Source organism: Saimiri boliviensis, chromosome 12, assembly GCF_048565385.1.
Source record: "Saimiri boliviensis isolate mSaiBol1 chromosome 12, mSaiBol1.pri, whole genome shotgun sequence".
NCBI lineage: Eukaryota > Metazoa > Chordata > Mammalia > Primates > Cebidae > Saimiri > Saimiri boliviensis.
The window spans coordinates 37,533,058-37,818,604 of NC_133460.1; the positions used below are offsets into that span (position 1 = coordinate 37,533,058).

Genomic DNA, 285,547 nt, shown 5'->3' on the forward strand with positions numbered 1-285,547 from the left:
AGCAGTTTCCCAAACCTGAATCCCAACCTGGACTCAACTGCCCAGGGCCAGACAGACCCACCTCTGGGCAAGCCAGGAGGGTTATGGTGTGGTATCACAGGCTGTATTAGTCACTTCAGGGAACAGCATCCACCAATAAAGCGACTGCATGCTGCTGCAGAAGCTCTGGCTACATTGCTGTAAAGGCTGAAAACGACTAAGTAGAAGCACCAGAGTCCATGAGGCATTTTATTTGTAAATATATGCATTACACCCCTAGAAAAAGAATCCCAGGATTTTCCCTCCTGTGTGTTTTCGTCTTGCTTCTTCATGGTCCATGATGCCAGCTGAGGTTGTCAATACAATGAAACTATGGAGTGGAAAAAGAAAATGCTGGTGAGTTAATAATTCAACATAGAGCTGCTTTCTGGTGCAGAAAAACATCAACACGCATCGGTAGCTAAGGACGCCTTCCTGTGGGGCACACAGCAATGGATAGTGCCTACAGTGTAGTGTATGAACATGACTCCTGCAACCCAGAGACCCCTGCCACTCACACAGCCCTGACTTCTGCATACACCATGAAACGAACATGACTGAAAACAAAGGGTGGGAACTCCTTTAACTTCAAATGTCACTTTCTGCTCTCAGATAAGGAGACTTTAAAGTCTTCACATAAAATTGAGTCTGAATTGTGTTTCTACCCCGCACTGTGTAATAGGCTATTATATGGAGACATATTCACGTGTACAATGAGTGGCTACTTCATGAGTTATCATGGGGATCAATGTAACAAGCGCACAGTATGCAAATGTGAGGCATTAAAATCAGTATCATAATTACAGAGATATGATTTTTCTAAGAGAACACTGTACCTGTAATACAGCAACCATGAAGTGAAAATACATTCAACCAAGACACCAAACGCATAATTTGGAGGGTATAAATTCTTTTTTTTTGAGAGTCTTGCTCTGTTGCCAGGTGCCAGGCTGGAGTGCAGTGGCACAATCTCGGCTCACTGCAACCTCTGCTTCCTGCGTTCAAGCAATTCTTCTGCGTCAGCCTCCTGAGTAGCTGGGACTACAGGCGCGCGCCACCACACCCAGCTAATTTCTGTATTTTAGTAGAGACGGGGTTTCACCATGTTGGTCAGGATGGTCTCTATCTCTTTACCTAGTGATCCACCTGCCACAGCCTCCCAGAGCGCTGGGATTACAGGCGTGAGCCACCGCGCCCAACCCGGAGGGCATAAATTCTTAACCACAAACATACACATTTACTGTGCCAGCTCATAAAGTGCTTTACCAAAATTAAATCAGGTGATAAAGAGAGGAACTATTACTACTTTTACAGATGAAAAAATCAAGGCTATGATTTGCCCAAGATCTCAGGGCTTTAAAGCAGAAAAACAAGGATTTGAACTCAGACAGGCTCTTACGGACAAAGATTCCCAAAGTGAGTTTTCCCAAAGGCCTAGGCTTCAGAAGTGATTCTGGCCCTGAGTCTGGGATCACAGGAAACACACAGTATGAACTATCTGCAGTGAGCCAAAGGGCCAGACAAGAAAGTGGACACGACCCTCCCCTTCTGCCAGTCTAAGCTCTCATGCGCCTCTCCGAACCTGAGGCCCAACACATGATACGTGGCAAATGGCCAGGCACTGTGGCAGGTGCCTGTATTCCCAAATCCTCAAGAGGCTGAGCAGGGAGGACTGCCTGGGGCTAGGAAGCCAAGGCTATAGTGTGTTATGACCACACCCGTGAAGAGCCACTGCACCCAAGCCTGGGCAACAAAGTGAAACCCTTTTAAAGAGAGAGAAAAGTGGCCGGGCGTAGTGGCTCACGCCTGTAATCCAAGCACTTTGGAGGCCAAGGTCGGCGGATCACCTGAGGTCGGGAGTTCAAGACCAGCCTGACCAACATGATGAAACTCTGTCTTTAAAAAAAAAGAGAGAGAGAAGAAATACTGATTAAAACTTAAGCTAATTCTTAGGTCAAACTGGTTGAGAATAGACAATAGTGAGAATAGAGAATACTACTGCTTTGCTTTAAAAAGAAGGAAAAAAGGGGGAAAAAAAACCACCTCAAGTCAAACTGCATCACAGCAACTCTTAACATTAACTTCTTTTAATTAAGGAAAGGCCAACTTACCCAAACTGGCGGGATGGAAGCAGATTATTCTGCCATTTTTCTAGATCTTTGAGTTGCACATCAAATCTGGGGCTGATCACACCACACTGTAAAATAACAACAAAAAAATATTGTTCACTTTACCAGTTTAACAGAAAAACTGAGTAACACAAGATGGCATTCATAAATGAACAGCCCTCCAAACCAACCCCCAACATTCAGATGGGTACCTATTTCTTGACATGCTTTTCAAAAAACACACGTAAGAAAGACTATGCCTGCCTACGAGAAGTAAAGGCATGAAGAGATGGGACGAGGTAATACACAGCAGTGTCAGGCCACTGGCGCACTCCTGTGGGCTGGAGAGCTGTCCAGAAGAATCAGATTTTACACAGCTAAGAAATCAAGTCTTAGACAAGGGAGACTATAGCCAACCCTTTTTCTCTCCTTTTTTGAGACGGAGTCTTGCTCTGTCCCCCAGGCTGGAGTGTGGTGGTGCCATCTCAGCTCACTCCAACCTCCGCGGCCCAGGTTCAAGCAAGTCTCCTGCCTCAGCCTCCCGAGTAGCTGGGGCTGCAGGTGTGTGCCACCACACCCAGCTATTTTTTTTTTTTTTTTGTATTTAGTAGAAACAGGGTTTCACCATGTTGGCCAGGATGGCCTCAATCTCTTCACCTAGTGATCCACCCGCGTTGGCCTCCCAAAGTGCTGGGATTACAGGCGTAAGCCACCGCGCCTGGCCAATGCCAACATTTTTTACATAGTAAGGATAAAATAAAATTGTAGGGTCTCAAATCCCGAAGCTCCTAAGCTAAAACTGCAAATTCTTAAGACTGTCTAAGGAACACGCTATACAGGCACTGAACTAAGAACGCTGCTTCCACCAATGAAGTACAATTACACATTTCCAAGGAACGATGTCCTACAACCCCAGGCAAACTTCTCAAATGAATCTGACAGAATGATGGAAGGCAGAAAGAGCAAAGGGCTTGCAATTATCTCATCTTGTCAGTACTTGGACACAGCAACAATGATCCTCCTAAGTGAGAGCTCTCCAAGGGCTCTGTCATCACTCAATTATATGCCAGCCCTATAACACTGCATCTTCCAACAAAGTCCACTAACTGAAAACCCTCTGTTCACAAAATCTGCTCTACAATCACAGGCACACTAACAGACACTTCCAAAAGCAGAAACTGACCCACAGAAACTGAAAATGGGCTTGTCAAAAAGACCCAACTGCTTTACACCAGGAAGCCTACTTAAGTTCTCCTACCATTACCCCATCAGCTATGCTGTGATTTGACTAACAAGGACAATCTCACAGTGGATGAAAGAAATGCAGGGATAGGAATATGGGAAAACTAGTTTTATTCAAGCAAGCTATATAGTGAAAGATCTTTCCAAAGTCTGCCACATGCTGCATCCAAGTTTTATGTTGATTCCAGCAGCAAAAAAATCCCTAATTCTGATAGAATTAAAACAGCATAACCCTCCCAACGCAGAAGAATCCTAAGAGGATGCGATCAAGACCAGAATTTTAATAAATCTAGTCTTTACGCATTATCTTTTTTCCAAGCTCAATTTCCACTCTAAAGGTAGGTCCATGTCTTGCATGAAAGCAATGGAGGCAGACACTCTCTTCTAAATGGAGATAAATTAAGTCCTGAGAAACAAAAATTGTTCGCTTTGCCCAAAGTCACAGAGCAGTCCAGGCGCAGTGGATCATCTGAGGTCATGAGTTCAACACCAGCATGGCCAACATGGCGAATCCCGGTCTTTACTAAAAATTTAGCAATTCGCCAGATGTGGTGGTGCACACCTGTTACTAGGGAGGCTGAGGCAGGAGAAATGCTTTAACCTGGAACATGGAGGCTGCAGTGGTCAAGATGATGTCACTGCACTCCAGCCTGGGTGACAAAACAAGACTCCATTTAAAAAAAAAAAGCCAGGTGCGGTGGCTCACGCCTGTAATCCTAGCACTTTGGGAGGCCGAGGTGGATCACCTGAGGTCAGGAGTTCAAGACCAGCCTGGCCATCGTGGTGAAACCCCATCTTTAAAAATAAATAAATAAATAAATAAAGGCACAGAGCACCACGGCCTGTCTATCAACTGTTGTAGGCTAGAATTTCTCAAATTAGTGTACCACAGAACAAGAGTGCCACAAATAAGTTCCATTTACAGAATGCTCTGTTCAAATTTATTTCTTGGCTGGGCCTAGTGACTCACACCTGTAATCCCAGCACTCTGGGAAGCTGAGGTGGGAGAATCATTTGAACCTAGGCGTTCAAGACAAACCTAAGCAACATAAAAAGATCCCATCTCTACAAAAAAGTTAACTAATAAAAATAAATCAATCCTACTTTGACGTGGGGTTCTAATGGCTACAACTACAACAAAACATGACATATTGAAAAATTACCCTTACAAGTTCTTCAAATCTTATGGAGTTTTGCTCTGTCACCCAGGCTGGAGTGGAGTACGGTGGCTTGGTCTTGGTTCACTGCAACCTCTGCCTCCCAAGTTCGAGCAATTCTCCTGCCTCAGCCTCCCAGTGGCCCGTCACGACACCCAGCTTATTTTGTATTTTAGTGGAGATGGGGTTTCACCATGCTGGCCAGGCTGGTCTCAAACGCCTGCCCCAGCCTCTCTAAGTGCTGGGATTACAGGTGTGAGCCACCATACCAGGCCTGTTCTTCAAATCTTTAATGAATACTTCAGCAACTCACTTGCTGGGTAGCCCCCCCACCATCTGTTGGACTAGACAAAGGGGTGTCCAAGGGAGAGAATACAGGCCTGGGCTCTTAGTTTCTGTTTCTAGTTTAGCCAGTAAGGCCCCTTCCTCATCCCTTTTCTATTTATTACTAGAGACAGAAACTAAAAACCATGGTTTCACATTGCTAAAAGCCTAAAACAAAACACAACAAAATAAGGCAGGCTGGACAAGCTTGGACTCGAGGGAACTGAGTCCTTGCAAATCTGAAAGCTACAAGCTTGAACAGAGGAAGCACAGTGGACCCGACTAGCTTACAGACGCCTGACCCCCGAAACACACCCCATCACTTAAACCACAAAGGCAGTTTCACTTGGTTAAGGTGTTGTCAGGTCAAATTGAAAAGCAGCACAGACCCCAAAGACCAATGCCAGCAAAACCAGGAAAAGTATTAGTACTGCTATTTAGAAAGCTCCACTTACTCAAAGATAAAAATATCCAGTTCAAAACACCCAACACATCACTGAGAGGAAGGACGCAGCATCTTGGACAAAAGGCTCAGTGGCCTTAAGCCACCCAAGTTCAAGCCAGTGAGGTAGGTAGTATTAACACCCAGTATTTAAATACTAGTACCAGCACTGCTGGTTTCACCCCCCATACCCCCTGCGACAGCTTATACCCCATAAAAACACTAGATCAACTGACATAATTCTAGCAGAGTCGACCCAGGAGACCAAATAAAGGTATATGGATAAAGTATGGCACCACTATTCAGTATATACACAACAGTATGCCGCATTCAAAAATTCTTAAGGCTTTGAAATGTGTGTAGATCACTAAATCTTACCTTGTTTAGCCTGCCTGTGAGGTTCACAACAATTTTCCCAGCTCTGTGATCGTCAATGATTTCAAATTCGCCAATGTAACCTGCAAAAGATAACTGGATTAAATACAAGACCAACTTGAGAGCTAAAGCTTTGTGCTCCTCTAACCTACTCAGTTCTTCACTCTCCCATCACCTCAGTGACTGCTTCTCCAAGAAGTTGGGAAGACAGTTGCTCTGTATCACAATTTTCACAACCTAATATAAAAGATTTAGAAGACAATACGCAAAACAATCCACCTTGCAATTCTAAAATAAATTATTTACCCCTTGCCCCTTCCTTCACTCTTTCCCACTCCCAAAGGCTACTTTATGCCAAAGATGTGAATAATCCAGTCTTTCTTCTCCCTCCCAAAGGGTCCTGAAAAGAACTCACACTGTCCCCCAGGCTGGAGTGCACTGGCCCAATCTCAGCTCCATGCAACCTCCACCTGCTGGGTTCAAGCAATTCTCCCTGCCTCAGCCTCCCAAATAGCTGGGGTTACAGGCACCTGCCACTACACCTGGCTAACTTTTTTTTTTTCCCCCCTTAAGCAGAGATGGAGTTTTCCCGATGTTGGCCAGGCTGGTCCTGAACTGAGCCCAGCAGTCCTTTCAATGACTTGGGTTCATTTAGCTCTCAAACACCTAGCAGGGCCCCTTTCCCCAGCAGTCCTACCCTAACTGACTCTTTAGCAGTTTGCATTCATTCTCAGGTATAAGACATATACTTTGGTCTCCCATAATTTCTACAGGATTGATTTTTGTTTTCGGTTTGTTTTTTTTTTTCCTTGAGATTTGTTGTTCTTGCCCATCCTGCAGTGCAGTGGTGCGACCTTGGCTCACTGCAACCTCCGCCTCCTGGGTTCAAGAGATTCTCCTGCCTCAGCCTCCCAAGTAGCTGGGATTACAGGCGTGCGCCATCACACCCAGCTAATTTGTATTTTTAGTAGACATGTCTCCATGTTGGTCAGTCTGGTCTCAGCCTCCCAAAGTGCTGGGTTTACAGGCATGACCCACCACGCCTGACCTAGGGCTGATTTCTTACAGAGTCTCACATTAAAACATAACACAGAGCGGCAGCACACTTACCATGCTTCATCATCACAGTGAGAAACCGGACGATGACTTTGGAGCACGGCCTAATAAGCACCTGGCGTTTGCCTCTCTTTTCGGCATTGTTGATGCTCTTCAGAGCATCAGCCAGGACATTCATGCGCACCATTGTGGCTGTTCAGGGGAGACAAAACAGGAGGTTTTACTGGCATTGCCGACATCAACACTCACCAATCACCACACTGCAGAAGCCTCATTTTCTTTCTGGTCCCACCTTGGGGAAGTTGTCTTAAGTCTAAGCAGGCTGCTTCGCCATTTCCCACCACCCAGGAAAATTCATATTTACTACGGTGATTGAAAACAGGTTATCGGGATGTCAGCCTGCACATTTTGAAACTCACTGATTCGCTAACCACTCTTCTTCGAATCGTGCCACACACCACCGTCCGGAGGTAATAGAATGTGGGACAAAATCCACTTGACACAAAGAAAACGTCTGAATTGGTGGACACTGCCAGGACCAAAATGAAAACACTGGATATACTCAACCAGTGATTCAGAACAGAAGCAGAACGTCACCGGCAAGGTTTTTCACATTGCGGAAAATCAGCAGATTCTGTACTGTTAACATTGTCCTTTAAATCAGTTCACTGTCACCTACCACGAAGGCATCTATTAAGCTAAATATCCATCTTTGTGCCATTTAAAATTGCGTCTAACAGCAAGAGCCACAGCGGCAAACAGCAACACTGTACATGCTGTCAGACTGGACTCACGGGCACGAACCGCACAATACACTAAAGTTTCGAAAGCTCTTAAGTATGGAGACCGAAGTGCTAACAGTAAAGAGTAGAACTTCAGTCTCTCCCCTTAAGTTGAACAAAGTGTCTAAAGAAAAACTCCGCGGCCCAGAAGATCCAAGTTAGCGCCCAGCAAACTACCAACCCCGGCACGATGCAGCTTTTACCTGCTAGGTGACCTCAGCCTCCCAAGCTTCAAGCGCGGCCGCAGCAATGAGAAACTGCACCGCCCACCAAACCCGATGCTGCCCGACGCCTCGGGCCAAGGCGCTGCCTCGGCCACTGAAGAAAGATCCAGACGCTGTGGCCCGAGCCGCAGCTACCGCCTAACTGGGTAGTCCAAGGCTCCGGCTCCCGCCAGTGCTGCGGCCTGGACCCGACGGACCCGGATCCCCGGAGTGCACAGCCTGGGGCGCCAGGGCATGGCTATCCTCTATGCCTGTCCAAGAACCCGCAAGGCCAGCACCCTCGGCCAAGGACGGGTCCAGCCTCCCCGCAGGACATCGAGACCGAACCTTATATTGCGGGATGGCGCAGATGACGGACGGATGAAATTGGAGCTCTCAAGAGAGGGATACTCACCGGCACGGAAAGATGGCGGAAAGAGGACGGGAGGGGAGAGTGCACGGAGTTATGGGAAGCGGGAGAGCTATCGCGAGACTTTCAAAAGACCGGTAAAAGCAAGGACCGCCTAAGAGGAGGAGGGCTAGGCGGAGCCTTCTCAGGGGTTGGCAGTCGAGAGTCGATGAAATCGACCTGTCCCGGTGCGGCCTGGAAGAGGCAAGGCGAGCCGCTCTTCGGAGGTTCGTCTACTTTTTGTTTTTATTTTATTTTTGATACGGAATCTCGCTTTGTAGCCCAGACTGGAGTGCAGCCCAGGAGTTCGAGATCAGCCTGGGTAACGCAGGGAGACCCTGTCGTTTTGTTTTTTAAAGTTATCCAGGTTCCCAAAACGTTCCCAGTTTTCTAGAACCTGCTTTGGCCAATACATTCACAACTTAGATGCTGTGTCTTTTGAGACTGAACCTTTATTTTCTGAAAAAGATATTTCATACAATCTTTGTCATGTTAAGGCAAATATGCACAAAGTAGGCATGTATTTTTGTTTTCCAATAGATGCATTATGAACATTTTCAGGAAGCTGGTGTGATTCAACTTTTAAATACAACCACAAAATTATATTCATCAGGAGGCATTACAACCTTTTGTACAGAGAAGCCACTACTTATACAATTGTTACTAGAACAAGGAAGATTCAGTTATACTTTTTATTTTTGATACCGAGTCTCGCTCTGTCGCCGAGGCTGGAGTGCAGTGGCGCGATCTCAGCGCACTGCAGCCTCCACCTCCCTGGTGCAAGTGATTCTCCTGCCTCAGCCTCCCAAGTAGTTGGGATTACAGCCATCACACCAGACTAATTTATGTATTTTTAGTAGAGATGGGGTTTCGCCGTGTTGGCCAGGCTGGTCTTGAACCTCTGACCTCAAGTGATCCGCCCACTCCGGCTTCCCAAAGTGCTGGCATTATAGATGTGAGCCACCACACACAGCTAAAAAAAATTTTTCTTGATTGAAAAATAATTGAATCTCAGACATAAGTCACCCAACAGTTGCTTACTGAGCATCCATGTACCAGACACCAAGTAAGGCCCTGGAGTACAAGGTGCCCACACAGGCACCATCTAGCCAGTTCTGTCCCCTGCTCGGTCTTCTAGCTTCATGCTCTCTCACACATCATCATTGGCCCTTGCTCATTCATTGCATTTCCTCTTCCCTCTAGCATGGTGCCTGGATATTTGCTAAATAAGTAAACGTAAACCTTTTATTTTTCTTCTTTAAATTGTTCATGGACTCCCACTCTGTTGCCTAGGCTAGAGTGCAGGAGGGCACTCATAGTTCAATGTAACCTCAAATTCATGGACTCCAGTGAATCTTCCGCCGAGGTCTCCCGAAGTGGTGGGATTACAGGTGTAGCCAACATGTACCTTATAGACGTGTAAGGACCACACAGGGTACTTCATTAGTCAGATTAATAAATCCAATCATGTGAGTATTATATTGGCTAAGTTATAAAGAAAGTGAGACATGAAGATTCTGGCTGTTTTTATTTTTTCCCCTTTTACACAAAACCAAGTAGAAGAAATAATACAGGATTAAAACTGCAAAAGTAGTTAATCAGTAGAACATGTATACACAAAAAAATCCAGATAGGAAGACAGGCTTATTTACAATTAAAGTAAGGTAAAATTAAGGTGTTTTTTTTGTTATGAAATATTTAAAAAAATCAAACATATGCTACAAAGGGCACCACTGTTTACAGCAATATTAAAGAGAAAACAACACTTACTTAATAGGGACAGATATACCACAAGGTACACATCATCAGTGCAATAAATTCTCAAAACTATATTACAGCTAGTTCATCAGTTTAAGAATTGTTCCCAAGTCAGTCACATTTTTGGCCCTCAGAAGTTGATTCCTACAGATTTCAACTACTCCAGATTTCTAGCTACCAAGAAGTTAAGAATGATTATAAGAAGCTTTCCAAAGAGTTACAAAACCTTTGTAGACCAGAAGCGAACTATCATCACCTCAAGTCTGCTCTTACCAACAGCCCTTGTATTTTTCAGGGAGAAATCTCTAGGAAAAAAGACACCAGTGTAGTCACTATCTCCCATGTCAAGCCTAGGGGACTAAAATGGCCAGTATTACCATAAAATGAGAATTTTGAGGTTTACCTTAAAAGGCTTATTCTGGTATCAAACAATCAGTCAGGTTATCTTCTACTAAAATGAATCTTGACTAAACATAGAAGACTGCTATCCTTTGCTGCTGGTCTTAAAGTACAAGTCATAGACGTGAGTCTTAACCTACTGTATACTATATAGCTAAAGTCAGCTGAAAATCTGAAATTAAAAGTATGCTAGAGATCCTAAATGCAATCTTTTGGAACTCTGCCATTAAAAAGCCTTTAAGGATTTACTAACTTCAAGTCTAAGTGCAAGGGGACAAAAGCTTAAGCCTGTCAGACATTCCTTTTTCATGGACAAAAAGATCAGTTTCCTACAAATAGCTAAGCTTTGCACAAGGGAGAAACCTACACATGCTAGCACATGGAATCAGTTTCATTTTATTCCACGGGGACTCTTCTCCCACAGGAAAGAAAGAGAATGAGGAATGAATCTTACTTGGTCTCTTCATCAGAAGTGGTAAACTTGGTCTCTGTATTCATGAAGTCAGACAGTTTTTTAAGCAGACTGTGGAAGCAGACAGTAGAACCAGCTTCCTGTAGCCACAGACCACTACACTGAATCTAGCTAAAGCAAAGATGAACTTGAACAATTATCCAGAGTCACTTGAACTGTCCTAAAGGGCAAGGTTCACCACTATAAAAAGGAAGTTGTCAAAAAGCAAGAATTCAATTAACCCTGGCTACGAAAAATCAAAACAGGTCAGACACACTGAGTCACCCATGAGGCCAACTGCTAAGAACTCACTCAACTATGTGACATGAAGACACTATGCACAAAGCCTTACTTGCCGAGCCTCAATTTCTATTAACTAAGGGCAGAGTGAGGGAGAGCAAAGAGCTACTTCTGAAACATTTTAGTATCCACATAGTACAACAGAAAGGGTTCCCAGGGGCAATGGGTGCTCCATTAATCACGCTGAATAAAGCAGATGAATTATTCGTTTTTCTTTTCTTTTTGTTTGAGAAGTTTGTTTATCTCCCTTTTGGCCATTCCAATGTACTTCAAAATGATTCCATGTTGGTTTAGTCCAGGAAGCAACAGTAAGGAAGTCACTTAAAATAAAAAAATAAACAACATTAAGGAGTTAGGAATTAACTTGCTAAAGGTTGTTATTATTATTATTATTTTCTTTTAGAGGGAGTCTGACTTTTTTTTGCCCAGGCTGGAGTGCAGTGGCACGACCTTGGCTCACTGCAACCACTGCCTCCCGAATTCAAGCGATTCTCCTGCCTCATCTTCCCAAGTAGAGCAGCTGAGATTACAGGCACCTGCCACCACGCTCAGCTAATTTTCGTATTTTCAGTAGATACAGGTTTTCACCATGTTGGCCAGGCCTGGCTGGTCTCGAACTCCTGACCTCAGGTGATCCGAGGTTATTATTTGCGTGTGTGTGTGTGTGTGTGTGTGTGTGTGTGTGTGTGTGTCAGTCTTGCTATGATACCCTGGCTGGAGTACAATGGTGTGATCTCAGCTCACTACAACCTCCACCTTCCAGGTTCAAGTGATATTCATATCTCAACCTCCTGAGTAGCTGGGACTATGGGGTGCGCATCACCATGCCTGAATCATTTTTGTATTTTTAGTAGAGATAGGGTTTCGCCATGTCGCGCAGGCTGGTCTCTAACTCCTGGCCTCAAGTGATCCACCTGTCTCAGCCTGCCGAAGTGCTGGGATTACAGGTGTGAGCCACCATGCCCGGCCAGTTATTACATTGTAAAGAAGGTAGGTTCCCAGATTACTAAACTCTGTAATGGGAGGAACCAACAGGAAACCAATTACTTCCCCTGGGGTGTATCCCCAAAAACTTCTGCTCTCATCCCCTCTTCCACCTCAGAAAAGAATCACTGCTTATTTTTACCTCTCGCACATTACTTTCTACCTTGGCTATTACGTTATTTTCACTTTCTATGAGACCATAATAATCTTTCTATATTCCCACAGTTCCCTTCCAGTATCTAAAACTTAGGAAGTACTCACAGTTGTTTACTGACAAAGTTACAGTTAAACTTCACTTCCAGGATATGCCTGTAGTTTTTCCTCAAAGACTTACCTATGAGGTAGGTAAGAAGCAGGTTGTGGACTTGCTGTCCCACCCAAGCAACCGCAGCAAGGGAAACGATCATAGTCATGAAGTACTAACAATGAAAAGAAGAATTTATCAACTCCTAGAAACAGACTACGCCTGACTTTAAGAAACTGTTTTACCATTCTACAATCTCTACATATATCAAAACTTCATGTGACACCATAAATATATGTAATTTTTATTTGTTAATTAAAGAAGAGTTTGTTTCAAAGTTTGAAAAATCATTTAGCTTTTATTATCACTTTTCTTTAAAATTCTTAGATTTAAAAACTTGTTCCATTGGATCTACTTTACAGAAGTTTTGATACATTTCCTCCTAGAATTATTGCAATTCTGTATGTGAATATTTTATGATATAAATTATACAACCTTTTCAATTAGTAACTTCATGGAGCAGCCTCACATGAAGCTGACAGATAAGAGAACAGATGAACAGATGCATTCCTTTTTTTTTTTTTTTTTTTTTTGAGACAGAGTTTCATTCTGTCACACAGGCTGGAGTACAGAGTGCAAACAGCTCACTGCACAAACAGCTCAATGGAGCCTCAACCTCCTGGGCTCAAGTGATCCTCAGCTTCCCGGTGTAGCTGGGATTACAAGCATGAGCCACCGTGCCTGGCCTAAACAGATGCTTTCTAAGTATATGTCTTTTTACTAGTATTTCAGTAAGAAAAATGAAACAGAAGAATTTTGTTTTAATAGAATTAAAAAAATAACTGCAAAAACGTAATTTTTAACTTTAAAATGATTCAGTCTGGTTAACACAGGTAAACATTTATGAATGTATTTAGGAGTTAACGAATGAATAAATTTCAAATTATAACTATTAAGACAAAAAGGCAGAGTGACTCAAATTTTTAAATTTTACCGTACTTATTAAGTCAAAGCAAAAAAAGTACCATCTTAGGTTTTTCTTCCTTTAGTGTGAAGAGGCGTTTCCACCAACCCACAGCTCTGCGTCGAGTTTTTACTAGATTGCTGCAAATTTCGTGGAATCTTTGCTGTTGTTCAGTGGTCCTAGAAAAAGAAATTTGTCTTTTGCTATAAATACATCGCTATAGTTGACCAAAACACACCACCTTCTTTGATTTAAGAGCATCTTCTAAAGAAAGTCAAAATAAAAACAATGTCTCACCATTATCTTATATAGGTGAAAAAGTCCTTCCACCATTAAGACACTTTTTATAGCACAGGAGTGTTTTTACATAAACTGTTTAAGAGTGTGACTATGTGTGTGTACAATAAAGAAATCTATGGCTCTGAAGCCACATTTATTTTATATTATTTTATTTTTTGAGACAGAGGGCTCTTGTCATCAAGGCTGGAGTGCAATGGTGCATTTTGTTTGTTTTGTTTTGTTTGAGACAGAGGGCTCCTGTCGCCCAGGATGGAGTGCAATGGTGTGATCTTGGCTCACCATAACCTCCGACTCCCAGGTTCAAGCGATTCTACTGCCTCAGCCTCTGGAGTTGTTGGGATTACAGGCACCTCCCACCACGTACAGCTAATTTTGTGTTTTTAGTAGAGATGGGGTTTCTCCATGTTGGTCAGGCTCCCGACCCTTGAACTCCCGACCTCAGGTGATCTGCCTGCCTCAGCCTCCCAAAGTGCTGGGATTATAGGCATGAGCCGCCGCGCCTGGCCTGAAGCCACATTTATTTAATGGTAGTAAAAGATGCGTGACTTCTTGGGGCCATAGAGAAATCCGTCTATTCCTAAATAATTTTTTAGATCCAAATAAATTCTGCACTACACCTATCAGAATCCCACCAAACAGCTGTATTTGAACACTCTTCAGTAACATACTAACTACTAGCATTTTAACACATAACACCCCCAGCTGGGCCCCATACATTTGATGACAAGGCAACAGTAAGCTCAAATCTGAATTCTTCTTTATAAATAAAATATAATCAACATACAACACAGCAGTAAAAAGCCAAGAGACCCTCCAAGAAAACCTTTTATATTTATAATGTTTTTCTTGGTTCTGATTTTTTTTGTTTTTGTTTTTGTTTTTGTTTTTTGAGACGGAGTTTCGCTCTTGTTACCCAGGCTGGAGTGCAATGGCGCGATCTCGGCTCACCGCAACCTCCGCCTCCCGGGTTCAGGCAATTCTCCTGCCTCAGCCTCCTGAGTAGCTGGGATTACAGGCACGTGCCACCATGCCCAGCTAATTTTTTGTATTTTTAGTAGAGACGGGGTTTCACCATGTCGACCAGGATGGTCTCGAACTCTCGACCTCGTGATCCACCCGCCTCGGCCTCCCAAAGTGCTGGGATTACAGGCTTGAGCCACCGCGCCCGGCCTGATTTTTTTTTTTAATTGCCTTTGCACTGTCTTCGATACACAGCTATAATGGCTGCTATTATTACGTAGGCCCTGTGCTGAGGGATGTGTTGCCTTCTCTCCTCTAGCCCTCATCTCTGTAAAACTGCAGTGACAGATAAAGTAGAGGGATTTCTGCTGAGCCCTGGAACTTCTTTTTAACAGTTAGACGTTATGTTATTTGTTGCCCATGGTCAAGGCTAGATTGTGGCTATGCAAAAGAGTGTTCTTTTCCCCTATAAGATCAAAAAAGAAACAAAATTTGCTCTATCAATAACTGAGGCACACCATGAAATGATCAGTGGTTATTTCTGAAAACTTTCCTCTAGGAGTTACAAATTAGCAGACTGGAATGTCATCTGGCTAAGAAGGCCAAGGTCGGTGGTTTATTTCTTGGCTAACTCTGTTACATTGAACATTCAGAAACTTGCCCAAAAAAGCCAACAGCATTGATTGATTACCACAAGTGAAAAACAATTCAAAGGATAGTTCCTAACACGAATCCATTCTGTTGTTGGGGGAAACAACTTTAAACAAACATTGTTAATTATATGGTAATAAGCAAACTTTGAATTTGTTCCTAAAGATCCATAAGGTCCACATTTAAAATTTTTTTTTTTTTTTTTTTTTTTTGAGACGGAGTTTCGCTCTTGTTACCCAGGCTGGAGTGCAATGGCACGATCTCGGCTCACCGCAACCTCCGCCTCCTGGGTTCAGGCAATTCTCCTGCCTCAGCCTCCTGAGTAGCTGGGATTACAGGCACGCGCCACCATGCCCAGCTAATTTTTTGTATTTTTAGTAGAGACGGGGTTTCACCATGTTGACCAGGATGGTCTCAATCTTTCAACCTTGTGATCCACCCGCCTCGGCCTCCCAAAGCGCTGGGATTACAGGCTTGAGCCACCGCGCCCGGCCCTAAAATTATTATATTTACAGAATTATTTTGCAATTTGCTATCCTCTGAGAAACAACCAACCAAAGGCACAAATAGAATACTAACCAAATAAAAAAAAATAAAAGCCAAGGGAGAATAGTAACTGAGAAGAAAAAAATGTACTCCAACATCTATTTTGGCTGATTATTTGAATCAAAATTCAACATGTTACAGGAAGTTAAAATACTTTTAATATGATCCTTATCCAGTTAACTGTATCTGAGGAGTTCATAAGCAACCATTTAAGAATGGTATAAATAAAATCAGCCACCCATGTGTATCCAGTTTGAACAACTTCAGAAACACTTGGTATTCACTTTGTTAATTCCACTTAGGAATTCGTAAGTATTCTAAGTATCTCAGCCTTAACACAAAATCTACTTAAAAGTCAAAATATTTCACAGTACTTAGTGCCTGCCACAGTAGACATTTAATAAATAATTGCTGAATGAATGTGAATGAAAATCTGCCAATTTCCTTTTCTATAGTCATCCGAAAATAATTTGTTTAGTTATTATGCTATCTTTTTTGTTTTTTTTTTTTTTTTTTTTGATACAGAGTTTCCCTCTTGTTACCCAGGCTGGAGTGCAATGGCGAGATCTCGGCTCACTGCAACCTCTCGGGTTGAAGTGATTCTCCTGCCTCAGCCTCTGGAGTAGCTGGGATTACAGGCACGTGCCACCACGCCTGACTAATTCTGTATTTTTAGTAGAGACAAAGTTTCTCCATGTTGGTCAGGCTGGTCTGTGATCCGCCTGCCTCGGCCTCCCAAAGTGCTGGGATTACAGGCGTGAGACACTGCGCCCGGATGTTATACTATCTTAAATATCAACAGAAATGTAAAAATGTATACGTACAGTTACCATAAAAGAACTATGGAGTACAGAAAATTCATAATTCATATTCATATTCAAATCAGTTAAGACATTCTTCACATAAAAGCAATAAATCTAATGCTTAGGTGTCTGAGGTTAGAAAATTATCTCTGCTTGGCCGGGCGCGGTGGCTCATGCCTGTAATCCCAGCACTTTGGGAGGCCGAGGTGGGTGGATCACGAGGTCAAGAGATCGAGACCATCCTGGTCAACATGGTGAAACCCCATCTCTACTAAAAATACAAAAAATTAGCTGGGCATGGTGGCGCGTGCCTGTAATCCCAGCTACTCAAGAGGCTGAGGCAGGAGAATTGCCTGAACCCAGGAGGCGGAGGTTGCAGTGAGCCGAGATCGCACCATTGCACTTCAGCCTGGGCAACAAGAGCCAAACTCCGTCTCAAAAAAAAAAAAAGAAAGAAAATTATCTCTGCTTATTTACGGCATACTAATCACAGTCACCGAGTTCAGTAACTACACAGAAATTAGACTGCCAAATCATTATGCTACCTACCATTTATTGGAGCCAAAAATCCTAGGCGCTAGAATGGGAACGAGGTAGTCAGCCAAGCACAAAAACATAACAAAACAGGAAACGCCCGACAGAACAGATGGGTCTAGATAGTAGATAATCCTGTTAAAAAAATTAATAAAGTTTAGAAAAATATAGTCATTATTACTCCTAACTAAACAGAACTGATTTATTTACTTAATCCACTGCTTCTCAGAGATATTTGCCATTTATCTTCTAATTTTTTCACAAGTGGCTTTCCAGAGGCTTGGTGTCATGCTAATATCACAGCTGCAATGGTTAAATAAATATCAATAGACAAACACTCTTTGGAGTTCTCAGTACTTTTTTTTTTTTCTTGAGGTGGAGTCTCACTCTGTCGCCCAGGCTGGAGTGCAGTGACACGATCTCTGCTTACTGCAACCTCCACCTCCCGGGTTCAAGTGATTCTCCTGCCTCAGCCTCCTGAGTAGCTTGAATTATAGGAGTGTGCCACCACGCCTGGCTAATTTTTTTGTATTCTTAGTAGAGATGGGTTTTCACCATGTTAGCCAGGATGGTCTTCATCTCCTGACCTTGTGATCTGCCCACCTCAGGCTCCCAAAGTGCTGGGATTACAGGCCTCAGCCACTGCGCCCAGCCTGGAGTTCTCAGTACTTTTTAAGAGTTTCGGGGAGTGGGGGGGCTAGGGGAGGGATAGCATTAGGAGAAATACCTAATGTAGATGACGGGTTGATGGGTACAGCAAACCAACATGGCACATGTAATATCTATGTAACAAACCTGCATGTTCTGCACATGTATCTGGTCTTGAGGACAATAAGTTTGAGAGTCACTGATTTACCCAAGTGCTTTAGGGTTACCAAGTTTATGTAAGTACTACAAATTCTGGAAACTAGAAGTGCCTATGAGAAAACGCATTCTTTCTGGGTTATATATTACAAAAGACTTAAGGCCCGCCCACAAATGAAAGCTATATATTAAAAGGCTTTTTATTAACAAGAAACACAACCCGTAGTAATCTGATAGTTCACTTACAGAAACACCAAAGAAACCACACCCATGATGGCAGGTGGAAACCAGGCTCTTTCCCATCGAAGGACTTTATCAGCCATCAGCATCACTTCTCCCCATCCTTGCAGCTGTTCTTCCAGACTTGCAGTCTCTGCAGCCTAAATACCAACATTTAAAGCGATTGTTTGACCGCTCTCAACATTTTTGTGGTTCACAAAATTCAATTATTTTAAGGCTCCAAATACATAAAAATAACCTCAACCAAATTGCCATTTTAAAGAAAGTTGGTTTCTGAAAAACTGCAATTGCAAAGATGAAAACCCAATGGTTTTTTTGTTGTTGTTGTTGTTTTCTGGAGTCTCGCTCTGTCACCCAGCCTGGAATGCAGTGGCAAGATGAAGCTTCTGCCTCACGGGTTCAAGCGATTTTCCTACCTCAGCCTCCCAAGTAGTTGGGACTACAGGCACATGCCACCACACCCGGCTAATTTTTTGTACAGATGAGGGTTTCACTATGTCAGCCAGGCTGGTCTTGAACTCTTGACCTCAAGTGATCTACCAGGCCCAGCCCAAATATCCTTTTAATGGTCACAGTCTAAGCACTGAGCTAGTCTTTTTTTTTTTTTTTTTTTTTTTGTATTCGTTAATTGTTTATTTATCAAGAGAAACTATTTCTTAGCCCACATATTCATGTGTCTTAGTTCAGGAACCCGAGTCAGTGACAAACTTCTAGGTAATTCAACCTGAAGAAATTCTTTCTATTCCAAGATCACTTTATACTACAAAAGATACCAGCCTTCATCTCCTCAAAATCTTTCTCGGGACTGTAATTTTTGTAGTAATCTGCGTATGCCTTCTTTCTTGGTTCAGCCACACCAAACTTATAGAGAGCTGCAACCCCCAGGGATACCAGGAATGCTCCAACCATATGAATTCGCAGACGCCTGGCCAGAAGGCCACGCATCTGAGGTTTTGCCAAAACTTCAGAAGCCATGGTAGTTACTGTCCTTGATACGTACGCCAACCTCAACACCGACGTCCTTCCAGACTGATGGAAAAATGGACCTGGGCTATTCTTTACATTCATGACGTAACTTGATCCTTATAGAGAGCCACAAGGTAGGGATAATTAGATTCATTTTACAATTAAAGAAAGTGAGCTCAAAATAGTTTACTTTCTTAAAGTCATACAGGGAATCATGCGGCAGGGCCTAGAGCATTAACAAAACTGAAATCGCTTTAAGTTTGTTTATTTCAGATGGCTAGAATTGATCCGTTTTGTCATCTTATTGATTTAAACCCTTCTAAATCCATTAGGAAAGACTTTCCCTGAACAGCATTCAATTTCTAAAATAGCTCTTTGTGTAATGGAATCACTCAGATGTTGGCATTCATTGCACAATTAAGGAAAACTACTTTCACTAAATTAAAGTGGCATTTTAGGCTCAATATTTCTCCTCAGTACAGTGTTTCCTACCACTTAGGAGGTCATTTTGGTTACACTTCAAATTTCTCTATGACTCTGACAGCCGAAAGTGGACCTCTAGGATGAGCTAATGTGGCAAAAGCCCTGAAAACTGGTTTTGATAAAGGAAGAAAAAATTAGAATAAGAAACCCAAGTGTCTGTGTTACGAGTCTGGATACAGCAGCTGATGCCTGTAATCCCAGCACTTTAGGAGGAAGAGACTGGAGGATTGCTTGAGCCTCAAGAGTTTGGGACTAGCCTGGCCTGAGACTTTGTCTCTACAAATGTCATTTACTGGGAAGCATGCAAATGACAGAATAAAGCACTTAATTTTAACAAAGACACTTAATCTTAACAAAGACGCTCTATCTGTGCCACGCTGACCACTCTTTTGATCTCAATATTTCTGACTTTATTTCCATGCTTAATACTATGAAAGAAGAGGCTACTACGTGTGGGAACTCTGCTGAGCATTTTATATTTATACTTCAATTAATCTTCCCAACAACCCTAAAAAAGGTGCTATTATTATCCCCATTTTACGGAGGAGGAAACAGATAAACAGGTTAACCGATTTGCATCCAGGAAACCCACGACCGAAGGCTTTGCTTTCCTCAGAGTTATACTGCTCTGCTGCAAAGCAAGAGCTCTAGCCCAGGATTTGTCATTTCGACAGGGCATGAGCAACTTCTTTGTGTTTCAATTAATCCTCTTAAAAGGAACCATGCTGGGAACTATGTTAGAAGGCGTGTGTTAAAAGGAACAAAGCAAGCATTTCTAAAAGCAAATATAAAGTGAAAATCATGCACAATCAAAACTGCCCTGAAGTCACGTCACTGGCCAGCATATGTGCTCTTGGAAGTTCAAATGCCCCAAATTAAGTTCTTTGGTTCCGTTTTTCATTGCTGATGTGTGACCTGCAGTCACTAGGAAAGGGTAACCGAGAACATGCAAGGATATTTTTTTACTGCCTACGTGGTGCACTTAAATTCATAACAAATGAAATTTATCCGCCTATGATACCTAACCTCACTGCAGTTCCTTCGGATCCCCGCTTATTACTCTCAAGTTGTTTCCAGTGACCCCACCCCCGCCAGACCTCCGAATTCCAGACAAACGCCAAGACATGCCATTGTCTGTTCAGCTGTACCCCACTCTCTCAGTTCCCCACGGTGAGCTCGCAGCCTCCCTGCGGTTTTAAGTTGTACCAGCTCTAACAGAAATTCTCAGCAGTAGCCTTTCGACCTTCCATCCTTGCCCAAGCTTTAGGGGTAAAAGAGGGCAAGCACATCCAAGTTAAGATCAAAGACGGGGAAAGCCGAATACGGCTGGGACCTGGGCCCCGAAAGCGCTGGACAGGCCCCAGGAGGCCTTCTGCCCACTGCGGCACCCCAGGCTAGTGTCGCAGCCCCAGGCCTCCCACTTCCTCTTCGACCCCTATTGGAGCTTAGGCATCACCCGCCCTCCTCGCCCCGTCGAGCACGGTCCCCAGGAAAGGTCAGAGGTCGACACCCAGGGCCAGGCATCGTCGCCTGCGCCAGGAGAGAAGGGACGGGCCCGCGGCGGGTGACCGGGAAGAGGCCGCGGTGTTTGAGCCCACGGACGTCCGGCGGCCTCTACTGGCTCCCGGAGAACAGGCAGCCAGGACTCACCAGCAGGTTGGTGCTGCGATTATCTCCCTCCGCCATCGTCTCTGAGATGCTGTCTCCGTAAGCTCGGGCCACCTTCCCGGCGACACTTCCTATCAGGACTCACACGGCGACCACAGCGCTAGGGAACGCCCCGCAGACCGCTTATATTGGTCGTCGGCCCTTCCCGACAGCCCCCGCGATACTCGCTCCTCATTGGACAGGCTGAGCTCACGCCTCGGGGAAGCCGGACCAACCGAAGTTCAGCGCATGGCTTGAAATCGAGGTCAAAGGAGAGAGAGAGGCCGTGTCTGGCCGAGGGGGCGGGGACACGGAGTAACCAATCAACGTTCAGAGACTGCGCGACAGCCCAGCCAAGCTTGTAGGTAGCGGTTCAACGGCCGGCGCGGGGGGCGCTGTCCCGCAGGGGTTCCCGGGTTCCGGCCTCCGCGGCCGCTTTCTGACCCTCTTTGTCTGGCTCTCGCAGCCGCGGAGCCTCTCTGAACAATGGGCCAGTCCGAGAGATACTGCGCGGCCTGAAGCGGAGGGCGGGGACGCCGGCCTGCGACCCTTAACCTATTCTCGTGGCCCCTGGGCGGCTGGGCTCCACTCCCTCTCCGGTCCGGGGCCCTCGTCCGGCACCCGAGCCGTTTAGCCCCGACTTGCGACTCGGGAGGTTTTGAGGACAAATGAAAAGAGCTCTTTGTGTAGATTTTGCTGCAATGTTTCTCTTCTACCCAGTAGAAATAAGGCCTTAATGGAAAAACCCAGGCCTGCTTTGAGAACGCGTGAAAAATGCACCGCCCTCTAAGTGGCTTATTATACGTGGGTACTTAAGTTACTTGAACTATGCGCTCCTTTTCCAAAAGGATTTTTTTTTTTTTTTTTTTTGAGACGGAGGAGTCTCGCTCGGTTGCCCAGGCTGGGGTACAGTGGCGCGATCTCTGCTCTCCGTAGCCTCCATCTCCCGGGTTCAAGTGATGCTCACGCCTCAGCCTCCAGAGTAGCCGGAATTCCAGGCGCCCGACTCCACGCTCCGCTAAAAGGATAGTTCTGACACGACCTTTCTTCTATTAGAAGTCAGCAGTTTAGCAACTGTGTTGGGACACTTGTACATGTTTTCTGTCCAGGATTTCAAATGCAGTAATAAGTGCTTTTTTTGGCGGGGGGGCGGGGAGGGGCAGACAGAGCCTCACTGTTGCCCAGGCTGGAGTGCAGTAGCCACCGCGCCCGGCCAATTTTTCATTTTTCGATACAAACAGAATCATGCCAAATGTCCTGATCAGGTTTTAGGTGGACTAACTATAGTTTTAACTTCCAACCTTTTATCCTTTTATACAGGTTTTAGCTTCCAATCTCTTACGTTTTCTGCTATTGACTTTAAATTTATTTCAAGAAGTCATAAATGTGAGGGAACACAGCTGCAGACCGCATACTGCCCTTAAGAGAGCTGGGCAAGGGGAGGAGCATTTGTAATTTCATAGGTGTTGGTTTGCTGTGGGTCTTTTGGGGAAGGCGGAGTGAAATATCTGGATCAGGGAGAAGCACTTGAGAAAAAAAGCCTTTGCAAGGGAAGCTGACTGTTCAATAAAGTGCCACTATGGAGAATGTTGGAGGAAAGAAGTTTTTTTTTTTTTTTTTTTAGACAAGAGTTTCGGTCTTGTTACCCAGGCTGGCGTGCAATGGCGCGATCTCGGCTCATCGCAACCTCCGCCTCCTGGGTTCAGGCAATTCTCCTGCCTCAGCCTCCTGAGTAGCTGGGACTACAGGCACGCACCACCATGCCCAGCTGATTTTTTTTGTATTTTTAGTAGAGACGGGGTTCCACCATGTTGACCGGGATGGTCTCGATCTCTTGACCTCGCGATCCAGTCGCCTCGGCCTCCCAAACTGCTGGGATTACAGGCTTGAGCCACCGCGCCCGGCCGGAAAGAAGTTTTATAGGCAGGATACAGCCAGTTGACAGAGACGCTATTTGGGAAGATTTTAAAGATATGGAGTCTGAGAGGAGCAGGTTCTTCTTCACACCCTCCCAAAAAAAAAAAAAAAAAAATCCCTCGAGCCCAGGAGATTGAGGCTACAGTGAGCTGATTGCACCTACTGCACTCCAGGTTGGGTGACAGTGCAAAAACTGTCTCAAAAAAAAAAAAAAAAAAAAAAAAAAATCCAGGCAATCTGCAGCCACATAATTAGTGAACATATTGAGCACTGGGTGCATAATCTTGCTAGACCTACAGTAATAGCCATTTCCAAAAGACTATGGGGTTATTGGGGTTAAAGCCGATGTTTCAGTAGCTGGGTGTGGTGGCGCGTGCCTGTAGTCCCACCTACTCTGGAGGCTGAGACAGAATTGCTTGAACCCAAGAGGCGGAGGTTGCAGGGAGCCGAGATCGCACCACTTCACTCCAGCCTGGCGCCTCCAGCCTGGCGCCTAGCGACGAAACAAGACTCTGTCTCAAAACAAAACAAAACAAAACAAAAACAAAAACTGGCATTTCTACTTTGGGAAACCAGCTTTTGCTGCAGAATATGCTTCTCGTTTTCACCCAAGTTTTCCACGTACAACTTAAGACTTGTTAACACCAGCATGTGGAATGGAGGTAGGTGAAAAAACAGAACCAACTCAAGCAGCAGTTTCTTCACTTAGTATTTATTTTTGTTACTTAACAAATAATGTGTTCCCATACCTATTTTCAAATGCAGGGCCCTGCTGTAGGGTATCTCACTAAATTTCCTATTGGTCTAATGATTAAGAACACCCACCCTTAAGGTAGCTTTCTTTAGAGCTGTTTTTTTTCCTACAGAGACAGGATCTTTTGAAATGAGCCAGATGACTAAGCAGTTAACATAAATCCTAACATCATCAAGCAGCACCAAATGCAATATTCAAGATACAAAGCCAAGCCGGACATTTTCTATTTTCTTTGAGAGGTTTCACACTCCAGGGAATGCATCTGTCAATACCAATGTATGGGAATTCTGTTTTTAAATACTGCCAAAATTACACTTTATAAATTGGACCTTAAAACAGAATTTTATCACTTGAAGTAAAATTTCCACTGTTCAAAAATACAACAGAAGTTTGAGAGTAAAATATTTACTTCTCTGAGAATCTAGGAGTTTTTTGTGAGTTTGTTTTTTTGTTTTTTTGAGGTACTAATGCTATTCATAAAAAAATGGCTAGGCTAGGCTTGGCTTGGCTCAGTGGCTCAGGACTGTAATCCCAGCACTTTGGGAGACCAAAGAGGGAGGATAACTTGAGCCCAGGAGTTCAAGATCGGCCTGGGCAACACAGAGAGACCCTGTTTTTTGTTTGTTTGTTTGTTTTTCAAGCTACCCAGGTTCCAAAAGGTTCCAAGTTTTCTATAATCTACTTTGACCAATAAATTCATGACTTAAATGCTGTATCTTTTGCGACTGAACCTTTATTTTCTGAAAAACAAGTATTTCATACAATCTTTGCCATGTTAATGCAAATATGCACAAAGTAGGCATGTATTTTTGTTTTCCAAAAGATGCATTATGAACATTTTCAGGAAGCTGGTGTGATTTATTCAACTTTTAAATACAATCACAAAATTATATCCATCAGGAGGCATTACAACCTTTTGTACAGAGAAGCCACTATTTATACAGTGTTACTAGGACAAGGAAGATTCAGTTCAACTCAACTTGCTCTTAGAATAAGGGTAAAAGTAAACTAACAAGTAAGTGAAGTATGATGTTGTTGCCACTGACATTACAGGTGGAAATATAAGGGAAATTTAAACCAGAAAATGACACAACTTTAAAGAGGAGCTGAAACCTTGACTGTCAAGAAAAGAAAAAAAAACTATTAGCCTGTTTTCAAATAAAAACATTCCAAAAGTCTGCATTTCAGAACAACATAGAATTCTTTTAAGTTTACCATCTTCAAAAATCTACTTAATTGTATGACACTTTTACATTAGCGCAACAAACAACTTTTTCTAATAAGTCCAGCCAAATTCCCATGGAAAGCAAAGGACCCTAAGTGGTTCGTGTTTTGCAGCCCTTGAACTTATAAAGCTTTTCTCATTAAGAGTCAGTTTTGCCCTTCTGTAAATAAGGATGGTGATATTGTTATCCAGACCTAAAAAGCAGGAAGTGCAACAAACCCTTAGGGTTTTGTAATACAGTGAATTTCCCCCTCCCCAACGTTTTGAAAAATTTGGGACACTTGCTAGCTCTTCCATGTGGGAGAAATCTTTCTAATACTACCCAAATATTGAAAACAAAATCTACCTCCTTGGCTTAAGGAGTTGGGGGGGAAGTCCTAGTTTTAAATTGCTGGCATTTTACAAGCTCAACAAGATATAAAATCCAACACTGGTTTTCATACTCTATGTAAAACAAAGATGCTTAAATGTGCTAACAGTAAAGCATTCACTGGTATTTGATGTATCTGAATAGGACTAACAGGCTAATCGTAGGTGCTTTCATATGAAAATAAGAGAAAAGAAGAACCAGCTCCTTTGATTTTAGTACTGCCAAAACAAGTAAGCCCCCAGAGTTAATTACAAAAATGTGGAGGAAAATAGGCCAGGAAGACTTCTCAATTTAAAGTACTGCCTATAATACCCCAGATTAAAAAGGACCTAAGATTGCACATCAAGTCTAATATTTGGCTGTACTTGCATTGCCCTGCTTGGCATTTTAAAAAATGGCTCTTTCCTTAAATTTCACACATCAGAACAACCACAATTAAAAAACAAAACAAAAAACAATGCAGATAACACCAAACATTGGACAATATTAAGAAAACTACTTACTAAGCTTAGGTAATAGAGGCAAGGGTTAAGGGCAGAAGTGATGGAAGTTTTTCTTTGTATTACAAACCCTCACCCTGAACCTGGGGTTGGGGCTCTAAAAGAAGCAATTTAGGGAAGCAGATCAAGAGCCTGATTATCATTCTCACATGGAAATCTCAACATCTCAAAAACAACTCACCACAAGTGTCAGACACAAAATAATCTTAATAATCTAGCAAACTACACTAAGAACTCAATGACCAAAAATAATCAGAAACTTCAAGACACACCAAAGCAACAGTAAAAGAGAAATAACTACACAAGCTAAGCCTCCACAGCTTTGTAGAGAAATCAACTAAAAATTAGGCAATTCTAGTAAATTAAAGACAACAAAAAACTTAAGATTGAATTTCAATTTCCAAGGGTACTTTGAAGAGGTTGTTTATAGGTTATTCTGTACCCCCTGAATCTTAGAGAAAGTAGGGGGAATGGAAAGGGGACAGAGGAATGGAGGGAAAGGGGGAGGGGGGGTGTGTGTGTGTGTGAGTGAGAGAGAGAGAGAGAGAGAGAGAGGAGAGAGAGAGAAAGGAGAGAGAGAGAGAGGAGAGAGAGAGGAGAGGATCCCTGGTTCTCCCAGGTATTTTGTGTTATCAAAAATGTATGACTTCATAACTACAGCACTCTAACTTTTCTCAGTCTAACTGCTGAGGTCTCTTATAAAAGTTCAAATGGCAAGTCACCTCGCGGAATGACTTAAGAGAGGAAGCCAAACTATACAGACCAGGGTCTTGTCCAGAGTGCAGTAAAGAGCAGGCTTTTGAAGTCATCTATTAAATCTGCCTTACAATCAAACCCACTGTGTATGCCACATTATTCTTGGAGGGACCACTGTAAAACAAAAGTGATGGATAATTTACCAGAGGCACATGCTTTTGAAGTAAAGCTGTTTTTTGTTTTTGCTTGGGTAAGGTGCCAGGTACCTCTGAAGCCTGAAAACACAGGCAATAAAATTCACCTATTTCATTTCTCTTCTTTACCAAAGAAGAACCAATTTCTGAATACTATCCACAGTGATAAACTAGTGTGAACTGGTTTTATCACTGCGATGAAAGTTTTTCCTTATGATGACAATAAAGAATGTTGCTGAAAGCAGAGGTAATGTGATAAATTTAATTTGCTCCCAGAGCCTCTAGGAAATAAAGCAGCATGCAAAATACAATATGGCATTATTATTCCAGCTAGGTTGTTTTGATTGTGAAAATAAGGGTTCCAAATGAATGAAGAAAACAAAATTTGATGCGCTAAGTTCCTTAACTTGCTATTGGACACATGAGTATTTCAAAAAAATCCACCCTGCCTACAATACTTGTTAAAGTATCAAGAAAGCACGGATACTAAAAAACGTTCTTTCATGGGTAAAGATTACAGATTAAAGTGGCAATCAGAATACAGAAAAGGCCCAGAGCTATGTGGAACTTTTTCCTTAATACCTTTTGTCTGTGAAGACTGGCAACTAGAAAGTGACCACTGTCCTTATCTCTAAAATGCAGGGAAAATGTACTCAATTAAGATTTTAGTTCCATTTTGTGTTGATACGTGATTTTAAGAACCCTATTCTAGTCTGGATTTTTATTTTGGATCAACAATTTAGCTTACACAGTAATGAAATGCAATGCTAAATTTAAGGAAACCTTGATCATGAATTCACTATAATGTATTACTGATTAGCAAGCTATTAAAATTGTGCAAAACGTAAAGCACTTCACAGACTAATAACTGAACTTAAAAGATGTTGGTGGATCTCATTTTTGCTGATGTTTAATGTACATGTACTAAAATGCCAAGTAAACTAAATAACTTTTAATTTACACTTGATAAATTAAAAGTACCAAATAAAAAAATGAATTAAAAAATATTTCAGTCTACCTCCACCAGAACATCACTTTATTGTTAATCTACCATCAACAGTGTAAAACTCTAATAGATACTCTATCCTGGTTTTTTAAAAGGTAAAAGATTACACTGGATTAGCTACTATGAAAGAAACTACAGCTACCACATAAGAGGGAAAATTTGAATGACCTCCCAAAAAAAATGCACACTATAAGCAAAAGGGAGTGTACATTAAATCAAATGTCTGTTAGATTCATTACTTTTTAATGCACAGTGACGATTCTGGAAACTGTACATGATAGAATCACAAATGACTTAAATAACCAGAATTACATTTTGTGTGTGATCATCAGACCTTTAAACAATCCTTGAAGTTTCCATGTTATCAGAAGTTGTTAACAGCATCAAGACGGAAGTATATGAAATACAAGGATTGAAATAAAAGCGAATTTGAAAGATGGCTAATCTACTCTAGGTAAAGAGGGAACGGGTAAGTGGTGGGGAGGAGTAGGGAATGATGGGGTGGTTTTTTTCCCTTCATTTCAGAATAAGTTCTTCCACTGTAGTGTATCTGTTACACAGCTCTCCATTTTCAGTCCATTTCTGAAATTCATATCGCATAGCCTGTGGCCTGTTTGTACTTACTGGTCAACCCAACCAGTACTGTTGCCAAGCAACAAGTGTTACACAAGAATCTGAATGCATCAAATCTTCCTTGGCTGTGATTTCTTCGCGGCCCCAGTTTTCTCTGTTTCTGAACGGGATTTGTTTTTTTCCTGGATTGTACACACAGGGTCAGGTGGAATGGAGTTCCAAATCACTCTGTGCTCCGTGGCATCCCGATTTCCTTCTGCAGCTAACCTCCTGACACGTTTGCTGCTGTTCTGTGGCAGAAAGACAATCTCCGTGTTCAGGCGGTGAGCTTGCTTTCCTTCACCCTTGACCCTGGGGTTGCAGGCCATGGTGTTGGGAGTATCCCTGAGTGCAGCTGTCCTGCAGGATTCACTTCCTAGTGCACCGAGATTTCCTAGGTTTCCTCAGAGTAAGCCCCCAGTTGCATCACCACCGACTGTGGTGTGGCTTTGGATGCCTGAGGCTGAGTTGATTCTGGTGGATGTCTGACCTCGCTTAACCAGACTCATCTACTGTCTCACCATTCACACCCAGGCTGTCCAACCTTCATACAGCTGAGCCAAGTTATCTAGATTAGTTGCTTCCTTAATGACATAGTCAACCTGTAAAAATAGGCAGCATAGTATTGAAAGTCATTTAAAACTGAATTGTCTGCTGAATTACAATATATGCCAAAAGTTATGGGCAAAGGACTCTATACTTACCCTGCTCCTGGAAGCCCCTTAATTTTCATATAAAATTTAATAACTATCAGAATAAAAAGCACAATAGCCAAGTATCCTTTAAAAAGACAGAGAGCTAAGACAGACAGTTACAAAGATTTGAAAAGCACACAGTCCATTAACCTACCAGAATGTTTCTGAAGTAAAAATATCCCTAACTCAGAACATCTTTCACAGTTTTGACAACCTGACAAAACAGTTTCTTTAAAGAAAACAAAAAAAAAAAATCTTGCCCAAGAAGAGTTTAAGTCTAGGTCCTATAAAGAACATAAGAGTGTTTAAAAGAAAAAAAAAAAATCTTTTAAATTTAATGATGTTAAATTTTAATTAAACATTTAATGTTAAAATTTAATTACAGATGCCAAACTATCAAACAGGATATTCAGTATCTTAATTTTTATCCCACAGAAAAAAATGTATATTTATAATGGAGACATCAAGAGGATACCATTCTTGACCAAATGACCTAATTTATCACCATCAAAGATGGCACATACTGATGTGTCTCTTGATATAAAATACTGAGAAAGAAACATCACTGATGTTGTATTCCTTCTAAAACAATGTTGAATGAATTGAATTATGAGGAAAATAGACACATATACATGGAGGCACATTCTGCAAACCAACTAATCTAGACACACAAAAACTATCAAGAGAAAGGAAGAGGGAAAGGCTTAGGAACTGTTCTAGGTATTAAAGCAGAACAAGAAGTAGGACAAGGATGGAGAGTCCCTGACTCACAATGGGTCCAAATGACCATTTTTAACTTCAACATGGGTTTATCAGGGTATTAAATGCATTTTAGACAGACGATGGATTTATTGGGATGTCATCCATCTAAATACAAAAATGCACAATGATCTTTGACTACATCTTGGAGATGGGGGGAACAGGGGGTTCAGACAGGAGGAATAAGCACTAAAGGACACTTTGAGGTAATTGGAGAAATCTGAATGTGGAATGAATGTTAGATAATAGTATTACATCAATGTTAAGTTTCCTAAGTTGACAATTATATAGTAGCTACAGTATTATAGTATTTTGTTCAAGAGACACATGGTGAAGTATTTAGGCATAAAGTGTTAAGATGTCTGTAAAGGACCCTCAAACTGTTCAGAAAAACTTTGTGTGTATACACACACAGAGAGAACAATGAAACATGAAAAAATGTTAACTGGTAAGTCTAGGTAAAAAGTTTATGGGCATTCCTACAACTTTTCTGTAGCTTAAAATTTTTTTTAAATAAATAGCTGGGGCTGGGAATGGATATTCTCAAATTTATATATTCAATATTATAAGACTAATGAAAAAATTTCAGAGCAATGACTTCAGACAAATGTCCCCTAATATTAGCAAAAGGGAGTGTACAAAGATGCTTTACAAATATAGGTTGAGTATTCCTTATCCAAAATGCTTGGAACCTGTAGTTTTAGATTTTGAATTCTTTTGAGATTTTGAATTATATACATGTATATAATGAGGAACTTGGGGGTGGGATGCAAGTCTGCACACGGAATCTACTTATGCTTCATATATACCTTATTATACACACAGCCTGACGGTGATTTTGTACATTTTTGGTTATTCTGTGCATGAAACAAGGTTCTGACTAGGTTTTCACGCAGTCAGGCATGAAATTTTCCACTTACAGCATCATGTCAACACTCAAAATGTTTCATATTTATAGCATTTGATTTTCTAATTAGGGATGCTCCACTCACACTACACCTGCAACCCAAAGCCTCCTTGACATTTCATTTGAAAGCTTCAACAGTCTTCTTTAAATGGGAATTAACTGTAGTCTGGTAGAGGAGGATCAGACTTATATTTTGGCTAAAACAGGGCCAGGGAAAAAGAAAGTGCTCATAGGGAAGAGTCAGAGTAAAACGGTGACTACTTGACAGCTCCAGAGCTGTGTTACTCAAAATCTTCTGAATCTTGAAAATACATTTAAGTTCCTTGATGAACCACTAAGGAAATGGATGAGAGGGAGTTTTATAAACCTCTATTTTTCCAGCAGCATTAAAATGTATAGCCCAAGTTTAAAACACAGTCACCTGTTCAGCAACTGACATCCTCCTATTCGGATCAACATCTCGGCCCTCTAACTTGGCTTTCACTCTCTTCCACACACTCACTGCATAGGAGTTTCTCTCTTGCACCGCTATGAAGCAACGAAAGCATACGTTAAGTCAAACCATCATTTTATATAACAATTTAAGGCATCTTTATTCTAACTAATTACCTTTCCCAGTTTTAGGGTCTCTGACTGCCTTTTTAGGACTACAAGCAACACTCTTGCCAGTTCCTGGAACAGTGCTTGGTGGAGTATCAGCTGATGTAGCAAGATTTTTCTGGATCAGCTTTCTAGCATTCTGTGACATGACATCAGGCTGAGTCTTCTGGCCAGTGTTACTCCGGACTGCTACAGAGAAACAGTTGGTGGCTCAATTTACACGTAAACAGAACATTGAGGGGGCAAAGTGGAGAGCGCAAGGGTGGTAGTGATTAAGGCCCCAAATTAAATAATCAACTATAAATCCTTATCCATTAACACAGAAATTGTCTTCCTAAAAATATAACCAAAAAACAGTCAAGACATTCGGGTATGAATTTGTACAATGATGTTTTACTAGGCTTGTGCCATCAAAAACCATAAATATCAGCCAGGCACAGTGGCTCACAACTGTAATTCCAGCACATTGGGAAGCCAAGGTGCAGATCACTTGAGGTCAGGAGTTTTGAGAATAGCCTAGCCAACATGGCAAAATCATGTCTCTATTTAAAAAAAAAAAAAAAAAATTAGCCAGGTGTGGTGGCAGGTGCCTATAATTCCAGCTACTTGGGAGGCTGAGGAGAAAGAATCTCCTGAACTCTAAAGGTGGAGGTTGTAGTGAACTGAGATCACACCACTGCACTCCAGCCTGGGCAACAGAGTGAGACTCGGTCTCCAAAAAAAAAAGATAAAATAAAAATAAGAAAAATAAAAAATAAAATTAAATTGGCCATTAAGTGATTTTTTAAAAGGTTATTTAATGACTGAGAAATTATTAACTGGAAAAGCAACAAAAATTGCATTTGCATAATCATCCCAATGTGTTTGTGTGCATATGCACAGAGAAGTAAATCAACAAATGCAGAGTGGTTTTTGCCTCTATTTGGAATGAAACTACAAATTTTTCATTTGTATTCAGTATTTTCCTAAGGTTTCCTTATAGATATGTATTTTAAAATCATAAAAAACTTTTTAGCCAGGCCTGGTGGCGGACACCTATAATCCAAGCTACTTGGGAGGCTGAAACAGGAAATTTACTTGAACCTGGGAGTGGGTGGAGGTTGCAGTGAGCCACAGTTGTGCCACTGCACTCCGGCCTGGGCGACAAAGAGAGACTCCATCTCAAAAATAAAAATAAAAATAAAAACAATGTATTTTAAGAAAAGTATTCAAATACAAGGCATGTTTACTCTCTCACAAGTTGTTTTGTTTTGTTTTGTTTTGAGACAAAGTCTTGCTCTGTCACCCAGGCTGGAGTACAGTAGTGTGATCTCCACCTGCCGGGTTCAAGCGATTCTCCTGCTTCAGCCTTGCAAGTAGCCAGGACAAAGGGCATCTACCACCATGCCCAGCTAATCATTTACTTATTTATTTATTTATTGGGTATTTTTAGTAGAGACGAGGTTTTACCATGTTGGCCAGGCTGGTTGTGAATCCCTGGCATTAGGTGATCCACCGGCCTCCGCCTCCCAAAGTGCTGGGATTACAGGAGTGAGCCACCTCACCCGGTCTTTTTTTTTTAAAAAAAAATAAACAAAACCTGTTTATTTATTTATTTTTAAAGAGAGAGGATCCTGAACATCTGGCTCACATGAGTATTTTTAAGGATAAGCCAAAATCTGTTCAGTTCAAGATTACAGAATGACAAGGCTTAAGGGTTTAATATTAGACAGTTATAGATAATTAAACATCTTAGCATCTATGTGTAACATTATTAACAGATCAAGACTCAGGACTCTTCTCCTACCTGCAGCAAAGGATGGCTGATAAGTAGCAGATGACGTTGGACTCGAACATTCATTTGTTGCATCGGTGACTAAGGGTGATGCAAAACTCACTAAATTATTATAGATACTGAAATACAAAATAAAATGGCTTATTTATGAAATGTTTTACCTGATAACTACTTTAAAAAATGAAAAATAAAACCTGAAAAGTTAAATCAAAAGACAAATCTATACGAGTAGTTTTGTGCTTATATTTTATAAATTTTGACCAAAAGGCATTCTTACCTCTGACTTTGTGTTTTCAGTTCTTTCAAGGTGGGAGTGATTTCCTGGAGCATTTCAACATGTTCTTGACTTCGAACCTGACCCATAGCCTGGACTAATGTAAACAGAACTGTTTGAATGTTGTCTTGCCATGATTTATATTCACCCAAAAACTGCCTAACGCTGTTCTCATAGGGAACATCTTCACCATCTGACAGAGCAGCTTCTTCATCCTAGAATTGATACATTAATGATTAAGAAAAATAGTGTTAGTAATTACTCTCAAGACAGTCACCTGGTGATTAAGAAGTAACAAAGTGTTTCAAATATGAGTGTGTTTAAACTACTTATTATAGTTCTCACTCTTGCTGCCCAGGCTAGAGTACAAAGGCGGAATCTAGGCCCACCGCAACCTCCACCTACTGGGTTCCAGCAATTCTCCTGCCTCAGCCTCCTCAACTGGGATTACAGGCAGGTGCCACCACGCATGGCTAATCTTGTATTTTTCAGTAGAGACTGGGTTTTCTCCATGTTGGTCGGGCTGGTCTCGGACTCCGGACCTCAGATGATCCATCCCCCTCGGCCTCCCAAAGTGCAGGGATTACAGGCATGAGCCACAATGCCCAGCCAGTTTAACTCCATTTTTATAGGAACTTTGTTTCCACCATCAAAAAAAAATTCAAAGTAAATTCTAAAATTAAATTGTTTACTGTTTGTAATGATGCAGTAATAGCCTTTTCTGGAAGCTTAGTTTTCTTACTAACTAGACTGCGTTCAACACTGAAGGAAAGACACAACATTTCATTCATTTTGGAGGCAAACTGTATGGTCTGCTGACAGAGCTAAGGAGGAGAAAGGCTGGATATCTGAATGCTCACACTAGGTTCATATCTTGGTTTTATTTTAAGTTATATCACAATAAAGGAATCTATTTAAGCCTCAGTTTCTCTGTGTATGAAATTCAAACTACTACTACTAGCTTTAAAAAATAGTTTATGAAAACACAAGTTAACTCAGTTACAAACAAATTGAAAGATATGGGATAGTTATTTACAAAATGTCACTCTTTTTCCTATAAATACAACTACTGGTAAATTTTATAACAGACAGTGAATGTGTGTTCACGGCATTAGTCTTACCTTTGCCATAGCCTTCAAGAGATGTTTGACATCTCCAAGCTGTCGGTTATGACCAGTGAGCACAATCTTTATATTATCAACCAGATTCTGAATTGTTTCACAGACCGTTTCTATCTGCTGCTCTTTCTCTGTTTGAATTGCTCTCTGAGTAGACATATCCTGGGTCAATTGTTTGTGTGCTGACAAAAGCCATTCAGAGCTGCCAATAGGATGTTCAAGACCAGTGTCCTAAATAGAACAAACATTTGTTTGACTTCAAGTATCAGCTGAAATAAGTCCTTTCTTATCATCATCAAAAGATATTAGTAACTCAAGCTGACACAAAGAGAACCCTCCGTTGCTAAGTCATGAATTAATTACCTATAAGTTACTTAACAGCAATCTCAATAACCTATGAAAAACAGATGAAGATTTTTACTTTTCTGCATAATCATTCAGGGTATAAATGCTTAAAAGTTTAAGACCTGAGAAATACATTCGGAATCACAAATATGACTGGCAATCCAGGTCCCTAAATTCTAAGTAACTCTTAAGAAATGTGAACTTTCTAACATACAGCTTTAAGCTTTCTGACAAAATATAAACGTCAAACTTACCAACTTGCTATTTTTGACCATCACTAACCTTTCCATCATTCATCTTCCATAAGCCCTCCTTCTTCTACTCTATTTTCAATGTATCTGAATCATTTGCTATAAATCATCTTTTTCCTCCCTTTTAAATTTTTGTGATATTCTGGTTGTAGCTCTGAGGATCCTTTATACTTTCTCGTTTTTTACATTTTTAAACATATAACATGTTATGGGGGCAGGGGACTAACAGGATAATTTAATCATCACTGCTCCCCCGCCTCCGCCTCCATAACATACATTATATATGAGCATACATTATATGCTCAATAAATGTAAATGAAATGAATATATTAAATTGGTTTTGATAGTATCACATTAGCCTTAATCAAGTTTACGTCCACCAAGACTCACCACTCTCTGTAATAAACGGAGCTCTAACTCAGACACTGAACTGTTAAACTGTGATGCAAATGAACACATCTGCTGACATCTCTTGATTAGTTCAAATAATGCCGCATCCAGGTTTAAGGCTTCTGCAGTTCTTGTTCGTAAACTTTCAAAGTGAATGATATTGCTGCAGAGAAAAGTGACCTGTGAAGACAGAAATGGAACCACAAGGTAAGATAGGAGGAAGGTGGGGAGGTGGCAATTAATAACATGAAAATATACTACACTTCCTCATTTTGAGAATTCAGGACTAGAAATGGTCCTGAAAATGTATGACTCTTTTGGGAAATAGACCAAAACCTTATATGGCCTACAAATAAATGTACATTTATATTGATACCACTAGGTCTGAGATGGCCAAAAGCACTAAAGAACAATTAGGTCAATGTATCTTTTTTTTTTTTTTAATTTTTTTGAGACAGAGTCTCACTCTGTCTCCCAGGCTACAGTGCAGTGGCATTATCTCGGCTCACTGCAACTTCCGCCTCCCAGGTTCAAGCAATTCTCTGCCTCAGTTTCCCGAGTAGCTGGGATTACAGGCACCCACCACCACACCTGGCTAATTTTTGTATTTTTAGTAGAGACGGGGTTTCATCACGTTGGCCAGGATGGTCTTGAACTCCTGACCTCACGATCTACCCCTATCGGCCTCCCAAAGTGCTGGGATTACTGGCGTGAGGCACCACGCCCGGCCTCAGGTAAACATTATCTTCTACATGATTGTTTTTACATAGAAAATTTACTCCACAGGCTGGGCACGGTGACTCACGCCTATAATCCCAGCATTTTGGGAGGCCGAGGTGGGTGGATCACGAGGTCAAGAGATCGAGACCATCCTCGTCAACAAGGTGAAACCCCATCTCTACTAAAAATACAAAAATTAGCTGGGCATGGTGGCACACGTCTGTAGTCCCAGTTACTCGGGAGGCTGAGGCAGGAGAATTGCTTGAACCCAGGAGGTGGAGGCTGCGGTGAGCCAAGATCGCACCATTGCACTCCAGCCTGGGTAACAAGAGCGAAACTCCGTCTCCATAAAAAAAAAAGAAAGAAAGAAAGAAAATTTACTCCACAACAAAGCCGTTAACATATTCAGCTACAATTCGTTACATCCAAAATTCAGAAGACAATTCTGTCAGAATGTTCCCCTTCGCTTTTATTCTTGCTTAACTTATCCGGCAATATTAAGGTCATTTTAAAGGTATGATTAATTATTGTGGTGGCTAGTTTGTTTTTTCCCCTTTGAGACAGGGTCTCATCTATTGCGCAGGCTGGAGTTCAATGGCTTAATTATGGCTCACTATAACCTTAAACTCCTGGGCTCAAGCAATCCTCCCGCCTTAGTCTCCCAGGTAGCTGGGACTAGAGGTGTGTGCCGCCATGCCTAGCTAAAAAATAAAACATTTTTTTTGCCAGGCGCGGTGGCTCATGCCTGTAATCTCAGCAATGTGGGAGGCTGAGGTGGGTGGATCACCTGAGGTCAGGAGTTCAATACCAACCTGGCCAACATGGTAAAACCCCATCTCTACTAAAAATACAAAAAAATTAGCTGGCTGTGGTGGCAGGCACCTGTAATCCCAGCTACTTAGGAGGCTGAGGCAAGAGACTCAATTGAACTCAGGAGGTGGAAGTTTCAGTGAGTCAAGATCACGCCATTGCACTCCAGCCTGGGAAACAAGAGTGAAACTCTGTCTCAAAAAAAAATAAAATTGGTAGAGACAGGGTCCTGCTATGTTGCCCACACTAATCTCAAACTTCTAGCTTCAAGCCATTCTCCTGCTTCAGCCTTCTGAGTAGCTAGAGCAAAAGGGACATACCACCATGTCCAGTTATGATACATTTTTAAATAGTTCTTAATAGGTATATGCTGAAATATTTATAGATAAAATTATGTACTATTTGGGATTTCTATTAAATGTGCACAGAAAGGAGGATTAGGAAGTATGGGTGAAATAAGACAGACTTAAGTTGGTCACTATTAACTTAATAAAGTATGATGTATGGGTGGATATAATATATTAGTACAATTTTGTACTTAGTTGAAAATGTCCATAATTTTTTTGGCTCTCCTCCCACTGCCCAATCCACAGCCTCTTGACAGAGTACAAGGTCTTAAGACGTTTTATTGTCATGCAGAAAAAATAATATTCAAAGTACCTTTCCAAATCTTTGGATCACTTTACTTGCATAAAAGAAAACCTGAGAATCTTAAACAAATATGAATTTAAATCCTGTTTATTTTTCCACAGAGGCTGAATTCACTTAATTAATTTTTAAATGGGAGGCAGTAAAGGCCCAGGAAAATAAGGAGCTGTGGGTTCAACTTAAAGCATGCCCTGAAAGGCCCATCAGTCCCTCCTCCCAGTGCTGTGAACCAGAACATGGGCTCTCAAGCTCCCCTGGTTCCCCCACATATAACTTCCAGCTACTCATCTAATCCTGTAAGTGAATACAAAGATGGTACATCTAAGTCACAATACCTGACTTGCTCTTTGGCTCTCTTTAAGAACAAGATTTCTTCTTTCAGCTATTGTTGCTTCAAAATCTTGTAGCACAGGGGCCAATGCAGGGTTGGCACCACCTGCCCACTTGAGTCGCTGTTCAATACTTGCTTCAAGTGCTGCAAGCTTCTCCTATAAAAAGTCAGCAGAACCTTAATGTATATGATATTCTCTACTTCCTATCTGTGTAGTATTTCATAGAACACTATAAAGATTCAAAAGAACCAGGGCAGACATATGTAATTCAGCAAACAAAAGCTTTAACAATCACCTTTTCGAATTAACCTTGATTTCGCTTTGAACATTTAAGGCCAAACATATCTGGAGAGGTAAGAACTGGCTTTCAGACTATTATCTTAAAATGTACAGAAGGAAGTTTCACTTTCATTTTAAAATAAAATGACCTTTAAAAAACAAAAACTCTGCTATGCCAAATTCTTACTGAGCTCTACGTGCTACCTGTAAGAAAATCCATTTATACTTTTTTTTTCTTTCCAGATAGAGTCTTACTCTGTCATGCTATATAGTACAGTGGCACGATCTAGGCTCCCTACCTCAGCTTCCTCAGTAGTTGAATTACAGGCACCCGCCACCACACTTGGCTAGTTTTTGTATTTTTAATAGAGACCAAGTTTCACCATGTTAGTTAGCCAGGCTGGTCTTGAACGCCTGACCTCAGGTGATCTGCCCACTTCAGCCTCCCAAAGTGATGGAATTATAGCCACCACAAGCAGCCGTCCATTTATACTTTAGCTTGAGAAAGATAAAAATTAGATTTCCACCAATTCGTAAGTTTGTTTACTAACTTGTCGAGACAAAAAAAAAATTATTGAGGCAAGGTCTGGCTCTATCGCCAGGCTGGTGTGCAGTGGCATGATCTTGGCTCACTGCAACCTCCAACTCCTGGGCTCAAGCTATCCTGCCACCTCAGCCCCGAGTAGCTGGGACGAGAGGTGCACGCCACCATGCCCAACTAATTTTTTGTATTTTTTCTAGAGATAAGGTTTTACTAAGTTGCTCAGGCTGGCCTCAAGCAATCCACCAGCCTCGGCCTCCCAAAGTGCTGGGATTACAGGTGTGAACCACACCATGCCTGGCCAAGTTTATGAATAATGGTAAAAGTCCATCCAGATTATCATGACAAGGAAAGTTCCATGTAACAAAGTTATCTGATTATTTATTCAACATTTCAGGTGGAGGCATTTACATTTTCTCTCCCCACTGCCCTCTACTTTCCCTCATGGCCATGTCTCTAAAATCATAGGGGAAGAATTCATTCTTTTAAGTTGAAAACATATCTTTTCTCTGACCAATACACTGTAGAGAAAGCTTATTTTAATCTTCAAAGAACAGAGCTCCAAAAAAGCTTCATTGCAAAACTTTAAAATATCACAGAAGTGACTACACTTAATTTTATACTGCTATTAATTTACAAAAGAGGAAAATGTCAGTTACTACTGAGTACATGAAGTATAAAAGACAGACAATATAAAGATATAGATAACCTTCATCAAGGCCAGTTTCTCTTATATATAAAAAGAAGTAGAAGCATTATATATTTAGCTTTCAATATCCAGTCAAAAATAATAGATCAAAAAAATATTCTGCTGCCTTAGGTACCACAAAATTCCATTATCTATTCAACATAAGAAATGCCCATGCTTCTTAGGTACAATAATAAACAAAATAGAACTACTTCTATGCATTTTACAAAACAAATTAAGTATAAGATTTTCTAATCACCAAGGTTTCCTCAATGTATTAAGGCACAGTAATTATAAAATTCATTTAAAACCTGAGATATTTAGTATGTTTCTACTCCTGGTTCAAAATATACCTGTTACAAGATTCGGTTACCTTGGAGGGTAAGAAATAAAAAAAGAGGCCAGGCGTGGTGGCTCACGCCTGTAATCCCAACACTTTGGGAGGCCAAGGTAGGTGGATCAGTTGAGGTCAGGAGTTCCAGATCAACCTGGCCAACATGGCGAAACCTTGTCTCTACTAAAAATGCAAAAATTAACTGGGCATGGTGGTGTACACCAGTAGTTCCAGCAACTGGAGAGGCTGAGGCAGGAGAATCGCTTGAACCCAGGAGGTGGAGGTTACAGTGAGGCAAGACAGTGCCACTGCACTCCAGCCTGGGCAACAAAGTGAGACTCTGTCTCAATAAAGAAGATATGTATATATACATTAACACACACACACACACACACACACACACACACACACACTAAACTCAAAGTCAAAAGGAGTATGCTCTTCTGGCTTAGAGGCCAAGGACACACACACATAGACACACTGAACAACAGAACACTAACAATCATAGCGTTGGTTATTTTTAAAAGGAAGATGTCCCGGAAGGAAGATCTAAGAAAACACACCTGAACTGTTGCAATAGAAGTTTCAATTTGGCTCAGGGTATGCAGTTTCTTTTTCATGCTGGTTAGGATAGCAGACCGTGGAGGAGGTGTGACTGACATGGCTTGTGGTCTACTGATAAGTAGATCTTCATGTTGCCACTGTTCAAAGAAAAAGAAATGTAATAAAATCAGCAGGAAAAAGCCTTTAGATAAATAAGGGAAGGGAGGTACAACTGTGGGGGAGAGAAAAAAATCCCAGCTGCAACCAATGGGACGTGACCAGAGGCAAGTAAGAGAAAAGACACATTCTGGAAAGAATCACATCCAGGTGAAAAGTCTTCTTGAGGTGGAGCATAGTTGATAAATTTCTTGGACCACTAACATGCAACATTTAAAGAGAATGTAAAAGTCTAATACACAATCTCCTATAAAGACAATCTCTAGTTAAGAATATAGAGCAGGCCTAATTTGGTAGCTCACACCTGTAATCCCAACACTTTGAAAGAGGCCAAGGTGGGTGGATTGCTTGAGTCCAGGAGTTCAAGACCAGCCGGGCAACATAGCAAAACCTCATCTCTACAAAAAATACAAAAATTAGCCAGGCATGGTGGCTACACACATGTATTCCCAGCTACTTGAGAGGCAGAGGTGGGAGGAATGGTCAAGGTAGCAGTGAGACATGATCATGCCACTGCACTCCAGCCTAAGTGACAGAGTGAGACACTGTTTAGGTGGAGTGGGGGTGTTGTCCAGCACAAAGTCTGAGCAGGAGAGTGGGGGAAAAAAAAAAAAAAGAAAGAAAGATGGTAGTAGTAACAGAAGAAAGGACTGTTTCAACACAGAACCTAAAAGTGACAGAAAGCAGCAGGCAACTAGCAAGAGCATCAAGCCATCTATTATGTTGCAATGGTGATTCCAGAAGTTCCAAGGGACATTTGGGCTACAATATAAAAGCTATACACTGTGATTTGAGTTTAAAATGTGTTCAGATTTTTTAAAATTCAAAGAAATTTTACTGTTTTCCATAAAGCTTTTTTTTTTTTTTTTTTTAAGATGGAGTCTCGCTCTGTTGCCAGGCTGGAATACAGTGGTGCGATCTCAGCTCACTGCAACCTCCGCTTCCGAGGTTCAAGTGATTCTCCTGCCTCAGCTTCCTGAGTAGCTGGGACTACAGGTACTGGCCACTATGCCTGGCTAACTTTCTGTATTTTTAGTACAGCCAGGTTTTCACCACGTTGGCCAGGACGGTCTCAAACTCCTTACCTCGTGATCTACCCACCTCAGCCTCCCAAAGTGCTGGGATTACACGCATGAGCCACCATGCCCAGCTACAAAAAATCGTATTTATAAGCAATATTTAACAATACAGACCATGCTTATTATACAGCCCTGATGGAAAGAAATTCTAAGAACACAAACCATAAAGGCTAAATGATCTCAACTATACAGAAGAGAAATGAAGTATCATTGGAAAGAAAGCGCCAAAATGCTATGCTGCATTTGCATTGGGTTGGCATCAGTTCAGGAAGTTATAAAAAAAATTCTTTGTATTATTTTATATTAATTTTCCCAGTTTTTCAAATTTTCTACCTTGAGGAAAAACACATTATAAAGAAAAACAGTTGGCCAGGCACCGTGGCTCAAGCTTGTAATCCCAGCACTTTGGGGAGGCCTAGGCAGGCAGATCACAAGGTCAGGGAGTTCAAGACCAACCCGACCAACATCGTGAAACTCCGTATCTACTGAAATACAAAAACCGTCTGGGCATTGTGGTGCTTGCCTGTAATACCAGCTACTCAGGGGGCCGTGGTAGAATCGCTTGAAACTGGGATGCAAAGGTTGCAGTGAGCTGAGATCGCACCTCTGCACTCCAGCCTGGGTGACAGAGTGAGACTCCATCTCAAAAACGAAAAAAGAAAAACACTTACCTGAAACATGGCAATATGCAGCTGAACCCGCTGCAGACTTGTCTTACAAGAAGAAATACTGGTTTCCAGCCTTCGCACCAAGTCATGCTTCTTCCAGGCAGTGTCGTAAGAACTTGCTAACACAGTCGCCCTATTCATAACCAACTGAGAGAACTTTCCAACCTGGATGTTATGTTCCACCGCTTTCTTACAAAGATCATCGACAGAAACTTTGCTTTCGGCACCAAAGTCCTTTGCCTCTACTTGAGCAATGATGTCTACACCCAGAGCACTGATAAAACTGCACAGTGTAAGTCCGAGGGCTTGGTTGGGTAGTCCTATCAAGAGCTGCCTCACAAAGTCAGCTGTGAATGCCTTGATAGGTTTGGCCATTTGGTCTTCACTGAAACAAGAGTTTCTAAAAAGGGTTTTCACATTGACAATCTGTACAGGACCATTCACAGTATTCTGATCTTCAAGTGAACTTGATCCTACAAAAAGCAAAATTTTCTTATAAAGAATTTCATGAAAAAATAAGGTAATAATGCTGCTAATTTATAGTATTTAAGATGTCACGAATGTATAATTAAATTAGGCCTGCTCTACCCTGCCGCCTTCCATAGTGCCTCATAACTAAAGGTAGCATGTTTAAAGGTATTATATTACCTGACAATGTTTTAGAAAAGGTACCACAGAGCCTGAAGAACTCCTTAATCGTCTGTAGTCTTTTTAGAAAGAAAATCTCTTCTAGCACCTGCCGGTGATTATCATCATCAAAAAAATTAACTTGAGTGCTCCTGGCTTCCCTTATGATGTCAATCTTTCGCCAAGCTATAGGAATTTCCATCTTGTTCAACTATGAAAATGAAAAGAAAACGAAGTTAATTTCTCCACTCTTCACATATAGAACAACTATTTTACAGCACTTGCATTATTTTTAAGTCCACATTTACCTTTTCAACTAATAAGCCGAAAGCAGTTTCAACTTGAGCAAACATGCCATCAAATGCTACCAAAAGCATCTGGCCAGCTGACATTTTGGGTGTTTCATCAACTGAACCATTTCTTGGTTGAATTAATTCACCATACTGAGCATGTAGTAGTCTACAGGAAAACAAAGGGAGTTAAAAACTTTCACTGAAAAGTAAAGCCTTTGGTGGGAACATAAAAATTGAGTACATCTCACAGCTACATGGGAAGTCTAAAAAGCTTTCTGGCATTAAGAAGGAGTTATAGTATTACATGTCCACCACAATAGGGTTTCAATGATTCCAATTCATTATTAACAATGGTTATATGATTAAATTTTATGCAAAGTTGAATGATTAGTCTCACTTTACACATAAAATGTGAAATAATATAAAATCCCATATTGAAAAATGTCATAAATCACACAATTCTAAAGCTGGGGAACCTAGTAAATTGTCAGGTATGTTTGCACTATTACCACAAGACATGACACAACCAACTAAGGATTTGTTTGGTTTTTATTTATGCACATTTTGAATTTAAGGTCTTCAGAAATTCACCCTACATTATCATTAAGACTTATATAGCACTCATGTATCCGGGTACTATTTCTTTTCTCACACACACAGAGAAATTATTCCAAATGGCTGGAACTATTAAGTTTTAAGAGAATTAAAACTGTTAAGCTACCAGAAAAATTTCTAATGGAAAAGAGCTGTAAGACAGTATGAGATTTTACTTGAGATTACTCAAAAAAAGCTTCTGTGAAACAAGACACAGATAGGCTGCCATAGATCCAGGCACAAAGCTTGTTACCAAAAGCACACATTGAGGTGAACATTCTTCTGCATGAGGATAAGGGGAACCCAGATAGGATATCAAGAGAGACGAAATGAAGTCTGAAATGCAGGGCAAAAGAAAGATGTATAAATCTAGCATTAACTTCTTAAATACTGCTAAAAATTATATGACAAAGCTTTTCTAGAAATAATCTAAGTCACTACTTAGCTGATATGTGTTTACGTTATTAATAATTACACTTTTTCTAGTTGGCTATGGTGGCGCACACCCACAGTCCCAGCTACTTGGGAGGCTGAGGAAGGAGAATTGCTTGAACCAGGGAGGCAGAGGTTGCAGTGAGCCGAGATCATGCCACTGTACTCCAGCCTGAGCAACAGAGCCAGACTCCCTCTCAAAAAAAAAAAAAAAAAAAAAAGGCCAGGCACAGTGGCTCACACCTGTAATCCCAGCTATTCAGGAGGCTGAGGCAGGAGAATAGCCTGAACCTAGGAGGTGGAGGTTGCAGTGAGCTGAGATGGCACCACTGCACTCTAGCCTGGGCAATAGAGCGAGACTCTGTTTAAAAGAAAAAAAACTTATATACTTTCTCTCATTCTATGAATATAGCAACTCCAAAGAAACATGAAAAAACCGAAAATTTCTGAATGCAGGATAATTCACATTAAGAAACTATTGCTACTTTTTTGTGAAATAATGGCACCACATTCAAGGAAAAATAAATTTATATTTTATATATCTACTTCCTACATTATTAATATTTAAGAATGAAAAAACACTTACTTCAAAAAAACTAGGGTAGTAAATTTAAACCAGACTGACCCAGGGCTGATAATTACCAAAGGTGGTGGCATGGGGTTCAGGAGACTATTTTCTCTACTTTCTTGTAACTTTGAAATTTCCCATGGGAGGAAACGGTGCTACAATTCATTTCTACTCTCTCAATTATACTTGCTTCTGTGAATCAGACATCAGAATGTCAAAGAAAAGAGGCCCTGAGTCACTAGAAACAAAGGAGCTTAGGACTTAGCTCTGAGTACAATGCATGTCTGGAGGAACTGCCCAAACTCTACACATCCAAAGTCAGATTGCTTTTCTGGACTAAAGAGACAAAAAATACAATATTCAATCTAAAACAAACTTATAATATTTAAACTAATTTAAAAGTATTCACCTGAAGTGAGGTGCATACTCTGTTAGCTAAATACACTGTTTCAAGTGCCTCCACAGGGTTCTAGAAGATGGCTTTAAAAACATCATGTTCAACTGTGTGTATATGTACATGTACATAACCACAGCACTAAATGCATATTATGTATATGACAGAACTATACACTTGCACATGCACACACACACAGACACACACACACACACAGACACACGAGTGCATGTATAACTAGTGAAATCTGAGTAAGCTATATGGACTGTTGGTTTCACAATGTTGCTATTGTACTATAGGTACACAAGATACTAACACTGAAGGAAGGATGAAGCGTGCACAATACCTGCCTGCACTTTCTTTTTAAACAACTTCTTGTGACATATAAATATTTCAAAATAAAAAAATTTTTAGGCCGGGCGTGGTGAATCACGCCTGTAATCCCAGCACTTTGGCAGGCAGACGCAGGGGGATCACAAGGTCAGGAGTTTGAGACCAGCCTGACCAACAAGGTGAAACCTAGTCTCTATTAAAAATACAAAAAAATACAAAAAAAAAAAATTAGATGGGTGTGGTGGCGCATGCCTACAATCCCAGCTACTCAGGAAGCTGAGGCAGGAGAATTGCTTGAACTTGGGAGGCAGAGGTTGAAGTAAGCTGAGAGCGTGCCACTGCACTTCAGCCTGGGTGACAAAGTGAGATTCTGTCTCAAAAAGGAAAAAAAAAAATTAAAAGATACATATATGAGCATTTATAAGTAATCATACCTGCTCTAAAGACTAAAAGTAAGCCGGGCGCGGTGGCTCAAGCCTGTAATCCCAGCACTTTGGGAGGCTGAGGTGGGTGGATCATGAGGTCAAGAGATCGAGACCATCCTGGTCAACATGGTGAAACCCCATCTCTACTAAAAATACAAAAAATTAGCTGGGCATGGTGGCGCATGCCTGTAATCCCAGCTACTCAGGAGGCTGAGGCAGGAGAATTGCCTGAACCCAGGAAGCAGAGGTTGCAGTGAGCCGAGATCGTGCCATTGCACTCCAGCCTGGGTAACAAGAGCGAAACTCCATCTTAAAAAAAAAAAAAAAAAAAAAAAAGACTAAAAGTAAACTTACGGTAAAGTAAGAGCTCAGAATCCCTTTCTCTCGCTGTCCCATCTCTTTTACGAGGAAATGGTACAGCCAGCATTCACTTGCCTGGCAACATCGATGTAATGAGCATGTGTTTCTTCTTCCAGTCCCATAGCTGCATTTCTTAAGTAGGCCTGAAGAGATTCCACTAGAGTCTGCAGGGGAACACCATCAGTGGTCTGCTCGATAAGACCGTCCAGTTCATGCAGCATACTTTCTAACGTGTATTCCCCTTTCATTAAACATCGAAGTGCTTCTGGAAATATGATTTGCCGGAAATTTGAGTTTAATTCCTATAAATATGAGAAAAATAATTGTTACTGTTTTTTGAGTTTAGCTAAGTTACACATTTGGAGACTTAGAGCCATATATTAAGAGCAGACATATAATTATGCCATCAATTCATTCATGTAAGTACATCATTTTAAAAAAAAACAAACAAATAAAGATGGGGTTTCACCATGATGGCCAGGCTGATCTTGAACTCCTGACCTCAGGTGATCCACCCACCTCAGCCTCCCAGTGCTGGGATTACAGGCGTGAGCCACAGTGCCCAGCCAAGTACATCATTTTTTTAACTTTTTATTTCTACTTTTAAAAATTTTCTTTTTAAATTCTGTTTTATAGTCGTGAACATTTTCAGGAACTATCTCAAATGACTTTAAAAAGTTGTCATATAATTAAACATTCCTAGAATGACATACCTTAAGAACAAAAGGAACTGCCCAAAAGTATATTATATAATATTACTAATTTTTAGAAATCATATTTTTGATAGTGACATTAGTATTGTTATTCTTTTTGGTGTGGTTATAACTGGCTTCTATTCAAAAAAAAGAAACACTCTATCAAGGTATAATTTGCACATAATAAACTGCATGTTTAAAACATATTTGGCATACTTTGGTACTCGCATATGATCTTGCAAACTCACCAAAATCAAGAAAGTCAGCATATCCATTACCCTACAAATTTCTTCTTGATTCTTTTTACTGTCTCTTACTCATGCTTCTCCATACCACCTCCCTCATCTCCAAGTAAACACTTAATCTGCTTTTTCTCACATTACACATTCTCCATTTACAGGGGTAGGGATGTTTAGCTTTCTTTGCTCAGCATAATCATTGTGAGAGTCATACATGTGGCTGTATGTTTCAAGGGGTCATTCACTTTTATTGCTGAGTATTCCATTATGTGGGTGTACCATAGTTTATTTGTCCATTCACTTGTTGATGAACATCTGACTTGATTACAACTTTTGACTATTACAAATGAAGCTGCTATAAAAATTAAAAAAAACAGCAACTATAACCAAATTATGGCTATAAACCTCTCAATGATCTTTCTTTTAAATGACTGCTTCAGCAACATTCAAAGGGGGAAGTCAAATTGCTTCCCTGGATTAAAGAGATAAGAAAGACAATATTCAATATATAAAACAAACTTATAATATTAAGATAAATTATAAGTGTTCACCTGAAGTGAAGTGTACACTCCATTGGCTAAGTGAACTGTCTCAGACGCTTCCATGGGGTTTGGGATGTCTAAGTCCTGTGGCACCAGGTGGCACTGCTTCAGTAACTGAACCAAGCAGGTGACGTTTCCACTCATACTGCAGAGTTCCTCCAAGAACCAGGCTCCGTCCCGAGAAGTCAGATCAACCAGCTGTTCTCCAGCACTTGACGCTGCACCTTCCATCATCAGGTTACGCCTACAAGAGATAAATATCTGTATGGTGAAGCTTAGTTAAATGTATACACAAAACAAGATAACTGACCCAGTCAAGGGCTCATGCCTATAATCCCAGCACTTTGGGAGGCCAAGGCGAGTGGATGACTTCAGGCCAGGAGTTCGAGACCAGCCTGGCCAACATGGCAAAACCCCATCTCTACCAAAAAATACAAAAATTAGCCAGGCGTGGTGGCACATACCTGTAGTCCCAGCTACTAGGAAGGCTGAAGTTGCAGTGAGCTGAGATCGTGCCACTGTACTCCAGCCTGGGTGACAGAGTGAGATCTCATCTCAAAAAATAAAAAATAAAGCCCAAAGACAATTAAAATCTGAAAGAAAGCAAGCAGCTGTAACACTCAGCAAGACAAAGAAAAGTAAAAAACATTTTAGGTTTGGGATTAAAAATAAGGCACAGAAAATGGTCCAATATGAAGTTGCTAACTCACCTTGTAAGGGTACAAAGGGCAGAAATAATGACACTTGCTAGACTCAAAGATCCTTCTTCTCCATTCTCATGAAGGAAAACTTTAATGCAACGTTCAATTTCTTTCAACTGGTCTTCACAAACTGGAACAGTGACGGCTTCTTGTTTCAGGCGTTCCACTTGTCTAATAAGCCTGCTGTTGATGTCTGCTGCATACCGCTGCAGGGTCATTTCAGTGGCAGTGATGAACTGACACACTGTTGGGGGTGGCTGGGGAGCATACTGCATTTCATATCTATAAAAATAAAAAAGAGATGCTTGTTTATAACACAACCACTCCCAACATACACAAGAATATTGCATTTAATCCTCATCCACACCTTGAAGAGCAGAAATCATCATTTACATTTTACAGATAAAAATGTCTCAAGAGCTTAAGCAATTTCCTAAGAAAACTTGTTGGTGAGTGTGAAAGAATCAACATTTGAGGCCAGGCACTGTGGCTCATACTTGAAATCCTAGTACTTTGGGAGGCCGAGGCATAAGAATCACTTGAGCTCAGGAGTTCGAGACCAGCCTGGGCAACATGGCAAAACTTCATCTCTACAAAAATTTAAAACTTGTTGGGGCGTGGTGGTCCCAGCTACTTGGGAAGCTGAGGTGGGAGGATCACCTGAGCCCAGGGAGGCTGAGGCTACAGAATACAACTTTGCTTCCACTCGCAACAAGAAATAAAGAAAATTAAGTACTATCAACTTACTTCCTATAGAGATCTTGGCAACGCTCCACCGTGGTGTTACATATGAGCTCTTCCATCCAGGTCTTCCACTGTTCAATTCGATGTTTCTGAAATATGGCCTTTGGATACTGCAGAGCCACGGTTGCATAGTGATGCAGTTGTTCCAGACAGCCACGGAGCACTGACCGCCTCTGCTGCAGGAGAGCACCAACCTCCCCCTCCAGTTGCTCGCACTGGCTAATCAAGTGGGCCTGGCCAGCATTCTGCAGAAAGGCTGTTGCTGGCACATAACTTGGAGGACCTTTTGGTAAGAAGACAACATTAATCACAGTAAAACAGTGTTAAGTCAGCTATTATTGAAAGCCAGCACAAACCAGAACCCTACACAAAAACACAAGACTATAAAATTCATAGTTTCACATGTGAACCTAAAATAAGTCAACCCATACCAAGGTCCATTTGTGTGCTTATCTCTTGAAGCAAGCTTGCAAGCTGTGTTGCTTCTAAATTATTGAATGCAGCCTGATAATGTGTTATCCATTGTTCAAATTCATTCAGCTTCACTTGGATTGCTTCCTGAACAGCTCTTTGCTGAGTCTGCAGTTGGGTGTGTTCAGAATACCTAATCAGGGGGACACAAACAAAACCAAAAGATTACTTGCTGTTTTTCTTACACATGCTCTCCTAACCTCAAATGTGCTCACACATAGACTGTCTGGTAAGCTCCTTTCCATGTTGAGGGCTCTGTTCAAATGGCCCTTACTTCTCTGTTTTTTTCCTGACCCTGTGATTCCCTCAACTATGCTCACAACATTTTAATTAAAACTACCAAGTTTTGGGATCCTCGAAGGTTAGAGACTGATGCTTGACAGATCTTTGTAATCTGAAAGCCTCATGCAATGCTTGACACTTTCATATTCAACTACCCTTAACTGAGAACCTGCTGTGTCTAAGGTTCTTTCAGTTCATCATCCTATTTGATATTTAACTCAGTGGCGTAGATGAAGTAGCTGCCATTGTACAAACAAATAAGGACTCAGATACAGTAACTGAAATGAGAAAACCAAAACCCAGATTTTCTGATTCCAAGTTTTGTGTTCTAACCACAACACCCACCTGTCTCCCATAATTAGTCATCCAAACATTTAAGTTAAATATAATAAAAGCAGAACATTTCAGTGAATTTTTGTTTACTAACTTTGAAGTTGGAGTCACTAAGACAGCTTTTATCATTTATGTGAGTTGTTACAATTCTAATCCATATTTTTGCACCAATTTGAAAATTCTACTTAATGGCATGTATTTCAAAGTAAGAATTCAACACTATTTTAAACCTGTGTTGCAGAGTATGAGAAGGATGATCCACCCCTTCAGCTCCTTCTAGAAACTCTATTTCCTCCAGTAGTTTGCCCTGCAGTTTTTCCACATCTGTCAGTTGCTCTTGCAAGCTTAGGTATTCATCTAAGCTACTGTCCAGCTTGGGAAGCACAACCAGCATCTCATCTCTATTCTTAAACCAGTTCACCTGTAAAAAGATACTACGATTAGAAAGACTCCTACAGGACCAATTGTGAGACATGACAGTGTCAGAACAACATTTTGCACATCCTACTTAGATCTCTACAAAACCCCAAAGGGGTGATGCATCACCTCCACTGTGCAAAGACAACTAACGCGTTCAAGTTTACACAGGCAGAAACTGATAGGCTCAATCCTGTAACATCACGTATTAATTTAATAGTTGCCAATGTCACCCAGAACAAGATTGGCATCCCTGACTACCAGATGGGGAAACAAAGCTATCCAATTAAAGAACACTTACAGTTATGACTGGTAAACACATTTCAATAATTATATTTTTTCAAATCATGAACCCACCTCCTAGGAGTGTGGAATGTAACGGTGTGTGTGTTCCAATGGGTGAACTGCCTAATAAAAAGATGACATCAAATTCCCCATATTTAACTGCCATTTCAATATTATACATTAGTCTTGCCCAGAAAAATTAGAGAAACAATTTGACTCAACATTTTGATGAGCATGTTTACTCTATTAATAAAATGAAAACAATGACTTATTCCATCCCTGACTTCACCTTAATCTCAGCTACTCTAGAAGAAAACAGGCTTCGGGTGATCTCTCGCTCCATCTCTCTCTTGCTCTGCTTGCTCTCGGCCTGCTGGCCGCCTCCACCATAAACGGCACCAGCAAACCCAGCCTCGCCTCCTGCAGTCCAGTCCACCAGGGGGTCGTACACAAAGGCCTCTAGCAGCGTCAGCAGGGTCTCTCTGCCACGCCGCATAATGTGTAAAACCTGTTTTCAGGAGAGTTTTAAAAGTAAGGTCTGCCACAAGTTTCATCACTGAAGTGTTTTTCATTCCACAGGTTTTGTTCATTTAACGAGTAAACTAAAAAGTTGAAGAGAAAACAGCATACCTGCTCACATGAAAGCCTAAATACACCTTCTACTCCAGTTACACCCAGTGCTGTTTCAATGTTTTGTGTCATTCGAAAAGGTACTTTCTCAGGAACTCTAAGGCTTTTACCTTGAAAAGACAAATCATTGTATTTTTGCCCTTTCACCAAAAAACATTTGACCCTCATAAATGTAAAGTACACTTTTATTTTACCTTTCTCAAAGCAAACATTGTAATCTATGTGAACAACTTCTCCAGTTGTCATGTCTATGAGAACATTATCCAGATGTCTGTCTCCAAGGCCAATTATGTATCCAACCATAGACATGACTGCAGTAGATCTTGCATAAGACTACAGGAAAGGAAATGGGGGCAGTAAGTGAAACACCATTAGGAAATTCCCCTCGAGCACGGACGAACATAAAATTTACAAAGCACCAAAAACGTACTTCCTTATTTTAAAATAAATCAACAAATAAAAAGCATTCCTCAAGGTTGCTGCATGTAGTCATGCAGCAATACAACACCGTACACCTGACTGGTCCTAGTTAATTCGCTATCAGGATGATGGATTTAAAAGAAAAAGAGAGAGACTTTTCTTCATCCTTCCTGTTTGCCACTTTCTAAATTTTTTATTCTCCTTTTCTTTTTGAGACAGAGTTTTGCTCGTCACCCAGGCTACAGTGCAGTCATGTGATCTCAGCTCACTGTAACCTCCACCTTCCAGATTCAAGTGATTCTCCTGCCTCAGCCTCCCGATCAGCTGGAATGACAGGGGCCTGCCACCACGCCTGGCTAATTTTTTTTTTTTTCCCAGTAGGGACAGGGTTTCACCATGTTGGGCAGGCTGGTCTCGAACTCCTGACCTCAGGTGATCCACCCACCCTGGCCTCCCAAAGTGCTGGGATTACAGGCACAAGCCACCACACCTGGTCTCCTTCTTTTTTTAAAACTTAATATTGATTTTATTTAAAAATATTTTTTCCCTTCCATCTTTTATTTTAGGCTTAGAGGGACATGTGTATGTCACTGGGGTTTGCTGCATACATTATTCTGTCACCCAGGGAGTGAACAGGTATTTTTTCCATCCTCACCCTCCTCCTGCCCTCCAGCCTCAAATAGGCCCCAGTGTCTGTTGTTCCCTTCTTTGTGTCCATGTGTGCTCAATGTTTAGCTTCCATACAAGTGAGGACATGCAGTATTCAGTTTTCTGCTCCTGTGTTAATTTGCTTAGGATCTCCTTTTCTTTCTTTCTTTCTTTTTTTTCTGAGACAGAGTTTCACTCATTACTCAGGCTGAAGTGCAGTGGCGCAATCTTGGCTCACTGCAACCTCCACCTCCTGGGTTCAAGCTATTTTCCTGCCTCAGCCTCCCAAGTAGCTGGGACTACAGGCACACGCCACCATGCCCAGCTAATTCTTGTATTTTTAGTAGAGACAGGGTTTCACCATGTTGACCAGGATGGTCTCGATCTCTTGAACTCGTGCTCCACTACACCCAACAGGATCTCCTTTTCATTTCATCCAAAACTCTATCTCCATCCTGCCCTCAGATACAGTCATGTTCATGCCTTTATAACTGTTAGTATTAGCCTCAAATATAGGTCTCAAACTACCAAGGCTGGAGGGACAGAGGAAGGAAAGGAAAGACGACAAACTAGACAGATAAGAAGGGTAGCAGGCCCAAGAGATACTACTACTGAGTATAGTCTAAAACAAAGCACATACCTGCGTAACTCTCCACCATTCATCAGGTGTTGTACAAGATGACCAGAGCTCTTTGGCAAGGAGATTTGGGGGTGTGGCCTCCATTAACTCTTCTAATACTGCCTTCATTACATGAAGAGGCCAATCCCGACGGGACACATCCAGGCTAAGCCCAACTGTTTTCAAAGCAGGGCCAATTTTACTGTAATAAAGTTCACTGGGACGGGGTACAATGCCAGGATTCTGAGGAGTTTGGTAGGAATCTTGGGCCTTAAGGAAAAAAACATTTTGTTTTAAAGAAAATATCAATTTTATATAAGGAAAAAGAGTATCTTTTTTATGTAAAGTAGAATTTTTAAAAATGATTTTTCAGTAGCGTTCACTAGTTACCCAGCTAAATATCATATATTAATACAAAATAGCTAATTCTTCTGACTTATGATTCTTATAATCTATAACTTTATTTTAATTAGGCCCATTCACTTTATTGAAAAACTGGTCTACTGTTCAATTTTCTTGAAGTTTAATTCAAAACTAAACACTCAAGTTGCTTTCTTCTGTATAATACAGAATTCAGTTTTAAAATTATACTTCATAATTTATGCACATACTTCACTCTTCACATATGACTTAATCATTAATATGAACTTAACAATAGAAATTCAAAAACACATTACATGAGAATTTAGATAGCCCTTCTCTAAATTATCCTTCAATAACAGTTCCGCAGTCTCCTGGGCCTAGGTTTAAAACTTGACTCCTTTCAAACTCTTTACTTTTTTCCCCTACTTACCTTAATCAGAAGCATTTTCTTTAGCTAGATGTGAGATCCTAAAGCTAAGACTGTTTAAAATTTATCTTACTATCCTAAGAGCTTATTGCTGTTCCTGGCATATATTAAGCACTCAGACACATGGCTAAACATATCCTAAATTAAACTCCTAGTCTAAATCAAAGCATAAAATTCACAGGTACAAAATAGGATGTCATGGAAATTAACTCCAAATTTAAAGTTGCTTCTTATTTACATATATAAAAGAACCTGGGTTTTAAAGCTATTATTTACAAATTTAATTTAAAAGAATGATAAACCCAATAAAAACATTAAGAGGTAAAGTATCAGGAGTTATTGAGTGATGAACAACCACACGTTGCCCCTTTCCAATTTGTCTTGATAAACCCAATGCCATCATTCTTGCCTCTTAAAACTATTTTTGGCTGGGCGTGGTGGCTCATGCCCCTAATCCCAGCACTTTAGGAGGCTGAGGTGGGAGGAACGCTTGAGCACGGGAGTTCAAGGCTGCAATGAGCTATGATGCACTATAGCCTGGACAACAGAGCAAGACCCTCTCCCTTTAAAAAACAAAAAAAGCAAAAAACTTTATTTTTATAAAAGGTATCCCAAGGCCAGGCCCGGTGGCACATGCCTGTAATCCCAGCATTCTGGGAGGCCCAGAAGAGTGGATCACTTAAGGCCAGGAGTTCAAAACCAACCTGGGCAATGTAGCAAAATCCCATCTCTACCAAAAATACAAAAATTAGCCAGGTGTGGTTGTCCACCCCCCAGAGTCCCAGTTACTCAGGAGGCTGTGGCAGGAGAATCGCTTAAACCTGGGAAGCAGAGTTTGCAGTGACCCAAGATCACACCACTGCCCTCCAGCCAGGGTGAAAGAGCAAGACTGTGTCTCAAAAAATAAAAAGGTACCTAAAAACACTGCTCTAAGGACCTCAAGTCTTTTCCTTCTTTAATGCTTATAAACATGCAAAAATGGTCTAGTAAGCTTAGAAGTATTTCACATAATAACAAGAGTATAGACTAATATACTGTGTTGATAATTTAATCAACCTTTTGTGCTTGTAAGGCAGCTTCCCGTTGTTGCCATCGTTTGTAAAGGCCAAATAAGGGTGTGGCTCCATCCACCCACTGGATTAGTCCTGATCTTGTTCCTAATGGTGTTACAGAATAATGCCGAGCATGGAACCGGGGTGTTTCTTGGCGATTAATTGTAGCAAACATGGTATTCACAATAGATAGGAACTGCATTATTCTCTCATCCAGATGCAAATCCTCCAGTCCTACGAAAACAAAATTAAAATAGCTAGGGTAGGCGATCAAACAAGGTTGGGAGAATACCACTCCTCTGTGGTATTGCAACTAGCAACGGGAGTCAAAAACTGACAGTCCGTGAGGCACACTGAGAGCATTAAAGAATTCCATTCTGTGACAAGATATTAGCAGTATGTATTAGCATTATTAGCTGTACTTCACTTGTCCTGCTTGTATGAGTTCATACACAAAGTAGGGGTTGAAAATCTTTCTGCACAGCATCCAACCACTGCCCTTCAAAAGCACATAAGATACAGGGCACTGCAAGCTAATAATGACATACAGAAATTCACCTGAAATAATCTCCTACGATATACACCCACACTCACGCAATGCATTAGCAAGACTAACACTCTTCTGAAAAATGGAGGAAGTCTTAAATTCTACCTTTGAAAAGATAAGGATAGCTCTTCCCATCTGATCCAAGAAAGAGAAGTTTCTTTGGCTTGGTTTTAGTCGGTAAGATTGTGATGGTTCCACCCACACTATGGATTGTGACAGTATCTCTGGCTGAGACTTCCCCAGGAAGAGCAATTTCAGTGTTAGTCATGGCAGCCAACCACGGACTGATTTCTTCAAGACGCAAAATGTAACTTGCACGTTTCTGTGCTCTCTGTTGCAAACTTAGCATTATCTGTATACATAAGATGGGAAAAACAAATTCACGTCATAATTATAATACTTATTTTCTTACACATTCAATCTGGCATAAAAGTAAACTGTAGGCCAGGGGCGGCAGCTCACGCCTGTAATCCCAGAGCTTTGGGAGGCCAAGGCAGGCAGATCACCTGAGTTCAGGAGTTTGAGACGAGCCTGGGCAACACGGCAAAACTCCATCTCTACAAGAATACAAAATTAGTCAGCAAAGTGGCTTGTGCCTGTAGTCCCAGCTACTTGGGAAGCTGGGGCAGGAGAGGAGGATCACATGAGCCCGAGAGGCAGAGGTTGCAGTAAGCCAAAGTTACGCCACTGCACTCCAACCTGTGTGACAGAGGGAGACCCCTGTCTCAAACGCAACAACAAAAGTAAAATTTAAAATCCATACAACTATCTGTTGTTCTTATTTTTAAATGTAACTCAGTACTGGGATCTGTGCCATCCTGGATGGGTAACACTGGTGGCTGATGTGCACTACAGGATTCCCACTTTGTTAAGGCTCTTTCTTCTCCTCTGTCCAAACAAGCAATGAAATTACAAGAGATAGAAGGAAAACACTGTTATGATCACCCAATTCCGGGCTTTTAGCAACTATTAATAATTCTGCAATGTTGAGCTAAGTATGAACAATGGCAAAACAAATCGAACCATTCTTTGCAATAGGTACAGCTAGCAGTTGGCTGGCTGTCGGGTAGACAAACCCTTAAAAAGCCACCTATGAAGTTATTACCATTAAATTATAAGAAAAATGAGGCTCTATTTACTCTTCTCAAACTGGAGGAGAGGAAATTTGGTGGATTTCTAAGACACTTAACAAAACTGAAGAAAAGACAAAGACAAGTAAGAACTTTTTTTTTTCCTGGAGATGGCGTCTCACTCTGTCACCCAGGCTGGAGTGCAGTGGCACGATCTCAGCTCACTGCAGCCTCCGCCTCCTGGGTTCAAGTGATTCTCCTGCCTTAGCCTCCCAAGCAGCTGGGACTACTGGTGCATGCCACCACACCTGGCTAATTTTTTGCATTTTTAGTAGAGACAGGGTTTCACCATATTGGCCAGGCTCTTCTCGAACTCCTGACCTCATGGTCCGCCCACCTTAGCCTCCCTAGGTGCTGGGATTACAGGCATGAGCCACTGCGCCCGGCCATAAGAACATTTTAACAAAGAAGTAACCATTTAGAGGTCTGACCATTTGAGGTATGCAGAAAAGCCCCATAATACTTTATAATAATCACAGGAAATAGTCTGTATGTACAGTTGTGTTGTTACATGCACCAAAGTCAATAATATACACCCAAATTAACAAATTCTGGACTCTGCTTTCATGTGAAACAATGTAAAGCAATCTTTAGCAAGCTTTGTTCATAAAAAGAAAAAAGCGAATTGGAAACACCCAAGTGCCCAGTGACAAAATAATAAATAAACTGTGGTATTTTCAGATAACAGATCATTGTTCAGCTACACATACACGCACAGTTCACAAAGTATTCATTCCTCCTATAACCTCTTTTCTAACTTATTTACTGAAAGGGAAATGAAACAAGAAACTGGTCTTAGAACACAAGGAAACTCAGCCCAGGTGTGGTGGCTCAAGCCTGTAATCCCAGCACTTTGGGAGGCGGAGGTGGGCAGATCACTTGAGGCCAAGAGTTGGAGGCTAGCCTGGTCAACATGGTGAAGCCCCATCTCTACTAAAAATACAAAAATTAGCCAGGCATGGTGGCGCATGCCTGAAATCTCAGCTACATGGGAGGCTGAGGCAGAAGAATCCCTTGAACCCAGGAGGCAGAGGTTGCAGTAAGCCAAGAACCTGCTACTGCACTCCAGCTTAGGTGATAGAGCAAGATTCGGTCGAAATGCCAGATACAGGTGTGACGGGGAGAAAGGCAGCACATCACACTGCCATGTGTGTACCTATGCAACAATCTTGCATGTTCTTCACATGTACCCCAAAACCTAAATTGCAACTAAAAAAACAAAACAAACCCCTCCTCCCCTCCTATACACACACACACACACACACACAATGAAACTCAAATTTTGGCAAGACCACATAATAAACTTCATCCTTCATGTTAGTTTTCTTTCTTGTACTTCTACCTATTTGCTCTGAATTTGGCACTTTGCATTTACTAAAGTTGGCTGCACTTTTTGTTTCTACATTTATCTTTTAATAGGTTTTTCACTGCTCAAGTTCAGTGAGAAATCAGCTAGAAGCAATAAAGGTAAGAGACAGAGAAAGGAGGGAGGGAGAAGGAAAAGCTAGAGCTACAAAGTGAAAAAAGCTAGAGCTACAAAGTAATAAGCTTCCCCCAACTAATGGTGTTATTTGCTAGAAAAGATAAAGACCAAAGAAGAAAAACCAAAATATAAAGGGTAAGGATTCTCAAATATGTGAATACACTAATCATCCCACACAGCATATGTGGAATTGATTCCAGAACGACTACTTTTAAAAATTTATGTTGTTACAGGTGGTATTTTATCTGTTAGAGATATTGAATGCTCTCTTCCTGAAAAACTAAATAAGCACAAGATTAAATTTCTTATCTTTTATGAGGTGAATAAAGTAGGTAACCAATATGTGGCTCAGGGTCACAGCCCCTTCCCTTGGCTAAATTCTTCATGTGTTGTTCACCAGCATGAACCTTCCATACATGAAAGATTAGGCACCTTTGCCTACTGATTTCCAAATTCTTAAACAAAACCACTTTTTTCTAAATTCCTTATAAGCAACTGGCCACAGGCTGCCTTCTACAGGTTTGTAAAATCTCTTACGTTCCAAGTAAGGAGTCTATTTATTTAAATTTAAATTTCATGGGAACTGTGCTGTTTCAGTAGCACACCTGGGATTATTCTGTACCTCTTTAAATGGAATCCAGCTGCTCCCAGGCTTTGCAGGGTTGGATGGGGTCTTCAATTTTTCCAGGGCATTTTCAATGGCATCACCATAGTTATCCTGAAACCATTTTTCATGAGGTGTTTCTGCAGGAGCCGCTGTGATACTCCTCACATGCTCCAAAGCAAATACAATGGGCTTCATCAAAGCTGTGTGCTTCTCCCTCATGATTGCAATTTTCTCTTCTCTGACCAAGAAGAAATTTTTATTCAAAAACTTACTGTACATTAAAGTTTTACACAAACATGGAACAATTTAAATATATCAACTCCTAAACAGCACCAAGAAATCAGTCTAAATAAAGCAATAACACGTTCACAAAGTAAATTACTAACAAAGAATTTTTTTTTTTTTTTTTGAGACAGAGCCTTGCTCTGTTGCCAGACTGGAGTGTAGTGGTGTGATTTCAGCTCACTACAACCTCTACCTCCCGGGTTCAGACGATTTCCCTGCCTCAGCCTCCTGAGTAGCTGGGACTACAGGCGCACACCACCAGGCCTGGCTAATTTTTTGTATTTTAGTAGAGATGGGGTTTCACTATGTCGGCCAGGATGGTCTTGATCTCCTGACTTTGTGATCCACCTGCCTCGGCCTCCAAAAGTTCTGGGATTACAGGCATGAGCCACCAAGCCCAACCAAAAACTGTTGTTGTTGTTGTTTTGTTTTGTTTTTTTAAATGCAGCTCATAAAAGAGGCAGCTCCTCTAATCAATGAATTAAATGACACAGGGAAAACAGGATATCCACTGCAAAAGAATGAAGCAGTAACTCAAAATGGATCAAAGACCTTATCTTAAAAGTTAAAACTACAAAACACTTAAAAGAAAACATAAGGGAAAAGTTTCATGATACCAGATTTGGCAATGATTCCTTGGATATGGCACAAAAAGCACAGAGTAAATTGAGCTACATGAAAATCAAAACTTTTATAAATCAAAAAATACTATATACTATGAAGAGAATGAAAAGACAACCCACAGAATGGTAGCAAATATTTGCAAATCATGTATCTGATAAGGGTTAGTATCCAGAACACATAGAGAACTCCTACAATTCAACAATTTAAAAAAAACAAAAACCCCAATTTAAAAATGGGCAAAGGATTTGTAATGACATTTCTCCAAAGACATGCCAATGACCAATAAAATACATGAAAGGATGCTCAACATCACTAGTCATTGGAAAAATGCAAATCAAAACCACAAGGAGATACCACTTCATATCCACCATAACAGCTACTGTCAAAAAAAAAGAAAGAAAAAAGAAGTATTTGCAAGATTAGGAAAAACTGGAACCCTCATGCATGGCTAGGAGGATTTTAAAACACTGCAGCAACTGTGGAAAAGTTTGTCAGTTCCTCAGTTAGTTAGATGCAGAATTGCCATATCATCCAGCAAATCCACTGGCTCATCCACAAAACATATACAAAATTCACATAAAATTATACAAATCTGGGACTCAAACACATGCTTGTACACCAATGTTTACAGCAGCATCGTTCAAAGCTAAAACGTAGAAGCAACTTAGCTATCCAAAAACGGATGAACAAAATGTGGTATAACCATACAATGCCATTCAGTCATGAAAAAAATGAAATTCTATCACATGCTACAACACAATGAACCTTGAGGCCATTATTCTAAGTATAAAAAGCCAGACACAAAAGGATGGATACAGTATGATTCTACTTCTATGAGGTAGCTAAAATAGGCAAATTCATAGAGATGGCAAGTAGAATAGAGGTGACTAGGAACTTAGGTAAGGGGGAAATGAAGAGATCATCTTTAATGAGTACAGAGCTTACTCTGTTTAAAATAATTAATAAGTTCTGGAAATGGACCATGGTGATACTATACAATATAGTGAATGTATTTAATGCCACTGAATTGTACACTTGAAAAATGATTAAAATATGGCCGGGCGCGGTGGCTCAAGCCTGTAATCCCAGCACTTTGGGAGGCCGAGGCGGGTGGATCACGAAGTCAAGAGATCGAGACCATCCTGGTCAACATGGTGAAACCCCGTCTCTATTAAAAATACAAAAAATTAGCTGGGCATGGTGGTGCGTGCCTGTAATCCCAGCTACTCAGGAGGCTGAGGCAGGAGAATTGCCTGAACCCAGGAGGCGGAGGTTGCGGTGAGCCGAGATCGCGCCATTGCACTCCAGCCTGGGTAACAAGAGCGAAACTCCGTCTCAAAAAAAAAAAAAAAAAAAAGATTAAAATAGTAAATTTTATGTTATTTAAACTTTGATAAATTAAAAAAAAAAAAAAAGAGAGAGACAGCTTAACCATCTCAGGACGAGTGTATGGAAACATACTTGCGTAAGGTGTTGTTGTTCTGGACTCTCTTCACCTCATCTTCGAGCTGCTGAATTCGTCTCAGGACGTACATGTGTTGTTGCAGCAAAACTCCTAGCCAGAGCTCATCCCAGAGCACAGTGACCCTGCGCAGTTCAGCCACGAGCATCTGAACCTGCATACACAGCACACCCAAATAGCTCATCTATAAGTCTACACAAAGCACAGTTCTTCAAACACTGGACTTCATAAGTTATGTGTGTGCAATTTGTGTTCATTACACAATTAGAGAACACGGACTAATGATTGTCAATAGAGATTGGCAAAAGGCATTTTGATTTTTCTATAAAAAATTCTTCTCCAACATGTGAGTTTCTTTGTACCTGTAACACCATGGTTGGGTTTGCAGAGGACAGCTTATCTACAATTTTGCTGTAGCAATCCTGCATCATGGCTTGGTCTTCATTTAATCCACTTTTAGGTTCATCCTTAGTGCTATCCTGAGATGCAGGAGGGCTTCCTCCCTCACATTCAGAAACCAGCAATTCTTCTCCTTGAATATTGCCAAGTAAAGTTGGAATTGCAGAGGAAAATTTATTTCCTATAATGAAATAGGAGGACAAGGAATACTTTGAACATTTCTTTCAGGTGCATATGCTGAGTTAGGGAAAACACTGACATAGATCTATTTGACTCAAGAGCACTCACTGAACTGATTTGCCTTCCATGTATTACACTGATTAAAGACTGTGGCTATTCTGTCTTTTTATAAGTTGAGCTTTTATACTTATTAACATAATAAGCTAATGGAAGATATACGGGAGAAAGATAAGTGTCTAACTAACAATATTCTTCATGCCGGAGTTCAAAACTTGGTATGATCCTTCCTTTTCTTTTTTTTTTGGAAACAGGGTCTTGCTCTATATCCCAGGTTGGAGTACAGTGGCACAATCTTGGCTCATTGAAACCTGTCTCCCGGGTTCAAGCAATCCTTGTGCCTCAGTCTCCTGAACAGCTGGGGCTACTGGTTTGTTGGCCAGGCTGGTCTCAAACTCCTGACTTCAAGTGATCCACCCGCCTTAGCATCCCAAAGTGCTGGGATTATAGGTGTGAGCCACCTCGCCTGGCCTAAACTTGGTATAATACTCTTCTAACAGTTACAGCTCAGTTACTCCATTTCTCCACATCTCGGTGGATTATTGTCAAGACTACAGATAATGTGCAAAGCACATGTCCTGGTGCCAGATCCACAGTAATTACTCCCTCAACAAATGCTAATTATTACTACTAAAAAACTGACAAACTCTAACAACTCTGGAACATAAAGTTTAAAAAATTTGACCTAACAAACATTATTGGCATAATAATTTATACTTAAAGTAGCAATATTTGAATATTCCATACCTGAAGCCTGGGATTCACTACTAAGCGATATGGTACCCACTATTGCAGGATACAATATGAGATGTGGGGAATCTTGAGCCACGCGACAGAGAAGGTTACAAATGCTTTGGCGCACATACACTTCAGGGTGGTTTAAGCGTGAGAAAAGTTGTGGAATAATTCCTTCAGGATAAGGAGAGAAAGACAAAGTTATTTAAATCTAAGAAAAAACTATCATCATTGTAGATTGAACAGATAAAACCTGGTGTGTGTGTCAGCATTAGTACAAATTTTAAGAGTTCAAATTTCTCCCTGTGATAATAAAGAACCATACACAATAATTTTTGATTTGCAAATCTGGGCAACTCAAAAATGTTGTGGAGAAATGTATGTTTTGTGAACGCCTACAAACAAGGCAGACACAATTTTTATACACAGAGGGTATATAAAACCTTTTGAAAAATTTTCACCGTCTCCAAAATTCATTTTGTATATAAAAAGCTCCTGTGTCTTTCAGCTTCCCATTTCTTGTAAAGGTGGGAAGAAAAGTCCTAGTGATGTAACAAGCAGTGCACTGTGTCCTAGGAACTAATCTGGCTGTTCCTTCACACATTCAAATAATAAACATAAGAAAAACACTTTTTAAAATCATATATATCCTACTGAGAAACAATTTTTCCTGAAACATTTTATGCAGGTCTCACCTCTCCATGGCGCAGTGGGTGTTGTCTCCAAGCCGTGTTCCAGATACTGCCGAAGCTCGCCAGCGTGCTTCACGAGCAATCGCAGCAGGCGCAATGTGGCCATCACAATCACGTCGTCAGTGCTCTGTTCTGCTCTGTGACTTAAATGCAGCCTAGGGTCATCCTCATCTAAAGGAATCTAAGAGTGAAAGGTGAGGGGAATAAATAAGAAAATAATTCAGAACACTACTTTTGTTTAATAAGGTTCCAAATGAATTCTCTTAGAACACTGTGCTACATACTTGACCAGCGTTGAGTTTAAGGAAAGTAAAGTATGCACTGCAAGAGAGTTTGTAGAGGCTGAATATTCTATCTACAACTTTCCTCCACACTTTAATAACTCCTTCAGTTGCACTTTCATCAAGTTCTGAAAGCCATGGGCAGCTTGATATTAACTGACGCCAGATAACATCAACCATGTCATCTTCTTCATTATCTTCACTCTCTGTTATCTGAAGTGTTATATCTTCATCCTGAAGAGGAATTGTGCACAAAATGCTATTTTAAATACAAACTGAGAAGGGGAAAAGTATGTAATTCGACTATCATGAAAACATTCTTCTCATATATGATAAAATTATCCTACATTTAGGGTTATGCACAGTAAGTTAATGTCAGTATGCTTCTCTTTATGATGTATTTACTAATATGAAGACAACGAAGAATATAAGCTTTTAGCAAAGATTAGACTTTTCTGGGATTTTTTTTTTCCCTTAAATGCTTCCAAATTACAATACAGTATTTGACCTGCAGAATTTTCTTTCTTTCTTTCTTTTTTTTTTTCCCCTTGAGACAGAATATCAAGGCTGGAGTGCAATGGCACAACCTCAGCTCACTGCAACTCTGCCTCCTGGGTTCAAGCAATTCTTATGCCTCAGCCTCCTGAGTAGCTGGGATTATAGGTGCCCACTATCATTCCCGGCTGACTTTTTGTTGGCAAGGCTGGTCTCAAACTCCTAACCTAAGGTGATCCACCTGCCCTCGTGCCCCAAAGTGCTGGGATTAAAGGTGTGAGCCACCATGCCCAGCCTATGCTTGCAAAAAATTAAGCACAATCTGCTCAAAATTTGGGGCTGAATGTAGACAGTAAACCTCATTCTCTTTACACTACTGTGCATGTACAGGACATCAACTAAGTCAGAGACTTAGATATACTGCTGTTTACAGAAAGAACTGATCAACGCAGCTTAGCCTGGCAAATAAAATCCATGCCTATGAGGACTGCAACCAAAGATACATTGCTTTGGCATTCTAGAATTAAAAGAACTCTGAGGGGAGACAGTATTAACCCTGCAGACTAGTCCATTGTGATCAACTATGGCTACACATTAGAATCACCCAGTAAGTTTAAATACACACCACACACAGACAGACACACACACACACACACACACACACACACACACACACACCCTTCATTCAGAATATCTGGGAGTAAGTTGCATGTATTGGCATATTTTCAAAGCTCACAAACCAGCCAGGCACAGTGGCTCACACTTATAATCCCAGTACTTTGGGAGGCTCAGGCAGGAAGATTACCTGAGGTCAGCAGTTCGAGACCAGCCTGGCCAACACTGTGAAATCTCGTCTCTACTACAAACACAAAAACATTAGCCAGGTGTGGTGGTGCGTGCCTGCAATCACAGCTACTTGGGAGGCTGAGGCAGGAGAATCACTTGAACCTGTGAGGTAGATGTGGCAATGAACCGATACTGCACCACTGCACTCCAGCCTGGCAACAAGAGCAAAACTCTGTCTCTCAAAAACAAAACAAAAAGAGCCTCACAAGCCAGGGTAGGTTAACAACTTAAAATTTCTGATAAGAGCAATTAAAACAGAAATTTAATTTACATAAAATGAAATTCTCTTATTAATTTTTTTTTCTTTTGAGACAGTCTCACTCTATCACCCAGGCTGGAATGCAGTGGTGTGATCTCGGCTCACTATAACCACCAAGTGGTTCTCCTGCCTCAGCCTCCCTAGTAGCTGGGATTATAGGCGTGCACTACCATGGCCCATCGATTTTTGTGCTTTTAGTAGAGATGGGGTTTCGCCTTGTCGACCAGGTTGATCTTGAACTTCCGACCTCAAGTGATCCACCCACCTTGGCCTGCCAAAGTGCTGGAATTACAGTGCCCAGCCAACTTCACCTACAGGAATCTAATGAAATGCCTTGATTTCTCAAAAGAAGTAAATTCTTCTTAAACAAATATAACTCATCTTAAAATGTAAAGTTTTAATTTACAACAATAACTGCTAAGCCCCATTCAATATTTAATCAAATATATATGATCAATTTTTTCAAAAGCAGTGATTTGGAATAGCAATCTTGCCCCAAGCACCATGTTTTCCTTGCCTGAATCCCCGCCGGCCGACATACAGCCTGTCCAAGAATACCATATATTCTCTCTTTCTCTTCCTCAGTTATACTGTCTGGAAGCAGATTTTGAACTTCAGATTTTTCTCTAGGCAGCAGGCGAACACCTTCTCCCTGACTATAAAGATAAACAAGTCACCAGTATTTTAGCTACCAAAACTTTACCATATCAGAAAACATTTAAATATTTATTTTTCCAATGCATAAATAAACTACACATTTAAACATACCTGGCATTGTCAACCACCTTTCTGCCCCACCTATAAGCCCAGCTGGCCAATGCTGCCCAAGATTTGGCTACTTCAGGTGCCTGTACTGAAGACAGGTGATACAACTGTCCCAAAATGAAGTCAGGTTCTCCAACTCCAATATGCACTGCCATAATGGACAAACAAATAATAAAAGAACTCAACAATGTTACATTCACAAATTCCTAATGACATTCCCATTAGCATTTTAGGTTTTTACCTGCAAGCAATAAAAAGTTCCATAATATTACCGAACATAACTTGAATAAAGCACAAATATGAATTATGCTCTCTTAAAGGTTGGTATGTTGAAATGAATTCATTGTTAGTTTCCCAAGTAAGCTTAGATTATCTCCTGTGGAAGAGATCAATGTCTTTCATGACACTGAACACTGTCAACAGTCAGGTGTAAGCTGTAGAAAGTCTTGCATTATGAATCTGATTGGCTATTTCCTCATGATCAGATTGACTTTAATCATTCTGGCAAAAATAATAGGTGATGAGTACACTATTTCATTCATACAGACTCATGAGGTAAACATCTTCATTCTTTTGTTAGAGGTGAAGAAACTATCAAATATAGCGCATTTGCAATGATCACAAGACATATCCTTTATGAATATCAAGACCCTATTTATCGAAATTATTAACACCAATCTAAGTAATTAAACTCTTAGGCTTCAGAACAACAAAATTAAGGTATATTCTTATGTTTCAGCAAATAAAATCATCTCCCAAATTTTCTCGCAAATTTTAAAAACCGGAAAATGGTGCCTTCCACAACAGGCACTCAAACATTGAAAGAATCAACTACCCTATCTGTAAGATATCTTTCTCTTACTAGCTTATGTCAGAATGGGAAACATGAATCTTTCTATAGGTTCTGTGTTCCACCAATCAACAGGAACACAGGTAACTATTTTAAATCTTTGTTGCTCCTTCTATTGTGAGGTGAAATTTTAGATGTAAGAGGTAGGATCTTATTGCCAGCAAAAACATCTAAGTCCATAAAAGCAAATCACCTTGGAAGCAGAGTTCAGTGACTTCCAAAATGGCATTCGATCCTTAATATGTTTTAGTTATTTCCTGACAATAAAATAAGCTCAAATTCCATAGATACATTTTTTCTGGAAAATTATAGCCAGCATAACATTATAAACTTTAAAATAAAAAATATGTAACTTCTAAAATATTTTAAAGCTAACAAAGAAACTCTACCTGTAGATTCGCTCTCAATCCGAGGATACTCTTCTTCCATTGTATTAACAGATGGCAGTTCTATTAAAGTGAGTATGTTTTTAGACAAAGTAGAGAGACCTGTGAAGTTCTGTTGATGCTGAGCTCTGTAAACCTGTTTCAGTTGTCCTGAAATTTCTTTCCATTCTGCCTGGATCCATTTAGCCAGTGTCAGAATTGACTTAGCAACTGCATATTCAGCTTTCGCAGACTTACAGAAAGATATGGCACAAGAACTCAACATTTCCATTGCATGTGTTGACTGGCCTACAGAAAACCACAAAGTCAGAAGTTAGAATCTTTAAAAGCAAATGATGGGAGGGAGGCACTTGGGTTAGGAAACAAACGACTAACATTATTTCAGTGTAAAATAATCAACTTTAAAAAAAATAAAATAGATACAGGACCTCACCATGTTGCCCCAGGATGGTTTCAAACTCCGGGGATCAAGCAATCCTACTGTCCTAGCCTCCCAAAATGCTGAGATTAAGGGCATGAGCCACCATGCCCAGCCAAAATGCTAAACTTTTTTTTTTTTGAGACAGGGTTTCACTCTGTTTACCCAGGCTGGAGTACACAGTGGCACAGTCAGGGTTCACTGCAACTTCAACTTCCAGGCTCAAGCAATTCTCCTACCTCTGCCTCTCAAGCAGCTGGACTACAGGCATGTGCCACCAAACCCTGCTAAGTTCTTTAAATTTAAGTATAGCTGAAGTTTAGTTCTGTTGCCTAGGCTGGTGTCAAACTCCTAGGCTCAAGCAATCCTCCCACCTTGGCCTCCTAAAGTGCTGGGATTATGGGCATGAGCACCTGGCCCAAAATAGTAAAGTTAAAAAAACAAGTAAATTCAGTGATCAGTGACCTCTGGAAACATTTCTTACTTTAATACATTGCAACAAAATTCTTTTAAAAGCACTGAATTATATGGGTAAGTCAGTAACAAGCAACTTATTATTCAGCATACAAATATTCTGCAACAGCTGGAAATGATCATCTTTCCTATTACTACCTTATACCATACATACACAGTTAACATTAATGTACATATTTTTATTTTACTTGTGTATTAACTATAATTCATTTTACTAACCTGCTGTATACAGCAATTTGGTTTTTTCAATGTCAAGTTCAGGCCCCCATTTTTCATCCACCTGACCTTGAGTTGATAGTTTTTTAAAATGTTGGACTAAATCCTGTGCAGTGGTGGTCTTTCCCAGCTGAACTTCACTGCACTGTGCCAGCAGTCTTGTTGCAAGGGACACATTCCCTCGTTTTCTAGCAAATTTTGCTGCTGTTAGACCTAATTCCATGAGATGGCTTCTAATGGGAACTGTTTGTTCTGAAGAGAAGAAAATGTTTTATTAGTCCCTGATTTGTCTACCCAGATTGCATGGAAATATGGCCAAAAAATTATTCCCCAACTATCCCTCTTCCATACCACTTCCTGAAACAAAGATAACTCATCCTCAAATCCCTAGCAGCTAGCATAGTGCTTGAGATACAATGAACAAGGTTTGCTAAATTAAATGTATACAATGAAGTAGAGCAAAGTAAAATCAATCACTTTAAGAAATTTTTTAGTTTCTGAATCTTTGGCAAAAAGCCTGGGCCAAAAGGTAGGGAAAACAGGGAAGGCTAAACCATCCCCCCAACTTCTTCTCTAACTACCCTCTGCCCTTCAATTATTCTCTTGGTTTTCTTCCTACCTTGCTGAAGAATCCTTTTCAGTCTCTTTCTCTTCCATCACTCATCCATTAAACAACGGTGCTCCTTGGACTCAGTCCTAGGCTCTCTACTCTTCCCACTGCATACTCTCCCTGGACATCATCATCTTTTCCTGTGACTTCAATTACCACAGAAATGCTGACAACCATTGAATCTGTACCCAGACCTGCCAACTGGTCACCTACACTCTATTTCAAGAGTGCTTCCACTAATGTCAGTCATGTCAAACGGAGTTCATTTTCCACCACCCTCCAAACCTCTTACTATCTTCTTCCCTTTTCCCCTTCTCAAGAAAGGGCACAGGATCAGCCCGGCTGCCTATGCAAGTACTTGGCAACCATCACAGACTTTACCTTCAACACTCATAACCCATTTGCTTTCTTCTTTCCTTACTGCCACCCTAGTTACCCTTTTTAGCAGAGACTTCAGCCTAACTTAGTACCTTTGTCCCTATTCTTATACTCTTCTTTTTTTTTTTTTTTTTTTTTGAGACGGAGTTTCGCTCTTGTTACCCAGGCTGGAGTGCAATGGTGCGATCTCAGCTCATCGCAACCTCCGCCTTCTGGGTTCAGGCAATTCTCCTGCCTCAGCCTCCTGAGTAGCTGGGATTACAGGCCATGTGCCACCATGCCCAGCTAATTTTTTGTATTTTTAGTAGAGACAGGGTTTCAACATGTTGACCAGAATGGTCTCGATCTCCTGACCTCGTGATCCACCCGCGTCGGCCTCCCAAAGTGCTGGGATTACAGGCGTGAGCCACCATGCCCGGCCATTCTTATACTCTTCTAATTCACTCTCCAACTTGCAACTGAAACGATATTACACAAACGATAAATCTAAACCTTTAACTTCCCTGCTTAAAAGCCTCTGATGACTTCTCACTGCCATTCTGACAAATCCTCAACTCCTGAATTCGGCTTGTCACTGATGCTTTCGAGCATTCCATTCCAATCTCAGTCTCATCCAGCTCCATCTCTTCCTACTCTCTCTTAGGTGAACTGAGTCATCTTAGAATCATCATTTTCTCTGGCCTGCACACATTTTTTCTAACCAAATCAGCCTGCCTTCTTTCTCATTTCTATCTTCCTTAAGTTTCAGCTTAAATGTTACTTCCCCACAAGTCTTTTTCTGATTCCTAGGATTAAATCAGATGTCCTCATTATTTGCTATTCCTTGTTGTGATTTTTTTTTTCCATTTGTTTGTAGAAACAGGGTGTCACTCTGTCACCCAGGCTGGAGTGCAGTGGCATGATCAGAGCTCACTGCAGCCTTCATTTCCCAGGCTCAAGCAATAGTCCCACCTCAGCCTCCTAAGCATTTGAGACTACAGACACATGCCACCACACTCAGGTGATTTTTAAAATTATTCTAGTAGAGACAGGGTCTCACTATGTTGGGTCACCATGTTTGAGGTCAGTTTTCCCTGCCAGAATCTACAATCTCCTTGATCACCATTATATTCCAATGTGGAGCATAGTACCTGGTAAAAAGCACATTTGATCAGTGCTTGCTGAATAAAGAAATAAAAACAAAAGAGGAATGGAGTTCTGTCTCTGAATATAACTGCTGGTTACTGACCCTTCTTCTCAATTTAAAAACTTATGTGATATAGAAAGAACTGGCTAAGTATGGTGGCTCACGTCTGTAATCCCTATTACTAGAGAGGCTGAGGCATGAGAATCTCTTGAACCTGGGAGGTGGAGGCTGCAGTGAGCCAAGATCGTGCCACTGCATTCCAGCGTGGGTAACAGACTGAGACTCTGTCCCAAAACAAACAAACAAACAAAAAAGACTGGAAAAAAGATGAGGGTACTTGTGAAGCCATATTATACAACACACTCTGTCCCAGGACTTTATATATACTTTGTCTCATCTCTTAATCTCATGTAATCCCTACACATATCTCACAAGCGGGGTAATCCCCACAAAACTGAAAAAGCAAGCAGTCCAGAAATTCAATGATTGGCCCTAAGATTCCTCAACTGGCAAACATCGGGCCAATGATTCAACCCTGGGTGTGTTTGGCAGTGAGAAACCAACTGAGTCACAGCTGCAAGTAACCACCCTGCAGTACAAGTCCCTACCTTCGCTGTTAGCTTATGTGACATTAAACACTCAAATTTACTCAGCAGCACCAACTAACACATTTTCAACTAAAACTCCACAGCATTCTGACAGCTTTTCTGTTTTACAGCAATAAATGGTTAACATGCCTTTGACATATAAATATTTATACAAATAGTAATTCTCTAGCCATTCATTTGGAGTATATAAAACTCAACATTCATAGTGTATTTTATGTGACAAAGAACTTAATGTTCAGAACACAAAAACAAGTCTTATGTCTTCATTAAAAATAGGTGAAGAATTTGAACAAACATTTGAAAACTAAAATATACAATACCCGCTATGCAAATGAAAATATATTCATCATTATTAATCATCAGGAAAATGCAAATAAAACTATGAGATACCACTACATACTCACTCCAGTGATTAAATTTTTTTGAAAGTTAAGCCATGTGACCCAACAATTTTACTCGCAGGCATTCACTCAAGAGAAAGACAAATAAATGTCCACTCAAAGACTTGCACATGATGTTGAGAGCAGCTTTATACTTAACAGCCCAATTTGGGGGAGGGGGAAAAAAAACCCAAAATCTTTCAAAGGATGAAGGGAGAAATAAACTGTGGTATATACATAAAATAGAACACTACTCAATAATAAAAAGAACTGTACTCCTGTTACATGCAACACAGGTGAACCTTAAAAATTCATGCTAAGCAAGAGAAGCCAAGCACAAGAGAATACATTGTTAGGATTTCATGTACATCAAACTTTAGTAAAGACAAATCTAATCTATAGTGACAGAAGGGTTAAATGAGGAACTTTGAGGATAAGAGGTGTTCTGTATCTTGATTGTATCAGTGGTCATACAAGTGAAGACATGTTAGAACACATCAAACCACACACTTAGAATGTGTAATATATACCTCAATAAAGCAAAATTTTTTAAAATCTTTCATTTTCTCTTAAGAAAAAAAAAACACTTACCTTTAATTTTCTCCAACAACTGATTCTGGTACATAGTATACCTTAATGCCTGCATCCATGGCCTCACATCATGCTGTTTACATGAACGTAAAGCTTCACTGAAGAGCGGAATAAGACAGTCCTGACAGGAAAAAAACAAGATTACTTAACGTGAAACAGACTCTTGATGTATTTGCAGATACACAGCAAGTCTTAAGTCTAAGACTGCAACATAGTTTGGCTACTTCCAACTGATCACAGTTTTATCTATTACACTATAGCCTTACATCACTTATCTTCTACTCACAAGAGGCAAGCACACAGTAAGAGAAAACCTTTTGCTTTGAAGAGAAATTTTCTTCAGAGTATTAAGTCTAATTTATCAATATACTTAATAAAGCGCACTACAAAAAAAAAATCACAGCACATTTACTATAAAGCAGACTGCTAAAGTGCAGAAAAACATTACAACTAAAGCTTTATAATGAGGTTCTCAAAGATCATCATTCCTTTGGAGGCCCCAACTCTGAATTTTACCCCATTTGGAATGAGGAGGAAAGATCTTTGTTTGCAGCAAATCTAAAATTTACATAATCTGCCTAAAGGAACTGTCTTTACACACACCATCTTCCACCCCAAAAATTAAGCAATTTGCCATTCTTGAGATTATCTCAGGTCCTTCCATCTGCCCCACGTACTTCTCAAATGAAAGTCTGTCTGAAAACAACATGTTAGATTCCTGGATTTACTAGCTTGTCCAACTAAAAATCCTATTTCGAAAAACTCAAAAAATTAGGCCTTTGTTCTACAATAGTGGCCATTAATAGTCATAAGAACATGCTTGTAAAAATATACAGACCTCTGTTGAAAGTCTGTTAGAAACTGTGTTCTCCAAAGCAGATGAGCAATACAGCTGCAAGGTACTTAAAACTGGCAAAGACTGTGAAACTGTTAAAGTAGAAAGTCTCAGAGGTCCAATAGCGATGCGGGATGTTTGCTTCAAGTACTTTACCACATTTCTGAAACAAAATGTTTGCTGTCAATTAATAAATGAAAATTGCCAACTCACAACCATTGAAGGAATAAAGCAATTGATAAGATGCTATCAAACTGGTGCATCCAAAGTTAGGGGGAAGAGGAGCAGCCTACTATATAATAAAATGCTATTAGCAAGTCAAGACATTTGCTTTCGAGAGTTTTTTATATTTTATTTCATTTAAACCTCAGTATATGTTGGCAGGGAGTATTCATATGTCATATGACTTCTACAACTAAAATGAAGCTATTAGTACTAGTATTTAGTAATCTAGTAACTCTTCTTCCAGCCCTCTTCACCCCATGTATGTTCATCATAAGATATATACAACGTACATTTACCTCCTCAAGATTAAACTTACTCTGTTATAGACTGCCACTTCTGATCTTGTTCTATAGGGTTTAAAGCAGTTGCCAAACAAACAGAACTTCTCAACAATTGAACTTCAATGGATTTCTGAAGTTCCCTTGGATCTGGACTTAACATATTAGGAAGCAGTTTTTTCATGTCTACAGAAGTTAAATATGATGCCATTAAGTTAACATGCTTTTATTACACAATTTTGATTTATATCTGGCAGTGGTAAAAAAACAATCACCAATGATTATCTCCTTTAATATTTAAGTTAAGACACCTTAACACTGTAAGCATTACTGAGAGCTATATAAAAATCATTACTTCATAAAAAATTACTGTATCTCAGACCCCTAAAAAGCAGTTGCCTTCAAAGGCTCAAAAATCAGTAAGTCAACCTACTATTTAAGGGAGCAAATCTAGACATACATTAGCAAATCTTGCTCAATCCAGAATATTCTTAAATTTTTAAATAACATTCTATGAAGTGTTCCATTTGTGATAAAGAACTTAATAAGCCAGCCGGGCGCGGTGGCTCAAGCCTGTAATCCCAGCACTTTGGGAGGCTGAGGCGGGTGGATCACGAGGTCGAGAGATCGAGACCATCCTGGTCAACATGGTGAAACCCCATCTCTACTAAAAATACAAAAAATTAGCTGGGCATAGTGGCGCCTGCCTGTAATCTCAGCTACTCAGGAGGCTGAGGCAGGAGAATTGCCTGAACCCAGGAGGCGGAGGTTGCGGTGAGCCGAGATCACGCCATTGCACTCCAGCCTGGGTAACAAGAGTGAAACTCCGTCTCAAAAAAAAAAAAAAAAAGAACTTAATAAGCCATATCAAGATCAAAATCAAGAAAAATATTTAGCTGAAACACTACTTTGTCCTTTGTCAAACAAAATGGCTAGATAAATCTCAAAGTATTAATGTAGCCTTTTTTATTTGACTTAATTTTAACTGCTTTTCATTTGCCAAATCAAATATAAACAGGGCAGCCCAGAATGTATTGCTCCACATGGGAATCTGCCCCCAGAAATGTAAAATAACTTCCAGATTTTCCAGTAAAATATACTAAGCCAAACATTTTAAGCAACTTGTCCATTAAAATAATTTTTAAATTATTTTCTCAAATACCTATTTTTTCTTTTGATCCTCCAGCAAGTAGACTGATATTTTCTCCTGGTAACAATTCCAACTGCTCTGTACATTCAACAAATTCTCCAGACTCAAAACTGCTTAATGATCTGTAATTAAAATATCGGTTAGCTTGTATTCCTAATGCAGTCTGTGGAACCATTTAAAAAATAATAATAATGAAAATTCTAGAAAGAAAGTATACAGCATTTTGCTGACAAAATTCCTCCCACAAGGATACTACCATTTCGGTTTTGGTTTTTATGTTGAAGGTGTGACTACCATCTTAATTAGCACTCAAACTGGAGTAGTGAACCAGAAAGTCACAGCTATAGACATTCAGTGTCTCCTTCCTGTTTTCGTCTGTTGCAGCCTGTTCTCTTCAGAGCCTAACACAGTAACAGTAGACCTCTGCAGGGCAACTTTGACTTCCAGTTCTCTCCAAGCTGCCAGGGAGCTCCCTGCACAGTCTCACTCCTCACCTACATCAAGAGCCCTTGCAGCTCTCCTAGCATCACAATCTTGTATCTCAGTCCTGGCTTCTTTCACCACTGGCATCTCTCCCTCTCTCCCTTTTTCACCTACTTCTTTTTTCAAAAAATTCTTCTCTTTCATGTTCTTAAAGATAAAAAATAATGACACCTCTGAAACTCTTTCCTGCAGTCCTGCAACAACGATGCCAGGAAGACAGGCCCCATCTTCCCAGCTGTATGCTGCTCCTTTCAGATCCCTCACCCTGCCTCCATTTCCATGTCAGGAGCTCTTCAGCCAAGAAAAAAACACTGTTTCTCACTCTCTCTTTTCCATCTTTGCTTGTTGTTCTCGCTGTGTCACTTCCCTTACAACTCAGCCTGAAGCCAGTGCTGGAAAGGCACATCACCTGAATTAATCTGTGGCTGGTTCTACCTAGATCAGTGCAACCACTGGCTTTTCACTGGCTTCTCAGGGGGAGCCTTGAGTACTGGGCACTGATGAACTGCTGCCAACATATTCATCATTTCTGCCATTAAAAGCCCCTGAGTCGGGCCGGGCGCGGTGGCTCAAGCCTGTAATCCCAGCACTTTGGGAGGCCGAGGCGGGTGGATCGTGAGGTCAAGAGATCGAGACTATCCTGGTCAACATGGTGAAACCCCGTCTCTACTAAAAATACAAAAAAATTAGCTGGGCATGGTGGCGCGTGCCTGTAATCCCAGCTACTCAGGAGGCTGAGGCAGGAGAATTGCCTGAACCCAGGAGGCGGAGGTTGCGGTGAGCCGAGATCACGCCATTGCACTCCAGCCTGGGTAACAAGAGCAAAACTCTGTCTCCAAAAAAAAAAAAAAAAAAGCCCCTGAGTCTTCTCCAGTGGCAGGTTCTCCAAGTCCCCGCTGTGCTCTACAATGTCATATGCTTTCAGCTAATATCTAAGTCCTCAGAAAAAACAAACAAACAAACAAAAAACCACAGGCTTTAATTTCCTCTACCCTTACCTCCAATCCACCATACACTGCCCACCCAAAATCTGTCTATAGCATCTGACTGCTTTCCTTGAGGCACAGAAAAGGTAAGGTCCAGTTAATCTCCTGTTTCTTCAACCTATGCTTTCTAGTGGCTCCTTCCCCTTGGCCAAAAGAACATAATCTCTCCAACAACTAAAATAAACATCTGTTTCCCTCCAGCAACAGCTTCCTATCCTTGACCTCAAGAAAAACTTGCTAGCTGGGCATGGTGGCTCACGCCTGTAATCCCAGCACTTTGGGAGGCTGAGGTGGGCGGATCACCTGAGGTCGAGAGTTCGAGACCAGCCTGACCAATATGGTGACACCCCATTTAAGAAAGGAAAAGAAAAACTCGCTGGCCAAATAACTTACCTCAAGCTTTTCATTTTCAAATTTCTCTACCACTCAGTATTATTCAATCTAACTTCTTCTGTCTCTCTATAAAACTCTTTTTCCTTATAATCCCTAGAACATCTGACAAGGCTGACTACTCCCATCTCAATGTCCTATATCTAGGACACTTCCCTCCTCAATGTTCCTGTGGTTTTTTTTCAATGGCTTGCTCTCCTATTCTTTCACAAAAATGCTAAACTAGGATTCTGACCCAAGGCTTCCTTCCTCTTCACTCACTATTCTCCAGAGGCTTATCTCTGGTTTGGTGGCTTACAAGGCTCTAGAGTATAGAGACTGAAAAGGAAAGAAGGCCTTTTCTGTGTGCTAATCATCTGGAAGTATCTCAAGCTTAGACCTTATCCTTAGTTCCAAATCAGATTCTTAACAGCTTATCCAACAATCTCATCTGCACATTTCATTAGAAATCTTAAACATGCCTTGTTGTTCTCTGCGTGCTCCTACTCCAATTAATAGCATGGTTTCTTCTCCCTTTACCATTGTCCCCACAAGTCAAAGGTCTCCATGCGTCCACATTTGCCCCCACCTGTTTCGTCACCATACCTCCAATTCCAGTCTCTTCACCATAGCAGAATGAACCACCAAGTCAGATCACAACACATCTCTGCTCAAATCCCACCTAAATTTTCGATCTTACTAGAGTAACAGCCAACGTTCTTTTTTCTCAGTTCCTACCCACTTCTCTGCCTTTATATCCTACTGTTCAAGGTGCTCCTAACCACACAGACTTCCCATCTATTTCCAGAACACTCCAAGCCCATCATTCTCACATCACCTATAGGCCCCAATGGCATCCTGATGGGCATGCCTTGACCTTGTGTCTTCCCTCCCCAAGAAAGTCAACTTTATCTAACTGCTTTCCTTATGGCATAAAAAAGGTAAGTGAGGTCCAATTAATCCTTCTATCAATGTTCTTTGTCTAATCTTTGTTTTAAAAAGTTGGAATTTGTGTCTGTTTTATGTGCTGCCTGGAATGTAATACTCGCTCAATGAAGCAATTACACATTAACCCATTTAGCAAGGGTATCAGACAAAATCTAATGACCTTTATCTTCCCAGCCAAGTGTCTGCAATAGAATGCTCAATTTTGAATTACAGAATTAACAAAAGCACAGAGGAATGAGAATGAAGTTTAATTTACAGATGTTCAAAAACTCCTCATTAGAATAAATGTTTTTTATATATTCAGACCTAATTTAGAAACAAAGCCACCAAATGTGATTCCTTTTAAAGTAGTACAAATTTTTCTTTATATTCATTCTGGCATAACCTTCAAATTGTAGTAAGGTTTTAGAATGGCAGTTCTGAGAATTAATACCAAATGGCTCTCTCAGCAGTCTGTTTCCCATTATGCAAACACCTTCCTCATCTCTGGTATCAGTTTCCTGTTGTTATTTTCATAATGGCAGTCAATTAGAAATGTAACCATTTTGTATTACTACATATGACCAACTTTATATTTTTGCCATACAGAAAGACATCATAGTTACTGGAAATTTTGTTTTAAAATTGGAAAAACAAAGCCTTACTTTATATAGTTGAAGTCAGCTTTCAGGTTGAGGGAAGTGCTACTGGTACTCTTTTTCAAGTCATGGATAGCATTCTGCCATTCCTGCACAGCAGCCCAATCAGCAATTGAGATGTAGCACTCACATGCTTTATTTCCTAAATAATTTATAACCTCAGGGGAAGATTCTGTCTGTTTGGACAGCACAGTTTTCCTGGATTCACCTGAAAATATTTTATAAAATAGAGATTCAGATCAATTAGAAATATTTCAAAGAGCACAGAAACCTAAAACCATAAAATAAGATCATCAGTGCAAAATATCTTACTATAACTTTTGCTTTATTTAAAAATACTGCTTACCGTTCAGAGAATGTTTTGGGCTGGCACTGTTACGCCCAGCATTGGCTAAGGTAAGCACAGATTTGTCAAAGCTGGAGATGCAGCAATCAACACCTGTCATGGCACACAGGTGTTCCTGGTACTCCACAGAGGCCTTTTCAAACCTGAAAAGCAAATTGAAGCAGTCTTATTTACTTATTTACTTATTTTTTGAGACAAAGTCTCGCTGTCACCCAGGCTGGAGGGCAGTGGCATGATGACTGCTCACAACAACCTTGCCCTCCCAGGTTCAAGCAATCCACCAACCTCAGCCTCCTACGTAGCTGAGACTACAGGCACCCACCACCACACCTGGCTAAAACAAGGTTTAGCTATGTTGGCCAGGATGGTCTCAAACTCCTGGGCTCGGCCGGGCGCGGTGGCTCAAGCCTGTAATCCCAGCACTTTGGGAGGCCGAGGCGGGTGGATCACGAGGTCGAGAGATCGAGACCATCCTGGTCAACAAGGTGAAACCCCGCCTCTACTAAAAATACAAAAAGTTAGCTGGGCATGGTGGTGCGTGCCTGTAATCCCAGCTACTTAGGAGGCTGAGGCAGGAGAATTGCCTGAGCCCAGGAGGCGGAGGTTGCGGTGAGCCGAGATCGCGCCATTGCACTCCAGCCTGGGTAACAAGAGCGAAACTCCGTCTCAAAAAAAAAAAAAAAGAATAAACTGAGTTAAAACAGTAAGTTGACTATGGCGAAGGGAGGTTTGATGTCTTCCTCACAACTATGAAACTAAATTTAAAAGTGGTTAAATGTTTTTTTAAAAAAGTAAGACAGTATAAAAGAACTAGTGGAAAATCCTGGTAAGTAATTGATGTCAATGTGTGGAAAGGCTTTGCAGAAGGATACATGCAAGAAAAGATGCACAAGTAAGAGATCTATATGCATAATGTTTAAACACGACATTAACGTTAAAAACAAATTATAAATCAAGAAATTAGACAGTATCAACAATCTTAGTATTAAATAAAATTTCATAGATTAACACAGGAAAAACTGCGAGGCCATGAAGACATGATCCATGTTTTAAAAAAAAATCACAAATGGTCAATATATGGGGCAAGTTCTACTATTAGTCATTTATAAATATAGAAATGTAATTTATAAAAACTATTTTCACTGACGGTGGTAACAGCATTCCTGTTTCTCAGTGACTCTCCGTATCCACTAAGGTGAAGGGAAAGGGGTACTCTATTATTAAGGGTATTAACTGCAACCATCTTTTCTGCAGAGTTACTTAGCAATAGAATATATCTAAGACTTATGGTTAGGCAGCCTTTCTTATAGTAAATCAGTTTGTAAGAATGGATTCCAAGAAAGTAATCTGAAATATAAGCAAAGATTTTAAGTGCTATGGTACATTAACTTAGTAAAAAAAAAAATCAGAAACAACTTTAATGTCCAGCAGTAAGAAATACTAAATTATGTTACACTCATAAATACAAATCTTCATTAAAAATAACATTGTAGAATACTTAACATGGCAATTTTTGGGCGCAGTGGCTCACCCCTGTAATCCCAGCACTTTGGGAGGCCAAGGCAGGTGGATCACAAAGTCAAGAAATCAAGACCATCCTGGTCAACATGGTGAAACACCGTCTCTACTAAAAAACAAAAAATTAGCTGGGCATGGTGGCACATGCCTGTAATCCCAGCTACTCAGGAGGCTGAGGCAGGAGAATTGCCTGAACCCAGGAGGCGGAGGTTGCGGTGAGCCGAGATCGCGCCATTGCACTCCAGCCTACGTGAAAAGCGACACTCCATCTCCCAAAAAAAAAAAAAAAATATTGAGTGGGAAAACCAGATCATAAAACCATGCACCTATGTACGCTGCTGTTTTGATGAAGAGTGGAGAAAACTATATGAAAGAAAAAAGAGCTGGGCGTGGTAGCTCACGAGGTCAGACTAGCCTGGCCAAGATGGTGAAACCCCATCTCTACAAAAAATACAAAAATTTGCCAGGTGCCAAGACAGGCACCTGTAATCCCAGGAGAATCGCTTGAACCCGGGAGGTGGAGGTTGTAGTGAGCGGAGATCAAGTCGTGACAAAGCGAGACTCTGACTCAAAAAGAAAAAAGAACTACAAAAGCCTTTGGATATGGAATTGTGGAACTACGAAAGCACACATACCAGAAGTCACCACAAAGATATGGAAGTATGGACAGTTTTTTTTTAATTTCCTAAATTTGCAAGATGTCATTAAACTAACATAAATAGACACAGAATATTATGATACTAGCTCCTTCACCTGGAACAAGTAGATGAGTCTGAATGTAGGGTTCACAGGACTAATGAGCAAATACTCTGACAATAAAGGGTAATTTGTATTAGACCCTGAGGGGGAAGGGGCTCAAGTAGGGATCAAGTTCAAAAGCATTTATAAAACAAGTGACAGGACTTTTTTTACAGTGTGATTTCCCACTAATTCTTAAGAAAGACACTCACTCAAGTATTGTTGCTAACTAAAGAACAAATTAAAGATGCCTCTGGGTAAAGTGATTTATAGCAAGCTTTAATTGGTGAAATCGAACAAAGCTGTTGTAACATTTGAAATCAAACAAAGCTGTTGTAACATTTAACTACAATGTCAGTGAGTAAAACAAAGGATTTAAACATTAAGTAGCGGGCCATGGTGGCTCAAGCCTGTAATCTCAGCACTTTGGGAGGCCCAGGCGGGTGGATCACGGGGCCAAGAGATGGAGACCACCCTGGTCAACATGGTGAAACCCGGTCTCTACTAAAAATACAAAAAAATTTGCTGGGCATGGTGGTGCACGCCTGTAGTCCCAGCTATTCAGGAGGCTGAGGCAGGAGAATTGCCTGAACCCAGGAGGAGGAGGTTGTGGTGAGCCGAGATTGCGCCATTGCACTCCAGCTTGGGTAACAAGAGAGTGAAACTCCATCTCAATTAAAAAAAAAAAAATTAAGTAATACTATCACCCATTTCCTTTCTTCCAACCTACCTCCCTTCAGCCTGTTGAGCTACTGAGTTAATCCACAGAAGATTTTTTCCAACAATAGATGATGACCAGACAGCAATTCCCTGTATAGCTTCAGGACAATGAAGTTCACACAGTGCTTCTACCACCATCATAATGGTTACTTCCAATTCATTCCCCTGAAAATGGCACCCAGAAAAATTAGTCACAGACCCCAATACCATGAAAACATAAATCCCTACTAAATTTACAACTCATCAGTCTATGCCTACTGAAAGCCAAATGTATTTAACAACTATTTTCACAATTTTAACATTATTTAACTCAGAATTCTTTAAAATGTTACATATGGAATAGCCACAAAGGATGACTAACAGAACCTTAGCAACATGTGGATGTTGTACCCCCACCCCAAAGTTACCCAAACATTTAACCTGTGGCCTCTGTAGAAATAACACATGGAGTAAAAAGAAGGCAAAAATTAAATATAAACAAACATGCATTAAAGAATGTTTAACTTCATGTGTTTGAATATTGCTTAACATTACCTGAATTGCTAAACATTTGTTGATTTTGGATTCCGGTTATTTATTGAGAGCCCACTTTTGAGCCAGAAATTAATCAAGCATTTGCCATACATTATAAAAACGAGTCCTCCTGGCCAATGCGGTGGCTTATGCCACTAATCCCAGCATATTGGGAGGCAGAAGTGGGCAGATCATTTGAGGTCAGGAGTTCAAGACCAGCCTGGCCAACACGGTGAAACCCTGTGTCTGCTAAAAATACAAAAATTAGCCGGATATGGTGGTGGGTGCCTGTAATCCCAGGAACTGAGGCAAGAGAATCACTTGAACCTGGGAGGCAGAGGTTGCAGTGAGCTAAGATCACACAACTGCACTCCAGCCTGGGCGATAAGAGTAAAATTCTGTCTCCAAATATTAAAAAAAAAAAAAAAAAAAAAAAAGATTTCTCCTATAAACAAATTTTTAGAATTACCTTTAAAGTTCTAACCTTTAAACATAACAGTTTTAACATGTTCTAACATGAACACTGTTTTAACATTCTATCATTGTTTTAACATGAATAAAATAGGTAACTTTGACAGTTGCTGCTTTTACAAAACACAGGATCAAAAGCTTTGAAAAGAAATTTAAGTTTTAACTTATTTTATCCATAGATTAAATCACATCAAAGGCATTAAACCATGTTTTTCTAATTAACTGACTTAAAATGAATTCCAAACACACCACTTTACCTGAGATAGGTTGGTTGCTTTCATCTCTGTAAGCAAGTCAAAGCCATGTCTTACTGTCACGGCAGGCTGGCCTGCCAATAAGCCTACTCTCATGATGGAGAGTCGAATCCGAGTTAGCCAGTCCTGACAAGTTTGGCGATTGGTATAGAAAAATGTTCTAATGACCTTTACAATAAGAGAAAGAAAAGCTCAGGATTGGTTCAATTTATACATATGGTTATCTCACCTATATATAAACCAAATACACAAGTCTATTGTGATTTCAGCTCTGCACGTACTGCCAGTTGTTACCACTAAACTGCTACAAAACAACACTATCTTACGGACACCAACCTTGGGAGGTGATGTTAATGCATTAGCACATCCCTCATATGCATTATACATTAATTTCTCCAGATTTTCCAGATACTGCAGAAGAAGAATAAGCCTAAGCTGGTTGTTACCATGCCCTTCATCATTGTCTGCAGTTGTCCACTGACTAACATCTTGATCAGGGTTTAACGTGTGAGCTGCGAGACTTCGAATGATACCTGAAAGCAAAGCCAACATTAAGAATTTTTTTAAAACTTTAAAGTTTCTAGAATAAATGTCAATTTTTATGACAAATCCACATTCATCAAGTATCCTCTGTCTAACCATCATTTAAAAATAAAAAATCCTGGCCGGGAGCAGTGGCTCAAGCCTGTAATCCCAGCACTTTGGGAGGCCGAGGCGAGTGGATCACGAGGTCAAGAGATCGAGACCATCCTGGTCAACATGGTGAAACCCCGTCTCTACTAAAAATACAAAAAAAATCAGCTGGGCATGGTGGTGTGTGCCTGTAATCCCAGCTACTCAGGAGGCTGAGACAGGAGAATTGCCTGAACCCAGGAGGCGGAGGTTGCGGTGAGCCGAGATCGTGCCATTGCACTCCAGCCTGGGCAACAAGAGCGAAACTCCGTCTCAAAAAAATAAATAAATAAATAAATAAATAATTAAAAATCCTGGCCGGGAGCAGTGGCTCAAGCCTGTAATCCCAGCACTTTGGGAGGCCGAGGCGAGTGGATCACGAGGTCAAGAGATCGAGACCATCCTGGTCAACATGGTGAAACCCCGTCTCTACTAAAAATACAAAAAGTAGCTGGGCATGGTGGCACGTGCCTATAATCCCAGCTACTCAGGAGGCTGAGGCAGGAGAATTGCCTGAACTTAGGAGGCAGAGGTTGCGGCGAGCTGAGATGGCGCCATTGCACTCCAGCCTGGGTAACAAGAGTGAAACTCCGTCTCAAAATAAATAAATAAATAAATAAATAAATAAAAAATCCCAACATGAAAAATCTTTTATCTTTGGGGAAAAAAAAAATTTCTCCACACAACTCCCGTAAGTTTTAGAGAAAAAAAAAACACCTATTTCCAATGCAATTATTCAATGAAAGCTTATTCTAACCAACATACCTAAAAATTACTGATCTTTTTCAAAAAAATAATAATAATAAACTCTCAAACCTTTAACAAAGATTTAAAACTCCAGGATTTCTAAGTAAGGCTTTGAAAGTATTCACATCACAAAGTTTGAGTGAGTTACCTTCAATTGTCTGGAAGGTGTCTTGAGCTCTGCCCAGTGGGGTTCTCAGCTTAGAAAGAACAGTGAATTGTGCAGCTTCCCATATGGCCCACTGCCAAAGTACAGCATCTGTCTTCAGGAGATTGCGTGGAATTGTTGACTGGTCACGCTTATCCAGTCTCTGGCAGCTATAGAACAGTCTTTCCAACCAATTGTCCTTCCTGGGAAAAGCAGTTTCATATTTAACAGACAATGACAACTTTATTTTAATTTTTAAAAAATTGCAAGGGAAATGGGAATAAGGGACTGTAATTTTCCCTACACCAAAAAGGCAAAACCTATGAAATTGAGAAGTATGTATCTCCACCTCTCATTTTGAGGTCTTTTACAGTTCACAGGATGAGGTACAGTATGGCAGGATGATTAGGGTAAATGGCTCATGCCAATGAGGAATGAAATTCATTCAGTGCAACTAAGCATCCCTAGAATATCTCCACCCCCACCCCACTCCCCAAAGTATTAATGACATCACATCAGTTAACTGTTAACCACATTTTATTACTCAATTTCAAAGCCATTTTTGTTTCTACAGATGCTGTGTTCAAAACAATTTTCCTATTGATGAAAACTAAAATAACCCATTTGAGAAGAATGTTACTTAATACTCTGCCACCCACAGACATATTTTCTCTTCAAAACTGTATGTAAAGTCACGGGAATCTTAAAATTATGTTTCCCAGATAAAACCGTTTTAAAAAAAAAAAAAAAAAAAAAAAAGCCTTACCCTGTTCTATGAGAGTTCCCATACAAAATAAAACTAATAACATCAGAGAAATCTTGGGGGTGGAATGTGCTACTTGGTGCTTTACTCATGTGACTTCTTAATGCTAAAGAAATTTCTTGAATTTCTGTGTGATTGTTATTGCTGTGGAGAGAAAATAAAGTTGCTGTTATGAGAAATGTTTTACCTTAAAAGGTTAGCACATACTGTAAGTGGGTTATTTACTTATTAACTCACTGGAGGTAAAAATACAGTAAAATTGAGACTTTAAAATGGATAGAGATGTGATTACAACTTTAGATTCTTTTCTCATTCACGTCAGATGGGTAATGTGCCGACATCATAAGAGGATTTCAGGAAGGTATATCTAGCATGTGAACATAAAAACCTAATCATCATGCTTATGTATTACAAAAAGATCAATTTTAGGCTCTTAAAGCTCCCAAATCAACTTGATCAAAAAACAATAAAAGATTACTGTTTAGTTTTTCAAATATCTGACATACTAAGAGACACATTTTGGCACTATGGGTTATTCTATACTAATTATTGTGAGCCTATAAAGCCCATAAAAAGTTTTCATTTTCTTGCAGACCTGCAAAATTCGATTCTTTGACATCACTTCAATCACTGACAAGCAGGGTCATAAAAGATATGTCACTAATGCTCTAATAGGCGATTTATCTTTTTCTAAAGTAGACCACTAATAGGCTGTAAATTTAACAGAATGTCTTTGCTCCAAAACAATGGCTATACCTTAGGACAACATCTAAAGGAATTGACTTCAACAGTTTTCCAAATGCTTGTCGAATACGAGTTCCACTGTGCACTAGTTGAACACGGCAAACATCAACACATCTATGGAAGAATGAAATAGACAAAGCCGGTGTGTTAACATTTCCAGATTATTAGGATCAGTGTCAAAAGACATGATCTTAACTCCATACCTCTGTAAAAGATCATCTGGCAAGGAAGAGGACAGAGCATGTAGACTGCTGCATGCCTGCAGACAGATATTTGCATCTTCAACGAGAGCTATTAAACATTAAAAGACAGTTACTTTCAGCTGGTGAAAAGAAATTATATCCCAGTCTGTCATAATTATCTGAATCCATTCACTGAACAAAGAGTGAGTGCCTACTATACAGACTAAGCACTGCTCTTATCTGGTATCCTCACTCACTGCCACATTGGGAAAATGATACAGTCAACAAAACCCACGTAATGTAAGTGACTGGCATCACACAAACATTTTACTATGACAAAATGTAAAAGTATATGCAATCTATAAATATTCACATAAGCATAAAAATGTGACAATCACTTCAGAAACATTTTTCTAATACTAAAAATGAAAAAAAAAAAAGACTGTTTATCTCTCATTAAAATAGGGATTATACATCTTCATGTCAGAAAAAGAATTTGATTGATGACCATCTCCCATTACCAAGGACCCTTTTAAGAGTTGATAAACAAAATTTTTTAAAAAACAGAGTCTTACTGTTGGCTAAAAGGCCTTTGCAAAATTTATGGAAAGATGGAAGAGAGAATAAAGGTGCATATGTTTCGGACTTCTTCATTAAAACAGCTACTTCCAAAGCCCAAGTCATTAATAGTTTCCTGAAACACAAAATACACAATAGATTTTACATTTTAAAAACAAAAACAAAAACAAAAAACCTGAAAAGGCTAGTCTTCTTACACTGGTTTTCTTTTTATTTTTCAAACACCTCAAGCAATAAAAAACAAAAATACAAAATGAAACTATAGAAATTACTGTCAAAATGGTTGTGTGGGTTTTAAGAAAACCTCCTAAAGCGGATTACTAGCAAAGAGGTTGGGTGCAGTGGCTCATGCCTATAATCCCAGCACTTTGGGAGGCTGACGCAGGTGGATCACCTGAGGTCAGGAGTTCAAGACCAGCCTGGCCAACATGGTGAAACCCCATCTCTACTAAAAATACAAAAAGTAGCTGGGTATAGTGTCGGGTACCTATAATCCCAGCTACTCAGAAGGGTGAGGCAGGAGAATCGCTTGAACTTCAGAGGCAGAGGTTGCAGTGAGCTGAGATTGTGCCACTGCACTCCAGCCTGAGTGACAAGAGCAAAACTTCATCTCAAAAAAAAAAAAAGCAAAGAACATTAAAAATCTATATATATCGGCCGGGCGCGGTGGCTCAAGCCTGTAATCCCAGCACTTTGGGAGGCCTAGGCGGGTGGATCACAAGGTCAAGAGATCGAGACCATCCTGGTCAACATGGTGAAACCCCGTCTCTACTAAAAATACAAAAAATTAGCTGGGCATGGTGGCACGTGCCTGTAATCCCAGCTACTCGGGAGGCTGAGGCAGGAGAATTGCCTGAACCCAGGAGGCGGAGGTTGCGGTGAGCCGAGATCGCGCCATTGTACTCCAGCCTGGGTAACAAGAGCGAAACTCTGTCTCAAAAAAAAAAAAAAAAAAAAAAAAAAATCTATATATAGTCTTCTATGAAACACTGGAGACGGGGGATTGAGAATTTTCATGTATGTCTTTTCAGAAAAAATAAGAAAGCCTAGATTAAATAATAAAGCCAAATTATAAGGTGTTCGACAACAAACAAGCTGCCTCTACCTCACCTCTTACCTCCACCTTTATTATTTCCTGTAATCCACATTTCTTATTCTCAAATTATAAAGGCAAATAAAGTTAGGAACAGTTAATACTATAAAATATCTGTTACCTCGTGTCCTGATTAAGGTTATCTTTCTTAAGTAATATTCCCACAAGATTTAATATAATTGAGAAATGTTTCTTTGTAGCCGTAGTTACAGTGCTAATCACAGCTCCATCAAACAAAGAAGGAGAAGAAGAACTGAGGCTACTAGAGATAAAGTGATCATGCCTGAAAGACAAAGTATAGATTATCTTTTCATCTTTAATCAAACAAAGAAAGCAAGTCCAAAGTTAAAATCAACATACATTTTAAAAATCCATACATTAAAAAAATAAAATGTTCTGTGGGGTTATTTTCTTAAGAAAAATTCATAAATACGGTACCTGGTACAATGAGAATACAATGTGTAGAGCACAGCATACTGAATGGCAGGGAAGTGAACAGCCAGGTCACTGTGCACAATCATCAGATTCTTACTCAGAAGTGCAAACACAGTTGGAGATAGCGCCCACATCTGATCATGTACAAAACAAAGTAAGTTTATGGCTTCTCCAAGATACACAGAAGCATACAGAGTTTATCCTTCAAAATAGGGATATTTAGACATTTTTAAATTAAAATTACAGATTTAAATTTAAAAGGGATATAGTACACTCCACCTGGGGCAAACACTTTACTGTGAAGAAAAGTCAGTAAGCCGGGCGCGGTGGCTCAAGCCTGTAATCCCAGCACTTTGGGAGGCCAAGGTGGGTGGATCACGAGGTCAAGAGATCGAGACCGTCCTGGTCAATATGGTGAAACCCCGTCTCTACTAAAAATACAAAAAAAAAGTAGCTGGGCATGGTGGCACATGCCTGTAATCCAAGCTACTCAGGAGGCTGAGGCAGGAGAATTGCCTGAACCCAGGAGGCGGAGGTTGCGGTGAGCCGAGACCGCGCCATTGCACTCCAGCCTGGGTAACGAGAGCGAAACTCCGTCTCAAAAAAAAAAAAAAAAAGAAAAAGAAAAGTCAGTAAATGCTTTGCATGCCATATAGCATCTCTGTGCAATCCAGCAACTCCCCATCTATCACTATGGTAAGAAAACAGCCACATGTCTGGTGTTATGGCTCGCACCTGTAATCCTAGCACTTTGGGAGGCTAAGGTGGGTGGTTCACTTGAGCCCAAGAGTTCAAGACCAGGCAGGGCAACACCGCAGGACCCCTTCTCTACTAAAATTACAAAAATTAGCTTGGCGTGGTGGTGCACACTTGTAATCCCAGCTACTGAGGCGCTGAGATGGAAGAATCGCTTGAAGCTGGGAGGCAGAGGTTGCAGTGAGCCAATATCCTACCACTGCACTCCAGCCTGGATGACAAAGATTCTCTCTCTCTTTCAAACAAACAAAATAAAACCAGCCATACACAAAACATAGGAATGACAGTGGCTGTGTTCCAATAAAACTTTCTTGAGTTGGAGTCTCGGTCTGTCACTCAGGCTAGCGTGCAATGACGCAATCTCAGCTCACTGCAACCTCCATCTCCTTGGTTCACGTAATTCTCCCTGCCTCAGCCTCCTGAGTAGCTGCGATTACAGGCACCCACCACCACACTCGGCTAATTTTTCTATTTTTTTTTTTTTTAGTAGAGATGGGGTTTCACCACGTTGGCCAAGCTGGTCTTGAACTCCTGACCTCACGTGATCTGCCTGCCTCGGGCTCCCAAACTGCTGGGATTACAGGTATGAGCCACCGAACCCAGACCCAAGAAAACTTTATAAAAACAGGCACCAGTGTGGTGATGGTTGCACACTTCTGTGAATATACTAAAAAATCAGTGAATTATACACTTAAAATAACAAACAAAAAACAGGTGCTGGGCCATATTGGACCCACAGACCATAGTTTGCTGATCTCAGGTCTAAACAAAGCCCTTTGTATGTGCCTCTTAGGGGAGTAGACAGTTATTTCCTCCATTTTCCATATACTGCAAATGGCAAGGTGCCCTGTTTAGTAAGAAAACAAAGGCACACCCTGCCACTCTACACCTTTTCCATCCACGTTTTTCCTTTATACTGCCAAGACACTCTATTCCACCTGACTATCCCATCCCCAACCACTTTCTCCTTATTTCTAGAGTGCAGGACATAAATATCTTTCAATCTGTAAATAACGGGAATTCCTCAAAAATCAAGCTTTCATGTATGAAGACGAGTTTACTGCAGACTTTAAACACAAGCCATAACTGGCAATAAGGGAAGCAGCTATGGAATGACACAAGGCAATCCAATCAAACAACATGGAGCACATGCAAGCACAAATATCAGATTTTACCATTTTCCTCCTAAAAATCTTATCCCCTAATTACACGTCTTTCTTTCTTTCTTTTTTTGAGACAGAGTCTGGCGCTGTCACCCAGGCTGGAGAGCAGTGGCATGATCTCAGCTCACTGCAACCTCGACCTCCTGGGTTCAAGCAATTCTCCTGACTCGGCCTCCTGAGGAGCTAGGATTACAGGTGCACACCACCATGCCCAGCTAATTTTTGCATTTTTAACAGAGATAAGGTTTCACCACGTTGGCCAGACTGGTCTCAAACTCCTGACCTAAAGTAATCCTCCCACCCTGGCCTTCCAAAGTGCTGGGATTACAGGCCTGAGCCATAGCGCCTTGCCTACACCTATTACTTTCTATTAAAAATAATGTTTTTCCACTCTGTGTGGTCCAATAACAAGAAATACACAAGCCATAAGCAATAAATACGAATCAAGAGCAGAGCCACTTCGAATTACTTAAAAAACAGGTGGAACATGGTGGCTCATACCTATAATCCCAGCACTTTGGGTGGCTAAGGCAGGTGGATCACCTGAGATCAAGAGTCAGAGACCAGCCTAGCCAACATGGTGAACCTCTACTAAAACTGCAAAAATTAGCCAGGTGTGGTAACAGGCGTCGGTAATCTCAGCTACATGGGAGGCTGAGGCAGGAGAATTGCTGGAACCCGGGAGGCAGAGGTTGCAGTGAGCCAAGATCACGCCACTGCACTCCAGCCCAGGCAACAACAGCAGGACTGTATCAAAAATAAAAAATAAAAAAAAAAGTTAAAAAAAATTTTTTTCCCCCCTAAAAGAATACAGGTTGAGTATCCCTTATTCAAAATGCTCAGGACCAGAAGTGTTTCAGAATTTGTATTTTTTTGGATTTTGGAATATCTGCATATATATAAGTCTAAACACAAAATTCATTTCTGTTTCACCTTCTATTCATGGCCCAAAGGTTATCCTCTACAATATTGTACATAATTCTGTGCATACAACAAAGTTTGGACTCATCACATGAGGTCAGGTGTGAGATTTTCCACTTGGGGCATCATACTGGCACTCAAGGTTTCAAATTTTGGAGCATTTTAGATTTAGGATTTTCAGATTAGGGATGCTCACCAGTGTTAGCAAAATATTCCAAAATCTAAAATCTAAAACACTCCCAAGTATTTCAGATAAGGAATATTGAACTCTATGAATGTTCCTAGGGAAAAGGAGACAGCCAAAATATAAGACTATGGATAAGAACTAACTTCAATAGCGAGAAAGAATAAAGTACCAGGGGAAGAAGAAAGAGACTGCATATTAAAAGAACTATACAAATTTGAGCTGTAAGAAACATTGACATTTTCTGTAAGCATGCTAGAGCAAATAGAGGAAATTCATAACACATTTTCTAGAAAATAAAACTAATATAAAAAAACCTTATCAAGATTTATCATGGAAAAGGACAAAGTTAAATATAATGACAAAAAAATGGTCCTAGCAATTTTATTTATCCAGGAATGTCTTAAATATTGCTATGTGTTAGACAGTGATCCTACAGAAATGTTGACATGATACATCAATATGTAGTAAGAAAAGGTTTAACTGTGGATAAAATTAAGTCATTACAATTAAAGACTCACCCCTATTAGTGAGTTTTTGGCATTTCCAATTGTAGTCAGGGCACTGAGGTCAAATATAACTACAAATTTTGCATTGTCTACATTGAACACATGATTCTTAAAAGCCTCATGTTTTATTTCAGAACAGGCCTCAGGAAGTTGCAGACTATGTAGGAGATTATTTAGGGCACAAGTCATTTCTCCCAATATTAACTTATATGCAGTTTCCAAAACAGGAATATTCTTCAAGGTGAGTACTGCTTGATAAACAGCATGGGCTACAGCAACAACCTGAAAAATGAAAAATTCAAGGAAGTGATAATTAAATGGAAAATAAATCTTCTAAAATTAAATGGAAAATAAATCACTATATGTATAGTGCTGATGATACAAATAAATTTAAGATTAATCAATTTACTGCCTGTAAAACTTAATATTTTAATTTTTAAAAAACCAATCAGAAAACTGACACATATCAGTATGCTATTTTAAATCTACAGTTTTATCACAAGAGTACTGTAAATGAAAACTGTCAATATGAAATTTCCTAAATGACCATTTTTTAACATAATCAACAACAAAAGACATGCAAACAGCAGCTTAAGACTGATTTTCGTAAAAATCTACCAGAAGCCAGGCGCGATGGCTCACGCCTGTAATTCCAGCACTTTGGGAGGCTGAGGCGGGTGGATCACCTGAGGTCAGGAGTTCGAGATCAGCCTGACCAATATGGTGAAACCCCATCTAGGGGAAAAAAAAAAAATTTTTTTTTTTTTTTTTTTTAATCTACCAAAAAAGTCTGTGGTGGAGGTAACTGGGAGTGGTTGAAAAACCAGTCTTTTTGTTTACAAAATACACAGTACTTCTTAATTTACAACTTTGTAAATACATCAGCTTGTTTACCCTTATTAAAATTTAACAAATAACAGCGAAAGATGCACAGTTTGAAGAATATCAGGCATATAATTCATCGAAGTATTCAGTATGATTATCAAAAAACATAAACTTAAAAGAACAAATACAATCACCATATTCTAAATCTAACATTTCTCATTTCACTCAATTTCACTTATGTAGCCTTGTAAGCAACATTAGGTCCAACTCTTCAGTGACTCAAGTTCACAGAATTTATTATCAATGTATTACTTACCTCTTTTTCTTTATGATAACGCAAAAATAGTAGTTTAGATGATGGTATAAACAGTTTTTCTACAAATGATGATGGTAGTTTTGTATTTATCTGTTCAACAATCTAAAAGAATAAAATTTTTTTAAAATGAGCTTCTCAAATTACAAAAAGGCATGGCGAGACCGTAAATGCACAATGTTAAGTGAAAGAAGCCAAATGAAAAGGGCTACATACTATATGGCTCCAACTACATGGAATTCTGGAAAAGGCAAAACCATGAAGACAGTAAAAAGATTAGGGGTTACCATGGACTTAAGGTGGAGGGAGGGAGGAGTTGGGAGAGGGACCAAAGAATGAGTGGATGGAGTGCAAAAGATTTTTAGGGAAGTGAAACTATCTTAATAGGGTAATAGGGGATACATGTCATTATACATTTTGTTAAAGTCCGTAGAATACATAACATAAAGTGAACCCTGGAGTAAACTATAAAATTAGTCAATAATAATAATGTATCAATGTTCGCTCCTTTGTAACAAATGTACCACACTAATACAATATGTTGATGTGGAAACTGTTGGGGTGAAGACAGTATGTGAAAACTCATTGTTTTCTGCTTAATTTTCTGTATATCTTTTTTAAAAAAGTCTTTTAATTTAGAAAAAATATATATCTAAGGTATATTTTAAGGCCTTAACACTGTGAAATTAAAATGTTTTAGACACCTAAATAGGACACATGTTATTTTACAGTTAACATGGGCATTTTTTCATATTAGAAAAGGAGGGGTAACTCTGGCAGAAATGCCCAGCAGAATGTCATCTAGAATTTGCTTTAAAATAATCCACATGGAGATGAAAAGACAGCAAAGAGGCCTAGATGAAACCAGATGGACCATTTATTTCTAATTATAGAAGTTGAGTATTAAACATGTACACATTTATTATACTATTCTCCCTATTTTTATGTGCTTCAGAATGTCCATAATAAAAGTGAGGGAGAGGGGAGATTTACGGTTAAGAAATTAAAGAAGGCCAGGCATGATGGCTCACACCTGTAATCCCAGCACTTTGGGAAGCCAAGGCAGGAGGATTGCTTGAGGCCAGGAATTTGAGGCCAGCCTGGACAAGGCAGTGAGACCCCTTCTCTACAAAAAATACAAAGGCTAGCCAGGCTTCGTGGCATGCATTTGTAATCCCAGATAGTCAGGATGCTGAGGTGGGAGGACTGCTTGAGTGATCAGGAGTTTGAGGCTGCAGTGAGCTCTGATTACATCACTGCACTTCAGCTAGGGCAATACAGCAAGATCCTGTATCCCCAAAAAAAAAAAAAAAAAAAAAAAAAGAGCGAGAGAGAGAAAAGAAAAGAAAAAAAGAAAGAATCTAAAAATCTAGGGCACAGAGCAATGTTTCATCGGAATAAAAAAAAAAAGGGGGGCCAGGCGTGGTGGCTCACACCTGTAATCCCAGCACTTTGGGAGGCCAATGTGGGTAGATCATGAGGTCAGGAGTTCAAGACAAGCCTGGCCAAGATGGTGACACCTCATCTCTACCAAAAATACAAAAATTAGCCGGGTATGGTGACATATGCCTGTAGTCCCAGCTACTCAGAAGGCTGAAGCAGAGAACTGCTTAAACCCAGGAGGCAGAGGTTGCAGTGAGCTGAGATAGGACCACTGCACTCCAGCCTGGGGACAAACCAAGACTGTGTCTTAAAAACAAACAAACAAACAAACAAAACACACACAAAAATGAGTAAAGATACAATGAGATTAGCTATCAACCACTAAAAGTAGAGGCCTGGCAGCCTGGCTCAAGCCTATAATCCAAGTACTTTGGGAGGTCAAGGCAGTTAGACTGCCTGAGCCCAAGAATTCGAGACCAGCCTGGGCAACATGGCAAAACCCCATCTCTACAAAATAACACAAAAATTTAGCCAGGCGTGATGGTACGCACCTGTAGTTCTAGCTACCTGGGAGGCTGAGGTGGGAGGATTACCTGAACTCAACAGGTTGAGGCTGCAGTAAGCTAAAATCACGCCACTGCACTTCATCCTGTGCAACACAGTAAGACTCCATCTCAAAAAAATTTTAAATTAAAAGTAAAGTCAGGCACAGTGGCTCACACCTGTAATCCTAGCACTTTGGGAGGCCGAGGCAGGCGGATCATAAGGTCAGAAATTCAAGACCAGCCTGGCCAATATGGTAAAACCCCATCTCTACTAAAAAATACAAAAATTAGCTGGGCAAGGTTGCAGGTGCCTGCAGTCCCAGCTAGTTGGGAGGCTGAGGCAGGAGAATAGCTGGAACCTGGGAGGCGGAGGTTGCAGTGAGCCGAGATCGAGCCACTGCACTCCAGGCCTGGGCGACAGAGCAAGACTCCAACTCAAAAAAAAAAAAGAGAGAGAGAGAGATATAGACAAAGAGAAGAAAAAAATAAAAATAGTAGTAAATAGGCCAGGCATGGTGGCTCACACCTATAATGCCAGCACTTTGGGAGGCCGAGGCAGGCAGGAGTTTGATACCAGCCTGGCCAACGTAGTGAAACCCCATGTCTACTAAAAATACAAAACTTAGTCAGGTGTGGTGGCATAAGCCTGTAATCCCAGCTACTCAGGAGGCCAAGGGGCAAGAATTGCTTGAACCCGGGAGGCGGAGGTTGCAGTGAGCCAAGACCACCACTGCACTCTAGCCTGGGTGACAGAGTGAGACTCTGCCTCAAAAAATAATAAATAAAATAAATAAAAGCAGACCCTAAAATGAAAGTATGCTGGATTGTAAGAATGATGAATGTACACTAAAAAATAATATAATAAAACAAAGACCTTAATTTTTTTCTTTTTTGGCAACAGGGTCTTTTTTGTCATCTTGGCTGAGTGCAGTGGCACAATCAAAGCTCACTTCAGCCTCAAGTTCTTGGGCTTAATCAATCTTCCCGCCTCAACCTCCCAGGGAGAGCTAACACTGTAAGTGCATGCTACTACACTCCAGCTAATTTTTAATTTTTTTGGAGAGATGGGGTCTCACTATGTTATCCAAGCTGTGCCAGAATTCCTGGATGCAAGCAATCCTTCTGCTTTGGCCTCCCAAAGTGCTGGGATTACAAGCATGAGCCATCATACCTAGCCAAAGCCCTTAATTTCTTACACATCAATTTAAGGGCCTGGATAAACCAATACATTAAAAAGGAATAATTCACATACCAGTGTGAGTAAATTCAAGACTGAGATGATATAATCAGTACCACAAGTCTGGCAGTTCTCCAGTTGGTCTAATCCATATGTAATGACCATGTCACAATGAATAGTCATGCTAGGATCCAAGCTGCCGAGCAAAACACCAACACACTCATTAGCAGCTGTCAACACAGCCTCAGAAAAAAACACCTGGTTTGCAGCCGTCACACATCTCATTACTCTGTACAGAACCTGTAAACGGGGAAAACAAGCAGCTTTTTTAAAAAATTCACATGCTTCCACAAAGCAAGAAAATACTTTCTATTTAATGCAATTTCAATTGAAAATTAACTACTTGCCTTGCCAGCAGTCTCTTAATATACTAGTTCTCAGTAGTTGAATAATAACAATAGCTTTAGTACAGTATGTAAACATGATCTTGAATAAAAAATCCTAAAGTGCTATTATGAAAGGAAACAGAATCTGCCATCCTCTATTTCCCATATACCCAATTCATTTCTCCCAATGTCACTAAACGGCTGAAGCTCAGAATCTTTATCATGAAATACACCGTGACAATAATGGTATTGACAGCAAGGAAATAGCCTGCCCACACATACTACAAGCTGGCTCTTCGGCTTTCGGGAATCAATCTTTTAAAACTGTACATATAAGTCACCTTAAGCTTATTAAAGTTTCTATCTGCTGATGGTCTCTTTTGAAAGATAAGTATTGTCATGCTTACCACAAAATATCATCAAAAATCATATTATTTCCAATACAAACAAAATCCCCCACTAAACTATAACAGCCAATAATTGTGTACTACATTTCTAATAAAATAGGGGAAAAACACAGAGCAAATAAATGCTAAAAAATATTTCTACAATATTTAACAACCAATACATACAGAATTTTATTTAGTCTACCCATAGTTTTCATATCCATTTTTTTCCCCTTTTTTTTTTAAAGATAGGGTTTTACCATGATGGCCAGGCTTGTCCTGAACTCCTGACCTCAGGTGATCCACCCACCTCGGCCTCCCAAAGTGCTAGGATTACAGGAGTGAACCACCGCGCCCGGCAAAAGCATCCTTTCAGGATGGGCACAGTGACTCATGCCTCTCATCCAAGCACTTTGAGAGGATTAGCTGGGAGGTTCGCTTGAGTCTAAGAGTTTGAGACTAGTCAAGTCAACATAACAACACCTCATCTCTACCAAAAAAAAATTTTTTTTAAGACGGAGTTTCGCTCTTGTTACCCAAGCTGGAGTGCAATGGCGTGATCTCGGCTCACTGCAACCTCCGCCTCCTGGGTTCAGGTAATTCTCCTGCCTCAGCCTCCTGAGTAGCTAGGATTACAGGCACACGCCACCATGCCCAGCTAATTTTTTGTATTTTTTTTTTTAGTAGAGACGGGGTTTCACCACGTTGACCAGGATAGTCTCGATCTCTTGACCTCGTGATCCACCTGCCTCAGCCTCCCAAAGTGCTGGGATTACAGGCTTGAGCCACCGCGCCCGGCTCTACCAAAATTTTTTTAACTTAGTTGGGCATGGTGGCATGCACCTGTAGTCCCAACTACTTGAGAGGCTGGGGTGGGAGTATCACTTGAGCACAGGAGGCAGAGGATGCACTGAGTTATGATTACACCACTTCACTTTAAAAAGAAAGAAATAAAAGCTGGATATGGTGGCAGTCGCAGGGCTGAGTGAGATGAGAGGCTCACATGGGCCCAGGAGTTCACAACTACAACAAGCTATCATTGCACCACTACACTACAGGCTAGATGATAGAGTAAGGCCCTAGCTCCAGAACAAAAACAAAAACAAAAACAAAAACCCCACCATTCTACCATTCTCAAAGGCCTAAAAGATCCTCATATACACATATCCTATAAATTACGTCCCTTTTATTTTACACTTAATTTAATGGCTTTTTATTTCAACTCTGCAGTCTTCAAACACCTTTAGATATTAAAAATGAAGGAAAGATATTAAACCATTTTGAAACCATATTCGTTTAAAATACCAATATACTGGTTTATCTTTAAGATCTGACATTTCTGCTTGAATACACAACTTAAACATTTTATGTATCTATATACTCAATATCCTATTTTATCTAGCAATATGTTCAGCAGAAGTATATGCTCCTAAAAGCGAGCTTTATTCCTAAGAGTAGAATTTTAATTAGTTAGATTAAATCTTTTATGACTGCAACACACATGCTTCTCTCTCCTTATTCAAAGCAGAGTACAATGCCTGGGGTTCGTTTCTCCTGTCTTTTCTACTGAACCCTCACTGGATATGCTACCATGCAGCTAATGTTTGAGGTTGCTGAAGTGTGGCAATCTAACTAACTTGTTTTTAATCTGTTTATGTTCTTTGATACCAGGCTATCAAAGAACACAGAGATATACACGTTTTCATAGGAGTTTCATCTTATGCTCAGAGATTACTTTCTGAGGCTTTTCCTACAGTGTGCTATTCGTAGTATGTTGAAAAACTAAAAGGAAACCCAACAATTTAACAGTAAAATTATAATAAATATTATTTTAAAACAAAAGAATAAGATTTAAAAATTCAGAGTGGCCTTTTGTCATGGGAGACTGGGGGAGTTGGATGAAAGGAGGATGAGATATAAAAGGATTCCTTTTCTGGCTATTTAAGAAAACATATATACATACATAGACACATGCTAAACAAATGGAGGATTAATAAGAGTTTACTAGGTAAAGAGAATAATTTACAATGTAAAACAATTTTATTTTTGAATGACACTTGAAATGTCTAAAAGCACTTACATCTGTTACATACGCCTCAGTAATTGGAGGACCCCGAATTGGGCTGAAGCGTTCCCCAATGCTCCTCACCACAGTACTAAATACCCGGAGAAGTGCGGCCAGTTTTGGTAATGACACTGATGGAGGAGGGACGTCTTCATCCACTGATTCCCCAGAGGCTACATGGCTGAGGTCCTAGATGTGAATTCACAGCATTCTTAAGCAGTGCATTGTTTAAAAAATAAAAAATAAAAACTCTCAAATATTTAAATCAATTCATTTTAGAATAAATTTTTAGAAAGAGGAATTGCGTGGTCCATGAAAATATTCATGGCTCTAAATATAAAAAATTTCAAAAAGCCAACATTAAACTCAATAGGCAACAGATTAAGGAAATAATCTCACATACCAACTCAGAAAGCTGTTAGGGAAAAATAAATTCTAGTACATATGCTCTAGTTATATATAGGTATAAATGAAGCCTGAACCTTTTGCCATTCCTCAATTAGTTTTCTGCTAAAAATCTCATTCTAGGTATTCAGTGAGCCACTCAGCTCAACAGTAAGTCCTCCAAACCAAGCACATGCACATGTAGAGCAAAGGGAGGTCATAGACCTGGCCTATAGATTTGTAACTGAGAAAGTATGATATATGAAAAGGACAAGAGTCGCAAAAAACAGGATACTAGAATCAATGTATGTATCTACCTAACATTAAGCACCCAAAATAAAAGAAGAAAATGAGATCTTAAGGATAACAAAGGGAAGCATCTCTGCAAACCAGAATGTGTGGCTTCTGAAAGGTAGATCAGCTTTAAAGGTGAGCTATGAAAAAAGACGTTCTAGGTGTGAAGGCAAAGAAATAAATGCAGAAGCAAAACATTTCCTTGCTTTTCTAGGAAACAGTAAACATATCAGTACAGCTAAAGGTACTGAATTCCTGTTGACTGTAAGTAGCTAAGATGAAAAAAACAAGATGAGACTAAATCTTTATAGGAGCCTTGATTGGTTGATCTGAATAGGGGAGAAACACGAAGAGATTCAGATAAGAGATGGCACAGAGTTAAGCCACAACAGTGGGGCCAGAAAAGCCAAGTACCATTAACAAGGGTTTCAGCAGCACTCTTAAAGCTCCTATGCTATATTGGGACAACTGCAAAAGCAGGCTGAAGCCAAGGCTTGTCCTCCAAAGTTTGATTCAAGATTTCCTGTACGTATGTAAGAGCAGAGTCTTTAGGGGCTTTTGGTGGAGAGAGAGAGAGAGAGAGAGAGAGAGAGAGAGAGAGTGAGTGAGTGTGTGTGTGTGTCTGCGCATCAATTTGCTTTAAGACTCTTCTGGGAACAAAAAATAAAATAAACAGCAGAAAATGTCTTTAGAAAAATACCAGCTACCAAGAGTATGTAAAGCTTTGTGAAACACGAAGCTTACAATGTTTCTTTTAATCTTTCCAGTAATTCTCCCGGTAACTTAAAAACATCTGAAAAAAATATGTTTAAAATATTGCAATGAGCTTGTAATATCTGCTTAAATGTCAGAAGGTTGGAACTATCTTAAACCTAGCACAATTTAAGATTTTTATTTGTTTTCTTAACAGAAATTTTAAGAAACAGCTTTCTGTATACTCACCTCAGCATATGCTTCCATGTCTTCTAGAAACTGACCAAGAAGAGTGGTAGAAAATGCAAGATCAGCTACCCAAAATGGCTCCAAACTCTGCAACCACCCTTGGAATCATGTAAGAAATTATGAAAGAGGATGGGGGAAAAAATTTCAAGTTAAAAAAATATCAGAGCCTTAAGAGGTACCTGGTTTTCAAGCAGCATATCCTAAAACACATCCTGTATCATAAAATCAAGACTGTTAAACATGCTGATCATGATTAACCAATACCTCTTTAATGCTGCAAAAATTAACATGTAAACGTTATTTCCTTACTTTTTCAGTAAATTTCTTAACTATACTGTCACTACACATGACTTAAGACTAAAACGATGGGCCATGCATGGTGGCTCACGCCTATAATCCCAGCACTTTGAGAGGCCGAGGCGGGCGGATCGCGAGGTCAAGAGATGGAGACCATCCTAGCCAACATGGCGAAACCCCATCTCTACTAAAATTACAAAAATTAGCTGGGTGTGGTGGTACGCGCCTGTAATCCCAGCTACTCCAAAGGCTGAGGCAGGAGAATCACTTGACCCAGAAGGCTGAGGTTATAGTGAGCCAAGATCACGCCACTGCACTCTAGTCTGGTGACAGTGAGACCCAGTCTCAAAACAAACCAAAACAAACAAACAAAAAAGACTAAAATGCCACAGTCTACCATTGGCCTCGCTAATCCCAGGTCCACATCTAACCATCAAAGGTGTATACTCATCTCCTCAGTGAAAATCAAACAGACCACTATCACTTGAATACCCTATTTTCAAAAGTTTATGGCATCAAGTAAGTTATGAGAAACTATGACACTTGAAACAAGCTGAAATGTGCACATGAGGCATGCTAGTCATTCGCTTAACTCCAAAAAAAAAAAAGGAAGAAACAACATTTCTCATTTGTGACAATTCTCCAAATTAATCCTGTATTTCACTTTAAAAAAAAAAAAAAAAAGCCAGAGAAACAACAAAAAGTAAAATAACTAGGATCTTCCTTTGTCCACTTCAGGGTATTACCACTACCATATACTCTTACCATATATTTACCTACCAGTACAAACTACAAGTAACTTGAGTAACTTCTATCTGTACTTACTCTCTCCATCTACTACTAATTTCCTCTGAAAAAATATATTTAGGGCTGGGTGCAGTGGCTCATGCCTGCAATCCCAGCACTATGGGAGGCTGAGGCAGGTCGATCACAAGGTCAAGAGATTGAGACCATCCTGGCCAACATGGTGAAATCCCATCTCTACTAAAAATACAAAAATTAGCTGAGCATGGTGGCACGTGCCTGTAGTCCCAGGTACTCAGGAGGCTGAGGCAGGAGAATCACTTGAACCCAGAAGGCGGAGGTTACAGTGAGCCGAGATATCGCCACTGCACTCCAACCTGGCAGCAGCGCAAGACTCCGTCTCAAAAAACAAGATATATTTAGCTAACAAATAATGTTCACTTACAATAAAACATTTCTCTGAAGCAATTAATTTTCCTGGATCATTAAAGTAATGGTATTGATACATGATCACTGAAGGACCAATGCTCCTCCCTGACAGTATTTAAATGACTGGTATAGGCTGCAAGACTTACCAGACACCTGCTGTGTGAGTGAAGGTTTCTGAGTATGATCTATATGCCATCCAACTAATATATCAACTGTATCCTTGATGGAAACAAAGAGAGAGGGGGCCAATCATTTTAAGGTATTACTGCCATTCACCTGTGGACCATTTCACAGTAAAAGATCTTAAAAGGAGCATCTTTGTTCTACTTACTTGACATTCTAGAAACTTGGAAAGGGGAGAGGGGACAGGAAAATAAAAGAAGTACATTTCTGACAACAATGAAATAGTTTATTTTCGTTAAATATTTTAAGTATAAAGGTCAGAAAGAAAAATGCAGATGACATTTTTTAATAAAAATGCAGCATTCAACCCTGGACCCTCAAATATCACTGATTATAGTCAAAGGAGTAGAGGCATTGTTTTCCATCTGATTCCCCAGTTTCTCAGACACACAACCATCCCCCTTACCCCATGAACTGAACAAGGGAGTGAGGAACTCACCCTAAAATTAGTGCTGAAAATATGAGGGTAACATCGAGCCACCAAAAGAATGCACTTAACACATTTGCAAAGCAATTCTGGTGTATCCACATTTTCAAGAATAGACTGCAGGCTGGTCATTACAAGCTTAAAAATAAAAGTTACAAACCGTGAATATTCAACAAAATAGGGAGAAAACAAGCAAATTAGATTCATTTTTTACTAAGTGACTATGTGAACAACTGAGTTTATGACCAAGAAAAATAGATTCTATAGTTTTAGTTAAAAAAAAATTGACTTGTAATCGCAGCTACTTGGGAGGCTAAGGCATGAGAATCACTTGAACCCAGGAGGCGGAGGTTGCAGTAAGCTGAGATTGTGCCACTGCACTCCAGCCTGGACAATAGAGTGAGACTCCATCTCAAAAATAAATAAATAAATACATATTAAAAATAAATTGAAAATATTTCACTCCACTAAGATGTTAGGCTACAATTAAATTCTGTTTTCTCTTCTTTAATGTTTGTTAATATTAGTCCTTAATAACATCTGTTTACATTATCTCAAATGCTCTCTTTAAGACTCTACCTGTTATTAAATTTCAAGTAAAAAAGTAAAACAGACTTGGGAAACTTTTCTATAAAATACAACAACGACTTTCCAAACTAAAATATAAAGCAGATTTTATATAATTTATACTTCAGTATATTAGCACTTGCTTCAAACTAGAATTAAAGAAGCTAAGTATGGCCCCACACATGAATAACATACAGGCTCATGTTACCATTATACACACATTTTTTTTTTTTTTTTTTTTTTTTTGAGACGGAGTTTCGCTCCTGTTACCCAGGCTGGAGTGCAATGGCGCGATCTCGGCTCACCGCAACCTCCGCCCCCTGGGTTCAGGCAATTCTCCTGCCTCAGCCTCCTGAGTAGCTGGGATTACAGGCACGTGCCACCATGCCCAGCTAATTTTTTGTATTTTTAGTAGAGACGGGGTTTCACCATGTTAACCAGGATGGTCTCGATCTCTTGACCTCGTGATCCACCCGCCTCGGCCTCCCAAAGTGCTGGGATTACAGGCTTGAGCCACCGCACCCGGCCTATACACACATTTTTTAAATACATATATGGCAAAAATAAAATCATAAATAATTATATGGTATTCCATTGAAAGAATATTTTGCAACTGTTAAAAAACACTTTTTCCTAAAAAAGGAAAAGCTCTGCTTTACATAGCAATCTTATAAAAGAAATGCTAGAATCAGAAAGCCATCATTTTAGGCTGGGTGTAGTGGCTCATGCCTGTAATCCCAGCAATTTGCGAGGCTGAGGTGGATGGATCATTTGAGGTCAGGAGTTTGAGACGATCCTAGCCAACATGGTGAAACCGTGCCTCTAGTAAAAATACAAAAATTAGCCAGCCGTGGTGGTGGGCACCTGTAATCCCAGCTACTCAGGAGGCTGAGGCAGGAGAATCGCTTGAACCGGGAAGGCAGAGTTTGCAGTGACCAGAGATCATGCCACTGCCCTCCAGGCTGGATGAGAGAACGAGACTCCATAACAACAACAAAAGAAAGAATGATTTTTTAATATATGCAGATACACAAATGTGAAATAAAACTAATGAGAGCTAGTATTCATTTACACATAATTATCTTATACTATCTTCAGTAAGAATTTGGGGCACATTATCAAACCAAAAGGCTCAGAAAGGAATTGTAATATTTAGTTCGTCTCTCTCAACAAATGTGAAGCATTCTTCTATCCAGCATTCCTAGTGGAGTTCCTATTTCCAAATTTGCAAATGATTCTGGTCCTGGACAACCTCAAAAAAACATTTCTAAAAACAAAACAGAAAAAAATCTCAAAACTAACATTTCAACTCTAACTTCAAGGCATATCCTTTACTCAAAATGAGAAAGAGGAACTTCTAAGACATATTTTCTATCAGCAGGTAATCCCAATTCTATGTTTCCCTTCTTCAAGCTCCCCTCCAAGGACATGTGTTACGGGACAATTTTCTTCCCACGTACATCATGCATTTTTCACCCTTCATTCTTACCTGCATTACAGATGAAAAGGCTTTCTTTTCTCCTACAGTCTCTAGTGCTTTGTAGGTGGCACATAAGTAGAGGAGTTTAACTTCATCTTTTGCAGATGAGCTAAATTTGCTAAAAATCCACTTGAAGATCTTCTCAGCCTCATAGCTCAGAGAAGCACAAAGAAGGCCAAGACAGCAAGCTCCCTCCTGTCTCAACTCCTGAAGCAATTTGCTACTGTTTATTTTAATGCAAACAAAAAACAAACACAGAAGACTTAAGTTTTCTATGAGGACATGAGTGACACGTTATAAAGAATGTCTTAGGGCCAGTGGTGGCTCATGCCTGTAATCCTAGCACTTTGGGAGGCCGAGGTGGGTAGATCACCTGAGGTCAGTTCAAGACCAGCCTGGCCATCATGGTGAAACCCCATCTTTAAAATTTATAAATAAATAAAGAATGTCTTAAATGGTTTTTTTAATTTATATTCAAACTATGTAAGAGGTGGAAATTTTCTCCACTCTAAATATTATATCCTGTCTAGCCTGCATTGCCAAAAAGTATGTCTGACATTAGACTTTCTTTTTACAAAATCAATTATTTACAGTGAGGGAATGCCCCCAAATGCTAAATTCCATCACAAACTTTATTAAACAACTCTCAGAAAAGGGCAGCAACATATAATTGAATAAAACACACTAGACATAACTACATACTGTGTAATATTTAATATGTAATCACTATTAAAATAAAAAATGGTACTAGGCAAATACAGAAACTTAAAAGGATAACAGAAATGATTTACGTATAACTTTAATAAGTAACTCTATAAAATAAAATCATCAAAAAGCACTGAGGTTTATGACAAGCTGCGATGCTTGCCAACACTGCAATTCTTTGGGAATCACCTTAATAAAAAATGACTGGAGATTCCAGTAACCAGAGAATAGATGGTTTGGATCCACTCTTACCCAAAGAAGAATGCTCCTTTTCACCGCTATTCTCTAAGCAATTTCAAATTCTCTGGTTTACAAAAACTAATTGTATTCATTCATGCCTGCAACAAGAATTTATGCCATTCCACAAGTAAGTGCTCAGTTACCTGTGACACTAGCAAATTAAACAGATAAAGTATTCCTGCCAGGCATGGTGGCTCACCCTTGTAATCCCAGCATTTTGGGAGGCGGAGGTGGGTGGATCAACTCAGATCAGGAGTTTGAGACCAGCCTGGCCAACACAGTGAAACCCTACCAAAAATTAGCCAGGAGTGGTGGCATGCGCCTGTAGTCCCAGCTACTCGGGAGGCTGAGGCAGGAGAATTGCCTGAACCCAGAAGGCAGAGGTTGTGGTAAGCTGAGATCACGCCACTGTACTCCAGCCCGGTCAACTGAGTCAGACTCCGACTCAAAAAATAAATACATACATACATACATACATACACACACACACACACACACACACACACACACACACACACACAGTATTCCTTTTCAAATGCACTCCATTTGTATCCAATGGTAATTAAGATATATATAATACAGACAAAAATGACAAGAGGACCTACTGAAATCAAAAGATGCCCATAAATAAAGCCAATGAGTTTGTCTTCCTGTGTATTTTTAAGTAACTTCTAAAAATATAAAGTCATTTAAACTGAACCATTATTAGTTACTTACCTTTCATTGAGCACATCATGTATAGCAGCCAAGATATTATCCAACTGTTTAACGAGTACCTTTAAAAGAAAACACATTTATAAACACTTCAAATTCCTATATTTTTAAGAATAGTATTATGTACTTTTTAACTTGTCGTCCTTCCAAATTTTAATTTAACAGCACTTGAGTGTCTTTATTATTCCCAGTCCCCATGAGCATATATCAGGAATGCCATGTTTACTTTCAGACTATAAAAGAAATTCACCCATTGGAAACACTGAGTCATGATCATCAACAAAAAAATAAACTCAAAAACCTTGTTTTATTTACTCTGAAATACATTTGAAAAACTGATTGATGATGGAGAGATACCTGGATAGATATGTGACGAAGCAGTATTCAGGGTAAAATGTTAATGACAAAAATTAGATGATGGGTATAACAGATTCAACGTCAAACTCGAAATTTCAACTTGCTATATATTTGAAACTTCTCATAATAAAAATTGGAAGAAAGAGAAACTTGCTTTGATCCAAATGTCATCTGCCTCACTACACCATTTTCATTAATTTTCTCCTACTCCATATCAAGTGCTTTTTTTTTTCTTTTCTCCATTTTTTAGATAGAGTGTCACTCTTTTTGTCCACACTGGAATGCAAATGGCATGATCTTGGCTCACTGCAAACTCCACCCTTCAGGTTCAAGCAATTCACCTGCCTCAGCCTCGCAAGTAGCTGGGATTAAAGGCATGTGCCACCACATCCAGCTAATTTTGTATTTTTAGTAGAGACTAGGTTTCACCACGTTGGACAGGCTGGTGTCAAATCTCTGACCTCATGATCCACCCACCTCGGCCTCCCAAAGTTCTGGGATTAAATGCATGAGCCACCGCACCTGGCCCATATCAAGTTCTTAATTGAAGGATAGAATGTGAAGAAAAAATTGTAACCCTTCCTACACTTTGTTGTGTTTCTGCTGTTGTTTTAAGAGACAAGGACTCCCCTGTTGCCCAGGCTGACATGCAGAGGTGTGATCATATCTCACTGCAACACTAAACTCCTGGACTCAAGGGATTCTTCCATCTCAGCCAGGCATAGTTGTGCAGGCCTGAAGCCCCAGCTACTCAGGAAGCTACAGTGGGAGGATAGCTCAAATCCAGGAGTTTGAGACTGCAGTTAGCTATAATTGTGCCACTGCACTCCAGCCTGGGTAACAGGGTAAAACCTTGTCTTAAAAAAAAAAAATTATGTATTAGCATCAAATTCTAGATCATCATAATACAGGTTTTCCCCCTTCTTAAACTATTTGAGGTGGTACTACCTACTTTATTATGAAAACACAAAAATCTTCATTATTTCCAAATATACTACACTTACCAGCTTATTTTCTGGTTGCTGAATAAATTCTTTCAACTGCTTTACAGTAGCCAGTCTTCGGTCTCTGTCGTCTTCCCGGGTGATCCTCCGAAGAAGATTCGACAATCGAGACTCATCAGAGTAAGACATCGATCGCTCTGTGAAGAAACATTTTGCTGTCCACTGAGTATAAACAAGCACAGAAGTTTTTAAATGTTTTAAATTACATCAGGCAGGGCATGGTGGCTCACACTTGTAATCCCAGCACTTTGGGAGGAGGGTAGATCACCTGCGTTCAGGAGTCTGAGACCAGCCTGGGCAACATGGCCAAACCCTATCTCCACAGACATTACAAAAAAATACACAAATTAGCCAGGCAAGCTGGTGTGCACCTGTAGTCCCAGCTACTCAGGAGATTGACAAAGAAGAATCACTTGAGCCCATGAGGTAGAGGCTACAGTGAGCCAAGATCACCCCACTGCACTCCAACCTGGGTGGCACAGCAGGACTCTCTCTCACAAATAAAATTACATCAAAGTCATAGTTTACTAGTCAATAAAAGCTCAGGGAATATAGGTCCAATCACTCTTTTGTTCATCCCTATATACTAAGTCCCAGCACAGTGCCTGGCACATAACAGACCCTCAAAAAAATATTCGCTCCAGTCTGGGTAACAAGAGCAAAACTCCGTCTCAAAAAAAAAAAAAAAAAAAAAAAAAATATTCGCTGAAGGAAATGAGAAATGAATCACCCTAGGCCAACAGAACAGCTCATTCCAGAGGACTGGCTGAGAGAGAAAAAAGAAAGGCTTAAGAACAACGTTCTTCAAGTCCATTCCAAACTGTTTTCAACATCCAGGTAAAGAGCATGGGTATAGGTAAATTAAATGACATCCACGGGATACAGATAAAGTCTCAATCAGGTAAAAACAGGATATAACCTTCTGCTTATCACCTAGGTATCCCACTGGAGGAAAACCTCTTTTTCACATTACCATCATTTCCCTAGGATGAAGTTTTAGGAAGCCACAATCACATGTTTAGTTCAACGAATGTCTAATTATCATCTACCACATGCAAGGTATGCCTCCACTAGAAAAGTAGCAAACCACAACTTTTCTCCCCTTCATTTTTTAACCACAAAAACAAGCAAACATAGTGAATACTATTAGTATATTAAAGATGCCTTTAAAAATTAAATTTTTGCTGGGCGAGGTGGCTCTTGCCTGTAATTCCAGCATTTTGGGAGGCCAAGGCAGGAAGATAACTTGAGCCTAGAAGTTTGAGACCAGCGTGGGCACATGGTAAAATCCCATCTCTACAAAAAATACAAAAATTAGCAGGGCGTAGTGGCACATGTCTGTATGCCTGTAATGCCAGCTACTTGGGAGGTTGAGGTGTGAGGACTGCTTTAGCCTGGGAAGCAAAGGTCACAATGAAATCACACTACCGCATGCCAGCCTGGGTGACAGAGCAAGACTCTGTCTCAAAAAAAAAAAAAAAAAAAATGAACCAAATTTTTATAAAATGTTTTCAACTGTGCTATTTACCATAATTAGCCAATATGTACATAAACAACAAATCACAAAGAGTCTGACAGTTTCATTTCTAAGGTATGAGAAAAAATTTATAATAAATTACAAGGCCCGCTACCGGGCTCATGCCTGTAATCCCAGCACTTTGGGAAACCAAGGCGGGAGGATCATGAGGTCAGGAGCTCGAGACCAGCCTGGCCAACATGGTGAAACCCCGTCTCTACTAAAGGTGTGGTGGCACACTCCTGTAATCCCAGCTACTCAGGAGCTGAGGCAGGAGAATCACTTGAACCTGGGAGGTCGAGGTTGCAGTGAGCTGAGATCTTGCCATTGCACTCCAGCCTGGATAGCAGGACAGGAATCCATCTCAAAAAAAAAAAAAAGAAAAAAAGAAAAAACTACAAGGGGAACAACACACGCTGGGGTCTCCTGAAGGGTGAAGGGGATCAATAAAAACAACAAATGGGTGCTAGGCTTAATACCTGGGTGATGAAATAATCTCTACCACAAACTCTCATGACACAAGTTTACCTATGTAACAAACCTGTCCTGGTACCCCTGAACTTAAAAGTTTAAAAAAAAAAAAAAAAAGGAAATAAAAAAGAAAAAGAAACAACAATGAGAGAATAGGACTTTTACAAATCCCTAACCCACAGAGTATTTCAATAAGGATAGATACCAAAAATGTCATCAAGTTACCAGCTTGGAAATTAGGCTCTATTTACAACTCTGTCACTAGTAAACTACATGACCCTGGGCCTTTGGAGAAAAGGAATTGTACTAAAATAGCTTTAGAGTCACTATTTAGCTTCTATAATATTGGAAGTTTAAAGCTTCAAACACTCTATTAAGAAATAGTATAGCCTTTGAATTAATCATTCCACTTGTGAAAACTTATAAAAAGAATCAGTTTTTTAAAAGTTATATACCAACAATAAAAGCTACAGACACAAAGATTTTCACCAAGATGCACAGAGCACATATACAGTAAAAAAAAAAAAAAAAAACCAACTAAATATCCAAAAAGTAATTACATCTGACAGAGTCCGTAAGTCAGAAATGTGAATTTCATACACAGTTTTACTGATAAATTTCTCCTTAAGGAAAAAAATGATCATTACCTCTAATCTTCTGAACTTTCAAGGGACTCACCTATACAGTGAGGCTATGTTATAAGGCAGAAATGTTATCAGTGCATTTAACTTTAGAAAAGTGCCCATCTAGGCCGGGCCCAGTGGCTCATGCCTATAATCCTAGCACTCTGAGACACTGAGGCAGACAGATCACTTGAAGTCAGAAGTTCATGACCAGCCTAGCCAACACAGTACAATCCCATTTCCACTAAAAACAGAAAAATTAGAGGCTGAGGCATAAGAATCACTTGATCCTGGGAGGTGGAGGTTGCAGTGAGCAGAGACTGTGCCACTGTACTCCAGCCTGGGCAACAGAGCAAGACTCTGTCTCAAAAAAAAATTTTCTTTAAAAAGGCCTGGCGTGGTGGCTCACTCCTATAATCCCAGAACTTTAGGAGGCCAAGGTAGGCAGATCACCTGAGGTCAGGAGTTCAAGACCACCCTGGCCAAAATGGTGAAACCCCATCTCTACTAAAAATAAAAAATTAGCCAGGTGCGGTGGCATATGTCTGTAGTCCTAGCTACTTGGGAGGCTGAGGCAGGAGAATCACTTGAACCCAGAGGCAATGGTTGCAGTGAGCTGAGATTGCGCTTCTGCACTGCAGCTTGAGTGACAGAGTAACATTCCATCTCAAAACAAACAAAAAACAAACAGAAAAGTATCCACTCTGGGAGCCAGGAGGAGGGACAGCATCAGGAAGAATAGCTTAATGGATGCTGGGCTTAATAACTAGGTGTTGGGATGATCTGTGCAGCAAACCACCATGGTACATGTTTACCTATGTAACAAACCTGTACATCCTGCACAGGTACCTTGAACTTAAAAGAGAAAAAGAAGCCGGGCGCGGTGGCTCAAGCCTGTAATCCCAGCACTTTGGGAGGCTGAGGCGGTTGGATCACGAGGTCGAGAGATCGAGACCATCCTGGTCAACATGGTGAAACCCCGTCTCTACTAAAGATACAAAACATTAGCTGGGCATGGTGGCACGTGCCTGTAATCCCAGCTACTCAGGAGGCTGAGGCAGGAGAATTGCCTGAGCCCAGGAGGCGGAGGTTGCAGTGAGCCGAGATCGCGCCATTGCACTCCAGCCTGGGTAACAAGAGCGAAACTCCGTCTCAAAAAAAAAAAAAAAAAAAGAGAGAAAAGAAAAAAAGAAAGTACCAACTCTCTATATATATCCATATCCTCTACAGGCCCAAGACTTGCTGTAGTTAAGAGTCCACATACACTATACATTCAGTATCCATGATAACTGGGCAAACCCTTTCTGTAAAATCTTACCCAGTTTTCTAATCCTGTTTTAAGATAACTCTTTCAAAATGTATTTTAACCTTTCTAATGGGAAATTAATAGTTCACAGGAAAAGAATACAAACAATTTTTACCTATAGAGTAGAACAGTCAAACTGCACAGTAGTTGACTTGCACAGTAAACTAATCAACTCAGGCCTGTCCAAAGTCATTAGTAAGACGAATCCAGGGTAAGAGGAGATACGAGTCTTTGGAAGGTGTATGTGATTGGTCCCCGTTTTCCCAGCCTTACCCTGTGATTTCCTCATGTCTTTGGTGGCTAAAGCACGACTGCCATGCTGAACACTGGTGAACTCAGAGCTGGTCACATTGTTAACCCTCAGCTCTTGCCCCAACGACTTCCGACCATAAGTATTTTCCCCAGATCCTCCATTGACACTGTAGCCACCTACAAACAGCAATGTTTACGTTATTTAAATATGGCTCTGTTTCATTCAGTCAATTCCTGAAAGCTCAGGATCTAATCACCCAATCTGCAGCTCAACCAGTCTTTGCTTCTCCTACCTTTTTCCTGTGCTGTATGCTTTGCAATAATTTCGATTTCTTTTTAATATACCTTAGAAGTTAAATTAATTTCATTTTGATCCCTTCATTGGAAAGTAAGCAGAAAAATGAAAACAGAATTAAACCAAATTTTGCACCTTGTTTAAAAACTTCCTTGAAGTTTAGAGGAGAGGCAGTAGCCAGGAGGAAGGTCAAGCTTAGCCGAATATTTTGAAAACAAAACAGGATTGTATCGTTTTTGTAAGAAAGCTGCATTTATGAATTATGTAAGGGAAAAAAATTCAAATTTTAAAAATAATAAACAGATAAACTTCCTATGAAGTTTTCAGAAATAACACTGTATTTGTTACTTATATTTTAAACATATTAGAAGAAAGTGATAAAGTTGAGGTGTAGGAAGGCAGGAGGGTAGGTTACATAGGTTAAAAAAAAAAAAAAATACTTGTAGCAATAGGAAAATATATATACCCTTTTCGTCATTCTGTATGTCAGCGTGGACTCTGGTATCATCGTGCCTTTGCCGAGACACCACAGCTGAATTTGAAGGTTGCAGTCCATAAGAAGAAGAACCACCTCTATCTCTGGATGAAGAATATTTTAAATTATCTGGGTCGGCTGATGCACTATCAGTTCTATAAAAAGAGAAAAGTATAAGATTAGAACTTCAAATAACACAAATCTTTCTTTATATAAGCCTCTCTCTTCTCCCAACTTTTACATTTAACCATTACTTTTATATTTAGTATAACAGGTACTATACGTTATATGTAAGCACTCAGCTATCTAATAAGAAGTCTTTCCCTGGGAAGAGATTCTCAATGGCTGAAATGCCAACTTTTCAGTCTCTTCTACTGTTCTAAAGACTCATTCAGAAATATAAATAACTACTGGGATTAGGGTGACTTTGCTCATTTTAGGCACTGAAAGTCTCCTATCCTAAGCAAAACGAGATAATCGGTCACTCTGGTGCAGAGTTCTCCTCACATGACTTGATAGTAAGAATAATTCTTTTTAAATTCTCCCACCTTGAGTGGGTTAATCAATCAAAAAATTTCAGTCTTTCCTGTCATAAAAATAAAAAACACTGGCAGCATGTCAGGGAAGGGCAATGTCTTACCAAGTTAGATTTCCTAAGTACTGATTATATTTAGGTAGTATAGTATTGAAGGCCTCACTAAAGATGCTTTAACTGTAAAAAGTAGTAATCAAAATTTTAAAAAGTAAAAAAGTAGACATTTTAAGAAAATAAAAAGTAAGGTATCAGGAATTCAAAATCTATAATGGAAAAGTTGTGGTTCATAATCTATTTAAAATTTAGGTACTATTTAGAATAATACCTGATGCTTATATAAGCAAACAAGTGGGGTACAGCCAAGGGTAAAAGCATGTCCTTATCCAAGTATCTGCTCTATGCTTCAACTGCCTCATAAGTAAAACAGAGCTGAGTTAAAAGACTTCTTGCCCAGCACAGTGGTTGACACCTATAATCCCAGCACTTTGGAAGGCTGAGGTAGGCAGATCACGAGGTCAGGAGATCAAGACCAGTCTGGCCAACATGGTGAACTCTGTCTCTATTAAAAATGCAAAAAATTAGCCGGGTGTGGTGGCAGGCACCTGTAATCCCAGCTTCTTGGGAGGCTAAGGCAGGAGAACTGCTTGAACCCAGGAGGCGGAGGTTGCAGTGAGCCAAGATCATGCCACTGCATTCTAGCCTGGGTATCAGAGCAAGACTCTGTCTCAGGGGAAAAAAAAAAAAAAAAGACTTCTCATGAGTCTTATTCTTCCAGTCATCAATGATAAACTGTCAAGAAGAAAACACAAAATACTCTGCTGCAGCATATGAAAAATCCAAGTAAGTTCTTCTACTGATTTTCTCCTGAGAGGAACAACTTTCTGAAGGGAAAGAAAAATGAAAAAAAAAAAAAACTACTATGATATTTACTAAAAATGCTTTCTGAACCCATAATCTTTTAGAAAAGTTTAGGACACTGGCAAGGCCAAAAAACAACCTATTCCTCTACCCTTCGCCCCTCCCTCTATGTGTAAAAGTGACAGCAGTGTTTGTATACTATATTTATTTTGCTTAGAGTGTGTAAGTCTTTCCTTGCTCCCAAAAATACTAAATATAAAATTTTGCATGGCCTCAATTAGTTGGATACCTTGATCTGTACTTACTGGAATCACTGTCAATATTGAATGAAGAGAATAGGTCCAATGAAACTTGAATATCTAACTGGTACAAGTCATTACTTTTTTTTTTTTTTTTTTTTAATAGAGATGGGGTTTCCCCATGTTGGCCAGGCTGGTCTTGAACTCCTGACCTCATGTGATCCGCCCGCTTCAGCCTTCCAAAGTGCTGGGATTATAGGCGTGAGCCACTGCGCCCAGCCAAGTCATTACTTCTAAAGGATCTCAACCTCAAACTTCATGAAATTCATAACCTAGCATACTAAAATGACTTAAGACTCCATAATGAAGCATCTTCTAATATTCAGAGTTCACTTGTCCATAGATAAAGCTAAGTACCTCTAATCGAAGGGAAAATAAAATCTACGGAATTTCAAGAAAAATGTACAAGAATATTTTCTGAGTATACTGTCTATAAGCACTAAAATATTAACTCAATGGAGCATAACTTTTTTAAACTAATGAAAAGACATTCCTGACCAAGCATGGTGGCTCACACCTGTAATCCCAACACTTTGGGAGGCCGAGGCAGACAGATCACCTGAGGTCAGGAGTTTGAAACCAGCCTGACCAACATGGAGAAACTCCATCTCTACTAACAATACAAAAAAAAATTAGCTGGGCATGGTGGTGCATGCCTGTAATCCCAGCTACTCAGGAGGCTGAGGCAGGAAAATCGCTTGAACCTGGGAGGCAGAGGTTGCAGTGAGCCAAGATTCTGCCATTGTACTCCATTCCTGGGCAACAAGAGCGAAACTCCACTTCAAAAAACAAAAAGAAAAGACATTCCTAATGTATCTAAAAACAGCACATTTAACTTGCATCTATATAAATCAGAGCATACCATTACTTTCTTTGTGAAAGAGGACTGAAACATAAGCGAGCTTATAACCTTTTCTGACAGGGTATGAACATGTCTATATGAATACCACAGTAGGCTGTCAGTAGATGAGGGAATAAAATAAGCACATGACTAATTCTGAAACACAAAGATAACTGAAGTCTGCCAATATTTAAAAATACCTTCACTTCCTGTTTTCATCATGTTTACATATCTCCTATACCTTTACTATTAAAGAGTTAAATATTTGTATCATTTTATGGTGACACAGTAGTAACATAAGGCAGCAGAGAATACAAGTTAAAAAAAGATCTGGGCTCAAATCCCAGTGCCAGCACTGAAAAAGTATGTGTGCCTTTGCACAAATTACTTGATCTCCAAGCCTTGGTTGTCTCTTACATAAAATGAGGATAATGCCTATCTAACATGCAAGGTTGTTGTGAAGCTTAAATAAGATAACCAATCACAAAGAAACGCTTAGTGTGCAGGGTATGTTAAAAGTTATTATGACTATAATACAAAATAAGCTCAACGTCTCCAGTCTAAAAGACAACATACAAACAGTTCATGAGTATATGAATAATTAAAACAAGTTTTTACAGTCCAATATAGAGCAACTTAAATGCTTCACTAAAGAAATCAGGTAATCTGTTGCTATCAACAAATCTGTTTCCAACAAGGAAGCATCTCATTTCAAACTAAACTGTAAAAATCAAGAGCAGTTTCCCCATTAGTTAGAAATAAGGTTTTTAAACCCCATAAATTAGGAACACCGATGTTTTTTTCCAAAAAAATTTTGGGTTTTCAGAAATATAACAAAAAAACTCACTGGAATATAGCCACTGTCTTAGAAATGCCTAAAAACTCCCCAGTTGCTAAATTATTTCAATACAAATTCATCAAAACATCTCCAACCAGAACTCAGGTTGTACGCATTCTGAACCTAAAAGCACTAAATGGTTTAGCATTTATACAAAATTTCTATTTTTATAGAATCTTAACTGCTTCAGTTTCAAAAATGTCAATGTCAGGCTGTTAGCACCAACAAGATCACCCCAGTCCAATAAATAGAAAACTGTTAAAGAACGGAAATGAGCACTTAAAATGAGGCAATCAAAACCACAAAATAGAAATTGCAGATTTGAACTCCAAGAAGCAGGCATAAATGTTAGGCTAGTTAGAAGAGCTGAAAGATATCATCTGCCAGAATTAGTGTCTCCATTTAGTGAAAAAGGAAAATCTGTTAAGTCTAAGAATCCTAGTAAGGATCCAAAAATACCTCTACAGCCCCTTTAATATTCTAAAAATATCATGGAGAGAAAAAAAAAGAAATGCATCTATTTCCCCGAAATGATCAAACTGAAGTTAAAGCCTGATGTACATGCCACATGAGAGGTAAGTTTCTAAAGCTCATACCTCAAAAATCGCATACTGTATAATATGGAGCCTTTGTGATGTTTTGCATCAAGTCAATCTGTAAGACAGTAGTTACAATATTAGTGAAGACAGTGGGTTAAAACATTTGTTGTTCAAACATGAAGCAAATATCAATCATGAGTTAGGTGTTTTTAGTTGAACTATGGTCCCATTAGGGTTCATACATTAAAGCAAAAATTGAGGTGGAAAGCCACTCTGCGCCTTGGAGAATAAAGAGGCTTAATGTGGCAGCTAAAAAAAATTTAGTACATTTAAGAGAATCTAAATGTTAACTATAACATACAAATCACATGCAAATATAGTTACCACTTATTTTAGTTACCTATTCTCAACATACAGAAAAATGCCATAAATCTAGGAGGCCATTCGTTTCAAATGACTGGAATCCTCAGACCTCACATTAACAATCCACCATGTGCTGGGGATAGTATCTCCTAACTAAATGCAGCCTTGCTGTCCAGTTCTTGTAGGCATTAGAGAGAAAAAGAGAAAGTCATCTCTGTAAAATGTGGAGTCAGGGAACTCCCTACTAGGAAGCATTTCCATAAAGTACCCCAAAATGACTTGATGCAAACACCACACCTAGTGGTGTCACTGGAGTAAGCATCATATTACTTCAAATTGCTCTTACCTAGGTTTATTAAGGGATTTTGCTCTCAGTCATATCTAATTTGTAATGGATATAAACCAGGAAATGAGATTTGCACTAAAGCCAATGAAGCAGGAATGTACTTATTCTCTAAAGTAGCAAAAATAGTGTCATTGTCACAGAGCAGTTGTAGGATATGCTGTTCTCTACACTAACAGTTAATGCCCCTTGAAAATGAATTACCCTTCAAAAATAAATTCAAGGTTATCCCCTATAATGCCTCCTACCTGGATTCAAACATGATTTAATGAAGAACTAAGAGAAAGGGTGAAACTATGAATAACACTGGGCCTTGTGTGTATCATTACATCAGAAACACTGCTCTAAGTATAAGTCTATGGCTAAAGTATTAATTTGAGAGACTCAGGGAATTTATTATACAAATCTCTTCTCACAGAGAACTTTAAGTTCAAATTTAAAAAAAAACAAAACAGAACCATTCCATGTCAAAATTATAAATGAGTATGCATCAGTTTTGTAATACTGAAATATTAAATTAACATAACTTCTTGATAAAACTAGCTTAGCTCTCTAAGTATTAAGTGTCTATAATAACCAAGTCTTAATTACCCATTTATGGATGATGTGTTTCCTTTTTGAGACAGGGTCTCACTCTATCACCCAGGCTGGAGTGCACTGGCATGATCATAGCTCACTGCAGCCTCAACCTCATGGGTTCAGTCGCCCAAATGGCTGGGAGCACAGGTGCATGCCACCCCATTTAGCTAATTTTTTATTTTTATGCTTTTATAGAGATAGAGGTCTCATTACATTGCCCAGGCTGCTTTCAAATTCCTGGACTCAAGCAATCCTCCCACCTCAGTCTCCCAAAATGATGGGATTAGAGGCATGAATGACCACATCTGGATTGTCATCAATTTTTAATTATAAGTCCGTCAACTAAACAGCCAATGTAGACTGATAAAATATATTTAACAATTGCAAAATTGTAAAAAATTTTTGTATTGCCCAAGGAGAGGTCTGGCTTTCACCTGTGGCTTCTGGAAGGTAATCTCTAAACTCTTGAAATGTCGTACCTAGAAAGAGGGTCCTGGCCAGGACCAGTGGCTCACAACTGTAATCCCAGCACTTTGGGAGGCCAAGGCGGGCGGATTGCTTGAGGTCACAATTTTGAGACCAGCCTGGGCAACATGGTGAAACCTATCTCTACTAAAAATGCAAAAATTAGCCGGGGACGGTGGTGGCCACCTGTAATCCCAGCTACTCAAGAGGCTGAGGTTTCAGTGAGCTGAGATCACCACACCACTCCAGAATGAGCAACAAAGCAAGACTGTCTCTCAAAAAAGAAAAGAGAGAGAGGAAAAAAAGTATCCTTGTTCATCGGGGATCTGGGGGCTTTAGGCCACAGCAGAGTCTAACAATGTGGCTTAGGGTGGGGGTTTTGAGTCACATGGATCAGCTTGACCTCCAGAGGGGCTAGAGACTAAGGTCAGCCACATGCAATCATGAAGCCCCAGTACAAACTTTGGACATAAAAAATGGAGTGAGTAGGCCGGGTGCGGTAGCTCAAGCCTGTAATCCCAGCACTTTGGGAGGCCGAGGCGGGTGGATCACGAGGTCAAGAGATCGAGACCATCCCGGTCAACATGGTGAAACCCCATCTCTACTAAAAATACAGAAAATTAGCTGGGCATGGTGGCGCGTGCCTGTAATCCCAGCTACTCAGGAGGCTGAGGCAGGAGAATTGCCTGAACCCAGGAGGCAGAGGTTGCGGTGAGATCGCGCCATTCCACTCCAGCCTGGGTAACGAGCGAAACTCCGTCTCAAAAAAAAAAAAAAATGGAGTGAGCTTCCCTGGTTGGCAATAATCCATAACTATTGTCGTACATCATTACCACAAGGAAGGTATCATTTTTCACAACTCTACAGTGAGAGGACAATCAGAAGCTCTAACACTTGGAACTTTCCTGAACTATGTGCCTCTACCCTTGGCTGATTTTAATCTGAATCCTTAAACTGCAATAAATTCTAAATGTGTCTATGAGAGCTTTCAGTGAGTTCTGCTGAGTCCTCCTGGAGAATCATCCAACCTAAGAATGGTATTGGCCAGGCGTAGTGGCTCAAACCTGTAATCCCAGCACTCTGGGAGGCCCAGGCAGGCAGATCAATTCAGCTCAGGAGTTTGAGACCAGCCAGGTAATATGGTGAAACTCCCACATCTATAAAAACATGCAAAAATACAAAAATTAGCCAGGCGAGGTGGTATGCGCCCACAGACCCGGCTACTCAGGTGGCTGAGGTAGGAGAATTGCCTGAACCTGGGAGAGAGGAGTTCAGGGCTGCAGTGAGCCGTGATCATGCCACTGCACTCTTGCCTGGGTGACAGAGGGAGACCCTGTCTCAAAACAAAAACAAAAAAACCAAAACAGAGTGGTCTTGGGAACCCGAAACTTGGAATTAGTATTACAAGCAAGGGTCATCTTACAGACTGGACTCCCTCTTACTCTGCATTCATATTTAAAACCATTAAATGTATTATAGTTCAAAAAAAGATTATAATTTTTTTTTTTTTTTTTTTTTGAGACAGGGTCTCACTCTGTCACCCAAGCTGGAATGCAGTGGCACAATCTGGGCTCAAGAAATCCTCCTACCTCAACCTCCCGAGTAGCTGGGACCACAGGCTTACTCCACCACGCCTAGCTAATTTTTGTATTTTTCTTGTCCCATTCTCTACAACATCCCCAAAATATTGCCCAAGCTGGTCTCCCACTCCTGGGCTCAAGTGATCCACTCACCTCAGTCTCCCAAAGTGTTGGGATTACAGGCATGAACCACACACGGCACCCAGCCATAAATTTTCTTTTTAAATAACATTTTTAGCAAACATAATAAAGATTTGACTTCAAAGCTGCTTATTTCCCTTCCAAGGAACCTCAAATATTCTCTATTCTGAGACCTGCAATCAAATTAGCCAGAGTAGCAAACGAAGCCAGTAACTCAGGAGGGCAATAGATCTGATTTTAACCTTTGCTTCATGTGCACAATTGTCTTCAGAGAAAAGCTGGTCAAAGTACCCGTCACCTCCAAGCCCCAATGCTCCTTTTCTCTCCCTTCAAGTGGGCCTCCAATGCTGCCCACATTTCCCTCACCAAGTTTCTTTCCTTTCCAAAACACCTGTAAAACTTTCTGCACCCTCTTCCTTCTCCCACCACCAGTGGATGACCTTATAAATTTTTGCTTCATGAGAAATAGAAGCCATTTGACAGCACCCTCAGCAAGAGCTAACATTTTAGCTCCTAACAAGAGCTAGTGGGCAACTGATCCAAGCAGTTTACATACATTTATCATGTCATTTCATATTCAACACAATCTTATTAGTTATAATTTTACAGACTGATAACTAACATTTTATAACTGACCTAGGGTTATACAGCTTGTAAAAAGCAGAGCCAGAACTCAGACCCAGTTCTGTTTAACGTGTAAGCTCATAATACTTCACCACTGCCTGCCATCTTCTTTCTAATATATCCACAAATTCACCTGCATCTGCACACACAGCCTTTCTTCCCATCATCTTTGCACAGTAGAACAAATAAACCTCCTAAATATAGAAATCATCTGGATCTGTCTATTCCCCCAATTTTCCAAGGTATGACTTGTCTCTCTTTTGAATGTTGCAAAATTTCCCATTTTACTACTGCTTATCATCAACATATGAGCACTCTCAAAGTCTTACCTTAAAAAAAAAAAAGAAAAAAAAAAACAGCTGGACACAGTGGCTCATGCTTGTAATCACAGCACTTCGGGAAGCTGAAGCATGCACATGCAAATCACAGGGTCAGGAGATCGAGACCATCCTGACCAACATGATGAAACCACGTCTCTAATAAAATTCTTAAAAAAAAATTAGCTGGCCGGGCACGGTGGCTCAAGCCTATAATCCCAGCACTTTGGGAGGCCGAGGCGAGTGGATCACGAGGTCAAGAGATCGAGACCATCCTGGTCAACATGGTGAAACCCTGTCTCTACTGCAAATACAAAGAAAAAAAAAAATTAGCTGGGCGTCGTGGCACGTGCCTGTAATCCCAGCTACTCGGGAGGCTGAGGCAGGAGAATTGCCTGAACCCAGGAGGCGGAGGTTGCAGCAAGCCGAGATCGCGCCATTGCACTCCAGTATGGGTAACAAGAGCGAAACTCCATCTCAAAAAAAAAAAAAAAAAAAAATTAGCTGGGCGTGATGGCATGCACCTGTAGTCCCAGCTACTCAGGAGGCTGAGGCAGGTGAATCACTTGAACCAAGGAGGTGAAGGTTGCAGTGAGCCGAGATCACACCACTGTACTCCAGCCTGGCAACAGGGCAAGACACTATCTCAAAAAAAAAAAAAAAAAAAAAAACTTTAACTGCCTTTCTCCCTCTATCAATCTAATTGTCTACACTCTTCACAGACAAACCTGCTGAAAAACTCACCTTCCTTGCCTTCACCTACTTTTCAACCCAACTTTAATCTGGGTTCCACCTGCAACATAACCACTGAAGCTATTCCTACCAATGTAGGAACTATCACTTAAGGCCTTCTTGGCTCTAAAATTCCATCAACCTTTTTCAGTTCGCCTTACACTTTTTCAATACCATTCTAAAGTTTATGAGTTTTCTAGTTAACTTTAATTCCAGTGACTCTCTCTACCTTTTCCCAATCCAAGTATTCTCTTCCTTCTTCACTTTTTTTTTTTTTTTTTTTTTGAGACAGAGTCACACTTTGTTGCCCAGGCTGGAGTGCAGTGATGCAATCTTGTCTCATTGCAACCTCTGCCTCCCAGGTTCAAGCAAGTCTCCCACCTCAGCCTCCCAAGTAGCTGAGATCACAGGCCCCTGCCAACATGCCTGGCATATTTTTGTATTTTTAGTTGAGACAGGGTTTCACCATGTTGGCCAGGCTAGTCTCGAACTCCTGACCTCAAGCAATTCACCCACCTCGACCTCCCAAAGTGCTGGGATTACAGCCGTGAGCCACCGTGCCTGACCCCTTCTTCACTTCTTTAACCAGTTTAGATCTCATTGTGTATCATTATTTCAGTAACACTCTTGCCTATATCCTTAACGCTAAGATTTTCTTCACACCAATCTGGCAAACCCCCAATCCTGGATAAACCCAGGGATTCATCAATAAGCACCACACTCCCAGGTCCTCCAATGTTTATTTCCCATTCTATACATGTACTATCTGGACATTCCCATTCTCTTCAAATTCTAAAATATCCTATCACCTACCCTCCCCATACACACATTCTACCTCACCAAGGTCAAAAAAAAGATACCAACTGTGCGTGGTGGCTCATGCCTGTAATCCCTGTACTTTGGGGAGGCCGAGGCAGGTAGACCATCTGAGGTTAGGAGTTCAAAACCATCCTGGACAACATGGTGAAACCTCTTACTACTAAAAATACAAAAATTAGCTGGGTTTGGTGATGCAATCCCAGCTACATGAGAGGCAGAGGCAGGAGAATCGCTTGAACCCAGGAAGTGGAGGTTGCAGTGAGCCAAGATTGCACCACTGCACTCCAGCCTGGGCAAGAATACTGAAACTCTGTTTTTGTGTGTGTGTGTGTGTTTTTAACGATACCATAACATACCTGCGCCTGATTCTAGACCTTAGTTAGGATTCCATTTACTTCCACACCTTATTGTAACTTTTCAAATACCTTTCCCAGTGAACTAAATCCTCCCCTTAAACATGCAATGCTTTCTAATATATCCCATTTAAAAATAGTAAAACAGGCCGGGCACGGTGGCTCAAGCCTGTAATCCCAGCACTTTGGGAGGCCGAGGCGGGTGGATCACGAGGTCAAGAGATCGAGACCATCCTGGTCAACATGGTGAAACCCCATCTCTACTAAAAATACAAAAAGTTAGCTGGGCATGGTGGCGCGTGCCTGTAATCCCAGCTACTCAGGAGGCTGAGGCAGGAGAATTGCCTGAACCCAGGAGGCGGAGGTTGCAGTGAGCCGAGATCGGGCCATTGCACTCCAGCCTGGGTAACAAGAGTGAAACTCCGTCTCAAAAAAAAAAAAAAAAATAGTAAAACATGCCTGGGTGTGGTGGCTCACGCCTGTAATCCCAGCACTTTGGGAGGCCAAAGGAGGCAGATCACCTGAGGCCAAGAGTTCCAGGCCAGCCTGAGCAACATGGAGATAATGCATCTCTACTAAAAATATAAAAAATTAGACAGGTGTGGTGGTGCATGCCTGTAATCCCAGATACTCAGGGGGCTGAGGCAGGAAAATCGCTTGAACCTGGAGGGCAGAGGGTGTGGTGAGCCAAGATCACACCATTGCACTCCAAACTGGGGGAAGTAGATTGGAGTGAGCTAAGATCACACTACTGCACTCCAAACTGGGCGAAGAGCGAAACTCCATCTCAAGATATAAAAAAATAAATGCAAAAACATAAAAAGGAAAGACAAACAAAAGGAAAAACTCCATCAATCCCACATGCCCCTCTTTCAAATAATCTGTCTTTACTTGCTGCAGCCAAACTAAAGTTGTCAAGACTTCCCCCTCCCATTTCTTCACTTTTTCTAGCTCCTTAACACACACTGGTCCAACTTCTGCCCCATCACTCTTGACAAAATCCATTATGACCTCCAGGCTGCTAAATCCAAGACAAAGTTCAGTTCAGGCCTCAATCTGCTCATCCTTTCAGCAGCTTTCACAGGGCTACTGAGTAGAGTTGAACAGTTTTGCCCTCACGCAGGTGCTCTGAAGAGAAATAAGTAAGGCGGGCTGAATGAAACTACTTTTTTAAAAATTATTGGCCAACACAGTGGCTCACACCTGTAATCCCAGCACCTTGGGAAGCTGAGGCAGATGGATCACTTGAGGTCAGGAGTTCGAGATCAGCCTGTCCAATATGGCAAAACCCCGTCTCTACTAAAAATACAAAAATTAGCTGGGCGTGGTGGTGTGTGCCTGTAATCCCAGCTACTCAGGAGGATGAGGCAGGAGAAGCACTTGAACCCAGGAGCTGGAGGTTGCAGTGAGCTGAGATTGTGCCACTGCACTCCAGCCTGAGTGGCAGAGTGAGACACCATCTCAAAGAAAAAAAAAGTGAAAAGACAACTCACAAAAATCAGAGAAAATATTTATAAATCATGCATTTTATAAGGGTCTAACAATCGGAAACAGGAAGAACTCCTACAACTTAACCAAAAGGTGAACTACCAAATTTTAAAATGGACAAAACATTTGAATTGTTGTTTCTCCAAATATAAAAAAGACCAGTAAGCACATGAAAAGATGTTCAATATAGTTAGTGATTAGAGAACTACAAATCAAAACCACAATAAGAAACCACTTCATATCCACTTGGAAAGTCATAATTTAAAAAAAAAAAAACACACACACATAAAATAGGTGCTGTGATGATGCAGAAAAATTAGAGCCTTCATACATTGCCAGTGGGAATATAAAATGATACACAGCCACTTCCGAAATCAGTGTGATGGTTCCTCAAAAAGCTCAACATAGAATTATCTTATAACCCAACAAATCTACTTCTAAGTATATGCCCAAAAACAGGTATTCAAGCAAACAAATAAAAAAAAAACCCTGTACACAAATGCTCATCACATTATTCGCATTAGCCAAGAGGTAGAAACCCAAGGTCCATCAAAAGATAAATAGTGGCCACACGTGATGACTCACACCTTTAATCTCACCACTTTGGGTGGTAGAAACAGGAAGATCACTTAAGGTCAGGAGTTCAAGACCAGCCTGGCCAACATGGTGAAACCCCACTTCTACTAAAAATACAAAAATTCACTGGGCATGGTGGCGCACACCTGTAGTCCCAGCCACTCAGGTGGCTGAAGCACGAGAATCATCTGAACCCAGGAGGCAGAGGTTGCAGTGACCTGAGATGACACCACTGCACTTCAATCTGGGTGAGGGAACAAGACCCTGGTCTCAAAAAAGAAAAAAAAATGAACCAGGCACGGTGGATCATGCCTGTAATCCCAGCCCCTTTCAGAGGCCGAGGTGAGCGAATCACGGGAGGTCAGGAGTTTGAGACCAGCCTGGCCAACATGGTGAAACCCCATCTTTTACTAAAAATACAAAAATTAGCTGGGCATGGTGGTGCATGCCTGTAATCCCAGCCACTCAGGAGGCTGAAGCAGGAGAACTGCTTGAACCCGGGAGGCAGAGGTTGCAGTGAGCTGAGATCGCGCCACTGCACGCCAGCCTGGGCAACAAGAGTGAAACTCCATCTCAAAAAACAAAAAAACAAAAAACAAAACAATATATATATATATATCAGCTAGGTGTGATGGCACATACCTACAGTCCTAGCTGCTCAGGAGGCTAAGGTGAGAGGCTCACATGAGCCCCGAAGTTGGAGGCTGCAGTCAGCTATGACAGTATGATAGCATCACTGCCCTCCAGCCTAAGTGACAGAGTGAGACCCTGTCTCTTAAAGAAAGAGGTGCTACAATGCGGATGAACCTGGAAAACATTACAGTGAGCGAAATAAGCAAGACACAAAAGGCCACCTGCTGTATGAGTCTACTTACATGAAATGTTCAGAATAGGCAAATCCATAGAGAAAATAGAATTGTGGTTGACAGGGGTTGGGGAAAGGGGAAAACGGGGAGTGACTTTAATCAGTGAAGGGTTTCCATTTAGGGTGATGAAAAACTTCTGGATCTAGATACCAGTGGCTGCACAACATCATAAATGTACTTAATACCGCTGAATTATAAAATGATAAATTTTATGTGCATTTTACCATAATTTTTAAAACTTTAAGATATTCTAGAAGACAGAAGTATGGGTAAAAAAGACCAGTAGTTACAAAGGGCTAGGAATGGAAATTGACTACACAGGGCACAAGGAAATTTGGGAGGGATGATCCTATAACTGGCTGTGTTGTGGTGGTTACACTACTATAAGCATTTGTCTAAACTGAAAGAACTATATAGAGCAGGGAAACTATACCTCAATAGGCCTGACTTTAAAGAAAACATTTATTTACAGGAAAGGTATAAAATATAAGTAAAAGGTTATTAATTTATTTTTAGTAATTCAATATTTCATATCTTACATTGCCTACCATATTTAGCCATTCTAAATGAAAAAGCAAAAATGTATCTGGCTTAAAGTTAAAAGTCACTGTGCTTGCCGATAAAACCAAAGACTGATGGTATCTGAATTAATCAGGCATAAGAAGAGCTGAACTTGGCTGGATGTAGTGGCTCATGCCTGTGGTCCCAGCATTTTGGGAGGATGAAGTGGGCTGACCGCTTGAGCCCAGCAGTTTGAGACTAGCCTGGGCAATATAGTGAGACCTCGTCTCTACAAAAAATGTAAAAATGAGCTGTGCCTGGAGGCGCACACCTGTATTTCCAGCTACTTCAAAATCTGAGGTGGAAGGATCACTTGAGCCTGGCAGGTGGAGGTTGCAGTTAGTCATGATTGTTCCACTGCACTCCAGCCTGGGCGATAAGAGAGAGAATGTCTCTCAAAAAAGAAGAGCAGAACTTAAAAGTTCGAAAAGGATTAACCTACCCAAGGTACAGAAAGAAACTTATACCAGTAAAAGACAACTGTCATCTACACTAAAAGGTTCTAAATTTCTATCATAATAGTAATTTTACTTTTTGTCAATGTCTGAGAAATGCCTGAGGTAATCCACTACAGCACTTTATTTTTTAAAAAAGAAATACAGTCGGCCAGGAACGGTGGCTCATGCCTGCAATCCCAACACTTTAGGAGGCCAGAACAGGATCACTTGACACCACGAGTTCAAGACCAGCCTGGGCAACATAGAGAGACCTTTGTCTCTATTTATTAAAAAATTAATTCCTTGTCAATCAAATGAAAAAATAATATTAAAAAGGAAGAAAAATAAATATGCTATAAATTGTTAATGTTTTATTGGCTTCTAAAATTCTGGCTAAATCCTCATTGACTGACCACTGAAAACACAAAAAATACAAACAGATCCAAAGCACTAGGCTGGTAAAATCAGAAAATCATTGACTGAGACAGATATAGGAAATCTACCACTAATTTAAGTATTATGTACTTCAAATGCATAAATTCAGAATCTAAAATACTTTAGTTCTCTAACTTCCCAAACACAATTATACTTAGTATAATTGTGTTCCCAAACACAATTATACTAAGACAAGAAGTGGACTTTTGGCCGGGTGCAGTGGCTCACGCCTGTAATCCCAGCACTTTGGGAGGCCGAGGCGGGTGGATCACGAGGTCAAGAGATTGAGACCATCCTGGTCAACATGGTGAAACCCCGTCTCTACTAAAAATACAAAAAAAAAAATTAGCTGGGCATGGTGGTGCGTGCCTGTAATCCCAACTACTCAGGAGGCTGAGGCAGGAGAATTGCCTGAACCCAGGAGGCGGAGGTTGCGGTGAGTGGAAATCACGCCATTGCACTCCAGCCTGGGTAACAAGAGCGAAACTCCATCACAAAAAAAAAAAAAAAAAAAAAAAAAGAAGTGGACTTTTAAATGGGCTGATTCCTTTCAACATTCCAAATAATTCCTGGAAGACACATCTCCTTAGGTATTCTGGTGTAGAAAAGAGTTTTAAAACTACTGTTAAACATCAAACTGGCAAAGAAATTTGCTATCTGCAATCAGAGGTAAAGTACGTAAGGTAAACCCTCCTTACTAGGTACTGAGAGTATGGGTACTTATAAAATCTGGTATGATTTTAATCTCTGATACAAATGAAAATTCCTTATTCCTTTAACACAAATAATTTTGTTAGCCAGGCACAGTGGCTCCTGCCTGTAATTCCGATACTTTGGGAGGACAGGGCAGGCAGATCACCTGAGGTCAGGACCTTGAGACCAGGCTGGTCAACAAGGTAAAACTCTGTCTCTAATAAAAATACAAAAAAGTGGCCGGGCGTGGTGGCTCAAGCCTGTAATCCCAGCACTTTGGGAGGCCGAGGCGGGTGGATCACGATGTCAAGAGAGCAAAACCATTCTGGTCAACATGGTGAAACCCCGTCTCTACTAAAAATACAAAAAATTAGCTGGGCATGGTGGCGCGTGCCTGTAATCCCAGCTACTCAGGAGGCTGAGGCAGAATTGCCTGAACCCAGGAGGCGGAGGTTGCGGTGAGCCGAGATCGCACTATTGCACTCCAGCCTGGGTAACAAGAGCAAAACTCTGTCTCAAAAAAAAAAAAAAAATACAAAAAAGTAGTCAGGTATGGTGGGGGGCACCTGTAATCCCAGATACTCCAGAGACTGAGGCAGGAGAATCACTTGGACCCAGAGGGGGAGGCTGCAGTGAGCCAAGATTTTGCCACAGCACTCCAGCCTAGACAACAGAGTGAGACTCAGTCTCAAAAATAAACAAATAAGCTGGGCGTGGTGGCTCAAGCCTGTAATCCCAGCACTTTGGGAGGCCGAGGCTGGTGGATCATGAGGTCAAGAGATTGAGACCATCCTGGTCAACATGGAGAAACCCCGTCTCTACTAAACATACAAAAAGTTAGCTGGGCATGGTGGCGTGTGCCTGTAATCCCAGCTACTCAGGAGGCTGAGGCAGGAGAACTACTTGAACCAAGGAGGCGGAGGTTGCAGTGAGCCGAGATCGCGCCATTGCACTCCAGCCTGGGTAACGAGCGAAACTCCGTCTCAAAAATAAATAAATAAACAAATAAATAGCCAAACATAGCCCATTCCAGCAAAGAGTGAGAATCATTAAAAGTTACATCACACCAACGCACTCCAGCCTGGGTGACAGCGTGAGACTCTGTCTCAACAAAGAGTTACACACTGCAGAAATCTAAAAAAAGGAATCTCAAAAGCAGACTGGGACTGGGACTTTATTATCAAGGTAAAGGTGAAGTGATGTTTATCAATATAAGAAATATATGCAACCATTTTTTAACTCCTGAAAATATATAACCGTAGTTATTCTGATAAAATTCCTTTAGCCACTAGCTGAAGCACAATCCCAGGGAATGACATGTTTTCAAGATTTTCTAACGACTGCATCTGTTAAATCTTCTCTTTAAAAATAATCCCAAGCCAAGTCAGGTGTAGTAGCTCATACCTGTAATCTCGGTTACTTGGGAGGCTGAGACGGGAGGATCACTTCAGCCAAGGAGTTTGAGACCAGCCTGGGTAACACAGTGAGGCTCTGTCTCTTTAAATAAATAAATAAATAAGGCTGGGTGCTGTGGTTCATGCCTGTAATTTGGGAGGCCAAGGCAAATAGATCACCTGATGTTGGGAGTTCAAGACTAGCCTGACCAACATGGAGAAACCCCATCTCTACTAAAAATACAAAAATCAAAATTAGCTGGGCATGGTAGCACATGCCTATAATCGTAGCTTCTCAGGAAGCTGAGGCAGGAGAATCTCTTGAACTCAGGAGGCAGAGGTTTCAGTCAGCCAAGATTGTGCCACTGCACTCCAGCCTGAGCAAGAGTAAAACCCCGTCTCAAAAAAAAAAAAAAAATCATCATCCTAGTCCAGCCCAAACAACATAACAAGACCTCCAACTCTAAAAAAATTAAAGGTCAATTTAATTAGAGGTCTCAAGTAATTCCAAAAGATGTGCTCTCACAAATCAAATAGCTAAAAAAGGAACACACTTTTCAGGACAATCACACTATTCTTTTAACTGTAGGAAAATTTATTAAATGAAGACAGCTTTTGGAAGCTGCTGAAACATACTAGTAAGAGCCAGAAAACAAAGCTCCCACTGTGCTCAGGAGCAGCCGGAAATTTACTGAGATCTTTATATTGAGCCTTAAGTATAAGACAGCTAGGAAACTTCAAAATCATCACTTAAGCTACTTTAAACCCATAGTATACAAATTCTTTTTCTTTTGTTACATTTTATACTAAACACACTTTAATCAGATTGACATAAGTGATTTAAAGACATAACTTCCAGGCTCAGTGGCTCACGCCTGCAATCCCAGCACTTTGAGAGGCCGAGGCAGGTGGATCACTGAGGTCAGGAATTAGAGATGAGCCTGGCCAATCTGGTGAAACCCAGTATCTACTAAAAATACAAAAGTTAGGTGGGCATGGTGGTGGGCACCTGTAATCCCAGCTACTTGAGAGGCTGAGGCAGGAGAATCAACTGAACCTGGGAGGTAGAGGTTGCAGTGAGCCAAGATTGTACCATTTCACTCCAGCCTAGGCGAAAAGAGTAAGAGACTGTCTCAAAAATAAAAATAAATAAATAAAGTAACTTTTGTTATTTCCTTTTACAAGAAAAAAAAAAGTGTTTCTAGATTTTAAATTCCTTAAGAGATAGCAATCATTTGTTAGAGTAGATTTACAGTACTACAATTTCAAACAGCACCAGAATTTTTTTTTTTTTTTTGAGACAGTGGCACAATCACAGTTCACAGTAGCCTCATCCTCCTGACCTCAAGCAATCCTCCCACCTCAGCCTCCTCCCAAGTAGCTGGAACTACAAACTCATGCCATCATGTCCGGCAATATACATACATACACACACACACACACACACACACACACACACACGTATATGTGTATACATATACATGTACATATCTATGTGTTCATATGTGTACATATACATATATATATATATATATATATATGTATATGTATATATATATTTTTTGAGACAGAGTCTTGCTCTATTGCCCAGGCTGGAGTGCAATGGCGTTATCTCAGCTCACTATTACCTCTGCCTCCTGGGCTCAAGCAATTCTCCTGCCTCAGCCTCCTGAAGTTGGGATTACAGACACAAACCACCATGCTCAACTAATTTTTGTATTTTTAGTAGAGATCAGGTTTCAACATATCATCCAGGCTGGTCTCAAACTCCTGACCTCAGGGGATCCACCTGCCTCAGCCTCCCAAAGTGCTGGGATTAAAGGGGTAAGCCACCGTTCCCAGCCAATTTTTCTATTTTTTGTGGAGACAGGGTCTTACTATGCTACCCAGGCAGGTCTCGAGCTCCTGGGCTCAACTGACCCACCCATTTCCCTGCCTTGGCCTCCCACAGTGCCACCATGCCCGGCCCAAAATCTTATAATTGCTTAATACTGTATATACATTTATATAATAATATGACATTTTTCATCTTTGTTTAGAAGATGCATGTGGTTCTTCTCCACCCAAGTACTTAAAACTATTACACTGGCAGAGTACAAGCTATCCATTGTCCTGGCATCCTCCCTCCTTCCATTAAAAAAAATAAAATAAAATAGGCTGGGCATGGTGGCTCCCAACACTTTGGGAGGCCAAGGCAGGTGAATCATAAGGTCAGGAGTTCAAGACCAGCCTGGTAAATGGTGAAGACCATCTCTACTAAAATAAAAAATTTAGCAGGGCATGGTGGCAGGAGCCTGTAATCCCAGCTACTTGGGAGGCTGAGGAGGAGAATCACTTGAATCCAGGGGGCAGAGGCTGCAGAGAGGGAGATCATGCTTTGCACTCCAGCCTGGACAACAAGAGCAAAACTCTGTCTTAGAAAAAAAATTCATGCACTCATATATATCTTTTAACATCAGGTTGAAATGCTAAAGGGAATAAAGGTAAGTGTTTTTAATTAATAAATTTAAATAATAGGGAAAACTTTGAATTCAAAGAGGTTCAGTAAAAACATAAAAGAAAATGTTAGCAATGTTATCAAAGGTGGAGTAAAAACTAATTTATGTCACTATGTAATCCAAGACATGTTTATTAGCGGAGCTTTTTCTCCAGGCTATTAAGATGCCACCCAAAAACAAAGATCTAGTAAATATTAAGTTTAACAACTTCTTAAAAATATGTATGTTCACCAGGCACGGTGGCTAAAGCCTATAATCCCAGCACTTAGGGAGGCCAAGGCGGGCGGATCACGAGGTCAAGAGATCAACACCATCCCGGTCAACATAGTGAAACCCCGTCTCTACTAAAAATACAAAAAATTAGCTGGGCATGGTGGCATGTGCCTGTAATCCCAGCTACTCAGGAGGCTGAGGCAGGAGAATTGCCTGAACCCAGGAGGCGGAGGTTGCGGTGAGCCGAGATTGCGCCATTGCACTCCAGCCTGGGTAACAAGAGCGAAACTCTGTCTCAAAAAAAAAAAATCTGTAGGTTCCCAAAGATATATACATGTATGTGCAGTGAGGCCACTACTAAGCCTCTAATAATTTTCTTGTAGACTACTTAAGTTCTCTATGATGATAAAAAGGGTGAAAAAAAAAAAACTAGCGTCTCCCCTTTATAATCAAAGAAAAGAGCATAACTCAGGAAGTTCCACAACAAAAACCATCTATAATTCTGAAGTCAGAAACCCCTCTGAAAAAAGTTTTAAATGATAAAACACAAAAAGTCTGTAAAAGGTTTTTCAAGAAATACAAGGTCCTACACATATTATATAAATACCAACATAATAATATGAATATGAATATCAACATTAACCTACAGATTTCTCTTTTTTTTCCTTTTTCAAGATGGGGTTTCACCATAATGGCCAGGCTGGTCTTGAACTCCTGACCGCAGGTGATCCACCCACCTCGGCCTCCCAAAGTGCTAGGATTACAGGCGTGAGCCACCGTGCCTGGCAACCTCCAGATTTCTTTTTTTTTTTTTTTTTTTTTTGAGACGGAGTTTCGCTCTTGTTACATAGGCTGGAGTGCAATGGTGTGATCTCGGCTCACCGCAACCTCCGCCTCCCGGGCTCAGGCAATTCTCCTGCCTCAGCCTCCTGAGTAGCTAGGATTACAGGCACGCGCCACCATGCCCAGCTAATTTTTTGTATTTTTATTAGAGACGGGGTTTCACCATGTTGACCAGGATGGTCTCAATCTCTCGACCTTGTGATCCACCCACCTCGGCCTCCCAAAGTGCTGGGATTACAGGCTTGAGCCACCGCGCCCGGCTAACCTCCAGATTTCTAACAGGAATCCAATTCCTTTTTTGGAAGGGTTACAATATTAATACAAAAGAAGTATATTTAGAAATCTGTTGATTCTGGACTGCGTGCAGTGGATCACGCCTGTAATCCCAGCACTTTGGGAGGCCAAGGTGGGCAGATTTTGAGGTCAGGAGTTTGAGACCAGGCCGGCTAACACGGTAAAACCCTGTCTCTACTAAAAATGCAAAAAACAGCTCAGCATGGTGGTGGGCGCCTGTAATTTCGCTCCTCGGGAGGCTGAGGGAGAATCCGAGAGGCAGAGGTTGCAGTAAGCCAAGGTCACACCATCACACTCCAGCCTGGGCGACAGGGCGAGACTCCACCTCAAAAAAAAAAAAAAAAAAAAAAGAGAGAGAGAAAAGAAAAGACATCTATTGATTCTGGGGCAGGTGTGGTGACTTACACCTATAAACCAAGCACTTTGGGAGGCCAAGGCAGGTAGATCACCTGAGGTCAGAAGTTCAAGACCAGCTTGACCAACATGGTGAAACCTTGTCTCTACTAAAAATACAAAAATTAGCCAGGCAAGGTGGCTAATCCCAGCTACTCAAGAGGCTGAGGCAGGAGAATCGCTTAAACCCGGGTGGCAGAGTTTGCAGTGAGCCAAGATCACTCCACGGTACTCCAGCCAAGGTGATAGAATGAGACTTTGTCTCAAAAAATAAAATAATCTGTTGATTCTGGAAGATCTGGGTTTCATTCCCTACCAGCAGGCATGCAACTGGCAAGAAGTGTGTTTCCCCAGGCATTCTAATAGGATGCCAGAAGGCTCGACCTAGTGCTTAAAGTTTTAGTGATTATTGCTTAAATAATGAACAGATACAATAGACTCAAGATAAGTCAATGTGTAAAAGGACTTTAAATATGCACCCAGGTATTTTTTAAGATGGATAAAACATTTGAGTCTTAAATTACCATATTCTTTCTTCTATAAAAAGATCTGGCCACTGTAGTCCATTAGAATACTGTCCTTTTGAGCCTGCTCAGTTTGTTTAAGCCCTGTCTCAAGCTAACAGGGCTACCATTAGAAGAAGGGTTCCCCTCAAAATACATCCTACAAGAACAGTGTTGTAAACTCTGGAGTTAACGCTAAATATAAAAACACAAACTTGCAGAATCTCATTTTCATGTATTTACTTGAGGAAAGATACTCAAATATAGAGTGTATGCTATTTATTGATGCACTTAATAGGAGAAAACAGGACAGTAAAAGTAACAATTTTACCAGACCCACGCACATATGCAGGTTTTATTTTACTGGAGATGACACACATAAAAATTCCAGATAGTGGTAAGTACTACAAAAAAAAACATGGGCAGAAATGGGTGAGACAACAACGGAAAAGTCACTGCATATATGTACCGTGACTGGGGTCATGGTTATATAGGTGGATACATTTGTCACAATTTACTGAATTTAAGACCTATATATACATAAATTGTATCTCAAAGAAGCATCACAATAGCATTCCAAAGAGAATTCAATTTAGAAAGGAAAAGTAGACTCGATTAACTAATGCAATATGGAGGATAATTAACATTATAAAACCAAATGTTTCTGCATGAGTGAATTCCACAAGAATTAATAAGTCATACCATACATTTAAAAAAAACAAAAACTCGGCCGGGCGCGGTGGCTCAAGCTTGTAATCCCAGCACTTTGGGAGGCCGAGGCGGGTGGATCACAAGGTCGAGAGATCGAGACCATCCTGGTCAACATGGTGAAACCCCGTCTCTACTAAAAATACAAAAAATTAGCTGGGCATGGTGGCACGTGCCTGTAATCCCAGCTACTCGGGAGGCTGAGGCAGGAGAATTGCCTGAACCCAGGAGGCGGAGGTTGCGGTGAGCCGAGATCGTGCCATTGCACTCCAGCCTGGGTAACAAGAGCGAAACTCCGTCTCAAAAAAAAAAAACCAAAAACTCAGAATAAGGGAGCATTTCCTATACGTATTAAACCACAAAATTTCTATACTCTTTACTTTTAGGCCTCTATACAAGAAGAACTATGTTTCATTTTATAGTTCCAAAAATAAAACAGGCTCTGAAAAACTTCAATACAGTCAAAGACAGGTAACTAAAATGATGACAATGTGAAAAGATAAACAAGCTCCTGTGAATCCATTAAGGGTGGTCCAGCCGGGGGCGGTGGCTCAAGCCTGTAATCCCAGCACTTTGGGAGGCCGAGGCGGGTGGATCACGAGGTCGAGAGATCAAGACCATCCTGGTCAACATGGTGAAACCCCGTCTCTACTAAAAGTGCAAAAAATTAGCTGGGCATGGTGGCACGTGCCTGTAATCCCACCTACTCAGGAGGCTGAGGCAGGAGAATTGCCTGAGCCCAGGAGGCGGAGGTTGCGGTGAGCCGAGATCGCGCCATTGCACTCCAGCCTGGGTAACAAGGGCGAAACTCGGTCTCAAAAAAAAAAAAAAAAAAAAGGTGGTCCAATGAAAGGAACCTCAGGGGTTTATTTTAAGTGGATTAGAAAGGAAAGTATGCAAGTGTCAGGTTTAACAAAGGCAGAAAATCCTAAAGAGTTACGGCAATTCAATTTTCCCAAAAGACACACCAAGGACCACACTCCATTTTATATGATACTTGGATGACATTTCATACGTGTCGAACATGAATTGAAGACTGAGCAGATTAAGAAGTATCACTTTAGTGATCATCCTTAATCAATACAAGATAACAAAAAAGGGGCTTTTGCTGATGGAAATTCTCACATATTGAGCTGAATATTTTTACCTTGATTTAAATTAATTATAATACTCAGGTCCTTAACAGTGTCTTCTCTATAATGCTCCAATTACCTGTCGCATGTTCTGTCTAACACACACTGGCTCGCTCGCTCGCACGCTCTCTCTCTCTCGCTCGCTTACTCTCTCTCTTATTCAAGAAGCAACTAGAAGGCCGGGCGCGGTGGCTCAAGCCTGTAATCCCAGCACTTTGGGAGGCCGAGGCGGGTGGATCACGAGGTCAAGAGATCAAGACCATCCTGGTCAAAATGGTGAAACCCTGTCTCTACTAAAAAAATACAAAACATTAGCTGGACATGGAGGCGCGTGCCTGTAATCGCAGCTACTCAGGAGGCTGAGGCAGGAGAATTGCCTGAACCCAGGAGGCGGAGGTTGCGGTGAGCCGAGATGGCGCCACTGCACTCCAGCCTGGGTAACAAGAGCGAAACTCCGTCTCAAAAAAAAAAAAAAAGAAGCAACTAGATTTAATCTTCCTAAATTATGCCACTTTCCTGAAAGTAAAAAAATTACAATGGTTCCCTAAAGTCACTCCAAATACATTTTTTTTTTTTGAGACGGAGTTTCGCTCTTGTTACCCAGGCTGGAGTGCAATGGCGCGATCTCGGCTCACCGCAACCTCTGCCTCCTGGGTTCAGGCAATTCTGCCTCAGCCTCCTGAGTAGCTGCGATTACAGGCACGCGCCACCATGCACAGCTAATTTTTTGTATTTTTAGTAGAGACGGGGTTTCACCATGTTGACCAGGATGGTCTTGATCTCTTGACCTCGTGATCCACCTGTCTCGGCCTCCCAAAGTGCTGGGATTACAGGCTTCAGCCACCGCGCCGGCCTTTTTTTTTTTTTTTTTTTTTTTTTTTTTTGAGACAGAATTTCGCTCTTGTCACCCAGGCTGGAGTGCAATGGCGCAATCTTGGCTCACCGCAACCTCCGCCTCCTGGGTTCAGGCAATTCTCCTGCCTCAGCCTCCTGAGTAGCTGGGATTACAAGCGCACACCACCATGCCCAGCAAATTTTTTATATTTTTAGTAGAGACGGGGTTTCACCATGTTGACCAGGATGGTCTTGATCTCTTGACCTCGTGATCCACCCACCTCGGCCTTCCAAAGTGCTGGGATTACAGGTGTGAGCCACCACGCCCAGCCATTCCAAATACATTTAAACTGGGCTGGACGCAGTGGCTCACACCTGTTATCCCAGTACTTTAAAAGGCTGACACGGGTGGATCACCTGAGGTCATGAGTTTGAGACAAGCCTGACCAATATGGTGAAACTCCTGTCTCTAGTAAATACAAAAAAGTAGCCAGATGTGGTGGTGGAGACCTGTAATCCCAGCTACTTGGGAGGCTGAGGCAGGAGAATCGCTTGAATCCAGGAGGCGAGGTTGCAGAGAGCTCAGATTGTACCATGGCACTCCCACTGTCTGGGCAACAAGAATGAAACTCCATCTCAAAAAATACATATAGTGGCCGGGTGCGGTGGCTCAAGCCTGTATCCCAGCACTTTGGGAGGCTGAGGCGGGTGGATCACGAGGTCAAGAGAGCGAGACCATCCTGGTCAACATGGTGAAACCCCGTCTCTGCTAAAAAGACAAAAAATTAGCTGGGCATGGTGGCGCGTGCCTATAATCCCAACTACTCAGGAGGCTGAGGCAGGAGAATTGCCTGAACCCAGGAGGCGGAGGTTATGGTGAGCCGAGATCACGCCATTGCACTCCAGCCTGGGTAACAAGAGTGAAACTCCGTCTCAAAAAAAAAAAAAAAAAAAAAAAAAAAAAAAAAAAAAATATATATATATATATATATATATATATATATATATATATAATATAATCACACTTAAACTATGATTCGAGGCCTACAAAAAGGTTCCCAACCCAGTGCTTCAGCTCCACCTCTTATGTGTAATATTTCTGGTAAGTACCCAAATTCCTCTACACACCAACAACTTGCACCTGGACTTATCCTAATGTTCTATTTTGGGGGGACATCTTCCCCTAATTTCAGTCAAATTGTACAGACCAATTCCATCACCCCACTGCCCCATACTCAACTGTATAGCTTTCTCCCCTCTGACTCTGCACGTTTTCTTTCTTTTCTTTTTTTTTTTTTTTTTTTTTGAGATGGAGTCTCACTCCATAGCCCAGACTGGAGGGCAATGGTGTGATCTCAGCTCACTGCGACTTCCAGGGTCCAAGTGATTGGAGGCTGCCTCAGCCTCCCAGGTAGCTAGGATTACAGGCGCCGACCACCATGTCCACCTAATTTTTGGATTTTTAGTAGAGACAGTGTTTCACCATGTTGGCCAGGCTGGTTTCAAACTCCTGAAGTCAGGTGATCTACGTACCTTGGCGTCCCAAAGTGCTGGGATTACAGGCATGAGCCACCGCACCTGGCCAACTCTCCAGGTTTTCATACAAAATAAGGCCAGGTGTGGTGGCTCATGCCTGTAATCCCAGCATTTTGGTAGACCAAGCCAGGCAAATCAACTGAGATCAGAAGTTCAAGACCAGCCTGTCCAGCTTGGCAAAACCCCATCTCTACTATAAATACAAAATTAGCCAGGTGTGGTGGCAGGCGCCTATAATTCCAGCTACTCAGGAGGCTTAGCCAGGAGAATCTGTTGAACCTAGGAAGGGCAGGTTTCAGTGAACCAAGATTGAGCCCTTGCACTCCATAGGGTGCATATATGTTGGCCATAAAACGAGACTCCGTCTCTAAAAAAATAATAAGAAAGGTATACTAAAAATTATACCACAAAATCCACATGTTCTTCCCCTTTACAAAGTCCTTTACTTATCTCCCATAATAACTCATAGCCTCCCAGAAGACAGTGGTTGTACAAGTCATAAAAATCCTGGTTCTGGCTGGGTACAGTGGCTTATACCTGTAATCCCAGCACTCTGGGAGGCCAAGGCAGACAAAGGCAGGCAGATCGCTTGAGGTCAAAAGTTTGAGACCAGCTAGTCAACATGGTGAAGCCCCATCGCTACTAAAAATACAAAAATTAGCCAGGCATGGTGCCGCATGCCTATAAGCCCAGCTACTCAGCAGGCTGACATAGAAGAATTGCTTAAACCAGGAAGAAGAGGTTGCAGTAAGCCAAGACTGCACCAGTGCACTTCAGCCTGAGCAACACAGTGAGATGCCATCTCAAAAATATATACATAGGCCGGGCGTGGTGGCTCACGCCTGTAATCCCAGCACTTTGGGAGGCAAAGGAGGGAAGATCACTTGAGCCCAGGTGTTCAAGACCAGGCCAGGTAGCATGAGAAAATCCCATCTCTACAAAAAAATAAAGTAGCCAGGCTTGGTGGCGTGCACCTGTGGTCCCAGCTATTGAGAGGCTTAGGCAGGAGGACTTCCTGACCCTGGGAGATGGAGGCTGCAGTAAGCTGAGATGATGCCACTGCACTCCAACCTGGGCAACGGAGAGAGATTCTGTTTTAGAAAAAGAGAGAGAAGGCTGGGCACAGTGGCTTACACCTGCAATCCCAGCACTTTGGGAGGCAGGTGGATCACCTGAGGTCGAGAGTTCAAGACCAGCCTAGCCATATGGTGAAACCCTGTCTCTACCAAAAATACAACGGGCATAATGGCATGTGCCTGCAGTCCCAGCTACTTGAGAGGCTGAGAAAGGAGAATCATTTCAACCCGGAAAACGGAGGTTGCCGTGAGCTAAGATCACGCCACTACACTAAAGCCTGAGTAACAAGAGCAAGACTCAATCTCAAAAAGAGAGAGAGAGAGAGACAAAGAGAGAGAGGAAAAAATAAATTAACCAGGTGTGGTGGTATGCACCTGTGGTCCCAGCTACTCAGGAGACTGAGGTGGGAGGATTCTTTGAACCCAAGAAGTCAAGGCTGCAGTGAGCAGTGATTCTACCACTATATTTCAGCCTGGGCAAGAGAGCGAGAGCATATCTCAAAAAATAAACAGGAAAGAAAAGAAAAAAAGAAAAACATAAAAATAAACATTATTTTACTTTTACTTTTTTTAGTTTATTATGGGTATTTTACTCTCCCTCAAGTAAAACAACCATGCACAATTTGCAGAAATTTTCAACTTTGAAATCTGTGAAACAGAACTGGCAATCACTGAATTCTATTTAACTAAAGTTCTATTTAATATTAGGCTGGTATGAAAGTAATTGCAGTTTCTGCCAATTACTTTTGCACCTAACTAATAGCTATAAAATATATAATTTCACTTAATTTTATCCTTTATGTGTGTCCCTAAATTATGTACCTATGAACATCAGACTTAGTACAAACTCATAAAGGGCTAAATAGACAACTCTGGTTTCAAAAATACAGCTTCTCACAACATCAGACATGGCTTTCCTAATTTTACAACACATTTCCATTTTTCAGTCTTTCACAATAGAGAATAAAGATGTGTGTACTTTCGAATAATTTGATTTGTCTACATTCTACCAAAAACAGGTGTTTTTTGTTTGCTTGTTTGTTTTTGAGACAAAGTCTCACTCAGTTGCCCAGGCTGGAGTGCAGTGACACCATCTCAGCTCACTGTAACCTCCACTTCCCGGGTTCAAGCAATTGTCCTGCCTCAGCTTGCTTAGTAGATGGGACTACAGGCACACGCCACCACGTCTGGCTAATTTTTGTATTTTTAGTAGAGACAGGGTTTCACCATGTTGGCCAGGCTGATCTCCAACACCTGACCTCATGATCCGCTGGCCTCAGCCTCCCAAGTTGCTGGGATTACAGGCCTAAGCCACCGTGCCCAGCCTGGAAGGTATTTTTAATACACACTGTCATCCTTTCAAAAGTATAGAAAGATCCTAAGTTTGGGCACGGTAAGACACCCAATATAGATCTATTACTAAACAAAAGAGATCAATTACACAAATAATGTCCTAAGACCCCAAGTGTAGATGAAAAATCTACTTGTTTTCTGTTTACTTCAATCCTGTCTCTTCTTTGTTGAATTAATCAATCTATTTGACTCCAACATCAAATTAATCAATATCACTTTGGAATATTAAAATTTACAATTTTGAATTACACATTTAATTTTAAAACACATCATTCTGATGCCAGGCACAGTGGCTCACGCCTATAATCCCAGCACTTTGGGAGGCCAAGGCGGGCGGATTGCAAAGTCAAGAGATCGAGACCATCTTGGCCAACACGGTGAAAGCCTGTCTCTACAAAAATACAAAACTTAGCCAGGAGCAGTAGCACAAGCCCATAGACTCAACTACTTGGGAGGCTGAGGCAGGAGAATGCTTGAACCAGGGAGGTGGAGGCTGCTGTGAGCCGAGATCATGCCACTGCACTCCAGTCTGGGCAAAAAAAGTGCAAAATTCTGTCTCAAAAAAAAAAAAGAATCAGAAAAAAAAAACACATCATTCTGATCTCTATCCTGATTGATACTAGCAGATTATCTTCCAAACAACAGTAGAAAAAATGACAGACTTTAGCTATTGGCAATGATAGGTCATTTTTTAGGAGAGAGGAGTAAAAGAGGGCAACCTTCATAGGTCAGATATCCCTTTGTTCTAAGAAGCCGCCACTCCTATGTCTTCAGATGGGGGAAAAAAAAAAAAAAAAACAGAGGCATCCAGTGGCTCCCAAAACCTTCTCAACTTTATGCTTGAGGGACCCACAGATTTCAAGTAATACAACTGACCTAAGACCATTCATTTGCTTAACCTTTTTTTTTTTTTTTTTTTTTTTTGAGAAGAAGTCTTGCTCTGTCACCCAGGCTAGAGTGCAATGGTACTGCTCACTACAACCTCCGCCACCAGGATTCAAGTGATTATCCTGCCTCAGCCTCCCGAGTAGCTGGGTTTATAGGCATGCGCCACCATGCCAGGCTATTTTTTTTTTAACTGAGATGGGGTTTCACCATGTCGGTTGGACAGGCTAGTCTCAAACTCCTGACTTTAGGTGATCCACCTGCCTTGGCCTCCCAAAGTGCTGGGATTACAGGCGTGAGCCACCAGGCTAAGCCTGCTTAACCATTCTTAAATGTTGATTTAGGTCGGTGGTGGCAGTGCGGTGGCTCACGCCTATAATCTCAGCACTTTGGGAAGCTGAGGCGAGCAGACTGCTTGAGCTAAGGAGTTAAAGACCAGCCTGGGCAATGTGATGAAACCCCATCTCCACAAAAAAATAAAAATAAAATACAAAAATGAGCCGGGCAGGTGGCAAGCACCTATAGCCCAGCTACTTAGGGGTGCTAAGGCAGGAGACTTGAGCCTGGGAGGTCTAGACTGCAGTGAGCCAAGTATCCAGCCTGGGTGAAACAGCAAGATCCGGTATCAAAAAAAAAAAAAAAAAAAAATGACTGAGAGCACAGTGAATGAAAAGGAAGACTATAGCCAGTGCCATATAAATGCTTACTGTTAGAGGTATGCATCTATGGAACATGGGTTTGCTCTGTTGCCATATGACATTCATGTATTCAGCCACCTGGAACGCTTTCTGTCAGTATGTGTGAAGTACCATGTCTGGTCAAAATCGACTCAACAGTCATTTTCCACACAAAGTGGTAAACTAACACTAAAAGAAAGCAACCAGAGTTGCTTTTTCCAAAGCCTAAATCAGCCGGTGCAGTGGTTTACACCTGTAATCCCAGAACTCTGGAAGGCCAACCTGAGATCAGGAGTTTGAGACCAGCCTGGCCAACTAAGAGACCAACCCCGTCTCTACTAATACAAAAAACTAGTCAGGCGCCTGTAATCCCAGCTACTTGGAAGGCTGAGGCAGGAGAATCTCTCAAAACTGGGAGGCAGAGGCTACAGTGAGTTGAGACTGGGCCACTGCACTCCAGCCTGGGGACAGAGAGCAAGACTCCATCTGGGGGGGGGGGAGGGAAGGCTTAAATCAACGAAAACACAACCAAAACACCAGGGAAGAAATGGTATATTAAAGGCAAAAAAAAAAAAGTGTTTAATCAAACTTGTTTAGATGAGCCATAATAAACATGCTTCATTTGAAGATGTTCTAAACCTTCATTTAAGCAAGAAGGAAGATCGAGATCCATTCTGTCAGTTACCTAGAGTCTGTCATCTTTCTGAAGAGGGGGCAGAGTAACAACCTCAAATTTGACTAATGAAAATTTAGGACTTGGCAAACACCTGAGTATTTTTATTGACTAACAAAGCAACTATGACAATCTTAGAAACAAATCAAGTTATGCGACAGGGTAGGTCCACACTTCCCTGTTCCCTCTACAACAGGAGAAAACCAAATCTCTCCAACAACCTGTTACTCCCAGTAACAAAACGTATCTCACAGTATCTTAACCAAGGGGTTATATTCTGAAACTGTTATAAAGCACAGCTTCAAAGAAAGCTTGTAAGCTCCTCCCTTCCCCCATTGCCCCTCCCCAGAGCCAAGAAATAAAGCACTTGAAAGAAACAACATGGATAATATTTATTAATAGCTCATGTACATATTCCATAACTACATAAGCCATTTGGCTTCATACCTGTCAGCAATGAAGTCAGGTGACCCCAGCACGTGGTTGCAACTCTTCTCTATTTATTTAGAACTACAAACTACAATTTATACTTTTCCAAAAGCTCTAGGACTATTTGCAAAGGGCACTTTATTCCTCTAAAAGGTTACTGAATTCTCTTATATACTATACTGATCACAATACTGAAAAAAAAAATAGAAAATCCATTGTCAAATTCATTTACCACCTACTTTGTTGGATGCCAAAAAATAAAATCAAATTTCACACATTTCATCAAAACGGCAAAACTAAGAATATCAATTATAGAAAAAATACTTTTAAAAATCAACTAAGTTTATTTAAAGCACTCACAAACAAGTGGTACAAGGCAAGTCAAGGCTATATTTATCAAACTTTTTTTTTTGCGACTAAACATCTCAATTCTAGACTCAGGCACTAATTATTAAAGTCATTTAGTTATATACATCAGTTCTCAACAGATAACAGTATTTGGGAAGGCATATTAAATAGACTAAGGAGTGTACCACCCATTAGCCAAAGATAATTTTATGGATTTTTCTAACAAGTTTTCAAATACTACATTCTAACATCTTACCAAATTATTTCCAAATACTGCTGGAATTACACGTAACTATCAGGAAACAAAAGGGTTTCCAAACAACCTGTGCGTTCTACATTTATTTGGCTAGTTTCTGGACAATTATAATACAATTGTGCTCCAAAGTAGGCGAGTTCCGTGAATCAATTATCCGTAAAATATACTTATATACGTTTAAGGAGCATTGGGTTAAATCCCGAACAGACTCTGAATACAAGCATTTATTTAATAAGAGCGGTTGGAATAAATCAGTGCTAAATTAGGCCCAACTACCCCCCAAATGGATCAGAAAGACAGGAAAATTGCATTTATTTAAAAAGTTAATATTCCTCATCTATCCAAATCTAAGCCCCCAAAAGGGTCTGAGATCAAATCCTCCCTAAAAGAGGAAATTCTCTAGTCTTCTAAGCGGGTGCCGAAAGAGTTCACTCAAAGGTTCAGGTATGAATGACGGTTCACCAGAGCGAACTGGCCTTGCACTTAGGGAAAACTTCCATCTCCCAAGACCAGAGCGGGTCGGTCCCACCCCAACAGTCACACAATGTCATCTCATGCTCCACTCACGAACGTCCTGCCTAAAGTCAGAGCCATGCCTTAGCTGGAGTTCTGTTTTGGTTTTTTTCAGTATTAACACGTGGGGGTCACAGAAAGGAACACAGGTTAGAAGGTCCCTCACGTGGCGGCTGAAAAGAGTGAGGAACCGAGGAAGTGAATGAGGAACAGGGAGGGTCCCGGACTCGCGGGATCTCCCAACGCAGGGTCGAGGGAAGCGGGAACTGGAACGCCCCCCACCCCCGCCTCCTTCCCACCTCCTAGTCCCGACCCCAGGCCAGTGCCACCGCCGGGAGCCCCGGGCTGAAAAAGCAGGGAGGGGAGGCACTTAGGCCTCGCCTCCCCGCGGCCTTCCTTCCCCAGCCGGGGCGGAGGAGACCCAGGAAGCCGCGCCCGGCTCCAGGGGGTGGAGGGCCTAGGCCGCGCCTCCCAGCCCCGCGGCCCTAGGCCTCGGCCCGCCAGAGGCGGAGCCCGGGAGGTCGGGGCCGGGGCCCGAGCCGGTCACCCACCTGGGTTGCCAGTCATTCCAGCTCCGCGGATACTTGGTGCCGCCGCCGCCGCCGCCGCTGCTCAGCCGAGACCCCGGGGCTCTGCGGCTCATTACCTTCCCCGACACGACATGGCCAAGCGCCGCCGCCCAGAGAAGCGCGAGTCACCGCCCGAACCGGCCGCCGCCGACACCCTACTCCGGCCCGGGGCTGAGGAGGAAGCCGAGGAGGAGGAGGAGGAGGAGGAGAAGAAGGAGGAGGCGGAGGAAGAGAAGGAGGAGGAGGAGGAGGAGGAGGAGGAGGCGGAGGGCGGGGGAGGAGGACGGCCGTTCCGGGTTCCGCCTGAGCCAGCAGCGCAGGACGAGGAGGCGGGAGCGGCGCGGTGAGAAAGAGGCGGATGAAGGGGAGGCGACGTCTCTTCCAGGACCGTGCGCGGCCCACGACGCCGGGGCCCCGGAGGACGAGAACGGAGAGGAGGAGGCGGTGGCGGCTGCTCCTCACGCTCACACGGCCACTGCTTCCCCGCCTCCCGGCTCCGCCCGCCGCGCCGCCGCTGCCGCACGGCATGCTGGGAGCGAGGGGTGGTGCCGGCGCCCGCGGGGCCTGGGGAGATGGGCGGGGCCTGTTTGCGGGGGCGGGGTCGAGAGGGGCGGGGCCGATCGCAGACCGCCCCGCCCCCCATGTCCCCAGGCTCCTGGGCGGTGCCGAGGTCTGGGTACCGCGGTGACGAATCCTGGGACAGGGGATCTCCACTACCGCGGCCACACACTTTTCTCCCAAAAGCTTCCCGGAAAGCACCGGATCCCCGGGGGCCGGGCAGTCAGGTGTAAATGTGCGTCCAATCAAAGACCTGCGGTGTCGGGGGGCTGGTGCCCTGGCGTGCGCGCGCACATAGGCGTGCCCTTACATTCACGTGCGCCGGCCTTCCCCCTGTCTAGAGGGGAAAACGTGAAAATAGTAGGATCGAGAGGTGGATATCCACCTTTCCAGCCTCCACCTTAAATGTGCCCATCGAGTCCTGGCATCTTCTACTATTTCTTTACAATGAAAAAAATTAAATGGTAGAAGGAAAGGGAGTACCGATGACCACTAAGTCCTGTCCTCTGCAATGTGAAATGTGCTTTCAAGTCCTCACACCCTGACGCTTGGCCGCCTTCTGCAGGAGAAAGAAGCTGAGGGGCGGGCGAAGTGGCTCATGCCTGTAATCCCAACACTTTGCAAGGCCGAGGTGGGTGGATCACTTGAGGTCAGGAGTTCGAGACCAGTCTGACCAACATGGGGAAACCCTGTCTCTACTAAAAATACAAAAATTAGCCGGCCAGTCGGGTGTTGAACTCCTGACCTCAGGTGATCCACTTGCCTCGGCCTCCCATAGTGCTGGGATTACAGGCATGAACCACCGTACCCAGCTTTTATTTATTTATTTTTTTTAAAGACGGGGTTTCACCATGTTGGTCAGGCTGGTCTTGAACTCCCGACCTCAGGTGATCCGCCCGCTTTGGCCTCCAAAGTGCTTGGACTATAGGCGTGAGCCACTGCGCCCGGCCTTTTTTTTGAAACAAATTCTCACTCTGTCACCCAGGCTCGAGTGCAATGGTGCGATCTCGGCTCACTGCAACCTCCGCCTTCCAGGTTCAAGCGATTCTCCTGCCTCAGCCTCTTGAGTAGCTGGGAATACAGGCATGCCATGCGCCTCCATGCCCGGCTAATTTTGTATTTTTAGTAGAGACGGGGTTTTACCATGTTAGGCTGGTCTCGGATTCCTGACCTCAGGTGATCCACCCGCCTTGGCCTCCCAAAGTGCTGGGATTACAGGTGTGAGCCACCGCACCCGGCCTGCATACACGTTTTTTAAAAGGTGGGCTCAGATGCTCCTCAAACAAGTGTCTAAACCCTATTTGCATAAGGAGTCTTAACCTATCTTTTTTTTTTTTTTTTTTTTTAGAGACAGGGTCTCACTCTGCTGCCCAGGCTGGAGTGCAGTGGCTATTCACAGGCGCGATCCCACTACTGATCAGCACGGGAGTTTTGACCTGCTCCGTTTCCGACCTGGGGCAGTTCACCCCTCCTTAGGCAACCTGGTGGTCCCTCACTCCGGGGAGGTCACCATATCGATGCCGAAATTAGTGCGGACACCTGATCGGCATAGCGCACTACAGCCCAGAACTCCTGGGCTCAAGCAATCCTCCCACCTCAGCCTCCCGAGTAGTTGGGACTACAGGCACGCGCCACCGCACCTGGCTTAACCTACCATTTTATGTTGCAAAGAAAGCATTTTTATACTTCACTTGTGTAATTAAAAATTGTTACCAAAAGTAGTTGAAGATCATAAGGAGTTGATACTTCCACACACATGCATACTCCCTCCACCTTGGGCTCCTTGCTTATGGCCACCAATCCCTCACTAAGGGAGGATTCTGACAGTTCTAAATGATGGGGACTACAAAAAAATACAAAAATTAGCCGGCGTGGTAGTGCATGCCTGTGGTCCCAGGAACTCAGGAGGGTGAAGCAGGGGGATGACTTGAGTCCAGCAGGTCGAGGCTACAGTGACTTATCCTGCCACTGCACTCCAGCCTGAGTGGCAGAGGGAAGGAAGGGAAGAAGGAAGGAAGGGAGGGAGAAAGGAAGAAGAAAGAGAAAAGGCGGGTCGGCCGGGCACGGTGGCTCACGCCTGTAATCCCAACACCTTGGGAGGCCGAGGCGGGCGGATCATGAGGTCAAGAGATCAAGACCATCCTGGTCAACACAGTGAAACCACGTCTTTACTAAAAAATACAGAAGTTTGCTGGGCGTGGTGGCATGCACTTGTAGTCCCAGCTACTCGGGAAGCCGAGGCAGGAGAATTGCTTGAACCCGGGAGACGGAGGTTGCAGTGAGCCAAGATCGCGCCACTACACTACAGCCTGGTGCCTGGCAACAGAGCAAAACTCTGTCCCCCCCCCCCAAAAAAAAAAGAGGCCGGGCACGGTGGCTCATGCCTGTAATCCCAGCACTTTGGGAGGCCGAGGTGGGCGGATCACTAGGTCAAGAGATCGAGACCATCCTGGCCAACATGGTGAAACCCCCCTCTCTACTAAAAATACAAAAAAATTAGCGAAGCATGGTGGCGCGCGCCTGTAATCCCAGCTACTTGGGAGGCTGAGGCAGGAGAATTGCTTGAACCCAGGAGGCGGAGGTCGCAGGGAGCTGAGGTTGTGCCTCTGCACTCCAGCCTGGCGCCTGGTGACGAAGTGAGACTCTGTCTCAAAAAAAAAAAAAAAAAAAAAAAAAAAAAAGAGAGAGAGAGAAAATGCAGGTCCCACCTGAATCCCAGCACTTTGGGAGGCCGAGGTGGGTGGATCCCTTTAAGGTCAGGAGACCAGCCTAGCCAACATGGTAAAACCTGGTCTCTACAAAAAAATACAAAATTAGGCCACATTTAGTGGCTCACACCTGTAATCCTAGCCAACATGGTAAAACCTGGTCTCTACAAAAAAAATACAAAATTAGGCCACACTTAGTGGCTCACACCTGTAATCCTAGCACTTTGGGAGGCTGAGGTGGGTGGATCACCTGAGGTCAGGAGTTCAAGACCAGCCTGGCCATCATGGTGAAGCCCATCTTTATTTAAAGTATATTAAAGTAAAAAAATACATATATATACATATATATATGTATATATATATATATACACGTATATATATGTATATACAAAATTAGCCCGGCATGGTAGCACACACCTGTAGTCCCAGCTACTCGGGGAAGCTGAGACATGAGAATTGCTTGAACCTAGGGGGCAGAGGTTGCAGTGAGCCGAAATCGTGCCACTGAACTCCAGCCTGGATGACAGAGCAAGACTCTGTGTTTAAAAAGAAAAGAAAAGAAAAGAAAATCATCCGGGTGTGGTTCATTCCTGTAATCCCAGTGATGGGAGGCCAAGACTGGAAGATCCTTGAGCTCAGGAGTTGTAGACCAGCCTGAGCAACATAGTGAGACCCCCATCTCTACAAAAAATTTAAAAACTTTTTTAAATTAGACAAGTAAGAAATTGCTTGAGTGCCGGGTGCAGTGGCTCACTCCTGTAATCCCAGCACTTTGGGAGGCTAAGGTGGGCAGATCACTTGAAGTCAGGAGTTCAAGACCAGCCTGACCAATGTGGAGAAACCCTGTCTCTACTAAAACTACAAAATAAGCCGGACGTAGTGGCGCATACCTGTAATCCCAGCTACTTGGTCGGGAGGCCGAGGAAGAAGAATCGCTTGAACCTGGGAGGTGGAGGTTGTGGTGAGTGGAGATTGGGCCATTGCACTCCAGCATGGGCAACAAAAGCAAAACTCAGTCTCAAGAAAAAAAAAAAAAAGAAATTGCTTGAGCAGCTGGGCACACTCTCTTGCACTACCTTTCTTTCTTTTTCTTTATTGGTCAAAATATTATCCAACTAAGCATATGGATGTGGAGAGTGTACCTGTGATCCCAATTATTTGGGTGGCTAAGGTGGGAGAATCACTTGAGCCCAGGAGTTTCAGGGTGAGATGAGCCATAATGGTGCCTCTGCACTCCAGCCTGGGCAATAGGATGAGACTGTTTCTTAAGGGGAATAAAAAAAAATCACTTGGACTATGGCAGATTTCCTCAAGATAGACTCCCAGAAATTGAATTATTGGGGAAAAGTCTATTAATGATTTTAAGTCTTTGGATACAGACTGTTAAGTTCCTTTCCAAGAAGTTTCTGCCAATGATACTCTGATACCATCTGTGTCCTCACACCACCCTTTGTCAACACTGAGTGTTTTTGAGGGTTAATTATTTCCATGGTAGGAGTTAAAAATAAAAAATAAAAAAATAAAAAAACTAAGAAATTGCTTGAGGTGGGGAGCAGTGGCTCACACCAGTAATCCCAACACTTTGGGAGGCTGGCATGAGAGAATCACTTGAGCCCAGGAGGTGGAGGTTACAGTGAGTCTAGATCATGCCACTGCACTCCAGCCTGGGCTACAGAGTGAGACTCTATCTCAATAAAATAAAATTAAAATTAAATAAATCAAACATAGGCTGGGCGCGGTGGCTCAAGCCTGTAATCCCAGCACTTTGGGAGGCTGAGGCGGGTGGATCACAAGGTCAAGAAATTGAGACCATCCTGGTCAACATGGTGAAACCCCATCTCTACTAAAAATACAAAAAGTTAGCTGGGCATGGTGGCGCGTGCCTGTAATCCCAGCTACTCAGGAGGCTGAGGCAGGAGAATTGCCTGAACCCAGGAGGCGGAGATTGCGGTGAGCCGAGATCGCGCCATTGCACTTCAGCCTGGGTAACAAAATCGAAACTCCCTCTCAAAAAGTAATCAATCAATCAATCAATCAATCAAGCATGAGCAACTCTCATAACTTCCAACATGTTTTTCTTCTTCCTTTTGGTGGTTCTGCCTCTCTGGTTCCATGAGGATTTTCCCACTCCATTTCAGTCATGGGAACCAAGTTTCTATTCCTGAAACACACCAAGCCTTTCTGGCCTCTGGATTTTTGCACTTGCTGTTCCCTCTACCTGGAATGCCTTTCCTGCACGTGTTCCCTCAGGGCTGGGACTAGCAAAATGACAGGTGATGGAGTTGCTGAGGGTGCAAAATTTAAGGAGGCACCTACTCCCAGGGTTATGCAAAAGCCAACTTTGCATCTGCACAAGCCTGCAAGTGAGTGCCTCCTTAAGTATGAAGCTCTACTGCAATCCCAGCTTCTCAGGAGGCTGAGGCAGGAGACTTACTTGAACCTGGGAGGCAGAGGTTGCAGTGGGCTGAGACCAAGCCTGAGCAACAGAGTGAAAATCTGTCAAAAAACAAAAAAATGTGTGTGGGCGAGGGGCGGTGTGGGTGTGGGTGTGTGAAGCTCTAGGCACCACATTTGCCTTGCCCTGGCCTCTGCCCTGATTTTCCTGGCCTGTCTCATCTCTTCAGACAAGTTTGCCTTGACCTCCCTGCCCAAAAAAGCTGGCTAGTGCCCTTTCCAGGTACTCTCTGTCACACACCCTATTTCTTTCCTTGGTAGTACCCAGCACCATCTCCAAGTATTGGCCTTCTTTGTACGTTTAGTATCTGTCCAACCCTTAGGATGTGAACTTTTCAAAAGCAAAGATCCCATCTACCTCAGTCCTACCTCCTCTATCCCCAGCACACAGCACAGCACCTGACCATAGGAAGCACTCAAGAAATGGGAGGAATGAAAGGGAAATTATCTAAAATAAGGATCAAGATTGATACAGAAGTATTCATCTCACTTTTACTTACTAATAGCAAAACAAAAACAAAAAGAAAAAAACCTGGAAATTATACGAATGCCCAACAATAGGAAACTGATTAGGAGGCCGTACATTCAGAGCTGAAATTTTCTTTTCTTTTCTTTTTTCTTTTTTTTTTTTTTGAGATGGAGTATTGCTCTTATTGCCTAGGCTGGAGTGCAATGGTGCAATGGCACAATCTTAGCTCACCGCAACCTCCAGCTCCCAGGTTCAAGCGATTCTCTTGCCTCAGCCTCCCAATTAGCTGGGATTACAGGCATGCGCCCACCATGCCTGGCTTATTTTGTATTTTTAATAGAGACAGGGTTTCTCCATGTTGGTCAGGCTGGTCTCAAACTTTCCACCTCAGGTGGTCTCTCAGCCTTGGGCTCCCAAAGTGCTAGAATTACAAATGTAAGCCACAACACCCCACCAAGACTTTTTAAGGAAATTGGTAAAGTATGTTGCTAACATGCTAAACAAACAAACCAAAAAAAAAGCATGAGATTTAAAAATGGGGAGGCCGGGGCAGAATTGCTTGAACCCAGAAGGCGGAGTTTACAGTGAGCTTAGATCACACCATTGCACTCCAGCCTGAGCAGCATGAGCAAAACTCCCTCTATAAAACAAACAAACACTTGCTAGGATCTCAACTTAATTTTTAAAAAATGATAAATATTGGGGTCTGGGCACAGTGGTGTACGCCTATAATCCCAGCCCTTTGGGAGGCCAAGGCAGGTGGATCATCTGAGGTCAGGAGTTCAAGACCAGCCTGGCCAACACGGTGAAACCTCGTCTCTACTAAAAATACAAAAATAAGCTAGGCATGGAGTCACACGCCGGTAATCCCAGCTATTCAGGAGGCTGAGGTAGGAAGATCATGTGAACCAGGGAGGCAGAGGTTGCAGTGAGCTGGGGCCAGTGCACTCCAGCTTGGGAAACAGAGTGACACTCCAACTCAAGAAAAACAAGAAACACACAAAAAGCAGAGGGAGGAGTTCACAGAGAAAAAGAAGATAATATATTACATTTACCTGCTATTTAAGACCTGTGATAAATGGAATCATGGGTCATGTTTTTTCCCCCTGCTTCTTGCTAGTTTCCTAATGTAGAAGTGGTATTTGTAAAACAAAAATTTAAAAAGCTAAAAGTAAGCATTCAATAAATAGGTGTTGAATGAATTAATAGAGAATGAATACTCAGGGTGTGGCAGTGACTCAGACAGACCAGTTGAGTAAACTTAGGCCAAGACATCAAGTCTTAGCTCTAATAATAGTGACCAACTCTGACCAGGTGCTCATGCCTATAATCCCAGCACTTTGGGAGTCCAAGGCAGGTGGATCACAAGGTCAGGAGGTCGAGACCATCTGCCTAACACGGTAAAACCCCATCTATACTAGAAATACAAAACGTTAGCTGGGGGTGGTGGCATGCTCTTTCTGTCTCAAAAAAAATAAAATAAAAAATAGTGACCAACTCTACCTAATGTTCATTGAGCATTTGTGTGTGTGTGTGTGTGTGTGTGTGTTTAGTAGAGACAGGGTTTCACCATGTTGGCCAGGCTGGTCTTGAACTCCTGACCTCAGGTCATCTGCCCACCTCAGGCTCCCAAAGTGCTGGGATTGCAGGAATGAGGCACCACACTCACCCTTTACTGAGCATTTACTAACACAAAAGCACTCAGTCAAATGGTCAATATGAGTTACCTGGAATTCTACAAAACCATGAGGTAGGTATCAATGTGGCATTTTACACTTTGGGGCTGTGATATCAAGAGAAGCTAGCTCCCTGCCCAAGGTCACCCAGCTGGTGGCAGGCAGGGCCAGGAAGGGAATGTCACAGGCAGAGACATTTGGCCCCAACTCCACATTCGTCAAAGGCGTCAGATTTAGACCTTTGACGTGATGGCTTAGTGAGGTTATACCCAGAATCTCAGAGACACACACACACACACAGGAAGGAAGTCTCAAGTTAAAAAATTGTGTCTCAATACCAGCCCACATACCTGTAGAGGCTGTGCATTCATAGTTCCTAATAAATTATATATTATTAACTGGTGAATAGGTAATTATATTGCTTCACAGTTTGTTTCCCCTTGTGTTAAAAGTGTTCAAAACATAAAAAAGGAAATAAACTACACTAGAAATCTTGCTGTTTGCTATTTCTTAAATTTTTGATACTCTCAGAGCCTCTAAAACTGTCGGTAACCTGATCTTAACTTCTAAAAGTCCTTCCAGTAAGGATTCGAACACAAACCAACCCCAGGGTCCTTAATCACCAGGATTTTCCTAGAAAGTTTCCAAATTTCCTAGCGAGACACTGTACTGACATTTATTCCGTAAGCAAACAAAAGAGAATTCTTTCTTTTCTTTCGACCTTATGTCTGGCCCAGGATTAACCTCTATCAGGCACCAAGAAGGGAGGAACTTTATTCTCAATCAGGAGACTCAAGTTACATGGGTGATTTTAAAAATGCAATCTTAAAAGAAAATCCACATCATAGAGACATTAAAGCAGATTTTTCAAAAAGAAAAACAGCAGCCTTCCTGTTCCTGCTCCCAGCTAGGAAATCTTTGTCACAGGTCAGGCTCCCTCAGTAAGGGCTATTTTTACAGTCAGTTTTCAAGTTGGTGCAGGAGGAATTTGGCTGGGAAACCTCATGACACATTTGAAATCTCCACTCGGGCAGGCTCAGCTTGAGGCAGGGGCCAAAATTCTATGAATCAGGGCACAAGATGTGCTGCCTAGTGGCTTGTGAGTTTTTTCAGTAATAAAATAGGAAGCCCATGATGCTCATCTTAAGCTATTTGTAACTTATACATTGAAGAAAACAAGAAAGTGAAATTCACCCATGTTCGGCGGAAAGCCGCGCGAGGACTGGCATGGTGATTTTAATGAAACGAACTCCTTTGCCCTCCCTGATTAATTCATTATTAGGGATATATGTAAATAAAATGCAAAATTATGTAAATAAAATCTCCAGCAGCAAGTTACTGCCCTCTGTTGTTTATACAGTTATCATTTAACTTTTTTTTTTTTTTTTTTTTTTTTTTGAGACGGAGTTTCGCTCTTGTTACCCAGGCTGGAGTGCAATGGCGCGATCTCGGCTCACCGCAACCTCCGCCTCCTGGGTTCAGGCAATTCTCCTGCCTCAGCCTCCTGAGTAGCTGGGATTATAGGCAAGCGCCACCACGCCCAGCTAATGTTTTGTATTTTTAGTACAGACGGGGTTTCACCATGTTGACCGGGATGGTCTCGATCTCTCCCGACCTCGTGATCCACCCGCCTCGGCCTCCCAAAGTGCTGGGATTACAGGCGTGAGCCACCGCGCCCGGCCTCATTTAACGTTTTTTAAAAGATATCCTGTGGGCCGGGCGCGGTGGCTCTAGCCTGTAATCCCAGCACTGGAGTTTTGACCTGCTCCGTTTCCGACCCAGGGCAGTTCACCCCTCCTTAGGCAACCTGGTGGTCCCCTGCTCTCGGGAGGGCACCATATTGATGCTGAACTTAGTGCGGACACCCCATTGGCATAGCGCACTACAGCCCAGAACTGCCAGGCTCAAGCGATCCTCCCACCTCAGCCTCCCGAGTAGCTGGGACTACAGGCACATGCCACAGTGCCCGGCTGTCTCTTTTCTGTCTCTAGTAAAGTGTTTCTGAAGAATTGGATTGTATGGAGTTGAAATTCTTGCAAAAATTTTTTTTATTTATTTATTTTTTTTTTCAGACGGAGTTTTTCGCTCTTGTTACCCAGGCTGGAGTGCAATGGCGTGATCTCGGCTCACCGCAACCTCCGCCTCCTGGGTTCAGGCAATTCTCCTGCCTCAGCCTCCTGAGTAGCTGGGATTACAGGCACGCGCCACCATGCCCAGCTAATGTTTTGTGTTTTTTTTTTGTTTTTTTTTTTTGAGACGGAGTTTCGCTCTTGTTACCCAGGCTGGAGTGCAATGGCACGATCTCGGCTCACCGCAACCTCCGCCTCCTGGGTTCAGGCAATTCTCCTGCCTCAGCCTCCTGAGTAGCTGGGATTACAGGCAAGCACCACCATGCCCAGCTAATTTTTTTTTGTATTTTTAGTAGAGACGGGGTTTCACCATGTTGACCAGGATGGTCTGGATCTCTCGACCTCGTGATCCACCCGCCTCGGCCTCCCAAAGTGCTGGGATTACAGGCGTGAGCCACCGTGCCCGGCCTGTTTTGTATTTTTAATAGAGACGGGTTTCACCATGTTGACCGGGATGGTCTCGATCTCTTAACCTCGTGATCCACCCACCTCGGCCTCCCAAAGTGCTGGGATTACAGGCGTGAGCCACCGTGCCCAGCAAAATTTTTTCTATCTAATTTATTTATTTATTTGTTTTGAACCCACCTTATGAGACTGGCTAATTGTTATATTTTTGGTAGAGACAGGATTTTGCCATGTTGCCCAGGCTAATATCAAACTCCTGGGCTCAAGTGATGCTCCTGCCTCAGCCTCCCAAAGTGCTGGGATTACAGGTGTGAGCTGCTATGCCTGGCCTTGGAGGCAAAATTTTTGCTTTGAATGCTAATTACAAGCATTTTCTGGCCAGAGCTATTTCATCTTCTATTTTTTTTTTTTTTTTGAGACAGTTTTGCTCCTGTGGCCTAGGCTGGCTTGCAATGGTGTGATCTCGACTCACCACAACCTCGCCTCCTGGTTTCAAGCAATTCTCCTGCCTCAGCCTCCCAAGTAGCTAGGATTACAGGCATGCACCACCACTCCTGAATAATTTTTTGTATTTTTAGTGGAGACGGGGTTTCTCCGTGTTGGTCAGGCTCCTCTCAAACTCCTGACCTCAGGTGATCCGCCGACCACGGCCTCCCAAAGTGCTGGGATTACAGGTGTGAGCCACCACGCCTGGCCTCCTCTTCCTTTATGTCTCTGGCTTTTAGTAGGAGCCCCTATAATTGTAGCCTCTGTTTCTTCCTCAAGTTATTCTTTTTAAGAATGTTATATTTTATTTAATTTGTATAAATACATGGGGTATAAGTGCAACCTTGTTACATGCATAGATTGCCTAGTGGTTAAGTTAGAGCTTTTAGGGTCTCCATTACCTGAATAACATACATTGTACCCATTAAGTAATTTATCATCATACATTGTACCCATTAAGGAATTTCCCATCATCCACAACCCTCCTATCCCCTCACTGTTCTGAGGAGTCTCCATTGTCTATCCTTCCACCCTTGATGTCCAGGGTCAGGCATGGTGGCTCACGCCTGTAATTTTACCACTTTGGGAGGCTGAGGTGGGTGGATCACCTAAGGTCAGGAATTCAAGACTAACCTAGCCAACATGGCGAAACCCATTCTCTACTGAAAAATAAAAATTAGTGGGGCATGGTGGCAGGCATCTGTAATCCCAGTTACTCAGGAGGCTGAGGCCGGAGATTTGCCTGAACCCAGGAGGCAGAGGTTGCAGTGAGCCAAGATCATGCATTGCACTCCAGCCGGAATGACTAAAGCAAAACTTTGTCTCAAAGAGAAAAAGGCAGGGGTCTTGCTATGTTGCCCAAGCAAGTCTCAAGCAACTTTCCATCTCGACCTCCCAAAGTGTGGAGATTATAAGCTTGAGCCTATGCAGCTGGCCCTTATTCCCATTTGATAGGTGCAGGTGAATCACCAAAAAAAAAAAAAAAAAAAAAAAAAAAAAAAAAGTTAAACTTGTAAAACCTGATTAACTTTTTTTTTGGGGGGGGGGGGGCAGCCTTACTCTATCGCCAGGCCAGAGTGCAGTGAGATGATCTCACCTCACTGCAACCTCCACCACCCAGGTTTGAGCAATTCTCCTGCTTCAGCCTCCCACGTAGCTGGGACTACAGGTGCCAGCACGCCTGGCTAATTTTTTGTATTTTTAGTAGAGACAGGGTTTCACTGTTAGCCAGGCTGGTCTTGATCTCTTGACCTCGTGATCTGCCATCTCCACATCCCAAAGTGTTGGGATTACAGGTATGAGCCACCATGCCTAGCAAGTTTAACTTTTTTTTTTTTTTTTTTTTTTGAGACAAGGTCTTGCTTTGTCACCCAGGCTAGAGTGCAGTGGTGAGATGTCGGCCCACTACAACCTCCACCTCCTGGGTTCAAGCAGTTCTCCTGCTTTAGCCTCCCAAGTAGCGGGGATTACGGGTGCCCACTAGCCCGGCTAATTTTTCTATTTTTAATAGAGATGGAGTTTCACCAGCTTGGTCAGGCTGGTCTCAAAATCCTGTCCTCATGATCCGCCTGCCTCAGCTTCCCAAAGATCTGGGATTACAGGCCTGAGCCACCACACCCAGCTGAAGTTTAACTCTTCATTTATAAATACATCTCTTTATAAATAAAGAGTTAAAGAAAAAGAGTTAAAGAGACTAGCAAATAAAATAAGGATAAATATTTCACTTCAGAGCTTCTTGTTGAAATACCATCATTCAGCTTCTTTCAGGCACTGCAAATGATTTAAATCTTTTCATTGAAGAAATCATTTGCAGTGTGCCCCAAAACGGAGGCAAATGGAGGCTTATTCCATAAAGTGTTTTGTGCTATAATAATTTGAAGGTCACACTGCTTGGCATGGCGTTTGCACCATGCCCCAGGCATACCACCTCTCAGGGGACCCTCCCCGCTGGGCCCTGGAAGAAGCTCCTCAGATAAACCAGGACTTGAGGTAGCTTTTATATGAAGGGGAGCAGATGGCCAAATATTACATCACCTTGGGTAAGGGAAACAGGGATATGAAAATAATAGGATTATAGAAAAATAATAGTCTAATCTCCAAATTATCAACAAGCATTGGGGAAGCGTTTGCTCCCAGCAAACACCAGGAATGGAAGGAGACTAATAAAAGCCTGGCTCTGTGCTACCCAATTTAAAAGCAGATACCATCTTTTTCACCATTTTTGTCAAAGTACTAAGAATTTTACTAAGAATTTTAATTATACTTATTTCTTTTTTTCTTTTTCTTTTTCTTTTTTTTTTTTTTTTTTGAGACGGAGTTTCACTCTTGTTACCCAGGCTGGAGTGCAATGGCGCGATCTCAGCTCACCGCAACCTCCACCTCCTGGGTTCAGGCGATTCTCCTGCCTCAGCCTCCTGAGTAGCTGGGATTACAGGCACGCGCCACCATGCCCAGCTAATTTTTTGTATTTTTAGTAGAGACGGGGTTTCACCATGTTGGCCTGGATGGTCTCGATCTCCTGACCTCGTGATCCACCCGCCTCGGCCTCCCAAAATGCTGGGATTACAGGCGTGAGCCACTGCACCCGGCCAATTATACTTATTTCTTTCTCTTTTTCTGAAGACATATTTGATCCATTTTTCTTCTTTTTTTGAAGACTTTCTCTCTCCTTTTCTCTTTTTTTTTTTTTTTTGACTTAGTCTCGCTCTCTCACTCAGGCTGGAGAGCAGTGGTCCAATCTCAGCTCACCGCAACCTCCACCTCCCAGGTTCAAGCAATTCTCTTGCCTCACCTTCCTGAGTAGCTGGGATTACAGGCACCTGCTGCCATGCCCAGCTAATAATGTAGTCTTAGTAGAGTCGGGAGTTTACTATGTTGGGCAGGCTAGTCTCAAACCCCTGAGCTCAGGTGATCCACCCACCTCAGCCTCCCAGAATGCTGGGATTACAAGCATGAGCCACTATGCCCAGCCTCCCTTCCTTTCTTTCTTTTTTTTTTTTCCTTTCTTTTTCTTTTTTTTTTCTTTCTTTTTTTTTTTTTTTTGAGACAGGGTCTTCCCCTATTACCCAGATTGAGGTGCAGTGGTGCAATTACAGCTCACTGCTACCTAACCTTCTGGTCACAAGTAACCTTCTGGTCACAAGTGATCGTCTCACCTCAGCCTTCCGAGTAGCTGGGACTACAGATATGTGCTAGTTGTGTTTTTGTTTTTTTGTTTTTGTTTTTTTTTTTTTGAGATGGAGTTTCACTCTTGTTGCCCAGGCTGTAGTGCAATAGGGTGATTGTGGCTCATTGCAACCTCCACCTCCCAGCTTCAGGCAATTCTCCCGCCTCAGCCTCCAAAGTAGCTGGGATTACAGGCATGTGCCATCACACCCAGCTACTTTTGTGTTTTAGTAGAGATGGGATTTCTTCATGTTGGCCAGGCTGGTCTCAAACTCCTGACCTTAGGTGATCTGCCCACCTTGGCCTCCCAAAGTACTGGGATTACAGGTGTGAGCCACAGTGCTCAGCCGTTTTTTTTGTTTTTTTGTTTTTTTTTTTTTGGTGAGGGGGTCGGGAGAGTAGAGTTGGGAGTCTTTCTATGTTGCCTAGGCTGATCTCAAACTCGTGGTCTTAAGCAATCTTTTCACCTCCCAAAGAGCTTGGATTACATGCATGAACCATTATACCTTGTCTATAATTATTTATCTCTAATCATTACAACTCCTCAATTTCTTGGAGGTAAATATTACAAAAGCCCCATTTTTGCATAGGAAGAAATTGCACTCTGAAAAGTCATTGAGAAAATTGCCCCAGGCCACGCAGCTGGTATGTAGCAGAAACTGGATTTGAGTCCTGGTTCATGTGATACGAAAGACATCTTCTACCTAAAAACTACCTGAAGGGCAAGTAAGAAGAAACATTTTTCTGACTTTTCCATAAGGTGTAAAAATGATGAATAATTCTGATGAAGCTAGGGGAAAAAAATAAACAACAAAAAGTGATGAATAAAATTCTAAGCACGTAAGTTATTCTTGGCAATTGGATTTTTTATGGAGAATTAGGCTTTTAAATTTTCCTTTTGATATATGTTCATCTTGGCTGGGTGTGGTGGCTCACGCCTGTATTCCAAGCACTTTGGAGGCCAAGGCGGGCGGATCACCTGAGGTCAGGAGTTCAAGACCGGCCTGACCAACATGGTGAAACTCTGTCTAAAAAAAAAAAAGACATATGTTCATCTCAAAAAGACTCATAGAAAGTACCCCAGAAGGATAGAGGTAGTTGGGATTATTAGGACCTTTTTCTTTTCTAAGACAGAGTCATGTTCTGTCACCCAGACTGGAGTGCAGTGGCATGATTTCAGCTCACTGCAACCTCAGCCTCCTGAGTCCAAACGATTCTGCTCCCTTAGCCTTCCAACTAGCTGGGACTACAGGCACCTGCCACCATGCCTGGCTAATTTTCGTATTTTTTTAGTAGAGAGAGGCCAACATTTCACCATGTTGGCCAGGCTGCTCTCAAACTCCTGACCTCAGGTGAATTGCCCACCTTAGCCTTCCAAAGTGCTGGGATTACAGGCATGAGCTGAGCGGGATCTATTAGTGCCTCTTTGTTTCTAAACATTCCGTAATTGAAGAAATGTAACATTGTGAAAATTATTTTCTTGTGTTTTTCTTTCTTTTTTTTATCTTGAGACAGGGTCTGGTTCTATTGCCAAGGCTGGAGTTCAGTGGTGCTATCATGGCTCACTGCAGCCAGGTGCTCACCACTACATTCAGCTTTTCTTTATTTTACTTTATATATTTTTTTGTAGAGACGGGGTTTTGCCACATTGCCCAGGCTGGTCTTGAACTCCTGAGATCAAGCACTCTGCCTGCCTCAACCTCCCAAAGTGATGGGATTACCGGTATGAGCCACCATGCCTGGCCAATAGTCTTTAGCATAAAAATCACCCATATTGAATGAGTTTGAAGAAAAATATTTGGAGGAAGACTGGCCCATATTGAGTGGAAAGTGTTCTGATTGAAAAAAATAAAGTATAGGCCAATATTTATAGTACATATAATAACATTTCTGCAAGAAGAGAAATAGACTGGCTGGGCGTGGTGGCTCATGCCTGTAATCCCAACACTTTGGGAGGTTGAGGCTGGCAGATGAGTGAGTGGATTGCTTGAGTACAGGATTTCAGGACCAACCTGGGCAACATGGAGAAACCCCATCTCTCCAAAAAAAAAAAAAAAACCTAGGCTGGGCGCGGTGGCTCACGCCTATAATCCCAGCACTTTGGGAGGCCGAGGTGGGTGGATCACAAGGACAAGAGATCAAGACCATACTGGTCAACGTGGTGAAACCACATCTCTACTAAAAATACAAAAATTAGCTGGGCATGGTGGCGCATGCCTGTAGTCCTAGCTACTCGGGAGGCTGAGGCAGGAGAATTGCTTGAACCCAGGAGGCAGAGATTGCGGTGAGCTGAGATCGCACCACTGTACTCCAGCCTGAGTAACAAGAGCAAAACACCGTCTCAAAAAACAAAAAAGAAACAAAAAGCAAAACAAACAAGCAAACAAAAACTAGCCAAGCATGGTGGTGCACACCTGTAGTCCAGCTACTCAGGAGGCAGACGTGAGAGAATTGCTTGAACCTGGGAGGTGGAGGTTGCAGTGAGCTAAGACTGCACCACTGCACTCCAGCATGAGTGATAGGGTAAGACCCTTTTCCAAAATAAATAAATAAATAAATAAAAATAATAAAGGAAAGAAATAGATTTGTAGCTATATATATGTTATTTAATGTTATATATATATATATATATATATATATATATATATATATATATGGAAAGGCTAGAAGGATATTGTGACAGTAAATTTTTTTTTTTTTTTTTTTTTGAGACAGAGTCTCTGTCTGTAGCCAAGGCTGGAATGCAGTGGCACAATCTCAGTTCACTGTAACCTCCTCCTCCTGGATTCAAGCAATTCTCTGCCTCAGCCTCCCAAGCAGCTGGGATTACAGGTGCCTGCCACCATGCCCAGCTAATTTTTTGTATTTTTAGTAGAGATGGTGTTTCACCATCTCGACCAGGCTGGTTTTGAACTCCTAACCTTGTGATCCACCCACCTTGGTCTCTCAAAGTGCTGGGATTACAGGCATGAGCCACTGCACCTGGTCCGTGACAGTTAATTTTAATGTGTCAATTTGACTGGGCCACAGGATGCCCAGATATTTGGTTGAACAGTATTCTGGGTGAGTCTGTGAGGATATTTTTATTTTCTTTACTTTTTGAGACAGGGTCTTGTTTTGGCAGCCAGGCTGGAGTGCAGTGGTGCAATCATGGCTCACTGCAGGCATGACCTCTCAGGTGCCAGTAGCTGAGAGCTGAGACCACAGGTGTGTGCTGCCATGCCCAGCTAATGTTTTTTTTTTTTTTTTTTTTTTTTTTGAGTGGGAGTTTTGCTCTTGTTACCCAGGCTGGAGTGCAATGGCACGATCTCGGCTCACCGCAACCTCCACCTCCTGGGTTCAGGCAATTCTCCTGCCTCAGCCTCCTGAGTAGCTGGGATTACAGGCATGCACCACCATGCCCAGCTAATGTTTTGTATTTTTAGTAGAGACAGGGTTTCACCATGTTGACCGGGATGGTCTCGATCGCTTGACCTCGTGATCCACCCGCCTTGGTCTCCCAAAGTGCTGGGATTACAGGCGTGAGCCACCGTGCCCGGCCCTGCCCAGCTAATTTTTTAATTTTTTGTAGAGACAAGATCTCATTATGTTTCCCAGGCTGGTCTCAAACTCGTAGGCTCAAGCGAGTCTCCTCCCTTGGCTTCCCAAAGTTCTCGGATTACAGGTATGAACCACCACGCCCAGCCTGTGAGGGTATTTTTGGATGCGATAAACTTTTGAATTATAGACTAAAGTCCTCCCTCATGCAGGTGGGTCATACACAGTCAATTAGAGAACTGAATAGAATCAAGTCTAAGGAACTCCTGTTCAACTGGGATATCTCAGAGTCACATGAGCTTAAAAAAATAAATAAATAAATAAGAGCAGCCATGGTAGCTCATGCCTGTAATTCCACACTTTGAGAGGGCAAAGCGGGCAGATCACAAGGTCAGGAATTCGAGACCAGCCTGACCAACATGGTGAAACCCTGTCTCTACTAAAAATACAAAAATTAGCTGGTCATGGTGGTGCGTGCCCGTAATCCCAGCTATACAGCAGGCTGAGGCAGGACAACCGCTTGAACCCAGGAGGCGGAGATTGAAGTGAGCCAAGATTGCACCATTGGACTCCAGCCTGAGCAACAAAAGCGAGACTCTGTCTCAAAATAATAATAATAATAACTAATAAATAAATAACTAAATAAAATTTCCTATTGATCTTATTTCCTTGGAGAACCCTGACTAACATAGATACACATTAAGCTCTAATATACTAAACTCTGCTGGGTGCAGTGGCTCACCTGTAATCCCAGGACTTTGGGAGGCCAAGGCAGCAGATCACTTGATGTCAGGAGCTTGAGACCAGCCTGGCTAACACAGTGAAACGCCATCTCTCTTCCCCGCCGCCCCCTGCTTCTTTTTAAGACAGGGTTTCACCATGTTGGTCAGGCTGGTCTTGAACTCCTGACCTCATGTGATCCGCCCGCCTTGGCCTCCAAAGTGCTTGGATTACAGTCGTGAGCCACCACGCCTGGCCCATGAAACCCCATCTCTATAGAAAAAACAAAAACCATCTTTTATAGAAAAAATTAGCCAGGCCTGGTGGCACACACCTGTAATCTCAACTACTCCTCCTCTAATCTTAGGAGGCTAAGGTGGGAGAATCATTTGAACCCAGGAGTCGGAGGTTGCTTTGAGCTAAGATCATGCCTTGTCTCTCCAGCCTGCTCAACAGAGTTACACTGTGTCTCAAAATGAAAGCAGAGGAGAGGGAAGCGGAGGGGTGGAGAAAAGGAGAGGAGGGGAGGGGGAGGGAGAGAGGGAAGCGTGGGGAGGGGGTAGGAAGGGGAGCTTCAGGGCCCCAGACCTATAAAGGGGGACACTCTACTGTAGGCCTCAACCAATGCACTTACTATAAGCGGGTAGGCCACTAGAAAAGAAACTGCCTTGTTTTGTTTTGTTTTGTTTTGTTTTTAAGAGATGGAGTCTCGCTATATTGCCCAGGCTGTGGCTATTCACAGACACGATCAGCACGGGAGTTTTGACCTGGGCCGGTTGACCCCTCCTTAAGCAACCTATTGGTCCTTCACTCTCGGGAGGTCACCATATTGATGCCAAACTTAGTGCGGACACCCCATCGGCATAGCGCCCTGTAGCCCAAAACTCCTGGGTTCAAGCGATCCTCCCACTTCAGACCCCTGATTAGCTGAACTGCCCATATCTTAAAAGGACTAATGACAGGAGAAACTCACTCCTCACTCACCAGATGCCCAGAATAGCTGAGAGTTCTGATATTGAAGATAATAAAGAACAGGAATGCCGGGACTCAGGGGTTCCTCCTGACCCAAGCAGCACCCTTTGGATTTCCCACATGGAGTCCCAGGTCGTGATGACAGCTGGACATCAACTTCTGGACTTCTTGGTAGACACCAGGGCTCAGTATTTGGTGATAAACACCTGGCTGTCCAAACTCTCTTTAGAAACTGTAGCCGCGCTCGGTGGCTCATACCTGTAATCCTAGCACTTTGGGAGGCTGAGATGGGTGGTTCACCTGAGGTCAGGAATTCAAGACCAGCCCGGCCATCTGGGTGAAACCCCATCTTTAAAAAAAAAAAAAAAAAAAAGAAAGAAATTATAAAAGTTGGCCAGGCGTGGTGGCTCATGCCTGTAACAAGGCAGGTGGATCACCTGAGGTTGGGAGTTGAAGACCAGCCTGACCAACATGGTGAGACCCCCATCTTTAAAAAAAAGAAAGAAAGAAAGAAACTGTAAAAGTGACTGGGGCCTCTGGAGAAACCTTGATGAAACTGTTTCTCCAACCCCTAAAAATGTAAACTTGGACAAACCCACCTAGAACACAGCTTTCTATATATGCCTGAATGCCCCCATTCTCCTGCTGGGACATGACCTTCTAACTAAAATTCAATGCCAAATTTACTTTCAGCCCAGGATGACTAAATATTGGGAGGGGAGGGGAGAGGAGGAATACACAATACAATACAATACAGTAAAAATGCAAAAATTAGCCAGGCATCGTTGTGCACATGTGTAGTCCCAGCAACTTGGGAGGTTGAGGTGGGAGGATTGCTGGAGCCTGGAAGTCAGGGGTCACAGTTAGCAAAGATTTCACCACTGTACTACAGCCTGGGAGACACAGGGAGATTCTGTCTCAAAATAATAATAATGATAATATTTTAAACTCAATGAAACAGTCTATTTTGCTATAATATGTGTTTCTGTAACCCCAAGCAGGCTGACAATTAGAGGGGTGTTGGCAATATAATCCTAAAGATGAATTGATTAAAACACTTGCTTTTCCTAGCCAAGGGGCAAGAGAATAAGGGAGTTGAGTTAAAACCTTCATCTCTGCAGGGCGTGGTGGCACTTTGGGAGGCCGAGGTGGGTGGATCACGAGGTCAAGAGATCAAGACCATCCTGCTCAACGTGGTGAAACCCCGTCTCTACTAAAAATACGAAAAAGTAGCTGGGCATGGTGGCACGTGCCTGTAATCCCAGCTACTCAGGAGACTGAGGCGGGAGAATTGCCTGAACCCAGGAGGCGGAGGTTGCGGTGAGCCAAGATCGCGCCATTGCACTCCAGCTTGGGTAACGAGCAAAACCCCATCTCAAAAACAAAAAACAGAAAACAAAACAAAACAAAACAAAACACAAACCTTCAGCTCAGCTGCTGCTCTGACAGAGGTCCGTCATTTCAGTTCTTTTAAGAAAATCTAGGGCCGGGCACGGTGGCTCAAGCCTGTAATCCCAGCACTTTGGGAGGCCAAGGCAGGTGGATCACGAGGTCGAGAGATCGAGACCATCCTGGTCAACATGGTGAAACCCCGTCTCTACTAAAAATACAAAAAATTAGCCGGGCATGGTGGTGCGTGCCTGTAATCCCAGCTACTCAGGAGGCTGAGGCAGGAGAATTGCCTGAACCCAGGAGGCGGAGGTTACGGTGAGCCGAGATCGCGCCATTGCACTCCAGCCTGGGTAACAAGAGCAAAACTCCGTCTCAAAAAAAAAAAAAGAAAAAGAAAAAAAGAAAATCTGGGCCAGGTATGGTGGCTCACGCCTATAATCCCTGCACTTTGGAAGGCTGAGGTAGATGGATCACCTGAGGTCAGGAGTTTGAGACCAGGCTGACTGATATGGTGAAACCTCATCTCTACTAAAAATACAAAAAAATTAGCCAGGCATGGTGGTGGGTGCCTGTAATCCCAGCTACTAGGGAGGCTGAGGCAGGGGAATTGCTTGAACCTGGGAGGCAGAGGTTGCAGTGAGCCGAGATCACACTACTGCACACCAGCCTGAGCAACAGACTAGACTTTGTCTCAAAAACAAAAAACAGGCCGGATGTGGTGGCTCAAGCCTGTAATCCCAGTACTTTGGGAGGCCGAGGCGGGTGGATCATGAGGTCAAGAGATCGAGACCATCCTGGTCAACATGGTGAAACCCCGTCTCTACTAAAAAAAAATACAAAAAATTAGCTGGGCATGCTGGCGCATGCCTGTAATCCCAGCTACTCAGGAGGCTGAGGCAGATGAATTGCCTGAACCCAGGAGGCAAAGGTTGTGGTGAGCCGAGATTGGGCCATTGCACTCCAGCCTGGGTAACAGGAGCGAAACTCCCTCTCAAAAAAAAAAAGAAAAAAAAAAAAAAATCAGCTGGGCATGGTGGCACGCGCCTGTAATCCCAGCTACTCAGGAGGCTGAGGCAGAATTGCCTGAACCCAGGAGGCGGAGGTTGCGGTGAGCCGAGATCGTGCCATTGCACTCCAGCCTGGGTAACAAGAGCAAAACTTTGTCTCAAAAAAAAGAAAAAAAAAAAGAAAAAGACAGTGAGTGCATCAGGGCTCCTTCTAGGAGAAGCACACCACAGCCACAGATTTCGGGCAGTCTGAAAGGTAGGTGACAATCAGCTTCCAGCAATATCCACCCGTTTATGGTAGGTTCCCCCCCCCCACCCACCTCGGTGATCCGCCCACCTTGGCCTCCAAAGTGCTTGGATTACAGGCATGAGCCACCGCGCCCAGCCTAACTTTTGTATTTTTATTTTATTTATTTATTTTTTTGTATTTTTATTTTATTTTATTTTTTTGAGACAGAGTTTCGCTCTTGTTACCCAGGCTGGAGTGCAATGGCGCGATCTCGGCTCACCGCAACCTCCGCCTCCTGGGTTCAGGCAATTCTCCTGCCTCAGCCTCCTGAGTAGCTGGGATTACAGGCAGACGCCACCATGCCCAGCTAATTTTTTGTATTTTTAGCAGAGACAGGGTTTCACCATGTTGACCAGGATGGTCTCGATCACTTGACCTCGTGATCCACCCACCTCGGCCTCCCAAAGTGCTGGGATTACAGGCTTGAGCCACTGCGCCCGGCCTCCACACTATTGTTTAATTGCTGTTGTTTTGTTTTGTTGTTTTTCCAGGCTGGAGTGCAAGGGCACCATCTCAGCTCACTGCAACCTCCACCTCCTGGGTTCAAGCAATTCTCCTGCCTCAGCCTCCCGAGTAGCTGGGTTTACAGGCAGCCAACACCACGCCTGACAAATCTTCCTGTATTTTTAGTAGAGATGGGGTTTCACCATGTTGGCCAGGCTGGTCTCAAACTCCTGACCTCAGGTGATCCACCCACCTCAGCCTCCCAAAGTGCTAGGATTACAGGTGTGAGCCCTCCTGCCAGGCCACACTATTGTTTTTGTGGGGGTTTTGTTTGTTTTGTTTTGTTTTTTGAGATGGAATCGCTCTGTTGCCCAGGCTGGAGTGCAAAGGTGTAATCTCTGTTTACTACAACCTTCACCTCCTGGGTTCAAGTGATTCTCCTGCCTCAGCCTCCCAAGTAGCCTGAACTACACCACAGGTGGCTAATTTTTATATTTTTAGTAGAGACAGGGTTTTATCATGTTGGCCAGGTTGGTCTCAAACTCCCGACCTCAGGTGATCTGCCCGCCTTGGCCTCCCAAAGTGCTGAGAATACAGGCATGATCCACCACGGCTGGATGGGTGCTTATTCCTAAAGCTTCTCCCTGACGTCACCTGGAGGTTGCTGCATCTCGATACTGAAGGCCACAGTTCTTGTCATATGACTGTCTTCATCCAGCTACCCTCTCTAGGTTCCAGCAACCACTCTCTCCTCCCTTGATCTTTGGGCCTAAAGGTAACAAAGCCTCCATGCTGTTGGTAGCCTTGAGATGCTGCAGCATTCTTTGTTAGTTCACTAAAATTCTTCCCACACGTCTGTAAATATCCCTTTGCTATACTTTCTTCACATTTTTTTCTTTTTGTTTCTTTTTCTTTTCTTTTCTTTTTCTTTTTTGAGATCGAATTTCATTCTTGTTACCCCGGCTGGAGTGCGATGGCACAATCTTGGCTCACTGCAACCTCTGCCTCCTGGGTTCAAGCAATTCTCCTGCCTCAGCCTCCTGAGTAGCTGGGACTACAGGCGTGTGCCACCATGCCCAGCTAATTTTTGTATTTTTAGTAGAGACGGGGTTTCACCATGTTGACCAGGACGGTCTCGATCTCTTGACCTCGTGATCCACCCGCCTCGGCTTCCCAAAGTGCTGGGATTACCCACCACGCCCGGCTTTCTTTCTTTTTTAGAGACAAAGTCCTCTCTGTCGCCCAGGCTAGGGTACAGTGGCACAATCACGGTTCACAACCAGTGGAAGAAGGAAAGGTTGTAGTCATAAGTTAGCAAACTTCAGAACGTGCTTTTAAAAAAAACTTAATAGCATTTTGTTTTTATAGAAAGTCCAGGTGGTGGGTTGGGGAAGAAAAAAAAAAGAAAGTCCATTTAATAAAAGTATTTTTTTTTTTTTTTTAGACAGAGTTTCGCTCTTGTTACCCAGGCTGGAGTGCAATGGCACGATCTCGGCTCACCGCAACCTCCGCCTCCTGGGTTCAGGCAATTCTCCTGCCTCAGCCTCCCGAGTAGCTGGGATTACAGGTACGTGCCACCATGCCCAGCTAATTTTTTGTATTTTTAGTAGAGACGGGGTTTCACTATGTTGACCGGGATGGTCTCGATCTCTCGACCTCCTGATCCACCCGCCTCGGCCTCCCAAAGTGCTGGGATTACAGGCTTGAGCCACCGCGCCCGGCCTTAATAAAAGTATTAATAACACACATGAGAAAGAGCTCACAGTGTTTTCCAGAAAAAAAATACTTTCATTCTATAAAAGAGGTGAGTAAATTAAAATATAAAGGATCCTTCTGTTAACTTTTAGACTATGTAGCAAGTGTATTGACTATGAAGACACACTGATCAAAAGAACTCAATTTAGCATGATACACACAGTACAAGCAGTAAAAGAAGAAACAGATAAACTAGACTACAGCAAGATTTTAAACTTTTGGGCATCAAAGGACACCATCAACAGAGTGAAAAGACAAAGCATGGAATAAGAGAAAATATTTGCAAATCATTTTTAAGAAAGGGTTAATATCTAGAATATATAAAAAGCTTGTACTGTACAATGTAACAACAAGAACAGCAACAAAAATACAAACAAACAAAACCAACTTTTCTTTTCTTTTCTTTTCTTAGAGACAGAGTCTCACTGTCACCCAGGCTGGAGTACAATGGCTCAATCTTGGCTCACTACAATCTCTGCCTCCTGGATTCAAGCGATTCTCCTGCCTCAGCCTCCTGAGTAGCTGGGATTACAGGTGCATGCCACTATGCCTGGCTAATGTTTTGTATCTTTAGTAGGAACGGTGCTTCCCTATGTTGGCCAGGCTGGTCTCAAAAGTCCTGACCTCGTGATCCACCTGCCTCAGCCTCTCAGTGTGCCGAGATCGTGCCATTGCACTCCAGCCTGGGTAACAAGAGTGAAACGTCGTCTCAAAAAAAAAAAAAAAAAAAAAAAAAAAAGAGGGGCAAAGGTTGTTTGCTTGTTTGTTTTGGTTTTGGTTTTGTTTGTTTGTTTGTAATTTGATTTTGTTTTGAAACAGGGTCTTGCTCTGTCACGTGGGAGTACAGTGGCAGGATCTCAGCTCACTATAACCTCCACCTTCTGGGTTCAAGCAATTCCTATATTGCTTTTTTGTTTTGTTTTGTTTTGTTTTGAGACAGAGTTTCACTCTTTTGCCTAGGCTGGACTGAAGTGGTGCAATCTTGGCCCACTGCAATCTCCACCTCTCTGTGTTCAAGTGATTCTCCTGCCTCACCATCCTGAGTAGCTGGGATTACAGGCGCTCACCACCAGGCCCAGCTAATTTTTTGTTTTTAGTAGAGACGAGGTTTTGCCATGTTGGCCAGGTTGGTCTTGAACTACTGACCTCAGGGGTCCACCCACCTCAGGCGTGAACCAGCGTGCCCAGACTCAATTCCTGTATCTCATAACTCTACCTTCCTGCTGTCAATAAGAAGCAAAGATAACAAACATTTAAAGTAAGGACTCAAATCAAAACAAAAATAATGTAATTATTTGTTTTTCTTTTCCTCTAATTTTTGGAGACAGAGTTTTGCTCTATCACCAGGCTAAAGTGCAATGACATGATCTCAGCTGGCTGTAACCTCTGCCTCCCAGATTCAAGTCATTCTTTTTTTTTTTTCTCATATCTTTTGCAAGCAAAAAATACATATGAATTGGAAAATGTATACTCCTACTACGGTGTGAATATTTGTGTCCCCTTCATAATTCACGTTGAAAATCCCAACACAACACCATCTGAGGTGACAGCATTAAGCAGTAGGACCTTTAAGAGGCGATTTGGCCATTCTGGCTGTGCCCTATGGATGAGATCAGTGCCTTATAAAAGGACTAGGGGGCCAGACGCACTGTAATCCCAGCACTCTGGAAAGGCCAGAGGTGGGAGGATCACCTGAGACCATGAATTCAAGAGTAGCCTGGGTATCAAGCAATTCTTATGCCTCAGCCTCCTGAGTAGCTGAGATTAAAGGCATATGCCCCCATGTCTGGCTAATTTTTGTATTTTTAGTAGAGATGAGGTTTCTCCATATTGGCCAGGCTGGTGGTATTATTATTATTATTATTATCATTATTATCATTTGAGACAGTGTCTCACTCTGTTGCCCAGGCTGGAGTAGAGTGGCATGATCTTGGCTAGCTGAAACCTCTGCCTCCTGGGTTCAAGTGATTCTCCTGCCTCAGCCTCCTGAGTATAGGTGGGACTACAGGCACCACCAACATGCCCAGCTAATTTTTGTATTTTTTGGTAGAAATAGAGTTTCACCATATTGGCCAGGCTTGTCTCAATTCCTGGCCTCAAGTGATCCACCCTCCTTAGCCTCACAAGTGTGAGCCACTGCACTTGGTCTAATTTTTAAATGAATGAATTCATAAAATTTTAAATGAATTATTTATAGAAACACTATTTATGTATTTATATCTTTTATTATTTTTGTAGAGATGGGGGTTTCACTATGTTGCCCAGGCTGGTCTCAAACTCCTGGCCTCAAGTAATCCACCCTTTTTGGCCTCCCAAAGTACTGTGATTACAGGCATTAGCCACTGTGCCGGAACCAGAAATAATTTTTAGATTAAAAAATATTGCTGGCACCAGAACAAGTTCTGTTCAACAGAGCAGAACTTAGGAAAACTGCTGAAACCTAATTAACTGTATTTAAACTCTTTTTTTTTTTTTTTTTTTTTTTGAGACGGAGTTTCACTCTTGTTACCCAGGCTGGAGTGCAATGGCGCGATCTCGGCTCACCGCAACCTCCACCTCCTGGGTTCAGGCAATTCTTCTGCCTCAGCCTCCTGAGTAGCTGGGATTACAGGCACGCGCCACCATGCCCAGCTAATTTTTTTTGTATTTTTAGTAGAGACGGGGTTTCACCATGTTGACCAGGTTGGTCTCGATCTCTCGACCTTGTGATCCACCCGCCTCGGCCTCCCAAAGTGCTGGGATTACAGGCTTGAGCCACCGCGCCCGGCTTTGTATTTAAACTCTTTAGAAGAGGTCGGGCACAGTGACTCAGGCCTGTAATCCCAGCACTTTGGGACACCATGCGGGCAGATCACCTGAGGTCAGGAGGGTACAAGACTAGACTGGCCAACATGGCAAAACCCCATCTCTACTAAAAATACAGAAATTAGGCAAGAGTGGTAGGGGGCGCCTGTAATCCTAGCTACTTGGGAGGCTGAGGCAGGAGAACCTCTTGAACCCAAGAGGCGGAGGATGCAGAGAGCTGAGATTGTGCCACTGCACTCCAGCCTGGGTAAGAAGAGCAAAACTCCATCTCAGATACATACATACATACATACATACATACATACATACATACATGCATGCATGCATAAATAAACAAACTCTTTAGAAGAAAGAACATATAAATAAGAGTGGTAGTTTTAGACTGACAGAATCCAATATGGTAGCCACTAAGCATTTACAGCTACTGAACACTTGAAATGTGGCTGCTTTGCATTGAAATATGCTTTAAGTAACATACACACTAGCTTTCAAAGACTTATCAAAAACAGAATGCAAAATATCTCATTAATAATCGTATATTGATTACACGAAGTGATACTAATTTGGATAAAATATATTGTTAAAATGAATTTCACAGCTGGATGTGGTGGCTCACACCTGTAATCCCAGCACTTTGGGAGGCTCAAGTGGGTAAATCATGAGGTCAGGACTTCAAGACCAGCCTGGCAAGATGGTAAAACCCTGTCCTTACAAAAAATTCAAAAATTAGCCGGGTGTGGTGGTGGGTGCTATAATCCCAGCTACTCAGGAGGCTGAGGCAGTAGAATCACTTGAACCCTGAAGGTGGAGATTGCAGTGAGCTGAAATCGCGCCATTGCACTCCAGCCTGAAAGATGGAGTGATACCCTGTCTCAATAAAATAAAATAGGCTGGGTGTGGTGGCTCACGCCTGTAATCCCAGCACTTTGGGAGGCCAAGGCAGGTGGATCACGAGGTCAAGAGATCGAGACCATTCTGGTCAACATGGTGAAACCCCGCCTCTACTAAAAAAAATACAAAAATTAGCTGGGCATGGTGGCGCACGCCTGTAGTCCCTGCTACTCTGGAGGCTGAGACAGGAGAATTGCTTGAACCCAGGAGGCGGAGGTTGCGGTGAGCTGAGATCATGCCATTGCACTCCAGCCTGGGTAACAAGAGCGAAACTCCCTCTCAAAATAAAATAAAATAAAATAAAATAAAATAAAATAAAATAAAATAAAGTTGGAAGACCATTAAGCCACAGTCTAACCCAAGCCCTTGAGTGTGCAGATGAGCACATGAAAGTTCTGGGAGATTAAGTTCCCTGTCCAAGGTCACTGAGCACATCAATGTCTTACAAATTGGAAACTGGAAAATAACAAACGTAGTTAAAACAGGAAGTGGCCAAGAAACTATCACCTACATTATCTCCTGTCCCTTAAGCCTCCCTCATCCATCATTTGTTTACCTGTAAGAGAAAATTACATTTTCCAGGTGGGCCATGAATATAGATATACTCCTTTCATCCAAACAGAAACAGAGAAGAGATGTGCTACAGCAGCAAGTTAGCACCTCAGAACTCTTTCAGCCTTCCTGATGAAATGGGCAAAGTGAAGATTCATATTGGAGTTCTTTCTTTCTTTCTTTTTTTTTTTTTTAAGACCGGGTTTCACCATGTTGGTCAGGCTAGTCTTGAACTCCCGACCTCAGGTGATCCACCCACCTTGGCCTCCAAAGTGCTTGGATTACAGGCATGAGCCACCACATCGGGCCCGGAGTTCTTTACAGTAATGATAATGCCATTCAAAGAGCCCCTTGCCCTGGTTTCTGGAATTCTGGTGATATGATTTTACCTGTTCTGTTCATCATCCTCAAAATGTGAACCTTATGACAAGGAAATAAAGTTGATGGCTGGGGCCTGCCTCTTGATGGAGAGTTTTGCAGAATTGGATGGTTCAGCCAACCTCTGCTTGGGACTTAATTCTACACTCTTATTCAGAACACCAACGAGGCCACATGACATATATCCCCCATACCCCATGACTTCTTTTTGTTTTTGTTTTTGTTTTTGTTTTTTTTTTTGAGACGGAGTTTCGCTCTTGTTACCCAGGCTGGAGTGCAATGGCGCGATCTCAGCTCACCGCAACCTCCGCCTCCTGGGTTCAAGCAATTCTCCTGCCTCAGCCTCCTGAGTAGCTGGGATTACAGGCAAGCGCCACCACGCCCAGCTTCTTTTTTGTATTTTTAGTAGGGACGGGGTTTCACCATGTTGACCAGGATGGTCTCGATCTCTCGACCTCGTGATCCACCCGCCTCGGCCTCCCAAAGTGCTGGGATTACAGGCTTGAGCCACCACGCCCGGCCTTCTTTTTGTTTTTTTTGAGACTGAGCCTTGCTCTTGTTGCCCAGGTTGGAGTGCAATGGCATGACCTCGGTTCACCACAACCTCTGCCTCCTGGGTTCAAGTAGTTCTCCTGCCCCAGCCTCCTGAGTAGCTGGAACCGCAGGCACACACCACCATGCCTGGCTAATTTTTATATTTTCGGTGGAGATGGGGTTTCACTATGTTGGCCAGGCTGGTCTAGAACTCCTGACCTCAGGCGATCCACCCGCCTCAGCCTCCTGAAGTGCTGAGATTATAACCATGAGCCACCATTCCTGGCTCCAATTTTTTTTTTTTTTTTAAATAAAAATTATTTGTAGATTTCATTTCTATGGGAAAGGGGAAGAATGGATACTGGGACAACTAAAAGTCTCTGTCAAAGAAGGTCAGGGAAGGCTTTTCTGAGGAAGAGAAATGAATGTGAGATGTAAGTGATAAGCAGTTTCCTGGCGTATTGACAAGCAAAAACAAGGTCCCCATGTTGCAACAGCCTGGCATATTTGATGTATACAAATAATGCTAGGGCTGGGCATGGCAGCTTAGTCCTATAATCCCAGCACTTTGGGAGGCCAAGGCAGGTGGATCACCAGAGGTCAGCAGTTTGAGACCAGCCTGACCAACATGGTGAAATGCCCTCTCTACTAAAAATACAAAAGTTAATGGGGCATGGAGGCATGTGCCTGTAATCCCAGCTACTTGGGAGGCTGAGGCAGGAGAATCGCTTGAAAACTGGGAAGCCGAGGTTGCAGTGAGCTGAGATCATACCTCTGCACTTCAACCTGGGTAACAGAGCTAGACTCCGCCTCAAAAATAAATAAATAAATAAAATAGGCTGGGCGCAGTGGCTCACACCTGTAATCCCAGCACTTTGGGAGGCCGAGACAGGTGGATCACAAGGTCAAGAGATGGAGACCATCCTGGCCAACATGGTGAAACCCCGTCTTCATCAAATAAAATTATATATATATATATGCATTGTAAGAAACATGTTTAGGAAAATGTTAAAAATAAAACAAAATTAAATTAAATTAAATTAAAAAGAAGGCTATTTCCCAAGTTTTGATGTAACCAGTGTGTTGGTGCCGTTTACTGAGGTAAGAAAGATCTGGACAGAGGCAAATTTGGGTCAAGAGTTCTGTTTTGACCATGTTAAATCTGAAATAACATAAATTAAAAACTGAAAAAACAAAAAACAAAAAACAAAAAAAAAAACCATAAAGGAAATCTGAGATGGGAATGAAATTGCCAAGTGCACATGTCAAGCCAGGAGTTAGATAAACAAAAATGTGGCCTAAAGTTACAAATTAGAGAGTCATTGGCCTGAAGATGATACTTTAAGGATAAGTATGGAAACAATGTTACAGATAATTGGCTCAAGGCAAAGGAAAGTTATACATTTTTAAGTGCAATTAAACGAATTAAAATACCTAGAGTCACCTGTCTTAAAGGCCCTTAAACATCCCTAGAAGCCTCCTTCAGAATCTTGAAGTGTGAACTCTTGTTCTTGGTCTTCTAATTAGTCCTGCCTTAGAGTCTCAAGGACCATTCACAAGCAAGAAGCTATTTATCATCATTTACAGAAAAGAACCTGCAAGAGCTGCTTCTGCTGCAGTTCCATTGTATCAGGGCTGTTTTCTGAGGTTTTTCAAAATTGCAATTGTGCAATATTTGAGTCGTCTTGTAGTTTAAATAGGTAGTTCCAGATTTACCATGGGAAATAACCAACTGATGCTGTCTCTGTGGGAAAAAAGCTCTGAGTTATACAGTTTTGGAACACAACCTACTGCCTACAAGTTAGGAATTGCCACGTATGATTTTAATAAGACCCAGCCCTTAACTCCAAGGAGGTTATAATGTCATAATAAACATAGTAACACCAGGGCTGGGTGTGGTGGCTCATACCTGTAAGCCTTACACTTTGGGAGGCTGAGGCAAGAGGATCACTTAAAGCCAGGAGTTCAATACCAACCTGGGCAACATAGTGAGACCCAATGTCTACAAAAAAATAAAAATATTTAATTAACTGGGCGTGGTAGCACTCACCTATAGTCCCAGCTACTTGGGAAACTGAGGCAGAAGGATCACTTGAGCCCAAGAGTTCAAGGCTTCAGTAAGCTGTGATTGTGCCACTGTACTCCAGCCTGGGCAACAGAGCAAAGGTAGCAACACTAGATATTACAGCACTGACCGAGCATTGCCATCATCTAAATGTGTCTCTCACAAATTTCTTTCTTTCTTTCTTTCTTTTTTCTTTTTTTCTTTTTTTTTTTTTTTGACAGAGTCTCCCTCTGTCACCCAGGCTGGAGTGCAGTGGTGCAATCTTGGCTCACTGCGGCCTCCACTTCCTGAGTTCTGGCAATTCTCCTGCTTAACCTCCCAAGTAGCTGGGACTATAGGCACACACTACCATCCCTGGCTGATTTTTGTATTTTTCATAGAGATGAGGTTACACCATGTTGGCCAGGCTGGTCTTGAACTCCTGACCTCAAGCGATTTTCCTGCCTTGGCCTCCCAGAGTGCTGGAATTACAGGCGAGAGCTACCATGCCCAGCCTCCCACAAGATTCTGCATTGAAATCATAACACTCAAGATGGTGGTTTTAGGAAGCCTGGTGTTTGGGAGGTGATATGGTTTGGCTGTGTCCCCACCCAAATCTCCTATAATTCCCATGTGTTGTAGGTGGGACCCCTGGTGGGACATAATCAAATCATGGAGGTAGTTTCCCCCATACTGCTCTTGTGGTAATGAATAAGTCTCACCAGATTTGACGATTTTTATAAGGGTTGCTTCTTTTGCTTGGCTCTCGTTCTCTCTTGTCTGCCACCATGTAAGACATGCCTTCTGCCTTCTGCCATAATTGTGAGGCCTCCCCAGCCAGGTGGAACTGTGAGTCCATTAAACCTCTATTTCTTTATAAATTATCCAGTTTCAGGTGTGTCTTTATCAGCAGTGTGAAAATGGATGAATTCAGAGGCGATTAGGTAATGAAGACAGAGCCCTCATTAACAAGACTATGTCTTTTGTTGTTGTTGTTGTTGTTGTTGTGAGCAGCAGTTCAACAGAATTTGTTCTGCTCCGCCGGGCGCAGTGTCTCACGCCCGTAATCCCAGTACTTTGGGAGGCAGAGGCGGGTGGATCACAAGGTCAGGAGATCGAGACCATCCTGGTCAACAAGGTGAAACCCCGTCTCTACTAAAAATACAAAAAATTAGCTGGGCATGGTGGTGCGTGCCTGTAATCCCAGCTACTCAGGAGGCTGAGGCAGGAGAATTGCCTGAACCCAGGAGGCGGAGGTTGCAGTGAGCCGAGATCGCACCATTGCACTCCAGCCTGGGTAACAAGAGTGAAACTGCGTCTCAAAAAAAAAAAAAAGAATTTGTTCTGCTCAAAGGACTAGTGTCCTTATTAAAAAAGGCCCCAAGAAGCTGCTTTGTGCTTTCCACTATGTAAGGACACATCAAGAAGGTGCATCTGTGAACCAGGAAGCAAGCCTTCCCCAGATACCAAATCTGCTGGTGCCTTGATTTTGGACTTTCCAGCCTCTAGAACTATGAGAAACAAATTCTTGTTGTTTGTATGCCACCGGTTTATGCTTTTTTTTTTTTTTAGATGGAGTCTCACCCTGTCACCCAGGCTGGAGGACAATGGTGCAATCTCAGCTCACTGCAACCTCTGCCTCAGCCTCCTGAGTAGCTGGGACTACAGGTGCACACCACCACACCTGGCTAATTTTTGCATTTTTAGTTGAGACAGGATTCCACTATGTTGGCCAGGCTGGTCTCAAACTCCTGACCTCAGGTGATTCACCCACCTGGGCCTCCTAAAGTACTGGGATTACAGGTATGAGCCACCATCCCTGGCCAATATTTTGTTATAGCAGCACACCTAGACTGAAACAAGCATCTACCCCATGCCAGATGGTATACTTCTCAGCACTTTACAGACAGCTCTGATCTTCACACGTGCTTGATGGGAAGGTATTATTATTCCATTTTACACAGAAAATGCCAAGCTTTGGAATGATTGTGTATGTGTATTGCTAAAGACCTGAACGCCCCTTACCTTAGACTTTTCAGCAAATGCGGTTGTTCAGAAAGCCTTATTATTTATTGTGGAATGTGACTTAGCTGTCTCACTTGCTCACCTAAAGGTACAAACCCCATCTCATTTTTTTCTATCAACTACAGTTTCCAGCTTATAATGGGTACTCAGTATTTACTGAAGGAATAAATGAGAGACACAGATATGACTATGCACACACAAAATAGCAGGCAACATAGTGAGACCCCGGCCGGGCGTGGTGGCTCAAGCCTGTAATCCCAGCACTTTGGGAGGCCGAGGCGGGTGGATCACGAGGTCGAGAGATCGAGACCATCCTGCTCAACATGGTGAAACCCCATCTCTACTAAAAATACAAAACATTAGCTGGGCATGGTGGCGCGTGCCTGTAGTCCCAGCTACTCAGGAGGCTGAGGCAGGAGAATTGCCTGAACCAGGAGGCGGAGGTTGCGGTGAGCCGAGATCGCGCCATTGCACTCCAGCCTGGGTAACAAGCGAAACTCCATCTCAAAACAAAACAAAAAAAACAAAACAAAACAAAAAAAAAAAAAAAACAAAAAACAAAAAACATAGTGAGACCCCATCCCTACAAAAAATTTTCAAAATAGCCACTCATAGTGGCATATGCCTATAGTCCCAGCTACTCAGAAGGCTGAGGCAGGGGGACTGCTTGAGCCCCAGAGATTGAAGCTGTAGTGAGCTGTGATTGCACCACTGCACTCCAGACTGGGTGACAGAGAAAAGAGAAAAAAAAAAAAAAAAAAAAAAAAAGCCAAAAACTCTCAAATGCATTAGAGGGGAAGAATTGGATCCTAAAAACGTCCTGAGATATCATTTCATCTAGAATTCATTACCTGGCTGGCTGCAGGTAACTGATGGCCTCAGGAGTATTTTGTGTAATTTCCAAATTCTGCAAAATAAAGTTGTGCTAGTTTCTGGCATTTGTAAATTGAGAAATTGCAAATGGAAATCCAGATTGTTATTATTATTATTATTGTTTCCCTTCAAATGTGGCAATTCTGGACCCATATTCCCGTAAGTTAACAAAAAAAGTGGGTGGGTCCGAGAAGGGGCTACGCTTAGCCCCCATAGCTATTCCTTAGGCACCTGTAGGCATTGGAACTTGCACCCTTGGCCATCAAATTTTCTTATTTTTAGCCAGGCACAGTGGTTCGCGCCTGTGATCCCAGAACTTTGGGAAGCTAAGGTGGGCAGATCACGAGATTACGTGGTCAGGCGTTTGAGACCAGCATGCAACAGAGTGAAACTCTGTCTCTACTAAAAATACAAAAAGTTAGCCGTGGAAGTGGGCACCTGTTATCCCACCTACTGGGGAGGCTGAGGCAGGAGAATCACTTGAACCCAGAAATTGGAGGTTGCAGTCGGCTGAGAGTGTGCCATTGCACTCCAGCCTGGGCGACAGTGCAAGACTCCACCTCAAAAAAAAAAAAAAAAAAAGAAAAAAAATCCTTATTTTTGAAGTGAGAAGATACTGGGTGAAGAAGTCACCCAGCATAGCAGAGTGACTTGCTCTAAGGGATCCAGGTGTCCTTACTTCCAGCCCTAACCTCTTTCCATACCCCACTGCCCAGGAGGCAAAAGCATCCTACAAATCTTTATTTGTCAGCCAGACCCGGTAGCTCATGCCTATAATCGCAGCACATATACATTATGAGGGATATATCATGAGGTCAGGAGATCGAGACCATCCTGGCTAACAAGGTGAAACCCCGTCTCTACCAAAAATACAAAAAAATTAGCTGGGTATAGTGGTACGAGTCTTTGTTCCAGTTACTCGGGAGGCTGAGGCAGGAGAATCGCTTGAACACAGGAGATGGAGGTTGCAGTGAGCCAAGATCGTGCCACTGCACTCCAGCCCGGGCGACAGAGCAGGATTCCATCTCAAAACAAAACAAAACAAAACAAAACAAAACAAAACAAAACCCTTATTTGCCGTGACTGCACATATGCACACATACATATATCAAAGTGAATATGGGTTTGGAGACTCTAGAGAAATGAACCAGCCATGTATCATTTTCAAGCTAAGGAAAAAGACTTAAATATATGAATGGGATTAGTACAAAAGGATCTTGTCAATTAAAAAATTCCAAGACAACGACATTTGCGTTGCCTTTGGTCACAAGTCCCACTGCAATCTGGGGTTCTTATTCCACCTGTTCAGGGAAATACAAAGTCCAGGTGAATGTGTATTTCAATTCTGACTCAGGCTTGGTTTCACTTTCTAAATTGCTCAGCAGGGATCTGGTAAGAGGCTGAGAAAAGAGTAAAAAGAAAAAATTGGAGGGTGGGGCAGGGAGAGTCAGAAATAGCTGGTTTAGGGGAGGTCTCCTGGGAGTTATCAGGAAACAAGGCAGTAATTAATAATTTGAGGAACAGAATCTATCCAAATGTTAATTAGTGTTGCCTCCTCCCTTACTCACTCTCTAGGGCATCCTGGAGGTGCTCATTGAATTTACTCTCCCTAGGCCATTTTCCCCTCCCTTAGACAGATCATCTGAGGGGAGGTGGGGTGGGGGAGGCAAGAAAACAGTCACTGTCACCAGAGAATCAGAAAAACAAAAGCTGGCCGGATGTGGTGGCTCATGCCTGTAATCTCAGGATTTATGTGGTGGCTCATGCCTGTAATCTTAGGACTTTGGGAGGCAGAGGTGGGTGGATCACTTGAGGTTAGGAGTTTCAGATTCGCCTGGACTGCACGGTGAAATCCCATCTCTACCAAAAAATACAAAAATTAGCCAGGTGTGGTGGTGGACGCCTGTAGTCCCAGCTACTTGGAAGGCTGAGGCAGAAGAATCGTCTGAACCCAGGAGGTGGAGATTGCAGTGAGCCGAGGTAGTGCCACTGCACTCCAGCCTGGGAGACAGAGCAAGACTCCATCTCAAAACAAAACAACAACAACAACAAAAAAGAAAGCAACAACCTCTGGACTGGGTTCGGTAAATCATTAATTTGTAAGTCAGACAGTTTCAGACACACATCTCAGATTGAGGTTTTTGTATTCCAGGACAGGGCATCTCACATTTGAATGTACTTAGGAGGGTCACAGGGTCGGGTGGGGTGGCTCACGCCTGGAATCTGAACACTCTAGGAGACTGAGGCAGGAGGATCACTTGAGCTCAGGAGTTCAAGACCAGCCTGGGCAACATAGCAAGACCTTGTCTCTATTAAAAAAATAATAATAATAAATAAGGCTGGGTGTGGTGGCTCACACCTGTAACCCCAGCACTTTGGGAGGCTGAGGCAGGTGGATTACGAGGTCAGGTATTAAGACCAGCCTGGCCAAAATGTTGAAACCCCATCTCTATTAAAAATACAAAAATTAGCCTGGCATTGTGGCAGGTGCTTGTAATCCCAGCTACTTGGGAGACTGCGGCAGAGAGTTGCTTGAACCCAGGAGGTGTAGGCTGCAGTGACCCGAGATCATGCCACTGCACTCCAGCCTGGGTGACAGAGCAAGACTCCGTGTGAAAAAAAAAAAAAAAAAATGACTAGGAGGGTAGGAGAGTCAACCCCTGCATCTTGTTAAAGTGCAGACTCAGATTCAGCAGGTCTGGGGCAGGGCCTGATATTCCTTTTTGTGCTTTGTGTTTTCTTTTTGGAAGCAGTCTTGCTGTCGCCCAGCCTGGAGTGCAGTGGCACAGTCTTGGCTCACTGCAACCTCTACCTACCAGGTTCAAGCCATTCTTCTGCCTCAGCCTCCCTAGTAGCTGGGATTACAGGCGTATGACACTATACCTGGCTATTTTTTGTATTTTTAGTAGAGATGAAGTCTTGCAGTACTTGCCAGGCTGGTCTCAAACTCCTGACCTCAAGTTATCCACCCACCTCGGCCTTCCAAAGTGTTAGGATTACGGGTGTGAGTCACTGCCCCTGGTCCGGTTTTTTTTTTTTTCCCTTAGACAAGGTGTCTCCTTCTGTGGTTCAGTCTGGAGTGCAGTGGCACAATCATGGCTCACTGTTGCTACAAGCACACACCACCACGCCCAGCTAATTTTTTGGATTTAGAGATGGGGGTTTCACCATGCTGCTCAGGCTGGTCTCCAACTCCTGGGCTCAAGTGATCCATCTGCCTTGGTCTCTCAAAGTGCTGGGATTACAGGCATGAGCCACCATGCCCAGCCTGAGATTCCACATTTCTGCCAGGCACCCAGAGGATGTTGATGCTATGCGTTCTGGACCACACTGCTTCCCAGACTCACCTACCCACTTGAATCACCTGCGGGATGTTTAAGAACTACTGATGCCTGAGTCTTATCACCAGATTCCGATGTAAGGAGTGTGGTTGAAGCCTGAGCATTAGAATTTCTCAAAGCTGCCAAAGAAATTCTAGTGTAAAGTAAAGTTTGAGATGCAGTGCCTTAGACTACAGCACTCACTCACACTTTTGTACACACAAAGTTACCTGGAGAGTTTGTTAAGAAACAAAAACAAAATCACAGATCACTGGGCTCCACCCTCCTGAGTTTCTGACTCATCAGGTCTGTGTAGGGCTTGAGAATCTGGCTCAGACTGCAGCACAGTGGTGCCATCATAGCTCACTGTAGCCTTGAACTCCTGGGCTCCAGCGATCCTTCTGCTTCAGCTTCCCAAGGTAGCTGAGATAACAGGCAGGTGCTACCACGCTCAGCTAAATTTTTATTGTTTTATTTTTTATATTTGCTTATTTATTTAGAGATGGAGTCTTGCTTTATTGCCCAGGCTGGAGTACAGTGGTGGGATCTCGGCCCACTGCAACCTCTGCCTCCCAGGTTCAAGCGATTCTCCTGCCTCTACCTCCCAAGTAGCTGGGACCACAGGTGTACACCACCACACCAGGCTAATTTTTTGGGGTGGGGTTACAGGCACGTGCCACCATGCCCAGCTAGTTTTTTGTATTTTTAGTAGAGATGGGGTTTCACCATATTGACCAGGATGGTCTCGATCTCTTGACCTCGTGATCCACCTGCCTTGGCCTCCCAAAGTGCTGGGATTACAGGCTTGAGCCACCGCGCCCGGCCATTTTTCTTTCCTTTTCTTTCTTTTTTTATTTTTGAGATAGCGTCTTATTCTGTTGCCCAGGCTGGAGTGCAGTGGCAGAATCTTGGCTCACTGCTACCTCTGCCCCCTAAGTTCAAATGATTCTCATGCCTCAGCCTCCTGAGTAGCTGGGATTACAGGTGCCCACCACCACCCTTGGCTAATTTTTGTATTTTTAGTGGAGAAAGGGCGTATTGCCATGTTGGCCAGGCTGATCTCGAACTCCTGACTCAAGTGATCCACCCTCTTCGGCCTCTCAAAGTGCTGGGATTACAGCAGTGAGCCACCATGCCTAGCCGATCCCTGTTTTTCTAAGCGTGAACATCTGTGGGTAGGGTTGGCTGGCACATCTGCAATGCCACGAAGAGTGGCAGGTTTCTTTCTTTTTTTTTTTTTTTGAGACGGAGTGTCGCTCTTGTTACCCAGACTGGAGTGCAATGGCGCGATCTCGGCTCACCGCAACCTCCGCCTCCTGGGTTCAGGCAATTCTCCTGCCTCAACCTCCTGAGTAGCTGGGATTACAGGCACACACCACCATGCCCAGCTAACTTTTTGTATTTTTAGTAGAGACGGGGTTTCACCTTGTTGACCAGGATGGTCTTGATCTCTTGACCTTGTGATCCACCCGCCTCGGCCTCCCAAAGTGCTGGGATTACAGGCGTGAGCCACCGTGCCTGGCCGGCAGGTTTCTTTAGTAGTTTGTGAATATCAGCTGTAGCCTGAGCTTCATGGTCTGGTCATTTAGACCAGTGCTCCAAAATCTCATAAAGAAGTAAAAACCAGGATGGGTGTATTGGCTCATGCCTGTAATCCCAGCACTTTGGGAGGCTGAGGCAGGAGGATCTCTTCAGTCCAGGAGTTTGAGACCAGCCTGGGCAACATAGTAAGACTGTCTCAATAATAAAAAAATTGGCTGGGTGCGGTGGCTCAAGCCTGTAATCCCAGCACTTTGGGAGGCCGAGGCGGGTGGATCATGAGGTCAAGAGATCGTGACCATCCTGGTCAAAATGGTGAAACCCTGTCTCTACTAAAAATACAGAAAATTAGCTGAGCGTGGTGGTGCGTGCGTGTAATCCCAGCTACTCAGGAGGCTGAGGCAGGAGAATTGCTTGAACCCAGGAGGCGGAGGTTGCAGTGAGCCAAGATCGTGCCATTGCACTCCAGCCTGGGTAACGAGCAAAACTCCGTCTCAAAACACACACACAGACACACACACACAAACACACACACACACACACACGGAGCAAAAACCAGGCAGATGAGAACTGTCATGGGAAAGCCAAGGGCTCTAGTCTGTGAGCGTCCTGTTTCCTGCCTTTGCATCCTGCAGATTTAAAGGGCCCTTCTGCTTCTCGTAAATCTCAGTCTCATCACTAGATACAGTTGTCAGATTGCGGCTGGTTGAAACAGGGACAGGATTTAAGGCTTTGAAAATAGGCAGAGGTGGACGTGCCAGAAAGAACAGAAAGACTCGGGGTTATCCCACATTTCTACAGATTGAAAGTATCTCATGTGAATAAATTAATAAAAATACATGAGTTGTTGATACAGCCAGGGCTGGGACTCAACACTTGGGACTGCTGGGAAACTTCTCTTTTTTTTTTTTTTTTTTTTTAAAGATGGGGTTTCACCATGATGGCCAGGCTGGTCTTGAACTCCTGACCTCAGGTGATCCACCCACCTCAGCCTCCCAAAGTGCTAGGATTACAGGCATGAGCTGCAGCACCCAGCTTGAAACTTCTCTTTTTAGTTTTCCTTTTTTTGAGATAGAGTCTTGCTCTGTAGCTCAGGCTGGAGAGTAATGGTGCAATCTCGGCTCACTGCAACCTCCGCCTCCCAGGTTCAAGCGATTCTCCTGCCTCAGCCTCCTGAGTAGCTGGGATTACAGGCCACCATGCCTGGCTAACTTTTGTATTTTTAGTGGAGATAGGGTTTCACCATGTTGGCCAGGCTGGTCTCAAACCCCTGACCTTAGGTGATCAGCTCACCTCAGCCCCCCAAAGTGCTGGGATTACAGGCATAAGCTACCACGCCTTGCCAATTGCTGGGAAACTTCTGCAGTACAATATTGCCACCTTCTCTTAGTATGCGTCTGCCAGGGCAGTTTCCACACTAGAGTTAAACAAGTTGTTTATTTGTCCATCTCCCCATTCCACCACAAACCCCAACTCCACTTTAGGACGTCAACTCTAGGGGCCAGGTGTGGTGGCTTATGCCTGTAATCCCAGCACTTTGGATCACTCGAGCCTAGGAGTTTGAGATCATCTGGACAACACAGTGAGACCCCATCTCTATAAAACATTTAAAAATTGGTCAGACATGGTGGCACACACTTATAGTCGCAGGTACTTGGAAGGCTGAGGTGGGATGAGGCTGCAGTGAGCCAAGACTTCGTCACTGCATTGCAGCCTAAGTGACAGAGCCAGACCTTGTCTCAAAATAAATAAATAAATAAATAAATTGGCCCAGTGTGGTGGCTCATGCCTGTAATCCAAGCACTTTGGAGGCCAAGGCGGGCGGATCACCTGAAGTCGGGAGTTCAAGACCAGCCTGACCAAAATGGTGAAATCCCGTCTTAAAAAAAAGAAAAATTAACCAGGTGTTGTGGTGTGTACCTGCAATCCCAGCTACTCAGGAGGCTGAGACCAGAGGATTGCTTGAGTCCGAGAGGTGGAGGCAGCATTAAGCTGTGATCATGCTACTGCACCCATAAGAGCAGGAATTTTTTCTTTTCTTTTTAATTGAGGTGAAATTCACTATACATAAAATGTACAATTCAGTGGCATTCAGGACATTCACAATATTGAATAGTCATGACTTCTGTTTAGTTCCAATGTTTTCATCACCCCAAAGAAGAGCCCATACCCATTAAGCAGCTATTCCCCATTTCCCCTCCACCTCCACTGGCAACCAGCAATGTATTCTCTGACTGTGAATTTGCCTATTGTGGGCATTTCATATAAACGAAATCACACAGTATGTGACCTTTGGTGTCTGCCTTCTTTCACTTAGCATTAAAGTTTTTCTGGTTTATCTACATTGTAGCATGTATCAGCACTTCATTCTTTTTTTTTTTTTTTTTTTTTGAGATGGAGTTTCGCTCTTGTTGCCCAGGCTAGAGTGCAATGGCACCATCTTGGCTCACCGCAGCCTCCAGGTTCAGGCAATTCTCCTGCCTCAGCTTCCTGAGCAGCTGGAATTACAGGCATGCACCACCACACTTGGCTAATTTTGTATTTTCAGTAGAGAGGGGGTTTCTCCATGTTGGCCAGGCTGTTCTCGAACTCTCAACCTCAGGTGATCCACCCGTCTCGGCCTCCCAAAGTGCTGGGATTACAGGCGTGAGTCACTGTGCCTGGCCTCTTTTTCATGGATGAAAAATATTCTGTTGCACAAATAGACCACATTATGTTCATTTATTTATTTTTTGAAGTGAAGTCTCACTCTATTGCCCAGGCTGGAGTATAATGTGCGATCTCGGTTCACTGCAACCTCCTCCTCCCTGGGTTCAAGTGATTCTCCTGCCTCAGCCTCTCAAGTAGCTGGGATTACAGTTACGAGCCACCACGCCCGGCTAATTTTTGTATTTTTAAAAGCGATGAGCTTTCACCATGTTGGCCAGGCGGGTCTCGAACTCCTGACCTTATGATCGACCTGCCTTGACTGCCCAAAGTGCTGGGATTATAGGCTGAGCCACCGCACCCGGCCATTCATTCATTCTTTGATGAACATTTGGATTGATGGTGCCTCTTGGTGATTTTGAATATGATAGGGCTGCTTCTTGTTCACTCCGTTTCCCCCAGTGCCTAGAACCATGCTAAACTGAAGAATGAAAGGTGGGCCAGGTGTTATTTCTGTCTTCCCCAGAACACAATGAGACCAAAGGGTGAAGTGGGCAGGAAGTCAACAGTCAGCAGTAAAACCCAATGTGAGGGATGAAGGGAGGCAGGACCTGAACGGGAGAGAAGCGATTTTCTATGTTCTGTACTTGCAAAAGTGAATCGTGATGGCTACAGAGACATATTTATATACCCAGATCTGAGGAAGGCTATTTGTCATTGGACCGCAAAGGCGAAATGATGCATTGGGATGTTGGGAGATTCACAGCAAAACACAACTAGGTAGAGATGGCCGGGCGAGCACCAGGGAGAGAGGCATTGAAATCCAATTGCTTCCCTAAAAAGGACTTCATTAAACTGTCATGATTGCTAGGAGCTTACTGCAAAAAAATAGAAAGGGTGAGGGGAGTAATTTCTCTTTGACTGTTGATGCAATTTGCAAGAAATTAAATTGCAATTAAGTTCGTTTACTTAGGAGGAGACAGAGTGTGAACACCCCGTGGAACTCGTCTTTCAGCCTTTGGAAAATAAAACAGCTTTTTGCTCGGGATGGTTCCCTGGGGACCGCTCTGAACCTTCGCGAGTTTGGCTGCTTCGGTGCGCCCTCTGGTGGCCACGTGTGGAAGGTCTGGCAATTGTGCTTTGTTCCCCATCAGAGAGAAGTGGGTGACTTCAGCCACACGAGGGTGGACCTGTAAATTAATTCACATTTAAACTGCAAAGCCTGAGTCAGCGTGTGCCACTTAGGGGTGCAGGAAGAGCTATATAGATGCAGTGACTTTAAAAAATGAAATTATAAAGCCGGGCGCGGTGACTCAAGCCTGTAATCCCAGCACTTTGGGAGGCCGAGGCGGGTGGATCACGAGGTCGAGAGATCGAGACCATCCTGGTCAACATGGTGAAACCCCGTCTCTACTAAAAATACAAAAAAAATTAGCTGGGCATGGTGGCACGTGCCTGTAATCCCAGCTACTCAGGAGGCTGAGGCAGGAGAATTGCCTGAACCCAGGAGGCCGAGGTTGCGGTGAGCCGAGATTGCGCCATTGCACTCCAGCCTAGGTAACAAGAGCGAAACTCCGCCTCAAAAAAAAAAAAAAAAAAAAATGAAATTATAACATTAATTATGATTAAGATTTTTTTTTTTTTTTGAGATAGAGTTTCGCTGGAATACAGTGGCACGATTTTGGCTCACTACAACCTCCGCCTCCCAGGTTCAAGTGATTCTCCTGCCTCAGCCTCCCTAGTAACTGGGAATACAAGTGCTCGCTACCATGCCCAGCTAATTTTTGTATTTTTAGTAGAGATGGGGTTTCACTTTATTGGCCAGTATGGTCTCGATCTCTTCACCTCGTGATCCACCAACCGTGGCCTCCTAAAGTGCTGGTATTACAGGTGTGAGCCATGGCACCTGGCCTCTGGCCACTAATTAAAAAAAAAAACAAAACTCTTAGTAGAGATGAGATCTCAGCACGTTGCCCAGATTGGACTTGAACTCTTGAGCTCAGGCAATCCACCCACCTTCGACTCTCAAAATGCTGGGATTATGGGTGTGAGCCACGGCACTCCACCACTACACAGTGTCTTTTCCAGCACCACCCCTCTGATGCTGATAACAGCTTCCCAAAACAAGCTTTCTGAGTCAGGTAAGGAAGTTTCAGAGAGATCCTCCTAATGCTTCAGAAAAGAGCATCAGAAAGATAGGGTTTAATACAATCCTTTTTCTTCTTCAGAGTCTATCTCTGTCACCCAGGCTGGATTGCCATGGCACTATCTTGGCTCACTGCAACTTCTGCTTCCTGGGTTCAACGGATTCTCCTGCCTCAGCCTCTAGAGTAGCTGGGATTACAGGCATTCGCCACCACGCCCAGCTAATTTTTGTATTTTTAGTAGAGACAGGGTTTTACTGTGTTGACCAGGCTGATCTCGAACCTCTGACCTTGTGCTCTGCCTGCCTTGGCCTCCCAAAGTGCTGGGATTACAAGTCTGAACCACCATGCCCAGCCCAATTGTTTTTCTTTTATGGGAAAAAAAAAAAGTTTTTGTTACTTGTTGAAGGAAGAGCTATAGCAGAAAATGTTGGTTGGGCCACCCAATATTATTCATAACCTCATTCTAGAGTCTTGAAAACCAGATCTTCACTTTTCCAGACTTTCTGGCATCTCTGGGTGGCCATAATGCCAAATTCTGCTGGTTTTGTCCTTAATCCTTTTTTATTGTCTTGAACATGGATATGATGATTGGAGATGTGGCAGCCATCTTGTAACCATGAGGGCAAAAAGTCTACATGCTTGAATATCATCGGGGCTCAGAAAACAATATCCCAAAATATGATGCTTTGTTCTTTATGCTGATCTCAAGCAGCAGCCTCAAAGTCTCTCTGTGACCTTCCCTCATCTCTTTGTCTTTCTAATCCTCTGTACTGAACCACCAGGAGGGACTCTCTCCTTTTCAGAACACTTTTCTCCTAAGAAATGCAATCGTCTAAGACACCTTCACTAGGAATCTCATCAAGTAGCCGGAAGAGACTGGGAGTCCTCACCACATCCAGACTTTTCACCTGTTCTTCTGAGGGCAGTTCTAAGGGATTACCTGGAAGATTTTATCTGCATAGTAAGCCAGTGTTTGTTTCTGCACAGTTCCGCCCCTCACCTGGTAACCTGTCTGTCTCATCCAGCTTGCAAAGAGAATCACTTTCTTTTTTTAAAAAAAATTTTATGCCGGGCGCTGTGGCTCACGCCTGTAATCCCAGCTCTTAGGGAGGCAGAGGCGGGAGGATAGCTTGAACCCAGGAGTTCGAGACCTGCCTGGGCAATATAGCGAGACCCCGTTCTCCACAAAAAGGAAAAAAACAAAAAGACAAAAAAAAAAATAAGCGTTAAAAAAAAATTTTATTTATTTATTTTTTATAAAGACAGGGTTTTACCATGTTGGTCAGGCTGGTCTTGAACTCCCAACCTCAGGTGATCCACCTGCCTTGGCCTCCAAAGTGCTTGGATTACAGGCGTGAACCACCACACCCGGCCGAGAAGCACTTTCAAAATAATGTCTGTCTCCAGGTCCATATATCTTTCCTGCAAAGATATATATATATACTTAAATATATATATATATATATTTAACAGTGTTGCTTTGTCACCCAGACTGGAGTGGAGTGGCACAATTTCAGCTCACTGAAACTTCCGCCTCAGGTTCAAGCGATTCTCCTGCCTCAGCCTCCTGAGTAACTGGGATTACACGCATGTGCCACCATGCCTGGCTAATTTTTGTATTTTTAGTAAAGTTGAGATTTCACCACATTGGCCAAGCTGATCTTGAACACCTGACTTCAAGTGATTCTGCCCACCTCAGCCTCCCAAAGTGCTGAGATTACAGGCATGAGTCACTGTGCCCGGTGGTGAAGAGAGTGTTTAATTTTCAACCACCTGGCCTCTCTTCGAGTCTCATACTTTGTGTGTGGCTCCTGCGTTTGTCAGACACATGAATAAAGTGTGGGTTCTTTTTTTCTTTATTGATCTGCTTTAGTCAGTTTATTATGGAGCAAATGGTCTTGCTTCCTGATGTGCATAGAAGCCAATAACTATAGCACTGGCTTTTGAGAAAAGAAAGATTTTATTGCAAAATCAGCCAGCAAGGAAACAGAAGTCAGGCTCAAATCTGTCTCCTCTATTTGGGTTCTGGGGCACGTTTTAATAGGGTGAAGGAAACAATTTAAGAATGTTGACTTGGGCTGGGTGCAGTGTCTCACGCCTGTAATCCCAGCACTTTGGGAGGCCAAGGCGGGTGGATCACCTGAGGTTGGGAGTTCAAGACCAGCCTGACCAACATGGAGAAACTCCATCGCTACTAAAAATACAAAATTAGCCGGGCGTGGTGGTGCATGCCAGTAATCCCAGCTACTCGGGAGGCTGAGGAGGGAGAATTGCTTGAACCTGGGAGGTAGAGGTTATGATGAACCAAGACTGTGCGGAGAAGATGGCAGGCTGCAGCCTCAGCTTCCGCTCCCAGCTGTGACAGGGGCTCCCGGGGTCACTGCAGAGGGAACGTGCGAGTCAAGCCTGACCACAGGGCTCAAGAATAAAGTATGATTTTTGGGCCAGGCACAGTGGCTCATGTCTGCAATCCCAGCGGTTTGGGAGGCTGAGCTGGGAGGATCGCCGCAATAGGCCACGAGTTTGAGACCAGCCTGGTAAAATAGTGAGACCTCATCTCACAAAGATGTAAAAATAATTAGCCACATGTGCTGGCACTCACCTGTAGTCCCAGCTACTTGGGAAGCGGAGGCTGGAGGATCATTTCAGCCCAGGAAGTTGTGAATACAGTGAGTTATGATTATGCCCATTCACTACAGCCTGGATGACAGAGCAAGACCCTCCCTTCAAAGAAAATAAAGTTTAATTAAAATAAAATATGATTTGTGTTCAATGTAGAGCCTGTATTGGAAAGGAAGAGAAACTCCGAGCTAAAGAGTGAATGCCCAGTGGGGCCATATACGGTCACCTCTCCCTCAGCGTCCAGCTCCCCAGGCCACCAATATCTGGGGAGGGGGGAGAGATCTGGAGAAGTAAAACTCAGGAGACCTGTGGAGGAGGGATGCCTGTTTAATCCCAGCATATCCTTTGCTATCCTGCCCCAAGACGGTGGAAGACATTGAATCTGCCAGCCGGCGTCACTTTTTCTTGGGCTCTTTGGAAGCCACCAGGTACCTCTGGGCCACACTGAGTTGAGGGGAGAAGCTGTCTGAATAGGTGTCTTCAGATAGGGTGGAGTAGTCATCCAGGGGCTGGGGACAGGAGGGGCTGAGAGCAGCCCTGGGACTGGTGTCACTCACTTGTGGGTGATGTGGCTGTAACTGACCACCTTGGCCAGTATCCACTGCTTGTTCCCACCCACTGCCTTCACCCAGGCAGCCACCTTGTCTCCAGGTCTGGCCACATAGTCCCCTGAGGCAGGGATGGCCCCACAGAGGGGTAGGGGCCTGTGAGTGAAACCAAGAATCAGTCCCAGCCCCTGGGCACCAGCCCCTCCCTCACAACTGCTGCCTCACTTGTCACCAGGCTTCCCGATCCACAGGGCAGGGTCATCAGCACCCCTCTGCACAAGGTCTTCTGGGGCAGCTCCGAGTCATTGTAGAGACCTGTGATCTTGGCCGCTGTGGGAAGGAAGGGAGCCCTGAGGCCCCAGGGACAGGTTGCAGCCCCCACCACCCCTAGGCTGCTGCACTGAGCTGCTGGAGGAGCCCCCGGCTCCAGAGTGAGCCCGAGAGCCCAGCAGGACTGTGACCCCATCTGCCAGGTGTCCTACAGGGGCTGCTGCACTCAGCTACAGATGGGTGGGATGGCATCACAGCGGGCACCCAAGGGGAGGAACCAGGGAGGGACAAAGCGGGTTTAGACGTGCTGGTCAGGTCCTCTTCTTGATGTCAGTGCTGACACAGAAGTATGCTTCGTTAGTGATTATTTCCTAAAATTCGAAGGGTCCCGTGGGAATCGCGGTGAGTTCGGGGCGCTTCTTCGGCGTCTACGTGCTCTACTGCCTGAACCCGTGGCACTGGGGCCGCGTCTACGTGGTGTTCACTGTCAAACCTGCTCATCCGGTCCAGCAGCACAAGGGGGGCCGCAAAAAAGGCGGGGCTGGGTAGACCAGCGGGCGAGGGCCCTGGTGAGGCGGGGAGGGCTTCTGTGCCGGGAGGAAGGCTTCCTGGAGGAGGCGGACCCCGCGTGGCACAGGCCTGCTGAGAGGGACCAGACAGGCCTGTGAAGTAGGCGGGGCGTCCAGGGCGGGGACGGAGACAGTGCAGGGGAGGAGCGTGACAGGGAGGCGGTGCCCTGGGAATGTCTGCAGTGGAACTCCCGGAGGAGCTGGCTGGGGCGGGGGTGATGATCCAGGCTGGGGTCCAGAGTAGGGGTCTTGGTGGGCATGCTGGGGTCTGGTGGAGCGCCAGAGCAAAGCAGGGGGGACAGGTGGGTACTTGGGATGGAGGCGGGGCCTGATATTGGCAGGTGCAGGGGGCGTGTCTTCAGCCAGGGGCGGGGCCTGATATTGGCAGGTGCAGGGGGCGTGTCTTCAGTCAGGGGCGGGACCCAGGGCTGGGCTGAAGCTTGGAGTGAGGACCCCGCTGTCAGGTGGGATTGGAGGGGACTTGTGGTGGAAAGCGGCGGGGCTCACGGAGACACCCCGTTTTCCTCCCCAGAGAGATGGTGCTCCGTGTGCCCGGCTTCTCGTCCTCCGTGGCCGCCCTTCCGGTAGGAAGGAGACCGCGCGGCGGCGTGTGGTCGGGGTTTGGGATAGGACCCCTGCCTGACGCCGCCCTGACGGCCCCGTACCCCGCCGCGGTTGTAGTGGACCCGGCTCCTCCGCCCTGGGCACGCCAGCGGCTTCCGCAGCACCCAGACCTCCGCCGGGAGCTCTGACGGCTGTGCAGTACTGGCCACTGGCCTTCGGGCCTCCCCCGCCCCAGGGCGCCGCTCAGGTCCCTTTGCTGACGCCAAGCCGGATCCTGAGCCGGACCCGGGGCCCCAGAGGCCTGTGCGCCCTGCGCGCTAGAGCGCTTCAGGGGAGGTTCGACCCAGGCAAAGGGGCTGGATCGTCCAGACGACTTCGGATCTAGCTGCTTGTTGAAGAACCAGGAAACGCCCTGACGCTTTTGCGGCCCTGTCCCCGTCTCTAAGATGGGGATGACAGTACTTCTGGCCATTCTTGAGCACAGCACGATCTGCCTTTTCCCTTTGACTGGAAGGTTCTTCACTACGCCATCTGTCTTGATAACCTGCGGCCTCCGCAGAGAGGTCTTCCCTGTCTCTCGATTTAAAACTGCAGCTCCGAGAAGCCCGGCATGGTGGCATATGCCTGTAGTCCCAGCTGCGGGGGAAGCTGGGATGGGAGGATCGCTTGAGCCCAGGAGTTGGAGGCTGATGTGAGCTATGATTGCTCCATTGCACTTCAGCCTGGTTGAAAGAGCAAGACCCCGTCTCTAAAAAAATAAAATACAAGCCTGGCGCAGTGGCTCACACCTGTAATCCCAGCACTTTGGGAGGCGGAAGCGGGCCAATCACCTGAGGTCTGGAGTTCGAGACCAGCCTGACCAACATGGAGAAACTTCATCTCTAAAAAAAATTGTTTTTAATAAATAAATTTAAAAACATAAATAAAAATTCAATAACATTGCAGCTCTTCCTAACAGATGATGGTCCTGGATTTACTGAGCTCTCAAAAAATGTGAGTGAGTAGAGGACAAGCCCTGCAGAGATTCAGTAACCTGCCAGCGTGTGAGGAAGTTCAGCTCTGGCTGTAATAGTGAGGCTGTGACTCAATCAGTCACTGCTGATGCTTGCAGGACATTGGCCAACTTAGTCTCTGAGGGCAAGGATTTTAATCCCCATCTCCATTTCTTCATCTCTAAGATGTGAATAATAGTCACCCCTGCCTCATAGGATTGAGCTGTGGAACCCTCCTCCCACCTCCTTTCTGGGCCACCCGCTGCGGGTTCGGAGCTTTTTACTGGAGTGCAATACAAAGTCTGAATCTAGGGTGCCTTCCGGTGGTGGCTGAGGGCGGGGGCGGAGCTAGCAGCCTGTGGACCTGCCAGTCAAGGGGCTTCCAGAGGAGGGAGAAGGGGCCCCTGGCCCTAGCTTGTGAGCAGCCTCTCCTCTGCCTGAAAGTCCCACGCCTCAGTTTTCCCCCACTGCCTCCTGCCTGCTTGCCTCTGAACTCACGCAATTCTTGGAAGGCTTGGGAGACTCACCTCTACTCAGATGATTACCTGTCTCGTACCCAGCTTGACCTTGGATTTTAAATAGTGAGGACAAAGAAGGAGGAGGAGGGGGGATGCCCTCCTTCCATAGGGCCCCATGGCTTCCAAGCCTCAGCCTCCTCTGGCCTCTGTCTGCAGAGCCTTCTTCAAACCCAGGGAAAGAGAAGCACCTGCCAGGGGCTGCTGTTCTAGGATATGTTACTGATGCTCTGTAATTTCCCCCAAGAGCCATGTAGCTGGGACTTGCTTCCAGGGCAAGTGTCCTTCTTCTTTCTTGATCTATGAGTCCATGCTGTGCTCCACCCCTGCCCCTTGACTCTGTGCACACACATTACTCCAGACTGGCCTTGTGTTCAGAGCCTGGAGTGCCTGGGCTGCTGAGGGCTTGTGTGTGGGCTGCACCGGACTAGAAGCATTGGTGCCTTCAAGGTTTCCCTGGAAAACATGACCTGCCCCTTTTCTGCCTAGCTAGTACCCATTTTTCCCCACTCACAGGCTCACTTCCCTTGCCTGGGTCAATTAGAAAAAGCTTGTCTGCTGGCCTGAGGTCTGGAGTTCAAGAGCCCTGCAGGGTTGTGTTCAGTGGGCAGGTCAGGAGCCCGGTGACATCTCAAAAAATAAAAAAAGGGCGGGGCGCAGTGGCTTACACCTGTAATCCCACTAGTTTGGGAGGCTGAGACAGGCAAATCATCTGAGGTTAGGAGCTGGACACCAGCCTGACCAACATGGTGAAACCCTACGTACAAAACAAAAACTAGCCAGGCATGGTGGCATGCAGTTGTAATCTCAGCCACTCAGGAGAGTGAGGTAGAAGAATTGCTTGAACCTGGGTGGTGGAGGTTGCAGTGAGCCGAGATCGCACCACTATACCACAGCCTGGGCAACAGAGCAAGACTCGTTCTCAAAAAAAAAAAAAAAAACAAAACAAAAAAAAACAGAATACAATAAAAATAAAAATAAAATAAAATGAATCTATATATTCGGTTCTTTTGCCTTTCATTCTTCTGTTTCCTAATCACAACTAAACGCTAAACTCACATCTTGGCTTTGGAGATCACTCCAAGCTTGACTGCAGCAGTGGTGCTAGGGACGGTAATGGAGAAGCTCCCGAAACCCTCGGCCCCACCCCTTCCTTCCAGGAGCAAACCCAACTCTGGCCTTGACTCCAGATCCCTCCCACGTAAAACCTGCAACACCTTCGCAAACGGCAGCTCTTCACTCCCCACACTCAGCCGCTGCGGGCAAGGAGGGCAGGAAGCCAGTGTCTGGAGAATTCCGGTGAGTACCAGAGTGGAATGGCCCAGGATGCCCTCACCCTGCTCAGCTTCTGGCTCCAACATTCCAGAAGCCGAAGCCTCTCTGCCATACTGGCTGTTTCCCCATGGATGTCCAGTTTCACTATGTCCAGTTTCACTCCAGCCTGGCTGCCCTTCCTTCTTTTTATTTTTGTTTTTTTGAGATCTATCTTGGCTCTGACACCCAGAATGGAGTGCTGTGGTCAAATTGTAGCTCGCTGCAGCCTCAAAATCCTGGGCTTACCTGATCATCATGCCTCAGCTTCGCAAGTACCTGAGTGTACAGGAGAGAGCAAACAGGCCCAGCTAATTTGTTGTTGTTGTTGTTGTTGTTGTTGTTGTTTTTTGAGACGGAGTTCCTCTCTTGTTACCCAGGCTGGAGTGCAATGGCGCCATCTCAGCTCACCGCAACCTCCGCCTCCTGGGTTCAGGCAATTCTCCTGCCTCAGCCTCCTGAGTAGCTGGGATTACAGGCACGCGCCACCACGCCCAGCTAGTTTTTTGTATTTTTAGTAGAGACGGGGTTTCACCATGTTGACCAGGATGGTCTCGATCTCCTGACCTCGTGATCCACCCGCCTCGGCCTTCCAAAGTGCTGGGATTACAGGCTTGAGCCACCGCGCCTGGCCTTATTTTTGTTTTTTTTGAGGCTGAGTTTTCCTCTTGTTGCCCAGACTGGAGTGGAATGTCGCAATCTTTGCTCACCGCAACCTCCGCCTCCCAGGTTAAAGCGATTCTCCTGCCTCAGCTTCCCGAGCAGCTGGGATTACAGGACAGGCACTGGCCACTACGCCCACCTAATTTTGTGTTTTTAGTAGAGATGGGGTTTCTGCATATTGGTCAGGCTGGTCTCAAACTCCCAACCTCAGGTGATCCACCCACCTCGGCCTCCCAAAGTGCTAGGATTACAGTTGTGAGCCACTGTGCCCAGCTCGCCCAGCTAATTTTTAAATATATTTTTTCTAGAGATAGAGTCTTTCTATATTGCCCAGGTTGGTCTCAAAGTCCAAGGCTCAATTGATCCTTCCCCCTTGGGCTCCAGGAGCTCTGGGATTATAAGCATGAGCCACCATGTCCCATCCTCCTTCTGCTGAGTCATCCAAGTTTTGTTTATTCCCACACCAGGCTCTGGGCCCCAATACTAGCTAGTTGCTCAATGGGCCATGTTTGTCTTGGAGCCCAGAAGACTGTGGCTGGGCAAATGGATCACAGGTCCAGCCGGCTTGGGAGGTTTCCAAATGTGAAGGGCCCTGAGGGGCTCAAGCAGGGGAGCACCGGGGAGAGGAGCCCGCTGGGTGGAGGCTGGGGTCTCAGCAGGAAATGGTGAGACAAAGGGCTGGCAGGGAGACAGCACAGGCAGGCCTAGAGCCTCCTCAGGGCAGCTAGAGTCTCCTGGAGACCTTCACACACCCTGATACCTGGGCCCCCGCCCCGTGAGGGCACTTTCACTGGTCTGCACCATGGCCCAGGCCCTGGGATTTTGCACAGCTCTGCAGGTGAACAAAAGGTGCGGCCAGGCTGGGGAACCACCGCACTAGACGCAGACCTGGTTTTCAGTCCCAGCCCCGCCACCGACTGGCTTTGTGAGCTCGGGCAAGTCACTCAGCCTCCCTAGGCCTCAATGGCTTCCCTGAAAGTGAAAAGTCTGCACACGGTGTTGTGATGGTGTTAAGGGTGTGGGCCTGGCTCTGGCCCCTGACGCAGGAACATGGAGCTGATCCAGGACAGCCTCCGCCAGCCACTGGAGTATGTGAAGGGGGTCCCGCTCATCAAAAGCTTTGCGGAGGCACTGGGGTCCCTGGAGAGCTTCCGGGCCCGGCCCGATGACCTGCTCATCAGCACCTACCCCAAGTCCGGTAGGTGAGGAGGGCCACCCACCCTCTCCCACGTGGCAGCCCCCACCTTGGCCAGCCAGGTCCTACCCTCAACCTGCTCACCTCCCATCTCCCTCCCTCTCCCTCTCTCTCCAGGCACCACCTGGGTGAGCCAGATACTGGACATGATCTACCAGAATGGTGACCTGGACAAGTGTCAACGGGCTCCTATCTTCATGCGGGTGCCCTTTCTTGAGTTCAAAGCCCCAGGGGTTCCCTCAGGTGTGTGACTGGGACCTGGGGGGAAAGGGAGTGGAGGAAGACAGGGCTGAGGCTTTAGCTCATCTGACCTTCCTTGACCCACCGCTCAGGGCTGGAGACTCTGAACGACGCACCGGCCCCACGGCTCATCAAGACACACCTGCCCCTGGCCCTGCTCCCCCAGACTCTGTGGGATCAGAAGATCAAGGTGAGGCCGGGCACAGTGGCTTACACCTGTCAGCCCAGCACTTTGGGGGTCCAAGGCAGGAGGCTCACTTGCAACCAGAGTTGGAAGACAGCATGGGCAATATAGGGATGCAGTCTCTCTATTAAGAGAAAGAAAAGCCAGGTGTGGTAGCATGTGCCTGTGGTATCAGCTTCCAGGGAGACTGATGTGGGAGGATCGCTAGAACCGAGAAGTTTGAGGCTGCAGTGAGCCAGGATCACACCACTGCACTCCAGCCTGTGTGACAGAGAGAGACACCAACTCAAAGAAAAAGAAAAAAAAAAAAAAAAAAAAAAACTAAAAGAAAAGAATAAAAAAAGGCCAGATGCGAGGCATGGCAATCCAGGGAAGGAGGCTCCACAGAGCTCAGCTTTGGTTTTGTTCTTCTGGGAAGGTTGCCCCACATCCTTCAGTCTTGTCTCATCTTCAGCGGGGATGCCGTCTGCCTCTTGCCCTGGCAAGGCTCTGCTGGCCAGAAACAGGGGACTCTTCAGTGTCTGCCTTAGAAAGTCAGCATGTGGGTGCTCACAGGCCAGCAGAGGAGAGGGTTGGGTGGGACCAGGCATGCCTTGCTCCAGATTGGGACGTGAAGGCACTGGTGCAGTTTATATTAGTATAGAATATGGATCCAGGGACAGGCCGGACTTTGACATCTGAGCAGGGTTCAGATCCTCGCTTGGACCTACCTGCGCCATGAGATCTCAAGCAAGTCAGCATCTAAGCCTCAGGTTCCTCCTTTGCCAAACCAAGAGACGAGCCGGCCTGGGGCGGGCCATGTGATGGCGCTGGGCCGGGTCCTCTGCCCCTGCAGGTGGTCTACGTTGCCCGCAACGCAAAGGACGTGGCCGTCTCCTACTACCACTTCTACCAGATGGCCAAGGTGCACCCTGACCCTGGGACCTGGGACAGCTTCCTGGAGAAGTTCATGGCCGGAGAAGGTGGGTTGACTGCAGGAAGGAGGGTGTGGAGCTGAGGGGTGGTGGCTACAACACACGGCAACCCTGTGTCGGTGCCCCCGCCCGCTTCTCCAGTGTCCTATGGGTCCTGGTACCAGCACGTGCAGGAGTGGTGGGAGCTGAGCCGCACACACCCTGTTCTCTACCTCTTCTATGAAGACATGAAGGAGGTGAGACCACCTGTGCTGCCGCCCTCCATGTGACACCTGGGGACAGGCACCTCACAGGGACCTGCCAAGGCCACCCAGTCCCCTCTCCAGGCAGCCCCCACAGCAGGCCCGGATTCCCCGTCCCCAGAGGCTGAGGTCGGAGGATCACTTGAGCCGAGGAGTTCAAAACCAACCTGCTTCAGCCCCACCTGGCAGCAGGCCCAGCACAGCACTTTTCTCCCGTGCCTGAGTCAGCTGCACAGGTGGCCCTGGATCAGATACTTAGTCCTCTTGCTTCTCCCTGCCAAAGGGTGTGCCAGCCGGCAACCACAGTCAGAAAAAAAACCCATCCCTATTGTCACTCATAGGAGCCAAGCCCAGCTCATTACGGGGTCACAGGGTAAAAAGCAATTCATTTTACCCCAGGGCAAAGGGCCCCAGGGGTTGAGGAGCTGGGTCTAGAGGGTTTCTAGAAGTGGCCAGATTCCCTCTGACATTAGAGAGGGAGACCACTCTTATTTTCTTAAATGAGAAATCCCAGCCTCCACTGAGAGCCCTCTGCTGCTCAGAACCCCAAAAGGGAGATTCGGAAGATCCTGGAGTTTGTGGGGCGCTCCCTGCCGGAGGAGACCGTGGACCTCATTGTTCAGCACACATTGTTTGATGAGATGAAGAAGAACCCCATGACCAACTACACTGTCATGCCCCAGGAGTTCATGGACCACAGCATGTCCGCCTTCATGAGGAGAGGTGGGCACCGGCCAGCACGGGGATTTGGGGCAGGTGGGAGCAGCAGCTGGAGCCTCCCCATAGGCACTCGGGGCCTCCCCTGGGGTGAGATTCCAGCTTTGCTCCCTGCCTTCCTCCCCTAGGCATAGCTGGGGACTGGAAAACCACCTTCACTGTGGCGCAGAATGAGCGCTTCGACGCAGACTATGCAGAGAAGATGGCAGGCTGCAGCCTCAGCTTCCGCTCCCAGCTGTGACAGGGGCTCCCGGGGTCACTGCAGAGGGAATGTGTGAGTCAAGCCTGACCAAGGGGCTCAAGAATAAAATATGAATTGTGGGCTAGGGACAGTAGGTCATGTCTGTAATCCCAGCAATTTGGGAGGCTGAGGTAGGAGGATCACTTGAGCCCATGAGTTCAAGACCAACCTGGGCAACATAGTGAGATTCTGTTGCAAAAAGTAATAAAATAAAATCAATTTTTAAAAACAGAATAAAACATGATTTGTGGGTCAGGCAGGGTGGCTCATGTCTTTAATGCCGGCAGTTTGTGAAGTTGAGATCAGAGCATCACTGGAGGACAGGAGTTTGGGACCAGCCTGGTCAATGTTATGATGAGACGCCATCCCTACAAATTTGAGAAAATTATCCTCACGTGGTGGTGAGCACCTGTAGTCCCAAGTACTTGGCAAATTAAGGCAGGAGGATCCCCTGAGCCAGGGAGGTTGTAGCTGCAGTGAGCGGTGATTAAGCCCATCCACTCAAGCCTGGGGACAGAGGAAACCCTGCCTGAGAAATAAATAAAATACCATTTAATTAAAATAAATTATGATTCCTGACCAGCCTGGCCAACATGGCAAAACCCCGTCACTACTAAAAATACAAAATTAGCCAGGCTTGGTGGTGCACGCCTGTAATCCCAGCTACTTGGGAGGCTGAGGCACGAAAATCGCTTGAATCCGGGAGGTGGAGGTTGCAGTGAGTTGAGCTCATGCCACTGCACTCCAGCCTGGGTGACAGAGCAAGACTCGATCTCAAAATAAATGAATAAATAACATCGTTGAAACAAGAGACACACAGCAAAAGAAGTGCAGCAGAGAGTAACTTATTGCAAGAGACAAACAGTATTTGAAAGCACAAAATGGGCAATATACCTTGGAGAGTTCAGAACAGGCTGTTCATCGGGGTGAGACAGTGTTGATTACTGCAGGAAAAAACCCCTTGCTGGGAGTCTCACACAATTGTTCATAAGGGTGGGAAGAGGAGTCACTAGTAAGCATGTTCTGGGTGGCTCTGGGTGCACATGGGCATTTGCTATGCATGCTTGTTCCTAGAATGAATGTCTAATTAGCATTTTAAGTCTCCACCCAGAGGTGTGGGTTTTACTATTAAAATGAGCTTTGTAGGGACATGGATGAACCTGGAAACCATCAGTCTCAGCAAACTGACACAAGAGCAGAAAATCAAACACCACATGTTCTCACTCATAGGCGGGTGTTGAACAATGAGAACACGTGGACACAGGGAGGGGAGCACTACACACTGGGGTCCGCTGGGGGGAAATAGGGGAGGAATGGTGGGGGATGGGGAGGTGGGGAGAGATAGCATGGGGAGAAATGCCAGATGTAGGTGAACTGGAGGAAGGCAGCAAATCACACTGCCACGTGGGTACCTATGCAACAATCTTGCATATTCTTCACATGTACCCCCAAACCTAAAATGCAAAAAATTTAAAAAATAAAAATAAATGAGCAAAGGGTCAGTTTGGGGACAGGTAAAATCCAAACGCACATGTTCTGGAAAGGGGATGTTCTACTGGAGATAGCTTTGCTCAAATGAGCTCAGTGACCAGGCGAATGCTAAGGCTTACTATGTTGGCTGTGCGGTCACCAGAGTGGCAGCATCCCCAGAACGTTGTTGTCTCCTTCATGGCCTATCCTGCCTCACCCGGGCTCCATGCCCTGCCCTGGCCCAAACAAGTTCGTGGAGTCCATCTCGGGGTTGGCCATCCACTGGGGCAGCAGGGTGACCCACACCAGCTCAGGCTGTGTCTCCTGGGGGTAGAGGGGCTTGTGTCAACACGTGGCCAGGTGGGGAAGCTCCTTCCCGGCTGTTATGCTGCCCCCCAGGCTCTGTGCCCTGCCCTGGCCTGGACACTCACTCTTTGCCTTCTTCATCGATGTCATCTACCTCATACATGCAGACAAGAGAAAGAACACGCCGGATGCAGCCAGGGTCTCGGTCCCTGTCGGAAAGTGAAGAGGACAGGGACAGCCCAAGAACTGGGTGCTCCCTGCATAGCAGGCCCCGCCCACAGCACCCTCTGGGGACCTTTTCTCCTGCTGCAGAGCCAAAGCCCAGGCAGGTGCGGTGACTAGAGAGCATTCCTGGGGCTGGTGGCACTCCCTGTTGGTGGTGTGGCTGTAACTGACCACCTCGGCCAGGATCTACTGCTCGTCCCCATCCACAGCCTTTACCCAGGCAGCCACCTTGTCTTCAGGTCTGGCCACGAAGTCCCGAGGTGGCGATGGCCCCACAGAGGGGTGGGGACCTGTGAGTGGAACAAAGGGTCAGTCCCAGCCCCTGGGCAGCAGCCCCTCCCTCGAAGCTGTTGCCCTCACTTGTCACCAGGCTTCCCGATCCACAGGGGCAGGGTCATGGCCGACTGCTGCAGCAGGGTCACCAGCACTCCTCTGCGCATGGTCTTCCGGGCTGGCTCCGAGTCATTGTAGAGACTCAGGATCTTGGCCGCTGTGGGAAGGAAGGAAGCCCTGACCACAGGAGCAGGTGCCGGCCCCAACCCCACCTAGCCTGCTGCACTGAGCTGTTGGAGGAATCCCTGAGAGCCTCAGCTCCCGAGTGAGCCCGAGGACCCAGCAGGACTGTGGCCCCATCTGCCAGGTGTCCTACAGGGGCTGCTGCCCTCAACTACAGATGGGTGAGGCGGCACCACAGCGGGCACCCAGGGGGAGGAGCCAGGGAGGGACAAATCGGGAGGTGCAGGTCAGGTTCTCTTCTTGATGTAGGTGCTGACACGGAAGTGTGTTTAATAAAAAATTTCCTAAATTCTAAGGGTCCCGCGGTAGTTGCGGTGAGGCCGAGGCACTTCTTCCACCTCTACCTGCTCTACTGCCTGAACCCCTCCGCACCAGGATGGAGTCTACGTGGGGTTCACTGTCCACCCTGCTTGTCGGGTCCAGCAACATAATGGGGGCTGCACAGAAGGCAAGACCCAGGCCGGGTGCAGTGGCTTACGTCGGTAATCCAGCACTTTGGCAGGCCAAAGCGGTCTGATCACTTGAGGTCAGAAGTTCGAGATCTGCCCGGCAAACATAGTGAAACCCCGTCTCTACCAAAAATGTAAACATTAGCCAGGTACGGTGACACATACCTGTAATTCCAGCTACTCAAAAGGCTGAGGCAGGAGAATAAGCGGGGGTGGAAGCATGGGGAGGAAGAGGATGTGCGGGGCCACATCGGAGGTGGCAGTGAGCGCAATGGTGCCATTGCACTCCTGGTGAGACGGGGAGGGTCTCTGTGCCCGGAAGAAGGCTTCCTGGAGGAGGCGGACCGCGCTGGGCACAGGTCTGATGAGAGGGACCTGCCATCCCTGTGAAGCGGGCGGGGCTTCCAGGGAGGGACCGGGCCCGTCCCAGGGGAGGAGCGTGACGGGGAGGCGGTGCCCTGGGAATCTTGATGGTGGAACTCCGCGGGGAACTGGCTGGGACGGGGGTGATGATCCAGGCTGGGGTCCAGCGTAGGGGTCCTGGTGGGCACGCCGGGGTCGGGTGGGGCGCAGGAGGAGAGCAGGGGTGACAGACGGGTACCTAGGCTAGAGGCGGGTTCTGAGATCGGCAGGTGGAGGGGGCTCGGCTGCAGGCAGGGGCGGGGCCTGGGGCTGGGCTGACGCCGGGAGTGAGGACCCCGCTCTCGGGTAGAATTGGAGGGTACTCGTGGTGGGGCGCAGCGGGGCTCAAAGCGACGCCCACGTTCTCCTCCCCAGGGAGGTGGTGCATGTTCTGCACGGTTTCCCGTCCGCCGTGGCCGCCATTCTGGCGAAGAAGGAGACCGCGTGGCGGCGAGTGTCCCGGGTTTGGGGTCCTACCCCTACCCGACGCAGTCCTGGGGCCCTCGTACCCCGCCGCGGTTGTAGTGGACCCGGCTCCCCCGCCCTGGGCGCGCCTGCCGCTCCCGCAGCACCCAGTCCTCCGCCGGGGGCTCTGACGGCTGTGCAGCACTGGCCGCTGGCCTTCGGGCCTCTCCCGCCCCAGGGCGCCGCGCAGGTCCCTTTGCTGACGCCGAGCCTGAGCCTGAGCCGGACCCGGACCGGGGACCCCAGAGGCCTGTGCGCCCTGCGCGCCCGCGCGCTTCAGGGGAGGTTCGCCCCAGGCAAGGGAGATGCATCCTCCCGACGACTTCGGATCCAGCTGTTTGTTGAGGAACCAGGAAACGCCCTGATACTTTTGCGGCCCTGTCCCCGCCTCTAAGATGACAGTACTCCGGTCATTCCTGAGCACAGCAGGATCTGCCTTTTCCCTTTGACTGGAAGGTTCTTCTCTACGCCATCTGTCTTGATAACCTGCCACCTCCACAGAGAGGCCTTCCCTGTCTCCCGATTTAAAATTGCAGCTCTGAGAAGCCGGGCACGGTGGCACATGCCTGTAGTGCCAACTACTGGGGAGTCTGAGGTGAGAGGATCGCTTGAGCCCAGGAGCTGGAGGCTGCAGTGAGCTCTGATTGCTCCATTGCACTCCAGCCTGGGCGAAAGAGCAAGACTCTGTCTCTAAAAAGATAAACTAAAATTGCATGTCCTGTGTACTTTGCCATGGCTCCTTTTCCCGAATACTTATTATCTCACATGCTGCGTGTTTTATTGATCTCATCAGTCTCTCCCATCCCAACCCTTGTACTAAACTGCCCAAGGGCAGCTCTTGTCACTGCTGGAGAACCGAGTCCCACAGAGTCAATGGCTAAAAAATAGTTAATGAAATAATGGATGATGGTCCGGCCGTACTAAGTTCACCTTAAGTGTGAGTGGAGGACTAGCCCTGCGGAGATTCAGTGACTTGCTGGCGGTTGCTGAGCTGCCACGAAGTTCAGCCTGGTTGCAGTGTTCCAGGCTGTGACTCAATCAGTCACTGCTGATGCTCACGGGACCTTCACCAGCTTAGTCCCAGAGGGCAAGGATTTTAACCCCCCACCTCCATTTCCTCATCTGTAAAATGCAAATATGGAGCTGTGTAACGCCCGCTGCACAGAGGCTCGCTGCCAGCTCCCTCTCCCTCCTTGCCTCTTACCTGCCTGCTGCCTGGGACTGGATGAACAGGTGCCTTTGTGTTGCTCTGACCCTGGCTGCCCGCCAAGGGCCCATGTGACCTGCCTGGCAGAGGAATTCCTTTGGGAAGAACCAGGGCAGCTTCTGCGCATAGAGGGCTGATGCCTAGGTGAGTGCAGTCCCCTGGTACCAGCCTGGTCCAGCTCTGGGAAGAGGGTGCCCAGTTGTATAAGCCAAGCCCTGGCAACAGAGTCCTCATCTTGATATTCGGGGCCCAGCCTGCAGGGGGCTTGTGATGCGTGACTGTATCTCTCTGGCCCCATACCTTGGTAGCTGTGAGATGTCACTACTTTGGGTGACCTGATCTGGCTGTGCGGATGGGCATGAAGGAAATAGTAGAAGACTCGGAATTAGAAGATGTGAGTGGGCTTTAGCCCCAGCCTCTCTACCCGACTCCCTGCCCTGGGCTGTCTGTCACCAACCTTGCCGTGATAACTTGCTTTTTGTTGGCTTGAACTGACTCTCTCTTTCTTAGCTAAGAGCTGTTCAGGCCTCATGTTAGCTTCTTGAGCTGCACAGACGCCATCTTAGCTTCTTCATTTTAATTATTCCCCTCGTGGCCGGGCGCGGTGGCTCAAGCCTGTAATCCCAGCACTTTGGGAGGCCGAGGCGGGTGGATCACGAGGTCGAGAGATCGAGACCAACCATGGTCAACATGGTGAAACCCCGTCTCTACTAAAAATACAAAAGATTAGCTGGGCATGGTGGCATGTGCCTGTAATCCCAGCTACTCAGGAGGCTGAGGCAGGAGAATTGCCTGAACCCAGGAGGCGGAGGTTGCGGTGAGCCGAGATCGCGCCATTGCACTCCAGCCTGGGTAACAAGAGCGAAACTCCGTCTCAAAAAAAAAAAAAAAAAAAAAGAATTGTTTAATTATTCCCCTCATTAAGTATGCAACTGTAGTATGTAGCTGGGGCAGGATGACACCGGGCACATCCAGGACTGCATTTGCTGATAAGAGGCTGAGTAAAGTGGCACCAGCAGAGCCTGGGAATGCAGGTGCTCTTGAGTGTCCAGAGCCCCCATATCTATAAGTTGTATGTCTTTTTGTGATAGCTCTAGCCCTTGCCCCTGGTTCTGTTTTATTTCTCATATACTAGTTTAACTTTTAACTTTTTGCTTACTCTGGTTCTGTGAAAAAGCTTGCTTCAGCTAGGTTCCCCCTCCCCTTCAAAACTAGGGTATAAAAAACCCCCAGACTCTTTCTTCGGAGCCGAGAGAATTCTGGGCGTTAGCCATCTCTCGGTTGCCGGCTAAAATAAAGGACTCACAATGCAATCTCAGAATGTGGCGCATTCCTTATCCCGCTTGGGTATAACATTGCCTCTACAGACACTCTGGACAGCCCTGCTGGGGACCCGATCCTCAGCGTCCCTAACCCCCTCCAGATATACCAGTGGCCTAGGGGAGGTCCTCAAAGGCCGGTGGGACGTCCACCTCAGTCAGTCTCCAGGCTCTTGACACCTTTCCCAGAAGGAATTTAAGACAAGTCAGAAAGTCACAAATGTAGGGAGATTGCTTGCAGTGCAAAAGGGCATACTCAAGAAGGGGAATGTGGGGGTCATCAAGAGAGTGTCTCATGCCCTAGGAGGTTTGGGGCTGACCTTTATGGGCTTCTTTAACTAAAGATGGTATATTCATGAAGATTCCAGCAAAAGGTAAACGTTTCTCAAAACTGTGGTGCCACAATTTACATCCAAATACAGGTGTTCCTGGAGCTGTCTTGGCACTGGTGGGTGTATGAGTTAACATCTTACTGATCACATAATGGGACCCTAGGTGAAACCTACATCAAATGCAGTGCCATGCTGGGTCTGGTTGGTTTTAGTCAGCTTGGTCCTCATCCTAATTTTCAGGGACTTATTGGCCCTCAGCACATGCAGCTGTTTCTTTTCTTTACTTTTTTGAGACGGAATCTCGCTCTGCTGCCCAGGCTGGAGTGCAATGGTGTGATTTCAGCTCACTGCAACCTCCGCCTCCTGGATTCAAGAGATTCTCCTGCCTCGGCCTCCTGAGTAGCCAGGATTACAGGTGTGCACCACCACAGCCAGCTAATTTTTGTATTTTTAGTAGAGATGGGGTTTCACCTTGTCGGTCAGGCTGGTCTCAAACTCCAGACCTCATTCTCTACCCGCCGCATCCTTGCAAAGTGGTGGAATTACAGGCGTGAGCCTCCGCACCCGGGTACCTGCAGCTATTTCAGGTTTCCTTCTTCAGGTCATGTGAAACTGCTGCCTGGGATTTTCTATTCTCCTTCTACCACCCTGTATTAATCTCACATTCTTGCCTCTTTTCTGTGCCACTCCAAGTGGTCCAGCCAGTTTTTCCTGGAGTGCAATACAAAGTCTGCATCAAGGGGGCCTCCTGATGGTTGGCTAAGGGCATATGAGGGTGGAGCTAGTAGTCCGAGGACTTGCCAGTCATGGGGTTTCCTCAAGGCACAGCGGAGGGAGGAGGGGCCGTCACCCCAGCAGGTGAGCAGTCTCTTCTCTCCCTGGAAACCCCATGCCACAGCTTTTCGCTGCTTGCCTCTGAGTTCTCGGAATTCTTGGAAGGCTTGGGAGACTCACCTTTACTCAGATGGTTACCTGTCTCATACCCAGCTTGACCCTGGACTTTCAGTAGTGAGGACAAAGAACGAGGATGATGAGGGATGCCCTCCTTCCATGGGGGCCCGTGGCTTGCAAGCCCCAACCTCCTCTGGCCTCTGTCTGTGGAGCCTCCTTCAAACCGACAGAAAGAAAAGCACCTGCCAGGGACTGCTGTTCTTCTAGAGTCTTCTACTGATGCTCTGTGAGGTCCCCTGGGAGCCACGAAGCTGGGGCTGGTCTTTCTCCTCCAATCCCTTCTCTCTCTTCTCTGGGTTAATTAGAGAAAGCTTGTCTGTTGGCCTGCCTGGCAGGGTGGAGTTCAGGGGCAGGTCAGGAGCCCCGTGACAGTTCAAAAAGAAAAAAGCAAACCAAACCCACCATTGGGCCCTTTGTTCTTTCATTCTTCTGTTTTCTACAAACCAGAGCAGTCTTGGCTTTGCAGATCACGCTAAGCTCGTCTCCAGCCGGTGAACTAAGGAGGGTAATGGAGAAGCTCCACAGTCCCCAACCCCACCCCTTCCTCCAGGGAGCAACACTAAGTCCAGCCCTGGCTGCAGATCCCTCCCACACTGGACTTAAGAAACCCTCCGCGCAGACAACAGCCCTGCATTCCCCACACCGCACCCACACTCAGCCTCTGCGGGTCAGGAGAACCAGGCTCCCGAAAGCTCAGGTGAGTGACATGGTGGAATGGCCCGCGTCGCCCTCACGCTGCTCAGCTTCTGGCTCCAACATTCCAGAAGCCGAGGCCTCTGCCATTTCCGCTCTTTCCCCATGGATATCCCATTTCGATCAGACAACCCTGGCCAGGCGTGAATCCCCCTCCCTTCCTTTTTTTTGGGCGGAGGAGGCCAGGTCTTGCTGTCACCCAGGCTGGAGTACAGTAGGATTCTGGCCACTGTAGCTTTGAATTCCTGGGTTTAAGCGATTCTCCTGCCTCAGCCTCTGGAGTAGCTGGGACTACAGGCCCTCGCCATCCTGCCTGATTAAAAAATATTTTAAAACGATTTTTAGACATGGGACTTGCCATGCTGCCCAGGTTGGTCTCCCAACTCCTGGCCTCCTAGGGTCTGGGATTACAGACGGGAGTCGCCCTGCCCAGGACCCTACTCCTGCTGAGTCATCAGTTTTGCTCATTCCCACACCAGGCTCTGGCCCCCAGTACCAGCTAGCTGCTCAAAGGGCCGTGTTTGTCTTGGAACCCAGATGGACTGTGGCTGGGCATGTGGATGACAGGCCTGGCCGACCCGGGATGTTTCCACATGTGAAGGGCCCTGAGGGGGTCAAGCAGGGGAGCACTGGAGAGAGGAGCCCACTGGGTGGAGGCTGGGGTCTCAGCAGGAAATGGTGAGACAAAGGGCTGGCAGGGAGACAGCACAGGGAGGCCTAGAGCCTCCTCAGGGCAGCTGGAGTCTCCTGGAGACCTTCACACATCCTGATACCTGGGCCCTGCCCCGTGAGGGCACTTTTATTGGTCTGCACCATGGCCCAGGCCCTGGGATTTTGCACAGCTCTGCAGGTGAACAAAAGGTGCGGCCAGGCTGGGGAACCACCGCACTAGACGCAGACCTGGTTTTCAGCCCCAGCCCCGCCACTGACTGGCTTTGTGAGCTCGGGCAAGTCACTCAGCCTCCCTAGGCCTCAGTGACTTCCCTGAAAGTGAGAATTCTGCACACGGTGTTGTGATGGTGTTAAGGGTGTGGGCTTGGCTCTGGCCCCTGACACAGGAACATGGCGCTGATCCAGGATGCCCTCCGCCGGCCTCTGGAGTACGTGAAGGGGGTCCCGCTCATCAAGTACTTTGCGGAGGCACTGGGGCCCCTGGAGAACTTCCGGGCCCGGCCCGATGACCTGCTCATCAGCACCTACCCCAAGTCTGGTAGGTGAGGAGGGCCACCCACCCTCTCCCACGTGGCAGCCCCCACCTTGGCCAGTCAGGTCCTACCCTCAACCTGCTCACCTCCCATCTCCCGCCTTCTCCCTCTCTCCAGGCACCACCTGGGTGAGCCAGATACTGGACATGATCTACCAGAATGGTGACCTGGACAAGTGTCACCGGGCTCCCATCTTCATGCGGGTGCCCTTCCTTGAGTTCAAAGCCCCAGGGGTTCCCTCAGGTGTGTGACTGGGTCCTGGGGGCAAGGGGAGTGGAGGAAGACAGGGCTGGGGCTTCAGCTCACCAGACCTTCCCTGACCCACTGCACAGGGCTGGAGACTCTGAAAGACACACCGGCCCCACGGCTCATCAAGACACACCTGCCCCTGGCTCTGGTCCCCCAGACCCTGTTGGATCAGAAGGTCAAGGTGAGGCTGGGCACAGTGATTCACACCCACAATCCCAGCACTTTGGGAGGCTGAGGTGGGAAGACCCCTTGAAGCCAGCATTTGCAGACCAGTCTCTTCCAAAAAAAAATTAGCTGAGCATAATGTTGTTTGCCTGTAGTACCAACTACTCAGGAGGCTGAGGTGGGAGGATCACCTGAGCCTAGGAGTTCAAGACTGCAGTGAGGTATGATCACACCACTGCACTCCAGACTGGGTGATAGAGAAACCCTGTCTCAAAAAAAGATGACGAATAAAAAGAGGGGCTGGCAGGCGTGGTAGCTAACACCTGTATTTCCAGCACTTGGGAGGCTGAGGCCAGTGGATACCTGAAGCCAGAAGTTCGAGACCATCCTGGCCAACATGGTGAAACCCCATCTTTACTAAAAATACACACACACAAAATAGCCTGGCCTGGTGGTGGGTACCTGTAATCTTGACTACTTGTGAGGTTGAGGCAGGAGAATCACTTCAACCTGGGAGGCATAGGTTGCAGTGAGCCGAGACCACACCTTTGCACCCCAGCCTGGGCAACAATAGTGAAACTCATTCTCAAAAATAAATAAATAATTAATTAAAAAATAAAAATAAAAAGGCCAGCCGCGTGGTGGCTTATGCCTGTAATCCCACCATTTTGGGAGGTCGAGGTGGGCAGATGGCCTGATGTTAGGAGTTCAAGACCAGGCTGGCCACCGTGGGGAAACCCCATATTCTACTAGAAATACAAAAATTAGCCAGGTGTGGGAGCAAGCGCCTGTGATCCCAGCTACTCAGGAGGCTGAGGCAGGAAAATCACTGGAACCTAGGAGGCGGTGGTTACAGTGTGCCGAGATCGTGCCCCTGCACTCTAACCTGGAAGGCAGAGGGAAACTTTCAAACAAACAAACAGAATAAATAAATAAAGATTAAAAAAAAGGTTTGCCACCGGTATTGGCTCACTCCTATGCCAGCACTTTGGGAGGCCAAGGTCGGGGGATCGCTTGAGCTCGGGAGTCACAGACCAGCATGGGAAACATGTGGAGACTCCATTTCTATAAAGAATGCAAAACATCCCCAGGGCGTGGTGGCCTGTTGCTGTAGTCCCAGCTACTTGAAAGTCTGAGGCTGGACGATTGCTTGAGTGTGAGAGGTCAAGGTGGCAGTGAGCTCTTATCCCTCCAGTGCACTCCAATCTGGGCAACAGGAAAAAAGAAAGACCAAGGTCTTTTCTTTTTGACACTCTGTCAAAAAATAAACAAATAAAAAATTCCAGAACAAAAGGAAAAAGAAAAGGCCCAGGTGTGGAGCATGTGAATCCAGGGAAGGAGGCCCCAGCTTGACCCGGCCTGGTCCTGTTTTCTGGGGGAGTCGCCTCGCTGCCTCCAGCCTTGTCACATCTTCAGCGGGGGAGACTGTCTGCCTCTTGCTCTGATGATTAAGAACATGAGACTCTTCAGTGCAGACTTAAGAAATGTAGAGGGTGGGTTCTCACAAGCCCACAATTTGGGAATTTGGGGCTGGTGGGAACATGCCTGCCTTGATCTAAATTGGGGGGTATAGACATTTATGCAGATTACACTAGTATAGAATACGGATCCAGAGACCAGGCCAGACTTTGACATCTCAGCAGGGTTCAGATCCCCGCTTGGACCTACTTGTGCCGTGAGATCTCAAGCAAGTCAGAGTCTGAGCCTCAGGTTCCTCCTTTGCCAAATCAAGAGATGAGCCGGCCTGGGGCGGGCTGTGTGACGGCGCTGGGCCGGGTCCTCTGCCCCTGCAGGTGGTCTACGTTGCCCGCAACGCAAAGGACGTGGCCGTCTCCTACTACCACTTCTACCAGATGGCCAAGGTGCACCCTGACCCTGGGACCTGGGACAGCTTCCTGGAGAAGTTCATGGCCGGAGAAGGTGGGTTGACTGCAGGAAGGAGGGTGTGGAGCTGAGGGGTGGTGGCTACAACACACGGCAACCCTGCGTCGGTGCCCCCGCCCGCTTCTCCAGTGTCCTACGGGTCCTGGTACCAGCACGTGCAGGAGTGGTGGGAGCTGAGCCGCACACACCCTGTTCTCTACCTCTTCTATGAAGACATGAAGGAGGTGAGACCGCCTGTGCTGCCGCCCTCCATGTGACACCTGGGGGCAGGCACCTCACAGGGACCCGCCGAGGCCACCCAGTCCCCTCTCCAGGCAGCCCCACAGCAGGCCCGGATTCCCCATTCTGCCTCCCTGGCTCAGGCCTCCCAGCTGCAGCCCCACCTGGCAGCAGGCCCCACACAGCTCTCATCTCCTGCACCTGAGTCAGCTGCACAGGTGGCCACGGACCAGATAATTTTTTTGAGAGAGTCTCGTTCTGTTGCCCAGGGTGGCATGCCGTGATGTTAACTCAGCTCACTCTAACCTCCTCCTGCCAGGTTCAAATGATTCTCCTGCCTCAGCCTCCCCGCAAGCTGAGAGTACAGGTGCAGGTGACCACGCCTGACTAGTTTTTGTATTTTTAGTAGAGAGGAGTTTTTGCCATGTTGGCCAGGCTGGTCTCGAACTCCTCAACTCAGGTGATCCATGTGTCTCAGCTCCCACGTGCTGGGATAACAGGCCTGAGCCATGACCCCTGCAACACATCAACTATTTATTCCTATTGCTTCTCCCTGCCAGAGGGTGTCCCACCCAGAGCCACAGGCATGGAAAACCATCCCGGTCCCCGCCCCATAGGAGCCAAGCCCAGCTCATCAAGGGATCACAGGGCAGAGAGCAATTCATTTTACACCAGGGACAGGGCCCCGAGGGTCCAGGAACTGGCTCTGAGGGTTTTCTAGTGGAAGTGGCCAGATCCCCTCTGAGGTTAGAGAAGAGGACCCCTTTTACTTTCCCGAATCAGCAACCCCAGCCTCCACTGAGGAGCCCTCTGCTGCTCAGAACCCCAAAAGGGAGATTCGGAAGATCCTGGAGTTTGTGGGGCGCTCCCTGCCAGAGGACACCCTGGACTTCATCGCTCAGCACACGTCATTCGAGGAGATGAAGAAGAACCCCATGACCAACTACTCCACCCTCCCCAAGGAGTTCATGGACCACAGCGTCTCCCCCTTCATGAGGAGAGGTGGGCACCGGCCAGCACGGGGCTTTGGGGCAGGTGGGAGCAGCAGCTGGAGCCTCCCCATAGGCACTCGGGGCCTCCCCTGGGGTGAGACTGCAGCTTTGCTCCCTGCCTTCCTCTCCCAGGCACGGCTGGGGACTGGAAAACCACCTTCACCGTGGCGCAGAATGAGCGCTTCGATGCGGACTATGCGGAGAAGATGGCAGGCTGCAGCCTCAGCTTCCGCTCCCAGCTGTGACAGGGGCTGCCGGGGTCGCTGCAGAGGGAGTGTGCAAGTCAAGCCTGACCAGGGGGCTCAAGAATAAAGTGTTATTTGTGTTCAATGCAGAGCCTGTGTTGGAAGGCAAGAAAATCCCTGAGCTGAAAGAGTGATCGCCCACTGGGGCCAGAAACGGCCACCACCCTGCTCCAGCTCCCCCGCTGCCCTGTTTGGAGAGGGGAGAGGGTCTGGAGAAGTAAAACCCAGGACACGCATGGAGGGGAGTGTCCGTTTAATCCCAGCACATCCTCTGCTGTCCTGCTGTGTCGTCGGGGGATGGCGAGTACACTGGACAGCTTCACTTTTTCTTGGGCTCCTTACAAGCCACCACGTACCTCTGGGCCACATTGAGGGGAGGGGAATAGCCGTCTGCATAGGAGGTGTCTTCAAACAGGACCGAGTAGTCATCCTGGGGCTGTGGGGGAGGCAGACAGGAGGGGCTGCTCAGAGACCCCAAGGCCAGGACCCCTTCCCCCAGCCTAGACCACAGGAGCCTCTGGGCCCTGGACTCTCAGCCAATCTTGTCATTGTTCACTCTGGGGTCAAGAAGTATCTCGGCCCAGTTCCTGCTGCTACAGAGCTCCTTTCTCAGTGGTGGGAGGTCCAGGGCAGGGAACAGGCGGGGAGAGGAAGGAAACTCACTCCCTTCCCAGTGAGGCCATAGCTGGAGGGGTCTGCTGCCTTTTGGGACTCTGTTCAGAGGACTGAAGGAAACCCAGAGGGCGGCAAGCAGGGAGCCTGACCTCAGGTGGCTTGTGTCCCATGTCACCAGGAGCATGACGGGACAGGTGCCCGGGGCTCAGGGCAGGAGCTTCCCATCTCACAGCTGATTCTCCTGGGGATGCAGAAGGGATGCCGCTGACTCAGAGCTTGCCAAGGCTGCCAGGGCTGGCACGGAGAGAGTGGTCTTTGGGCTGGTCAAGGTGGCTCACGCCTGCAATCCCAGCACTTTGGGAGGCCGAAGTGGGTGGATCACCTGAGGTCAGGAGTTCAAGACCAGCCTGGCCATCATGGTGAAACTCCATTAGAGTGGGGTCTTTGGGATGGAGTGGAAAAAGGAAGGCAGCTGGTGGGTCCCGTTAGCTTGGAGGCTATGAGATGAGGACAGGGGGGAGGGAGTGGGGAGAGGACCCCCAGCTGTAGGGTCCAGCCCTACAGGGTTCTGTGAGCTGCTCCTGGCTGAGGTGGAGACGAGAAATTGTAGAAATAAAAGACACAAGACACAGAGATAGAGAAATAGAATTTGGGCCCAGGGGTCCATTGCTACTCAGATCTCGGAGACCAGCAGTGGCCAGACGCTCTCACTTTGAGTTGCAAATCTGGGGCAGGGTAGGTAGGGCGTGGCCTTGGTGGTCAGAGACTGGGTGCAAGGTAGATAGGACGTGGCAGCGGTAGGGTCAAGTACATCACATGTCATTCACGCAGGGGCTTAGGACTTTCTGGCACCCGAAGTGAGGTAAGGAGCATAATGCATCAGCACCTTTTCCATACTTACCAAGAAAGAACTACAACATTAAGATTTATATTACTATTACTGATTATCCTTTCTAAGACAAAAGGAACCAGGTGCAGAAGTAGAACATGAGTGGACGTGGAAGGTGACCACTGAAGCCGAGCATCACACAGAGACAGTTAACCCCCGGATGTCTGTGGGCCTGCCTGACACCATCAGGCCTTACCACAAGAGCTTGGAGAGGCGGAGTTCTCTCCAAACTTCCCCAGGAAGGAGACATCTCGGCCATTTTGGACATCTCCTCCCCTAGCTGGCTAAATAGCAGGTGCTTTCACAGCACTGGCACTGCCGTACAGCCGAGGCGCCCTCCAGCAGCCCTCAAGCGGGCGTGACAGAGGGCTTAGAGCATCTTGCCTAGTGTCATTCATTTCACAATGTCACCCCAGGTTCACATTTCTGACCTGACAGGCATTAGTAAAGGAATTAAGATCACCTATAAATACCTGAGATCACATATGAATAATTAATAAATACTCCAGTTATATTTCTAGTTACGTTCTTCATTATTTATTTGGAAATAGGCTGAGGCCTTTTGCTCCTGCCTCAGTGCTTATGGGATCTTGCCACTACACCCAGCCTGTATGATCAGCCTGTTTCTGACATCACCCATGGTCTCTCCACTGGAGGCTGCTTTAGCTGCTATGGGGGTGTGTGGATCAGGGTACGGTAGAAGCAGGTGGCCTGGGGATACCGGGCCAGCAAGAGCTGCTCTTTCTGGAACAAGGCCTCAAGGTCTGTCTTGGGGTTGGCCTTCCATTGGGGCAGCAGGGTGACCCGCACCAGCTCAGGCTGTGTCTCCTGGGGGTAGAGGGGCTTGTGTCAACAAGTGGCCAGGTGGGGAAGCTCCTTCCCGGCTGTTATGCTGCCCCCCAGGCTCTGTGCCCTGCCCTGGCCTGGACACTCACTCTTTGCCCTCTTCATCAATGTTCTCTACCTCATACCTGGGGACAAAAGAAGGAAAATGCTGGATGCAGCCAGGGTCGTGGTCCCTGTCGGGGAGTGAAGAGGATGGGGACAGCCTAAGGACCCAGTGCTCCCTGCACAGCAGGCCCCGCCACAGCACCCTCTGGGGACCTTTTCTCCTGCTGTGCAGACAGGAAGCAGAGCCAAAGCCCAGGCAGGTGGGGTGACAGAGAGTAGCCCTGGGGCTGGTGTCACTCACTTGGTGGTGTGGCTGTAACTGACCACCTTGGCCAGTTTCCATCCAATCCTTGTCCCCATGCATGGCCATCACCCGGGTAGCCACCTTGTCCCCTGAGGCAGGGATGGTTCCACAGAGGGGTGGGGGCCTGTGAGTGAAACAAAGGGTCAGTCCCAGCCCCTGGGCACCAGTCCCTCCCTTGCAGCTGCTTCCTCACTTGTCACCAGGCTTCCCGATCCACAGGGCAGAGTCATGGTTGACTGCTACTGCCAGGTCACCAGCACCCCTCCACGCATGGTCTTCTGGGTCGGCTCCGAGTCATTGTAGAGACCCATGATCTTGGCTGCTGCGGGACGGAAGGGAACGCTGAGGCCCCAGGGACAGGTGCCGGCTTTATCCCCCCTAGCCTGCTGCACTGAGCCGTTGGAGGAGCCCCTGGGAGCCCCAGCTCTAGAGTAAACCCGAGGGCCCAGTAGGACTGTTGCCCCATCTGCCAGGTGTCCTACAGGGGCTGCAGCGCTCAACTACAGATGGGTGAGATGGCAGCACAGCAGGGAACCAGGCAGGGACAAAGCGGGTTCCAAGGTGCTGGTCAGGTTCTCTTCTTGATGCCAGTGCTGACACAGAAGTGTGTTTCGTTAAAATTTCCTAAAATTCGAAGGGCCCCACGGGGGTGGCGGCGAGGCCAAGGTGCTTTTTGGTTGTCCACCTGCTCTACTGCCTGAACCCCTGGCACCAGGGCCGCCTCTACCTAGGGTTCACAGTCAACCCTGCTCCTCGGATCCAGCAACGCAATGGGGACGGCACAAAAGGCAGGGTCCAGACAGGGTGCGGTGGATCAGACCTGCCATCCCATCATTTTGTCATCCCAGCACTTTGGGAGGCCCAAGCGGTCGCATCACTTGAGGTCAGGAGCTGGAGACCAGCCTGGCCAACACGGAGAAACCCCTGTCTCTACTAAAAACACACAGAATTAGCCAGTGTAATCGGGGGTGCCTGTAATTCCAGCTAGTCAGGAGGCTGAGGCAGGAGAATCGCTTGAACTCGGTGCGGGGCGGAGGTTGCAGTGAGCCGAATCGCGCCATTGCATTCCTGGTGAGACAGGGAGGGCTTCTGTGCCAGGAGGGAGGCTTCCTGGAGGAGGCTGACCCCGTGGGGCACAGGCCTGATGAGAGGGGGACTGGCCAGGCCTGTGACATGGGCGAGGCATCCAGTGCGGGAACGGGGCCTGCCGCAGGAGAGGAGCGTGAAGAGGAGGTGGTACCCTGGGAATCTCGGCGGTGGAACTCCGGGAGGAGCTGGCTGTGACCAGGGTGATGACCCATGATGGCATCGAGTAGGGGTCTTGGTGGGCACGCTGGGGTGGGGCGCAGGAGGAGAGCAGGGGTGACAGGTGGGTACCTGGGCTGGAGGCGGGGCCTGAGATGGGAGGTGCAGGGGGCGTTCCTTCGGGCAGGGGCGTGGCCCGAGATTGACAGGTGCAGGGGCGTTCCTTCAGGCAGGGGCGGGGCCAGGGGCTCCGCAGAAGCCCGGACTGAGGACCCCGCTCTCGGGTCGGATTGAAGGGACCCGCGGTGAGGCGCGACGGGGCTCACAAGGACACTCCTATTCTCCTCCCCAGGGAGATGGTGCTCATCTCGCACGGCTTCCCATCCGCCGTGGCCGACCTTCTGGTAAGAACACGGCGCGGCGGCGTGTGGCTTGGGTTTGGGGTCCGACCCCTGCCCGACCCGGCCCTGACGCCCCCCACCCTCGGACCCTGCAGCAGTTGGAGTGGGTCTGGCTGCCTCGCCCTGGGCGTGCCTCCCGCTTCCGCTGCTTCGCCATTTCCGCCTAGACCTCTGCGGGCCTCGCCGCTAGGTCGGCTGGACTTCGGGCCTCCCCCGCCCCAGGGCGCCGCGCAGGTCCCTTTGCTGACGCCGAGCCTGAGCCGGACCCGGACCCGGGACCCCAGAGGCCTGTGCGCCCTGCGCCCTGCGCGCTTCAGGGGAGGATCGTCCCAGGCAAGGGAGATGCATCGTCCCGACGACTTCGGATACAGTTGTTTCTTGAAGAACGAGAAAACGCCTTGACACTTTTGCGGTCCTGTCCCCGTCTCTAAGATGGGGATGATAGTACTTCTGGCCATTCATGAGCACAGCAGGATCTGCCTTTTCCCTTTGACTGGAAGATTCTTCTCTACGCCATCTGTCTTGATAACCTGCCACCTCCACAGAGAGGCCTCCCCTGTCTCCCGATTTAAAATTGCAGCTCTGAGAAGCTGGGCACGGTGGCACATGCCTGTAGTGCCAACTACTGGGAAGTCTGAGGTGAGAGGATCGCTTGAGCCCAGGAGCTGGAGGCTGCAGTGAGCTCTGATTGCTCCATTGCACTCCAACCTGGGCGAAAGAGCAAGACTCTGTCTCTAAAAAGATAAACTAAAATTGCATGTCTTGGGTACTTCACCATGGCTCCCTTTCCTGAATACTTATCTTACATGCTGCGTGTTTTATTGATCTCATCAGTCTCTCCCATCCCAACCCTTGTACTAAACTGCCCAAGGGCAGCTCTCGTCACTGCTGGAGAACCGAGTCCCACAGAGTCAATGGCTAAAAAACAGTTAATGAAATAACGGATGATGGGCAGGCGGTACTAAGTTCACCTTAAGTGTGAGTGAGTGGAAGACTAGCCCTGCAGAGATTCAGTGACCTGCTGGCGGTTGCTGAGCTGCCACGAAGTTCAGCCTGGTTGCAGTGCTCCAGGCTGTGACTCAATCAGTCACTGCTGATGCTCACGGGACCTTCACCAGCTTAGTCCCAGAGGGCAAGGATTTTAACCCCCCACCTCCATTTCCTTATCTGTAAAATGCAAATATGGAGCTGTGTAACGCCCGGAACAGTGCCTGCTGCACAGAGGCTCGCTGCCAGCTCCCTCTCCCTCCTTGCCTCTTACCTGCCTGCTGCCTGGGACTGGATGAACAGGTGCCTTTGTGTTGCTCTGACCCTGGCTGCCCGCCAAGGGCCCATGTGACCTGCCTGGCAGAGGAATTCCTTTGGGAAGAACCAGGGCAGCTTCGGCCCATAGAGGGCCGATGCCTAGGTGAGCGCAGTCCCCCAGCACCAGCCTGGTCCAGCTCTGGGAAGAGGGTGCCCAGTTGTATAAGCCAGGCTTGGGCAGCCAAGTCCTCATCTTGATATTCAGGGCCCAGCCTGGAGGGGGCTTGTGATGCCTAACTGTATCTCTCTGGCCCCATGCCTTGGTAGCTGTATCACTGCTTTGGGTGACCTGATCTGGCTGTGCGGATGGGCCCGGAGGAAATAGTAGAAGACTTGGAATTAGAAGATGTGAGTGGGCTTTGGCCCCAGCCTTGCCACCCTACTCTCTGCCCTGGGCTGTCTGTCACCAACCTTCTTTCCTCTACAGACACACTGGACAGCCCTGCTCGGGACCTGATCCTCAGCGTCCCTAACACCCTCCTAATACCGGTGGCCTAAGGGAAGTCCTCAAAGGCCGGTGGGACATCCACCTCTGTCAGTCTCCAGGCTCTTGACACCTTTGCCAGAAAGAATTTAAGGACAAGTTAGAAGGCATGAATGTAGGGAGATTTCTTGCAGACCAAAAGTATACACTCAAGAAGGGGAATGTGGGGGTCATGAAGAGTGTCTCATGTCCTAGGAGGTTTGGGGCTGAACCTTTATGAGCTTCTTTAAAGATGGTATATTCATGAAGATTCCAGGAAAAGGTAAAGATTTCTCAAAATCGTGGTGCCACAATTTACATCCAAATACAGGTGTTCCTGGAGCTGTTGTGGCACTGGTGGGTGTATGATTTAACATCTTACTGATCATATTCCTCCTTTTTTTTTTTTTTTTTTTTTTTGAGACGGAGTTTTAGCTCTTGTTACTCAGGCTGGAGTGCAATGGCACAATCTTGGCTCACCACAACCTCCGCCTCCTGGGTTCAGGCAATTCTCCTGCCTCCGCCTCCTGAGTAGCTGGGATTACAGGTACACACCACCATGCCCAGCTAATTTTTTGTATTTTTAGTAGAGACAGGGTTTCACCATGTTGACCAGGATGGTCTCGATCTCTCGACCTCGTGATCCACCCGCCTCGGCCTCCCAAAGTGCTGGGATTACAGGCTTGAGCCACCGCGCCCGGCCTTACTGATCATATGAGATCCTAGGTGAAAGGTTTCACCTAGGATCAAATGCAGCGCCATGTTGGGTCTGGTTGGTTGTAGCCAGCTTGGTCCTCATCCTATTTTTCAGGAACTTATTGGCCCTTAGCACATGCAAGTATTTCAAGTTTCCTTCTGATCATGTGAAACTGCAGCCTGGGATTTTCTAGTCTCCAGCTATCACCCTGTATTAATCTCACATTCTTGCCTATTTTCTATGCCATCTGGAGCGGGTCCAGCTGGTTTTTACCGGAGTGCAATACAAAGTCTGAGCCAAGGGTACCTCCTGATGGTTACTGAAGGCAGAGGCGGAGCTAGTGGCCTGAGGACCTGTCAGTCAGGATCACAGAGGAGGGAGGAGGGGCCGTGGCCCTAACAGGTGAGCAGCCTCCCCTCTGCCTGGAAACCCCATGCCTTGGATTTCCCCTGCTTGCCTCTGAGTTGACGGAATTCTTGGAAGGCCTGGGAGACTCACCTTTACTTAGCTGGTTACCTGTCTCGTACCCAGCTTGACCTTGGACTTTCAATAGTGAGGACAAAGAATGAGGAGGAGGATGGGGGGATGCCCTCCTTCCACAGGGCCCCGTGGCTTCCAAGCCCCAACCTCCCCCGCCCTCTGTCTGCAGAGCCTCCTTCAAACACAGGGAAAGAAAAGCACCTGCCGGGGCTGCTGTTCTAGGATCTTCTATTGATATTCTGTGAGGTCCCCTGGGAGCCATGAGGCTGGGGCTGTCTCCCAGGGCAATGGGACTCCAATGTCCTTGCTCTTTCTTCTTCTGTGCATCCATGCTCTGCTCCACCCCTGCCCCTTCACTCTGCCCACACACATCACTCCAGGCTGGCCTTGTGGCTGGAGCCGGGAATACCTGCGCTACTGAGGGCCTGTGGGCTGCACTAGACCAGAACCCCTGGCGCCTTCATGCATGGCCTGGAGCCAGCAGTTAGGTAACCTTTAACAGGCCTGCTTATCTCAGCCTTCTCCTCCAACCCCTCCCACTTCTTCTCTGGGTCAATTAGAGAAAGCTTGTCTATTGGCCTGCCTAGTGGGGTGCAGTCCAGGGGTAGGTCAGGAGCCCTGGGACAGCTCAAAAAACCAAAAAGAAAACCAAAGGCACCATTGGGCCCTTTCCCCTGTCATTCTTGTTATTATTATTATTCTGAGCTAGAGTTTTACTCTTGCTGCTCAGGCTAAAGTCCAATGGCTGGATCTTGGCTCACAGCAACCTCCACCTCCCGTTCAAGAGATTCTCCTGCCTCAACCTCTCCAGTAGATGGGATTATAGGCTTATGCCACTATGCCTGGAGTAGAGATGGGGTTTCTCCATGTTGGTCAGGATGGTATCGAACTTCCGACCTCAGGTGATCTGCCCACCTCGGCCTCCTAAGGTGCTGGGATTACAGGTGTGAACCACTGCGCCGGCCATTCTTCTGTTTTCTACACATCAAACCTAGTCTTGGCTTTGCAGATCACTCCAAGCTTGTCTCCAGCTGGCGGACTAAGGAGGGCAATGGAGAAGCTCCCCAACCCCCAAACCCACCTCTTCCTCCTGGGAGCAAAACTAACTCTGGCCTGGCTCCAGATCCCTCCCACACTGGACTTAGGAAACCCTCAGCACAGATAACAGCCCTGCATTCCCCACACCGCACCCACACTCAGCCACTGCGGGCGAGGAGGGCCAGACTCCCGAAAGCTCAGGTGAGTGACATGGTGGAATGGCCCAGGTCGCCCTCACCCTGCTCAGCTTCTGACTCCAACATTCCAGAAGCCGAGGCCTCTGCCATTTCCGCTTTCCCCATGGATATCCCATTTCAATCAGACAACCCTGGCCAGGCGTGAATCCCCCTCCCTTCCTTTTTTTTTTTCCCTCGGGGGGGCCAGGTCTTGCTGTCACTCAGACTGGAGTACGGTAGGATTCTGGTTACTGCAGCCTTGAATTCCTGGGCTCAATCAGTTCTCAATCAAGCCTCTGGAGTAGCTGGGACTACAGGGCCTTGCCATCCTTCCTGGATAATTTTTCAAAATATTTTTTAAAGGCCGGACTCGGTGAGCACGCCTATAATCACAGCATTGGGAGGCCAAGGCAGGTGGATCGGGAGGTCAGGAGTTCGAGACCAGCCTGGCCAACATGGCAAAACTCTGTCTCTACTAAAAACACAAAAAATTAGCCAGGTGTGGTGGCCAGCTCCTGTAATCCCAGCTATTCTGGAGGCCGAGGTAGGAGAATTGCTTGAACCCAGGAAGTGAAGATTGTGGTGAGCCGACATCATGCCACTGCACTCCAGCCTGGCCGACAGAGCAAGAGTTCGTCTCAAAAAAAAAAAAAAAATTATATATATATATATATATATATATATATATATATATAAAGATTTTTAGAGATGGGACTTGCTATGCTGCCCAGGTTGGTCTCCCAACTCCTGGCCTCCTAGGGTCTGGGATTACAGACGGGAGTCGCCCTGCGCAGGACCCTACTCCTTCTGAGTCATCAGTTTTGCTCATTCCCACACCAGGCTCTGGCCCCCAATACCAGCTAGTTGCTCAATGGGCCGTGTTTGTCTTGGAACCCAGATGGACTGTGGCTGGGCAAACGGATCACAGGCCTGGTCGACCCGGGAGGTTTCCAAATGTGAAGGGCCCTGAGGGGGTCAAGGAGAGGAGCACCGGGGAGAGGAGCCCGCTGGGTGGAGGCTGGGGTCTCAGCAGGAAATGGTGAGACAAAGGGCTGGCAGGGAGACAGCACAGGGAGGCCTAGAGCTTCCTCAGGGCAGCTGGAGTCTCCTGGAGACCTTCACACACCCTGATACCTGGGCCCCGCCCCGTGAGGGCACTTTCACTGGTCTGCACCATGGCCCAGGCCCTGGGATTTTGCACAGCTCTGCAGGTGAACAAAAGGTGCGGCCAGGCTGGGGAACCACCGCACTAGACGCAGACCTGGTTTTCAGCCCCAGTGCCGCCACTGACTGGCTTTGTGAGCTCGGGCAAGTCACTCAGCCTCCCTAGGCCTCAGTGACTTCCCTGAAAGTGAGAATTCTGCACACGGTGTTGTGATGATGTTAAGGGTGTGGGCCTGGCTCTGGCCCCTGACACCGGAACATGGAGCTGATCCAGGACACCCTCCGCCCACCTCTGGAGTATGTGAAGGGGGTCCCGCTCATCAAGTACTTTGCAGAGACACTGGAGCCCCTGGAGAGCTTCCGGGCCCGGCCTGATGACCTGCTCATCAGCACCTACCCCAAGTCCGGTAGGTGAGGAGGGCCACCCACCCTCTCCCACGTGGCAGCCCCCACCTTGGCCAGCCAGGTCGTACCCTCAACCGGCTCACCTCCCATCTTCCTCCCTCTTCCTCCCTCTCCAGGCACCACCTGGGTGAGCCAGATACTGGACATGATCTACCAGGATGGCGACCTGGAGAAGTGTCACCGGGCTCCCATCTTCGTGCGGGTGCCCTTTCTTGAGTTCAAAGCCCCAGGGGTTCCCTCAGGTGTGTGACTGGGACCTGGGGGCAAGGGGAGTGGAGGAAGACAGGGCTGGGGCTTCAGCTCACCAGACCTTCCCTGACCCACCGCTCAGGGCTGGAGACTCTGAACGACACACCGGCCCCACGGCTCATCAAGACGCATCTGCCCCTGGCTCTGGTCCCCCAGACCCTGTTGGATCAGAAGGTCAAGGTGAGGCTGGGCACAGTGGCTCATGCCTGTAATCCCAGCACTTTGGGAGGTTGAGGCAGGCAGATCACCTGAGGTCAGGAGTTGGAGAACAGCCTGGCCAACATGGTGAAACCCTATCTTTACTAAAAATACAAAAAATTGGCCAGGCATGGGGGCAGGCACCTACAATTCCAGCTACTTGGGAGGCTGAGGCAGGAGAATCTCTTGAACCTGGAAAGCGGTGGTTGCAGTGAGCCAAGATCACACCATTGCACTCCAGCCTGGCAGACTGAACAAGACTCCATTTCCAACTAAATACATAAATAAAGATTAAAAAAAGATTTGCCACCTATGATGGCTCACTCCTGTAAGGCCAGCACATTGAGAGGTCAAGGTCAGTGGGCAAAGGTTTTTGTTTTGTTTTGTTTTTTGAGACTCTCTGTCTCAAAAAAACAAAAACACGAGTACAAAAAGAAAAACAAAAGGGAAAAGGTCCAGGTTGGGGCAAGTTAATTTAGGGAAGGAGGCCCCCAGTCAGCCCAACCTGGTCCTGTTCTTCTAGGAAAGTCGTATTACTTCCTCCAGCCTTGTCTCATCTTCCGTGGGGAAACTGTCTGCCTCTTGCTCTTATGACCAAGAACATAAGACTCTTCAGTATAAACCTAAGAAAGGTAGAGGGGGCTGGGTGCAGTAGGTCATGTCTGTAATCCCAGCACTCTGGGAGGCCAAGGTGGGCAAAACATGAGGACACGAGTTCGAGACCAGCCTGACCAGCACGGTGAAACCCTGTCTCTACTAAAAGTACAAAAATTAGTTAAGCATGATGGTGAACACCTGTAATTCCAGCTACTCGGAGAGCTGGGTAGGAGAATCACTTGAGGGAGGCAGAGTTGCAGAGAGCCAAGACCGTGCCACTGCACTCCAGCCTGGGCAACAGAGTGAGACTTGGTTTCAAAAAAACAAAAAAAGAAAGATAGTGGATGGGTCTTCACTGGCCCACAAAACTTAGGAATTTGGGGATGGTGGGAACATGTCTGGTGGAGCATGCCTTGCTCTAAATTGGGGTGTGACGGCATTGATGCAGTTTATATTAGTATAGAATATGGATCCAGGGACCAGGCTGGACTTTGACATATCAGCAGAGTTCAGATCCCCGCTTGGACCTACCTGTGCCATGAGATCTCAAGCAAGTCAGCATCTAAGCCTCAGGTTCCTCCTTTGCCAAACCAAGAGATGAGGGCCCTCTGCCCCTGCAGGTGGTCTATGTTGCCCGCAACGCAAAGGACGTGGCCGTTTCCTACTACTACTTCCATCGCATGATGAAGGTGCTCCCTGACCCTGGGACCTGGGACAGCTTCCTGGAGAAGTTCATGGCCGGAGAAGGTGGGTTGACTGCAGGAAGGAGGGTGTGGAGCTGAGGGGTGGTGGCTACAACACACGGCAACCCTGTGTCGGTGCCCCCGCCCGCTTCTCCAGTGTCCTACGGGTCCTGGTACCAGCACGTGCGGGAGTGGTGGGAGCTGAGCCGCACACACCCTGTTCTCTACCTCTTCTATGAAGACATGAAGGAGGTGAGACCACCTGTGCTGCCGCCCTCCATGTGACACCTGGGGACAGGCACCTCACAGGGACCCGCCAAGGCCACCCAGTCCCTTCTCCAGGCAGCCCCACAGCAGGCCCGGATTCCCCATCCTGCCTCCCTGGCCCAGGCCTCCCAGCTGCAGCCCCACCTGGCAGCAGGCCCCACACAGCTCTCATCTCCCACACCTGAGTCAGCTGCACAGGTGGCCACGGACCAGATAATTTTTTTGAGAGAGTCTCGTTCTGTTGCCCAGGTTGGTATGCCGTGATGTTAACTCAGCTCATTCTAACTTCCTCCTGCCAGGTTCAAATGATTCTCCTGCCTCAGCCTCCCCGCAAGCTGAGAGTACAGGTGCAGGTGACCACGCCTGACTAGTTTTTGTATTTTTAGTAGAGAGGAGTTTTTGCCATGTTGGCCAGGCTGGTCTCGAACTCCTGAACTCAGGTGATCCACCTGTCTCAGCTCCCACAGTGCTGGGATAACAGGCCTGAGCCATGGCCCCTGCAACGGATCAACTATTTATTCCTATTGCTTCTCCCTGCCAGAGGGTGTCCCACCCAGAGCCACAGGCATGGAAAACCATCCCGGTCCCCCCCCATAGGAGCCAAGCCCAGCTCATCAAGGGATCACAGGGCAGAGAGCAATTCATTTTACACCAGGGACAGGGCCCCGAGGGTCCAGGAACTGGCTCTGAGGGTTTTCTAGTGGAAGTGGCCAGATCCCCTCTGAGGTTAGAGAAGAGGACCCCTTTTACTTTCCCGAATCAGCAACCCCAGCCTCCACTGAGGAGCCCTCTGCTGCTCAGAACCCCAAAAGGGAGATTCGGAAGATCCTGGAGTTTGTGGGGCGCTCCCTGCCAGAGGACACCCTGGACTTCATCGCTCAGCACACGTCATTCGAGGAGATGAAGAAGAACCCCATGACCAACTACTCCACCCTCCCCAAGGAGTTCATGGACCACAGCGTCTCCCCCTTCATGAGGAGAGGTGGGCACCGGCCAGCACGGGGCTTTGGGGCAGGTGGGAGCAGCAGCTGGAGCCTCCCCATAGGCACTCGGGGCCTCCCCTGGGGTGAGACTGCAGCTTTGCTCCCTGCCTTCCTCTCCCAGGCACGGCTGGGGACTGGAAAACCACCTTCACCGTGGCGCAGAATGAGTGCTTCGATGCGGACTATGCGGAGAAGATGGCAGGCTGCAGCCTCAGCTTCCGCTCCCAGCTGTGACAGGGGCTCCCGGGGTCGCTGCAGAGGGAGTGTGCGAGTCAAGCCTGACCAGGGGGCTCAAGAATAAAGTGTTATTTGTGTTCAATGCAGAGCCTGTGTTGGAAGGCAAGAAAATCCCTGAGCTGAAAGAGTGATCGCCCACTGGGGCCAGAAACGGCCACCACCCTGCTCCAGCTCCCCCGCTGCCCTGTTTGGAGAGGGGAGAGGGTCTGGAGAAGTAAAACCCAGGACACGCATGGAGGGGAGTGTCCGTTTAATCCCAGCACATCCTCTGCTGTCCTGCTGTGTCGTCGGGGGATGGCGAGTACACTGGACAGCTTCACTTTTTCTTGGGCTCCTTACAAGCCACCACGTACCTCTGGGCCACATTGAGGGGAGGGGAATAGCCGTCTGCATAGGAGGTGTCTTCAAACAGGACCGAGTAGTCATCCTGGGGCTGTGGGGGAGGCAGACAGGAGGGGCTGCTCAGAGACCCCAAGGCCAGGACCCCTTCCCCCAGCCTAGACCACAGGAGCCTCTGGGCTCTGGACTCTCAGCCAATCTTGTCATTGTTCACTCTGGGGTCAAGAAGTGTCTCGGCCCAGTTCCTGCTGCTACAGAGCTCCTTTCTCAGTGGTGGGAGGTCCAGGGCAGGGAACAGGCGGGGAGAGGAAGGAAACTCACTCCCTTTCCAGTGGGGCTATAGCTGGAGGGTCTGCTGCCTTTCGGGGACTCTGTGTTCAGAGGACTGAAGGAAACCCAGAGGGTGGCAGGCAGGGATCCTGGCCTCAGGTGGCTTGTGTCCCATGTCACCTGAGGGGGCAGGAGCACCAGGGGACAGGAGCCTGGCACTCAGGGCAGGAGCTTCCCATCTCACAGCTGCTTCTCCTGGGGTTGCTGAAGGGAAGCTGCTGATTCAGGGCTTGCCAAGGCTGCCAGGGCTGCAAGGGGACAGTCACCTTTGGGGCTGGAGTGGAAGAGGGAGGGCAGCTGGTCGGTCCTGTCAGCTTGGGGGCTGTGAGATGAAGACAAGGGGGAGGGAGCAGGGAGAAGACCCCCAGCCTGTCTGATGAGCCTGTTTCTGACATGACCCATGGCCTCTCCACTGGAGACTGCTTTACCCGCTGTGGGGGTGCGTGGATCAGGGCGCGGTAGAAGCAGGTGGTCTGGGGATACAGGGCCAGCACGAGCTGCTCCTTCTGGAATAAGGCCTCAGGGTCTGTCTCGGGGTTGGCCTTCCACTGGGGCAGTGGGATGACCCGGCGCCGGCTCAGGGTGTGTCTCCTGGGGGTAGGGAGACTAGTGTCAACCTGTGGCCAGGTGGGGAAGCTCCTTCCTGGCTGTTAGGCTGCCCCCCCGCCCACAGGCTCTGTGCCCTGCCCTGGCCTGGACACTCACTCTTTGCCTTCTTCATCGATGTCATCTACTTCATACCTGCGGACAAAAGGAAGAAAACCCTGGGTGCAGCCGGGGTTGTGGTCCCTGTCGGGGAGTGAGGAGGGTAGGGGCAGCCCAGGCAGGTGCGGTGACCAGAGAGCATTCCTGGGGCTGGTGGCACTCACTTGTTGGTGGCGTGGCTGTAACTGACCACCTCGGCCAGGATCCACTGCTCGTCCCCATCCACAGCCTTCACCCGGGCAGCCACCTTGTCTCCAGGCCTGGCCACGTAGTCCCCTGAGGCAGGGATGGCCCCACAGAGGGGTGGGGGCCTGTGAGTGAAACTAAGAATCAGTCCCAGCCCCTGGGCACCAGCCCCTCCCTTGCAGCTGCTGCCTCACTTGTCACCAGGCTTCCCAATCCACAGGGGCAGGGTCATGGCAGACTGTTGCAGCAGGGTCATCAGCACCCCTCTGCGCATGGTCTTCCGGGGCGGCTCCGAGTCATTGTAGAGACCCGCGATCTTGGCCGCTGTGGGAAGGAAGGAAGCCCTGAGGTCACAGGGACGGGTGCTGGCTTTAACCCCCTCTAGAAATCCAGCGGGGCACAGTGGCTCATGCCTGTAATCCCAGCAGGTGAGTGATCACCTGCACCCAGCTGTTGGAGACGACACTGGGAGCGCTAGCTCCTGAGTGAGCCCGAGGGCCTAGCAGGACTCTCACTCCATCAGCCAGGTGTCAATACTCATAGGGACTCCTGTGCTCAACTACAGATGGGTGAGATGGCAGCAAAGCAGGCACCCAGTGGGAGAAACCAAGAAGAAAGTGGGGTTCCAAGCATCTGATCAGGCTGTTTGTTGATCTGAATGGTGGTTACAGGAGTGTGTTCAGTTAGTGAATATTTCATGGAACTCTGCACTTATGTGTACTTTCCTTCTATTAATATATGTTGTAACTCAACAGAAAGTTAAAAAAAAATATATTAAGTGTGCACCTTCGACCTCTTCAGACACAGCGGCACACCTCAACTCCACACAGAACCTGGATGGCCACATGGGGACACTGATGTGCCAAGAGTCTGCCCACCGTGGGTTTGCTGGGAGGGCAGAACAGTAGGAGAGCCAAGGAAATGCAGGCTGAAGGGGTCTGGAAGGCAGGCTTTAAGACACAGTGTGTGGTTCTGCAGAAACCAGCCAGGGCAAGAGACGGGCATGGGCTGTGGCAGGAAGGAGCAGGCCACTGGCCTAGGCCCCAGAAGGGACAGGAGATGAGGGGCAGGCACAGATGACCTCGGGCTGCTGAGGGAGGACTGGGAAACCCCTGCCTCTGAGCACTGAGAATGATCTCCTGTCCCTTCTCAGGGGCAGAGCCAGTCTGCCAGAGCCTCCACGGGAAGATCTGAGCAGGCGGTGGCCGCAGGCCTGCACGGGAGGGTGACCACTGCCTGAAGGGCCTCCCTCCTCCTAGCGAAGGACCTCCTAGCACATCCTCTCCCACTCACCAATCCGCCTCTCCTCCAATAGAGACTTGATTTCCGCAATCTTGTCCAGAGCTTTCCGAAGGATGCTGAGGGCAGGGAGAAGGGAGAAAGAGGGTTTGGTTGAAGCATGTAGCATAGACTTCTTTCCCATTTTTTCTGTTTTGGGTCTCGCTACATGGCCCTGGCTAGTCTTGGTCTCTAGAGGTCCCCCCAGGAGCCCCTGTGCAGGTCAAATACAGGTTTATGCAACTTCCTGTTCTGGTCAAGGAGGTTTGGGTTATTTGGATCAACCCCACTGGTGAACACTAGAAATCCAGCCGGGCACAGTGGCTCATGCCTGTAATCCCAGCACTTTGGGAGGCCGAGGTGAGTGATCTCCTCAAGTCAGGAGTTCAAGACCAGCCTGAGCGACATGGCAAAACTCCATCTCTACTAAAAATACAAAAATTAGCAGGGCATGCTGGCGGGTGCCTATAATCCCACCTACTCAGGAGGCTGAGGCAGGAGAATACCTTGAACCCAGGAGGCAGAGGTTGCAGTGAGCTGAGATTGCGTCATTGCACTCCAGTCCGGGCAACAAGAACAAAATTCCATCTCAAAAACAAAACAAAAAAGCAAAGAAAACTAGAAATATTCAGTATGTGTTTTTTAGTCTTAAAAGTGTAAAAAACAAGACTGTAGGAAGCAGCTGGCCAAAAACTAAGAGAACGAAGGATCCCAGAGAGGAAAGCATACAGGTGAGTGGCCTTCGGCAAACCTGCAGAAGGGCTGCCCTGTTCTGGCAGCCTCTCCCCACCTCCTGAGATGAGGAGGACAGGGGCCTCAGGTCTGCCCGAGGGTCACGAAAAAGGAGGGGAGACTCTGGGGAGAGGTGCTGACTCAGAGCAGGGCTGGGTGGAAGGAACTCTTCCTTTCTGAAAGGATGCACCCCTGCATGGCCTTACAGCACCAGGAAGCCTTCCGTGAAGTTAGTTTATGGGGGGTCCAGGGTGGCAGGAACCCAAGGAACCCAGCAGAAGCAGCAAACACATAGCTTTGCTGGAGGCAGGCTTCTTCATCCTAAATCTCAGATTCCCAAAGAGTATTTCCATAGCAGGCCTGGGTGCGGTTGCTTATGCCTGTAGTCCCAGCACTTTGGGAGGTGGAGGCAGGAGGATCACTTGAGATCAGGAGTTGGAGACCAGCCTGGCCAACATGGCGAAACCCTACCTCTACAAAAAATAAAAAAATTAGCTGGGTGTGGTGTGTTCTGCCTGTAATCCCAGCTACTCAGGAGGTTGAGGCAGGAGGATCACTTGAGCCCAAGAGTTTGAGGCTGCAGTGAGCCACGATCATGCCACTCCACTCCAGCCTGGACAACAGAGTGAGAGACTTGTCTTAATCAATCAATCAATCACACAAGGGAAATCTGATACAGGAGAAACGTGGAAAAGACTAATTTAACCAGTGGAACAGGTAGTATCTTCTGCTGTCTAATAGAACTCACCAAGGACATTTCTTCTGTGCCAAAAGTGTAAACCCTGAATCCTACTAGTGAGGAAATGTCAGACAGTTAATACCAGTGTTGGAGCTCCACCCCAAATAAACAGAGCCTCTGGTACAGGCAGACTTGAGAACCACTGTGTTCTCCAAGGAGAGGAATGTAATGTTCAAGTTCCTAAAGTTACAGCCGTTGCACTACAGAGATTCAAGAAAACAATGTTTTTAGATCATTTTATTTTTTATTTTTATTTTTTGAGATGGAGTCTTGCTCTGTTGCCCAGGCTGGAGTGCAGTGGCATGATCTTGGCTCACTGCAACCTCCGACTCCCGGGTTCAAGCAATTCTCCTGCCTCAGCCTCCTGAGTGGCTGGGATTATAGGCATGTGCCATCACACCTGGCTAATTTTTGTTATTTTTAGTAGAGATGGGGTTTAGCCATGTCAGCCAGACTGGTCTTGAACCCCCGACCTCAGGTGATTTGCCCACCTCGAGACTGCAGGCATGAGCCACTGCGCCTGGCCTTAAGATCATTTTTAAAAGCAGCAGTTTTATAGAAGTGAAACTTCTCCATCTCAGAACCATAAAACCTTCAGGTCATCTGAGTTGACCTTCCAGCCAACCTTACAGACACATGCCACCATGTTCAGCTAATTTTAAAATTTTTTGTAGAGACAGTCTCACTTTGTTGCCCAGGCTGGTCTTGAACACCTGGACTCAAGTGATCCTCTAACCTCGGCCTCCCAATCACCTCTGTAATGCTGTGATTACAGATCTCAGCTACTGAGCCCCTGATATCCCTACTTTAATGACTGAATCTCAGCCAAAGTGACTGCCAAGGTCACAGAACCAGTAAATGGCAGCACTGACTCATGCCTTGCCGCTTTCTGTAAAGGCATTAGCAGCAGAGGTAACAAAAAGAGTGGGCCTAGCAGTGGGCTCCAGGGAAGGCGGGACCCAAGGGAGAGGCTGGAAGTAGGAATCGGCTTATCCATGGGAGGAAAGCAGGCTGGGGGCTTGGTCCAAATGCGCCTGTGGCCCAGTGCCCAGGTGAGGAGGGAGCGGCAGCGAGGTGGGCACACTCACTTGCACTCAGCCTCTGCATCGGCCTTGGCGGTTGTATAGAGGCCACGCAGCTTTGTCCGGTAATAGGGAGAAACTGCAGAGGAAACAGAGGAATAAGGAGGCAGGGCTGGGGCAGGCGCAGTAGTGTGGCGCTGCTTCCGTCCACCGCAATCACACTTGCAGAGGCACAGAGAGGCTGTGGCCACAGTCAGAGCTCTGCTGGCCCAGGAGTGCTCCCAAGGCGGATACCTGAGGCTCCAAGAGTCTGCATTTCATATGGTACAAATGCCATCACTACATCTGTGAGAGGACTGTCTGACCTTCTCCCCATCATGACACACACAGAAAATATTTGTTAAGACACAGGAAACCACAATTCTCAGAGTTACCCACAGTAGGAAAGCCCCAGCCCCAGTGTCTGACCTCCTAAGGGGCCTCAGGGCACATGGAGGCGCCGCCCGGGAAGGAAGCTCTGTTCTAGAAAATGCCCGCTAACTAGGCTGCTTACACAGTCTAAGGGGAACTTTCCCTGGACGCAGTCTCATTGCACTGCATTTCCAGTCCTCAGAGTGGAGGGATTTTAGTTCTTCAGGTTACCCAGACTAAGGGAAAGCTGTCCCTCCTGCCTCAGGAGCAGTGCATTTCTGAATATGCAGATACATGCAAATCCACTTTGAATACAATATCCACCTAATTCCCAGCCTTGGCCACACCCACCCACCCCGCCCCCATCTCATCCCCTTTCTCTCCTGAGCCCAGCTACTCACTCTTGTTCTCTGTCTGCATCCGCTCGTGGGTCTTCTGGATGTTCACTAAGTTGTGTTCGCTCCGCGAACGCTCTTCCTATAGGAGAGCAACAGGACGTGACGGAGGCCCTCCTTGCTGCCATGGCACCCTACGAGCCAGGCCAGAGGCCCCATCCTAAAAACATGACCCTCATCTTCTAAATCCAAATCCGGGAGAAGTTCAAGATGATTTTCTCCTTTGACTAACGCAAAAGCGTTACAAAAGGCATTAAAGGGCCTGGTGCAGTGGCTGATGCCTATAATCCCAGCACTTTGAGAGGCCAGAATGGGCAAATCACTTTCAGGTCAGGAGTTCAAGACCATCCTGGCCAACGTGGTGAAACCTCATCTCTACTAAAAATACAAAAATTAGCTGGGCGTGGTGGCGTGCACCTATAGTTCCATCTACCTGGGAAACTGAGGCAGGAGAACTGCCTGAACCTGAGAGGCAGAGGTTGCAATGAGCCAAGATTGTGCCACTGGCGCCTGGTGACAAAGCAAGACTCTGTCTCAAAAAAAAAAAAAAGGCATTAAAGTTTCATCTTAAGTGATATCTTTAATGACAGTCCTTTATCAAAAAGACAAATCAATCTATACAGTCAATGCAATCCCCATGAAAATTTTAGTTAACTTCTTTGTAGAAATGGACAACATCATCCTAAAATTCATATGGAAATTCAAGGGACCCAGATTACACCCAAGAAATCTTGAGAAAGAAAAAAAAAAGTTGGAGAACTCACACTTCCCATTTTCAAAATTTACTGCAAAGCTACAGGCGGTACTGGCATATACATTAATAGAACAGGTTCCAGAGTCCAGAAACTGACATATACAGGTATGATCAATTGATGCGGGGAAGAAGGGGTAGGGAAGAACGCTGCTGCAATTCATCCCATATCAGTGGTCCTAGGACCAGAGCTGCAACTGCAGATGCTGGAAATCAGGATGGTTCCTAAGCAAAAAATTATGACTATGCTTTGTAGCCTTCATGTGAGAATTTTTAAGTGCCTAACGGGTGGGTTGTGCCTTTACCTCAACCTGCAAAATAGGGTTAACAGTGAACATGGCTGCCTAATGCTCGAGAGAGCTGATAGTGTGTACCTGTGTGACCCTACCCTATATGAACAGGAATGGACTGGGGTTGGGGAGACACTTGTTAGACTAGTACTGCTGCCGCTGCAATCTGGACCAGCACAGTGGCCCAAGCTAACATCCCTTCCTTTTTTTTTTTTTTTTTTTTTTTTTGAGATGGAGTTTCGCTCTTGTTACCCAGGCTGGAGTGCAATGGCGCGATCTCGGCTCACCGCAACCTCCGCCTCCTGGGTTCAGGCAATTCTCCTGCCTCAGCCTCCTGAGTAGCTGGGATTACAGGCACGTGCCACCATGCCCAGCTGATTTTTTGTATTTTTAGTAGAAACGGGGTTTTACCATGTTGACCAGGATGGTCTTGATCTCTTGACTTCGTGATCCACCCGCCTCAGCCTCCCAAAGTGCTGGGATTACAGGCATGAGCCACCGCGCCCGGCTTTTTTTTTTTTTTTAAGAGACAGAGTCTTGCTCAGTTGCCCAGGCTGCAGTGCAGTGGCTATTCACAGGCACAATCACACTACTGATCAGCACAGGAGTTTTGACCTGCTCCGTCTCCAACCTGGGCCAGTTCACCTCTCCTTAGGCAACCTGGTGGCACCCGACTCTTGGGAGGTCACCACATTGATGCCAAACTTAGTGCAGACACCTGATGGGCATAAAGCAGTACAGCCCAGAACTCCTGGGCTCAAGCGATCCTCCCACCTCAGCCTCCCGAGTAGCTGGGACTACAGGCATGTACTACTGCACCTGGCGCTAACATCGCTTCCAAAGGTCGAAAAGTTTGGGTGAAAACCAATCACAAATGGAGAGGAGAAATAGTAGCCAAGTTAACAGAACAAATTAAATGGGTTATGCAATGAGGGAAATACAGTATTGTATTTATAGCTCAAGAGAGGCTCAGAGTAAGAGAATGCCATCTCTTAGATCAGTTACATGGGTGCCTGAAAGGGTGAAGCCATGCATCTGTCAGGACCATGCCTGCTTTTAGAAGTTGACAGGTGAGATGGGAGTCTGGGAACCCAGCGGCAGCCGTCTGAGGGACACCCTGGTTATATGGGATGATGATAAACAGGTCTAACTGTGGATGACTGAATGGAATGCATAACCTGCCAGTATCTTTTTTTTCATTCATTCATTCATTTGTTCATTTTTTGAGACAGAGTTTCACTCTTGTCGCCCAGGCTAGAGTGCAGTGGTACGATATTGGCTCACTGCAACCTCTGCCTCCCAGGTTCAAGTCATTCTCCTGTCTCAGCATCCTGAGTGGCTGGGATTACAGGCACCAGCCACCATACCCGGCTAATTTTTGTATTTTTAGTAGAGATAGCCAACATGGTGAAACCCCATCTCTACTAAAAACACAAAAACAATTAGCTGGATGTGGTGGTGTGTGCCTGTAAGCCCAGCTACTCGGGAGGCTGACGCAAGAGAATCACTTAAACCCAGGAGGCAGGCCGGGCGCAGTGGCTCAAGCCTATAATCCCAGCACTTTGGGAGGCTGACGCGGTGGATCACGAGGTCAAGAGATCGAGACCATCCTGGTCAACATGGTGAAACCCTGTCTCTACTAAAAATACAAAAAAATTAGCTGGGCATGGTGGCGTGTGCCTGTAATCCCAGCTACTCAGGAGGCTGAGGCAGGAGAATTGCCTGAACCCAGGAGGCGGAGGTTGCAGTGAGCCGAGATCGCGCCATTGCACTCCAGCCTGGGCAACAAGAGCGAAACTCGGTCTCAAAAAAAAAAAAAAAAAAAAAAAAAAAACAAAAAAACCCAGGAGGCAGAGGGTGCAGTGAGCCAAGATTGTGCCACTGCACTCCAGCCTGGATGACAAAGTGAGATTCTGTCTCCAAAAAAAAAAAAAAAAAAAAATGTGTTTTTAGATAATGGGCATTTTTGTTGGGTGCTAAAAATGTTCTGAGATTGATCATGGTAATGACTGCACAACTCTGTGAGTTGCGAAAAATCACTGGATTATACACTTTAAATGGATGTATTGTATGGCATGTGAATTCTATCTCAGGATAGCTGTTAAAATCAATCATGAAATCCTGTACATGGAGAAAATCCAAGAGGAATTGCAGCCATACCCCAAATTCCCCTCCTCTCACCTTTATGACATCATCTTGGTTCCTGCGTGTCCAATATCTCTGAACAGAAATGCCACCCCCCACTTCACAGCTCAGTGCATCAAAGCCTGTGTTCCCATCTGAGAGTGAAGGGTGGTGACTTTTTACCTGGGTTTGCTTGATCAGCTGATGGAGTTCTGTGAGAAGTTCTGCAATTCGGGAATCGGCAGACACGAGGGCCATTGTCTACAGGGGTACCTGGTGGGGGAGTGAGGACAGAAGAGAACTCTGTTAGTGGCTGCTGTGGGCTGAACTGTTCCCTCTCAAAAGATACATTCGGCCGGGAGGCTCACACTTGTAATCCCAGAACTTTGGGAGGCCAAGGCGGGCAGACTACTTGGGGCCAGGAGTTCAAGACCACCCTGGGCAACATAGTGAGACCCCATCTTTACCAAAAAAAATTAAAAACATAGCCGAGCAAGGTGGCACACACCTGCAGTCCCAGCTATCTGAGAAGCTGAGGTGAGTGGATCACTAGGGCCTAGGAGGTGGAGGCTGCAATGAGCTACTACACTCCAGCCTGCCCAACAGAGTGACACCCTATCTCTTTAAACAATAATAATAATAATAATAATAAGAAGAAACATTGTAGTCCTTTTTTTTTTTTTTTTTTTTTTTGAGACAGAGTCTCGCTCTTGTTACCCAGGCTGGAGTGCAATGGCTCAATCTCGGCTCACCACAACCTCCGCCTCCTGGGTTCAGGCAATTCTCCTGCCTCAGCCTCCTGAGTAGCTGGGATTACAGGCATGCGCCACCATGTCCAGCTAATTTTTTGTATTTTTAGTAGAGACGGGGTTTCACCATGTTGACCAGGATGATCTCGATCTCTTGACCTCATGAGGTTACAGGTGTGAGCCATTGCACCCGGCCAGATACATTGTAGTCCTAACCGAGGTACCTGGAATGTAATCTTGCTGGGAATTAGGATCTTTTCAGAAGTATTTAAGATGTCACTAAGATGAGGTCATAGTAGAATAGGGTGTGCCCTTAATCCAGACACACAGCCAGGTGGGGACAGAGGCAGAGATGGGACTTGGACTGCTACAAGCCAAGGGATCCCAAGTACTGCCGGCATCCACCTAACCAGCTGGGACAGGCACATGCCTGTAATCCCAGCACTTTGGGAGGCCAAGGTGGGAGGATCATGAGGTCAAAAGATTGAGACCATCCTAGCCAACATGGTGAAAACCCGTCTCTACTAAAAATACAAAAATTAGCTGGGCGTGGTGGCGCGTAGTCCCAGCTACTCAGGAGGCTGAGGCTGAGGAGAACTGCTTGAACCCAGGAGGCGGAGGTTGCAGTGAGCCGAGACCACACCACTGCATTCCAGCCTGGCGCCTGGTGACAGAGCGAGACTGTCTCAAAAAAAAAAAAAAAAAAAAAAAAAGATAATTAGAACAAGAGTAAAAAGACAACCAAAAGTAACCAAAAGTATAACTAGGTGAAAATGGACATATGCCTAAAGATAAAGGCATATTAGATAAAATAAGGGGAGTTTTTTTAGGGTGCTGAAATTTTGCACAATAGCCTGCATCTTAACAAAGTTTGTTCAGTCTGGGTGCAGTGACTCAAACCTGTAACCCAGCACTTTGGGAGGCAAAGGTAGGAGGATGGTTTGAGTCCAGGAGCTCAAGACCAGCCTGGGCAATAAGGTAAGATCCTGTCTCTATTTTTATTGTTTAAAAAAAGGTTGTTCAGCCGGGTGCGGTGGCTCGCGCCTGTAATCCCAGCACTTTGGGAGGCAGAGGCGGGTAGATCACAAGGTCAGGAATTCCAGGCTAGCCTGGCAAATATGGTGAAACCCCGTGTCTACTAAAAATACAAAAATTAGCTGGGCATGGTGGCATGTGCCTGGGTGACAGAGTGTGACTCCATCTCAAAAAAAAAAAAAAAAAAAAAATGTTCAACTAACACATCCTCCTACCCACAGAGATCAGATTCACACTGAATGGAGTAAACTCTTCCCCTCACTTAATAAACTGTGAACCTCTCCCCATGTATTTATTTGTATCTTCTTACAGGCTCTGCTCCTGTTATTTAAAAGTATAACAACATACAAACTAGGAATAGAGGGGAACTTTCTCAACCTGATGAAGGGCATCTATGAAAAACACACAGCTAATATCAGACTTAAAGGTGAAAGACTAAAAGCTTTCTCCTAAGTCAGGAACAAGACGAGCGTAGGTCCCTGTCATTTCTAGTCAACACGGTCCTGGAGGCACTAGCCAAGGCAATGAGGCAATAAGATAAACTAAAAGACATCCAGATCGGAAAGGAAGAAGTACAGCTATTTCTATTTGCACATGACATGACCTTGTATATAGAAAACCCTAGGGAATCCTAAACAACTATTAGGACTAAGAACAAGGTTAGATCTAATTGCAAAGTTGCAGGATACAAGATCAATAAACAAAAATCAATTGTGGCCAGGCCCAGAGGCTCATGCCTCCAATCCCAGCACTTTGGGAGGCTGAGGCAGAAGGACAGCTTGCAGCCAGAGGTCCAGACAAGCTTGGGTAACATAGCGAGGCCCCTACTTCCACTTTATAAATGTTTTTTTTTTTTTTTTTTTCAGCCGGGCGTGGTGGCTCAAGCCTGTAATCCCAGCACTTTGGGAGGCCGAGGCGGGTGGATCACGAGGTCGAGAGTTCGAGACCATCCTGGTCGACACGGTGAAACCCCGTCTCTACTAAAAATACAAAAAATCAGCTGGGCATGGTGGCGCATGCCTGTAATCCCAGCTACTCAGGAGGCTGAGGCAGGAGAATTGCCTGAACCCAGGAGGCGGAGGTTGCGGTGAGCCGAGATCGCGCCATTGCACTCCAGCCTGGGTAATAAGAGCGAAACTCCGTCTCAAAAATAAATAAATAAATAAATAAATAAATAATTTTTTTTTTTTTTTTTTTTTTAAAGGCTACAGTAATCAGTATGGCGTGGTACTGGCATAAAGACAAACATCTAGTTCAATGGAACAGAACTGAGAGACCAAAAATGGCCAAATAATTTTCAACAAGGGCGTCAAGATAAATTAGTGGGAAAAGAATAATCTTTTCAACAAATGTTACTGGGACAAGTGAATATCCACATGTAAAAGAATGCATCTGGTTCCCTACCTCAGCCCACACACAAAAATGATCTGAATAGACAGTTCTCCAAAAAAGACATACAAATGACCACCAAGCACATGACAAGATGCTCCGTATCATTAGCCATTGGGAAATGCAAGTCAAAACCACCAAAGACACCACTTCACACCTACAATAAAAAAGAGACAAGAGTTGGGAAGGACGTAAAGAAACTGTATGAATACATAAAGTATGATATCCGTAGAGTGGAATATTACTTGCTAATAAAAAGAAAAGAAGTAGTGAGACACGCTATGACATGAATGAACATTGAAAACATTATGCTAAGTGAAAGAAGCTGCAGTCATGGAAGACCACATATTGTATGTTTCCATTTACATGAAATATCCAGAATAGCCAAATCCATTGGAAGCTGGGTGGGAAATGTTAGGGGAAAAGACAGTGACAGTTAATGGGTATGGTTTTTTTTTTTTGGCCAGGTGATGAAAATGTTCTAAAATTGTGCTGATGGTTACACAATTCTGAATATACTAAAAACCAACGAGTTGCATACTTTAAATACGTGGTACCTGGCCACCATATCCCCAGGCAAGTATTATTTACTTTCTGTCTCTTTCGATTTGCATGGTCTGCACTTTTTTTTTATGAGATGGAGTCTCGGTCTGTCGCCCAGGTTGGAGTGCAGTGGCTCGATCTCAGCTCACTGCCACTTCTGACTCTCAGTTTCAAGTCCTTCTGTCTCAACCTCCTGAGTAGCTGGGACTACACGTGCGCACCACCATGCCTGGCTAATTTTTGTATTTTCAGTAGAGACAGTGCTTTGCTATGTTAGCCAGGCTGGTCTTGAACTCCTGACCTTGGGTGATCCACCCATCTCGGCCTCCCAAAGTGCTGGGATTACAGGCATGAGCCACTATGCCAGGCCTACCCTTGCTTTTTATTACTAATATTCCATTGTTTTGCTATAATACATTTTACAAATCAAGTCGTGAACTGACGAACATCAGGTTACGTACATTTTTTTGGCTATTATGAATCATGTTGCTATGAGCGTCATGTGCAAGTTTTTGTATGGGCATGTTTTCTTTGTTTTTCTTTTTTTCTTTTTTTTAGTAGAGATGGGGTTTCACCATGTTGGCGAGGCTGGTCTCAAACTCCTGACCTCAGGTGATCTGCCCAACTTGGCCTCCCAAAGTGCAAGGATTATAGGTGTGAGCTACTACGTCTGGCCAGTTGTCTTATTATTGACTTGTGTCCTTAGAAGCACATGGTTTTAATTTTTATCAAGTCCAATTTCTTTTTCTTTTGGTTGCTTGTGATATTGATCTATGTTGTCTCACATGTATGACGCTTTTTACCACCACAGCTTTACATAACGCATTGTCATCTAGAGAACATATTCCCTTAGAAACATTTAGTGACCTAGGAACAGAAGCTGCATCTGTGTCTCGACATGGCAGTGAGACCAGATGGTGGATCCTGGTGCCACTACCCTCAGGGCTTGTATACTGTAGGGAAGGGGTGGTTCGGAAGGGACGAACCAGACAACTGAAGTACGATTAACCCCATCTCTCCTACTACAACCTCTGCCTCTGGGTTCAAGTGATTCTCCTGCCTCAGCTTCCTGAGTAGCTGGGACTACAAGCACATGCCACCACGTCCGACTAATTTTTTTTTTCTTTTTTTTAATTGCATTTTAGGTTTTGGGGTACATGTGAAGAACATGCAAGATAGCTGCATAGGTACACACAAGGCAGTGTGATTTGCTGCCTTCCTCCCCATCACCTGTATCTGGCATTTCTCCCCATGCTCTCTCTCCCCAACTCCCCATCCCCCACCGTCCCTCCCCTATTTCCCCCCAACAGACCCCAGTGTGTAATGCTCCCCTTCCTGTGTCCATGTGTTCTCATTGTTCAACACCCGCCTATGAGTGAGAACATGCGGTGTTTGATTTTCTGCTCTTGTGTCAGTTTGCTGAGACTGATGGTTTCCAGGTTCATCCATGTCCCTACAAAGGACACGAACTCATCATTTTTGATGGCTGCATAATATTCCATGGTGTATATGTACCACATTTTCCCTGTCCAGTCTATCATCGATGGGCAGTAGGGTTGGTTCCAGGTCTTTGCTATTGTAAACAGTGCTGCAGTGAACGTTCGTGTGCATGTGTCCTTATAGTAGAACAATTTATAATCCTTTGGACATATACCCAGTAATGGGATTGCTGGGTCAAATGGAATTTCTATTTCTAGGTCCTTGAGGAATCGCCACACTGTCTTCCACAATGGTTGAACTAATTTACACTCTCACCAACAGTGTAAAAGTGTTCCTATTTCTCCACATCCTCTCCAGCATCTGTCGTCTCTAGATTTTTTTAATAATCGCCATTCGAACTGACGTGAGATAGTATCTCAATGTAGTTTTGATTTGCATTTCTCTAATGACCAGTGATGATGAGCATTTTTTCCTATGTTTGTTGGCCTCATGTATGTCTTCTTTTGTAAAGTGTCTGTTCATATCCTTCGCCCACTTTTGAATGGGCTTTTTTTTTTCTTGTAAATCTGTTTTAGTTCTTTGTAAATTCTGGATATCAGCCCTTTGTCAGATGGGTAGACAGCAAAAATTTTTTTCCCATTCTGTTGGTTGCCGATTCACTCTAATGACTGTTTCTTTTCCTGTGCAGAAGCTGTGGAGTTTGATTAGGTCCCATTTGTCTATTTTGGCTTTTGTTACCAATGCTTTTGGTGTTTTGGTCATGAAGTCCTTGCCAATGCCTACGTCCTGAATGGTTTTGCCTAGATTTTCTTCTAGGGTTTTTATGGTGTTAGGTCTTATGCTTAAGTCTTTAATCCATCTGGAGTTAATTTTAGTGTAAGGTGTCAGGAAGGGATCCAGTTTCTTCTTTCCGCACATGGCTAGCCAGTTTTCCCAACACCATTTATTAAACAGGGTATCCTTTCCCCATTGCTTGTTTTTGTCAGGTCTGTCAAAGATTGGATGGTTATAGATATGTTGTGTTGCCTCTGAGGCCTCTGTTCTGTTTCACTGGTCTATATCTCTGTTTTGGTACGTGACTAATTTTGGTATTTTTAATAGAGATGCGTTTCGCCATCTTGGCCAGGATGGTCTCTGTAAGGGTTATTGCCGAGTTTAAAATGAAGAAACTGAGGTCGGTATAAGAAAATTAAATGCCAATTTATTCAGCTCCCCGGCGAGGGTCTATGGTCCAGAGAAAGGGGCGAGAAGTCACGCCAAATTCCTGGGGTGTGGGTTTTTTGTGGCTATGAGTAACGAGCAACAGCAGGGTGCTCTGATTGGCTCTAGGGGAGCGGGATTGGCACGGGGCAGGCCGCTATTGGTTGGAAGGTTGTTGGGTGGGTTTTCTAGTGCAAGAGCCGGCCAGGGTTGCATCAGCCAGAGCCTTCCAGGGGAGCCATGCGCAGAGCTAGGTGCCGAGTGCAGAGCCAGGTGCCAGGTGCAGTCAGGTGCTGAGTGCAGAGGTGGGTGTGTCTGGCCACCAGGTGAGGCAACCGGCCTTACAGTCTCAGTCTCTTGACCTTGTGATCCACCCACCTCAGCCTTCCAAAGTGCTAAGATTACAGGCATGAGCCATGGTACCTGGCCAACAACAGAAATGTATTACTCACAGTTCTGGAGGCTGGGAAATACAAGATCAAAGCCCCAGTATATCCGGTATCACTCTCTGCTTCAAAGATGGTACCTTCTCACTGCATTCTCAACATGGCAGAAGGGGCAACACACATCTCTGAGACCTCTTTCATAAGGGCGCTAACCCCATTTCTGAGAGTGAAGCCTGAGGATCACTTTTCTATCCTGTCCTCAAAGTTAGAGGTGGAGAATCATTGATTTCTTCCATCATTATTTTCCTTATTTTTAGTGGGTTTTTGAGTAGAGCAGTCGTGCTCTTGTCTGTGATGGGGGTGACAGCCCCCACATGCCTTCAGGGTCATCCTTCTGTCGTCTAGATGAGTAGTGCCTGGCTTCCATATCCATACTAGTCTCCTTATCAAAGGATGGCTTGGCCACACCCTTCATATTCTCTCTGAATACATTTATTCCTTTTTTTTTTTTTTTTTTTGAGACAGGGTCTAGCTCTGTCACCCAGGCTGGAGTACACTGGTGCAATTTCAGCTCACTGCAGCCCCAAGCTCCCAGGTTCAAGTGATCCTCCCACCTCAGCCTCTTGAGAAGCTGGGACCACAGGCATAAGCCACCATGCCCAGCTAATGTTTTGTAGAGATGGGGTTGCACCAAGTTGCCCAGGCTGGTCTTGAACTCCTGAGCTCAAATGATCCGCCTGCCTTGACCTCCCAAAATGCCAGGATTACAGGTGTAAGCCATTGTGCCCAGCCTAATTTTTCATTATTTACAACATGGCCATGCTGAAAATCTTCCAAATGCTTAAGTTGTTTCCCTTTTGGTTTTCCATATTTGTTTGTTTCTTCTCACAGTTTACTATAAGCCATCAAGAGAAACCATGCTTCCCCCTCACTACTTTGCTTAGAGACTTCATCCACCAAATAGCTGATTTCATCACTCAAGTTCTCCCACAAAACACTAGGACATGAGAAATAAAAGAAACTTTTAATCTGAAGAATGTGAGCACCCCCCTTAACTGTCAGGCCCAAAGAAGCACTGAAATGCAACAGTAGTCATGACTCACTGCTCACTTAAGCTAAATAACTACCTCACGAAGTCACTTGCTATGTGAACTCTAGACTAATTCTAAAATAGCCATAAAATGCCAATTCACTGGCATTTTCCGTAATTTCTCATATCCTACAGCTCAACAATGTATAACCAGTCACTAATTCATGTTATCTCTGTAAACCAGTGAGAATTCCTGTAAAACAATTTTTTTTTTTGAAATGGAGTTTTGCTCTTGTTGCCCAGGCTTAAATAGCGCAATCTTGGCTCACTGCAACCTCCGCCTCCTGGGTTCAAGCGATTCTCCTGCCTCAGCCTCCTGAGGAGCTGAGTTTAGAGGCGCCTGCTACCACGCATGGCTAATTTTTATATTTTTATTAGAGATGGGGTTTCGCCATGTTGGTCAAGCTGGTCTCGAACCCCTGATCTCAGGTGATCCACCCGCCTGAGCCTCCCAAAGTGATGGGGTTACAGGCATAAGCCACCACGCCCAGCCCCTGTCAAACAACTTCATGAGAGCCCACTCCTCATTCCTTTTTGCCTTTAAAAATCTGCTTGTAATAAACGCCAAACAGAGCACTCCCAAGGCAACCTACAAGTGTGTCCCAGGTTGCAGTCCTCAGCCTTGGCTGATATAAACTCTCCATTAATTTTGCCTAGGCTTGACCCTTTAGATCAACAGACACAAACCCAAATCAGCCAAGTTCTTTGCCACTTTACAACAAAGATCACCTTTCCCCCAGTTTCCACTAACATGTTCCTCATTTCCATCTGAGATCTCATCAGGATGGCCTTTGCATCCATATTTCTACCAACATTCTGTTCATGCCCTCTTAGGGTATCTCTGAGAAGAAGATTGAGGCTTTCTCCACAGCTCTCCTCCTGTGCCCTAGGCAGATCTGTGCTTAATGCTCTGTTCTTGACAATGTAGACTTTTTCTAGTACGAACATCAAAACTCTTCCAGCCTCTACCCACTACCCAGTTCCAAAGCCGCTTCCACATCTTCAGGTATTTGTTATAGCAGCACCCCACTTCTAGTACCAATTTGTATTAATTCATTTGACTGCTGTAACAAAATACTTTAGACTAGATCATGTATAAACAACAGAAATGCACTGCTCTGGAGGCTAGGAAGTCCATGATCATGGTACCAGCAGATTCAGCATCTGGTGAGGGCTTGCTCTGTGTTTCAAGGATGACAGCTCCAGAACTGTGAGCAGTAGTTTCTGTTGTTTATAAATATTCAGACTAAGGTATTTTGCTACAGCAATCCAAATGAACTAAGGTACTCATGGATTGAACATCTCTACCCAGAGGACACCCCATATTACTATGTTCAACATAGATATTCCTTATACAGTCCTACTTCTGTAGGGCTAGAAATTTCCATGATAAAAATAATATTTTAAAAATCATACAGAAGTTGAAGCCTTAAAAAATATAAAAAATCACTGCATCCAGAAAATATTCTAAAATTGGATTATGGCAATGACTTTATAATTGAATATACTTTAAAAGCCAATGAAGTGGCCAGGCACAATGGGTCACACGTGTAATCCCAACATTTTGGGAGGCCGAGGTGGACGGATCACAAGGTCAGGAGTTCCAGACCAACCTGGCCAACATGGTGAAACACCATCTCTAGTAAAAATACAAAAAAATTATCCAGGCGTGGTGGTGCGCACCTGTAATCCCAGCTACTTGGGAGGCTGAGGCAGGAGAATTGCTTGAACCCGGGAGGCGGAGGTTGCAGTGAGCCAAGATCATGCCACTGTACTCCAGCCTGGGCAACAAGAGCAAAAACTCCATCTTGGGGGGGGGAAAAAGCCAATGAACTGCATGCTTTAAATGGGTAAACTGTATGGTATGAGTATTATACCAGTATAATGGTTTAAAAATTAGCCCGGTTATGGTGGCTCATACCTGTATTCCCAGCACTTTGATCACCTGAGGTCAGGAGTTCAAGACCAGCCTAACCAACATGGAGGAAACTCCATCTCTACTAAAAATACGAAAGCAGCCAGGTGTCGTTGCAGGCTCCTGTAATTCTAGCAACTCGGGAGGCTGAGGCAGAAGAATCACTTGAACCCGACAGGCAGAGGTTGCAGTGAGCCAAGATTGTGCTATTGCTCTCCAGCCTGGGCAACAAGAATAAAACTCTGTCTCAAAAAAAAAAAAAAAAAATCAATCTGTCTAAAGGCAAAGTCATCACTTCCCTACCCACCCCTCCTCTCAAAAATCCTTGGTGGTAGCATGCCCCTTCTCTGTTGTTTTCATAACCCATTCAGCTACCTATGGGAACTGAGTTATCTTCGACTCCCCTTTTTCCCTCAATTTCCAACACTCTCATTATTAATTTACTGCCTCAATATTTCTGGACTCTATCCATTCCTCTTTATCCTTCACTCACTGGTTCAGGACATGTCAGGTTAGTTTCACTGTAATATACACAGCAGCTTCCTGGATAAATGCCTATATTCTCATTTCCAACACATCTGGCCTCTACCCCTCCCTAGAACCATCCAACTAAAAGACATGTGTTACCCTATCATTGTCCTACCACAGGCTTTCAACCCTCTGCCTCTAGGATACATCATGCCTTTAACATAGGACACAAGGTCTCCATGAAGAGGTGGCTTCCATCTGCCACTATCCCCAACACCTGTTATTACTCTTTACCCCACATTTTATGTTCCATCAATACTGACACTGAATTACATACCATGTAATTTCCCTTCCTTCTCACCCTGCCCCTGTCACTCTCTTTCTCTCTTTTTATTGAGATGGGGTCTCATTCTGTTGCCGAGGCTAGTATGCAGTGGTACAATCTTAGTTCACTGTAACCTCTGCTTCCTGGGTTTAAGCAATTGTCTCTCCAGGCTCAGCCTCCTGAGTGGCTGAGACTACAGGTATGCACCATCAAGCCCAGGTAATCTTTGTATTGTTTGTAAAGACGAGGTTTCACCATGTTGCCCAGGCTGGTCTTAAAGTCCTGAGCCCAAAGTAATTTGCCCGCCTCAGCCTTGAAAAGTGTTGGAATTACAGGTGTGGGCTGCCACACCCAGCCCCACATAACTTCTTATCTCCATGCTTACCCTATGTTTACACTATTCCCTCTATGTGGGACGTCCGGATCACTCCTAATCCTCTGAGTTTACACAATCTTTTTTTTTTTTTTGAGATGGAGTTTCGCTCTTGTTACCCAGGCTGGAGTGCAATGGTGCGATCTCGGCTCACCGCAACCTCCGCCTCCTGGGTTCAGGCAATTCTCCTGCCTCAGCCTCCTGAGTAGCTGAGATTACAGGCACGTGCCACCATGCCCAGCTAATTTTCTGTATCTTTAGTAGAGACGGGGTTTCACCATGTTGACCAGGATGGTCTCGATCTCTCGACCTCGTGATCCACCCGCCTCGGCCTCCCAAAGTGCTGGGATTACAGGCTTGAGCCACCGCGCCCGGCGTTTACATAATCTTTAAGACCTAGCTTAGTACCAAGCCACCTCCTCCACTGATCACAGCCTGAAACTTTCTGTCCACTAAGACCCTCTTTCCACTCCTGCTCCTACCAAATCACATGAAAATCCGCTTTGTATGTATTTCTCTCCTCCCCTAGTTTGTCCAGTCTTTCAGGGCAGGGATCACTTTATTCTCCATACCTAGCACAGAGCCTGGCACACTGTGGGTTCTCATTAAACATCGACTGAATCACTATCCTTTTCTTCACCATAAAACTACCATACCTACCATCGTCACTTCTCCCATTCACGCCTCAGCTACCCTCAAGCTCCCAGGGAGCTCATTCCAGCTCCTGGACCTTCTGCTGCACTGCATACCTGCTCACATGCTGTGCCTCAAAGCTCTACTCTCTCTAGATTTCAGGTGTGATGGTGAATCCTAGGTAACAACTCGTCTGGATTGACGGATGCTTAGATGGCTGGTGAAGCGCTGTTCCTGGGGGTGTCTGTGGTGTTGCTAAAGAAGGCTGACATTTGTCGGTGGACTAGGAGAGGAAGACCCACCCTCCCTATTGGGGGGGTCCATCCAGTTGGCTGCCAGCGTGGCTAGCACAAGCAGGCGGAAGAAGGAGGACAAACAGCTTGCTGGGTTTGCATGCTCGCTCTGGTCTGTGCCATGCTGGACACTTGGCCTTCTCTCCTCCTGCCCTTGGACAACAGACTCCAGGTTCTTTGGCCTTTAGACTCTGAGGCTTGCACCTCCCAGGGGCTCTCAGGCCTTTGGCCTCGGACTGCACTGTTGGCTTCCCTGGCTTTAAGGCTGGCGGACTTGGATGGAACCATGCTACCAGCTTCTCTCTTTGCCCAGCTTGCCAATGGCCTATCAGGGGATTTCACCTTGTAACTGTGTGAGGTAATTCTTCCTAATGAACGCCTATGTGTGTGTATATATATGCTATTGGTTCTGTCCCTCTGGACTGACGAACCCACCAGGCTCCATGCTCCCCAGTCTCTAACCACCATTCTGGTTTCCTGCTGCCTCCTCCTCTACTCCAGTGGAAGATCGCTCTGGGATCCTCTTCTCATTCTCTACACACTCCCTAAGCATACTCATCAGCTTCAGGCTAAACTTCCAGATCAGTGCCATCAACCCTGACCTCTTTCCAAGGCTCCCAACTCAAGACTTCCAACTGCCTCCTGAATAACCCCACCGAGGTGCCCCGCAGACACTCACACTTCCTGTCCCACAGGGCGCTGCCTTCTAGATGCTGCTTAACGGCATCACGGCACAGCTGGCTTCCCAAGCTGGAAACCCAGTCCCCTCTCTCCCGCCACACTTGTCATTGTTTTAATTTAGCCCCTCATCACCCATCACTGTCTCATGGGGTTGTTAATAAAACTGTTTCGAGAAACACATACACACACACAAGTTTGAGTAAACGATATATGTACTTAGTGAAAAAACTCAGACTACCCTAGCAATACAATGAAATCTCCTATCCCTACAGGCAACTAGTTCTTTCTTGGGTATTCCTTCAAAGACATCCCGTGAACATATAACAAGAAAAAACGGTGTGTAGCTCATAAAAGCTTTTGCAAAGACACACACACACACACACACACATGCATTCTCACTCACTCATGAAACTGAGATTGAAATTTTCAGAGAGAGTTGACCACATGGTCTGAAGGATCACTGTGCCTACTGGGTAGTGCCTTGCCTGGCAGAATCACCTCATTTTATAATTTCATAATAAGCTATTGCTATCCCTGGCCATTAACTCTCAAAGCAGATCATCCAACTGTGCCCACTGCCTTGACACCCCTTCCTCCTGGCACGTAGCTGGCAAATGGCAACACACTCTTACTACGCAAATGCCCTCTCTTCTTTGGGGCCTCCCTGGCTACCAACAGTTATTATAGTACCTCTGCCTCCGCAGAGCACTCTGGTCACCCATCTGTTTCCAACTATCTGCCTTTTTTCTCTAAAGTGGAAGAAAAGTACAACATTAGCTGGGCACAGTGGCTCACACCTGTAATCCCAGCACTTCGGGAGGCTGAGGAGGGTGGATCACTTGAGGTTACTAGTTTGAGACCAGCCTGACCAACATGGAGAAACCCCACCTCTACTAAAAATACAAAATTAGCTGGGCGTGGTGGCACGTGCCTGTAATCCCAGCTAATTAGGAGGCTGAGGCAGGAGAATCGCTTGAACTCCAGAGGCGGAAGTTGCAGTGAGCCGAGATCACGCCATTGCACTCCAGCCAGGGTAACAAGAGCAAAATTCTATCTTGAAAAAAAAAAAAAAAAGAAAGAAAAGTACAACATGAAAGCATGTTTTAAAGCAAATCTCAACAACCTCAAGTGATTTTCATTTTGTATCCATCTCTGTAAATGTTAAATAACCACAATCAGAGCACATACGCCCTTTTAAAACTGCTTTCTCGGCCGGGCGCGGTGGCTCACGCCTGTAATCCCAGCACTTTGGGAGGCCGAGGCGGGTGGATCACGAGGTCAAGAGATCAAGACCAGCCTGGTCAACATGGTGAAACCCCGTCTCTACTAAAAATACTAAAAATTAGCTGGGCATGGTGGCACGTGCCTGTAATCCCAGCTACTCAGGAGGCTGAGGCAGGAGAATAGCCTGAACCCAGGAGGCGGAGGTTGCGGTGAGCCGAGATCGCGCCATTGCACTCCAGCCTGGGTAACAAGAGTGAAACTCTGCCTCAAAAAAAAAAAAACAAACAAAAAAAAACCTGCTTTCTATGTGTGGAAGAGTCTACTTCTCAGACTTCCAGCCCCTCTGTCACCCAAGCTGGAATGCAGTGACGCAATCTCGGCTCATTGTAGCCTCCACCTCCCAGGCTCAAGTGATCCTCCCACCTCATCGTCCCATGTAGCTGAGACTATAGCCATGTAGCATCACACCCAGCTAATTAAAAAAAATTTTTGCCTGGCGCAGTGGCTCAAGCCTGTAATCCCAGCACTTTGGGAGGCCGAGGCGGGTGGATCGCGAGGTCAAGAGATCGAGACCATCCTGGTCAACATGGTGAAACCCCGTCTCTACTAAAAATACAAAAAATCAGCTGGGCATGGTGGCACGTGCCTGTAATCCCAGCTACTCAGGAGGCTGAGGCAGGAGAATTGCCTGAACCCAGGAGGCGGAGGTTGCGGTGAGCCGAGATCGCACCATTGCACTCCAGCCTGGGTAACAAGAGCAAAACTCCGTCTCAAAAAAAAAAAAAAAAAAAATTTTTTTTTGTAGAGATGGGGTCCTGCCTTGTTGCCCAAGATGACCTCAAACTCCTGGGCACAAGCAATCCTCCCACCTCAGCCTCCTAAAGTGCTGGGATGACAGGCATGAGCCATGACATACAGCCAAGAACTAAGTCTTAGTGGATTATCTTTGCATCTTGGTGCCCCAAATAAAGCCTGAAATCCAGGAGGGCCTGGCCACCCGTTTGTCAGACCCTACTCAGGGAAACACTGGAAGAGGCGAACAGCACGTCCAGCACCAATACAAGTAAGAGCCCTACAAAGAAATGACGTACACCACCTGCCATAGACCCGTCAGGGAAAGGAACTCACCTTCATGTTTTAGGAAGTCCAAGGAGGGGGAAGGAAGAGAACAACCATTAAGTTCTCATAAAGCCTCACACTTGCCTTGGATTAATTAGTTAACCTTTCTGGGTCTCAATAAAATCAAAACAAGAGCACTTACTTGATGATCAAATACCTAAGAAAGGTCCTAGGCAGTGGCTGGCCCAGAGCATGCACTTAGTGAACGCTCGTGGCCCTTCTCATCTGGAGGCCAGGGGTCTGCTGTTATATTCACACAATCACACAAGCAAAAGAAATGCTGACACTTGCCAAACCTGGGAATAAACCCTTGATGACGGCCTGGCCAAAGACCACACTATTTAAGGGCTCTTTTATTTGAGATTGGCCTACTGGGCAGTGGCTTGTCTGAGAAAACAAGCTCTTCTTACGATTTTACAACAAAGTGCTGCTATCTCTGGATCCGGTCAGTTATACACCTAAACTTACCCAGGAAACGTGTTCTAGGTAGAAGCAAAGGTTTCTGCGACCCTCTGAGAACAAACGCCAAGCCTGCTGGTGCAAAGCAAGTGGGAATGCGGCGCTGGGGGTTGGAACCATAACTAATTAGAAGGCCAGATGGGAGGACGCTGCGCTCCCAGGCCAAGTTGCTGGTTTTATCAGAGTCCAAGAGTGCTAGCTAATCTTATCACAATTCCATCGTGTAAACAAAACTGTCTCAAACCCCAAGAGACTCAGCAATTCCTACAAGGTTTCAAGCATTCTTAGGAATGCTCAGGCAACGCCCAGCATCTTAGTCTCTTTGGCTCCTAGCATGCTTGTTTTCCCACTGACTTAGAAGGTCACACCTTATCTCTACACACAGAGATACACACACTGTGCTGACATTTCACACTATAGTTTACTTGCGCCTGTTCAAGAACTTCATATAAATGTAATCACGCAACATGTATTCTTTGGGGCCAGGATTCCCTCACTGAACATGTTTTTGAAATTCATCTATATTGTATCAGTAGTGTAGGGTTGAGGGCCCCACAGGGTCGTGGGGTGTTCCTTATGCTGTGCTGAGGTGCGGGATTTGAGAAATAAAGAGACAGGACACAGAAGTACAAGGAAAGCGCAGCTGGGCTCAGGGGGCCACACCACCTATAAGCAGAATCGTGAGTATTTATTGTGCATAGGTTAGGCGGCAGGGCAGTGAGTGAAATCACCTTTAAGGAGTGAAATCATCTTTAAGGATAGTGATAGGGTCGTAAGCAATAAAACACGGGGTCCACCCCCATTAGGTCACCTAGGCCAGGAGGTGAACAGTGCACAGCAAGGGGCCCATTCCCATGAAGGCAAGGGCTGCATGCAGTTAAGGGGTCCACCCCCATTAGGTCACTGAGGCTTGAAGGTGGGCCGTGTACAGTGTACAATACTTCCATCTATGGGAAAACTACTTCTAAGAAGATTTATAGGAGGATGCTTTCAGTCACATAGCTGTCAAGGTTACTGCCACCTTCTGGCAGCTTCCAATGAGTACTAAGAGCTGATAAAGTTCACAGTCACCAAGGTGGATTGCTGGTCTGAGGGCAGCCTCTACGAGAACTGGAGCAAGGTCCTACAACTCCTTTATCAGGAGGAATGGCTCTTGCCCCAAGCCTGCCATACAGCAGGTATCTTTACAATAGTGAATGCTGCCGCCTGGGACATGGATTCTTGTCCTGGTATAACTGTTTTTCCCTTAAATCATGCTCTGCACTGCATCTGCTCTAGGCATTCCTCCGATTATAAGCTGCTTATTCCTTAATTCATGCTGTGTACTGTGTCCACTCTAGGCATTCCTCCGATTATGAACTAAGATATAATTATATATATGAAGGGAAATATTCTTTTTTTTTTTTTTTTTTTTTTTTTTGAGATGGAGTTTCGCTCTTGTTACCCAGGCTGGAGTGCAATGGCGCGATCTCGGCTCACCGCAACCTCCGCCTCCTGGGTTCAGGCAATTCTCCTGCCTCAGCCTCCTGAGTAGCTGGGATTACAGGCACGTGCCACCATGCCCAGCTAATTTTTTGTATTTTTAGTAGAGACGGGGTTTCACCATGTTGACCAGGATGGTCTCGATCTCTCGACCTCGTGATCCACCCGCCTCGGCCTCCCAAAGTGCTGGGATTACAGGCTTGAGCCACCGCGCCCGGCCTTAAAGGGAAATATTCTTTAGGCACTCATACTATCAACTATTATATGATTATATATAGAGGATTATATAAAGGGATTCTTCAGGCCCTAATTCTATAAACTAATATATAATTGTATAAAGGATTATATAAAAGGAAATTGCTGAGAAATAACACTATGAAGTGAGATATTCCTCAAACCCTAACTGTGCCAGGGTTCTGCTTAGCTCTCACTCTTTGGTGCCTGTATGGGGGGTTACCCACAAGTAGTTTGTTCCTTTCCTTTTTTTTGAGACAAAGTCTCGCTCTGTCGCCGAGGCTGGAGTGCAATGGCGCGATCTTGGCTCACTGCAACCTCCGCCTGCCAGGTTCAAGCGATTATCCTACTTCAGCCTCCCAAGTAGGTGGGATTACAGGCGCCTACCATCATGCCCAGCTAATTTTTGTATTCTTAGTAGAGGCGGGGTTTCACTATGTTGGCCTGGCTGGTCTCGAACTCCTGACCTCATGAACCGCCCACCTCAGCCTCCCAGTGCTAGGCCTGAACCACTGCGCACAGCTGTTTTGTTCCTTTTCATTGCTGAGGAGCACATTATCATATGGACAACACACTAGTTTAGCCAGTTCTCTCTTGATGGCACTTTGGTAATCCTCAGTTTAGGGGTATTATTCTTCTATTATTTTTTAGAGACAGTCTCGTTTCTGTCTCCTGGGCTGGAGAGCAGTGGTGCAATCATGGTTCACTCTAGCCTCAACCTCCCAGACTCAAGTAAATTCTTCCAGTTCAGCGTCCCGAGGAGCTAGGACTACAGGCACATGCCACCAGACCAAGCTAATTTTTAGTTTTTATTGTTGAGACAGAGTCTTGCTCTGCTGCCCAGGCTGGAGTGCAGTGGCATGATCTCGGCTCACTGCAATCTCCACCTCCCAGGTGCAGCAATTCTCCTGCCTCAGCATCCCAAGTAGCTGGAATTACAGGTGCCAGCTACCACCCCCAGCTAATTTTTGTATTTTTAGTAGAGATGGGGTGTCACCATGTTGGCTAAGCTAGTCTCTCAACTCCTGACCTCAAGTGATCTGCCTGCCTTGACCTCCCAAAGTGCTGGGATTACAGGCATGAACCACCATGCCTGGCCTCCAGCTAATTTTTTTTTTTTTTTTTTTTTGAGATGGAGTTTCGCTCGTTACCCAGGCTGGAGTGCAATGGCGCGATCTCGGCTCACCGCAACCTCCACCTCCTGGATTCAGGCAATTCTCCTGCCTCAGCCTCCTGAGTAGCTGGGATTACAGGCACGTGCCACCATGCCCAGCTAATTTTTTTGTATTTTTAGTAGAGACAGGGCTTCACCATGTTGACCAGGATGGTCTCGATCTCTTGACCTCGTGATCCACCCACCTCGGCCTCCCAAAGTGCTGGGATTACAGGCTTGAGCCACGGCGCCCGGCCTCCAGCTAATTTTTAAACTTTTTGTAGAGATGAGGTCTCACTATGTTGCCCAGGTTGGTCTTGAACTCCTAGGCTCAAGCGATCCTCCCAATTCAGCCTCCCAAATTGCTGGGATTATAGGTGTGACCCACCACAGGGCCTGACAAAGTTTTAATAACTGCTTTAAATTAAAAAAATTTTTTTTCTTTAATTATTTTGATTCTCCTTTAGAATTCTTGTCAGTTGGTACCAACACCTGGGTCCTCTAGGGGTTGATCTTTGTTTATTGCCTTTTTTTGTGAATACAAGTCATATTTTCCTGTTTTTTAAAAAAATGTATTTTAAAAATGTCTTTTTCTTCCTTTTTTTTTTCTTTTTTTGAGACAGAGTCTTTTTTTTTTTTTTTTTTGAGATGGAGTTTTGCTCTTGTTATCCAGGCTGGAGTGCAATGGCGCGATCTCGGCTCACCGCAACCTCTGTCTCCTGGGTTCAAGCAATTCTCCTGCCTCAGCCTCCCAAGTAGCTGGGACTACAGGCATGCGCCACCATGCCCAGCTAATTTTTGTATTTTTAGTAGAGACAGGGTTTCACCACGTTGACCAGGATAGTTTCAATCTCCTGACCTCGTGATCCACCCGTCTCGGGTGAGCCACCGCGCCCAGCCGAGACAGAGTCTTGCTCTGTTGCCCAGACTGGAGTAGTGGTGCCATCTCAGCTCACTGCAACCTCTGCTACCTCTTCACATAATTGTTGTGCCTCAGCCTCTTGAGCCTCCTGTGTACCACCAAGCCTGACTAATTTTTTTGTATTTTTAGTAGAGACATGGTTTTGCTACATTGTCCAGGCTGGTCTCAAACTCCTTTCTCAAGTGATCTACCTGCCTCTGCCTCTCAAAGTGCTGTGCTGGGTTACAGGACTGAGCCACCACACCGGGCCTGTTTTTTGTGTCTAATAATTTTGGATTGTATCATGGACATTGTGGATGACATGTTATAGGCTTTGGATTCTGTTATGTTCTTGAGAGTTTGGTGTTTTGTTAGCAAGCAGTTAATCACAGCTGAACTCAAACTCCAAATCTAGTTTCCCTGAGGAAGCTGAAATCTGTACTGATCTTTTAAACTTAACTAAATTGAAGGTGCCCCATGTTTGTCTAGTTCAGAGGTTTAGGCAGACTTTTAAAATAACAGCTTAGAGCTGGGCGCAGTGGCTCAAGCCTGTAATCCCAGCACTTTGGGAGGCTGAGGCGGGTGGATCACGAGGTCAGGAGATCGAGACCATCCTGGTCAACACAGTGAAACCCTGTCTTACTAAAAATACAAAAAATTAGCTGGGCATGGTGGCGCGTGCCTGTAATCCCAGCTACTCAGGAGGCTGAGGCAGGAGAATTGCCTGAACCCAGGAGGCGGAGGTTGTGGTGAGCTGAGATCGCGCCATTGCACTCCAGCCTCGGTAACAAGAGCGAAATTCCGTCTCAAAAAAAAAAAACCCAAAAAACAGCTTAATGGGCAGGGTGCAATGGCTCACATCTATAGTCCCAGCACTTTGGGAGGGTGAATCACTTGAGGCCAGGAATTTGAGACCAGCCTGGCCAACATGGTAAAACACTGTCTCTATTTAAAAAATACAAAGATTAGCGGGTGTGGTGGTGCGCACCTGTAATCCCAGCTACCTGGCAGGCTGAGGCATGAGAATCGCTTGAATCCAGGAGGTGGACGTTGAAGTGAGCCAAGATCGCATCACTGCACTCCAGTCTGGGTGACAGAGTGAGACTGTCTCAAAAAAAAAAAAAAAAAAGCTTAAAAACAACAACAAAAACAGCTTAATGGAAATAATTTGAATGGCATACAATACCCTATCAATGTATCTATCTATGTTTCCGTGTATCTATCTATTTGAGACAGGGTCTCACCCCTATTGCCCAGGCTGGAGAGAAGTGGTACAATCACAGCTCATTGCAGCCTTGACTTCTTCAGCTCAGTCGATCCTCCTGCCCCAGCTTCCCGAGTGGCTGGGATTACAGGCACACACCACCACGCCCAGCTAACTTTTGCATTTTTAGTAGAGACGGGTTTCTCCATGTTGGTTACACTGGTCTCGAACTCCTGACCTCGTGATCCGCCCACATCAGCCTCACAAAGTGCTGGGATTACAGGTGTGAGCCACGGTGCCTGGCCTACTTCATGCCTTTTCATGGTTAAATAACGTTCCATTGTATGAATAGATCTCAGTTTTTTAACCTATTCATCTGTTGATGGACATTTGGGTGTTTGGGGAAGACTTTTACATGAAGAATTTGGAACCCCTCCTCTGGGGCTATCTTCTTTCCATGATGGGCTTTTTAACACCTCGAGAGGCATTTAACAAAACCATTAAACAGGCGGGTCACAGTTGCTCACGCCTGTAATCCCAACACCTTGGGAAGTGGAAGACAGAGGACTGCTTGAGCCCAGGAGTTTGAGACCAGCCTGGTCACCACAGCAAGGCTCTATCTCTACCAAAAATAAAAAGTACCCAGGTGTGGTGGTGGGCTCCTGCAGTCCCAGCTTTCAGGAGGCTGAGACAAGAGGATCTCTTGAGGCTGGGAGTTCAAGACCCTGTCTCTACAAAAAAAAAAAACAACCAAAAACTGGTGACATAATTTAGGCTTCTGGATAGAGTCCCATCTGAAGCTGGTTTACTCCAGGCCTCTTCAGCTGGAGTCTGTGAGGAAAAAATACAAATGGTTTCTCATCTGCTGTCACAATGCGCAATCAATCAATATCTAAGATTTCTGTGGCCAAATATGTAGGGATTTCTCCCCAACAACAATCAATCCATCGAATCTACAGTGGATATATGCTGGATAACCTCTAATTCAGTTTATTTCCAACACTCTCCACCCAGACACGGTGTCAAACCCCACAGGCTGGGGACTCAGTCCACAAGCATGTCCCCCCAACTCTTGATGCCAGTCACAAGCCCTGGTTACTTTAATTGTGCTTCTGACCAACTGACTTTTATAAATCAGGGTTTCCGTGACTACCTCCTTGGGTTCCATGAATTTACAAGAGCAGCTCTCAGCACTCAGAGAAACACTTAGGTTTACTGGTTTATTATAAAAGACGTCACAGTGGATACAAATGAAGGAAGAGGCACACAGGGCAAAGCACAGAGGAAGAATCGAAGAGCTTTCATGTCCTCCCTGGGCAGACCGCCCTCCAGGAAGCTCCATAAGCATTCCAAACTGGAACACAGACCAGATATATATTTACAATATCACAGAGTCAACAAACACCCCTTTCATGCTTAGGCTAGTCGGGGTTAGTTTTCTGTTACCTGCTGCAACTGAGTAGCTTGATTAATAAGAAGAACTGCAGGGTAGAAGCGTATGTTAACCACTAATCCCACCTAAAATTGCTGGCCCTTTTACTATAATAACAACAAAGGCCTCAAACAAATCCAAATATCCTAAACATAAGCCACTCTAAGATTAATCCTACAGAGGATTAAGGTTCTGGCTCAAAGGGAAGGAGGAACCTAATAACCTACACTCAGATCTCACCCTCTCAAACCAGTCACTGGCAATAAGAATCTGAAAACCGGGTACAGTGGCTCATGCCTATCATCCCAGCACTTTGGGTGGCCAAAATGGGAGGATCACTTGAGGTCAGGAGTTTGGGACTATCCTGGGTAACACAGGGAGGCCCTGTCTCTACAAAAACAAAATAAAATAATTAGCCTGGCATGGTGGTGAACATGTATAGTCCTAGCTACTCAGGAGGCTGTGGCAGGAGGATCACTTGAGTCCAGGAGTTTGAGAATACAATGAGCTATTATTGCACCACTACACTCCAGCCTGGGTGACAGAGTAAGACTTTGTTTCTAAAAAAAATATAAATAAATAAATAAATAAATAGAGGCTAGGCACGGTGACTCACACCTGTAATACCAGCTCTTTGGGAGGACAAGGTGGGCAGATCGTTTGAAGTCAGGAGTTTGAGACCAGCCTGGCCAACATGATGAAACCCCATCTCTACTAAAAATATAAAAATTAGCCAAGCATGGTGATGCATGCTTGTAATCCCAGCTACTCAGGAGGCTGAGGCAGGAGAATTGTTTGAACCCAGGAGGCGGAGGTTGCAGTGAGCTGGGATCGCACCACTGCACTCCAGCCTGGGCGACAGAGCAAGACTCCATCTCAAAAATAAATAAACAGAATCTATATTCATCACTTAGTTAGAGACATTAAGACGACGATTTTTTTCCTCCATGCCTCTGTATGGCAACTTATGCTGGTGTTTCTCATTTAAACCTTACAGCAATCCTATAAAATAGATATCAGTACACAAGGAGCGGTGTTAGAAAAACAAAAAACAACAAAAAAAATTGATATCAGAATGGTAAGTAGAGTGGGGAAACTGCAGTTCAGATAGGTTATGCAGGGAACTCAGGAAAAAATTGAGCTGGGGCTCCAAGGCTGCAAATTCCAAAACCTATGCGCCTCCTCTGAATTCCAAGTTTTGTTACAAATTCACCATATTCAACAGTAAAAGATCATGGAAGCGGAAGCTTTTGGTCTCTTGTAAACTGCCAATTCACCATTAGCTATTATTATAACACTTGTCAAAGTATTACCAGTAAAATGATGATTGGGGCAACTGAGAAATGTTAGGGAAATGTGATGGTTAACTTTATGTGTCAACCTGATTGGGCTAGAGCAGGTGTCCCCAAACTACGGCCCGCCCCCTGAGGCCATTTATCCGGCCCCCCGCCGCACTTCAGGAAGGGGCATCTCTTTCATTGGTGGTTAGTGAGAGGAGCACAGTATGTGGCGGCCCTCCAACGGTCTGAGGGACAGTGAACTGGCCCCCTGTGTAAAAAGTCTGGGGACGCCTGGGCTAGAGGATGCCTATCTAGCTGGTGGTAACACTTCTGAGTATATCTGTGAGTTCCAGAGGGTTTGCTTTCCTGGGCTTCCAGCTTGCAGATGGCAAATCTTGGGACTTTTCAGCCTCTATAATGGTATGACCCAATCCATCACAATAAATCTCAATACATCTATACAACTATACAGTTCAATACATCTATACAGTTGACCCTTGAACAACATAGGTTTTAATTGTGCAGGTCCACTTATACGTGGATTTTCTTCCACCTCTAGGACTCTTTTGAGACAAGGTCTTGCTCTGTCACCCAGGCTGGAGTGCAGTGGCACAATTTTGGCTCATTGTAACCTCTACCTCCTGAGTTCAAGCGATTCTTGTGCCTCAGCCTCCCGAGTAGCTGGGATTACAGGCACACACCACCATGCCCGGCTAATTTTTGCTGTTATTGTATTTTTAGAAGAGACTGGATTTCGCCACGTTGATCAGGCTGGTCTCAAACCCCTGACCTCAGGCAATCTGCCCGCCTCGGCCTCCCAAAGTGCTAGGATTATGGGCATGCGCCACTGCGCCGGGCCAGTATTTACATTTAAAATGTGAAACTGGGGCTGGCTGTGGTGGCTCACGCCTGTAATTCCAGCATTTGGGGAGGCTTTGGTTAGGAGGACTGCTTAAACCCAGAAGTTCGAGGCTGCAAGAGGCTGCAGTGAGCTGTGACAGCACCACTGGCTCTCCAGTCTGAGCAACAGAGAACCTGCCTCTAAGAAAAAACAAGTGAGATTGATAATGCCTAGGGAAGAATCAGCAGGTGAGACGCCAGAGGCAAAGGAAGAGAATGTTCAGAGAGCCAAATGAAGACAGCATTTCAAGGAGCAGTGATCAACAGTATCAAATGCTGCTACAGGACTGAGACCTAACTTAACAATGAATTTGGCCACCTAGAGATCACCGATGGCTCTGACAAAGAGCTGTTTGTTTTTGCTTTTGTATTTTTGTTTTTTTTTTTGAAACGGAGTCTCACTGTCACCCAGGCTGGAGTGCAATGGCACCATCTCAGCTCACTGCACCCTCCACCTCTCGGGTTCAAGCGATTCTCGTGCCTCAGCCTCCCAAGTAGCTGGGATTATAGGCACACAGCAACATGCCCGGCTAATTTTTGTATTTTTGGTAGAAATGGGGTTTTGCCAGGCTGCACTCAAACTCCTGACCTTAGGTGATCCACCCACCTCGGCCTCCCAAAGTGTTAGGATTACAGGCGTGAGCCACCGCTCCCGGCGACAAGGAACTGTTTTAGTGAAGTGGTGGAGACCAAAGCCTGACTATAGGCTCAAGGGTTCAAGACCTGGAGGAGGAAAGGCACTAGTGAAGGTAGACTGAGGCCTCTGGCTGCAAACCCGAGCCGAGAAGGTAACTGGAGGATAGGGAGAGTAGGTTGTTTTGCTGATCTTAAGACGGGCATTTTTTGTCCGGGCGCGGGGACTCACGCCTATACTCCCCACACCTTGGGAGGGCGAGGCGGGAGGCTAAGCCCACGACTTAGAGACCAGCCTGGGCAAATGTATCTTAAACAAAAAAAGATTTTTTTGTGTGCAAATAATAAGTGCTGGAGTTCGGCGCCCAGCCTCTGTCCGCATCTTCGTGACCCGGGGCAGAGTATGCCACCTGGGGGCCGCGTCCCTGTCAAGCCCGGCGTGCCGCAGTTTCCCACCCTCACCCGGGATGGAAGTGCGCACGCGCAGACTTCGAGTGGCCGGGCGCAGGGCCCGCCCCCCCAGCCCCGCCCCCTCCCACCCAGAGCGCGTGCGCACCGCGCCTCGAGCGCCGCCTCAGGGAGGCCGGGAACCTCGGCGCAAAGGGAGGACATACCCCTTAGCTCTGGCGCTTCGCCGGAGGGCCCTGGCCAAGGCCGGTCCCCACCTACCGAGTCTCGGACAAAACAAGTTCGTCGGGCTGGAAACTGACGTGGGGAGCAGGCGCGTTCCTCGAACGCTTTTTCGGAGTCTGTGAATGGTCACGGACCTCCGTTCGAAGATTGGCGGCAGGTCGAGAACCGGACACGCTTTTTTGCCTTTTGTGAGCGTAGTCGCGCGAGGACCGTGTACGCATGCGCAGTTGTTCCTCTGTGACGTGACGCGCTGCCCCTTGGGAAATGTAGTTTTTACTTGGCATACCTCTGCGGCTCTCGGCGGGACCCTAATTCAACCTACCAGAGTGCGGGTGCGTTTTCAGCGTTTTCTCCCATTCCTCCAGACTCTGTTTTAAACAAAATGCAAAAAATAAAACAAAAACAGCTTGAAAGCGAGCAGATTGTTGCTTGCTGGAGGAGGGTGGGCGCAGGAAATATGGTAATATGGAAACTACTTTCTGCTCAATTTTGCTGCGAACCTAAAACTGCCCTAAAAAATAAAGTCTGTTGTTAAAAAAATTAATTAAAAACAAGTAGATCTCTAAGAAATCGAAATTTTCAGGAGTCTTCTTAGAAAAGTATTAAGGATATGGAAGTGCAATGGACGTGTAGCCTCAGTGGTATTTATCGAAGGCCATCATAGTATCACAATTTCTTAACGCTTTAGAGGTCTGTAATTATATATTTATTTGTTGATTATTTGATGGACTTGCAAGTCCTATAAGATTGGGATCATCTTTTGTTCACCTGTGTATTCTTAGGACGTAGCACAGTGCCTGGACATCAGCATGTTTTTTTCTTTTTTTCTCTTTGAGACAGGGTCTCGCTCTGTTTTCCAGGTTGGAGTGCAATGGTGCCACCAGGGCTCCTGAGTAGCTAGGACTACAAGCGTACACCAGCACATTCTGCTAATTTAAAAAAAATTTTCTTTGTAGAGATAGGGGTCTTGCTATGTTGCCTGGGCTGTTCTTGAGTTCCTGGGCTCAAGTGATCCTCCTGCCTCAGCCTCCCAACGTGCTGGGATTACAGCCATGAGCCACTGAACTCAGCCCAGTCAGTATTTTTCTGTTTATTAGAGAATCTCAGGCATTAGCACTGGAACTATTTTAACCCCAAAATTAATGCCTCATTTTCTTCCATCACACTTGGCATTTTTTTCTGTGTGCTCTAGGTCAGTGAATAACACGTCCATCCACCCAGCTTCAGTTCAACTTACTGCATTTTATGAAAGTTATGCTTTGAGGAATTTCACAAATTTTTGCATTTGTAAAGATCTCAGGAGCTCTTTCTCCTGATTGTTAAATGTCATCCGTAGGCCTGCTGCGGTGGCCCACACCTGTAGCGGTGGCTCACGCCTGTAATCCCAGCACTTTGGGAGGCCGAAGCGGGTAGATCACAAGGCCAGGAGTTGGAGACCAGCCTGGCCAATATGGTGAAATCCTGTCTTCACTAAAAATACAAAAATTAGCTGGGCATGGTGGCGCTCACCTGTAGTCCAACTACTCGGGAGGCTGAGGGAGAAGAATTGCTTGAACTCAGGAGGCGAAGGTTGCAGTGAGCTGAGATCCTGCCACTGCACTTCAGCCTGGGCGACAGGGCAAGATTCTGTCTCAAAAAAAAAAAAAAACACATACAAAAACAAAAATTAGCCAGGTGTAGTGGTGCACACCTATAATCCCAGCTACTCAGGAAGCTGAGGCAGGAGAATCACCTGAATTGGGAGGCGGAGGTTGCGGTGACACAATATTGCAGCACTGCACTCCAGTCTGGGTGACAGAGCAAGACTCTGTCTCAAAAAATAAAATAAATTTAAAAAAATTAACCCTATACCGGGCATGGTGGTTCACACCTGTAATCCCAGCACTTTGGGAGGATGAGGTGGGCAGATCACCTGAGGTCAGGAATTCAAAACGAGCCTGGCCAACATGGTGAAACCCCATCTCTACTAAAAATACAAAAATTAGCTGAGTGTGGTGGTAAGTGCCTGTAATCCCAGCTACTCGGGAGGCTGAGCCAGGAGATTCACTTGAACCCGGGAGGCAAAGGTCGAAGTGAGCCAAGATCACACCACTAGACTCCAGTTTGGGCAACAAAGATCGAAACTCCAACCGGGCACGGTGGCTCACACCTGTAATCCCGGCACTCTGGGAGGCCGAGGCAGGTGGATCACGAGGTCAGGAGATGGAGACTGTCCTGGCCAACATGGTGAAACCCCATCTCTACTAAAAAAAAAGTACAAAAATTAGCTGGGCATGTTGGTGCATGCCTGTAGTCCCAGCTACTCAGAAGGCCGAGGCAGGAAAATTGCTTCAACCCAGGAGGCAGAGGTTGCAGTGAGCTGAGATCGTGTCACTGCACTCCAGCCTAGGGACAGAGCAAGACTCTGTCTCAAAAATAAATAAATAAAACAACCCTAGTCACTGATCAGGAGAGATTTGGGGCTCACAATTGTTTTTTAAATTTTATTCGCTCTGCCCTGTTTTAAAAATTTGTTAATATCTGATTTTCTACAATAAACATGTATTTATTAACTTTTTACAATGTGTTTTAGAGTGATGTCCACATGTAAGGAATTGCTCTGTCTTCCCCACATCCTTATTTCTCAAAAGAATGATCTAGACTCAGTTTTCTTTTTCTTTTTTACTGCTCTAAGCCCCATCTGCTCTGAGCTCCATCTTGCTCAGACTCAGTTTTCATTTCTCACCTCCTACTCATACAATGTCTGGAGCCAGCACCTGGGGGTTATGCCTGACATCACCCTTTCCCTCCCTCCCTCATTCAATCCACCACATGTCTGCAATATAGAAACACATTTACTGGATACTTGCTATGCACCAGGCACTGTTCAAAGTCCTTGACACATATTCATTCATATAACACAATCCATCTAGTTTTCATCTCCACCATAACTACCCTAGGCCAAGAGAGAGACACCTTGCCTAAACAACTGCAAAGGCTTTCTGGGTTTTTGTTTTTATTCTGTTTTGAGACCGAGTCTCTTTCTGTCAAACAGGCTGGAGTGCAGTGGCATGAGACCGGCTAGGATGGTCTCGGTCTCTTGACCTCGTGATCCGCCTGCCTTGGCCTCCTAAAGTGCTGGGATTACAGGTGTGAGCCACTGCGCCCAGCCAAGGCTTTCAGGTGTGTGTGTGTGTGTGTGTGTGTGTGTGTGTGTGTGAGACAAAGTCTTGCTCTTGTTCCCAGGCTGGAGTGCAATGGCGCCATTTCGATTCACTGCAACCTCTGCCTCCTGGGTTCAAGTTATTCTCCTGTCTCAGTCTCCCGAGTAGCTGGGATTACAGGCATCCACCACCGCACCCAGCTAATTTTTGTATTTTTAGTAGAGATGGAGTTTTGCCACGTTGGCCAGACTGGTTTCGAACTCCTGACCTCAGGTGATCTGCCCACCTCAGCCTCCCAAAGTGCTGGGATTACAGGGGTGAGCCATCACGCCCGGCCGGCTTTCTGTTTTTTAATTGCTGTTGCCAAGGTTGAATTATTTATTTCTACTTAATGACGTACTTCGTCATTGGGCTCTGCATGGCCTCCCTATTTATTTATCATTTTTAAATTTTTTTGAGACAGAGTCTCACGCTGTCACTCAGGCTGGAGTACAGTGGCGCAATTTCAGCTTACTGCTACCTCTGCCTCCGGGGTTCAAGCATTCTTGTGCCTCAGCCTCCTGAGTAGCTGGGATTAGGCAAGCACCACCATGCCTGGCTAATTTTTGAATTTTTGGTAGATATGGGTTTCACCATGTTGGCCAGGCTGGTCTTAAACTCCTGACCTCAAGTGATCCTCCCACCTTGGCCTCCCAAGGTTCTGGAATTACAGGTGTGAGCCACCTCGCCCAGCATTGTTTTATATATTTATGTCCTTTTAACCCTTGCCTCCTCTCCTCCTGCCTTGGCCAAATGCGTGGGAATGTCCTAGTAAAACATGAGTTGTTTAGTGTGTATGTGTATTTTCAATCTAATGGTATTGTGCTATCAACCTCATTGTATTTCTTTTTTTTTTTTTTTTTGAGACGGAGTTTCGCTCTTGTTACCCAGGCTGGAGTGCAATGGCGCGATCTCGGCTCACCGCAACCTCCGCCTCCTGGGTTCAGGCAATTCTCCTGCCTCAGCCTCCTGAGTAGCTGGGATTACAGGCACACACCACCATGCCCAGCTAATTTTTTGTATTTTTAGTAGAGACGGGGTTTCACCTTGTTGACCAGGATGGTCTCGATCTCTTGTCCTCGTGATCCACCCGCCTCGGCCTCCCAAAGCGCTGGGATTACAGGCTTGAGCCACCGCGCCCGGCTTTTTTTTTTTTTTTTTTTTTTTGAGACAGAGTTTCACTCTCCTTACCCAGGCTGGAGTGCAATGGCGTGATCTCGGCTCACCGCAACCTCCGCCTCCTGGGCTCAGGCAATTCTCCTGCCTCAGCCTCCTGAGTAGCTGGGATTACAGGCACACGCCACCATGCCCAGCTAATTTTTTTGTATTTTTTAGTAGAGACGGGGTTTCACCATGTTGACCAGGATGGTCTCGATCTCTTGACCTCGTGATCCACCCGCCTCGGCCTCCCAAAGTGCTGGGATTACAGGCTTGAGCCACCGCGCCCGGCTGTATTTCTTTTTCTACTCAGCCTTGTGTGTTCTTTTTTCTTTTTCTTTTTTTTTTTTTTTTTTTTCTTAGATGGAGTTTCGCTCTTGTCTCCCAAGCTGGAGTGCAATGACGCAATCTCGGCTCATGCCAACCTCTGCTTTTCGGGGTTCAAGAAATTCTCCTGCCTCAGCCTCCCAAGTAGCTGAGATTACAGGTGTGTGCCACCATGCTGGGCTAATTTTTTGTATTTTTAGTGGAGACAGGTTTTCACCATGTTGCCAAGCTGGTCTCAAACTCCTGACCTCAGGCGATCCACCTACCTCAGCCTCCCAAAGTGCTGGGATTACAGGCATGAACCACCGTGCCCGGCCTCAGCCCTGTACTTTCAAGACCTGTCGTCATGTGCACACATCACCTATGGCTTACAGAAACCATGCAATATTTCAAAGTGGGCACCCGCATTTTACTTATGATGGGCCTGTAAGTTGCCTACTGGCTACCACAAACAATACCACAGTGAACAACTTCATGCTCATTCCCTTGTGGGCTATATGAAGATTACTCTGGGATGTGTGCTCACTAATGACACTAAGCAATGCCCTCTTAAGTAGTCTCCCCTCATCCATTCTGGCCAGAGTGGCACATGCCTACAATCCCACTGCTTTGGGAGGCTGAGGGAAGAGGATCACTTGAGGCCAGGAGTTCGAGGCTCCAGTGAGCTATGATCGTGCCACTGTACTCCAGCCTGGGAAACATAGCAAGACCCTGTCTCTACAAAAAAAAATTTGGCCGGGCGCGGTGGCTCAAGTCTGTAATCCCAGCACTTTGGGAGGCCGAGGCGGGTGGATCACGAGGTCGAGAGATCGAGACCATCCTGGTCGACAAGGTGAAACCCCGTCTCTACTAAAAATACAAAAAGTTAGCTGGGCATGGTGGTGCGTGCCTGTAATCCCAGCTACTTAGGAGGCTGAGGCAGGAGAATTGCCTGAACCCAGGAGGCGGAGGTTGCGGTGAGCCGAGATCGCGCCATTGCACTCCAGCCTGGGTAACAAGAGCGAAACTCCATCTCAAAAAAAAAAAAAAAAAAATTTTTTTTTTTTAAATGGGGTTTCACCATGTTGGTCAGGCTGGTCTTGAACTCCTGACCTTGGGTGATCTGCCCACCTTGGCCTCCAAAGTGCTTGGATTACAAGTGTGAGCCACCATGCCCAGCCAGAAAAATATATATATTTTTAAATTAGCCAGGCATGGTGGCATGCACCTGTAGTCCCAGCTACCAGGGAGATTGAGGCAGAAGGATTGCTTGAGCCCAGGGGTTCAAGATCAGTCGGGGTAACAGAGTGAGAGTTCATCTCTACAGAAAAAATTTAAAACTCAGGCTAGGTGGGGTGGTTCACACCTGTAATCCCAGCACTTTGGGAGGCCAAGGCAGGTGGATCACCAGAAGTCAGGAGTTCGAGACCAGCCTGGCCAACGTGGTGAAACCCTGTCTCTACTAAAAATACAAAAATTAGCTAGGCTTGGTGGCGCACGCCTGTAATCCCAGCTATTTGATGAGGCTGAGGCAGGAGAATCACTTGAAACCAGAAGGCAGAGGTCAAAGTGAGCTGGGTTGGCACCACTGTACTCCAGCCTAAAAAAAAAAAAAAAAATTAGCCGGGCATGGTGTTGCTCACCTGTAGTCCCAGCTACTAGGGAGGCTGAGGTGGGAGGATTGCTTGAACCCGAGAGGCGGAATGCGCCACTGCATTCCAGCCTGGGTGACAGAGCAAGACTCTGTCTCAAAGAAAACAAAATATCAGCCAGGTATGGTGGGGGGGCAGGGAGATGGGGCAGGAGGATCACTTGAGCCCAAGAGGTTGATGCTGCAGTTAACTGTGATTGCGCCACTGCACTGCACTCCAACCTGGGCAACCAGAGTGAGACCCTGTTTCAAAACAAACACACACACACACACACACACACACACACACACACACGCAGAGCTCTCACAAGGAAACTGTAACTATTCACGATTTAATGGTTTTCGTATCACGACTAGAAGTGGTATAGTGTGCATGCAATCCAAGGGGGAAAAGGAGATGAAATACATTAACTCTTAAATGTTGCCTTTTTCTGATCTTAAAATAGCTGTACATTGTGCGAAAGCCCAACACTACAGAGATCTAGAGGCTATAATGGAGAAAGTAAAAATCCTCCACAACCCCAGTCTAGGATGTAAGCACTATGGAGAGTTTGGTTCACATGTCAATGCCCCCCACCCACTTTTGTTTTCAATAATGAAAATAATTTTTCTGGCCAGGTGCAGTGGCTCACGCCTGTAATCTCAGCACTTTGGGAGGCCGAGGTGGGTGTGTCACCTGAGGTCAGGAGTTTGAGACCAGGCTGGTCAACATAATGAAACCCCATCCTTACTAAAAATACAAAAAAACAGCTAGGGGTGGTGGCGAACGCCTGTATCCCAGATACTCAGTACTTGGAAGGCTGATGTAGGAGAATTGCTTGAACTCGGGAGATGGGTGCGGTGACAAGATCGCGTCACTGCACTCCATCCAGCCTGGGAGAGCACGACCCTCCTTCAAAAAAAAAAAAAAAAGAATTTTTCTTACACAAATAGGAACATAGATGCGCTGTTGCTGGGGGCAGCAATGGTGTCTGGGCTCACTTCCCTCTGCATGGGCTCGGAAATGGGGTACGGGGGTACCGCCCCTTGGCCCGAGGGTGGGAGGGTAGGGCACGGTGAATGTGGCTCAGGGGTGCGTGGGGTGGGCACAACGCATTGGTCGCGAGGCATCGGGTCTACAAACGCAACGTTCCCCAGCGGAGCCAGCCCAGGTTTCCAACCACCAGCCCGGCCACCGCGTGCCGGGGCAGAACGCCAGGAAGGCGCATTTGACTTACAAGAGACTATTTGAATGTATCTTCCCTAAAAGGATGGACTGGTGCTGCAGGCTGGACAAACCGCCAAGCAGAGCTCCAAGGTCCCCCTGACCAAGCCCTGGGATCCTTTTGACCTTCAGCAGAACTCCCCCTTCGAAGTCCGGTAGCCACCAGGGGGCGCGATGAGCGCGCCTCCATCCAGGGCCGCTCAGGCAGAAAGTCAGCCAAAGCAGGTGAAACCTGAATTGGTATCTTAACCAAAAAGCCTTCACCAAAAATTACAGTGCGATGTTGCCCTCCCCGTTTTTTCGACATACCCCTGGCCGTTAAAGACCCCTCCACGTTGACCCCGTGGAGCATGGGCCAGACAGCCCAGTGGAGAAGGTGACCGGGACTAGCCCTAGTGACCCTGAAAACCCAGAAGTGACGGCATTGTACATCAGACGTCAGTAGCCCCAGCTGGAAACAGATTTGAGACTTAAGAATTTTCACTGGACGTTAAATATCGTTAAGTTTAGGAAGGTAGTCATTTTTGTGGGTTTTTTTGTAAGCATGATCTTGACTAATCAAACTGTCTATAAAAGAATGGAGAATATATAGTGATATGAGCTGAATCGATGGCTAATATGGATACCTCAGGGGTTTGTTTTGTTTTGTTTTTGAGACAGGGTCTTGCCTGGATTAGGTTCTCATTCAGCTTGAACATGTCTTTGTTATTACTCATTAAGCTGCATGATAATGTCCTGCCTGTGGGACACTATCATTCACTCTCCTGTGAACTCCTTGAGAATACGTACTGTCCTTCGTTTGCTTTACTTTTATTCCTTTTGTTTGTTTGTTTTGTTTTGTTTTGTTTTGTTTTTTGTTTGAGAAGGAGTCTTGCTCTATCGCCCAGGCTGGAGTGCAGTGGCACGATCTTGGCTCTCTGCAACCTCCACCTCTTGGGTTCAAGTGATTCTCCTGCCTCAGCCTCCGGAGTAGCTGGGATTACAGGTGTGTGTCACCATGCCTGGCTAATTTTTTTGTATTTTTAATAGAGACAAGGTTTTACCATGTTAGCCAGGATGGTCTCTATCTCCTGACCTCGTGATCCGCCCTCCTCAGCCTCCCAAAGTGCTGGGATTACAGGCGTGAGCCACCGCGCCTGCACCTTACTTTTATTCTTTAGAGATAGAGTCTTACTCTGATGCCCAGGCTGGAGTGCAGTGGTGCAATCATGGCTACTGTAGCCTCAAATTCCTGGGCTCAGGCCATCTTCCCACCTTAGCCTCCAGAGCAGCTGGAACTACAGGAGCATACCACTGCACCCAGCTATTAATAATTTATTTCTTATTTTTTGTTGAGACAAGGTCTTGCTTTGTTGCCTAGGCTGGTCTCAAACTCCTGGCCTCAAGAAATCCTCCCCCTTCAGCCTCCCAAATTCTGAGATTACAGGTAAGAGCCACTGCGCCTGGCCCATGTTTATTTTATTTAATTTTTTTGAGATGGAGTTTTGTTCTTGTTGCCCAGGCTGGAGTGCAATGGCACCATCTCAGCTCATTGCAACCTCTGCCTCCTAGGTTCAAGTGATTCTTCTGCCTCAGCCTCCTGAACAGTTGGGATTACAGATGTCTGCTAACACACGTGGCTAACTTTTCATATTTTTAGTAAAGACAGGGTTTCACCGTGTTGGCCAGGCTGGTCTTGAACTCCTGACCAGCGGAGTTCAAGCAGAGGTGGCCATTGGAGTTCAGCAGAGGTGATCCACCTGCCTCGGCCTCCCAAAATGCTAGGATTACAGGTGTGAGCCACCTTGCCTGGCCCCATGTTTACTTTTATAGCCCCAGCACCAAGCAAGTGCGTGGCACGTGGTTAGTACCATAAACATTTATAGACTGGAGAACACATGGCTCTCTGATCTTTACTTTTCCTCTTCTGTTAAGTTGAGTTGGGTTTGTTGATCTCTCAGGAGACATCGAGTAATATAATTTACTATTCTAGATTTTTCTTTCCTTCTTTCTTTCTTTTTTTTTCTGAGATGAAGTTTCGCTCTTGTTGCCCAGCCTGGAGTGAAATGGTGCAATTTTGGCTCACTGCAACCTCCACCTCCTGGGCTCAAGCAATTCGCCTGCTTCAGCCTCCCGAGTAGCTGAATGACAGACTTGCACCACCATGCCTGGCTAATTTTTTAATTTTTAGTAGAGATGAGGTTTCACCATGTTGGTCAGGCTGGTCTCGAACTCCTGACCTCAGGTGATCCACCCACCTCAGCCTCCCAAAGTGCTGGCATTACAGGCACGAGCCACCACAACTGGCCTTATTTTAGATTTTTCTACCACTATGTTTTATCTGGCTATCTGTCTATTTTAGTTATCAGGAGAAAAGTGTCACATCTCTATTATGCTGAAAACCGTGTATTACTCATATTATCTATACATTTAATGTAAAAATAGAATGTAGTGTAGATAATGTTTTCCAACCTGTGTCTTTCATTAACAATGTATTATGAACATCTTTCTCATCAGAGATGGAGATACAGACTATCTCTAATGCTATGGAATGGCTACAGAGTATTTCACAGAAGGAAACTGATCAGTCACCTACTGATGGACATTTAGATTGTTTCCCATTTTTTGTTTTTGTTTTTGAAGAGACAGGGTCTCGCTCTGTCGCCCAGGCTGGAGTGCAGTGGCACCATCATAGCTCAAGGATCCTTCTGCCTCATCCTCCTGAGTAGCTGGGACTATAGTTACATACCACCATGCCAGGCTTTTCGTTTTGTTTTGTAGAGATGGGGTCTCACTATGTTGCCCAGGCTGGGTTTCTGTTTGTCACAACAACAAACAAGTGAACTGCCTTGTACCTGCCTCTTTACTCACCTCTGGGAAGATTTCTGTAGGAGAGACTCCTGCAGTGGAACTGCAATATTAGGGGGATATGGCTGTTTCACAATCTTATCTGTGTTACCACACCACCAATTAAAGATAGCATCCTGCTGGGTGCCGGGGTTCAAGCCTATAATCTCAGCACTTTGGGAGGCCAAGGTGGATCATCTGAGGTCAGGAGTTCAAAACCAGCCTGACCAACATGGTGAAACCCCGTCTCTACTAAAAATAAAAAAAATTATCTAGGCGTCGTGGCATCTGCCTGTAATCCCAGCTACTGGGGAGACCGAGGCAGAAGAATCGCTCAAACCCAGGAGGCAGAGGTTGCAGTGAGCCGAGACTGTGCCATTGCACTCCAGCCTGGTCGACAAGAGTGAAACTCCATTAAAAAAAAAAAAAAAAAAAAAAAAAAGAGTGTAGGGGATGGAGGGAAAAAAAAAAAAAAAGAGCATCTGTTGATATTTAAACTGATGATATCACATAGCCAAGAAAAATTCCAAATGCAGCTGCCAGACTTGACATTTTATCTGGAATGGGGTTGTGAGATCATATGGATATATTTTGTTTCACCTCAGTTACACTTCCTGCATCCACCTTCATTACACATCTTGTCTTCAGCCTGGGAAGCTTCTGTTTCTTTGAGCTAGTGACTTCCCACATTCCTCAGGCTATCCAGCAGAAACAGTCTTGCTCTGTTGCTCAGGCTGGAGTGCAGTGCTTGGATCACAGCTCACTGCAGCCTCAACCTCCTGGGCTCAAGTCATCCTCCTGCTTCGGCCTGCTGGGTACTTGGAGCTACAGGCACGTACCACCACACCTGGCTAATTTTTGGATATTTTTGTAAAGATGAGATCTCGCTCTGTTGCCCAGGTTGGTTTTAAATTTCTGGGCTCAAGCAATCCTCCTGCCTCTGCCTCCCAAAGTGCTGGAATTACAGGTATGAGCCTTTGCACTTGGCCTACAGTCATTCTTGTCCAAACTTTACTACCAGGCCTGGTGTGGTGGCTTACGCCTCTAATCCCAGCAATTTGGGAGGCCAAGGTGAGAAGATCACTTTAGCCCAGAAGTTCAAGATGAGTCTCGGCAACATAGGGAAACCTTGCCTCTACAAAAAATAAAATTAGTTGAGCATGGTAGTGCGGCTAGAGGGCAGTGGCACAATCTCGGCTGACTGCAACCTCCACCTCCCTGGCTCAAGCGATTTTCCTGCCTCGGCCTCCTGGGTAGCTGGGATTACAGGTGCCCGCCACCACACCCGGCTAATTGTTTGTATTTTTAGTAGAGATGGGGTTTCACCATGTTGCCCAGGCTGGTTGTGAACTCCTGACCTCAGATGATCCACCCGCCTTGGCCTCCCAAAGTGTGGGATTATGGGCATAAGCCACTGAGCCTGGCTTTTTAAAAATATACATTTATGTATTTATATATTTTTAGAGATGAGTCTCACACTGCTGCCCAAGCTGGAATGCAGTGGGGTGTGATCATGGTTCACTGCACCCTTGACTTCCTGGGTTGAGGCCATCCTCCTGCCTTGGCCTCCCAAAGTACTGGAATGACAGGTGTGAGTGACCACACCTCGCCTCTTAATTTTTTTTTTTTTTTTGAGACGGAGTTTTGCTCTTGTTGCCCAGGCTGGAGTGCAATGGTGCAATCTCAGCTCACTGCAACCTCTGCCTCCTGGGTTTAAGTGATTAGGAGAATCACTGCCTCAGTCTCCTGAGTAGCTGGGATTATAGATATGCACCACCACACCTGCTAATTTTGTATTTTTAGTAGAGACGTGATTTCTCCACGTTGACCAGGCTGGTCCCGAACTACCGACCTCAGGTGATCTGCCCATCTCAGCCTCCCAAAGTGCTGGGATTACAGGTGCGACCCACCGTGCCGGGCCCTATTTTTTTTTTTTTTTTTTTTAAGACAGGGTCTTTCGGGCTGGGCGCAGTGGCTCATGCGTGTAATCCCAGCACTTTTGGAGGCTGAGGCAGGCAGATCACAAATTCAGAAGATCGAGACCAGCCTGGTCAACATGGTGAAACCCGTCTCTACTAAAAATACAAAAATTAGCTGGGCGTGGTGATGCAGGTCACTCGGGAGGCTGAGGCAGGAAAATCACTTGATCCCGGGAGGTGGAGGTTGCAATAAGCCAAGATCACACCACTGCACTCTAGCCTGTACGACAGAGGGAGACTCCATCTCAAAAAAAAAACAAAAAACAAAAAACAAACAAACAAAAAACAGCAAAACAAACAAACAAACAAACAAACAAACAAAAAACCCAGGGTCTTGCTCTATTGCCAAAGCTGGTCTTAAACTCCTAGCCTCAAGCAATCCTCCCACCTTACCCTCCCAGAGCCCTGGAATCACAGGCTAGTATGCTAGGCCAATCTTTGCTTAATTTAAGATTATTTTCCCCTTTCTCTTATCACGTGGTCTGTTACTATTACTCCAACTCTGTTTTCATTCAATAGCCTGTCTTCACTTTCATTTCCTGGGTGTTAAGGAACTCACCCATCACCCAAATCTGGGAAAACAAAGGCTAAATTCAATTCTGGCTCAGGCAAGGGAGAAACACAAGCAGAAGTTCAGCTTCTTTTGTTTTTATTTTTGTTTTGAGACACAGTCTTGTTCTGTCACTGAGGCTGGAATGCAGTGGCTCAATCTCGGCTCACCGCAACCTCCGCCTCCTGAGTTCAAGCGATTCTCCTACCTCAGCCCCCTGAGTAGCTGGGATTACAGGCACACACCACCACACCTGGCTAAGTTTTGTATTTTTAGTAGAGAAGGGATTTCACCATGTTAGCCAGGCTGGTCTTGAACTCCTGACCTCAGGTGATCTGCCTCCCTCAGCCTCCCAAAGTGCTGGTGCTCGGACTACAGGCATGAGCCACCACGCTTGGCCTCATTACGTCTTCTGTGTCAGTATGTCCATATTTTGAAATACGTATTATTTTATTATAATTTGTTTTTGAGACAGGGTCTCGCTCTGTCACCAGGCACTGTGGCAAATGTCTTTCAAACATTATTTCATTTGATTCTCTCCCCAACTCTAGGAAGAAGATACAATTATTATCATTCTTGTTTTACAGAATTGGAAACCGAGGCACAGAGAGGTGAAGGGACTCACCCTATGTCACACAGAAACTGGTGGGTCAGGGGTTTGAACTGAGGGCATCTGGCTCCAGACCCTGAACTCTCCATCTGCCACCCTCCTCTGAGGTGAGGAAGATTACATTACTGGGAACCCTGTTTCAGGATATTAAGGGGTTTTCCAAGACGTTTCTCAGGAAAAAAAAAAAAAAAAAGGTGGGGGGGTGGCTCACACCTGTAATCCCAGAACTTTGGGAGGCTGAGGTGGGTGTATCACTTGAGGTCTCAGAAGTTTGAGACCAGCCTGGCCAACATACCCCATCTCTACTAAAAATACAAAAATTGGCCAGGTGTGGTGGCAGGTGCCTGTAATCCCAGCTACTCCGGAGGCTGATACAGGAGAATCGCTTGAACCCGGGAGGAGGAGGTTGCAGTGAGCTGAGATCGCACCACTGCACTCCAGTATGGGTAACAGACTTTGTCTCAAAAAAAAAAAAAAACCCAAGATGTTGAGTGTGACTGGATGGAAGCCGTCAACTTGCCCCAGCATAGGGTGTGCTCCCCCTCCTTCCTCACATCCTGCATCTCAGCAAGAATTCTGGTGCTGGGGTTAGCTGTGTGGCCATCACCCCAGGCCCAGGTGAAGCCCTCGATCGGATGACACCATGATCCCAAGGTGTGTTTAAGCCCAGATCCTGCCTCTTCCCTGCTCCGTGCCAAGGGGCGGGACCTCCTTTATGGAAAATATCCAGCTGGGTGAGCCTGGGAGGGAGGAGGCAGACGGGCGCTGGACTCGGGGACCAACTCTTCCCCTCTCGTGACTGTGTTTACCGGCTGGAATCTGGAAAGGGGCCAGATTGCATCAGACAGGGCATGATGGGCTGGAGCCAGACTGTGGTCTGAGGAGGAGACGCAGCCTTATAAGCTGAGGGAGTGTACTGGGAGTGGAGAGGCACGGGCCCAGGGAAGCAGAGACAGACAAAGCGTTAGGAGAAGAGAGGCAGGGAGGACAAGCCAGGCACGATGACCAGCTTCCCGCCAGCAGCCAGCGCCCCCCAGCACCCCCCAGCCCCAGAGGACGAGGACATCAGCCTGGATGAATCTGATCTCTACAGCCTGGCCCATTCCTACCTGGGTAAGGCCCACTTGGCCATCTCCACGGTCCTTCCTCCTCTCCCGAAATCAGGACCCCTCCATGGACTTCCCACCTCCCTTTCCCCTTCCTCTCTTCCTCTCTTCCTCTCTTTCTTTCTTTCTTCTTTCTCTCTCTCCTCACTCTTTCTTTATTTTGAGAGTGTCACTCTGTCACCCAGGCTGAAATGCAGTGGTGTGATCACAACTCACTGCAGCCTCGAACTCCTGGGCTCATGTGATCCTCCTGCTTCAACCTCCTAAGTACCTGGAACTTCAGGTGTGCACCACCTGTAGTGGGGACATGGGGTCTCACTGTGTTGCCCAAGCTGATCTCGAACTCCCGGGCTCAAGCCATTCTCCTACCTTGGCCTCCCAAAGCACTGGGATTACAGGAGTGAGCCACCATGCCCAGCCCACTCACACTTTTCTAGCCAAGCTGTTCCTTTGATCCTTAGCTCACCCCTCTCTAGTCCCTCATCCCTGGAGTGCTGTCTTACTCAGCCTGGGACCTCACACACATCCGGGGAAGCAACATCCCACATTTCACAGAGGGGAAGCAACAGGCTTCCCCCTGCTCGCTCCATCCCTGAAACCCTGAATCCCTGCCTCTCCTCCGAGGCCTCTCATCCTGCCTCTGCCCATTTCACCTCTGACTCCTGCCTTGGTGACAGGAGGCGGAGGCCGGAAAGGTCGCTCCAAGAGAGAAGCTGCTGCCAACACCAACCGCCCCAGCCCTGGCGGGCACCAGAGGAAACTGGTGACCAAGCTGCAGAATTCAGAGAGGAAGAAGCGAGGGGCACGGCGCTGAGACGGAGCTGGAGGTAAGGAGTCCGGGGACCCAGAGAGCCCAGGGCGGTGCCTCTTCCATGAAGGTCAGGCCAGAATGTGTGCGGTTGGGTGCAGAGGAGGGATCAGACAACTGTTGTCTCAATGCAGAATAAAATGAGACATATGTTTGGCTGTGAGTTTCCTAGTGGCCAGAGCAAAGGGGGAACACAGAACCTTTCCAATTAAAGGGAAATTTGATTTACAGAGACAGAAACTGAGGCCAAAGAGGGTGGGTCCTTCCCTGGAGTCACACATTGAGTGGAAGAGGCAGAATTAGAACCCAGGTCTCTGTCCCTTTCACCACCTGCTTCTCCTCACCCCCCAGATGAGGCCAGACCATGGACACTACACCCAGCAACGGAGACGGGACTGTGGAGGAAGGAGGACCCGGGACAGGATCTAGGCCGGCTGGCCACACCCCCCACCCCCAGGACTTACCCCGCTGACTGAGTCTCTGAGGGGCTACCAGGAAAGCACCTACAACCCCAGCAAAAGTACAAGATGTGGGGTGAGAGGCAGGGAATGGAGGGGCAGAGCCAGGAAGATACCCCCAGAAAAGAAAGCTACAGAAGAAACTGGGGCTCCTCCAGGGTGGCAGCAACAATAAATGGATGAGCACAGCAGCCCAGCTTGGGTGTGTGTTTTGCTCAGGCATGCCTGCCTGTGCCTGCACATGCATGAACGCGGGACAGCCTCTTGGATGTGTGTTTGTATTTGGTGTATGTACCTGGGGCGGGGAGTGTTCCTGCTTTGGGCGGAGCCGATGCTGTGAGTGTGGCTTTTGGTTTGTTTACGTGTGCACATATTTTAGTGCATACATTTCTGTGGGCTCCTACATAATGGAAAAGAATTTCTTCTTTTTGGCGATACTGCCCATGAAACATGGCTCTCCCCAGCACCTATCTGTTTTTGTTGATTATGTCCTGTTCATAGAAAACCATCTTTTTCAATATAAAAAAAAAAGAAAAAAGAAAATAATAATAATTAAAACAAAAAACAAAACACTTTTTGAGGCCAGCCATGGTGGCTCACGCCTGTAATCCCAGCACTTTGGGAGGCTGAGGAGGGCAGATCCTCTGAGGTCGGGAGTTTGAGACCAGCCTGACCAACGTGGAGAAACCCTGTCTCTACCAAAAATACAAAATTAGCTGGGGTGGTGGTACATGCCTGTAATCCCAGATAGTCAGGAGGCTGAGGCAGGAGAATTACTTGAACCCTGGAGGTGGAGGTTGTGGTGAGCTGGGATCACGCCATTGCACTCCAGCCTGGGCAACAAGAGTGAACTCTGTCTCAAAATAATAATAATAATAATAATATCCTGCTGAACGCTCTAGAGAGAAAGAAATAATAATAATAATAATAAACAGAAAACCACCTTTTGGAGGGAATGCTACTTATGGATGCCATCTAAAAGATGGAGAAAACTGAGATTTAAAATATTAAAGGCCAGGAGCAGTGGCTTATGCCTGTAATCACAGCACTTTAGGAGGCTGAGGTGGGAGGATCACTTGAGCCCAGGAGTTCGAGACCAGCCTGAGCATCATAGTGAGACCCCATCTCTATCAGTTTTTTTTTTTTAGAGAGAGAGTCTCACTCTGTTGCCCAGGCTAGAGTGTAGTGGTGCCATCTTGGCTCACTGCAACCTCTGCCTCCGGGGTTCAAGCAATTCTTGTGCCTCAGCCCCCTGAGTAGCTGGGACTACAGGTGAGTACCACCACGCCCAGCTGATTTTTGTATTTTTAGTAGAGACGGGGTTTCACCATGTTGTCCAGGCTGGTCTCAAACTGTCTCCCTCAGCCTCCCAGCCTTTGGGATGCCAAGGAGGGAGGATTGCTTGAGGCCAGGAATTCAAAACCAGCCTGGTCAACATAGCAAGACCCTGTTTCTACAAAAAATTTAAAAATTAGCGAAGCGTGGTGGCTCATGCCTATAGTCCTAGCTGCTCAGAGGCTGAAGTGGGAGGATCCCTTGAACCCAGGAGTTGGCGGGTGCAGTCACCCATGATGGTGCCACTGCGCTCCAGCATGAGCAACAGAGTGAAAACATGCCTTGGAAGAGAGAGAGAAGGAAGGAAGAAAAGAGAGCAAGAAGGAAGGGAGGGAGGGACAAAGGCAGAGAGGGAGGGAGGGAAATATTAAGGGATTTGCCCTAGCTCACTCAGGGCTCCTATTCAAGGCTCTTACTGTTTTCAACTTCTCTTGCAGTTCTGGGAGGTGAGATGGGGGAGGGAGATCCTTATCCAGTGCTATGTCTCAGGACCAGAGTTGAAGAAGAATATAGGGCAAACAAGAAGTATGGTTGGAGCTGAGATAATGTATTGACTGAGATACAGGTTTGGGTTGCTGTTATGAAGAATCAAACAAACAAGACAGAAAGTTATTCCTCTCTTACTCAGCCCTAAGTCCTCCTGGGTTCAAATGGCAGCTCCATTGCGTTAAGAATTCCAGCTACTTTTACACATTGTTTTGCCACATTCAAAACATGGCTTCCACTTTGAGGCCTAAAATAGCTGCTCCAGTACCTGCCATCACATCTTCATCTCAGCCTGTGGAAAGAGAGTGTGGAAGAGACAGAGGAGGCCACACCTCTTCAGGTTTTTTTTGTTTTTGTTTTTTTGGGTTTTTTGAGATAGAATTTTGCTCTTGTTGCCCAGGCTGGAGTGCAACATCGCAATCTTGGCTCACTGCAACCTTCACTTCCCAGGGTTCAAGCGATTCTCCTGCCTCAGCCTCCCAAGTAGCTGGAATTACAGGCATCCACCACCATGCCCAGCTAATTTTGTGTTTTTAGTAGAGACAGGGTTTCTCCATGTTGGTCAGGCTGGTCTCAAACTCCCGACCTCAGGTGATCTGCCCGCCTCAGCCTCTCAAAGTGCTGACATGATTATAGGCATGAGCCACTGCGCCCAGCCGACAGCTCTTCAGTTTGAGGGCATAACCTAAAAGTAGAACGTATCACATCTGCTTGGAATGGGGTTACACAGCCACACCCAACTACAAGAGAAGTTGGGAAATGTAGCATTTAGCTGCTTAGCCACGTGGAAGCCAAAACTTGGGCAAGAAGCTAGCTGGAAACATTGCCCACATGCAGAATCAGCAGATGTCGGGGGAGAAAACTCTGAGATTGGGGCCTGGGCAGAGCCTGCTTCCTTTTCTCCTGTCCCTTTCATACAAGCCCCACACTGCAGAACTTGGAGTCAGTGGTTCTTGGGGACCCAAGGACATCCACAGAGGACCCAGGTAGCTGATAGAGCAGGAACACTGCTGACAGAGCATGTCAGACTACAGCTTGAAGGCTTGGGGACCTGTATCCATCCCCTTCCCTTGAGTCCAGCCTAATCACAGCAATAGCATGAATCTACGACCGGGAAGGACATTTAAGGATATCTGGCCCAACTCTACCCCACTTAACAATGGGATCACCTCTGCTTGTTTGAATACCACTACGGATGGGGAACTGGCTGCCTTTGAAGGTTGCCTAACTCTTTTTTTTTTTTTTTTTTTTTTTTTTGAGACAGAGTCTCACTCTGTCGCCCAAGCTAGAGTGCAGTGGTACGATCTCACTGCAACCTCTGCCTTCAGGGTTCATTCTCCTGCTTCAGCCTCCCAAGTAGCTGGGATTATAGGCCTGTGCTGCCAAGTCTGGCTAATTTTTGTGTTTTTAGTAGAGACGGGGTTTCACCATGTTGGCCAGGCTGGTCTAGAACTCCTGAGCTCAGGTGATCCACCCACCTCAGCCTCCTAAAATGCTAGGATTACAGTCCTGCCACCACGCCCAGTGAAGGTTGCCTAATTCTGTCTCAGGGCAGATCCTTCATGTGGGCTGAAATCTGTCTTTCATACCTGCCCTTAAACAAGCTTCTGTTTTTCTGGTCCTTTCTATCTGAGGTGACTTTAATTCCTCCCCCAGCCCCATTGCATGAGGCTCAGCTCAGGTGTCTCCTTTCCTTCAAAGTCCTCTCTGATGGTTGGGTGCAGAAGCTTATGCCTGCAATCCCAGCACTTTGGGAGGCCAAGGTGGGAGGATCCCTTGAGCCCAGGAGTTCCAGGCCAGCCTGGCAACATAGCAAGACCCTCTCTCAATAAAAAATTAAAAATTAGGGCCGGGCGTGGTGGCTCACGCTTATAATCCAAGCACTTTGGAGGCCAAGGCGGGCGGATCACCTGAGGTCGGGAGTTCAAGACCAGCCTGACCAACATGGTAAAACCCCATCTTATTTAAAAAAAAAAAAATTAATTAAAAAAAGAAAAAATAAATAAAAATTAGGCCAGGCACAGTGGCTCACATCTGTAATCCCAGCACTTTGGGAGGCCGAGGCATGTGGATCACGAGATCAAGAGATCCTGGCCAACATGGTGAAACCCTGTCTCTACTAAAATACAAAAATTAGCTGGGCGTGGTGGTGAATGCCTGTAGTCCCAGCTACTCAGGAGGCTGAGGCAGGAGAATTACTTGAACCCGGGACGCAGAGGTTGCAGTGAGCCGAGATTGCACCACTGCACTCCAGTCTGGTGCCTGGCAACAGAGCAAGACTCTATCTAAACAAAGAATTTTTTTAATTAGCCAGGTGTGGTGACTTGTTCCTGTTGTCTCACCTACTTGGGAGGCTGAGATGAGAGGATCTCTTGAGCCTGGGAGGTGGAAGCTGTAGTGAGCCATGATCATACCACTGTACTCCAGCCTGGGCATCAGAGTAAGACCTGTCTGAAAAAAAAAACCACAAAAAACAAAAAACAAAGTTGTCCTTGAAATGCGATCCTCCACCCATCTCCCGACCTCTACCCCAGGCCAACCCCTCTTCTGGAATCACACTGGAGACTGGGCCCAGAATCTTACAGTCATCTTGGAAATCCTTCAGATTTTGCCTCCAACTCTCTCTTTCCATACAAATTACTTATTAACTCAATCAATGCTTATTGGTTGCCTACTGAGTTTCTAGGACCCAGCTGAAGGCCTGGGCTGCTAAGAGGGGTAAATGGAATCCTGCTATGACTGGAACCAGGCCTAGGGACAGCATCAGCTCTAGAACCCAGGGAGCAAGTGGCAGGAGCAATCCCAGGTAGTCGGCCTTCAGCCCAGCACAGAGCTGGTGTGTCGGCTTCAGAAAATCCTAGAAACAGCTCTCCTGTGTTTGGAGCTCCTATTCTGTGACAGGTGTTTTGTAGGCTTTGCTCCATTTAATCCTTACAACAACCCCATAGGACATATTATTAATGATCCCCTTTTCTCAGACTGGAAAACTGAGGTTCAGAGAGGTTAAGTAATTTGCCCAAAGTCACACAACCACAACCTGTAGGGATTGGAATTGTGAACTCAGGTCTGTCTGAATTTTAAAGCCTGGATTTTTTCACATTTGCTACATGCCTGGGGAAAACCATGTATTAACAATGAGGTATTCTATACTCTCATTAATTTCTGGTCAATTACTCCTATGAGCCTGGGTTTCCTCACCTGTCAAATAATGAGACTGGCCTCTCTTCTATCAAAAGAGAAAAGGGAGGCTGGGAAACACGGTATCCCTGGAATGGTCACTCCCTGTCCTGGGTCCTTTGACACTGGCCAGGAGGAGCCCTCACACACTGCCTCTAACTCCTGGCCTCTGATTGGCCTTTCCTGGCCTCGCCCTCACCTGGCACAGCCTCTGCCTGGGAGGCCTTTAAGTGGCTATTCCGAGAATGAAGGCAATTCTTGAAATTGCAGAATTTTTGGATATGAAAGGATCCCGCCCAGAATCTTCCTCTTCTGTCTCCATCCCCTTTCCTAAACCCTTTTTTTCTTCTGGTTGCATGCAATGTCTGTTTCCCCATTTTGGGGGGATCCCCCTGAGAACTAGAGAAATCACTGACCTCTTTCCCACTCTGGGACTTACAGAATCGGCCCTGTCCGGCTTCTATGACTCAAGACTCCCGACTCCTTGCAGAGAACTGAGAAACTCACTATGGGACTGTCTATCTGTTTTGTAAACAACTGATTCTCTTCCACCTCCCCCTTCCTCAAAGGCCACCTCACAGATAGAGTAGTACATTTTAAAATTTCAGAATCACTCTGAGTTTTACCTTTTTTGAGACAGGGTCTTGCTGTGTCACGCAGGCTGAAGTGCAGTGGTGCAATCACTGCAGCCTTGACCTCCTGGGCTAATTTTTTAATTTGCTGTAGAGACGGGGTCTCGCTATGAGGCCAAGGTTGGTTTCAAACTCCTGTCCTCAAGTGATCCTCCTGTCTCGACCTCCCAAAGTGCTGGGATTATAGGCATGAGCCACCATGCCCAGCCCCAAAAGTGATTTTTTTAAACTAGAATCCCTTAAAGTTAATGCTGACAATAATCGTCATAGCTACCATTACTGATGATCTACCTTAGGGTCTTAGGATTTTCCCGACTTCATCTTTCCCATAGCACTTTTGTGATTGATTTCTGCTGTCCGTGCAAACTATACCATATTTATTATGCTATATTTACTTGGCATTTAAAAACTACCTCCTTACCCTTTTCACTCAAATGTACTTAAAAAAGAAGCTACAGCGCACAACCACCAAAAATGGAAAACCACGGTCATGTGTCATAAACAGAAAAACCACCAAAAATGGAAAACCTCAGTCATGTGTCATAATTAGAAAATAACTTCAGGCCAGGCACAGTGGTTTATGCCTGCAATCCCAGCATTTTGGGAGGCTAAGGCGAGTGGATCACCTGAGATCAGGAGTTTGAGACCAGCCTGACAAATATGGTGAAATCCCGTCACTACTAAAAACACAAAAAAATGTAGCCAGGCATGGTGGCAGGCACCTGCAATCCCAGCTACTCGGGAGGCTGAGACAGGAAAATCGCCTGAACATAGAAGGCGGAGGTTGCAGTGAGCCAAGATTGCGCCACTGCACTCCAGTCTGGGCAACAGAGTGACACTACATCTTAAAAATAATAATAATAGGCTGGGCACGGTGGCTCACACCTGTAATCCCAGCACTTTGGGAGACTGAGGCCAGCAGATCATGAGGTCAGGAAATCAAGACCATCCTGGCCAACATGGAGAAACCCCATCTTTACTAAAAATACAAAAATTAGCTGAGCATGGTGGCGGGCATCTGTAGTCCCAGCTACTCGGGAGGCTGAGGTAGGAGACTCGCCTGAACCCAGGAGGCAGAGGTTGCAGTGAGGTGAGATTGTGCCACTGCACTCCAGCCTGGCAACAGAGCAAGACTCCATCTCAAACAAATAAATAAATAAATTAAATTGAATAAAGAAATTAACTGTAAAGGCTGGGCATGGTGGCTCATGCCTATAATTCCAGCACATTGGGAGGCTGAGGCGGGTAGATTTCTTGAGGTCAGGAGTTCAAGACCAGCCTGGGCAACACAGTAAAACCCTGTCTGTACTAAAAATCCAAAAATTAGCTGGGCATGGTGGCAGGCATCTGTAGTCCCAGCTACTCAGGAGGCTGGGGCAGTAGAATCTCGAACCCAGGAGGTGGAGGTTGCAGTGAGCTGAGATTGGACCACTGCACTCCTGCCTGGGTGGCAAGAGCAAAACTCCATCTCCAAAATAAAAGAAAGAAAGAAGGAAGGAAGGAAGGAAGGAAGAAGGAAAGAAAGAAAGAAAAAGAATTTAATTGTAAAAAGAAAAACCGAAGTAGTTAGTCCCAGCCACTCGAGAGGCTGAGGTGGGAGGATCGTTTGAGCACAAAAGTTCAAGGTTGCAGCGAACTGTGATTGCACCACTGCACTCCAGCCTGAGCAACAGAGCCAGATCCTGTCAAAAAAAAAAAAAAAAAAAAAAAAAAAAAAAAAAAAAAGAAAAAGAAGAAAAAGGAACACTTAACTAAAGCATTATTAAAAGTTCATCCATGTAGGGCCGGGCATGGTGGCTCACGCCTGTAATCCAAGCACTTTGGAGGCCAAGGCGGACGGATCACCTGAAGTTGGGAGTTCAAGACCAGCCTGACCAACCTAGTGAAACCCCATCTTAAAAATAAAAAATAAATAAATAAATAAATAATTTTTAAAAATTTCATCCATGTACTACTGAAGAGGGAGACCCAGGCATCTCAGATCAACTTCATTCCTAAGACTGTAAACTGAAACCCTTTTCATACGTAATTCCTAAGACTGTAAACTGAAACCCTTTTCATATGTTAAGCTATAAACCTAAGCTTCTTCCACGTGTAACATCTAAAGTATAAGCCTATACAAAGAAGGAACCTTCCTTTGTTAGGAGAGCTTGGCTATCAGGCAAATATGCCACCTGGCTCCTGGCCGAATAAACTCCTTCCTCCAATATTTGGTGTCCTAGAGATCCGTTTCCCGCAGGCGCTCCTGCTACAGTACCTATGATGACCTTGACCTAAGAGTCACAAGGGCAGGTGTGCTAACCTACCCTGCGTTAGCCAAACTGACTCCATTTCTAGATGAGGGCCAGACAGGCTCCATCTTAGCCTCTCCCCTCCCTGCCATTTGTCCCTCAGGTGCACAGCTGGGTCACGCTGTACCCAGCACCTTGTAATGGTTGTAACCACATCTGGCTTGGCAAGTCCCCAGCTGTTGTGTACCCCCCTGGTAACCAGCAATCATGGGGACCACTGTGTATGCCCTCCTTAGTAATCAACAATCATGAGAACCACTTGCTTCCTGGTGACCAGCTCCCCACTCCCCTGCCCCCAAGTTGCTTGTTCTGCTTCTGTAAATTTTGCTT

The 285,547-nt window shown here is 45.0% G+C and overlaps 9 protein-coding genes, 1 long non-coding RNA gene, 1 other non-coding gene and 3 pseudogenes across 24 annotated transcripts; 6 read left to right on the plus strand and 8 right to left on the minus strand.

Moving 5' to 3' along the window:
• Positions 1-210: 210 nt before the first annotated feature.
• On the minus strand, positions 211-8,204 carry RPS15A (ribosomal protein S15a). Its single transcript, XM_010339361.3, has 5 exons — positions 8,123-8,204; positions 6,777-6,914; positions 5,670-5,749; positions 2,130-2,215; positions 211-349 (listed from the first exon to the last, which is right to left on the minus strand). Exons 2-5 carry the CDS (start codon positions 6,907-6,909, stop codon positions 256-258), a joined length of 393 nt encoding a protein of 130 aa, XP_010337663.1. The 5' UTR covers positions 6,910-6,914; positions 8,123-8,204; the 3' UTR covers positions 211-255.
• Positions 8,205-8,548: 344 nt separating this feature from the next.
• On the minus strand, positions 8,549-21,295 carry ARL6IP1 (ARL6 interacting reticulophagy regulator 1). Its single transcript, XM_010339360.3, has 6 exons — positions 21,154-21,295; positions 18,061-18,194; positions 17,026-17,145; positions 13,278-13,395; positions 12,343-12,427; positions 8,549-11,344 (listed from the first exon to the last, which is right to left on the minus strand). The coding sequence occupies exons 1-6, from the start codon at positions 21,187-21,189 to the stop codon at positions 11,226-11,228; spliced, it is 612 nt and encodes a 203-aa protein (XP_010337662.1). The 5' UTR covers positions 21,190-21,295; the 3' UTR covers positions 8,549-11,225.
• Positions 18,202-21,147, minus strand: LOC104651513 (cytochrome c oxidase subunit 6C). The gene has a single exon (XM_010339359.3). The coding sequence runs from the start codon at positions 19,120-19,122 to the stop codon at positions 18,805-18,807; it is 318 nt and encodes a 105-aa protein (XP_010337661.1). The 5' UTR covers positions 19,123-21,147; the 3' UTR covers positions 18,202-18,804.
• Positions 21,296-24,534: 3,239 nt separating the features above from the next.
• On the minus strand, positions 24,535-144,854 carry SMG1 (SMG1 nonsense mediated mRNA decay associated PI3K related kinase). Of its 6 annotated transcripts, none has more exons than XM_039478376.2 (63): positions 144,677-144,854; positions 112,276-112,439; positions 111,536-111,691; positions 107,347-107,483; positions 105,989-106,047; positions 104,336-104,549; positions 102,292-102,417; positions 101,816-101,888; positions 100,200-100,297; positions 98,595-98,768; positions 95,818-96,042; positions 92,641-92,742; positions 91,512-91,781; positions 87,970-88,100; positions 87,653-87,814; positions 86,435-86,553; positions 85,881-85,968; positions 85,690-85,791; positions 84,937-85,077; positions 84,174-84,373; positions 82,943-83,139; positions 82,610-82,774; positions 81,379-81,533; positions 78,393-78,535; positions 78,053-78,254; positions 74,635-74,744; positions 73,511-73,658; positions 72,973-73,132; positions 72,135-72,255; positions 68,445-68,693; positions 67,337-67,621; positions 66,101-66,245; positions 65,850-65,988; positions 63,736-63,966; positions 63,455-63,632; positions 62,772-62,933; positions 61,751-61,968; positions 61,388-61,542; positions 59,033-59,255; positions 55,903-56,149; positions 55,255-55,484; positions 53,430-53,678; positions 51,916-52,054; positions 51,722-51,831; positions 51,381-51,599; positions 50,620-50,810; positions 49,735-49,907; positions 49,307-49,586; positions 48,569-48,841; positions 47,868-48,102; positions 46,458-46,684; positions 43,292-43,442; positions 43,005-43,194; positions 42,360-42,829; positions 40,453-40,590; positions 38,051-38,203; positions 35,538-35,717; positions 34,555-34,782; positions 33,437-33,648; positions 33,172-33,278; positions 31,395-31,574; positions 31,207-31,313; positions 24,535-29,026 (listed from the first exon to the last, which is right to left on the minus strand). In XM_039478376.2, exons 1-63 carry the CDS (start codon positions 144,766-144,768, stop codon positions 28,949-28,951), a joined length of 10,986 nt encoding a protein of 3,661 aa, XP_039334310.1. In that variant the 5' UTR covers positions 144,769-144,854; the 3' UTR covers positions 24,535-28,948. The 6 variants fall into 6 exon arrangements, with proteins under 6 accessions (XP_039334310.1, XP_074238342.1, XP_074238341.1 ...); XM_074382241.1 differs by adding an exon at positions 116,252-116,309 and having other exon boundaries at positions 51,722-52,054; positions 144,677-144,767; XM_074382240.1 differs by having other exon boundaries at positions 31,395-31,571; positions 51,722-52,054.
• Positions 85,250-85,353, minus strand: LOC120367491 (small nucleolar RNA U13). The gene has a single exon (XR_005581868.1). It is a non-coding gene; the product is annotated as a small nucleolar RNA U13 (small nucleolar RNA).
• A 47,445-nt stretch (positions 144,855-192,299) lies between the features above and the next one.
• LOC120367330 (structure-specific endonuclease subunit SLX1-like) lies at positions 192,300-208,551 on the plus strand (annotated as a pseudogene).
• LOC101044942 (sulfotransferase 1A1) lies at positions 195,943-200,654 on the plus strand. 2 transcript variants are annotated; one of them, XM_039478003.2, is made up of 8 exons: positions 195,943-195,993; positions 197,715-197,866; positions 197,981-198,106; positions 198,196-198,293; positions 199,123-199,249; positions 199,343-199,437; positions 199,986-200,166; positions 200,289-200,654. In XM_039478003.2, exons 2-8 carry the CDS (start codon positions 197,719-197,721, stop codon positions 200,399-200,401), a joined length of 888 nt encoding a protein of 295 aa, XP_039333937.1. In that variant the 5' UTR covers positions 195,943-195,993; positions 197,715-197,718; the 3' UTR covers positions 200,402-200,654. The 2 variants fall into 2 exon arrangements, with proteins under 2 accessions (XP_039333937.1, XP_074238349.1); XM_074382248.1 differs by lacking the exon at positions 195,943-195,993 and adding an exon at positions 197,262-197,333.
• On the minus strand, positions 201,786-202,885 carry LOC104651512 (uncharacterized). The gene is made up of 3 exons (XR_744973.3): positions 202,763-202,885; positions 202,303-202,692; positions 201,786-202,195 (listed from the first exon to the last, which is right to left on the minus strand). It is a non-coding gene; the product is annotated as an uncharacterized LOC104651512 (long non-coding RNA).
• A 118-nt stretch (positions 208,552-208,669) lies between the features above and the next one.
• LOC101045258 (sulfotransferase 1A1) lies at positions 208,670-213,780 on the plus strand. Of its 3 annotated transcripts, XM_039478000.2 has the most exons (8): positions 208,670-208,740; positions 209,795-209,946; positions 210,059-210,184; positions 210,274-210,371; positions 212,149-212,275; positions 212,369-212,463; positions 213,280-213,460; positions 213,583-213,780. In XM_039478000.2, exons 2-8 carry the CDS (start codon positions 209,799-209,801, stop codon positions 213,693-213,695), a joined length of 888 nt encoding a protein of 295 aa, XP_039333934.1. In that variant the 5' UTR covers positions 208,670-208,740; positions 209,795-209,798; the 3' UTR covers positions 213,696-213,780. The 3 variants fall into 3 exon arrangements, with proteins under 3 accessions (XP_039333934.1, XP_039333935.1, XP_039333936.1); XM_039478001.2 differs by lacking the exon at positions 212,369-212,463 and having other exon boundaries at positions 213,242-213,460; XM_039478002.2 differs by lacking the exon at positions 212,369-212,463.
• Positions 213,781-215,457: 1,677 nt separating this feature from the next.
• LOC104651531 (SAGA-associated factor 29-like) lies at positions 215,458-225,406 on the minus strand (annotated as a pseudogene).
• Positions 221,803-227,064, plus strand: LOC101046202 (sulfotransferase 1A1-like). Of its 4 annotated transcripts, XM_074382245.1 has the most exons (8): positions 222,157-222,223; positions 223,618-223,770; positions 223,885-224,010; positions 224,100-224,197; positions 225,433-225,559; positions 225,653-225,747; positions 226,564-226,744; positions 226,867-227,064. In XM_074382245.1, exons 2-8 carry the CDS (start codon positions 223,623-223,625, stop codon positions 226,977-226,979), a joined length of 888 nt encoding a protein of 295 aa, XP_074238346.1. In that variant the 5' UTR covers positions 222,157-222,223; positions 223,618-223,622; the 3' UTR covers positions 226,980-227,064. The 4 variants fall into 4 exon arrangements, with proteins under 4 accessions (XP_074238347.1, XP_074238346.1, XP_074238348.1 ...); XM_074382247.1 differs by lacking the exon at positions 225,653-225,747; XM_010339356.3 differs by lacking the exon at positions 222,157-222,223 and having other exon boundaries at positions 223,601-223,770.
• A 132-nt stretch (positions 227,065-227,196) lies between these two features.
• Positions 227,197-261,679, minus strand: LOC101051814 (SAGA-associated factor 29). Of its 3 annotated transcripts, XM_039477999.2 has the most exons (10): positions 261,495-261,679; positions 236,468-236,557; positions 233,126-233,201; positions 232,380-232,452; positions 229,836-229,900; positions 228,737-228,866; positions 228,521-228,667; positions 228,357-228,392; positions 228,080-228,242; positions 227,197-227,415 (listed from the first exon to the last, which is right to left on the minus strand). In XM_039477999.2, the coding sequence occupies exons 2-10, from the start codon at positions 236,540-236,542 to the stop codon at positions 227,299-227,301; spliced, it is 882 nt and encodes a 293-aa protein (XP_039333933.1). In that variant the 5' UTR covers positions 236,543-236,557; positions 261,495-261,679; the 3' UTR covers positions 227,197-227,298. The 3 variants fall into 3 exon arrangements, with proteins under 3 accessions (XP_039333933.1, XP_039333931.1, XP_039333932.1); XM_039477997.2 differs by having other exon boundaries at positions 227,322-228,242; XM_039477998.2 differs by having other exon boundaries at positions 227,322-228,242; positions 261,440-261,679.
• Positions 261,680-275,668: 13,989 nt separating this feature from the next.
• On the plus strand, positions 275,669-277,485 carry NUPR1 (nuclear protein 1, transcriptional regulator). Its single transcript, XM_003928714.4, has 3 exons — positions 275,669-276,037; positions 276,708-276,857; positions 277,190-277,485. The coding sequence occupies exons 1-2, from the start codon at positions 275,926-275,928 to the stop codon at positions 276,842-276,844; spliced, it is 249 nt and encodes an 82-aa protein (XP_003928763.2). The 5' UTR covers positions 275,669-275,925; the 3' UTR covers positions 276,845-276,857; positions 277,190-277,485.
• A 7,939-nt stretch (positions 277,486-285,424) lies between these two features.
• LOC120367331 (large ribosomal subunit protein eL29 pseudogene) overlaps positions 285,425-285,547 on the plus strand; it is a 7,187-nt pseudogene continuing 7,064 nt past the window's right edge.

Excerpts from the sequence above, each read along its gene's own strand:
- RPS15A (XM_010339361.3), bottom strand. The coding sequence starts at position 6,909 with ATGGTGCGCATGAATGTCCTGGCTGATGCTCTGAAGAGCATCAACAAT. Across the intron at positions 2,216-5,669 it reads TCACAGGCAGGCTAAACAAG|TGTGGTGTGATCAGCCCCAG; the intron begins GTAAGATTTAGT and ends GTTATTTTACAG. Across the intron at positions 350-2,129 it reads CTTCCATCCCGCCAGTTTGG|TTTCATTGTATTGACAACCT; the intron begins GTAAGTTGGCCT and ends TCCACTCCATAG.
- LOC104651513 (XM_010339359.3), bottom strand. The coding sequence starts at position 19,122 with ATGAATGTAAAGAATAGCCCAGGTCCATTTTTCCATCAGTCTGGAAGG.
- ARL6IP1 (XM_010339360.3), bottom strand. The coding sequence starts at position 21,189 with ATGGCGGAGGGAGATAATCGCAGCACCAACCTGCTG. Across the intron at positions 18,195-21,153 it reads ATCGCAGCACCAACCTGCTG|GCTGCAGAGACTGCAAGTCT; the intron begins GTGAGTCCTGGC and ends GTTGGTATTTAG. Across the intron at positions 13,396-17,025 it reads ATTTTTGGCTCCAATAAATG|GACCACTGAACAACAGCAAA; the intron begins GTAGGTAGCATA and ends TTCTTTTTCTAG.
- NUPR1 (XM_003928714.4), top strand. The coding sequence starts at position 275,926 with ATGACCAGCTTCCCGCCAGCAGCCAGCGCCCCCCAGCACCCCCCAGCC. Across the intron at positions 276,038-276,707 it reads CCTGGCCCATTCCTACCTGG|GAGGCGGAGGCCGGAAAGGT; the intron begins GTAAGGCCCACT and ends CCTTGGTGACAG.
- LOC101045258 (XM_039478000.2), top strand. The coding sequence starts at position 209,799 with ATGGCGCTGATCCAGGATGCCCTCCGCCGGCCTCTGGAGTACGTGAAG. Across the intron at positions 210,185-210,273 it reads AGCCCCAGGGGTTCCCTCAG|GGCTGGAGACTCTGAAAGAC; the intron begins GTGTGTGACTGG and ends CCCACTGCACAG. Across the intron at positions 210,372-212,148 it reads TGTTGGATCAGAAGGTCAAG|GTGGTCTACGTTGCCCGCAA; the intron begins GTGAGGCTGGGC and ends CTGCCCCTGCAG.
- SMG1 (XM_074382239.1), bottom strand. The coding sequence starts at position 144,768 with ATGAGCCGCAGAGCCCCGGGGTCTCGGCTGAGCAGCGGCGGCGGCGGC. Across the intron at positions 91,782-92,640 it reads GTTATCATAAAGAAAAAGAG|GTTGTTGCTGTAGCCCATGC; the intron begins GTAAGTAATACA and ends TTCATTTTTCAG. Across the intron at positions 78,536-81,378 it reads GCTCAACAGGCTGAAGGGAG|GTTTGAAAAGGCCTCTGTGG; the intron begins GTAGGTTGGAAG and ends TTTGCTTTTCAG.
- LOC101046202 (XM_074382245.1), top strand. The coding sequence starts at position 223,623 with ATGGAGCTGATCCAGGACACCCTCCGCCCACCTCTGGAGTATGTGAAG. Across the intron at positions 225,560-225,652 it reads GAAGTTCATGGCCGGAGAAG|TGTCCTACGGGTCCTGGTAC; the intron begins GTGGGTTGACTG and ends CCGCTTCTCCAG. Across the intron at positions 226,745-226,866 it reads CTCCCCCTTCATGAGGAGAG|GCACGGCTGGGGACTGGAAA; the intron begins GTGGGCACCGGC and ends TTCCTCTCCCAG.
- LOC101044942 (XM_039478003.2), top strand. The coding sequence starts at position 197,719 with ATGGAGCTGATCCAGGACAGCCTCCGCCAGCCACTGGAGTATGTGAAG. Across the intron at positions 198,294-199,122 it reads TGTGGGATCAGAAGATCAAG|GTGGTCTACGTTGCCCGCAA; the intron begins GTGAGGCCGGGC and ends CTGCCCCTGCAG. Across the intron at positions 200,167-200,288 it reads GTCCGCCTTCATGAGGAGAG|GCATAGCTGGGGACTGGAAA; the intron begins GTGGGCACCGGC and ends TTCCTCCCCTAG.
- LOC101051814 (XM_039477997.2), bottom strand. The coding sequence starts at position 236,542 with ATGGCCCTCGTGTCTGCCGATTCCCGAATTGCAGAACTTCTCACAGAA. Across the intron at positions 233,202-236,467 it reads AGCTGATCAAGCAAACCCAG|GAAGAGCGTTCGCGGAGCGA; the intron begins GTAAAAAGTCAC and ends GCTCTCCTATAG. Across the intron at positions 229,901-232,379 it reads GATGCAGAGGCTGAGTGCAA|CATCCTTCGGAAAGCTCTGG; the intron begins GTGAGTGTGCCC and ends CCCTGCCCTCAG.